At 38.6% G+C, this 288,358-nt stretch overlaps 11 protein-coding genes, 1 long non-coding RNA gene and 1 other non-coding gene across 18 annotated transcripts; 7 read left to right on the forward strand and 6 right to left on the reverse strand.

Moving 5' to 3' along the window:
- Nucleotides 1-680: 680 nt before the first annotated feature.
- On the forward strand, nucleotides 681-6,847 carry slc16a12a (solute carrier family 16 member 12a). Its single transcript, XM_073869413.1, has 7 exons — nucleotides 681-803; nucleotides 1,366-1,535; nucleotides 1,797-1,900; nucleotides 2,393-2,536; nucleotides 5,180-6,125; nucleotides 6,233-6,492; nucleotides 6,671-6,847. Exons 2-7 carry the CDS (start codon nucleotides 1,372-1,374, stop codon nucleotides 6,805-6,807), a joined length of 1,755 nt encoding a protein of 584 aa, XP_073725514.1. The 5' UTR covers nucleotides 681-803; nucleotides 1,366-1,371; the 3' UTR covers nucleotides 6,808-6,847.
- A 1,036-nt stretch (nucleotides 6,848-7,883) lies between these two features.
- On the reverse strand, nucleotides 7,884-14,040 carry fas (Fas cell surface death receptor). Its single transcript, XM_073869414.1, has 8 exons — nucleotides 13,370-14,040; nucleotides 12,729-12,837; nucleotides 10,461-10,595; nucleotides 10,187-10,301; nucleotides 9,856-9,944; nucleotides 9,537-9,652; nucleotides 9,383-9,395; nucleotides 7,884-9,305 (listed from the first exon to the last, which is right to left on the reverse strand). Exons 1-8 carry the CDS (start codon nucleotides 13,406-13,408, stop codon nucleotides 9,028-9,030), a joined length of 894 nt encoding a protein of 297 aa, XP_073725515.1. The 5' UTR covers nucleotides 13,409-14,040; the 3' UTR covers nucleotides 7,884-9,027.
- A 10,662-nt stretch (nucleotides 14,041-24,702) lies between these two features.
- On the reverse strand, nucleotides 24,703-40,056 carry ptena (phosphatase and tensin homolog A). Of its 2 annotated transcripts, XM_055171571.2 has the most exons (10): nucleotides 39,201-40,056; nucleotides 34,188-34,272; nucleotides 32,766-32,810; nucleotides 32,623-32,666; nucleotides 30,589-30,827; nucleotides 30,267-30,408; nucleotides 29,544-29,612; nucleotides 26,626-26,792; nucleotides 25,937-26,263; nucleotides 24,703-25,782 (listed from the first exon to the last, which is right to left on the reverse strand). In XM_055171571.2, exons 1-10 carry the CDS (start codon nucleotides 39,280-39,282, stop codon nucleotides 25,597-25,599), a joined length of 1,386 nt encoding a protein of 461 aa, XP_055027546.2. In that variant the 5' UTR covers nucleotides 39,283-40,056; the 3' UTR covers nucleotides 24,703-25,596. The 2 variants fall into 2 exon arrangements, with proteins under 2 accessions (XP_055027546.2, XP_055027547.2); XM_055171572.2 differs by lacking the exon at nucleotides 29,544-29,612 and having other exon boundaries at nucleotides 39,201-40,049.
- Nucleotides 40,057-44,396: 4,340 nt separating this feature from the next.
- Nucleotides 44,397-54,908, reverse strand: papss2a (3'-phosphoadenosine 5'-phosphosulfate synthase 2a). 2 transcript variants are annotated; one of them, XM_055171573.2, is made up of 12 exons: nucleotides 54,672-54,908; nucleotides 52,767-52,881; nucleotides 51,679-51,914; nucleotides 51,359-51,497; nucleotides 51,122-51,240; nucleotides 50,450-50,563; nucleotides 49,983-50,094; nucleotides 48,264-48,469; nucleotides 46,234-46,369; nucleotides 45,774-46,042; nucleotides 45,358-45,587; nucleotides 44,397-45,256 (listed from the first exon to the last, which is right to left on the reverse strand). In XM_055171573.2, the coding sequence occupies exons 1-12, from the start codon at nucleotides 54,696-54,698 to the stop codon at nucleotides 45,115-45,117; spliced, it is 1,845 nt and encodes a 614-aa protein (XP_055027548.1). In that variant the 5' UTR covers nucleotides 54,699-54,908; the 3' UTR covers nucleotides 44,397-45,114. The 2 variants fall into 2 exon arrangements, with proteins under 2 accessions (XP_055027548.1, XP_055027549.1); XM_055171574.2 differs by lacking the exon at nucleotides 52,767-52,881.
- A 5,381-nt stretch (nucleotides 54,909-60,289) lies between these two features.
- minpp1a (multiple inositol-polyphosphate phosphatase 1a) lies at nucleotides 60,290-69,871 on the reverse strand. Its single transcript, XM_055171453.2, has 5 exons — nucleotides 69,108-69,871; nucleotides 68,555-68,746; nucleotides 66,635-66,732; nucleotides 64,798-64,928; nucleotides 60,290-60,935 (listed from the first exon to the last, which is right to left on the reverse strand). Exons 1-5 carry the CDS (start codon nucleotides 69,697-69,699, stop codon nucleotides 60,581-60,583), a joined length of 1,368 nt encoding a protein of 455 aa, XP_055027428.2. The 5' UTR covers nucleotides 69,700-69,871; the 3' UTR covers nucleotides 60,290-60,580.
- Nucleotides 69,872-76,381: 6,510 nt separating this feature from the next.
- LOC141365258 (multiple inositol polyphosphate phosphatase 1-like) lies at nucleotides 76,382-78,381 on the reverse strand. Its single transcript, XM_073869416.1, has 2 exons — nucleotides 77,637-78,381; nucleotides 76,382-77,275 (listed from the first exon to the last, which is right to left on the reverse strand). Exons 1-2 carry the CDS (start codon nucleotides 78,226-78,228, stop codon nucleotides 77,055-77,057), a joined length of 813 nt encoding a protein of 270 aa, XP_073725517.1. The 5' UTR covers nucleotides 78,229-78,381; the 3' UTR covers nucleotides 76,382-77,054.
- Nucleotides 78,382-78,820: 439 nt separating this feature from the next.
- sgms1a (sphingomyelin synthase 1a) lies at nucleotides 78,821-103,527 on the forward strand. Its single transcript, XM_055171454.2, has 6 exons — nucleotides 78,821-79,107; nucleotides 96,208-97,075; nucleotides 97,295-97,412; nucleotides 98,916-99,069; nucleotides 99,239-99,405; nucleotides 100,875-103,527. The coding sequence occupies exons 2-6, from the start codon at nucleotides 96,438-96,440 to the stop codon at nucleotides 101,052-101,054; spliced, it is 1,257 nt and encodes a 418-aa protein (XP_055027429.1). The 5' UTR covers nucleotides 78,821-79,107; nucleotides 96,208-96,437; the 3' UTR covers nucleotides 101,055-103,527.
- A 1,280-nt stretch (nucleotides 103,528-104,807) lies between these two features.
- LOC129418006 (GTPase IMAP family member 9) lies at nucleotides 104,808-124,904 on the forward strand. 2 transcript variants are annotated; one of them, XM_055172913.2, is made up of 3 exons: nucleotides 104,808-104,961; nucleotides 107,829-107,883; nucleotides 108,070-110,402. In XM_055172913.2, exons 2-3 carry the CDS (start codon nucleotides 107,856-107,858, stop codon nucleotides 109,173-109,175), a joined length of 1,134 nt encoding a protein of 377 aa, XP_055028888.2. In that variant the 5' UTR covers nucleotides 104,808-104,961; nucleotides 107,829-107,855; the 3' UTR covers nucleotides 109,176-110,402. The 2 variants fall into 2 exon arrangements, with proteins under 2 accessions (XP_055028888.2, XP_073725518.1); XM_073869417.1 differs by lacking the exon at nucleotides 108,070-110,402 and adding an exon at nucleotides 123,334-124,904 and having other exon boundaries at nucleotides 104,815-104,961.
- Nucleotides 119,753-121,043, forward strand: LOC141365260 (uncharacterized). Its single transcript, XR_012370469.1, has 3 exons — nucleotides 119,753-120,110; nucleotides 120,156-120,251; nucleotides 120,438-121,043. It is a non-coding gene; the product is annotated as an uncharacterized lncRNA (long non-coding RNA).
- A 68,713-nt stretch (nucleotides 124,905-193,617) lies between the features above and the next one.
- kcnk18 (potassium channel, subfamily K, member 18) lies at nucleotides 193,618-200,219 on the forward strand. Its single transcript, XM_055173125.2, has 3 exons — nucleotides 193,618-194,894; nucleotides 195,055-195,177; nucleotides 198,402-200,219. Exons 1-3 carry the CDS (start codon nucleotides 194,669-194,671, stop codon nucleotides 199,223-199,225), a joined length of 1,173 nt encoding a protein of 390 aa, XP_055029100.2. The 5' UTR covers nucleotides 193,618-194,668; the 3' UTR covers nucleotides 199,226-200,219.
- A 661-nt stretch (nucleotides 200,220-200,880) lies between these two features.
- slc18a2 (solute carrier family 18 member 2) lies at nucleotides 200,881-222,037 on the forward strand. Of its 2 annotated transcripts, none has more exons than XM_055172891.2 (16): nucleotides 200,881-201,020; nucleotides 201,295-201,464; nucleotides 202,901-203,237; nucleotides 205,293-205,351; nucleotides 205,504-205,587; nucleotides 206,007-206,099; nucleotides 208,005-208,094; nucleotides 208,293-208,336; nucleotides 212,406-212,466; nucleotides 212,951-213,046; nucleotides 214,733-214,811; nucleotides 215,309-215,360; nucleotides 215,919-215,982; nucleotides 216,113-216,232; nucleotides 217,679-217,812; nucleotides 220,334-222,037. In XM_055172891.2, the coding sequence occupies exons 2-16, from the start codon at nucleotides 201,332-201,334 to the stop codon at nucleotides 220,436-220,438; spliced, it is 1,551 nt and encodes a 516-aa protein (XP_055028866.2). In that variant the 5' UTR covers nucleotides 200,881-201,020; nucleotides 201,295-201,331; the 3' UTR covers nucleotides 220,439-222,037. The 2 variants fall into 2 exon arrangements, with proteins under 2 accessions (XP_055028866.2, XP_055028867.2); XM_055172892.2 differs by having other exon boundaries at nucleotides 200,950-201,020; nucleotides 201,273-201,464.
- A 2,555-nt stretch (nucleotides 222,038-224,592) lies between these two features.
- Nucleotides 224,593-270,712, reverse strand: pdzd8 (PDZ domain containing 8). Of its 2 annotated transcripts, XM_055171768.2 has the most exons (7): nucleotides 269,596-270,712; nucleotides 253,019-253,144; nucleotides 249,188-249,290; nucleotides 248,572-248,622; nucleotides 244,916-244,987; nucleotides 229,435-229,597; nucleotides 224,593-229,206 (listed from the first exon to the last, which is right to left on the reverse strand). In XM_055171768.2, exons 1-7 carry the CDS (start codon nucleotides 270,480-270,482, stop codon nucleotides 226,970-226,972), a joined length of 3,639 nt encoding a protein of 1,212 aa, XP_055027743.2. In that variant the 5' UTR covers nucleotides 270,483-270,712; the 3' UTR covers nucleotides 224,593-226,969. The 2 variants fall into 2 exon arrangements, with proteins under 2 accessions (XP_055027743.2, XP_055027744.2); XM_055171769.2 differs by lacking the exons at nucleotides 244,916-244,987; nucleotides 248,572-248,622 and having other exon boundaries at nucleotides 269,596-270,710.
- A 16,859-nt stretch (nucleotides 270,713-287,571) lies between these two features.
- trnal-caa (transfer RNA leucine (anticodon CAA)) lies at nucleotides 287,572-287,682 on the forward strand. Its single transcript has 2 exons — nucleotides 287,572-287,609; nucleotides 287,637-287,682. It is a non-coding gene; the product is annotated as a tRNA-Leu (tRNA).
- The last annotated feature ends 676 nt before the right edge of the window (nucleotides 287,683-288,358 follow it).

The raw sequence follows: 288,358 nt of genomic DNA on the forward strand, positions 1-288,358 counted from the left end.
TTATTTCGTTTTATTTACCTTTGTTTACTTATGCTATTTGTAGTAAAACTGAAAAATACTTAGGATTTACGGTATTAAACTGTAGATTTCTATAGTGTTTTTAACCTTACCATAGTAAATATTAAAGTATACTTTGCTACAGTTTATTAATTCACTAGAGTGCATACTACAGATACTATACATTAACAAAGTGTAAAAATAACTGTAGTAAGTGCTAAAATATATACTAAATACTTTTAATGGGCTGTAAAATTTTTCTGCAAAAAAGAAAAAAATACTACTTTTTCCTATAATAAAACCATTGCTAATTTTCCGAAATATTCAGGTTACGCATATTCCAAATGTTTTATTTAGTGATTTATTATGTTTAAACACAATTTATATAACTTGTGTGTGAAATTTCCTTTATTCTCCACCTGCTTTTCAGTCTTATATATAATTTCGTAACCATGCAGGGTATCAATTTGTGTTTATCGTTTAGTGTAGAACAAATAAGATATATTTTATTGTTAATAATTAATTGTTATTGTAAGTTATGTAAACACCAGGACCCCATAAGAGGTAATGTTGTGACCATTTATTTTAAAAAAGATATTCTTTTTTTGTGTTAGTAATGTGTTAATGTGTATGAATGTGAGCTTGTGTATAACGTCCACCCCCTGTCAACAAACTTACCTCAGCCCATTCAAGAGATGATGCCTCAGCCAAGCAACCTGTTAAGCCTTCAGTTTGAAGATTGAAAGTCACCGCATGAAGTAAAGAAATTCAGGTCTGACTGTGGGCTTCTTGGACGCAGATTTGAGGTGAGCCCAGGACAAATCCATAATAAAGTTGAATCTATGTTTGGTCAACAGGTCCAATGGTACGATAATTTTCCAAAAAAAAAAGATTTTTCTAAATGAAGTAATTTTTGGCCCCTTTATGTGACACCCAAACAAACACTCAGATACTTGCAGAGTGTGACTGGAGCAGGGCCGCTTGTGCAATTCTGCTATCGTGTCTTTGTGCTGACAAAACAACAGGCCTTTTCTAAACCTGTGATGAGACAAATGAAGGGTCTCTCTCTCTCTCTATGTGTATGTGTATGAGAGAGAGAGAGAGAGAGACAGTATTCTTTTCAGATCCATCTGGAGTGGTAAATAATGCCTGTTACATGTTATCCAAACACTTCCCCCTGTTTATGTTAACAGGTTGTTTATCCTGTGAGACAATATGTTGTTATCATAATGACATTTTCTACCCTACATATATGTTCTTCCGTCATAGGCTGCTACTTGCTTTTAAATTTTCTTTGATTTTATGGCATTTTGAATATATATATATATATATATATAAAGTACCTGTTTTTTTTTCTGAAAACTAAAGGCTGTGATGTGTGAGGGAGAGAAGGACCAGAAGACTGAAAGGATGTCTTGTAAAAGTCTAGAGAAGAGTGAACAAATCGAACGGTCATCGGATGCTCCGGACGGTGGATGGGGTTGGATGATTGTGGCTGGTTGTTTCCTTACCACCGTTTGTACACGTGGGGTCACTAGGTCAGTTTTATGACTCCTCCAGGACAAAGCTGTGTTTTTCTGTGGTATCATACTAATGTGTGAGTTTTGATGTGTTGTTAGATATTCTCAGTTCAGTGGATCATTTGGGAAACACAACAAAAATGAATTTTGACAGTCTTGTTTTGTTTTAAAGCTTATAAATACACAAAGCTAAAATATTCAAAGAGCGTATACAAAATCAATCAGGGCTCCTTGAAACTTCATCCCACAAATCAATCCACATTTTTATGCTGAATGCAGGTGTGTGTCCATCTTCTTTGTGGAATTCCAGACATATTTTTCCAAAGATTATTCTGCAACTGCGTGGATTCACTCACTGTTGGATTGCACTACAATGCTGTGTGGTAAGACATCATAAAGTGTCGGGATGCCTTTAAATAGTGAATCTGGAACTCTGGTGTCTGAACTGAACCACTCTATTGATCTGCAAAGAACTTTGTTGTCAGAAAGTTAGTGCTAACAGGTTCATAGTACATAGTCCACCCTGTACCACATTTTACGTGCAACCAGTGAGAAAAAATGTTCACACAAACACTTTTTACTGTCACAGTAAGTTTTAACAATTACAAACTATCAATTGTTATCATACTGGGAAGATACCTTTTAAAAAGTTACTAATATGCATACCATTTAGGCACAGATATGTACATACCTTTGCGATACTAATATGTAATAGGTACAAATGTGTACTTTTTGAAAGGGGATCACCCCAGTGACAACTTTTTTATATTTTTTCTAAGAGCAAAGTAACATATATTTAATTTGTTATTAATATCTGAATCATTTTGCTTTTTGTAGTTATATTTACTTCATCATTTTCCTCTGTCTCTCTCTAGCTCCATTGGGTAGTTACATAGGGAACCGCCTCTCCTCTCGTATAGCTATCATAATTGGTGGGCTACTTTCCTCTACTGGCCTGCTGCTCAGTTCACTGGCCACCAGCCTGGAGTTTCTATACCTCACACTTGGTGTTCTTACAGGTCAGAAACTGTAGACACATACACACAAGCCTATGCATTCTTAACACTGTAGCATAAATGTATTTAAAGGGAAAAAACACAGTTTTTCAATATTTTACTATGTTCTTTCCTCAACTTAGACAAATTAATACATAACTATCTTTATTCAATGCTTGCACTTAATCTTTGTACAACGCATCGTGAATGTGTCACCAAACACGGGGCATTGTGTTACTTGCTCTAGATTTCTCATGGGATTTAACTTCGTGTCATGCAAATTTTCACTCGAGTTGAATATTTTCAACTTGGGCGAAGACGCGTTTGAGGTGAATAGCGCGTTTTTCGCCCATATCGCGTCATTCGCATCGCCCCACGCGAGGACTCGTCTAATCGCATCTTTGCATTGACTTTGTATGTAATCTACTCACGCAAATCATTGAACTCGCATCTGATTTGAACCCACAGTTATGCTACGTACACACCAAACGCGTAGCATCGCGTTGCTCGATCTAGATTACTCGCGGGATTTAACTTTGTGTCATGCGAAATTTTCCCTTGAGTTGGATATTTTCAACTTGCGCGAAGGCGCGTTTAAGGCGAATAACGTGTGTTTTTGCGGTAATCTCGCCACCCAATTTGCGTCATACGCATCGTCCCGCGCAAGGACACGTCTGATCGTGTCTTTGCATTGACTTTGTATGTAATCAACTCACGCAAATCGTTGAACTCGCATCTGGTGTGAACCCACAGTTATGCTACGTACACACCAAACGTGGGGCATCGCGTTACTCGCTCTAGATTACTTGCGGGATTTAACTTTGTGTCATGTTAAATTTTCGCTAGAGTTGTATATTCTTAACTTGCGCGAAGGCACGTTTGAGGCGAATAGCGTGTGTTTTTGCGGCAATTGTGCCGCCCAATTTGCGTCATTCGCATCGCGCGAGGACGCATCTGGTCGCGTCTTTGCATTGACTTTGTATGTAATCTATTCGCGCATATCGTTGAACTCGCATTTGGTGTGAACCCACAGTTATTCTACGTACACTCCCAAACGTGGGGCATCGCTTTACTCGCTCTAGATTACTTGCGGGATTTAACTTTGTGTCATGCGAAATTTTCATTAGAGTTGTATATTTTTAACTTGCGCGAAGGCGCGTTTGAGGCGAATAGCGCGTGTTTTGCGGCAATTTCGCCACCCAATTTGCGCCATACGCATCGTCCCGCGCGAGGACACGTCTGATCGTGTCTTTACATTGACTTTGTATGTAATCAACTCACACAAATCGTTGAACTCACATCTGGTGTGAACCCACAGTTATGCTATGTACACACCAAACGTGGGGCATCGCGTTACTCGCTCTAGATTACTTGCGGGATTTTACCTAATATCATGCGAATTTTTAGCTCAAATTGAATATTTTCAACTTAGGCGAAGTCGCGTTTGAGGCGAATAGCGCGTGTTTTTGCGGCAAACGCGCCACCTATATAGAGTCATTTGCATCGCCCCACATGAGGACGCATCTAATCGCGTCTTTGCATTGACTTTGTATGTAATCTACTCGCGCAAATCATTGTACTCACATCTGGTGTGAACCCACAGTTAGGATCCACACAGAATGAATTTAGAAGCCACCAAACACTTCTATATTTTCCCTATTTAAAGACAGTTACATGAGTAAGTATGGTGGCACAAAATAAAACGTAGGGCTGGGTATTAGCAAGGGCCTCACGATACGATACGCATCATGATGCATGTCTCATGATACAATGTATCACGATACGGTACAATACATTGCATGTTGTGATACATTGCAATGCTTTTTCTTTTTTTTATCAAAAATGTAAAAAATTGATTTTTTTTAAGCCAAAGTTCGTCCACACGAAAGCTGCAGCTGTTTTTAAATTTTCTGCTATTTTTTCACTCCCGCTAACTTGAGACATTGGCCGTATATAACAGACAACTGGACAGCGACAATTACAGCAGTGGCGGAGGAGGTTGTTTGACGCACACAGAGGGATTATAAAAAGTTTAAAATATCGATAGTAGAGACTGAAATATCGATACACTATCGTGGAAAAAAGTATCATGATAGTTAGCTGTATCGATATTATTGCACAGCCCTAATAAACGTGTTTTTTAAACAGATAAAAAATGAGAACTATATTGTATGGCGGAAGGGCACTTAGTTTGCAGCACTTCGACCTCGGGGTGCAGTAATATTGACAGAAGTTTGAGCTAGAATGGGAGTAGTCAGAAGTGATGATGTTACTGCCCCGCGAGGTGGAAGTGCTTAGAAACTAAGTGCTCTTTATCTGCTTAAAAAAATCAAGTTTTATTTTGTGCCACCATACTTACTCGTGTAACTACTCATGTAACAGTCTCCAAATAGGGAAAACACGGAAGTGTTGGGCGGCCTCCAAATTCATCCCTGCTTGGATCCTAAGGAATGAATGGGGCTAGGCTAAATGCTAACACAGTCACTCCGCACTGTAGAAAGATTAAGTGCAAGCATTGAAAAAAGATAAGTATGCATTTATTTGTCTAAGTTGAGTTAAGAACATTGTAAAATATTGGAAAACGGTGGTGTTTTCCTTTAAGTTACATCTGCGTACATTACATTATATTGATCATAACTATGCTAATTCTCCTGATTCCCTGCATAGGTGTCGGATTTGCTCTCAGTTACACACCTGCTATCGCCATGGTGGGTTCCTACTTCAGTGAGAGAAAAGCATTGGCCTACGGAATCTCCATGTCAGGAAGCGGCATTGGAACTTTTATCCTGGCACCTGCCGTGCAACTCCTCATTGAGCACTTCACCTGGAGAGGGGCGCTGCTTATCCTGGGGGGTCTGGTGTCCCACCTGTGTGTCTGTGGAGCCCTCATGAGACCTCTGGGGAGGCAAAGTAGGAGGCAGAAGATGGATTTGGAGGGTGGCAAAAATGATGATTTTTTGGACGTAAAACTAGCAGAACTCAAAATGGAATTGAGTGCACAGGATATTATGCGTTCTGTAGACAAATCAGAGAAGGAAAAATTGATCAGTCGGCAGAGAGGTGGAGAAAAACAGATGGTGGTGGATAAATCCAAGTCCTTTGATACAGAACAAACACACTCCAGTGAAGAGCTGAAACATGAACTGGAGCGCTCGGAATGCTCTATAAACACAAGCATGAATGAATTGAACAAAGACTCAAACACAAACCTCACAGTCCGAGCTTTACTACAATCAGGTGACTCGCGTTCAGGCGGTTTGACCATCAACCAGAAGAACGTAACCATCCCAGATTCAAAGTCTCAATCAGTAGTAAGAACTAACCACACCGCTCTGGCACAATCAAACACGCTGGATGAGTCCAGGGACAGTTTATGTGCTGACATAAGGAATGCAGCTTTTAGGGAAACTTCTTTCCTGTTGATACCAGACTTCCTGCTGCTGCTGGTATCCTTATTGTTCCTCGCTTACGGTTGCAGTGTGCCATTTGTTTATCTAGTGCCGTATTCCCTGGGTGCCGGCGTCAGCCCTCAGCAAGCACCATTGCTTATATCTATACTTGGAGTTTCAGGAATTGTGGGTACTATAACTTTCGGCTGGATTGCGGACAGGAAGTAAGCACGAGTTTGTTGTAAAATCAATTAGGATTTTTGATCCACATCTTAGTGTGCACACTAATTGTTGTAGTTATAACCCAGATTTTTGTTGTCTCTGTGTTCAGGTGTTTGAGGTCATATAGGATGGTGAGCTACATGTTGGCTGTAGGGTCAGAAGGGCTCAGTTGTCTGTTTCTGCCTCTGCTGAGAAGTTTTGCCCTGCTGGTGCCATTTTCTCTCTTCTATGGCTACTTTGATGGAGCTTATGTGGCACTGATCCCCGTGGTGACTTCTGACACTGTTAGCCCCGCCCACCTGACCTCAGCACTGGGAGTTGTTTACTTTCTGCACGCCATCCCCTACCTCATCAGTCCACCTATCGGAGGTAATCCGTTACCCTATTTTACTCACTCACTATATTTTATGTGGCCGACACACACAAATATACACACAAACCAACTTGCTGTTATTACACATATGAAGTTGCTTAATTAATTGTTAATGCCCGAAGCATAATGAACTAAATCTGAATATTCAATAAAAGCTTTCTATCTGTTCCTCAGGTTGGTTAGTGGATCAGACAGGGTCCTACACTACTACATTCTTCCTCAGTGGAGTCTCTTTGATCTGCAGTGCTGTGATTCTTGCAGCTGTCAGATTGATCCTTCATTGCAGTAGAGGGCGCTCTTACCTACACTAATCCTAAACAGGATACATAAGTGATTTGCAAAAAACAAAAACATTCACTTTGACATGGAAGTTTAAATGAGTGTCACCACTGGAGTTAACTGTTTTATTTTGGGGCGCTGTTTGTAAATTAAGGCATATTGTTTTATCCAGCACAGTTTTAGCACATTTAGCGTCAAAACATGTAAAAAAAAAAGGAGCGCAGCGATTTTAAAGTATCTCTTTTTCATAAATTTACAGACAAATTGGTGTAAAATGACAATATATTTTCTAGGATAAGATTTTGTAGAAGGGAAAAATATGAAGTGAAATGTTAAATATAAATGTTGAATTTAAATATAAATGTTAAATTTAAATATAAATGCTAAACTTAAATGTAAATGCTAAATTTAAATGTTAAGTAAAAATTCAAATGTTAGCACACAGACACACACACACACACAAATTAATAACTTATATATATATATATATATAGTCTAACATTTATATTTTCATTAACATTTATACTTAACATTTAAATGTAACATTTATATTTAACATTACACTTCATAATTTTTCCCTTGTACAAAATCTTATCTTAGAAAAATATAGTCATTTTACACCAATTTTTCTGTACATTTTTGAAAAATAGATACTTTAAAATTGCGGCGCTCCTTTTTTACATGTTTTGACGCTAAGGGGCGGTTTCCCGGACAGGGATTAGACTAGTTTTAGACTAAAGTAAATGTAAGAGCTGTCCAATCTGAAAAACCCTTGCACTGACATACCTTTAAATACATCAGGGCCCTTTGTTTTGTCTCGAAATGCACACAAGTAATGTTTTTCTTAAGGCACGTTTGTTAAAACGAGTTATATTTTCTAATTAAACTAAGGCCTAGTCCTGGTTTAAGATAATCCCTGTCCGGGAAACTGCCCCAAAATGTGCTAAAACTGTGCTGGATAAAACAATATGCCTTAATTTACAAACGGCACCCCATATTTTATTGCCAAAATACAATATATACACCAGCTTTTATCAACATTCATTATGGCCTAATTTATGGACCATTTATTGTAAACATGGATCACAGTGAAAAGTAATTAAAGACATTTTAAACAAGAAGGGAAACAAATCTTAATTTTTTTATTCTTTAGAAAACATCTTACGGTTGTTCAGTTTGGAAATGTTTTAACAGTACAATAAAGTGTCCTTGTAGTTGTACCGTTTGCATTTACCTTTGATAAAGTAGGAGCAAAAAATTATTTCCAATGCACTCATACTTGTAACAGCTGTGAGATCTGTTATTACACATTAAAAACAGTGGTTTAAAAGCAACTGAGCAAGTAGTAAATCTACTCTAGACAGATAATTCGCTCCTAGCATAAATCATAAATGCATAAATAAATACGAAGGTGGAATAAGTCCTATTTTACTAAAATGCAAAGCTTAGAAGCAACAAATGTACTTCCATACATTCCCAACACTTTATTCCCAACAAGTATCACTCAAAAAAATTAAATAAGTTAGATGTTGAATTTAATTTTGTGTAAAAAAATTATTTAATAAATTTTAAAGGCACTTCATGGTAGTGAGTCCCCCAGAAGAATTCATGGGTCCCAGAGCAAACTTATAAGAATGGGCCCCAGCCCCATTTATACACACATCAGTGCTAAAATAAGTATATGTCTAGCATCCTTACAGTACTATTTATTCCAAAATGTTCTTTGATATTTTTAAAGTATTTTTAGAGGGGCTTTCTTGCCTTTATTACCTAGGACAGTAAAGTGTTGAAAGGAAAGCAGAGGGTGAGAGAAAGACTACGTGACCTGGGTCAGACTCAAAAGTCCCTGACAGCCAACAACTCTTTTATGTCTGGCACATGAGCATAGACAACACTGCTCTACAGCTTAAGAAGACGTTCACATATTTCAAATTTTTGTCAACAAATGGATTATCCAATGCAACGTGTTATTGATATGCTCTATATACACTTCTCTACCTAGGAACATAGGATATGAGTGACGCTTTTAGCACACTAGGTTACCTTATCTTATTTTTCATCTGTAATAGATAATACAGTGAAGATCAACATGAAACAACAGGAGAGAACAGGACTTAAACCAGACCCGGTCATCCAAGTACTGCTGTGTTACATGTCAAAGTGCTGACCACAAGGCTATACTGTAGCTCTGACAGACTCATCTTATTTTAAAGTGTACTGTTTTAGTTTACAATCTTTGGCTTAGCTGTAGCCTAGTCTCCCTCGACGATTTTCCTTATCAGATCTGCCGTTGTTTTAGCCCTCTGTTCATGAAGTGTTTTGATAAGGGTTGGGTAGGCTTTGCTCAAACCCTGAAACTCATACCAGCCCTGCAGAAGTCTGTAGGTCTGTTCCTTCACATCGTTTGGGTGGTTTTCCTGATGTTGTTCAATGTCAACACGAGGCATGCCAGTGCGCCGGGCAACATTTCTCATCAATGATGGTTTCATAATAGAAGCAATATCTAGGAGGTAAGGATTCAGGTCAACATCTGTAAGTAAAAGATGAGAACATTAATATAGGCTCCTTATATTGATAGTATTTAACCTGATGTTATAATATACATACCTATGAGTCGGTCCTAAATGGGAAAAAAAATGTAACAAAAAAAGAAAAAAGAAAGAAATGTATCATTACAAGTCTTACATTTTTTTATATTGTGTATTGAACACAGTTCCTCTGTATCGCCACAAGAGTGCAACATAAGAACATGATAAATTACCAGTGTGTCTGTCTCTTCCTCTGTTCTGTCCTTAAAACAAATCTTTTTTCTCCGTAGAAGAAACACAATCAAAGCCACGATAAAAAGTGCCACCAAAACACTTATAACAGCAGCCCCTGAAACACATAAGCAACCATAGCCATTTGTCTATCAGCATTCTCTGTACTGTATTTATTTTAATGTATTATTTATATTATATATTATTATTTTATACATCTAGTCACTAATAATACTGTATGTACACAGAACAGCACTCAAGACAGTGCATTTTAATGCAATCTAATATAAACAGGCTCTTGGCTGTGCTTGTAGATTGTACCAATAATTTTGCCATTAGAATGAACAGCATCGTTGCACACGGTATTGTTGGTAGCAGTGCAATGTATTTTCACTCCTCTTCCCTCACACCTGTGAATAAGAGGCAAACAGAAAAAATACTTAAGATATCTTCGAAACCCGGTCTGCAAACATTTGGTTCTCATTGCACACCCTATAAGCTTATGCAGTTAACACTTATCTCTGTCATAACTTAACTCATAGACACAGATGCACATATTTACATTTGCGCTTAATCTAACAATGCTATACATTTGATCAGTTTACATTATGACGAGTGTCCAGTGAAAAATATGTTTTGTCTGACTACTTACGTGTCACAATCGTAACACAACTTGCATTGGTCACCTTTGTCACAGTAATAACCCTCCATACACCCACAGACAGTGTTGGAAGAGAGCGAACATTTCTCTTTTATCTCCATTTCAGCATTAGAAGTAAAGCACAAGGAGAGAACGCAAAAATGTAAATTTCTGCATATCGATCCTACTTTGAAAAGGTATCATAGCTCACATTTACATTATAACCTCTCTTTTATACCTGGTAAATAAGCAGGTAAAAGGGACAATACAAACACCTTGGACCTACCATTAGAATCACAGCTTTTACATGGCTGACAAGTGGGATCACTGTTTCGTTGTGCCGTAAAGGAGTCAGGTCGGCATTGTTCACAATTTGTTACAATGTTGTCTGTACAGGTATTGAGGTCTTTGACCCTGTAACCTGAAACACAAACACACCCCTTAGAAAAAATGATAGAGCGATGTAAAGCACACTGTCACTAGACTGTGGATAAGTGGCAACATGTTCTGTGGAGTGAAGAATCAGACTTCTCTGTTTGGCAGGCAGATGGCCAAGTCTGGCAGATGCCAGGTCAGTGTTACCTGCCTGATTGCACTTTGCCAACTGTGATGTTTGGTGAATGAGGTGGTATGTGGCTGTTTTTTAGGGTTTGGCTAGGCCCCTTCCAATGGAGATCTTAGTTCTTTAGCATACCATGCCAATCTGACCAACACTATTCTTTCAAATGTGGAAACAGTTTGGGGAAGGCCCTTTTCTATTTTAGACATGGTTCGATGGGTTTTGTGTTTTAGAACTTGACTGACCTGCACAGAGCCCTGACCTTAACCCCTTTAGGATGAACTGGAATGGAGACCGTGTGCCAGGCCTTCCTGTCCAACATCCATACCTGATCTCATAAATGCACTAGAATGAATAGGCACAAATTCTCACTAAAACAGTCAAAAATCTTTTGGAAAGCCTTCCCAATACTCACCACCCACAGGCATCCCAATACTTTTGCAGTATCTATGGTTAAACTACATGCTGGTGCCTGTAGTAAGATATTAATTCTGATTACTCTGTTTTTACTTATCACTGCTAAACTGTTGCTGTAGTAACCCATGGTGTATTTTGTTTAGCAAATCTTTTGAAACCCTGGTAGCGTTTTATTGTTTTAAATTCACTAACATTTTATTAAATAGCAATTAATTACTTAAATAATGATCATGACACACTTAGATCCAATTATTTAAAGGGATAGTTCACCCAAAAATGAAAATTCATAAAAATAATTTTCTCATCCTCATGTTGTTCTAAACCTGTATGATTTTATTTTTTCTGATGAACACAAAAGAAGATATTTCGATAAATGATGGTAAGCACACAGCTGATTGTAACCATTGACTTCCATAGTAGGATAAATAAATACGATGGAATTCAATGGGTACCGTCAACTGTGTGCTTACCATTATTTGTTAAAATATCTTCATCATTTATCACAATACCTCCATAATATTTGTTTTCCTACTATGAAAGTCAATGGTTATAATCAGCTGTGTGCCTACATCATTCATCAAAATAATAAGAGTTTGGTTCCAAAACGCGACAAACGTCATTAAAAAAAAATTAACCACAAAAATCAGTATTGTATCTATTATAAAGTAAATTCTTAATGTTACGCAAAACCTGATATCCACTGTGTTATTCTGTCATTTTTTCCCAAACCGTGACAAACGCCACTCTTCCTTCTCTGCAGAATGCAATAAATCTGCTCAACAAATCACAGCACACCATTTCATGCAATAAGGGCGTCGCTTTGAATACACACGGAAACCTAGTTTTCCTCATCTACTTGTACTTTGTGATCAACAAACAAACAAAAACAAAATAATACTGTGGCATTGAAGAAACGTAAGCCATCAAAATTAAATAATTTACGTGAGAGGCACTTGGGCAAAGAAAAAATGCCGGCTGTTGCTTGTTCTCACAGAACAGCATTAAGCTTCTGTCATGCTAACACATTGACCCCAGCCAGGGGATCTTATGAAAAAATTTCCATTATTTTACTCGAAGTCAACGAAAATCAAGCAGGACCAAAACATTTTACAGCTGATCGCTGTCAAAAAAGTTCAGCGACGACGTCCCAAGGATGATAACAGCAATAACATTGTTCTTAGTATGACAAAGTAAGTGTTTTGATTAATGCCATAAATCAGTGTATAATAGTCAGCTAAATGTATAACATGGCAAAGATGAATGCACATTTATATATTGATATATTATTTTGGGGAAAAAATTTATTTATTGCATTTTGCGGGGAAAAAAAGTTTTTATAATAAATCTTTGAAAATCAAATTATGGATTTCATACATGTTTAGAACACCATGGGGATGAGAGAATAATGACAGAATTCTCATTTTTTGGTGAGCTATCCCTTTAATCATGTTGTCAATACTGGAAATTAATGAATACATCGCAAATACAGTAACACGACATACCTTATTATAAAATAGATATATTACCGTATTATAGTATAAGCTTAATCGTCATATGTTTAAACACACTAAATCTCACCGGCGGGGCAGAGGCAGCAGGTTTTCCCCTCATATTGGTAAGTCCCCTCCTTACAAACCTCGCGTCTCCTGCGAATCAGCCTGCACTCGGCCAAATCTCCGACCATCATCTTAAATGAACAATAGCTGTGTCAGACAGATATGACATGAAAACGAATATTTTTCCAAACCATTTTGGTTAAAGAGATGTTTTATCCAAAACTGAAACTCATTTACTCACCTTCTTTTTGTTTTAAACACGTATGAGACTTTTGTATCTTTTTGAACACAAAATTTTGATAAATAGTAACAACACATTTGACGATACGCACTGACAGGTTTAAAACAACACGAGGGTGAGTAAATGATGACAAACACCTTTTGGGGTAAACACCACTAAAGTGAAATCGAAAGTGAAAAGCCGCTTTCGAATGCATTCTTTTAACGAAATAAATATTAATTTAATGTATTGCAACTTTTCAGAATTCATCATTATAAAACATGACATCTTGACACAAAGACATATGACCAAATCCATAAAAGAGTTTTCCAGTCGGTATTTTCGTTTCTTTGTCATATGTTATGGTCATGGTCGAATTGACTTCTAATCTTAACTAATAGTTTTCTACAAACAAGTCGGTAATGTTTTACGGATTTACTTACCAGACAGCAGACACTAACGGCGAGTCTGTAAACATTCATGTTTCAGGAGTAGGCACCACTGGATGATGATCCGGACACATACAGTTACAGTAATGAAAACGGAAAGGAGTAGGAAGTGATGTGCTTCTAAAAACATTTGAAGCCGTGACACCATTTAAATTCCTTTAGGGAGCGCTAGTCAGCTGAGACACAACGAATATTTGATTTGAAATATTTTATTAGCTAATTTGTAACAAATTCGAATATGACATAAAAAAGACAGCAGAGTGATACATAAACATTTTAGAACTCGACCAGGGGTGTAACGTTATTCGAGAAAGCGGAGTTACCATCAACGAAACCCTGAACTTTCGGTTGATAAACCTAAAACCTGCTTAACGTTACCCTGATCATGTCGGTTCTGGGGGCACCTGATATTAAAGAGTTAATTCAAACAACCTTCTGTAGAGTTAATGCGCGCACACTGCTCAAGCACCCTGCTTTGGATGAACAAGGTACACTTATTGTGAAAGCATTAAAGCATTTTTTTTGCAATGAAATGCCCTTTTGTGAAGGCCTGTCTAATCTAACTATAAGTAAAATAAAAATACTGCCGTAAATAAAACGAGTCACATCATGACCTTTCACCGGACAATCTCTTCCGGGACGGGCCCTCGTTTACGCGCGCTGCGCGAGCGTGGTCACACGCTCTTTGCTACGACTAGTGATGGGAGAAACGAAGCTTTCAAAGCTTCGAATCAATTGAACCAATTGTTTCGAAAATTGATTTAGATTTTCGAAGCAGTTCAAAACACCACACACGCTGGCGACCACTGCTGGTCAAAATAGTGTAAAAGCAGATATGTCCAAACATTTTTACACTGTTTTTTACAAAATAATACCAAGAATTGTATTAAAATATGTTTAAAAAAATATTTAACTTAATTAAGACATAGTTAAAAGTGTATTATGTGTTTTTAGTTTTATTTAGGGCAAGCAAATCATTAAGACTAACGACCCTTTTAATTATGCACATTTTTGGTCATTAAATCTGTCTATAAACAAAAAGTAGACAAAATGGCAGTGTTATTAGTCATAAGGATAAATGTTTTATGAACTTGCATAATAAAACTGACCCGATTTCACCGAAACATATTAGACACTGGTCATGTGATCAACTTCCCCTGGTGGTGAACCATCGCATTTTAGAAACGTTTCGAAACAGTTATGACGTAATGAAGCCTCGTTTGCTAAAATCACGTGACTTGGGCCAGTTTGAAACACGCTCCGAACCACTGACTCGAAACAAAAGATTCGTAAATGTTCCGAAGCCTCATGAAGCAGTGCTTCGAAAACGACCATCACTAGCTGTGTAACCTCTCTAGAACGTTAGATGCAAGTAACGTTAGCACAGCAGCTTAACACAACATACAATCAATCAATATAAACAATAATGCATACATGTTCACTTACTTCGTTTTTTTTTTTGGGGGGGGGGGGGGTTCAAAGGCTTGGAGAGGTCTGATCTTTGTTTTTTTAAATAAAAACTATTCATACTTTAAATTACTATCATTAAAAAATATATATTTTTCACACCCCTGGTAAACACAGGCCCATACGTATCTCATAATTCTTGGATATATCCTTATAAATGCTGTTTTTTATTATTTAAATCATTAAAAAGAATACATTCACAACAGGATAAGAATAAAATTATATTTTAAATATGACCAAAAAAAACACCAAGCCTGTAAACCTTATATCTTAATGTCACAATGCAATAAATATCATATCAAGACTGCATTGACAGATGCATAAATGTATAAATATAAAACTCTGTCTATATAGATTTTTTTGTCTCATTCTATTTGCAAGGATAATAAAGAAAAATATTGGACTTAAAATGGTCTTTTCTATTCTGTTTTGCTATTACTTGTTTCAATTGTGTGCGTTACGTGTCAGCAAGGAATGTGCCCTTTTAATACTTTGAGCACCTGCCCCTCCAAAGGTCTCTACACGGCCCTGCTCTGTTGATACAACCTGTAAAAAATTATTTATTCTCATAAACGCGAAAGAAGATGTTTTAATGAATGTTTGTAAACAAACCGTTCATGAGCCCCATTCACTTCTATATAATTATTTTTTCCTATGATGGAAGTGAATAGGGCTTATGATCGGTTTGGTTACAAACATTTCTCAAAATATATTCCTTCCTGTTCATCAGAACAAAGACATTTATACAGATTTTTAACAACATAAGAGTGAGAAAATGATGACAGTATTTACATTTTTCTGTGCATTATTCCTTTAAACACACCATCTCCTGACTGACCAATCAGAATCAAGGATTCCAGAAAGCATTTAAAAATCAGCCTGTCCTATGGTCTAAACAATATTAGAACTAAAAAAATAGAGAAAAATTAACAGCCATGGAGCATAATATAAAATGCACAGTGAAATGAAAGAATTGTTTTTTAGAGATACTTTCACTCTTATTTCTGTTCGTGGTTGTAAAAAGTACCAAAGGTTTTGAACTAGTCATGGCTGTCTGCTGGTATCTTTAAGGCCATGGTCATGTGATTTACAGTAATTGTTTTGATGCTCATCACATGGTTTCCTCACTGCTTACAATTACTAATTGGCATACTTTTGTCTAGCTAAAATCTCAAAAGTAAAATTAAGTACATTTTTAATCCGTGTTTCTTTAATTAGGCAATAAGCCACATATTTTATGAGATATATGTGGTTCCTGCCCAACCTTATGAACCTTATGTCATTTGACAGGTTATCTGTGGTTGCTTTCTGTAGAAACTGTATGTGTGAAGCTGTAGGTCTTTCTCTTTGTTTAGGTGTTGCCATAACGTTGCATCATTTATTTTAGGAACTCGCACACAGGAAGGTTACACTTGCGGGAGAACGAGATGGACATTTCAGATCAACCCTTTCATGTCTAAACAGTTAGGCTACAGTAAAACACTCTTACGTAACTGTGTCACTGCCACCACATTCTCTATGACAGATTGACTTTCAGCTATGTGACCCAGTTTCTGTCATTTCCTTATTGGTTGAACCCCTGCTGTGTATTATAAGTTTAATTTCTGCTTTGTTGTGGCAGATGGCAGCAGAGAACAATACACAGACCCATACACAAAGCACAACATGTTTCACTCCTACAGTCATAATACGTTGGTCACATGCACATACAAACATTTACATAAAACCACACATAATATACATTTATGACGTGTTCTGTGTTTCTCTAGAAGGAAAAAGTATGAAAGCAATTACTGTAATCTGTAACACACCCATTCCACTCATACAGAAAAATGTGCACCTCTATGCAAGGTATGAAGCTGATCACACTCAGAGATTTATCACCACTTTGCATGTAGCAATATGGTAATAAAAACCACCAGACCTACCTTCTTTCCCATCTTAGCCAGTTGTCACGCTCGGTTTTCTTTTTGTCCTTCTCTGCTAAAGAACTGTCAGATAAAGCTGTTTGCTTATGTGACAAGCCTTTAAAGTTAGAAAAGGGTAGAAAAGACAAATAAAGAGATAAAAGAGATGGGGGGGGGTGCAGTACATGCAGTTAATTTTCATCGGTCCTACAATACACTTTAAAAAAATATTTAAGTTATTTTTAACCCAGCGCTGGGTCAAAAAGGGACAAATTTAACCTGTTGGGTTGTAATTTAACTATTTGTTGTTTAAAGCCAAAATCTTGGGCTCTTTAACCCACTGTTCATTTAAATAAACATTTTCTGGGTTAATATAACCCTAAGGCTGGGTTTGTTCATTTCTGACCCAACGCTGGGTTAGAGTGGGCTATTTGTAAGTCCATAAGACAACTTATAACCGGTAGGCTTTTTGTGACAGTCCTCAAATAGCTACTAAGCAGTCATTTAGACCTTAGTTCTTTCAGTCCCTGTCATTATTTCTTATTCAATCTTCATAAAGTTCTCTATATATTCTAAAAATGTGTTGGGTTATTTTTTTAAACCCACACACTAAAAATGTTATTTTCAACCCAGCATTGATTCAAAAGGGACTAGCCAAGCCTGCTGGGTTGTAATTTAACCCATGCTGGGTTCTTTAAACCCAAAATACTGGGTTGTTTAACCTATTATTGGGTCACATATAAACTTTTTCTGGGTTAATTTCAACATAGCTGCTGGGCTCGTCCCTTTTTGACTCAATGGTGGGTTAAAAACCACACCCACACATTATTTTAGAGTGCAGCATTTGGTCAAAAAGTGACGAACGCACCCGCTGAGTTGTAAATAAATCTGTGATTTGTTGATTCAACTCAAAATGCTGGGTTGTTTAACTCATTGTTAGGTCAAATATATACATTTTGTAAGTTAATTTAACCAAACAGCTGAATTTTAAACCAACAGCCATGTGTAGTCATCGGTTTGTGGCTGCTGGGTTGTAATATAGTATGCTGTGTTGTTTCAACCCAAAATATTATTGGGTCACATATAAACATTTTCTGGGCTAAATTAAAGTTGCAATCTGTACAATTTTTTCAGTTTAAAATGAACAAAAATCAGTTACTGAATATAAAAAAATCTGTATTTAAAACCGTCTCCGTACCTTGACCCAATTCAAAATGGTAAGCTTAGTTAAAAGTTTGAAAAGCGTTATTCGTCCGTAAACAAAGAAAGATGAGCCGGCCGCTTCATCGCATGCTTAAGAGTTTGAACATGTCATCTAGATGGCGACGTTTAATCTGTAAAGTTTTAAAAGACCACCAAGATCATCTGGCGAACGGCATGTAAATATGTCCGTTTATTACGTTCTTACATCTAGGGAATCATCTGTATAAAAAGCGAAAGCTCAAAATTAAATACTGGAGGAGAGACAGCTTTCTCAAAACCGGTACGGCATCTGTTGAAACACTTGCGTTATCATTTAGGCAAAACAAACGTGGCAGATATAACTTCACTTCAGTGTTTCTCCCAAACGTGTAGTTGGACGCTTGAACATTTCAGTTTACTCGCTTCATTCGCGCGTGAAATTCTAGTCATTTAAGACATTCACGTGGAAATTCGCATCATGGGAGGGGCTTCTGCGACTGCGCTCGCTTTCTGTAATCACGTCACTACTACAGTAAGGTCCTGATTGGTTAACGCGGAATGTGCCATCCGTACCGCGCGTACCACGCCGCAGGATGCCTTATCGCGTCTTTGCATTACCTTAGCATGTAAATCACTCGCGCTTGCCGCCTCTACCGTGTCTGGTGTGAACCCTGCATTAGTCTGCACTATCCAACTATAACACTGCCATTAAGTGCAGAGATCAGCTCATTTACATTTAAAACAACACACCCCAAAACGGCACATTTTTGCTCACACCTACAAAGTGGCAATTTTAACATATTATAATACATTTCCTGGATGGTATTTCGAGCTAATACTTTACATACATACTCTAAAATATCAAATCAATATTTGGTGTCCCCATTTTATCTTTAAAAAGTCTTGTGAAATGTTCCCTTTAAAAATTAAAGTTGGGAATGAATGTGTGTGCATTCAATAATGCTGTTATCATCCCTCTGTGTTTGTGATTACGTATTAGTAAATCTGTGTGTGTTTGGATGATAATGTGTTACGGCAACAAAGACCGAGAAGATTTCAGAGATGTTTTCATAATCTGAGGTCAGCTCAAATCCATTTTAAACCTCTATGATTGCCTTTGTCTGTATATGAGATGTATGACAGTAAGCCAGGTTCACAGAGAGGACACACTGATATGAGAAGCGTTGGAGCCTTTTATCAAAACCCTGTATTAATTTGGCTGTGACGAATGTTAGCCCGGTCTAGCATGGCTGATCGTTTCGGGGGAAAAACACGGCATAATCCTCTAATCCTTTCCCCTTGGGATTCTGTCTACCGCTCTTTAAAATGAGAGCATATACATACGCTTTCAGAATACCAATGTTCATGCATTACAAATTCTTGTCCATCAGTGTCTGACTTTTTTTCACACATGCACAAATGGGCCTTTTGCTAACTGGTAGAAATTTAACAGAAAAGTAAATTGTAGAGTTATTCTTTCAGAGACTTGGACATAACTACAATTTCACATCCTATTTGATTCAATAGAAGTCTTAAAGGGGACATATCATAAAAATCTATATTTTTATATAGTGCTATAATTGAGTCCCCAGTGCTTTTATTAACCTAGAGAATGTGAAAAAGAACAACCCAATAACTTAGTTTTGGTAAACCATTCTCTGCAAGCATGTGAAAAAAGGTCATTTGAAATTTTGCTCCTCTTGTGATGTCAGAAGGGGATCTTATTATAATAATACCGTCCCTTAATCCAACCACAGCACTGCCATTTAGTGCAGAGATGAGCTCATTTGCACATTTTTGCTCACACCTACAACGTTGCAATTTGCCAGAATAGTATTTTGAGGTAGAACGTCACATACATACTCTGGGGACACCAAAGATTTCTTTTACATTTAAAAAAGTCTTGTGAAATGTCCCCTTTAAAGACGAGGCGTTTGTTTTGACACCACGTGCTGTCCACAAGCATACAACTACTATGTTTGACTAGGACAGATCTGAAAGCTAACTCAGGTCATTAGGTTAATCCTGAAATGAGCCTCAACTTGAGATGTATCTCTGTACTATTTATTAAAGTGCCACAGCTATACTTGTAAGAATTTACAACACCCCCATATAAAGATATTGCAGAACTTGCAACCCAAGCTGGTTAATCCCCGCTTCCTGTTTTATTCTGGGACTAATCCAAACATAGCTTAAGTTTTTAAAACAGAATCGTTTTGTAATGCCTAACCGTGTAGATGAGATTTAGTCAATACTTCCGATATGAAAAAAATCAATTCAGTAATTAGATAATATAATAACAAAGCCATACAACTTTCCAAACTTAAATCAAATATCTAAGAAAAATGTGTTTTTAAACTAAGAAATCCCCAAAAATGTGCACACAAGAGCCTCAGACAGTGCACAATGGTTTCCAGACTGTCATTGCATTGCATCAGCAAGAAGTTTTAAGATATGAACTGGAGGCGTATATATTCATGGTGACTGAACCTCTTCCTGATGAAATAGAAACTGTGCTTGCCGACAGAGGAGGACAAGCACCTCATTGGTCATTCAGGATTCGTTTCTATGGCTCCCCGATGGGCAACCAATTACAGTGAAGCAGAACAGTTCCAGTCTCCATCATTAGTGGGTGTAAGTTTAGTTTGATGTTTTTATCAACACCAAGGGAGACGTATGACAGACTATGAAAAGATCATGTGAGGCAAAAAAAGAGCAAAATGAAAAGGAAGCGAGCGAGAGAGGTATTATATATCAGTCTTTGTTATGGGATTAATTTTCGTCTCTGTCTACTCTCTATAATCTTAAGACTGGAGAAAACCACATACATACAGAAACCGCATCACGGCTGGACAATTATATGCACTATATGCACTATATATCCCAACCGTGACAATCAAGATCCTTTACGGTCATAACGAGTCAATCGTCACTTGAAATTTTCTTATATTAAAATATCAAGCCATAAATAGCTCCCTGAACAAACTGGTTTAGATCGCAAAGAGGTGCCTAAAGCCAGCAAGGGCATTCGAGGAGCGGTTCCCAAACTGGGTTTAGATTAAAGGTGCAGTGTGTACATTTTTGCGGCATCTAGTGGTGAGGTTGCGAATTGCAACCAACGGCACTGCTCACCCCTTGCTTTTGAAACACATAGAGAAGCTACGGTAGCTGCCACCAGACAAACATGTCATCGTCAGAGACAACTTAGTAAAAAAATGTCCGTTAAGGGCTTCTGTAGTAAAATGGCGGCACAAAATGGCGACTTCCATGTAAGGGGACCCTCTTTGTATGTAGATAAAAAGGTCTCGTTCTAAGGTAATAAACACATAATGGTTTATTATGAAAGGTCTTTGTACACCCCTGATAATTTTGTATCTTATTTTGCATTTCTGTCAACAGATCCTTCTGAAAATTATACACTGCACCTTTAAGTCAGGACTAGGCTTTAAGATATTCAAGTAGTTTTTCCAAACATATCTAACAAAAACATGACTGGTTTTGTGCATCTTGAGACAAAATGTGGCAAAGACAGAGGCAAAATATGTATTTGAGGATATGTCAGTGTAAGCTGTTTTCAGTTAGGAAAGCTCAAACAAGCATTTTAGTCTTGGACTAGACTTAAACCCCTTAAAATATATATTTTTAAATTATATTGCTTAATCCTAACAGAAAATTTGATGGCAAAAAACTTTGACCAAGGTCTGAATTTTTAAACAGCATTTTTTCAACCTTCTGGCCAACTGGTTACAAATTTTTTCCACTGTTCGAATATATTCAACATGTTGGTTGTTAGCTTGGTGATGCAAGAGCTGGCGATAACATGATTTACTTCTTTTTACTAAATTATAAGTCATTTTTATTTACTTTAAAAAATATTTGCACACTAGGCGCACAAAACAACAGTTATGAGGCAACTTACAAGCAGAGGTGAACAGTACAATTTTAGTTACGTTTTCCAAGCATCTGTACCTTATCAGTGATCATCTTGGGAAAACTTTTACTTTTTCTAAAGCATAGAATCATACAGTTTATTTATATTGCATATTAAAATACGTTTAATATCCAAATACATAAAACTTGTATGCCATCGTTCTTTTACCAAATAGGAATACTTGAAGAATGTACTTAAAGGGGACATATCATGTAAATCTGACTTTTTCCATGTTTAAGTGTCATAATTGGGTCTCCAGTGCTTCTATCAACTTAGAAAATATGAAAAAGATCAACCCAGTAACTTCGTTTTTAGGGATGCACCGATACCGATACTGGTATCGGGCTCAATACCACATTTTCTAAAGTACTCATACTCATTAAAAGTCCCCCGATACCGGGGATCGATACCACGGTCTGAGAAATGTGTATGTTTGAGCGGTGTGTAAGGGGTTAATGCCTCGTGTTGTCCAAAGAGGCAGAGTTTACAACAAACTGTCCTAAGTCCCTTGTTTTTTTGGTAAATTATATGACTAAAGCTGTAACCTGTAAATTTAAATCATGTTTTTTTTATTAACCTCTTACACTCTGAGGCTATTTTGGGGATTTTCGCCTGGATTTGGCCTACCCAATTTCAAAAGCTTCTCATACCCACAAGCAGAGGTGCACATACAAAAGTTTGGTATCATTTTACAGGAAACCCTTTGAAATTACATAAAACACTGTTAAAAGTGCTCAACATGGTTGTATGTGTTGTCAGTCCTCTAATAAACACAAAAATAAATAGGCGCTTTTTGATGTTTTTTTTCTAAAGTCTGTATTTAAAAGTGTATAACTCTGGCCCTGAGTGGGAACGAAACCTGCAGACAGTTTTATTTGATTCCAGCAATTGCCAGCTTACAGAGGAAAAAGGAATTTTTTCTCTATCATAATAAATACAAAAGTTATTTTACTCCAACTGATGGGAGAAATAATACCCTTATGGAGTACAATTTCTGCCAAAAAACATTTGAAGTGCTCCCATAACCACATACAGTGGAATAAATGCAATATCTTTATATCATTTTGCAGAAAACCCTTTGAAGTTACATAAAAAGCTGCTGTTTGTGACAAATATTGTTATTTATGTGGATTTTCATATGATAAAACACCAAATTTTCTTTTTTTATGTTGTAAATACTGTCTCTGATAGTGTATAGCTCTGGTTCTGGGTGCTCTAGCAGACTGCAGACAGTTCTGGTTGTTACCAGCAGCAGACAGTAAACACCCAAAAAAAGAATGAACTCTTTAGCATGTCGCATTCAAAAGTTATTCTCATTTTACTGAAGTGTGCGAAAATACATTTTTCATATAAATATTAATTTTTTGTTTTGCACATATGATAAATAGCAAGGGATTATTCATGCACACAACCAAAGAAAATGCTGTGAATGGACTCATTTTTTAGAGTAGGACCTAAGAGAAAAGATGGTGTATTATTTGTGGCTATCTGTGCTATCTGAGGCAGTCCACACTCAATTATCCCATATGTTTACAAAAGACGATTTTTTACATCATTATTCATTCGACGATTGTTGGATATGTGATAAAAAATAGGACAAGGAGACAGGCAGCCTTATTCCTGAGAGTGAGAGCTTTCATTTGATATAAGACTTGCCCATGTTTGTCATACTTGAAAAATATGAAATATGTGAATATTAAATGATATTAAAAAATATCGGGGGGGTGATAGTGTAAATTAAGTGTAACTAACTTTCTTACAGTAAAAGATATGTCAAAGTGATGCATATCTGCAGAAAGTAGAGAGTCTAAGCTTTCAAACAGTATCTCATATGTGGTACTGGGTCCATGACAGACCATTAAAAATTAAAGGAATATTTTATATTAAGTCAAAATAAGATAATTCTGGACCCGGTACAGGGTCCACAGAGTCAAACAAGTTAAGTACTCGGTATTGGCAAGTACTGAAATGTAAGTACTCGTATTCCAAAAAAAGTGGTATCGGTGCATCCCTATTAGTTTTAGTAAACTATTCTCTTCAAACACCTTCTACCTGTGAAAGTGCACTGGAACGGCAGTCAAACCCATGACTTCCCACCCGTGAACTCGTACTAGATCAATGTACTCCCAGTTCAGAGTCGTGGTTTTGAAGTCGTGATTTACGGGTTACAGGTTGCTTGGAACGCAGCATTACTTTGTAGGGATGGGACAATTACCGTTTTTACGATTATCGTTTAAAATTTAATTATCATTACAACCGTGTTTGAAAACTCTGAGTATATCCTGTTCAGCCAGAATCAGTTTGACACAGGCACGCACATGCAACATTTTTTTTTTTTTGAACATTTCCATCTCATTTTAACAAAACCATGATAACTTTAGTCACTATAATCATGATATTTAATTTTTTTATACTGTCCCATCCCTACAAAGTGGCAATTTTAATATGCTATAATAAAATAATTATCTATATGGTATTTTGAGCTAGAAATTCATAAACATACTCTAGGGTCACAAAAAATGTATTTTACATCTATAAAAAGTCTTGTGAAATGTCCCCTTTAAGTAGAAAATTTAAATATTTCGCTACTGTCCACCTTCGCTTATAAGCAACCAATCATGACATATAACCATGCCATTTGCTGCGAAATCCAGTTTGCAATCATGCTGTGGAAATGCAACTATAATTGGTTAATGGCATGCTTGAAAATCTGTGCAAAAGTGCTTGTTGACTTTAGAAATGTTTAAAAATCCTCACATGAACTGAAAAACAAACATCACAATAACAGCTCAATGTGTTTAAGTGATATACCATGTTTGCAAATTGATTTCAGACAACCGTTTAAGAGAGTTCTGACACTTTTGTTTTAATAAAAACACATCATATAGCATTTATTAAACATGGACACTGACTCCAATGACATGCACACCAATTTGTCCTTTAAATGTTGAGTGTTAACATTATTGCAAACACTGGTTCCCTGCGCTTTCGTGTATTATATTTTTATTATCTTAGGATAAAAAAGAAAATAAAGAAAAAAACATCGACAATTACATGGGATGTCGTGTTTTTCTGCATAATTTATCGTTATACACAGTGGGGGTGGAGGAGGGTGGGGTATGTGAGGCTAGGAAAAGGGATGCTGGCACACCGCAGCCTTGATACAAGAGCCTGAAGGACTACGTATCCCAGCACACATTGCGCAAAAAGGGGTCAAAGGTCTTAGCGCCTGCAGACAGCACAAGAAGCATTCACAGTAAGGAGGGGAAGAGCGAGGGAGAGGTGGAGAGATTGATTGCAGCACTGGCCTGGGTAAAGACAGGGAGGAGAGATGTGTGGTCTGCTCTGCCTCTCCTCCCCTCCCCTCCCCCCAATCTCCTCGCCTGATTGCCTAGATTTTTATCGTCTTTGACACAAAAAGGGATTTTATATACACAATAGCTACAGGACCCTCCCTCTCACCTCGGGCGATGGTGTCATTATCCACACGAGAAAATCATCAATCAAAATGAAGTAAAACAATATATTGGTCAGGATATTTCAATCGATGGCGTCTGACATGACATAAAGTGTCCTCGAGCTGTTGAAGGGCTGGAGGGGGAGGGTCCTTTTCTCTTCAGTCTATTTTCAAGTTTTCTCCGTGTTGTATTTCACTGGTGTTGGTTTGTTTTTTCTTGGTTTTGTCCGGCATGTTTTTTGAGTACGTGTATGTGTGCAGATGCCAAAAAAAGTGTTCAGACTTTTGTTATCTGTGCGTGCTGTTCCTCATCGAAAGGTTCGTTTTCCGGATCGGAATCAGTGGTGTCGGAATATCGGTAGTGATCGGGTTCGTTGTCACTGGCATCTGGAGTGACAGAGGTTGAAGTGCTCGCTTCTGAGTTTGAGGGTTCCTCTACCGTTTTGGTGAAGTACAACTTCACCTAAGAAAGAGACCAAGAGGAACAAATCTCAATAAGTCAAGTCGCTGAGTCATATCTATACACATAAAACACCCTTTTCAATATAAATATGGCACTGACAATGATGAAAAAAAAAAACTCATTGGTTTCACAAGAACCGCATCTGAGATCTCACCTTAAAGTTGGGTGAGAAATATCGGTTAGCTTTATCTTTGTTGGCCTTATCAAGGTCGTTTTTCGTTAAGGTCAGAATCAAGTAGTCTTTATCTCCATCTGCCGATGCCGCTCTCTCTCCTCCCCTATCTGGCCCTCTGTCAAGTGTTCCTCCAACGATGACCGCTCTTTCCTTCTCACGTTCCCTCTCCCTCTCCGCCGCAGAGCTCAGGCTTTGAGAGGAGAGGCTGTCCACGTCATTGACCACTGACCCATTCTCCACTTTCTCCCCAGCTTCCTCAGGACCCGGGATGAAGAACGTGTTTATCCAGAAATGGAACATTTTATCCTGCACACCCACACAAGCACAGCAAAGGTTTACATTTGGGCATTTGATGGCCATAAATAGCAAATGTTTACAAACACAAATACACATTCCAACAACTGCACTTATAAACACTGTTTGTGTTTCTGAGCTCTATATAAACTCAGCCATAGGACAGATGTGCTCTGTTAGGTTCATGTAATTAAGAACATATTCAGAAGAAAGTAAAGTGATAACATAGTCAAGTTGCTGAAATACATACTAGAGATGTACAACAATAGGAAAACCACAAACCGCCAGAAGGCGATGCCTCCGTGCAGCCATGCCAACGGCCATTACAATGCTAGCATGTAAGTGTATCAAAGGTAAAAGGTACCAAAACGTACCTTCTTCATCATCTTGCTCTGTTTGTGGAAGAACTCCACTTTGATGTCGCCACAAACAGGAAGGGGCTGAGGGAACTCGAAGATCATGTGCTTTTCTTCCCTTCGTGTGTGGGCCGGATTTGACGTGTGGATTTTTACCTTCAACTGATACACAACGAACTGAGGGTCTGTTTAAAAAGGGAGAGATGGAGAAAGTGAGAAAGCAGGGAAAAAGAGGAGGAAGAGAAAAACATTGAGAAATATGCAAAAGCAGCACAAAAAGGATGCATTGATGAAAACGGGAAAAAAGAAAGGTAAACTGTGTTAATTATCAAGTAAGATAACTCCACCCCCAGCTCTGACATCATCAGTCAAAAAGACATGTCAGGGGTTAAAAACGGTGTTGATGATGCAGAAGGAGAGAAGATATCACCAAAGAAAAGAGAACCCCACATAACCAGCAACCCAACGCCTGCATGCAACCAGCACAGTCAGCCAGGAAAGAAGACCTGAGACCCATGTTTGCTGTAAACACTAATTTTAACAGGGGGGTTCATCTGGTAAATATACACTAGAGTAGATAGTGCCCCTACGCCATTTTAAACGTGAGAGCTAAATGTAAAAATATAAAGTAAAAATCAAATCAAGTAAGAATCTATTAGTATAGATGTTAGGTACGTTGTGAACCAGTAAAGTTACTTCGTAACATATTAACATCACCAAAATTTAGGGGGAAAAAGTATTGTTTTTGTGATATAAAAACTTGCAGTGATATAAAATTCTGGGCATGCATCTTACTGCTAATGAATACCAACTCGTTCAAAGACGCAGTTTAATATGTAACACTTTATAATAAAGGTCCATGAATCATGATGAACTATTTCCTAAATGAATTCTTATTTAAATATTAACTAATGCTTAGTACATGCCTTAACTTATTATAACTTTATGCACAGTCATCATACGAAGTACATCATCATGACTCAACGCAGCAAATCATTGTTGACTAATACACTAACTAACAAATATGTCATGTTGTACTTAATGATGACACTTCATAAGTTTATGAATAGTACATGCCTTAAAGGTACACTCCACTTAAAAAAAAAATAGGCTCATATTTTAATGACCGAAAATAGTCGCCTGCTATTGAAAATAACCAAGGGGACTATTTTTAGGTGATGCATAATATCATTGCGCCCAGTCCTTGATTATTACGCCAGAACGCGGGTATAGTTCCTAGCCATATCGGCCTACAAAATCGCAACTTTTAATTTTCCGTCAGTCTTAGTACACATTGTAACTACAAAAGAGTCAAGTTTTAAATAGGACAAATATTGGAGCTCTTTGGTCATTTTTAAGCGCGATGCTAATGGTCTAATCAGATTCAATGGATTATGCTAAGCTATGCTAAAAGTGGTACCGCCAGACCCGGAGATCGGCTGAATGGATTCCAAAACGGTAAAAATCAAAATGTTTAACTCCAGGGAAGCTGGAAAATGAGCATATTTTCAAAAAAAAAAGAAAAAAAGTGGAGTGTCCGGTGAACTCATCATTAGTTCATATTTAAAGGCGGAGTCCACGATGTTTGAAAAACGCGTTGGAAAAGGAGACGGGCGGACTACCAAAACACACTTATAGCCAATCAAATCAAATCATATGCCGGGTTGCGTATGTGTGGGGCGGGTCTATAAACAGAAGGTCCAGATTCTATTGGGGTAGGGGCGTGTTTGTAGGGGCGTGTTTGTTTAGGTGATTTCAAATATCAACATTGGCTTTCAAACATCATGGACTCCGCCTTTAAAGGTATAGCGGAAGATTTTCTTTTTCCGGGTGGATCATCAAGACTATTGCTCATCCCAGTTGTCAATCATTCTGATGATATGTTGACGTAGGGCCATTGTACGTGCTCGTCCATAGGTTCGCTTTCTGAGTATGCACACTTTCAGGTGTATATGTGTGGTGGGCTACGGTTTCAGCCATTTATTGAAGCTCGCGTTCTCACCATAATTTTTTTAAAGTGGAGGGGCAATTCTTTTAATAAATTCGAGAAAATCTTCCGCTATACCTTTAAGTAAAAGTAAATTACAGTCTTAGTTCATTAAGATTATGGACCCTTATTATAAAGTATATCCGTTTAATGGCTAAAAATATCTATCAACATCTATGTCTAGGGTCTTTTAAGATAGGAACCAAGTGTATTCAGAACATTCTCAAAGCACTGGGTCTAAATATACTAGAAGTTAGGGCGCACTCAAACTATCCAAACCAAACCTCGCTCGGGCGCGCTTGACCCCCAAAGCCTGGTTTGTTTGACGAGTGTGATCGCTCTGTTCCGCGCCCGGACGCAGATTGGTTAATCGCGCCGCGGCCGGGTTGCAGAGGTGGGCCGGAGCGCGGTTCACTTGGGCTCAGGCGTGGAAGACTGTGGTGTGAGCGCAATCGCGCGATTCAAAAGGTGAAGACGTCAGTTGCGCGACCACTCACCTTCATCTGCCTCCGTAAAAACCTTTTGATGCGAGCAACGGGGTTACATGAAGGTCCGAGCTGCACACGTGACACATCAACTAAGCAATATGATGACATGTGAGAGGGCTGTCTGTAATCGCGCACCAAATGACTCCGAATAAAAAACACAGACTAATCATTACGGTGGGTTCCAGTGTTAAGAGAGAGCTTTACTTCCTGCTTTTTTCAAAACAATCGCATCTTAATGACGAAAGCGCGCCCGGACTCGGATCAATAAAAATTACAGTGTGAGTGCGTGCATCTGGGGGAGTAGGGAGGGGTGACAATCGCGCTGGGGCATGGTTTGGTTTGGATAATGTGAGTGCGCCCTTGCACTGTACTGAAATGGACTGAATGCACTACAGGGCAGGGCCTATCTGTCATTTGTCGACATTTCCCTAAACAGTAGTAGTAAAATAATGCCATTTTACCCCAGTGCCAGCTGCCTTTCTTGAAGCCCTGGGGATTCACCTCACTCCTGTTTTTAAAAGTACTGTCCCCTTAGAGAAAGAAAAGGAGGTTAAACACCACCACCATCATCATTATATCAGCCAAGAGCCCAGCTGCATCACACTGGCCCTGGCCCGACAGCCACGCTCAACACACACCGGTCTCTATGTCATCTACCTCTGAACCATAGGAGTTCTCAGACTAAATCTACACTTTTGGTCCAATTTTGAACTTTGAAGAACTTCCCCCAAAAAGGCAGTGATGTAGGGTGCAATTCGGGTTGGCGTTCAGTCTGGCTGTGGTGCACAGGTCCACTGATGCAAACAGAACATAGACAAGCACACGATGTACGAATGAGGGAGCGAGAAAGAAATAGCATGATTCTGTGATACACGAGACTGTGTGGTGGGGTACAGGAGCCCGTATTAATGAAGCCCTCAGGAGAGTTTATAAAGACCAAAACAGGAACAGAAAAAGACAGCGTACTGATGAGTGTTAGTGTGTTAGGAAGAGAGCCAAGGCTTGGTACAGAGCAGAAACCGTGAACACAAACGCATTTCCTTGTAATATCCACATCCCCAAATGACAGCATAACTAGATCCATTTTCATCATTTAGGCCTTTTATGTTTGTGCTATACATGTATTTATCTTTACTGTGTTTCAAGAAGGGCAAATTGTCCATAAACATAAGAGTAAAACTTACTGCAGGTGCCCCCACTGAACATTGGCAGAGTCTGGAAAACCATCTTATGGAAGAGGAGAGCGACGGGTTTATAGTCCAGCTTGTTCTTCAACAGATGGTTGTAGTAATGCACATACCTGCGCTGACTGGGTATGGTTACCCCCTGAAAGAGAAAAAAAATGCTTGGTGATTTTAAATGTACAATTTTTACTTTATAGCAATCCTTAAAACTCACAAAAACGCAAATACCATAACATGGAAACTTAAATATTACACATGCATACAACAGTACATGTGGCAGTTTCACATCTAAAATAAAATGCAGAACCAAACCATTTTGTACCTTTTTATCCCTGGTCCTAACTTCCCCATAAAAGTCTAATGCGTCCTGGGCCTTTGCGAACTTCTTGCGATGCAAAAGGTAGGCACAGATCATGACCCCCGTGCGACCTTTGCCGGCCTTACAGTGGATGGCGGCGACGTGGTTCTCATCTTCTGACAGCCAATGATCCAGATCTTCACAGAAAGGCTTTATTAACTCTAACTGAGGTGGGTTGTGGTCTTCAAATGGATACTGTGCCACTACAAACAAAAGATGCAAGACTGAACTTAATTTCATTATATTTGATAAAACAACAGAGAATCAGTTTCACAGTGGGATTGTTTACATTTATGCATTCAGTAGGCGCTTTTATCTAAAGCAACTTTCTAGTATGCAAGATAGGGATGGGAATTCAACCCTTCAAGCTTTGTCAACTAGCTGAGCTTCAGAAAAGCATGCCAGGGACTAAAATATGGAGTAATAGGGGAGAACAGTTGTTTATGTTTATTTATTTATTATCAAGATTCACATGCATATGATCGTTGCCAAAAACCTTTGATCAAGAGTCAAACCCACAACCACACAAAAGGTAACGCAAGGGCTGTGACGGTTGTCATAACCACCGCGGTGGTGGAGCGCCATCGCAGTGATGAAGTGCGACCCGCGGAGGTGTGCACATCACAAACTATGAAAAATATAAAGTACAATCTCAGCAAGAATTCTCTCTTGGTTAGGGCTGGGATAAACTATTATTTGTAAAACAATTCATTTTATCAGTCCGATTCGATTCCGATTCTTGATTATCTCCCCATTAATTAACTAATAGCAATTTATACTTGTTGATTTACATATCTCAATGAAAAAAAAACATGAATTGTTTGAAACAAACTTGGCACCACATTCATGATTTTATGGTAAAATTACACTTTTTCGCATCAATACACGAGCATTTAAACCACAAACAAAGCCCTGTCACTTTAATTGAGCGTGAGCAGTGCAGCAAAAATAGAACTGACGTAGAAACGATCGCAGCACTGCTGCTACAGCGCCGCGAGCTCGCGCTGCTCATGCGTGCGGTGTGCATGCTTGTTAACATACGCACTGCTCACACTTGCGAGGAGTCATTTGCGTTGCTACTACTCTCCGGCGCCACCATTTTGGGTCTGACGAATTGATGCGCATATTTTGCGGCAACTTATTTTTTGCGCCAATGTCATCGATGACATCAATGCGTTGTCCCAGCCCTACTCTTGGTGAATAAAGGTTGCGAAAAAGTATCAATCTGCACTACCAGCACACTATCAGAATGCGTTTTTAGCACGGCTGGAAATATTATAACCCCACTGAGGTTCCTCACTTAAACTGTGAGTTGTTTCACGGATGGAACTGCTACAATGAACACGCACAAAGGTGTGGATCCCGTGGGTGCTCTGGTGCTCGACTAGCGGCCAAGCACATATGCCGCAACTAAAACCAAGCGGAAACATGCAGCTTTCCTACTTTTAAAAGTAATTGGGCACTCCAGAGCTTCTACCATTGTTAAGTAACCCAAGCATTGCTTGACGTTGAAAGAAATCAGCACCTATGAACATGCACATATATCTGATCTTCGTTTACATTTTTATATTTCAAAATATATGTATGCATTATATATAAGCCTATATGCATCAATGCGCCAACACACACACACACACACACACATTTTATAACAACTGTGAGAATTGGTGCATTACCTGGTAAAATACTGCCACCACCACAGCCTTAAATTCAAGAACTAATACGATAGTCTTGTGACAATTCTGCTGAAATTCTGCTTTTAATGAGCGGTGTTTCCGTGTATTTAAGAATCAAGAGACTGTTTAAAAACCTTATTTAACAAACAACATTTTGATTACGTAAATCGCCCATCACATTAAGGCAAAATAAAACAAATGTTGTTACTAAGAATCAGATTCAAGTGTCCCCTAGTGATTTCCATCAAACCACCCAAGCTCCAAGTGAAAGAGCAAGAAAGCCAAGAAATGTAAGGTTATAAAAAGTACATGCTGTTCTTACCTCTACAGTTGAATTTTGTAGCATCATAGTGTCGCTCTGCACATCTGAAAAAAAAGCACAATAATAGCATTCAACACTGCTCAGAGTATCACATTTTCTTAGAATAGCCTAAATCATGAATGCAAGTGCGACAAAATACTTACATATTATAGATCTTATAATGGTTCTTATGTTTCGAGTCTAAAAACCTGGAAGGATAAAACCAACATTGATGTAAACCGACATAATCCACAAAATAAAATTTATTATTTTAGGGGTGACACCGAATAGTCGAATATTCGATAGGAAAAGCCCGATTTGACTACCAATCTCAAAGTTGAAACGTTGCAGATGTATAATAAAATGAGGATTATTCCAATTTGGCTACACAAGGGTGCACATTATCCGATTTCATAGCTTTCTCCCAATAAATTAATATACAACCTATTATCATTATCATAATACAATGCAAAAATGTGTGAAAAAGTGGCTTCAAATAAATATTTTAAAAGTGCGTCAATAAATCCAACAACCCCTGTGACAGGGCTACACGTCCATATGACAAGCGGTTTCCAGGTTAATATAACACTGCGAAGCAGTTGTCTCTTTGTTTCTGCAGTTAAAAAGACAAAACTGGCAATTTTGGCTATACTTGTGTTATTTTAATCATTTCATTATTTTTAGTTTTAGTTCACTCTGGTTTATCAGATTTAACTATTTTGTGTCTTGTGTTTTGTTCCCCTGCATTTTGCACACATTTGTTCTGCACCTTGTTGCTTCTGACCTTAATTTATTTAATATATTTATTTATTTAATAAGGTAAATTCTGATCTAACTTAATTCTGTAAATTTTAGATTGCTTTTCGCTGTAACGATGTTGCGCTGTTGCATGCTGGCCTATGCAATTTAGCCGAATGTATAAGTTTTAAAATGTATTTAAAACAGGGTGGTTATCTTGTCAAAAGTTGAGCTATAAAACAGGTAAGCTGTTTCTTTAAATTCGGTGATGACCCGAAAAATATCTGCACCTAACCTATATTTGACACGATTGTCTTAATATTATGATCGGTGTTCAATTTCAAATGACAAAGAACAATTCCCGCACACCATCTGCTTGCCGAAAAAAATGTATTTAATGACAGTTGCGTTGCAACGTTTCGATCAACTGATGAAGATCAGTTGATCGAAACGTTGCAATGCAACTGTCATTAAATGCATTTTCTTCAGCGAGCAGATAGTGTGCGGGAATTGTTCTTTGTAAATTTGAGACTTTTTGTCATCTTATCCTACGCACCTATTGACTTCAGGTGCGCGACGCTAATTTGTTTCAATTTCAAATGACAAAAAAAGATTCTTGAAACAAATGGGCACACACGTAGATGATTCGACTATCGACAAGATTCGGCAATTGGAACACCCCTATAATATTAAAGAAATATAATAATGTTTTTCAAGTGGGAATCAAAATTGGGTACTCTGTCTAGACAGAAAAAAACAGATTGAGAAAGAAGAGAGATGTAGAGAGAAAGAGGGGGAGACAGAGACCCTTGTCTATGTCTAGGGTTTCTTTCTGCACCTGAACTTACCGTACAACGTCATCAATATTATTTCTGTAAACTCCTTCCAACCGTTCTGCGGGAAAGCCCATGGCAATAATATTGGGATAGATATCTAACATAAATGTTAAGGAACACAAGGACATATATGCCCAACAATTTAAAGCAAAGTTATGCTAAATACACATCATCATTACAAGAGCTTGCATTTGTTGCTGCAGTTTCGCCGAAATTCAATTAGTCCTGCTAAATGTTTTCCTGTTTTTGACCCATGTAAGGTTACAATTAGGGCTGTTAAGAAATTTGTTTAATCAATTCTGACGATTAATTGCCTGTTTTAGGATGCAATCAAAATAAACTGACTATACCTGAACAGGCATTAAATAGTAGCCAATCCTACAAAGGTCATATTAGTACACATGTATTGAACGGCTTTGCAATGTTTCACGTTGCATTGTCAGTTAAGGGAAGCCTGTCTGATACTGTCACGTTTATACAGGCGCTACAGCTCCCCCTTGTGTTTTTTAGAGAGATGTGCAATCATTGCGGTGATCCGAAATCATCATGATGAGGTCAAACAATCCCGATGAGCCGTTTATTTAATCATTGTAACGGCCCTAGTTACAATAGCAAAAACTACTAGCCTACCTCATGCAAATTATGTTGGATACAAACATATTTGCATTTAATATTCAAATATTGTTAAAGAGGAATAAACAGTCAGTAATAAGATAAGAATATTTAAATTGATAAAGCCTTAGCACATGCAAAAGATAAACTTTCATGACTGTGATGCACTGGGCAAATTGGACAAGGGACGGTTTGGGTTATCCTTATTTGTTGAGCCCTGCATTTGTTAACCCATTGTCAACAAATAGAAAACAAAAAGGAAACTTGTATTACAGAAGCTCTGATATTGGTGTAAATGTCAACTCTCACATCTCATCTTTATGCACTGACCTTTACATTTTAGCAAGTGTTAGACCGTAGGCACAGCACTGTCTGCAAGCTTTCCACCTACACCAAGCAGGGCATCATAATCCTTACCTAAATCAACCAGGTCAAAGGTTACAGAGCAGCCGGTATGTTCAAACACAACTCCCACACTTAACCATGCAGCTTTTCGACACGAGACAAAGCTTTGTTTCCTGCTCATAACTCTCCTAATGGAGCCTTGCTCTTTTCCATTATTTCGTTTCTCACTTCCTCTTTTTCGTGCATCTGTAGGTATTTCTACTGTACGTGCTCTCTCCCATGATGTGTGCATACTCTGGGGGAGGTTCACACCTCGACCACAACACAGCCGAGAAAAAGAGAGAAGTAGGGTTTCTCTGTTCTGTTCATTTCCTGCACACTGTCAGAATGGAAAGCCAGAAGCTTTTTAATTGGATGAGTCATGCTTATTTTTAGCCCAATTCCTTTAAAACGGTTGGCGCCTTAAATATCATAACTACTGTTAAACACATCCTGAACATCATGTTCGTAACAGATACGGATTGGAAAAATAACAGTACACTGTAAAAGGACGGTGCGCAAATTTGCATTTCATCACAAATTAAGACAGTTCTGGGTCAATTGATAGTCAGCTAAAAACAAAATCAATAATTTAAATGTCAACAGTCCAATTCAGTCCAAACTGGAGCAGATCACCATTCTTCAAAAGTGTAGCAACTCATGTAATAACTGCACATAATGTAAAAACTGAACATATTGTAATTATTACATTATTATTGTAATGAAATGGTCACAATGCAATAAAATTTAGATCATAATGTACTAAAAATTATTAAATTATAAGCAATTTATTACATTATAAACTTACCAAAAATATTGTCATAACTGTAATAAATTTAAACATTGCAAACGTATTATTAGTGGTGCTTGCATTTATGCAAAGCATCACTATTATTATACACCAGAGATATGGGGGTGGGCTTGTTTCACCAAGCATAATCATTGGTGCATGCCAATTCTATCCCTAGCAACCAAACAGAGTACTCTAGCAACTGTTCCGGTGAGTAAGAAGAGTGGGTGGTCTCGTTTCCTTTGTGGCCTGGACTGTAATCATTGATGGATCCAAATTCACTCCCTAGCAACCACCCTGGGTCCCCTTGCAACTGCATAGCAATCAGACAGCAACAGCCTAGCCACCAACCCAGGTACCCTAGCAAAAGCATAGCAACACCTATCAACCTGCATAGCAAAACACTAGCAATCATTTAGCAACTGCATAGCAACAGCCTAGCAACCACCACTGGTACCAAAGCAACCAAATAGTAACACCCTAGCAACCACATAGCAACCGCCTAGCATCCACCCCGGGTACCATAATGACCGCATAGCAACCACCTAGCATGGTGCATGGAGCAATAGCAATTTCTTTAAAATAACCTATTATATTATGTGAAAAATTGTTGTTACATTGAAAATTATTTTTTTATATTAGGCTCAAAATTGTATAATGTTTTATGAAAATTATTACATTATGAACATTTAATTACAAAAATAATGTAATACTTATTAGATTGTGCCCAGTTTTACATTATGTCCAATTATTACATTATGAGTTGCTACAACAAAGCTTTACAAAAAAAAAAACACACGGCTAAAACAACCTTTCGAAACACTTTGCAAAAATGAAAATACTGTTTTGAGAAACCCACAGTTTCCTTCAAGTACTGGAGCAAAACGATCAGGTAAAAAAAAGGTTATGTTGGTCAAGCAAATACATCCCGATCAAGCATAACAACAAATCTAGACTTTCATGAAGACAATCTCCATTTACAAAGTTGAATTTTTTTGTGTGCCGTTTAAAAAAAATATCGTGCATAAGTGTTATAAAGTGCATAAAATGATATGTAAATAAAACATTGAAAATGCCTCAATGCAAGTACAATGTAGAGGACAAAATGGGCGTTCACTGCACTTGCCATTCTATGACGCTTTCTATCATTAGCCAAGAAATATTTATCTCAATGTCAGTAACACTCACAAGTCACACTGAAGGTAGCGGTTTTTAACACATAAAGCATTGCAACTCAGAAGGCTAAAAGGCCATACACACCATTTCTGAATACAGCTGCATTCACATGTTTAAATGACACTTCAACCACACACACGCATCTTTGAAATCAAGCAAAGGCGTTAGAAAATGAGATTGAGAAAAGTGCTTGAGATCAAAGAGAGTAAATGATTCAATTTGAGGTTTCTCAAACAATACTTTTCTTATGATACGATAGAAAAATGCAATAACTTGCTTGCTACATGATGCGTTATACGACATCCAATCCAATAATGCTTTATGCTTGTAAAACCAACTTAAATTTGTAATAAAATACAAAAATTAAACTAAAAAATATAACCAACACCTTTCACGTTTGTTCTAGGAAAAGAAACCTAAATTCCTCTTTATCTGCAGTCTCTCTGCTGTGGACATCAACCTAAAAACGTTTACTACTATACATAACTATGTAAAGTATTACAATCATTCAGTTACTGCAAACCACTGCAATATTTCTTTCAGACCTACCTTCGTGGCATGATATTTTAACCCATCAAGGAAATAAACTGCTCTTACTACTTTAAGGCTCTGACAGCTTGCGTGACATTTGAACTTTCCCAGCATCTTTAGCACACCAGTGGTGTAGCCTTGCAGAAATTTACTGCAGCACACTGCCAGATGGCAGGCCAAGAAGTAATGCAGGACAACCATCATTATCATCAGTTTAACAACTGGAGTTAAAGGGCACTACTTCAGAGTTTAAAAATGAGTGCTAAGTCTTAACAACACAGCTTTAATTTAGGAAAGACAAAATTTACCAGCCTTTTATTCTGAGTTACTGGCTGAACACCTGATCTAACACACTTCCTCAAATATACAAAGCTAACGCCTGCTGGTGCTAAATTAGCTACAACAATCGCATTTCCCTCTTTCAGAACCTGAGTGTCAAAGTAATTACTCCAAACTGTACAAAAGCTGACCATTCAGTACATTCATCTAAAACCTGAACTGGGTGTGGAAAGCTGATAACTAGGTGGTGCAACATGTTCGATATCAGGCCAATCAAAATGAGGAAGAGGTCATGCCACAGTCTATCTGAAAAGACAACTGGAGATCTATCATAATTCATTCACCAGCAGGACATTGAAATCTAAAGGGAATTTCCTCTTTGCTGTACATTATATAAGTGAATATCAATCTGCACAGGGATCGTCAGATATTCTTTTTCTGTTATGGACACAAAATGACCATTTGACTTTAGAATCATGACCACGATTTATCACTGTCAACTGTATGGACCTAATGACAAAGTGGGTTACATGAAACCCTAAGAGGCACTCGATTAAGTAATTACCTTTCAGATGGGCTACAGAGGGTTATAGTTGTACATCTTTAGTTGTCAGGTGGCCTGCCTTTACACTTGGTTGGAGGTTTCTTACTCACCAAGTAGTGTGAATGAGTGCTTGACAGAAGGTTTGATTTGCACCCCCACGTACACAGCGTTTGTAAATCTACGGTTAGGACACACTCAACTGATCATACCTGCCATCTCCTTAAATGATTTATAACCCTTATTATTAAGAACTGACAAAATTGGAAATACATGCAAAATCACAGATTTGTTCAGTCCACACAGCTCTTGCATCAAAACATTGTGAAAGGGAAAATCCCATACAGCAGCAGCTATCGTACAGAATAAGTGTCAGTTCTGACTATGGACAGGGACCACCTGCTATTACAGCCACGTAACTGTCAAAACAGAAATTTGACAGAGATGACTAGCAATGACCAATACGCCAAGTTTGGGAATATAATTTTAAAAAAAATCTGCATGACCATCGTGACTAAGCATAAAAGTATGGTGCAGTTTTGCTCGGCATTTAAAAAAGCCATAAAAGAAAAGTAATAATTTGCTGAAACGTCAGAAGCACTGTGCAATTCAAAGCCCTCATTCTCACGTCCCCGACGATCACAAAAATGTGACCAAAATATAAACAAATAATACAGGAAAGTTTGGACTCATTATAAAAGGCCAAGGATACATGTCAGGTCCAGATCAAATCCATCTTCCTGGTACCTCCTCTTATTCCGACTGACTATTTCTTTAATTTTGGTCATTGCCATGACAGCAGTTCAGAGCACTTCAATTTTATTCCCGTTTATTGTTAGAGAAATGGGGTTATGTCTGCCCTGGATGGCTTTGTCCCAATCTCCCCCGAGTGCGTGTGCAGTGCACGTATGTGTATATGTGTGCGCGTGGGCTGGCCCGGTGGGTCTCGCGCAGCGGGCCGGATTATCACTTCGCGCAGACTGGCCTCTATCCGCTCCGGCGCAGCAGGCCCGAGTCTCCTGGTCGCGCAGTCCTCCGAGCTGCTGAATAGGTCCACAGATCCTGCGATCCGGTCAAAGCGGAGCACATCCGATATAAAAGTAATAAGGCAGAAGTCTGTGTGTCCGGCGCGCGCGCCGTGATCAGGTCCAAAGAGAGGAGCGAATCCTCTCCATCTCCGCGCGAAGAAAACACACAGGAGAGCCTTTCCCGACTAGCATCGCCCGCTAGCCGCCACAGCTAACCCCCCCAAAACCCTCCTCCTAACGAATGATCATCGTCGTCACTGGATGGTCAATGTAGTTCCGCAAAAAATGACAACTGACAGTCTCCACCTTTACCGTGTGTTAAATATGCAACGATGGCCGGCGATGATGTGTAAAGATGTGAGATTTATCGGTGGGACTCATCTCTCCTCAGTGCGCTCCGCAGCTCCGCTCTCAAACTGCCATCATGGCTTCCCACGGAGGAAAAAAGAACGTAGATCCGGCTCATTTACCCAGCGAGAAAAAAACATATCCCGCCGCCACAAGCTTTAAGCAGTGCGCGGACGCGTGCCGTTTCGCGTTCAAGACATGCGTGTTGAATGCGCGCATTTAAAAAAAATCAAGTGAGAAAAAAATTACTTGTCTAGCACGCAATATATGAAAATTAAATTATAGAAATGTCAAACAGCTGTTGTAATAAAGCGACGTTCGCTCTGAAAGGTGGAAGGATACGGATGTGAGAATGTAAGCAGCCCCTGTCAGAGCGATCACGTGCGCCGCGTACGGTGTCGGTACATTGTTTCGTTCCGTGCAGAGCGGCGGTCTCACTCCCTCTCTTCCCACCACCACGGTACCCCAGTACATCCAATAGCTGTTTTAGTCACGGGCTGGTAACCTATATTTTAGTGCATAGGGTTAATATTTTACGAATAAAACAATATTTGTCACGTTACATCATGCATTATTAATACGAATTATATTTAAGACCAAATGCGTATTAGTGATTAAGAAATTACCCCGATGTCTGTCTTGGTCTTGACAGTTTTATTAGAACCCCATTATTATATTTCTCTTGTTAATAGTTTGGGGAACTTGCTGAAAAAAAGTGAATTTGCTTAACATAAAGATTTTGGGACAGCATAGATGCTGCTGTAGCCTAATAATGAACTTCACGCCACCTGTTGTACATACTATGAACACGTGTACAACACTACGGTGTTATTTCTTAATTATTGAAAGCATTATTGCTATTAATTATGGTAAAAGTGAAGTAACCATGCTTTTTGGCGGATTGATTGCTAATTTACAAGGCCTACGACAGTTTTAAAATCAAAGGGTGAGAACCAGAAGGGCGTAAGTGACATTCTGGGTGAATTAGAGATTTAAAGACACTTACGCCCTTCTGGTTCTCACACCTTTGAAATGATATGGTAACTGGTTCCTGTAGTTAAACCAGGATAAATTAGGCTACTTGGTAATTTATAGGCATATAAGTTAATTTATAAGCTATAAGTCACTGTGGTTTAACTACAAATAAAATGAAAGAAAAAAGCAGTTATTTATGTAGGAGTTAACCATGTACTTTGTTGAATATGAAAGTAAAAATTCAAGTAATAAACAAAAAGGGGCAGATCCTGGACAGGGTTTATCTTAGTCCCAGACTAAAATGCATGTGGCTAAATTTAAAAACATCTTGCAGTGATATCTCACATACACTCTTAAAACAAATGTGTTAACAACAACATTTAATGCGTTGTCGTAGACACATCTCTTTTTATTTTTGGAACAACACACTTTGTGTTGTTTTAACGCATCTTGTGTTGTCCCTTTTATTTATTTGTACAAAAAATAGCAAATGACACATAATGTGTTAAAATAACACATAATGTTTAAATAGGATAACACAAAACAATGTGTTAAAAATTAACACATCCTTTTAGAGTGCACATGAGTGCTATTGTTCTATTTTATTTTTATGTGCTAAAATACAGTGAGGAAAATAAGTATTTGAACACCCTGCTATTTTGCAAGTTCTCCCACTTAGAAATTATGGTCGGGTCTGAAATTGTCATTGTAGGTGCATGTCCACTGTGAGAGACATAATCTAAAAAAAATCCAGAAATCACAATGTATGATTTTTTAACTATTTATTTGTATGATACAGCTGCAAATAAGCATTTGAACATCTGTCTATCAGCTAGAAATCTGACCCTCAAAGACCTGTTACTCTGCCTTTAAAATGTCCACGTCCACTCCATTTATTATCCTAAATTAGATGCACCTGTTTGAGGTTGTTAGCTGCATAAAGACACCGGTCCACCCCATACAATCAGTAAGATTCTAACTACTAACATTGTCAAGACCAAAAAGCTGTCCAAAGACACTAGAGACAAAATTGTACACCTCCACAAGACTGGAAAGGGCTACGGGGAAATTGCCAAGCAGCTTTGTGAAAAAAGGTCCACTGTTGGAGCAATCATTATGGAAAAAGCTAAACATGACTGTCAAATTGACAGTGTCAATCTCCCTCGGACTGGGGCTCCATGCAAGATCTCACCTCGTGGGGTCTCAATGATCCTAAGAAAGGTGAGAAATCATCCCAGAACTACACGGGAGGAGCTGGTCAATGACCTGAAAATACCTGGGACCAACGTTTCCAAGGTAACTGTTGGTAATACACTAAGATATCATGGTTTGAAATCATGCATGGCACGAAAGGTTCCCCTGCTTAAACCAGCACATGTCCAGGCCCGTCTTAAGTTTGCTGATGTCCATTTGGATGATCTAGAGGAGTCATGGGAGAAAGTCATGTGGTCAGATGAGACCAAAATAGTACTTTTTTGTCATAATTCCACTAAATGTGTTTGGAGGAAGAAGAATGAGTACCATCCCAAGAACACCATCCCTACGGTTTTTCTGCACAGGACAGGGCGACTGCACTGTATTAAGAGGATGACTGGGGCCATGTATTGTGAGATTTTGGGGTCTTCCAACATGACAATGACCCGAAGCACACAGCCAGGATAACCAAGGAGTGGCTCTGTAAGAAGCATATCAAGGTTCTGGCATGGCCTAACCAGTCTGCAGACCTAAACCCAATAGAGAATCTTTTGAGGGAGCTCAAAATCTGTGTGGAGGAGTGGGCCAAAATCCCCCTGCAGTGTGTGCAAACCTGGTGAAAAACTTATCCCAATTCTTATCCCAAGGCTGGTCTGCTTCCAGTGTCATAGATGTTCATTTCCTTCCATGCACATCCTGTACATGCTTACTGTACCCTCAGTATTGTGTAGTTAGGTTATGGTTACCTAGCACCTCGACTGCAGTTAGCAGATTTAAAGGGCACAAATCATGAAAATCTAAATGTTAAAGTGTTATAATTGGGTCCCCAGTGCTTCTATCAACCTAAATGTGAAAAAGACCAACCCAGTAACTTAGTTTTTGTAAACCATTCAAGGATGTGAAAAAATAGGTAATTGAAATTGGGCTTTCTTGTGATGTCAGAAGGGGATAATACCACTATCTGCACTATCCAACCACAGCACTGCCATTTAGTGCAGAGATCAACTCATTTGCATTTAAAAGGACACACCTGAAAACGGCACATTTTTGCTCACACCTACAAAGCGGCAATTTTAACATGCTATAATAAATGATCTATGGGGTACTTTGAGCTAGAACTTTACATACTCTGGGGAAACCAACGATTTATTTGACATCTTAAATAAATCTTATGAAATGTCCCATTTAAATAGAGTTACCTGGAGCATATTGAATGTGGTGTAGAGTACTCTTTATTAGGGTGTTTTTCTTTTCTTTTACTTTAATACATTTTGAAGCATAATATCATACTTTTATTCCACTACATTTCATAATAAATAACTTTTAATACTTAATTAATTACAAAAAATGTGTATTTATATAAAAGTTTATGTAAAAGTAAAATTATACATACATAGCACTAGATTTTAATGTCTGGTAGTAAAGGTAAAACAACTTGCTTTTATGAAATGTAGTTGAGTAAAATTACAGTATTATGCATTAGAATGTATCCAATCCTTAAAGTCCATTTGGGAATGCTTCAGAGGGACACACATTGTTTTCACCTTAAGGTCCATCATTTTAGCTAGATGTTCATACTTAGCTAGTTTTGGGACACATTACATGCGCTTTGGCCATGACCGTGTACGTCCTCAAAAGATGATGAGATATTCTACTAAAATGAACTTTATCAATTGGTTAAGGTTTACCGCAACCGTTAGCTAAAGTATATTTGAATATTCTGTTATTTTCTTGATGCTGCCATCTGGTTTCTTTCATTAGCGCTGGTGGCCACTGGATGGCGGTAGATCGTCAACTTGTCTGTGTCATAACCACGTGATACATAACTTTAAAGGGATAGTTCGCTTCAAAATGAAAATTCTGTCATCATTCATTCACCCTCATGCCGTTCCAAACCTGTATGAATTTCTGACGAACACAAAAGAAGACACCCCGAGAGATGATGGCGAACACACAGGAGATACTAGTGACCATCGACTTCCATACTAGGAATAAAAAATATGATGGAACATAATGGGTACTGTCAACTGTGTGCTTACCATTATTTATCAAAATATTTTCTTCATCATTTATCACAATACTTACAAAATATTTTTTTCCTACTATTGAAGTCAATGGTCACTGTCTGCTGTGCGTTTGCCATCATTTCTCAAGATGTCTTATTTTGTGTCCATCAGAAAAAAAGAGTTTAGAACAACATGAGGATGAGTAAATGATGACAGAATTTTAATTTTAAAGTGACCTATCCCTTTAAACGTAGTTACGCCATCCATCTGTTAAATGTAACGTTTGACCTTGTTTCAGAGTACAGAAAGCAAGCTGTGCATACACTCACTGTGAGCTGCATTTAAAAATGGTCAAGATTTTGCAGTAAAAAGATTTAATTAGAAAAGATAAGATATACAGTCCTTTAAATTACATTATACTACAACTGTTGTTCACATTCTCATAAAACATGTTAATAATTGTTGTCACAGAATTAGTACAATAAATCTTAAACAATAAATATGTTATTTGGAATCATTTCACCAATATTATCCCATTTTGGAAAGAAAATGTTCAATATAAGAATAACAAAATCTCACATGTGCATTGGCCACATTTAAACACTGCTCTGATATAAAGAGTGAATTTAGATTATAACTCATTCACATGCTTTAAAAGCATAAGGCACATTTCTAAATAATTTAAGAACAATATAGCATTATCTCTTTGGGATTGACAGTCACTTAATCAGGTTTAAGGCACATTAGTTTAAGTTTCACAGCTGAGAGACCCTTTATACCTACATTTGTCTTATCTGTAATCAAATACTTATCTACACGAAATCTCACCCATCTTTGCTGCCTGCTTTTCAATAGCAGGGAAACATATGGGTAGCTGCACCCTGATAATTCACATGATCTGACCTATAAGTCCAAAAGTATGTGCACATTCATTATTCAAAGCCATGCACTGTTTCACTGTTCTGAGGTATTCTCGAATCTAAATCTTTCTCTAAAGTCTGTGATTTTTTGAGGTTTTCAGTGTGTTGGAATGTCTTGTAATGTGGCTCCTGATGGGTCAGGCTATGTGTCATCATCACTGGTCTTTCTGCAGGGAATTGTAATACTCAGTCAGGACTTTCCAAGCTTTAGGGGCCATGAACCCATCAGGAGGGTTTTCTCCAGAACGAGCCATCTTGCGCATCTTGGTCCCGGAGATGAACTCAAACTCAGCATGCCTGAGAAACAGATGTGTGAAATTCATGAGTAATATAGTGTAAATTGTCATTATTTCATCCAAGTATTCAGCAGGATATTTAGCCACACCATACAGTCTCACCTGTCTTTCTCATAAAAGTCCATTGCCTTTTTGGTCTTATTGTATGCGGCCACTCTGAACGGGATGATTTCCACAGAGGTCAGTCCAGGGGCCATAGACAGAACTTTACCCCCATGAGATGGATCATACAAGTCCTGCCCTGACTCCGGATGGGGCATTCCAGCAGGATCACGACCCACGATGTAGAAGTTACAACCTGCTACCATCCTTGCACGACAATGCCACTGGACCTGGCATACACGCATAACAGATGGTTAGAGCGGTTGTGGATGTTCTTTCGTAATGAAATGAGCCCATTGGATTATCTAAGAGCCAAGTGGCTTTATTTACTCCATATAAAAAGTTGGATTTGCATTGTTAAAGTTTGTGTGAGGCTAGAACTGATGGTAAATGTCTACTTTTTATTTTCTGCTTACTTCAGTAGGTCCTGCATACATCATGGGTGAAGGAAAGATGGCCACAATGGTGGAGTCTGGGTCTAGAATGCCCTCCTCCAACACGGCTGCATGCTGCTTCATCCTCCAATCTAAAGGCACATCGTCATCTTTGGTCCAGCCTCCCAAAGGATGCAAAAGCAGCACGGGTCTTTGATATCCACGTTCCTCTAATCGTCTCCGTGTGTCAGTCATCAACAGGGCATGGCCATTGTGCACTGGGTTCCTCAGCTGAAAGGCGAAAATGGCGTCTAGGAAAACAGTGGAATGGTAAGCACTTGTAACTGGTTGTGTAAATGTGATTACATGTGTGCATTTGTCAGACCTTAATTTTTATTGCAGATTAATATTAGATCATATTTCACTGTAAGTTTACACTTTAAGTTAATTTGCTAACTGAAAGTTTTGAAATCAGTACAAAGGTCACACTTTTAATTTTTACCTGCTTTCATGTCTTTAAATCTCTGCTTTAGCTCCAGTGGAGTAAGGCGGTATTGATCCAGCCCATCGTTCCATCGAATTCGCTCAAACACTTCTAGCTCACCCCCTACGAGCCAATCATCGCTTTCCATAACCATCTGGTAGAAGGTAGGAAAATAAGGAGTGTTGTGTGTAAAACAGAACAATATCCAACCAATCAGCAGCAATAAAAAAGAACAGCTTGCTGAATGTTAGTGTTGAGCATGCTGCACAAACATCGAAGTTGTGCAGAAAAGATATTATGCATAAAAGTCTTGTGTGTTGGTGTAAGTCAATACAAGCAATAGAATTGATCAGATTCCATACCAAATTGCATAAATGGAAAATAACAGGCTTAGTGAACCTTGATTTAGAGTATGGAGTTGTCTTTATTGAGTCATTTTTATCAGGAAGAATGATAGGTGGCAGCTGTGTCAATGGAAAGCAACAGCTGTACTCAAAAATCAATCCCACTGATTTAAGTTAAATATTAGAAATACAAAAGTTATGGCCAGAAAGGCGTGAAATGAGAACAAATAGATATGATTGACATATTAAAATGTTTGGATGAGTTTTTTTATTTATTTAATTATGTATTATTAAAATTTTCATGTGTTTTCCCCTTCAGACCTGATTTTTCCAGTGTTTAAAGTGACACTTTGTAGTTTTTCCACCTTTATAATATATTTTCAAGACCCTTGTGATGATACATCGACTTAAAATAGGTTAAATGACATGTCTACCATAGCCTGACGGGGTATGTATCGCTATTACTCATACTTTTAAACTTGGGGTTTCGGGTAGTAACCCGAGCACAAAACAAAAAACTACAAAAATCTGCTTTATGGCATACATCACTTCCTCCACTTCCTCAAATTTTGGACGTGAGAGTGCAACTATTCATTTTCCTGATGTTTTTGTCATGGCAACATTACCTCTACATTCACATTTTGTGTCAAACTGAATATTAAAACTGCATTTGTGGCTAAAATTGGTTGAAAAGTTCAATCTTTCCTGCGAAACGTGTGTTGACACGCGTTATCAACACCGAAACTTTTCCACGCAAGCTATTGGATGAAGGCCACAAATACGTCATAAACTTTGGACCCCAAACGTAGCTGCATGCTCTATTTGCTGGGAAAATAACCTGGAGAAAGTTACCGATATTATAGTAATGTGTTGAAAAGCGTAGCGGTTACAAAAAAACCTGGGTTATCCATCACCAGAGATCGTCTGAAAACACGAAATCTCCCCTTGGCCCATCGTATAGAAGCAACAACTAAGAAAAAGAAACCCAAGGTTTTGTCAAAGGTTACCAGAAAGAGAAAACGGGAGAGGGACGGAATAAAAAGAAGGACGAGGATTAATTATATTGGGCCAGCGTTCACTACATGAATTTTACTGGAGGCTACTTGGAGAGTTTAGAGAGAGACTTACATCACATGACATTGTGGTGCTGTGGTGGCGTCATGGACCTAGGACACCGGCGACCCAAGTTTGATTCCCCTCTAAGGCAATATTTTTTTAATATAAACTTTAACCAAGCAACCACCATTACAACTGGGTTGTAAACGTGCGCTACGCGATCTGTTGGTGTTTGAAATAAAATAAAACCCATGAAATTATATTCATATGACAGGCTGGAAGGCACACCTTGTGACCTAAAGAGTTGTCTTCTTTTCCTTTGCGACAGTGCTGCGGCGCTTATGGCCTCTAGGGGTGCTAGACGTGAAAAATACATGTCTAGCACCCCCTAGTGGCCAAAAAGTTCCATGGTGTGCCTTTAATCACTGTACCTTATTTTGATTGGGTAAACATGTGATGTCCATTCCAGTGGACACAGGGTCTGAAGGGGTTAAGATGTTATTTCTTTAAAAAACTTATTCGTTCCATTTCTGATTCCTTTTTCTTGTTCAACTGTATATGAAAACCTCCATTAAAAAAAAAAGGTTTTATCCTGTTTTGGTGGTTTGTTACGCATCTCTTATCATGGTATTAGTTGAAATGTATTACCTTTATGTAAGGGTGTTTTTGGCAAGTCGTTCCCCACTGGCGAGCACAACGTTCTTCTTTTCGATGTGGAAAGAACTCTGGGTTTCGTAGGATGGCGACACGTTTTCCCTGGTATTCCAGAGCCACCGCCGCACTGCCATTTAAACTTTCTTTAAGCTCCGTAGCAACAGGAAGCACAATGGGTACTGAGAGATTGATGTTACCATCTGCATTTAAGGATAGGTAAAACTTGTCATGACAAATGTGGGGTTTTAAGCAGTGATTGCCCTATTACTATAATACAGTGGTTCTCAAAGCGGGGGATGGGCCCTCCTTGCGGTGCACGATATGGTGCCAGGATAGTTTTAATACATTTTATAAAATACTTTAATATATCATAAATTCGGTGTAATTAAACCTCAGAAATAAAAGCTACTGACCAACAACACTACATTGTAGCATTTAATAAGTTTTGTTTAAAGGGCACCTATTTCATTGCTATAAAACGTTGTTATTTTGTGTATTTGGTATAATACAATGTGTTTGTGTGGTTTATGGTTTAAAAAACACATTATCTTCCAAATACTGGACATTTTTGTAGCTTAACATTTTACAGATTTGAAAAGCTCTGATTGGATCTGTATGTTGTGATTGGCCTGAATACCTCTGACATCAGTCGGAAATATGACGCTCCTTACCATGTTTGAAAGATTCGGTCACAATGCAATGCTAACAGGATTAATTTACAGGCTGTAGTCCAAGAAAAAAAGATTTACTTGGAGATGATAACTTGCGTCATCGTTTACTTTGGGGTACCTTATGTACTAATGTTAACATGTACTAATACACATACACACCAAAGGAAATGTAAAAACATGAATTGGACAATAGGTGCTCTTTAATTAAAATGTTAAGTTTGACATTATTTTATGTCATGAATTTTCTTTGGAGGGGGTGCAAGGGGGGCATGCCACAAAGTTTAAGAACCACTGCTAAAATGTCATTTTTATTGATTACAACATCCAAATTAGTAAATCCTTTATCTTTTAGCACACAAAATCTAATTTGACATTTTGTGATGTTAACAATATGTATGTCAGTATGCTTTGAGTGTAATTTGCTTGTAGCCAGTGTAAATACTATACTATGGCCAACCCTGTTAAACCAAACAACAAGACTGGGTTGCACAAGAAAAACAGCTCATTGCATCACTCCTTTTCATGAAATGTAGCTTCATCACTGCCACATGGGGTTTAATGTATGAAACATTTTAGAAAAACAGTGCAGAGCTTGGATCAGGTTTCTGCTGCTGATATATGTAACATTACTAGCATAATAAAGACATTGACCTTTGTTTGTGTGGTTCTAGTAATACCAGCAATTTTTAGTACCCATGAGGAAAACAGCTTATAAATCATACTAAGGGGGCGTGCACACCAAAGCTTTTACGCTGGCGGCCGGTGTATGTTTTCAATTGTTTCCAATGGAAGTGTGGCGTTTAAAAAAAGCAGTAGCTGTAGTTTTTTTTTCACGTTGAAAGCCGGCATGCTGCGTTTTTCCACGCTCAACGTTAAGCGTCGAGAGTTGAAAAATAATAAACTTTCAATGGAAATCTCAGCTCGTCAATGTCAGTTCTCACACAGCCGTCCAATCACATTGAAGGAGGGGCGAGACAAATATCACAACAACCAACCTTGTCAATTCTCATTGCTTTAAATACGTGTCTGTGCTTCATTTTACCATCTAGGAGGTTGTTGAAGTGAAGAACTTGTAGGTATTCTCTCTCTGTCATGAAGCCTTTAAGAGGACTAGCCCAACCCTCAGCCAACAGCTGCACCCACTGCATGTCCAACTACACACACAAAAATACAAAAAGCTGCGTTTACAAACCAAACAGCTATTATCACATTTATGGAAATTAACTGTTTATTTGGAGTTATCACTGGCCAAATTCCAAGTCAATATAACATTACACAAAAACAACTACAATCACGTAAGTTTGCGCTTTTTAGGATAGCATTCAGATTATTCAGAGTCTGGAATAAATTTGCAATACAATAAGAAAACAGCACACTGTTCACAGTCTGATAAACGAGTTATGTGTCATTCTGGTAATTATTCATTCATATTAATAAACATGAACATGATGATTTTGGAGTGGTTCCTGGCTGTGAGTACTAATACAGCTCAGGTGAGGTGATGGTTACCTTGGTGATGTTGATAGCGGGAAGGGTGCTGGCTTCCGCCTGTGCCAGCTTGAGTCTGTTCTCGGGCACAAAGAGTTCATTAATCTCCTCCATAACTCCAGTGGGAACGATGCTCTGATAAAGAGAGATCATGAAAAGAGAGTTGGATGAAACAAAAAATCACTGTGTTTGAATATGCGTAGTTCCCTGAAACACAGCTTGCAACAAATGAGGGTCAAAATGAGTAGAATGTTAAAATATAGATGACGCTGAGATTCTTTAGTGGATCCGTTGCTAATGCTATGCCAAAGGAGCTAAGAAGACATTTTGAAAGATTTTGAAACTGTGAGCAAGACTTGTTTCAAAGTCTGTGGGAGTATTTATACACACACACACACACACACACACACACACACACACACACACACACACACACACACACACACACACACACAGGTCGTTCACTTTGGTAATGTAATGCTGTTACACCATCCTAATAAAGCTACTTGAACTTGAATCTAATCTGAATTATTTCTTTATCTGTAGTTTATAGTACATAATATCCCACTCCACCTGAATTTTACAGATGTCTGACAAAGTCCTTGGACTTCTGACCGTGAGGTACTCAAAAGATAAGGGCATATGTGCCAACAGAATTTGAAAATAGCACGTGAAGGATGTCCTCAAACATACCTGTTCCTTCAACATATCCACAACCTGCTGGATACATTCATTAACCGTGAGCTCGTTGGTCTTCAGAACCAGCTCAGGAGCTTCTGGACGCTCATACAGAGAATCTATACCAGTAAAACCTGGGTGAAGATTAAATAATAGATTAAGAAAATAAAGGAATAGGAGAAAAAGAAGAGTGAGTGTATTTTCTTTTTTACTGCACATAGTGCAGTTTTAGTCTGTGCAAACTTTGATTACCTTTAATCTGTCCTGCTCTTGCCTTCTTGTAAAGCCCCTTAACATCTCTGCTCTCGCAGACTTCCAGAGGAGCATCTACAAACACCTCGAAAAAAGGCAAGCCTGCACTTTCAAGGATTTTCCGGGCTTCTGCACGGTCCTGCAAAAGCATTGTTCATTTTAATAAAACATTATAAAAAGTCAAATAAACTTTAACTGCACATGCATTCCACCATTTGTCTGTTATTTACTCATACTACAGCGAGTTTAGTTTTTCATAAAAAAAAAACAGATTCACTCTGTGATAGTAATCCTGTTTGTTTGGTGGTGTGATTGCTTACTTTGGAAAATGGCGAGATGAAACTAGTGATGCAGACCAGACCAGCATCTGCAAACAGTTTGGCCACTTCGGCAATACGGCGGATATTCTCCTCACGATCCTCAGAACTGAAGCCCAGGTTCTTATTGAGGCCGTGACGGATGTTATCACCATCCAGAGAGTAGCAGGGAATGGCATGGGACACCAGGTACTCCTCTAATGCGAAGCCCATAGTTGTCTTGCCAGCCCCAGACAAACCTAAACACATGTACAGCAGATGTGGGTTATATTACTTTAAATATTTACAGCGGGGAAAATAAGTATTTGACACATCTGCATTTTTATCAGTAAAGGGATTTCTGAGTGGGCTATTGACACAAATTTCCACCAGATGTAGCCATCAAGCCAAATATTGAAATCATACAAAGAAATCAGAACATTTAAGTATACAAGTTGAGTCATAATAAATAAAGTGAAATGACACAGGGAATAAGTATTGAACACACTTTATTTAATACTTTGTAAAAAAGCCTTTGTTGGTTATTACAGCTTCTTTTTGTGTCAATAGCCCACTTAGAAATCCCCTTACTGATAGAAAATGCTGATGTGTCAAATATGTATATAGTGATACAAAATGTTTAACTTAATCTGATTTTCGTTTGTTGCTGTATATTCGTGCAAGTGATGTTTGTTCGTTTTTCAGGCTTTTTAGTGTATGCTATCATTTATCTAGTGTAAAATTGACGTGTTAATGTGGTTTCCCTGGTAAACTCACAATAAAAAATGTGCTCATTCAAAGGTTGCATGTTTAGTCTTAAGCAGAGGTGATGTAAGGACTGGGGAGAAAATTGTGTTCTGAGTGTAGATCGGCTAAACCAAATACTTTTATGTTCATTTATCAATAAAATCTCTAAACGCAGTGTTGTTCCCAGACATAGAGAAATTTGTTACTTTGTAAAAAAAAACATCTGCTAAGTAATAAATGTAAATGGTTTGGTAAAAACTGAATGGTTTAATTTTTAGGTTTATTTTGTATATTGCACTTTAATGCATTTGTAATGTATTTATGTATTATAACATATTTGTGTTTGATGTGTGCACATGCTTTACCTGTAAGCCAGATTGTACATCCTCTGAAACCACCTCGGGTTCCTACAACTTGCCCTCTCTTACTGCGACTGACATTATGAGCTTGATATGTCACATTAGTAGACGTTTGCCGACCCTACAGATACATGCATACATATCAGTTGGTGTGTGGTGACTATGATAATAATACAATTTTATTAACAAACTTGCAAACATTTTTAAAGGGTCCACAAAATTGGATTTTTGGTAGCAAAGAGCTATAGTAAATGTGCTCTAAAGTAAAATCTAAAAGTAAATGTGGGCCAGTAAGAAAGAGCTGTTACTATAGAATTAAAGAAGTGTGGGGCCTTTGGTGATGAATTGAAAGTCTTTGAGACTGGATTTTGATTGAGAACTGTGTGGTCAGTGTGTAGCAGATGTAGCTGTGATGATGTGGCTAATTCTCTTGCCCTCACACACACATTCATGTACTGCTCTTGCTCCAGTTCCCCACAGAGCCACTCAAGGAGAACCGAGGTGGAAAAATACTGTGTTTGGAGGAAAACCAGCACTTGTTTATAAACAGACCATTATATCATTTAAAAAGGAATGCATGGGCATCAACTTTAGACAGGACGTACACCCTTATACAGAGATCAAAACTGAAGTAGTGACTGTTGCACATCAGAGGAAAACTGATAAATTATATGTTAACAACCACAGGAGCATAAAGCCTTTAGATCTTCGCTCTGTCAGTGATGTCATTTACACACACGCACACACGCCACACGCACACACGCGCACACACACACACACACACACACACACACACACACACACACACACAATCACACACATCTTCTTCTTCTCATACCCGGGTCTCAAATTTGTTGGAGTGCTATAAATTCCAATAACAGACCTCCTCTCTTGAACAAACACAGCCATTTAATTTTTTTTCTAGCCAGTTTTATGAATGAACATGGTCAAATATATAAAATAAACTGAAAATCACCTGAAAAAACTCTGGATTTTACTACACATGTCTTACAGTCCACATGATTAAAGTGAAGTTCTTTATATTTGTCTTATATATTTTAAGAGAAAATAGTTAATAGATAAATGGTGCCTAGCTGTCACTGGGCATACCCTTTACACATTTGTACCTAAAGAGTTCAAATGGGGTAAAGTTAGGGGTCAGTTAGTATGTTTAAAGTAAAAAGAAAAATATTTTTAGAGCTTGTGAATCATTCTTCTTTAAGTTTCAGTGCAGTATTGTATTGTTTTATGTCTTGGAGAGGAATTTTTATGGTACAAAGTTTTAAATAAAGTTAAGCATTTATCTGAGTGTTTATAGACTTTGATAAATAATGTTTTTTTATATAGTGAATGATAGTTTGTCTTATGATCTGTGGGCCCCAATAACAACTGAACTCTGATCCATGACTTAAATGAACTGACATAACCTCTAAAGCAGAGTTTAACCACATGCACAAAATCACTTCATACTGCTATATTCCCACAATCTTCTTATCTTTGTTTGCTTATTTATCACTCTCTTTGATTGATAGTATAATTGTGGGCCTATTCTAAAAAAACTATTTTCTATTTTGTAGAATAAAGCTCTGAAAAAATTAAATACCTCTTCTATAATTTATTAAAATAATCTATTTTGTATGTATCTATTTGTTTTGTAAAATCCGATTTGATTCGTTTAACATTCACGTGCAGCAAAGCGCTTGCACAATTTATTCCCCGAAAAGACTGCATTCAGTTACATAACAGTACCTCATGAAAAAAAGAAAAAAAAGAAAAGAAGAAACTAGCGGATATTACGATAAACTCAATTTCCATACATTTTAGACTGTTTACAGCAAATGCCTCTTCAACGGCAAAGAAAAGACCTGTCAAAATAATTCTGCCATAAATTATTTTTTGAGTAAATCTCACCAGGTTTTCTGTTGTGTTTCCAGGCATCTCTCCCCGGTGCAGTGACCTAGTGAGTGGAGACGGGCGTACCGGGATCTCAGGTGAAGTAGTTGAAGGTAGTTGGTAAAAACGCGGAAAAAGACGCGTTTTTAAGAGCTGTCAGAGACACGTCGCGTTCCTTTGCCCGGCCCTTGTCCCACCTCCCGGGACGCTCAATCTACATACGGGTGAATGGAGAGCAGTGTACCGGTGTGAGACATGTAAGGCATGGAGGAGGGATCGAGTGCTCGTGGATGGTAGAAGGTGGGGGCGGAGAGCGTAAAAGTGCCCCTTGATCCACATTTATGTGTAATGAAATGAAAGTTATTGTAGGTCACGATTTGTGTACGTTAGAAGACAAAGTCATTTATATCAATTTCACAAAAAAAATTAATAAATGGCACAAATTTGCTTCAGTTGTTGTGAATATTCTACTAGATCGTAGATGATGTAGAATGTTTGAACTTACACAAATTGAAGTATATGATAGACTACTATAGTTTTATAATTCACTAGTACATTAATAAAGTGTAGTAATTACTATAACATACCACAGCGAAGGGCTAATATATTTACTAGCTGTTTATTGTAGTAAATACTAAAATATAATCAATTATTTTTCATGTGATCAACAAAAAGTCACATGTGTTGTGAACATTAGTACATAAGTATCTATTGTTCATTTTCACCACCACAAACAGCATAAAGCAGCAATCCGTAACTTTTTTTGTAAAAAATATCAAAAAACAGTATTTGAGCAGTGTTCAAAACAGTTTAAATGATTCACAACAGAAAGCTTATAATAATAATTTTAAGATGTGTATCTGCTTGTTCACATCACTTAATGTAAAGCTATGATTTTATTCTCAAACTATCACAACTTTTTTCTCGTAATGTTTACTTTATTCTAGAAGTATAACGTCTTTAATGGCTTTAACCTTAAAGGTGCAGTGTGTAATTTTTAGAAGGATCTCTTGACAGAAATGCAAACTAATATGCAAAACGGTGTATGAAGACCTTTCATAATGAACCGTTATGTGTTTATTACCTTAGAACGAGACCTTTTTATCTACATACACCGAGGGTCCCCTCACATGGAAGTCGCCATTTTGTGCTGCCATTTTTCTACAGAACCCCTTAACGGACATTTTTTTACTAAGTTGTCTCCGACGATATCATGTATCACGTAGCTTCTCTATGTGTTTCAAAAGGGAGGGGTGAGCAGTGAAGCCGTTGGTTGCAATTCGCAACCTCACCACTAGATGCCGCTAAAATGTACACACTGCACCTTTAAGATATGTTTTCCTTTTTCATTTTAGCTTAGCCTAAATTTTTTTCCATCTCCGTATTTTCAATGTAGGCTAAAGTAACCTGCACTTTTATGTTTCTAACAGAGATGGAGATATAAAGTCGAAAGTTACGAATTGGAGCTTTATAGGTGGAGCATAAGGCATATGATCCCACCCTCCCTGCAAAACACTTCCAACGCCATGTCTCCTCCAAAAATGCATAAACACACAGCAGACCAGAAGTGATATGAAAAAGAGAATAAAAGCCTCTGCTATTCTTGCTCTTTCACACCTTTATTTTAAATATATTGTACATTCAGTCAGTTGTTGTAGCCCAGTGGTTCCCATGGGGGCACAGGATCTGATATGGTTTGAGGTCAAATAAAATGTTTGACTAATAATTTTATATACATTTTTTATAAAATGTATATGCTCACATTACATAGATAATGTAATTAAAAATGTTATTATGGAAAATAACTATTCCAGTTTTGCTTGCGTGCTTGTCAACGTATCGGCAAAATCAAAAGTTAAGATGATGCCTATCCTCAACAGTTGGCCTGCCCTGTTGCACTGTGTCCCGCAGCCTTTTGCGCTGTCAAAATATATAATCCAGTTAAAATCATCCTGACCATTCATCAGAAATGATACAATGTTACGAGTAAGACACACTTAAGGCAAAAGTACAGAATGTTACATTTTATTAATATTTGATTAAGTTTCAACTTGTACATGGTTTATCAACTTAAAACAACAACCTTTCATCCTGACTCATGTGTGTTGTTGCTAAATCAAGACTCAGACTGCAGAAGCAATGAATCAAACTACTATAGTCTCTGCTTTTCAAACAATTAAGCATCAGGACACAGCTCATTAACATTGCTCAGACAATTCTTTCAATATGCTCACATTAAATAGAAGTAAAATACAAATGTGTTGCACCATTGAGTTGGTAAATTGTGTATGTTAAAAAGGCTGGGGAGGGCTCGGACTGTCGTACGTGGGGGGAGGCAAGGAAAAAAGGTTGGGAACCACTGTTGTTAGCCACATTATCCTGTTTATCCTGTCACATAAGTAAATAATTTGACACAAAATATTGATTTAAAATATTTGATATTTAATTTTTAACAAACTACTGGTATGTGAACCATAAAATCCTTTATGCATGGCAGAACAGCAAAACAGCCTTTTGGATTCATATTACTAAAATTCTAAAGATCAACAAGTGGCAAAGTCTACCAATTGTGGATAATTCAGATCAAATCAAATTTAATGTGTAGCAATAAATAGCTAGTTTTGAATCAGTTTTATTGAAAGCCACCATACTTGCCCCCAATGAGTGAGCTGAAGAATGTAGTATAAGACAAAAAAAAACTTAAATTGGGTGCAGTGGGAGGACAAAAAACTTAAGATGAATCAGATTCAACATATTCCTGTTTTGACAAGGCAAACAATAAATATTGCCAAATGCTATGCAAATATTATGTTATGCATTATTTACTTTATATAATGTGTTTACTACTTTTTATGTACTTAATAAATAATACAATTAAAAACTGTTATGGTATGGACAGTTGTAGCCTAGAGGTTAGAGAGTTGAGTATGGCTTGTACCCCGATAGTGGCCAGTTTGAGTCTCAAGGCCAACAGTTTGCAACTGCGGTGCCCTTGAGCAAAGCACCTTAAAGGATTAGTCCATTTTCTTAAAAAAATCCAGATAATTTACTCACCAACATGTCATCCAAAATGCCGATGTCTTTCCCCGTTCAGTCAAGAAGAAACCATGTTCCTCGAGGAAAACATTCCAGGATTCCTCTCATCCAATGGACCCCAACACTTAACAGTTTTAATGCAGTTTAAAGTTGCAGCTTCAAAGGACTCCAAACAATCCCAAACGAGGCACAAGGGTCCCATCCAGCGAAACGATTGTCATTTTTGGCAAGAAAAAAAATGCACTTTTAACTTCTATTCTTTCTCCAGCTGTATGACAAGCCAGGGCGACCTCACGCAATTGCGTAATGACGTGGAAAGGTCACGTGTTACATATAAAATGCACCTTTGCGAACCATTTTAAACAATAAACTGACACAAAGACATTAATTAGTATCATTTGCCATACAACAACGTCAAAATGGTCCTCTTTCCCCACACTTGTAAACACTGGAGCGTAGTTTCGATACGTCATCCGTGACCTCTTGACGTGATGACGCATTACGTAAGGTTGCCCTGGCGCGTCAAAGGAAGACAAGAAGTTGTGGTTTAAAAGTGCATATTTTTGATTTTTCTTGTCAAAAATGACAATTGTTTCGCTAGATAAGACCCTTATGCCTCGTTTGGGATTGTTTAGAGTCCTTTGAAACTGCAATTTTAAACTGCATTAAAAAGTACTGGGGTCCATTAAAATGAGAAAAATCCTGAAATGTTTTCCTCAAAAAACATAATTTCTTCTCGACTGAACAAAGACATCAACATTTTGGATGACATTGTGGTGAGTAAATTATCTGGATTTTTTTAAGAAAATTGACAAATCCATTAACCCCAATTGCTCTAGGGATAGCTGCCCAGTGCTCTGGGTGTGTGCGTGTTTTCACTACTCACTTGATTGGGTTAAATGCAGAGGTCAAATTTTGAGTATGTGTTCCATACTTGACAAACATGTCACTTTCTTAACATTGTAAGCATACTCATTTAGAAACAGCTAGAGAGATTCAGGCAGTGATCAGTAAAGCATCCCTTTATTGTCTGGCTGGTTTATGATTTACGACAGAAATGAGGTACACAATGTGCAGTACAAAGAAAAACTCTGGAAATTATGCAGGAATCATACATTAACTGAACCCAAAGCCTACTTAACTGGATCAAAAAAATGTTTAATATACATTTGCCTTGTAAATCAAGCCATGCTTAATGAGATAAATCTAAAACAATCCACACGCGAATATAATCTGCTGATTTACAGATGTGCTAATAAAAAGGCCTATGCTATGCTAATAATTGTTATTATACAGTTATTAAACAATTGTTATTATTTGTAAAGTTACAAAGATCTTTGGTCTGAATATATAAACATTATATATATTGATCCATTAAAGAATACAATGACTTACTGTACTGCATCAGTAATGCATTTTGAGGTGACAGGCATCATCAATCAAGTGAAGGTGAATTTGGTCAAACTTTTTTTGCTGAACTTACAAAATAAATATAAAGCCAGTTTCCAAATCAAGTAAACTTTAGTTGCAGACTATACCAGTCTTGTAACTAATAATACTGCAATGTTATTTTGTTCCCTTTTTGTCAGCCCATGATCATTGCACATAAAACTGAAGTGAACATTTAGGGGCGGTTTCCCGGACAAGGCTTATCCTAGTCCCAGACTAAAATGCATGTTTGAGCTGCTTCAATTTAAAAAACCCTTGTCCTTACTAATTATAACATATATCGTGGCATTGTTTTGTCTCAAGATCCACATCTGTGGTGTTTTTGTAAGGTATGTTTTTAAAAACTTCTTAAATGACCCAATATAAATAAGGTATAGTCCTGGATAACCTAAACCTTGTCCCATAAAAAAAGCAATTTTTCAAAGATCAATTAATCTTTAACATTTCAATATTACAAAAATAATTTTTTTTTACAAAACATTACTGGTGTGCATCTTGAGACAAAAACAATGGCACTAATATATTTAAGAGATGTCAATGTAAGCTGTCTTCAGTTAAGACCGAATTTTACTCTGGGACTTAAAGGAATAGTCTACTCATTTTCAATATCCAAATATTTCACTACCTCAACCAAGAATCGCCGACACATCCCTCCATCATCCGTGCGCGCACGCAAGCGCCGGAGCGCGCCGCGACGCCCCGACAGCACCCAGCCCAGCCCCATCCATTCAACGGCACCACCCAGAGACAAAGTCAGAAGTGACCAAACACATCAACGTTTTTCCTATTTAAGACGAGTAGTTATACGAGCAAGTTTGGTGGTACAAAATAAAACGTAGCGCTTTTCTAAGCGGATTTAAAAGAGGAGCTACATTTTAGGGAGTAATAGCACTTTTGGGAGTACTTCGACTCGGCGCAGTAACACCCTCCCTCTCCCATTATGAGAGTGAGAAGGGGAGCGGACTTTTCAGGCGAGTCGAAGTACTCCCAGGAGTGCTATTACGCCACAAAATATAGCTCCTCTTCCAAATCCGCCAAGAAAAGCGCTACGTTTCATCCTGTACCACCAAACTTGCTCGTACAACCACTCGTCCCAAATAGGAAAAACGCTGATGTGTTTGGTCACTTCTGACTTTGTCTCTGGGTGGCGCCATTGAATGAATGGGGCCAAGCCAAACGCCATCGAAGCGCCGCAGCGCGCTCCAGCGCCCACGCGCACGCACACAGATGACAGAGGGATGCATCAACAACTCCCAGCCAAGGCAATAACATATTTCAACATTGAAAATGAGTAGACTATTCCTTTAAGCTCTCTCCAGAAAACCACCCAAAGTGTTATATCTTTTTGGCAGCTGTTTTATCCACTTCGGAATTATATACAGCAACACTGTTGGCCTGGCTGGTGGTCTTCAAAGTTATAGTTAGTTTTACTAGTTTTACTGTTATGAAATTTTACACACAGTATCTTGGTCACACCCACTCAGCAGAGCATTATAGCGCTTCTTCACATCCTTATACAAGGGGACGGGATCACTGAGTCCAGGCAAGGTCAAAGATTTTTCATTGAGTCGCACCCCAATTCTGATCCCATCCAGACAATTGTACATCACTACCAACAGGTTGGCAGCATATGGCACAAAACGGCCACTTCGAAAGGTTCTGTTCTGTTGGGTGGCAAAGTTAGTTGACTTGAGAGGTGTATCATCCTTGAACAGATCCAAAAGGGTGAAGAGGGGAATCAGAGTCTCAGCGTGGCCAACCTGCACCATTACTGCCTCTGATACTGAACTGTTTGAGCTGAGTCAACAACATAAAACAGAAAAAAGAGAGTGAAATTAAATGTAAATTCTTCCAATCGTGTCTTGTAATAATTTATTAATGTCTTTTGAAACCGTAATCTTGGCTCTCAAAATAAAACGATTCAACATAGTCTGCCCTGAAATGTTTTTAAAGGTCCCGTTCTTCCTGAACCCATTTTTCAAACTTTAATGAGTGTGTAATGTTGCTTAGAGCATAAATAATACATGCAAAATGATAACGCTCAAAGTTCACCACCAGGCAATATATTTTCTTTAACAGAATTCCCCTTTCAAGCCTACAGCGAATGTCCAGTTTGGACTACAGCTCTCTACTTCCAGGTTGAATGACGTCAATATAAGAGTTTTTGACTAAAGTCCGCCCACAGGAATACGTCACTAAGGCTATGTTTAGATTAATGTGTTTATCCTTTAAAACGTGTTACTTTTGCTACGTTTACGCCTTTCATTTACACCACACCACCGTTTTTGACCCTCATAAACGGATTCGTTCGCAAACGCTGCAGACCCTGTTTTAGTTTGAGAACTCAGACGTTGTGCTGCAGTGTAAATGAACATAGACGGAGTCTTATGTAAACGAACAGCTGATGTTAACGTTACAGCGTGTCATTTTCAAAGTAAAAATTATTTTTATTCAGGTAAATGGAGGTTTGCAACAGAGGTTTTGCCAAAAATAGTAAACATCTACCAACCAGCTATTATTAACGCTATATCAGATTGTTTTAACATGTATCCTTATAATGTCTGTTTTATATTTATGTTTGGGTATTGTTGAGTTTGAATATTGTTTATGTTTTGTTTAAATTTAAATTCTAAAGTAATAAAAACATAACGGTTCATTATGAAATGTCTTTATACACCCCTGATAATATAGTTTTGTTTATTATTTTGCATTTCTGTCAAAAGATCCTTCTAAAAATCACACACTGCACCTTTAAATTTATTTTTAGTCAATTCATGATGATCTTACAGTTGCACCACCCTATTAATATATTAATCATCATAAATAATAATTAGTCATCTTTACCTATTCAAAAGTCTATGTAGGTGAAGGCAAATGAAAATCAATTTGTACATTGTACTTCAGATGTCAGCGTTACCTGTTTTTACCCAACATGACCTCAGTCACTGTCAGATTGAAACGTAATCGCCTTCACAGGCGAACTTTACTCGTACAGCGCCCTTCCTCTCTTTCACTGTGTAAGCAAAACTGCTACCATTTTGTAAGAGATGGCGTAGAATAACAAAGTATGTGGGATGTACCATAAATCTAGATGCCTTAACCGTACAACACTGTACTTTGCACATTACAAATTATTCTCCCTGCTTTTTTAATAATGAAGAAGTGAACCGAACACAGTCAGATTGAGGACAACAAAAGAAACACAAACAGACTATAAATGTGTGTTGACTATAATAGCTAATAAGAATTTAGCTAAAAAAATACAAACAACAACACATGAACAGGGTTGATATCTGATGCAGATAGACTTTTACACTATTTATCAGATTGTTTTTAGCATTCCATACTGACCTTACATAGCGTGGATGTGGGCATAATTTAATGTGACAAAAGATTAGACAACAGACACATATCTCAGCCACATATTTGGCTCGGTTATGAACATGCACACCTACACACAAACATACCATCTAGTGTCAAATTAAATGCTTTCTTTTTTATTTTAGTGACGTTGTCAGCATTTTAAATATTTGCCTAGTCATGACCAATAATAAAACCAAAAAAATGGATCATCCACAAACTTGCAAAACCTGTTTGGTTTACGCAAACAGTTACAGAATAAAATTATCAATTTGTCATTTGGGGAAAGCATACAGTGAACACAGGCGATCAAAATCTACAAAGCATGGAAACAGTCCATAAAGTATCTTTATGCGTGTTAAATTTTGGAATAATCATGAACATCCACTATTGTTGTATGAAGAAAAAGCAACCAGGTCAAGACATTATTCAGCTATGTACCCATAGAAATTGTTACTAGTTTAGAAAATTTCATAGTGAGTAAATGATGACAGAATTAAACTCACATTTTGGGTGAACTATTTCTTTTGATAAAAAATTATCCATAAGACATTGATTTGTATTGATTTAAAATTTTTAAATTGGTACACAATTTTCTGCAGGTGATTCTTACAGTAAATACTATGTAGTTTTGGAGTTGTAATAACATTGTGCAACTGCTTAGCGGATTATATCCGTATTTATGGAAACCCTAAACCATCTAGTTTAATTAACCATAGACACGCACCCCCACACCCAAGTTTACTTAACTTTCAAACACAGAATAGGATGTAAAACAGACCAATCACTCACGTACAGGACAGGATGATTAGAGGAGTGCTAATTTTTTACGTGAGGGGGGGATTTAATAACTCCAGTTCCTGTTTTGACGCTGTGTATTCTGCGTAACGTGGCGTGCAGGCCAGGAGCACTGTGTGTTAAATGGGTAGGGGGTGTGAATGTGGATTTGTGAAATGACGCTGGTTCGGCAGTAAATGTAAGATAAACATATTTCTTATGGATGGTTTGTTACTCTCAAATAGAGGTGTTGTCGCATTACACCTTGCTCTCTCTTTACTGACCGGTACGAATTATCCTGTTCATAAAACAACAGAGTCAATCCCTTTTTAAAAGTCACTTTAGCCTTGAGAACATCGGCTCACTCTCGAATTTTAGTCGTGAATGGTGAAAATATGAGTGTCACTTTGATAATACAGCAAAATGTAGTTTTGAGTGTTTAAAATTTATGTGAACCACATTTAGCACTCTAAACAGGACAAGCAAGCATTTCACTCACAGACAGATACAACATTTTTTCACTTGAATGGTTTCTTTTAAAGCTCAACAAGAACACAAAGTGAAACAGATGTGGTTAGGTTGTATTTTTCACAGCTACACAAAACGCTAAAGAGACCAAAAGACTCCCACTGCCACATATATATCTACTGTCTGTTTATTCTTTACCTGCTGAACTAATTTTCTTTATTCCTCTTTTTTTTAAAGTTATAACAATTGATACTGCTGAAAGCAGGTACCAGACACTCTACTTGTTAAAGGAACAGTATGTAGGATTGTGGCCAAAACTGGTATTGCAATCACAAACCTTGTGGCTAAAACTGGTACTGCAATAACACAACTGGTGGCCAATACACGAAATGACAACATAAACATCAGTTGAGGGCTGCAACTCCACTTTTTAAATGACAATATCCTGGCCGGACCACTGTTGTCAGTGATATAAGTATTTGAAATGAAAATGATTTCTTAATGTCTAGTGACATATCAGGGCCATTTTATGATTAATTGATATAAATTTCTTACATACTGTTCCTTAAGTCTGGCGTCATGCACCGTTTCCGGTCCAATAGCTTACAGATGCCATAAAGAAATAATAAAGAATAGACAGTTGATCATAACGTAAAACTGCCAAAAACTCCCGATCTTAATTTTTATTTCCATAACAAAATCTGAGATGACAACACATAGACTCTTGACATGGATTTTTATTATTATATTGCTGTTGATGAATCCGTGAGCCTAGAGACTGCAGTGTACACTTTGAGTTTAAGATGTTCCATTTTAATGGGTAATATGTATAAATAGTGCTCATAAAAGACTGTTTAAATAGTATCCTCTATTAAAATGACTGGAAGCTTGGACCCGGAAACAGTATGTCATCATGACTTAACAAGTGAATTCTTTCTCTCTCTAAAATTCTTTTACCATCACACAGAACTGTATGATGGTAAACTAATAAAAAAATAAAATTTTACTGTCAGTTATTTACAGTCAAGTAAGAGAGATTTTACAATGCACTTACTTGATCTGGTCTTCAATTCGGTCAAGGCGACTGAAGAGGTCATGAAACAGGATGCAGCTGGACTTGCTGTTGATTTCATGTCCGTAGCTTCTCTTCCAGTACTGTTTAAGGTCATTAACGTACTCCATCACCTGACAGACATGACAACCATGATATTTTAACACATCTGACCTATCACCATAGCGTAGGGGTGCCCAAACTCAGTCCAGGAGGGCCTGTGTCGCAGAGTTTAGCTCTAACTTGACTCAGCACACCTGCCTGGAAGTTTCTATTATGTTTAGTAAGACCTTAATTAGTTGCTTCAGGTGTGGGTTTGAGCTAGGGGTGGGCCGATCCGATATTCAGTATCGATATTAGTCAGATATTGGCTAAATGGCCAGATCGAATATTGTATAAGTCTGCATACCAACACGGACCGTAACTGTCATGGCAACTTGGCGTAAAGCGTGCTTTGCTGAGCAACATGAATTTGCAAAAAGTTGCACTTTAAATTGTCCAAAGTTGCACCTTAAATTAATTTTAAATTTTTGTGCTAACTAATTAAAAATGTTGCTACTAGTCTGTTTGAAACATATAGGGGTGGTTTCCCGGACAGGGATTAGCTTAAACCAGGACTAGGCCTCTTTTAAATGAAGAAATATAACTAGTTTTAACAAACATGCCTTAAAAACATTACTTGTGTGCATTTTGATGCAAAACAAAGGGCACTGAAGTATTTTGAGATATGTCAATGCAAGTTGTTTTCAGTTTTGACAGCTCTTACATCTATCTTAGTCTAGGACTAGTCTAAGCCCTGTCTGGGAAACCGCCTCATAAAGCATAACTAAATCCTTGGTCAGAGCCTGACTCCACCCACTGGCAATATTTGAAAATTGCAAGAAAAGTGGGCAAATCCAAACGGAGATAGAGGGGATGAACTAAGCTCGTACCAAGTGTGTGGTGAGATCATAACAAGGGTGTGGTGAACTTGAACCTGCTTACTCACAAGGTATTTTTTGGACCCAACGTCCAATAGGAAAATAGCCACCGTTCAACCTGAAGAGGGCAGCACACGTTTTTACACCATATATTGTAGTATTGAAACACTTTATATTCAAATGTCAAAAAATTACTAAAATCAATGAACAGCACTATTTAAGCCCCATTCTTACAGATCATTGGTTTAGGGTTTAGTTACTCTTATATAATATAAATGAAAATAAGGCAGCAGCAATATTGCACAATGTTTCATTGAGTCTTGAATTTGCACGTCATTTTTTGCATTAAAACATTTCTTCTGTCTGTTTAAGCATGATGCTTTTAGTAGCACAAATGTGATAGTTGCAGCCTAATTGATTAAAAGGGCGATAGAGATGGTATTGGATTGGTATCGACAAATACTTAAAGGTATTGCGAAGGATTTTTTTTTCCGGGTGAATCATCAAGACTATTGGTCCTCCTATTTGTCAATTAGGAGTGTTGTGCAATTGCATTTTTAAAAAAGTGGAGAAGGCCGTTCTTTTCTAAAATTTGAGAAAATCCTCCGCTACACCTCTAAGGTTATGGTATCGACATCCGTATCAGAAATGATTGGCCCAGCCCTAGTTTGGAGGGCACCGACCCTTCAGGACAGAGCTTGGGCACCCCCTGCCATAGTGCATTGCTTATAAAATAAGTTCATTTTCGGTATACTAAAATACTAAAATTAAAATCCACAATGGCAATAAAACATAAGCAATTAGTATTATTATTATTTTAAAAATACTGTTTTAGCAATTGTAAAAAAAAATCGGTTTCAGTAACTTTCAATGAGATGGTAATTAGAGCATTTTTACATTATAAAAATGTCTTTCCACACCTCTGCATCTGACTCATCAAACAGCTGGCACCAGGGTGAGTTCAACCCGTTGATAGTGAATTCATAAGCACAGAGGTAGAATGCTGCTTCCATTGAATCTAGAAAACAGAGCAATTAGTTAAATGTAGCCTACTGAAAAATGATGCTCTCCTTTGTTAATTTTCATGTAAAAATGCAAACTAGACATTTGAGAACATCAGGTGCTGCTATGCATGATAATCTGATATATATAGGCTGTTTCTTAATCGGAAGGCAGCGTAACATATATTCATTATAAGAATATAATGAAAATATATTAAACCCATCTTGTGTAGACAATATTACATAACTAGTATAGTATTAGTTTTTATAAACTGTTTTTAGTATTAGTTAATAATGTCTTCTTTAGTTAATGGGTCGTTCTACAGCAACGTCTTCTTTTGGTATGTCAAGATGTCTTAAAATTTATTTATTTTACTAACATTAAAACTTAGACCACATTATTAGATTACTCTTTGACTTTATCAGTACACATAAATGACAGCTTAATGATTTTTTATTTTTTGTGTGTATGTACTTAAAGTCTGCATACACCATTTCTTTGTCACTGGTGTTACCTTACTTTTTTAGCAATATTAAAGGTGTTTATGAAATATTATTTATATTTTTTCAGCTTTAAAGCTTAATTCTTAAGTGTAGCAGAATTCAATGCATTTAAAATTATCATCATGTCACATGTGAAAGATTTTATTTAATGTGAAAGGAAAAAGAACACAGTAACACCAGTGAGTGACATCATATCACCAATCACTGGTGTTACTGATCTTCACTGGTGTTACCCATAAAGAAGGTAACACCAGTGACAGTAACACCAGTGACAATTTTCATGAAAACGGCATTTTACAAAATTGCTGCTGCAAAGTATCAAACCACATGTTGTCAATCATTGTATACTCACTAAATTAAGTAGTTTAATCCATTTGTATTCTAGTTTTTTGCAATTTCCAAACAATAAAGGAGGTCATACCAGTGACTTAAACTAAAAGCTTCATATGAAATCATGAGATAAACGAAAAGACGAGCACTTCTGTGGTGCTTGGAATTCTAATTAATTAATAAAAATCAAATATTTCTACATTGGTGGCTCAAGAAGGTGTAATTGTTCAAATAACACATCGTTTCATTTTAAAATATAAAAAAATTGTAAACTTCAAAAGTGTTTTTCAAGTGTAATATTTCTGTAAAGGCTAGGGACCGTAGAATTTCCGTAGAATGACCCCTATATGCAGGTTGCATTACGTCAAGCCTGGTTTATTTAAGATAAATGAGCATTAGATTCCCAAGTCATAAGCACATTACAAGAATTTACGATTAACTAAGAATAATAGTCAACTTTATAATTGTTAATATTGTGAAACAAGATGGTATTCAATTAATGAAACGGCCAAAATTGTTGTTTAATTTTGTTCTTGAGGAACCAGAAACATTTTAATCAATACTGCCATCTACTGTTTTACATAAAAATTGCACTTGCAACTATCAAAGTCTCTTTTGTATTTATCAATCTGACTTCTGTTTGTGTAATGTTATACAACTGCTGTCAGATCAATCTCAGCACTAATCTCTCAATCTGAAAGTAAAGCTTGTTTCATCAACTGTAATATAACTTAAATGTTGGCTGAGAACTCGAGACTTCCCCTTTTCTTGCAGAAGTGCAGCAAACTCAAAATGTGTTTTAGGTCAAAGTGACTCAACAAGAAATAAGTCACATATATGATCATCCCAAAATAATTATTTAAGCTCTATATCCTTAATTTTCAGTTGAGGTCAACCAGTCTGACGAGTTTCTTGTTGCCTCCAACAAGAACTTGTCCTGTTCATTGCTGTTTGCAGCTTTATCTTTTAATATTTGTTACTGGCTCAAATGATGACAATACAGACCATCAGTGATGCTGGCATAAGGGACTTCCAGTCTGTCAGCCATTTTCTCCATCGATCTCTTCATCTCAGGGCCTTCATTAAAACGGTTCATCTCTGCCAAGGCACTTTTGTTACTCTCCACTTCTTTCACATACCGTTCGCACTGGTCGAAGTAACGCATCAAAGTGTCATTTATTGTGATGTTCAAATCAACTTGAAGAGAAAACAACACAAAGATTAAACAATTGATGTCCTCCCTGTAGCGAATTGACATTGTGGTTATTTATTCATGAATGAACACTTACAAAAGACTCAACTTATGCACAGTGTATTTTTAAAGGAAAAGTTCATCCAAATATGAAAATTAGTATAAAATATAATTTGTTATTTTTGTATTTGGGTAAACTATTCTTTTTCATCAGTCTGTAAATTACCCAACTGAACAATGCAAAACAAGTCTAACTTTAACCCTTGTTGTGAACACATTCAGTGTCTTGGCATGCAGGGAAATAAACTGTGTGGCTTTATGACTAAGTGTTTATGGTAACTGCAGGGCTAGGCCCTGATGCATTACCTTCTATATTTAGTCCTTGCATTAGTCCCATCCTAAAAGCTATGGTACTGTTTACACATCTGTGTTTAGAGCTGGTCTTCAGTTTCACGCCTCCGTTACGCACATTGTCCTCGGACAGCAAAGATGGGAACCATTTGATCAACCTCTGCGCCAAATAACTATGATCATGTCTGCCTTTGTCCACCAGTTGCCCGTCCATGTCTTGCGTGTACCACATCGTCCACTTTGACTTGATCTCTGATAAATAGTTTACATTACCAGAAGCATTACGCAGCACGAGGTTATAGAAATCACGCATCTTTAGTACGTTTTTATTGGTCGGCAATCTTGTCCCATGACGGATTATTGCTGTCAGATGAACTGCATTGCATTTAGAGGATGGTTGCGTCACGAGTGAATCGTTTATGGCGAAAATATCATCGATTAAGTAGGTGTTAACCTCCTCATACCGACCTTTGGTGCCAAAATACCTGGCAATCGTTGGTATGCTTTTTGAAGATGATTGTACATTAGAACATGATGTCATAAACGCCCAGTAAAAAATAATGCCATGGAAAAGAACAAAACATGCTGTTACCACTTGTTTCACCATTTTTCTTTTTGGTCCCGTGCTGCTCGGCGCCTTCGGTCCGTTGCTTTGTTTTGCGCAACTGTAAAGTGACTCATTTCACTAGACTACACGCAAGCTGATGTTTTCACAGATGTTTACATTGGAGACCGCCGCTTAACTGTTGGCCAAAAAGTAGTTTCCCCTGGTTTTCTGTGCCCCCTTGTCTTCTACACACGTACGCTTGTTTGGCAACAAAAAGGCTGACAATTACAAACATATGACATTATAAATGAAACGGTTGACAATTAAGAGTATAATGAAATGTAAAGTGAAACCCATCTTGTGTAGACAATACGTAGACAATAGTAAAGTTTGTGTGTATATAATTCCGAAGTCTACACGTAATAGTTTACCTACTGTTAAAATGTCATTATATATTGTACCATATATTGTAGATGCATAGTTTGCTAGAGTCTTGAATGTTTCTTGCACATTGTTTAAACGCAGTGCCCACTTACTATGTGAATGCAAATCCAGCGTAATGTTCTGGTTGGACCTCGAAAAAGAGGCGGGGCGTTATGACGTCACACGCCGAAAGTTGTGGGGCGAGACGGGATCCCCCTCCCTTCTCTTCTGCGCAGGATCGACCGTTTAAAAAAAACACACTCACGCAAGCTCACGGTGACGCGCACGTCTCAAGCTTTGCGTACGCGGTTAAACGTACCAAACCCATCACAACACGGACAGTTATTTCACTCGTTCGGAAATATATTAACGCACGCGACAGAAGGTTTGAGAGAATAACTGGGCAAGCGCTGCTTGCTGTTTCATACCGTTTCGGTATCGTGTCGAACCCGGATTCACTTTTCTGCGCCACGGCTGTGGGATCACCCGAGCTACAAGTCTCCTGTGGGAAAATACGGTGAGTTGATCCCCACTTTCCCAGGGCCTCTTGCAAAACACGTTGCGTGTGTTTTTACTTAAAGTGCTGGGTCTACAAATCCGCCCACTGTGGATTTATTTTCCAATGGGGTCGAATGTGTAATCAGTCTTTAATCGCTTTTTAATCGTATCGACATATGTTGTGGAAAGTACCCGTCACAACGGTACGGTTTCTGAAGGTAATGATTCGTTTTGACATGACACTGAGAGGAAACAACAATCGGTAGCTACGTAGAACACAAGAACATTGCTATGTTATAAAAGCGCGTGATCGTGTCATTTTTTACCCCACTTAACTGTATCAACGTATTATATAGCTGTTATCCAGTGATAAATTGTAACAGTCTGTCCGTGACCCACATGTTGCTTTAAGCAGTTTTTTTGCGCATACCCTATTTAAAACCTTGATAAATCAACAACCAAACGATTAAATGTCCTTGTCTGTTAAAAGGATAGAGGGTGAAGTGTAATTTCAACCTGATGAAACGTTTCATTTCTGTGGGAAATCCAACAAACGACTGCTTGATCACTTCCTCATGACTCACCCACTAACCACAAAATAACATCATAGTTACTACACGTTTATTATAGTTTTACTACAAAAAAAAACACAATTTAACCATGATATTTTTAGTAAAACTATGGTAATATAATAGTGGCAGTAGGACTACAAAAATTGTTACAACATTTTTGCTATAATAAAGCATTGGTTGATTTTCCTAAGGGTTGCCAAAGTACACTAAAAGTAAACACACCTCTGACACAAAAACCCATGGTTAAAGAGAGTAAAAAGACATCAAATACAAAAGTTACTATTAAAGAACACTAGAGCATTAAAACTATTTGAGGCTTGCTGAAGTTACCTAATGTACAGACAGCAGTAAAGACTTTGACCTTGTTCTCCCTGCTTTTCAATTTATTGACCCGTCAAAATGTGCTGGTGTAAAACTTAACAGATATACTCTCACTGCATGGATAAAAGGAGGTTTAAGTCGTCTGTTGCCACAAATAGAACATTGTTCCTTCTTTATTGTGGGCATGTAGAAAAAGTGAGTCAGATATATTTTCTGTCTTAGTTTTCTCTAGTTTGCGACCGAAGGTAACAGTGTTTGTGTGTCTGAAGCTCTATCCACAGAACCAGAAACTGTTTTATTTATCAGGAACGAGCTTTAACTGGGCCACATTGCTGAAGCAAGAGTGAGAAAACTGTAAAAAGTGTTTCTAATTTACTAAAAAGGGGAGCAAGAAGGAGGGAGATAACAATAGTGTGAGCACATGGGTGTGTTTTAACTAGGCCTTTGTATCTATTGGTCAGCTGGAGTTTATGTATCTTTATAATCCTAAAGATTTAAGATAGGAGTGTTGCCATGTGGGCAAAGGTTAAAGTTTGTGATTTGGTTGGTTTTGCAATGTGCAGTATGAGGATGTCGACTTAAAGTCTCTATCTCTCTCTCTAAAATACATTTATTGGCTACTTTGAAAGAGGCTTTACTTTGCAAAAGTATTGCAACAATACACATGCATTCCAGCAAGCAATTTTGTGCTTAAAAGACATTTAATAGATGTCTAAAAACACCCCTTAAACAACAGGGCTCAATATAAAGGACTGCCCGGAGGCCCGGGGCATGCGTGAGAGACGTTTGGTCGCTTGTAATGTCACTTGCCGGATCGGGCCAGTGCTTTGCCCTCAGTCACTAAAATATATTTTCATAAATGTATATTATTTAACAAATTGGAAGCAGACATTTATTTGGGTAAAACACAACAAAAGAAACAATGCAATATTTTGCACAGTTTGCTGTCAGTTTACAGGTAAAGCAGAAAAGTTGGTAACCTTTTTTCTGTTGTATATGTATACAATTTTATTTGACTTTTGAATAATTATTTTTAAATATTTGACCCTGACATTTTTTAATTGGGACCAGTGAAAATTTTGGCAGGGCAAGTGAAAACGTGAACCACTGGCCCGAACCGCCAGTATAAAAAATTCTCCTCGTTGAGCCCTGAACAAGGCAAAATTTTGGCTGTCAGTAAAAAATGTAATAGACCTGTAACCATATCCCCCCGAAAATGAGCTAAAATAAATTAAATCAAACCAAACACCTAGGGTTGGGCAAAAAAAATTCAATTTTGTGATTAATCGTTTTTTTAAACGTGGTCGATTAAAAATCCCTTCTCAGAGGCCCTGAATCGATTTTTTTTTTTTAAATAACCTGATCCTGTTTGATCAAGGAATGCGACTGTTTTGACTTTTTTCAGCATACATTTTTGAAAATTATTGATGGGTTTTAATTTACCTAAGTGTACCTAAAATAAAAAAGTGTAATATACAAGTTGGTGGCTTTTAAATTATTTTTATTAATTACCCACTTGTAAACTTATGTTCACTATATTCATTTAATTGAATCGAGTATAAAAACCGCTTCGAGAATCGGAATCGGACCAAGAATCGAAATCAAATCGATCTGATAGCTTATGAATCGAAATTGGGTCAATCCGGAACATCTGAATGATGTACCCAGCCCTACAAACACCTTGTAAACACTGTTGACTTTGCTTACACAATGGATACCATATATCTCATAAGTTTATTTTGGCTAGAAGTGGGTTACTCGTAGCCGGATTATATTGGGTCTATAGTTAACCTAGAGGGTGAAATTAAAGCTATTACTTTGTAGGATTTTCCTCACAAATATATCAAGTTCAAGTTCCTTTATTTTATACCCTTAGGTAAATTAGGTTTCAATAGCAAGTTCACAGTTTCTCACACATATTTATATATATGGTAAAAAATTGAGAGAAAAGATAAAAATGCATTAATACAATCATTCATAAAAATGTAGAAATGAAAGATTATGCACGCGCGCACACACACATTCTTCCTGATTTTCACTTCATATAATTTGTCCTATTTTAAGTAACATGTCATGTAGTACAAAAATAGGCTCACATATTTATTTTTATCTTCATTGTCCCAGAGAGATTTAATAACAGCATTATTATAAGTAAAGGTTTGTGTGAATTTGCCAATTCTCAATACTGCCTGTATTCTGTGCACTTTCTTGTGACTAAATTCTATCTTTTCCCCTCTAATCATAGTCATCATAGGGATTCGAGCAAATGGTTTTGCTTTTGTTTCTGTGTTCAAATCATCATTCTTTTACTATTACCTTGCAGGTGTACTTAAGTGTGATGAGTGCATTTGTATGTTGGAAAGCAGTTCATTAGTGCTGCGTACAATTAAAAGTTTCCGCGACATCTCGTGAGGTCTGGGCGTAAGTCTCACGATTCACATCTAGATCATGATGCATGGTGGTATTTGATAGGATGTGTTTAGTGTGCATTAAGGGCACTGCACTTTGGCAGTTTTAAGACATGGTTTAGTCTTGGACCCTTACTTCCTGTCACGTGCCCGCGATGTCAAGTGGCCAAGACCGCATGTGTGGGTATTTGATCGGAGCCAATATCTGTCCTTTACCAAACAAATCCCCCAACATCCTCAATACCTCTCTGTTTACCACACAGAAGAGTGTCTGTTTCTTTAATTGCAGTTATAAAGATTGCACTGTAGGACCGATTTGCTCTTTATATCCAAATGGCTGCTGGGTTTCAGCATGCTATGGTTTATGGACCACTGCCATTGTATTCTGTGGTTTGTTTTGCTGCGGGCAATGAATGCAGAGTAAATAATGCATGTCAAAGCAAATTTTTGCAACAAAACGTTCTGGATTTAAAATACGTTTCGGTTTCATTTGTATATTTGATGAGTGATTGAAGAACATGGAAGAGAAAGTGGTACTGAAGGGAACAAGGAAGAAAAGGTGTGGAAAAGCATTGACAGGAAATTGAATTTAGAAAGCAAATGCTTTGCGGTTGAGCTGTCAGAGGGTGACCTCCAGGAATAAGTTGTGCTTTCCGGGTAAAGAATATGCATACACAGTAGAGGTCATATAGAAGTTAGTACTGTTTACACCTCTAACAGTAACGTATATATAAAAAGCAGAATGGGTTATATTATAAATAAGGGTTTTTATTTATAAAGTTAAATGAGTTTTTTTGATACCAAGAGAAGATCCCAGAATGGTTAAGAGACTGTAGCTTTTGTAACCAGTTAGACCTTGGTCAAGGTCTGAACTCTGAAGGTCACCAAGTGCGTGTTTTGCATAATAGCAGTAAATTGTTAAATTTCAAGGTTGCAGAAAATCAAAAAATTTGTTTCGCTGATAAGAGCAGCTGTTTTTCTTCTCACACACAGGGACACCTGTAAGATCAATATCCAACTTCTCGGCTAAATGTGTGTGTGTGTGTGTGTGTGTGTGTGGGTGGGTGAGTCTTTCTATGTGGTTTATGAGGACATGAATAGTGTATAATGACATGTTTATTATGCTATAAATAAACGTGGTTTACGGGGACACAGAAAATGAAAAACGAAAGTCACTTGCATTGTACAAAAGAGACTTTATCTGTTCCAGTTCTTAAAGACACCTGCTTCTAAACTGCAACTCCATTTTCTGGAAACGCACCTTTTGGTCAGGGATTACCTCTTGTAATCCCAGACCAATTCTGTTATAGATTATGATAAATATTAGCCAATATTATCGTCCAGATATGGAAAATAGCGCATATATAATTTGTTTATATATATATATATATATATAAGACATGTTGGTTATGCACGTCCACTCGCACGTTGGTAAGAGTGCTATTTGGATCATGTCAGCTAGAAGTGTGGAAGATTATGGGCATTTCCGGGGACTTTTCTCGTGTAGTGGAAGTGTTTTGTGGAGCGGCAGGATTTTGAGTGCACGAGCACCTGCTTACGTATCCCCCTGTAAAACCGCCACCATTTTTCTTTCTGCATTTGTTCTGTTGAAATGGACTAGACAATCGGCCAGGACCTGTCTATTGTCTAATATTTAAAAGTTGTATGTAATAACCAAACCCTAGGCTGACCCATCTATAATTTGATTGCTGGACCTGAAACCTGGCCAGAAAGACACAGACCCGACAAAACCCGGTCAGATTTTTTTCCACAGCACGTGGCTATTAAGACAATAGACAAGTAAAAATTAAACTTTCTTACCTTAGCAGCATTCTGCTTGACTTAGGGCCTTTTTTACACCTGGTCACTTCATGTGTTTTCTCTGATCGGATAGCTATCTGATTTGTTAAAACGGTTCCATTTACATTTGGCCACAATAATGCCTCTTGGCAAAACGGTTATGAATCAGGGGCCGGATTCACAAAACATTCTTAAGAAGAAAAATCTTCTTAACTGCCATTTTTATCTTAAATTCAAGCTTAAGAAAAAAGTTAAGAATATTTTGTATTCTCAAAAAAGCTTCACCAATCACTGGTGTTACTGATCTTCACTGGTGTTACCCATAAAGAAGGTAACACCAGTGACAGTAACACCAGTGACAATTTTCATGAAAACGGCATTTTACAAAATTGCTGCTGCAAAGTATCAAACCACATGTTGTCAATCATTGTATACTCACTAAATTAAGTAGTTTAATCCATTTGTATTCTAGTTTTTTGCAATTTCCAAACAATAAAGGAGGTCATACCAGTGACTTAAACTAAAAGCTTCATATGAAATCATGAGATAAACGAAAAGACGAGCACTTCTGTGGTGCTTGGAATTCTAATTAATTAATAAAAATCAAATATTTCTACATTGGTGGCTCAAGAAGGTGTAATTGTTCAAATAACACATCGTTTCATTTTAAAATATAAAAAAATTGTAAACTTCAAAAATGTTTTTCAAGTGTAATATTTCTGTAAAGGCTAGGGACCGTAGAATTTCCGTAGAATGACCCCTATATGCAGGTTGCATTACGTCAAGCCTGGTTTATTTAAGATAAATGAGCATTAGATTCCCAAGTCATAAGCACATTACAAGAATTTACGATTAACTAAGAATAATAGTCAACTTTATAATTGTTAATATTGTGAAACAAGATGGTATTCAATTAATGAAACGGCCAAAATTGTTGTTTAATTTTGTTCTTGAGGAACCAGAAACATTTTAATCAATACTGCCATCTACTGTTTTACATAAAAATTGCACTTGCAACTATCAAAGTCTCTTTTGTATTTATCAATCTGACTTCTGTTTGTGTAATGTTATACAACTGCTGTCAGATCAATCTCAGCACTAATCTCTCAATCTGAAAGTAAAGCTTGTTTCATCAACTGTAATATAACTTAAATGTTGGCTGAGAACTCGAGACTTCCCCTTTTCTTGCAGAAGTGCAGCAAACTCAAAATGTGTTTTAGGTCAAAGTGACTCAACAAGAAATAAGTCACATATATGATCATCCCAAAATAATTATTTAAGCTCTATATCCTTAATTTTCAGTTGAGGTCAACCAGTCTGACGAGTTTCTTGTTGCCTCCAACAAGAACTTGTCCTGTTCATTGCTGTTTGCAGCTTTATCTTTTAATATTTGTTACTGGCTCAAATGATGACAATACAGACCATCAGTGATGCTGGCATAAGGGACTTCCAGTCTGTCAGCCATTTTCTCCATCGATCTCTTCATCTCAGGGCCTTCATTAAAACGGTTCATCTCTGCCAAGGCACTTTTGTTACTCTCCACTTCTTTCACATACCGTTCGCACTGGTCGAAGTAACGCATCAAAGTGTCATTTATTGTGATGTTCAAATCAACTTGAAGAGAAAACAACACAAAGATTAAACAATTGATGTCCTCCCTGTAGCGAATTGACATTGTGGTTATTTATTCATGAATGAACACTTACAAAAGACTCAACTTATGCACAGTGTATTTTTAAAGGAAAAGTTCATCCAAATATGAAAATTAGTATAAAATATAATTTGTTATTTTTGTATTTGGGTAAACTATTCTTTTTCATCAGTCTGTAAATTACCCAACTGAACAATGCAAAACAAGTCTAACTTTAACCCTTGTTGTGAACACATTCAGTGTCTTGGCATGCAGGGAAATAAACTGTGTGGCTTTATGACTAAGTGTTTATGGTAACTGCAGGGCTAGGCCCTGATGCATTACCTTCTATATTTAGTCCTTGCATTAGTCCCATCCTAAAAGCTATGGTACTGTTTACACATCTGTGTTTAGAGCTGGTCTTCAGTTTCACGCCTCCGTTACGCACATTGTCCTCGGACAGCAAAGATGGGAACCATTTGATCAACCTCTGCGCCAAATAACTATGATCATGTCTGCCTTTGTCCACCAGTTGCCCGTCCATGTCTTGCGTGTACCACATCGTCCACTTTGACTTGATCTCTGATAAATAGTTTACATTACCAGAAGCATTACGCAGCACGAGGTTATAGAAATCACGCATCTTTAGTACGTTTTTATTGGTCGGCAATCTTGTCCCATGACGGATTATTGCTGTCAGATGAACTGCATTGCATTTAGAGGATGGTTGCGTCACGAGTGAATCGTTTATGGCGAAAATATCATCGATTAAGTAGGTGTTAACCTCCTCATACCGACCTTTGGTGCCAAAATACCTGGCAATCGTTGGTATGCTTTTTGAAGATGATTGTACATTAGAACATGATGTCATAAACGCCCAGTAAAAAATAATGCCATGGAAAAGAACAAAACATGCTGTTACCACTTGTTTCACCATTTTTCTTTTTGGTCCCGTGCTGCTCGGCGCCTTCGGTCCGTTGCTTTGTTTTGCGCAACTGTAAAGTGACTCATTTCACTAGACTACACGCAAGCTGATGTTTTCACAGATGTTTACATTGGAGACCGCCGCTTAACTGTTGGCCTAAAAGTAGTTTCCCCTGGTTTTCTGTGCCCCCTTGTCTTCTACACACGTACGCTTGTTTGGCAACAAAAAGGCTGACAATTACAAACATATGACATTATAAATGAAACGGTTGACAATTAAGAGTATAATGAAATGTAAAGTGAAACCCATCTTGTGTAGACAATACGTAGACAATAGTAAAGTTTGTGTGTATATAATTCCGAAGTCTACACGTAATAGTTTACCTACTGTTAAAATGTCATTATATATTGTACCATATATTGTAGATGCACAGTTTGCTAGAGTCTTGAATGTTTCTTGCACATTGTTTAAACGCAGTGCCCACTTACTATGTGAATGCAAATCCAGCGTAATGTTCTGGTTGGACCTCGAAAAAGAGGCGGGGCGTTATGACGTCACACGCCGAAAGTTGTGGGGCGAGACGGGATCCCCCTCCCTTCTCTTCTGCGCAGGATCGACCGTTTAAAAAAACACACTCACGCAAGCTCACGGTGACGCGCACGTCTCAAGCTTTGCGTACGCGGTTAAACGTACCAAACCCATCACAACACGGACAGTTATTTCACTCGTTCGGAAATATATTAACGCACGCGACAGAAGGTTTGAGAGAATAACTGGGCAAGCGCTGCTTGCTGTTTCATACCGTTTCGGTATCGTGTCGAACCCGGATTCACTTTTCTGCGCCACGGCTGTGGGATCACCCGAGCTACAAGTCTCCTGTGGGAAAATACGGTGAGTTGATCCCCACTTTCCCAGGGCCTCTTGCAAAACACGTTGCGTGTGTTTTTACTTAAAGTGCTGGGTCTACAAATCCGCCCACTGTGGATTTATTTTCCAATGGGGTCGAATGTGTAATCAGTCTTTAATCGCTTTTTAATCGTATCGACATATGTTGTGGAAAGTACCCGTCACAACGGTACGGTTTCTGAAGGTAATGATTCGTTTTGACATGACACTGAGAGGAAACAACAATCGGTAGCTACGTAGAACACAAGAACATTGCTATGTTATAAAAGCGCGTGATCGTGTCATTTTTTACCCCACTTAACTGTATCAACGTATTATATAGCTGTTATCCAGTGATAAATTGTAACAGTCTGTCCGTGACCCACATGTTGCTTTAAGCAGTTTTTTTGCGCATACCCTATTTAAAACCTTGATAAATCAACAACCAAACGATTAAATGTCCTTGTCTGTTAAAAGGATAGAGGGTGAAGTGTAATTTCAACCTGATGAAACGTTTCATTTCTGTGGGAAATCCAACAAACGACTGCTTGATCACTTCCTCATGACTCACCCACTAACCACAAAATAACATCATAGTTACTACACGTTTATTATAGTTTTACTACAAAAAAAAAACACAATTTAACCATGATATTTTTAGTAAAACTATGGTAATATAATAGTGGCAGTAGGACTACAAAAATTGTTACAACATTTTTGCTATAATAAAGCATTGGTTGATTTTCCTAAGGGTTGCCAAAGTACACTAAAAGTAAACACACCTCTGACACAAAAACCCATGGTTAAAGAGAGTAAAAAGACATCAAATACAAAAGTTACTATTAAAGAACACTAGAGCATTAAAACTATTTGAGGCTTGCTGAAGTTACCTAATGTACAGACAGCAGTAAAGACTTTGACCTTGTTCTCCCTGCTTTTCAATTTATTGACCCGTCAAAATGTGCTGGTGTAAAACTTAACAGATATACTCTCACTGCATGGATAAAAGGAGGTTTAAGTCGTCTGTTGCCACAAATAGAACATTGTTCCTTCTTTATTGTGGGCATGTAGAAAAAGTGAGTCAGATATATTTTCTGTCTTAGTTTTCTCTAGTTTGCGACCGAAGGTAACAGTGTTTGTGTGTCTGAAGCTCTATCCACAGAACCAGAAACTGTTTTATTTATCAGGAACGAGCTTTAACTGGGCCACATTGCTGAAGCAAGAGTGAGAAAACTGTAAAAAGTGTTTCTAATTTACTAAAAAGGGGAGCAAGAAGGAGGGAGATAACAATAGTGTGAGCACATGGGTGTGTTTTAACTAGGCCTTTGTATCTATTGGTCAGCTGGAGTTTATGTATCTTTATAATCCTAAAGATTTAAGATAGGAGTGTTGCCATGTGGGCAAAGGTTAAAGTTTGTGATTTGGTTGGTTTTGCAATGTGCAGTATGAGGATGTCGACTTAAAGTCTCTATCTCTCTCTCTAAAATACATTTATTGGCTACTTTGAAAGAGGCTTTACTTTGCAAAAGTATTGCAACAATACACATGCATTCCAGCAAGCAATTTTGTGCTTAAAAGACATTTAATAGATGTCTAAAAACACCCCTTAAACAACAGGGCTCAATATAAAGGACTGCCCGGAGGCCCGGGGCATGCGTGAGAGACGTTTGGTCGCTTGTAATGTCACTTGCCGGATCGGGCCAGTGCTTTGCCCTCAGTCACTAAAATATATTTTCATAAATGTATATTATTTAACAAATTGGAAGCAGACATTTATTTGGGTAAAACACAACAAAAGAAACAATGCAATATTTTGCACAGTTTGCTGTCAGTTTACAGGTAAAGCAGAAAAGTTGGTAACCTTTTTTCTGTTGTATATGTATACAATTTTATTTGACTTTTGAATAATTATTTTTAAATATTTGACCCTGACATTTTTTAATTGGGACCAGTGAAAATTTTGGCAGGGCAAGTGAAAACGTGAACCACTGGCCCGAACCGCCAGTATAAAAAATTCTCCTCGTTGAGCCCTGAACAAGGCAAAATTTTGGCTGTCAGTAAAAAATGTAATAGACCTGTAACCATATCCCCCCGAAAATGAGCTAAAATAAATTAAATCAAACCAAACACCTAGGGTTGGGCAAAAAAAATTCAATTTTGTGATTAATCGTTTTTTTAAACGTGGTCGATTAAAAATCCCTTCTCAGAGGCCCTGAATCGATTTTTTTTTTTTAAATAACCTGATCCTGTTTGATCAAGGAATGCGACTGTTTTGACTTTTTTCAGCATACATTTTTGAAAATTATTGATGGGTTTTAATTTACCTAAGTGTACCTAAAATAAAAAAGTGTAATATACAAGTTGGTGGCTTTTAAATTATTTTTATTAATTACCCACTTGTAAACTTATGTTCACTATATTCATTTAATTGAATCGAGTATAAAAACCGCTTCGAGAATCGGAATCGGACCAAGAATCGAAATCAAATCGATCTGATAGCTTATGAATCGAAATTGGGTCAATCCGGAACATCTGAATGATGTACCCAGCCCTACAAACACCTTGTAAACACTGTTGACTTTGCTTACACAATGGATACCATATATCTCATAAGTTTATTTTGGCTAGAAGTGGGTTACTCGTAGCCGGATTATATTGGGTCTATAGTTAACCTAGAGGGTGAAATTAAAGCTATTACTTTGTAGGATTTTCCTCACAAATATATCAAGTTCAAGTTCCTTTATTTTATACCCTTAGGTAAATTAGGTTTCAATAGCAAGTTCACAGTTTCTCACACATATTTATATATATGGTAAAAAATTGAGAGAAAAGATAAAAATGCATTAATACAATCATTCATAAAAATGTAGAAATGAAAGATTATGCACGCGCGCACACACACATTCTTCCTGATTTTCACTTCATATAATTTGTCCTATTTTAAGTAACATGTCATGTAGTACAAAAATAGGCTCACATATTTATTTTTATCTTCATTGTCCCAGAGAGATTTAATAACAGCATTATTATAAGTAAAGGTTTGTGTGAATTTGCCAATTCTCAATACTGCCTGTATTCTGTGCACTTTCTTGTGACTAAATTCTATCTTTTCCCCTCTAATCATAGTCATCATAGGGATTCGAGCAAATGGTTTTGCTTTTGTTTCTGTGTTCAAATCATCATTCTTTTACTATTACCTTGCAGGTGTACTTAAGTGTGATGAGTGCATTTGTATGTTGGAAAGCAGTTCATTAGTGCTGCGTACAATTAAAAGTTTCCGCGACATCTCGTGAGGTCTGGGCGTAAGTCTCACGATTCACATCTAGATCATGATGCATGGTGGTATTTGATAGGATGTGTTTAGTGTGCATTAAGGGCACTGCACTTTGGCAGTTTTAAGACATGGTTTAGTCTTGGACCCTTACTTCCTGTCACGTGCCCGCGATGTCAAGTGGCCAAGACCGCATGTGTGGGTATTTGATCGGAGCCAATATCTGTCCTTTACCAAACAAATCCCCCAACATCCTCAATACCTCTCTGTTTACCACACAGAAGAGTGTCTGTTTCTTTAATTGCAGTTATAAAGATTGCACTGTAGGACCGATTTGCTCTTTATATCCAAATGGCTGCTGGGTTTCAGCATGCTATGGTTTATGGACCACTGCCATTGTATTCTGTGGTTTGTTTTGCTGCGGGCAATGAATGCAGAGTAAATAATGCATGTCAAAGCAAATTTTTGCAACAAAACGTTCTGGATTTAAAATACGTTTCGGTTTCATTTGTATATTTGATGAGTGATTGAAGAACATGGAAGAGAAAGTGGTACTGAAGGGAACAAGGAAGAAAAGGTGTGGAAAAGCATTGACAGGAAATTGAATTTAGAAAGCAAATGCTTTGCGGTTGAGCTGTCAGAGGGTGACCTCCAGGAATAAGTTGTGCTTTCCGGGTAAAGAATATGCATACACAGTAGAGGTCATATAGAAGTTAGTACTGTTTACACCTCTAACAGTAACGTATATATAAAAAGCAGAATGGGTTATATTATAAATAAGGGTTTTTATTTATAAAGTTAAATGAGTTTTTTTGATACCAAGAGAAGATCCCAGAATGGTTAAGAGACTGTAGCTTTTGTAACCAGTTAGACCTTGGTCAAGGTCTGAACTCTGAAGGTCACCAAGTGCGTGTTTTGCATAATAGCAGTAAATTGTTAAATTTCAAGGTTGCAGAAAATGAAAAAAATTGTTTCGATGATAAGAGCAGCTGTTTTTCTTCTCACACACAGGGACACCTGTAAGATCAATATCCAACTTCTCGGCTAAATGTGTGTGTGTGTGTGTGTGTGTGTGTGGGTGGGTGAGTCTTTCTATGTGGTTTATGAGGACATGAATAGTGTATAATGACATGTTTATTATGCTATAAATAAACGTGGTTTACGGGGACACAGAAAATGAAAAACGAAAGTCACTTGCATTGTACAAAAGAGACTTTATCTGTTCCAGTTCTTAAAGACACCTGCTTCTAAACTGCAACTCCATTTTCTGGAAACGCACCTTTTGGTCAGGGATTACCTCTTGTAATCCCAGACCAATTCTGTTATAGATTATGATAAATATTAGCCAATATTATCGTCCAGATATGGAAAATAGCGCATATATAATTTGTTTATATATATATATATATATATAAGACATGTTGGTTATGCACGTCCACTCGCACGTTGGTAAGAGTGCTATTTGGATCATGTCAGCTAGAAGTGTGGAAGATTATGGGCATTTCCGGGGACTTTTCTCGTGTAGTGGAAGTGTTTTGTGGAGCGGCAGGATTTTGAGTGCACGAGCAACTGCTTACGTATCCCCCTGTAAAACCGCCACCATTTTTCTTTCTGCATTTGTTCTGTTGAAATGGACTAGACAATCGGCCAGGACCTGTATATTGTCTAATATTTAAAAGTTGTACCCAGACCTGTGCAGAACCAATAAATGTAATAACCAAACCCTAGGCTGACCCATCTATAATTTGATTGCTGGACCTGAAACCTGGCCAGAAAGACACAGACCCGACAAAACCCGGTCAGATTTTTTTCCACAGCACGTGGCTATTAAGACAATAGACAAGTAAAAATTAAACTTTCTTACCTTAGCAGCATTCTGCTTGACTTAGGGCCTTTTTTACACCTGGTCACTTCATGTGTTTTCTCTGATCGGATAGCTATCTGATTTGTTAAAACGGTTCCATTTACATTTGGCCACAATAATGCCTCTTGGCAAAACGGTTATGAATCAGGGGCCGGATTCACAAAACATTCTTAAGAAGAAAAATCTTCTTAACTGCCATTTTTATCTTAAATTCAAGCTTAAGAAAAAAATTAAGAATATTTTGTATTCTCAAAAAAGCTTCTTAAGAAAGTTCTTATTTTTTTCCTTAAGTATGTTCTTAAGAAAAAACCTAAGAAGAATTCCAATTCTCGAAAAATAAACTGTCTTAAATAACATCTTAAAGTTAGGACAACCTTACAGTAGTCTTAAATCTAAAATGTAAGATGTTTTATAAGTTAATGTGATTGTTTTAAATGTGACATGTTGTATTTTGTAGTCTGAAATGGCAATTTAATCAGTTTACTTCACATAGATTAGTTTAAAGAGGAATTCCACACTCATATAATGAAGTTTAATGGCTACTCAGTATATGAAACACAAATAAGTATTAGTGATAATATTAGCAAACATTTAACTTCCTCCGTAATAGCCTACATTCATTGTGAAATTACTTAACAGTTAAAAGTCGCTCTAAGCGGGAGGCGAACCGGTAATCGCTCCGTCATGTGAGTTGAGGGCTACGAAACCGCGGGCACGCTTCACCCTCCGCGTCCGTCTCTTGAAGCCGTGGGCACGGAGATGAAGCAGGCACACCCGGAGCGCTCGACCCGCATGACAGACCGATTGGGACATTATGGAATTATACGCACCGCACCGCCTTAAAGACTAGCTGGCCTCTGTTACAACAGCGAATAACATCTTGTAATTGTCCTAATGCATCACTCGTTTGTATCGCGTTAATGATCGCAAGGTAGTCAAAAGATTAATGGATAAGTGTATTGTTACCTCATTAGCAGGGTATCTTAATTCATTTAAAAGCTTGTCATTTTATTCTTAAGACACAAATTTAAGATATTCTTAAGAAAAAAATTGAGAACTTCTTAAGAAATGTTTGAGAATTCCACTTAGGAACATTCTTACGCACTTCTTATAATTTATCTTAAGAACTTTCTTATTTTTTGTCTTAAGAATGTTTTCGTGAATCCGGCCCCTGATCTTTTAAATGCAAATACACTATTTAATACTCTGCCTTTAAAAACTTAAGATGACGTTTATGTAACAAAAGGTAGGACTATGTTGAACTGTATGTTGGACAGGGGATATTCGTCTTCTTGCTCGGCATGAGCTGAAGCTCGCAGTACAGAGCAGCAGGAGAGTGACGGCGGTGATTTAATGTATAGGTCCATGACAGGGAAAAGCGTTCACAAAACTCTCTCTCAAAGTTTTATTTCTATGTTTAACATCATTTGAGTTTGTCATTAGACTCATTTATTGGTTCTAGGAAGCTTTTTTACCCGCTGCTGTCGCTCCATATAGCAACGAGCGTGTCGTCTTTGTTTGTTTGCCTCTTTGACTGCTAACTTCCGGGTGACGTGCTTACGTTTGGGAGGAATTATGCGCTGACAGATGTGGTTTCATCAACCAGATGTATTTACACTTGTCCAGTTTCATCTGAAATGTGTCCCAGACCACCACCTGAAGTGGTTTGAGCGATCTGATTTAAATCTGTCTTGAAAAGTTTCGGAGGGCATTTACACCTGGTCTTTTTATGATCGGATAGCTATCCGATCAGAGAAAATGAATGAAGTGACCAGGTGTAAAAGCCCCTTAGATGCATACAATCCATATACTAATTAATTATTCATCACTTGCCGATTTAAAGAGCTTAATCCACTCATTATTCCAGATTCAAAAGTCTGCTTGCTGTTATGGTGACGAGTGACTTAACATTTCCAGTCAGTTTAAGGACTGTTTAATGATTGCTCATGCTACCATCTCCATGCCCCGAGCAAAAATTTTAGATAACAAGACCGTTCATTCATAACATTATTATGAAATTGGGAGAAAGAAAGTGCAGCACATGTCGGGAATAGTCTCAACTTTTTAAAAAAAGAGCCAGTTATCAATCGCTAAGAACGGTGGTGCTCTTGAGGCTACACATGTGCTTTAGCTCCTTAGCCCTGAGAGACTCTGATCATGGCCAAGTGTCTGATCGAATTTTACACACAATGGCTGCGTTTGAAAACTAATTGCTGCCTTCTAAGGCAGCATTCCAAGGCAGGAAGGCATCAAGGCATGTCCGAATAGAGGGTATCCACATGACGTCACCATCGGCGAGAGGGACTGCGGTTACGCCCACTGAGTGGCAAAAGACAGAGCAGCAGCATTTGAGTACAGTGTGACATCTGCGAAAACACGTCGAAATGGAAGAAAGCTGTTGTGCGATAGACTGTACTGTAACAGATTAACAAGATTTCAGAGCTATCGTTTTAAAGACTGCCAAGAAACACCGAAAGGAGAAGTAAAGGTTATGTCAAAAACACACAAAGTGCACACATAATGACACTGGGTTATGTTTTAAGTGAATGTTAAAAGTCTGTGGTCATGTTTATCAGTATACTGGATCAGTCCAAGTGACATTCTACCTAATATCTGAGATAAACTGTAAAACCTAAAAGTTAACTCAACTCAAACCATTTAAGTAAATCGGTTGCATTAGTTTTAAAACACATACATTTGAGTACTGTGAACTTAAACAAATTGAGTCATATGCAGTTACGCAATTATATTTAAGTTCACACTACTTTTAATAATAATTGCACATGATTCAAGTTCACAGTACTTAAATTTATGTGTTTTAAAACTTAAATGGCCTAATGCAACCGGTTTACTTAAATGGTTTGAGTTAAGTTAACTGTTAGGTTTTACAGTAGGGCTGCAGCTATCGATTCTTTTTGTAATCGATTAATCTAGCACTAAATCGATCGATTAATCGAGTAATCGGATACAAATTTTGTATGTGTTTTTAAACAACCAAAACAAATAATGCATAACGAAAATGACGTGGCTGTAAAATGTTCAAGCATTTGGCTTTTATTTCTAAAAAACAGAGGTATTTGGCTCCAAAAAATAAGCCTATTTATTTCCATTTTTACCCATTTAGTGTTTATAAGTGCCAGTGCCAACAATTAAACACTTTAATTTATTAATATGCACAACAGGTTTCATACTGTAATCTAGCCCTGACATCAAAGTAAATATCTGGTTTGTTCATTTCTACACTTGCAGCATTTACCATTAGGCTACTAACATATAATAAATCATTTCTGGGGTGAGCCTATTTGCTATGGTAACAACCTGTGTGTATGCGCGCACGTGCACTTGTGTGTGTGCACGCGCTCTGTGCGTGAGGAAGAGTGACACCCCACTCAGACGTTCAGTTGCTTCATTGCATTTTGGTACGGCAGAAATACATGCATTCATTTTCAATAGAACGCTGCATTTGGTTTGCATCACTTGCATTGCGGAGCATTTTAGGTTAAGAATCCGTTCGAAAAATCACAACATCACGTCCCGCTGTATACAGTGAATGCATGCAGCTGAAATTATTGTTGCATGGCTACATAAAAGTTTAAGCATATGTGATGCATTGCGCGATCGGTCTGACTCGCGTGATAGAGAATAACTTATGCTAAACTCCAATAAGACAAAGATTATTATTATTGAACAAAATATGTCAGATTACAATGCATGCGTGTGTGTGAGGTTCTTTATTAAGCTATATTCTCCTGCAATTGAACGTTTACTACTTAAAAACATCAAAGCTAAACATCATATCTAGTCAAACCGCATAACGACATCGCTACAAATACAGTATGGGATTAAAATCAGCGGAAGCTACGTTACCTTGTTTTATCGACGCTTGGTGAAACAGCAGTTGATGTTTTCGGTTCAGATGCTGAATGTAATGATAATGTAATGTTCCCAAACTTTAGACATTCTCTCTCTGCCGTTTATGGACATATTCGCTCCGCCATCGCGCCAACTAAATTCAAAATGTATCACGCGCTATGATGTGCTTCCTGAACATTGAACAACGGTCCGTGTGAATCAGATCTCGGCGCCTGTAGTGCGCGTCATAGGAATTTAACGAGGCTTCGAGGCAGAATTTTTGCCTCGAGGAATTTTTTGAATCGAGTAAATCGAGTAACTCGATGAATCGTTTCAGCCCTATTTTACAGTGTATTAAAGGCGGAGTCCATGATGTTTGAAAGTCAATGTTAATATTTGAAATAACTTAAACAAACACGCCCCTACCCCAATAGAATCTGGACCTTCTGTTGATAGACCGCCCCCCACATACGCAACCCGGCATTTGATTTGATTGGCTATAAGTGTGTTTTGGTAGTCGGCCCGTCTCCTTTTCCAAACCGTTTTTCAAACATCGTGGACTCCGCCTTTAATGGTGATATATACAAAGACTGTGCAATCTTTTATTTTCATTTGATTATTCTTATACTCTGGAACTCTAAAAGGAAACAAGTTACCGTTTTCCCTGGCTAATATCTGTATCGGCTATCAGCTTAAATGAGTTGAAAATTATCGGCAAAAATCCAATATCATGCATCAAAAATAGTTTAGTATAGAGACAGAGCGCAGTTATGCAAATTTGAAAACCACGCCCACCGGGGGGGAAAGCGATCCAACAGTCTCCATTGACTTTGTATTGCGAGAAGCCGCCTCCTTGTCATTTCTGGCTTATAACAAAAAACTGAATAATGCCTAAAAGCTGCTGTGTGACAATATGTACAGCTAACAAGCCAAATAACCCAGAAATAAGTTTTTATAAGCTGTCGAGCCGTAAAACCCAGTCTTTAAGGAGAATAAAGTGGATCGCCGACTACGTTTCCCCCTAGTGGACGCAGTTCTACTAATAGTATTACTATGAAAAGTTGCCTGTATCCATTTCTGTTTCTTTAAACGCTCGTTTTTTGGGGTCGACAGTTTATAAAAACTTATTTACAGATTAAACTTAAAAACAGATTAATACCTAAAAGCTGCTGTGTGACAAGGTGTACATCTAACAACCCAAACAAACCAAATACGTTTTATAAGCTTTCAACTTAAAAAAAACGAGCGTTTAAAGACACAGAAATGGAAACAGGCAACTTTTCATAGTACTCCTATTAGTAAAACTGCGTCCAATAGGGGGAAATGTAGTCGGCGATCCACTTTATTCTCCTTAAAAGCTGGGTTTTACAGCTCGACAGCTTATAAAAACTTATTTCTGGGTTATTTGGCTTGTTAGCTGTACATATTGTCACACAGCAGCTTTTAGGCATTATTCAGTTTTTTGTTATAAGCCAGAAATGACAAGAAGGCAGCTTCTCGCAATACAAAGTCAATGGAGACGGTTGGATTGCTTTCCCCCCCGGTGGGCGTGGTTTTCAGGTTATGACGCGCTGCGCTCTGTCTCTATTGTTTCCGTGTTGACAATCACAAGTTTAAGAAAAAATGTGCCTTTAACACATAAACTGTGTGAACATCAAACGACTTATTCGCGTTTTTCAGTTGGATTAAAATCAAACAATCAAAATTGTTTGAGGGCACTTTGACATGACTCATTTCAGAAGCCTAACCATATGCCACTGGAATATATGTAAATGTAAGTGTTTTGGTACGGCACTATGTAAATGTACAGGTGTTTTATTTGTGTAGAGGGCTACACATGCACTACAATGTGTTTGTGCCTCAGTATCTGAACTACTGATGTATTAATCTGTGTTTTTTTAGCAGCTATTTAATGAAAGAGGTAATTTATTTGATTTTTATCATGGGGGGCTGATAAATCCAAAATATTTAATCTCCGTCATGGAAGCAGACATTGGAGATCTCTCTCTAATGGATACACACACACACACACACACACACACACACACACACACACACTCAAATCACAGACATTAGAGATTCGAGAGTTCTCTTCCTTCAAAGAAACATTTTCTTTCCCACAACCTGCCCAAATAAAAAAACACTGCTGTGGACTGTGGGAAAGCAGAGAAGGCAGAGCTCTCAAGGACAATATCACATCTGCATCGAGACTTCTTAACATGTGAGAGTAATATCAGTTGTGTTGGAGGATTATTTTTCTTAGGCTTCTCAGAATTAGATAGGAAAACCTGAAGAGATCAGTGCCTGCACTGGTACTAGACTGTTCATTGCTGCTTTTACGCATGCAGAACGCTTTACTAGTAAAACCATTACAGACCTTCTATACTAAAAAAATTAGCATCTAATTTTGGTAATGTGGTTTTATATTTTTTATTTCATCAGTTAAAAAATAAAATAGAAATTATTAGCTATTTTGTCCGCAGTCTGCAGCAGTTGTGGCCCAATGGTTAGGTAGTCGAACTTGTAACCTTAAGTCTCACAAGTCTCACGCCTAACAATTTATCATATAATATATGCCCACTTGCACGCAGGTCTTAAAATACTATACTTACTTATGGCTGTATTGGTTTCATCTGCAAAAAAATTCTTTAAATAACTGCAACTCTTCTGCAAAAACACATAGTGTGATTATTTAAAGTCAGGAGAAAGTGCCTTGCTGTATTGTTTTTGTATTGACCTAATTATGGGTGTGTGTGGTGTTCCTCTGTATGTGTGTGTGTGTGCCATAGTGCGTAGACAACTAGTGAACTACATAAAAAAACAATTTTGACACCAGAATATTTTAACTTTATGAAACACAATGATCATAATGCAATAGTGCACTTACATGACACATACATGACATCTTTGTTTGAGTAGTGGGGAGTTGTGTACGGAATAAGGTAACCCTAACCTTTTGTTCTGAGCATGGGTCCTATGTAGTGTATTAAATCTATTTGTTAAACTTGTTTTCCAGGAAACTTATGTAACATAATGAACAAAATCTCGCAATACTGTTACTGCTTAGATATCAATGGCCATGGCTTTATATTCACATTTCTTAAATACAAAAATGTATTATGCTTTTCATACATGGGTCCTTCTGTGAACTGGAACTAAGCCAAGTGTGCTAAGAGGACATGGCTTTTTAAGATGAGAGGTTATCAAAACTCTCACAGAGAAGATATACAAATAAAAAGGTTTGCCATATCTATTTTTTTTATAAAGGTTTATTACTGAGATATTATAGTGCCTGACTGCCTGTATTACGCTATTAGAAAAGTTAACATGTGCTTTTGAAATTCCCCAAAAACAGATGCATGCAAGATCAAAAACACTTTTGTTGTTTTATAATATGCATGTAACTTTTCTGGGTTTGTGTATTCAAGAGACTACGTAGCAATTTTACGGAAAAAGAATCAAATTCTTCCAGCGACTCTTTCTTTTGTAAGCCAATAACTTAAGTTATGGTTCACTTTTAAGCTTTGTAGCGTTTGCAGACTGTTTACAACAACATGGTTACTCAAGGTTCCCACGGGCCTTGAAATCCTTGAAAGTTTGTGAGTCTGGGGGGAAAATTCAAGGCCCTGGGAAGTTTTTGAAAATATACGTACATACATAGATACAGGATGTAGGATAATATCATACAAATTCTAGACTTTTTAAGCACATGTGCTAAACTGTTCTCTTTTAAATGCTTGTATCTTCTCTATGCAAATGTTGATTCATACCAAAACGTTTTTTTGCATAGTTGAGTTTGACCCAAGAAAACGTCTCAGTTACATATGTAACTGTTGTTCCCTGAGAAGGGAACGAGACGCTGAGTCTCCCTTGCCATACTTCCTGCATCCCTGTAACACCGCCTTTGGCAATATTTCAGATAGCGATATACTTCCTGGCTCCTGCGTTACCCTGTCTTTGTCGTTAAGCCTCACCATTGGTTGAATTTATTTGATATACATATTCAGACGCACTTGCCCCTGGTGGCGTCCCCAAAGTGTTACCGCAGTGACTCAGCGCGAGTTCCTGCGAAAGTGAACTGTAACAATGTATCTTAAAAGGTAACATGGTGTAACCTTGCTCTCACTTGAAATGTGTTCCCACATTTAGTCCTTGAATTTTAAGGGTATTGGACCTGGAAAGTCCTTGAAAGGTCATTAAATTTGAAGTTAACTAAGGTGTGGGAACCCTGCACACTGCATGAAAGGTACTTTTCAGGATAGCAGCATGATGCATGCTCTTTTAAGCTAGTCACCTAAAAATGTAAATGCTGTCATTATTTACTCACACTTATGTTGTTCTGTTAAACATAAAAGAAGATATTTAGATAATTGATGGTAACCACACAGTTGATGGTACCTATTGATTTTCATAATATTTGTTTTTCCTTCTAGAGAAGTCAATGGATACTGTCAATAGTATGGTTTGCATTAATTATTAAAATTTCTCCTTTTTTGTTCAACAGAATAAAGAAACTCGTACAGGTTTAGAACAACACAAGGGGGAGGAAATGATAACATAATTATAATTTTGGGGTGATCTACCTCTTTGACTGCTGTAATATGACTCACGCCTTTGTAAAAACAAGCAAATACTAAACAACATTAGCAACATATGTTGCTTTGTTATAATCCATTACATTTGAACTAGAAAGGGTTTGTTCCTACTAGAGGAGTAACAAAAGTGTTTGTTTTGATGCTTTTCCTCCACTACAAATTCAAACAACACCAGGCACAGAATTATTAATAATTTAATGATTTAATGGGAATAAATTTGCATTTTAGTTCAGTGTCAATAATTATGAAATATTTATATTTTTTAATAAGGTGTTTTCTAAGATGTAGTGAGAATATTTAGCAAGATTTCTCATGGGTATGAATTTATGGTAAAAGTAAGACCTGGCAGAATAGAATAGGCTGTGTGTTCTGAATTTTAAGTATGTTTGTATAACACAACTGAAATGGCTCTAGTTACCTCGCCCCAAACCCAAATGTGTACCATATGCTGACTGTAATTTAGAAGCAAGCCGTGACCTGAAACCTATAGTTTCAAGTTCAACTGCCAATTTTATTTTAGTGGTCAGAAATACAAAATGTTTAATAAGAAAGTTTCACTAGTAGCTTAACAGAGGAAATATCTGTTTATGCTTATAGTATTGCTCCACATATTAAACATCAGAGGACCTAAGTGTGACAATTAAGTTGTACTACAGGAAAAAACATACAGGTACAAGCTGATGAACATCTGCTCCTCCTTTAACTAACAAAATAAAACTGGTTTTCTTTAGTGATGTCATATTTGTTAAGGCTTACAATTTAATACTTTTGTATACTGGTCTGTATACGGATTATAGATTTCTGTCTGCTAAGTAGATGAAAGCTAATGGTTGGTCTTCTGATGCAAGGCTTGCGGATGTTTGGGATCATTTCCAAGATGCTATTTACTTATTTCCTAATGCTGACTGAGGCAGCTGCATATCGCACATTTGTTAGGATTGCTGTGTGTGTGTGTGTGTGTTTGCTCCTACTCCTGTATAAGCTGATTTAATAACCAAAGGTCTTCCAAACATATTGTTGAGTCCAGAGGCTTAATCTCTCTTTCTCTTTTTTTCTCTTTCTATCTATTTACTCTTTCTGTTTCTTGTTAAACAACTAAAAAAAGCTCAAGTAATGAATAATTTTCCAATTTAAACCACACCTCTGCCTTTTCGTCTTTTAATGCCCAATTACACAGTGCAGAAATATGAAAGTGTACTTGTCATACAGGTTTTAGCTTGGTATAAGTCATAATTTACATTGTGTGTGTGTGTGTGTGTGTCCAGTTATTAACTAACACACAATATATAGTCTGTCTATATATCCTGAGTCAACAGATTGCCAAAGCTGAAATATTGATTTTTAAATACAGTTTGTACTGGTCTAAAAATAGCTACACTCTGTGAGCTAAGCAATTTATGAGAATATCCTGACAGTAGTGGCCACCCAATTTTTCAGCTGTTCTTGGCTCTGGAAGTTTATTTTCCATTCCTCCTTTCTTTCCACAGAGATTTCAGATTTGTTCAGTAAGGAGTTTATAAGTCATGGAAAAAAATCAATGGACTTTGAGATGAATCACAACATTACAAGCTTTTAGAAAGATAAAGACCATGAGTCATTGGATTACTCATCATTTGAAACATTCATGCAACAAAAATTATAGTATTAACTTGTCTCACAACTTGTTAACCCTTATTCATATTCTTGGTGATTATGGGGTGGTTTCCCGGACAGGGAAAGTCCAAGACTAAAATGGTTGTTAGACTTGTCTTAACTAAAACTGACATATCCTAATATATATTAGTGCCATAGTCTTGTGTCAAGATAAGGTATGTTTCTAAAAAATACTTAAAGGGATAGTTTGCCCAAAAATGAAAATTCTGTCACTCTCATGTTGTTACAAACCTGTACATTTCTTTTTTCTGATGAACACGAAGGAAGATATTTTTAGGAATGTTTGTAACCAAAGCGTTTGTGAGCCCCATTCACTTCCATAGTAGAAAAAGGAATACTATGGAAGTGAATGGGGCTCATGAATGGTTTGATTGCGAATATTCCTCAAAGTATCTTCCTTCGTGCTCATCAGAATAAAGAAATTTACACAGGTTTGTAACAACATGAGAGTGAGTGAATGATTACAGATTTTTCATTTTTAGGTGAACTATCCCTTTAAATGTCCTAGGGGCAGTTTCCAGAACAGGATTTAGATTAAGTCAGGATTAGGCCTTAGTTATATTAGGACATTTTAATTCGTTTTTATTAACAAACATTACTGGTGTTAATCTTGAGACAATACAATGCCACTGATGGCAAGCTGTTTTAAGTTAAGACGTATCAAATAAGCATTTTAGTCTGGGACTAGTTTAAGACCTGTCTGGGGAAACCACCCCTTAATATAATTAAGGCCTAGTCTTGGATTAAACTAAACCCTGTCCAGGAAACCTCCCCAAAAAGTATAAAAATAATAATAACTATATTTTAAGTTTGTTCTAGTTTATAGAACTTTACTTCCGATTTCTGTTTGTGTATTGATCTGACTAGTTGCTAAACTGAACTCTTAAACAAATACCTCATCGAAAATAACAAACGTTTTGGTTTCCTAGGTAATCTACATGCTGTTTATTTTGCTTGCTATATAAATAAACTACTTTAAAAGTACTTTGTTGTTATTTATTCTTAGCGGAGTTTACCAGAAGTTACGTGATGACCACGAAAGCCGCTGTTTATGTTGTTACTGCTGAAACGTCTATAGTTTTAAGGAGATCATTCACTGCTGAGCTCTTTTGACACTTTTTATGTTTTCATGTTGGCATGGGTCGGTTACTGGTTTACTTTACATAATATGCATTATGAAAATATTATACATTTTTTGAAAGCATATTATAATTTAACTGCTTTATTTTTACCAGGCATTTGAAAATAACACATTTTTGTGTTGCAATGGCAAAACCGTGAAACCGTGGTATTTTTGTTAAAGGTTATCATACCGCCAATCTTATACCAGTCCATGCCTATTTCCATGATAACCGTTTGTTCTAGTCTGGTTAATACTTATCTGATTGGTGGTTAATAGAGCGTTTAGTTGGTAACCAGGAATTTGGTTAGTAAACTTTTTTTCTCTTCAAAATGAGAGTGAAATGAAAATGAAAGTACAAAGAAAGCATTTATTAGCAGTTAACAATCTTTAGATGTTAAAAACTATTTCTTTTGGGAAATAATGTAGTGGATTTGACATCCAAACCTTTACTGTTCTATAAGATATGCTTTATTCTTTTTAACTTTTCAAATTCTTGATTCAGCTGTTTAGTCAAATATGGTTTCGGCTTTTCTTTACTCAGAGTGCCTTAGTATGATTGAGAAACAGGATATGAGATGTTGCTATACCTTTCACATGATATGTGCATATGCAGACCACATGTTGTACCACATTTCCCTGAGTTAGGCAACACACTGTAGAACAGGATGTATGTGTATATATATATACACACACACACACACACACACACAAACTGTTGTCTGTTAGCTAACTTCTGTCTTTTTTCCAGAGGCCGTATGCTGTTGTGCGCTGACAGAAAATCAACGTGAACTTCAGATTTTGCATCTTCAGCCACGACCTAATGAATTTGACATTGGACCTTTCATCTGTTTCTTCCAATGTCCCAGAGACAGTATGACTGCTCTCAAAGCACCAGATTGCTGAGTGTGGACTTCACCTCGTCCACGCCCATTTCAACTCGCTGAAACCGCTCACCTGCACTCTCTTTCTTACCCAGACATGCAACAGGTGAGGCTCTGGACAGTCAGCGATGTCTCTGATTGGCTGACTGAAGAGGGCATGCAGGAGTATTCCGATGCATTGCGTAACACGGACGGCGCTGCTCTCTTGCAGCTCACTGAAGAGGACTTCAAAGCCCCACCCCTTTCACTGGTCACCGGCGATGGTGGCCGGCATCTGTTGGATCGCATAGAGACTTTGCGCTTCACGAGCCACATGAAGGCACACAAGAGCAACCATGAAAACGGTCACCATGTGAACGGACACGCTGGCATTACCCTCGCCAACGGCAATGTTGGCAATGGGAAGACCCTCAATGGCGGACCTAAAAACGGATTCCGCTCCGACCCGGTTCGCATTTTAATCCCTGTGCTCCCTGAGCAGGATCGCACGCCGTTTCCCACGGAGTGGTTTAAGACGGGTGTGGCTTTCCTGTACGCCGTCTGCTGCTTTGTCATAACAACCATAGTGATCTCTGTGGTGCACGAGCGAGTCCCACCCAAAGAAGAATCCCCGCCCCTGCCCGATAAGTTTTTTGATCTGTTTGATCGCGTGGGGTGGGCGTTTTCCATCTGCGAGATCAACGGTATGCTGCTGGTGGGACTGTGGCTTGCACAGTGGTCTCTGCTGAAACACAGGTCTGTTTTTTACATGTTATGTTCAGACAGATTTTACAAGCAGTTTTCATACGCTTATTAACTTTATTGCATAATGTCAGCTGAATCACAACTGAAATGAGCTCCTGTCCTGATTACCAAACTTTCTTCAGCACTGTGATCTGTAAACCATGTGACTGATCCTGTGATGTTCTGCTGGCTCTTGTTCTCCTTCTGACCATGATCTCAATTCGTGTGCAGGTCCATAATTGGCCGGCGGTTCTTTTTCATCGTAGGCACTCTGTACTTGTACAGATGTGTGACCATGTACGTTACGACGTTACCTGTGCCTGGCATGCATTTCAAGTGCTCTCCCAAGGTAATCACGTCCAACCCTGCCATCTTTGTCATTAAAACATGAACAATCTTTTATAAACTATAAAAGATCAAAATTACCTCATGATTTACTCACCCTCAAGTCCTCCGAGATACATATTTCAGAGGAACACATTTAGAGTTATTTAATTAAATGTCCTTGCCCCTCCTACCTTTATAAAGATAGAAAGCTGGGATCAGGGAACACTTTAAACCCCAGGGGGGTGCATCCGTCCTTCGCCGAGGTGGTCCGCACGGCTTCAAGGGGTTAATAAAGGTCTTGCATGATTCACAAGAATTTTATGGTGCATTCATACAGGGCGTAAGTGTTAACGCTTCCCATTCACTTGACGTCATGCGTTGCTGAACTGAATTGTGGATCCGTCGGCACCGCGTTGCTCGTGGCAGAAGTTGAACATTTCTCAACTTTTCAAGCGGCAACGCGTGCGTGAGCCAATGAGTCAAGCGTTAACGCTTTCGCCCCGTGTGAATGCGCCGTTAGCGTAGTGAGCTTTCTTTGCCATAGATAAGTTGCGCAATGAATCGTGTGAGCCCAAGATGGGATCATTACCAGAAGCTAGTTATTATAGTTTATAAAGTTTGAAATATGGATAATTTTCTTAAAAAATTATTATTATTATTATTATTATTATTATTATTATTACATAAGATTACCCGCAGAAGACCTTTATTAACCCCTTGGTGCCATGTGGAATACTTCTGTGAAGGATTGATGCACTTTTGGGGGGTTTAAAGTCAGAAGTAAAAAAATAACTTTTTTACTAAAATGACTCCAAATGTGTTTGTCTGACTTTCTGAGGGTGAGTAAATAATGAGTTATTTTTGATACTTAGCTGGAGTAGCCCTTTAAGTTAATAGTAGCCTTTCAGGTTAAACTTTTCACTATCAGGGTGAAGTCTTACATGGTTTGCAGCTTATAGGGGCAGTTTTCAGGACAGGTATTAGACTAGTCCTAGACTAAAATAAATGAAAGAAAGAGCTATCCAAACTAAAAACAACTTGCACTGACGCATAATTTAAATACATCAGTGTTCTTTGTTTTGCCTCAAAATGCACACAAGTTATGTTTTTAGTAAGGCATGTTAAATTTAGTTATATTTAATAATTAAACTTAGGCCTAATCACCCCATATTGTCAAAACTAAAATGTATTTTGGGGATGGCAGTTCTGTGACCATTGATGCCACAACAATTGGATATTTATATAACTCTTTTGTTAGATCTGCATTTACTTGCTGCTTAGTGCCTCTAATAAAAGTTTGAATGTTAGTATATGTGCTCCTGGGAATCAAACTTACAACATATTGTGCTGCTAACACAATACTCTACCAACTGAGCTACAGGAACACCTGTGTCCGTGTACAGTAAAAATCTATATCATTTTTTAAAAGATTATTATTAAATATTATCTGAAAAATTTTCATTCATTTTGCTTGGTTTTTTTATCCTTTCTTTATTCTTATACATTTGTGTTATTTGTATTCCAGCTCTTCGGTGACTGGGAAGCCCAATCGCGTCGGGTCTTAAAAATGATGGCAGGTGGTGGCCTGTCAATCACTGGAGCGCACTCATTGTGTGGAGATTACCTGTACAGTGGACACACAGTGATGCTGACGCTAACCTACCTTTTTATTAAAGAGTGTAAGTATACACACTAATCGAACTGTCTTCAAGAGGTATATTTTTCAACACTGCCATCTAGTGGACATAATGCCGACTAACAGCATCTGATCTTGCCATTTGTGTCTTCGTATTGTGAAACTACTGCACAGTATTTCTTTCAATAAGCAAATTGTGCTGTCTTTGATAGATTCACCGCGGAGGTTCTGGTGGTATCACTGGTTCTGCTTGTTCCTGAGTGTTAGCGGTATCTTCTGCATCCTGTTGGCTCATGACCACTACACAGTTGATGTGGTGGTGGCCTACTTTATGACAACACGCCTCTTCTGGTGGTACCATACAATGGCCAATCAGCAGGTAGGTTTGGACTCTAAACAAAATATTTGTATGTACGCTGGAGAGGTTTAAATAATACTCATGACTATTTATGAATATCAGTCATGTGACCTTTTGCATCATTCCAGTTGCCTGCTGCCATCTTTAGTACCTACCGACAAGCATTGGCTAGCTTGCTACGATTTACGGATTTCTTATCTTTTACTGTCTATGATTTTTACGGATACGGGAAATGACTACGTATATTTCGCACCTTGACTTTCATGAAAAGAAACGCTACTTAAAAAAATATCTTGGTTAGGGTGTGATGCCTACTCGATCCCTGATGCATTCTTCCAGCCGCTGTCCGCTGCTACCGAACTACCACTATTTTTACAACACTAAGAAGCCGCGACACAACATAAAACTTTGCTGGAAGTATCACCTTGATCTCTACACATGAACATGAGCATTGAGAACATTGTTTGTGTACACAGAGTTTACTAAAAAGAACTGATTTTGGCTGTTATGTTGTCCCCTCGCCATCTTTGCCAGACATGAAGAATCGATTTCCGAATGCGAATGAATGAATCTCATATGAGGCTTCTTTTTTAACTAGAAGGTCAATATTGTTTTTCACTTGCGTCAAAACAACGAATTATTCGTGCATTTATATGGAACTATGCTTTAGGAGCTATTCATCTTTACTCTCGTCCCTCCTTGCGTCGCATTCGGAGATTGATGCATCTTGACTGGCAACATGGCGGCGAGCAGACGCCAAAACAACCAAAGTCAGTTGTTCAAAACCTTCTTTTTAGTAAACTCTGTGTACACAAACAATGTTCTCAATGCTCAAGTTCACGTGTAGAGACACAGGTGATACTTCGAGCACATGTTGTGTCGAGCCTTCTTAGTGTTGTAAAAATAGCGATTTTGATGCTCACAACATATTGAAGACATAGCTAGTTCTTTTGCGACCACTTCAGGTACTCAAAATGGCGGAAGACAAGTTTGAGATATGAGTGGTGTCAGCTGATGTTCATGAATAGACATTTTTTGTTGTTTGTTAACATCAACCCACTTGTTCATGTTAGTTCATTGTGCATTAACTAAGATTAGATTAGAAGTATAGTTTCTTGTTAGGTATTTTTAGCTTATGCATAAACTAATAATGCATACAAACACAACCTTATAGTAAATTGTTGCCCATAACTGTATTGTGTAGCATGGCTATAATGTTTTCTGGACCAATCCGCAAGTTGCAAAGCTAACAGTGTGGCCCAGTCTGCTAGCCTATCAAAAGCTGATAATCCATTTGTTGACTTTAAAATAATTTCTATTAGCTAAATTATTTCAATCTCTAAAGTGTGGTCACCCTAGATGAGTACAAGCACTGTTATTGTAACAACCCCTCTTGCAGTTGCTTCAGTAACAGAATGAGCTTTTAAACCAAACTAGTCGTCATTATGTGAATTTCCTCTTTTAACTTAATCTCCTCTGTTGTTTTGCAGGCTTTAAAGGAGAATTCCGGCAGCAATCTGTTCTCTCGTGTCTGGTGGTACGGCCTATTTCAGTACTTTGAGAGTAACGTACGGGGCATCGTGCCTCGAAACTACCAGCTGCCATTTTTGTGGCGAACTTTGACGAGTTCCCGGGTTAAGTACAGCAGGCTGGACTCCCGTGAGTCGTGACCCGTGACGCCCGATTAGGTGGAGCTCTGTGAGACTCTATTAAAAAGCAAGCTACTCTTCCAATCAACCCCTGCAAAACTGGTTGAGCACTGTGATGCATATACTACACCATACATCATTTTCTAGTATTTGAAGCATTTCAATGTGTATATGTAGAGCAGAACGTCTTAACAACTGGATTTAAGTTGCTGCTCTTTACAGTAGGTAAATAATGCTGACTGCATTATTGTCCCCTTCCTGCTGTCTTCTCAATGGACTTTGTACAGCAGAATATGTAACTTAAGGTTTATTTACCTGCCAATACTGTATTGATATCCTGGAATACTTATAGAAACAGATTTTGTTTTGAAAACACATCTTTTTGTAACAATAATTTTATTAATTCTGGTGCAAGAGATTTTTCTAAATATTTAGCAGGTTTTATTTTCCAAAAAAAAGACTCCCAAATAGAAAATCTTTTCTAGATTTGTACCTTCCGAAATGCTGGGGTATACCAGCTTGAGAAATGTCTAGTGCCTTTGTTTCATACACTCAAACACGCATACTGTATGTAAACACACATGTGTGACTAATATGCACACTTTGATCAAAAGTTACATAATGTGTTATACACACACACAATGTCTGTATGAATGTTGAAGCTTTGCTTAGCCAGTAAACACTAAGAGACACACTATGTTTTCTAGATGCTATGAATGTGGAAATTCGTTTCTGCCTACACTGTCAAAAAAATGGTCCCATGCTTTCACCTGTGCAGTACTCTTTTAAGGGTCCTAGTATTTGTACCATTTTAGGTACAGATATGTATAAATATATACCTTTTAGGTACTAAAATTCACCCTTTCATACCAATATGCACCTCTGAGGTACTGACATGAACTGCATTTAGGTGTAAAGTTGTACATTTTAAAAGCGTACCATCCCAATGTGAGCAAGGGAGCATTATTTGACAATTTTTTCTGACAGTATACATATTACAATCATTCAAATCATATTAGTGTTTGTAATAAGGTAGTTTTGTTGTCGGAAAAGAAAGTTGGATTCAGAACAGTGAAATAAATGAGTCCAGACAGAGAGTAAGATGTCATTACGTCCAACTACAAAACTTGTTTGACAAAACACTACTTAATTTTTGAATTCATTACGAATTTGGTTTTAATACAGCATGTGCTTTGTAAATGTCAGTTGTCGTATCACGATTTTAAATAATGAATATGGTTTTTCATAGAGTATCACAGCTTACAAAACTTGCCATTTTAGGTTTCACCCTTATTCAAAAGATTGTGTCACTCAACATAGGTTTACTTATACAGACTAAATGTTTACAATACCTTTCTCTTAAGGGCACCCATGGAACAAATGTTGGCATAGACGGGATAATCTATACATTTAAAACATCTAGTATAATACACAGTGTATGTACTAGATATATGACAAGTCCATCTTACATCTGCAGTAAACTTATGAAGTCGTTTAAAAGTGTATGTAAATGAATCCTATTTCTAGTTTTGTAATGCCATGTTTTCATAGACTGGCATTTGTTTTAGCATTGGCATTAATAGGGGCAGCCGTCCTTTAAACACAAATGATCGGTTTAAGTTTATTTGATACTACTAAATATGTTCAAGTATTTTTCATTTAATATGTGTGTCTGCCCAAAATGTGCTTCTGCTAGCCAAAGGAAAAATAGAACCAAATCAGACTGAACGATAAGCGTCTCGGGCGTGAAACTGAATGACTGAATTAATTTTCTGGAGCATAAATGTGCAATCGGTTACTGTACACAATAAAAAAATACAAGCACTTTAAAATAACGCCCAGCCACACACTTCAGTAAACTACTTTAAAGAAGTGAGGTACAGTTATCCAGCATCTAACTATAAATATAAAGTAGCAGCTTTAGTAGACCGCATAAATTGAACACATAAGATAGACTAATGATGGTTTTATACTCTGACGCCTTTATGAAGTTGACAGTAGGATCAGACCTTTGAATGTGCACCAATTTACAACCACTAGAACACTGGGATGAAAATGCACATACTATGTATGACTGACTTCAGTATACCACACATTTGTATTGGTCAGTTTTGTTTTGGGTTCCCAGTCTTCCTATGGAAACCAGTGTTGGATAAGAAAATATAAGTGTTTGTATACTTAATTGGGAAGTCCAGATTTTTCAGAGGTTAATTTAGCTTTGTATTAGATCACCAGATGATCTGCATTGAAAAGTAATGGACTTTTTAGAACTGAATTGAGTATTGGCTTATTTTGTCTTTGACACAATGACAGTAAATGCATGCATTTTTTTAGTTGTTGTTGTTTTGTTTCCTATTCATTGTCAATCATAAACCCAGCATTGTCAAATCGCTAAGTGTTGTCTAATGCAAATCAGGTTATATGTGCTAAATAATCTCTTAAGATGACAAAAGGACAAAAGATGTATATTGAATAAAACTTTTAATATTCTGTATTAATGTCTGTTTTCTAAATTTTTATTTCTGAATTTCATCATCTTCACATCATAATAATTACCTTTTTACAGAATTAAAGATGCAATGCATAGAGAGGCTTTGGTTTATGAATATAGCAATGACTTTGATAAGCACAATGCAAACCAGTCTAAAGCCCTTAAATACCATACATGTTTGAATGTATATGTAAAGTATGTGTATTATGCATAATGAATGGATATATATTATGATATGATCTCATGTCAGTGATACCCCATCATATATATATATATATATATATATATATATATATATATATATATATATATATATATATATATATATATATATATATATATATATATTTATAAAACGGTTAGTTCCAATCCTTGATTCTGATTGGTAAATAGGTGTGCTTTATTCACAATAAAACACTGCTATGACCGCTTCACCCAACGGTTCTATTTAATATCACTGCGCCCTTAGCAACACCCTTAGTAACACATAAACATATAATGAGACAAAGTCTGAGAGCAGTTTGTTGTTTTTATTTGAGCTTCCATGTTGTTGTTTGCATTCAAGGACTATTTTTTCTAGCGGAAGGAATGCTTTTATTGATTTAACTTCATGAAAGTTGCACTAATATTTTTTTTACTTTAATATTGTGTGGTAACCGTTTTATAAAAGCAGTAGGGTACTCGAGGCAAGCGCCGCACCGCGAACAAGCAACGGCCGAAGGGGCTGCAGGCACTCCGCTTCGCGTCGTGCCTAACAACGCCCTTCAGCCGTTACTTATTCACGATACAGCACAGCCTCTCGTACCTTATTGCTTAAATATATATATATATATATATATATATATATATATATATATATATATATATATATATATATATATATATATATATATATATATATATATATATATATATATATATATATATATATATATATATATATATATATGATGGGGTATCACTGACATGAGATCATATCATAATATATATCCATTCATTATGCATAATACACATACTTTACATACTTTACATATATATATATATCTATCAGATATCCACTCTCTGGCATAGTGTCAATATTTGGCCTCAGAACTTCATGTTTATCCATGTCTTCTGCAAGAACGAAAAACTCCTTATGATGGCCCTATTTTATGGTTTATAGAGCATAATGATGACTTTAAAGATAAGGTGGTGGTCTTAATAAGGATACTTTTGAAGTTCATGAGACATGTTTTGAAATGTCATACCATGTGGTTAAACTCCTATGTCCTATGAGCATTGTGGATGGTGTACCATGGTGTAATGCTTTCCGTTAACCACATGGGGGCCACAATGTCCATAAAAAGATTGGATGCTATAATTCCAGAACCTAACGGAAAATTCCATAGAAAGTGAAAGCCAGAAACAAAAGTGGAGGTAACATCACCGACAACTGATGTAAGTATAATTAAAATATATATTTTTTAAAGAGGACACACATTTGGATGCATGTATCATCTACAAGCCCAGATGGTGTCTTATAAACCGACAAGACACCTGGTAACGTTGTTTATTGATTATTCCAGTTGGTTGGGTTTGATTTAATCTAGCCTACTGCGCACGCTTTTCCTTATACCGTTGTGCCACTTTAGCCTGTTGCATTCCAGCCAAAAATCTGTGTTATATTCATTAACCACTAGAGGCATAAAAATAAGAAAATTAGGTTTATGTTAGAAAAAAATCACTTTTAAAAATAAATGAGCTTAAATGGTTGTTCAGTTCGATTCCAAGAACCATTTTTGGTTCCACAGTCAAATGGTTAAAGAACCATTTCTTTCATACATTTTTATAATCTAAAGAACGTGTTGTGAAAGAAAGAGGTTCTTGGGATATAAAGGTTCTTTATAAAACTTATTAAGCAAAAAATTGGGCTTCTATGGCATTGTAAAGCACCTTAATTTTTAAGAGTGTAGGTTACTGTGTCTTGCTTATTGTGCATCATATGCTGTATGCTGCCTGCTACATGTTATAGACGTTATTACACGTTATAAAATAAATATAAAATCAGGCTGTATTTACCTGCTAGAGTTAATACAGGTGCTGATCATATAATTAGAATATCATCAAAAAGTTAATTTATTTTACTAATTCCATTTAAAAAGTAAAACTTATATATTATATTCTTTCATTACACACAGACTGATATATTTCAAACGTTTACCTCTTTTAATTTTGATGATTATAACTGACAACTAAGGAAAATACAAGACCAATACAAAGAAAGGATTTTTTTTTTTAAGAAATCTTGGCCAACTGAAAAGTATGAACATAAAAAGTATGCATGTACAGCACTCAATACTTAGTTGTGTCACGATACGGAAGGGTTGTAAGGACAGGACACAAACGCAAGGTTCAAAATAAATAACATTTAATAATAAAAACACGAGGGCAAACATGGTGAAGGCAGGAACACAGGAACATGAACACAGGGACATTAACACAGGAACAGACAGGGTATCAATGACAATGATCCAGCAGTGAGCAAACAGAAGACAGAGGTATATATACACAGACTAAATGACAAACAGGTGTGATGAGGCAGGTAATTAATCAATGAATGTCCAGGTGATAACAATCGGAACAGAGACAAGACATGACACGGATTAACCGTGACATTACCCTCCCCTCTACGAGTGGCTACCAGACACTCACATAAAACACAACAAAAACAAAGTCTGGTAGCGAGAGTCCAAGGGAGGGATGGAGGGCTTGGGGACCCTGGCGAAGCCGGCAGCCGCCGGGATGAGACCAACAGGACGGTTGGCCGGACTGCGCCAGGAGAACCGGAGCGATCGCTCCGAGAACCGAGGCAGACGAATTACCCCCCTCCTGGGAATCGTCGACGATCAGATGCCCCCGGAAATCATCTCCCATCCCCTCGCGGAAACGGAGACCCTCGGTAGCCACCCCGGGGAAATGATCGGGCGTGGTCCGTTCCGGATCTCCCTGCGAGCAGGATGGTGGTCCTCAGAGGGACCGTCGACAACGACTCAACCGTTGGGGGACCGCCTGGGCCGATCCTCCTCCCGCAGGAGCGAGCGATCGCTCACGGTGGTCCCCAAGAGACATTGGGGCTGATGGGGAACGAACCCTGATGTCACTACTCCCCCTCGACGAAACTCCTGGGGGAGCCACCCTCCGTGAACCTGCTGTGTCCAATATGACCGGATCATTATGTCACGACACGGAAGGGTTGTAAGGACAGGACGCAAACGCAAGGTTCAAAATAAATAACATTTAATAATAAAAACATGAGGGCAGACATGGTGAAGGCAGGAACACAGGAACATGAACACAGGAACATTAACACAGGAACAGACAGGGTATCAATGACAATGATCCAGCAGTGAGCAAACAGAAGACAGAGGTATATATACACAGACTAAATGACAAACAGGTGTGATGAGGCAGGTAATTAATCAATGAATGTCCAGGTGATAACAATCGGAACAGAGACAAGACATGACACGGATTAACCGTGACAAGTTGGGGCTCCTTTTGCCTGAATATCCTTGCAAGAACAAGGATACCATGGATTGTGTGTCTCTCCTCTCTTACTTCAGACTCTGGGACCCTGATTTCTAAAGGAAATGCAAAATTTACTTTCATCAGAGAACATAACTTTGGACCACTCCGCAGCAGTCCGGTCCTCTTTGTCTTTTGACGCTGTCTGTTGTTCAAGAGGACACAAGGAATGCGACAGCTGAAACCCATGTCTTACATACGTCTGTGCGTAGTGGTTCTTGAAGCACTGACTCCAGTTGCAGTCCACTCTTGGTGAATCTCCCCCACATTTTCAATGGGTTTTATTTCACAATCTTCTCCAGGGTGCGGTTATCCCTACTGCTTGTACACTTTTTTCTACCACATCTTTTCCTTCCCTTCGCCCCTCTATTAATGTGCTTGGACATAGAGCCCTGTAAACAGACAGCCTCTTTTGTAATGACCTTTTGTGTCTTGCCCTCCTTCTGCAAGGTGTCAATGGTCGTCTTATATTCTATTTCACAAAATTATCAATGTTCTGAATTTGGGATTTTCCTTAGATGTCAGTTATAATCATCAAAAGGAAAATAAATAAACATTTGAAATATATCAGTCTGTGTGTAATGAATGAATATAATATACAAGTTTCACTTTTTGAATGGAACTGGTGAAGTGGATCAACTTTTTGATAATATTCTAATTATATTACCTGTATTATACTAATACCTTGGGAAAAGCCATAAATATATGATTTTGATTAGCCATGTTTTATTTTCTAATAGATTCTCTCCAGAGCTGAGCAAGTTGCCATGGGGAATATCTTCAGTACAAGTCAAGGTACGAAAGATATACAGAAACAAACAAGTGAAATGTGTCTAGTGTAATCCAAAACATTGTCATTACAAATTTACAGATTGAGCAGACACAAAACTTAACAAGAGACAAAACACGGCTGAGTCGTTTCTAAAAATGAGGTAAGGTTTAGTAATATTCCAAAATCTTTAGAATTTTCTTTTTTCACAGGGCCTGTGAAGGAAGAGTTTCAAATCATTTCACTCGGTAAAGCAGGAACGGGGAAAAGACATACAGGAAATACTATTTTAGGTCTTCCTAATGTTTTCAGGACAAAGTGTTCCTCTGTGTCTGTGACAGAAGAATGCGACTCAAAAACAGCTTCAGTCAATGGGAGACCCATCACATACATTGACACCCCTGGCTTTTATGATACAGTTTCCACTGAGCACAGCCTGAGATCAGAGATATTGAGGTCTATCATTAAAAGTTCTCAAGGGCCTCATGCCTTCTTAATTATTCTAAAAGCTGAGACTTACACAGGTCAAGAGATGGAAACTGTGAGGAAAATCACAGAATCATTTGGGGAAGATGCATTAAACTATGCAGTTGTCCTCTTCACTCACGGCGATAATCTTGATGAAGGTCAGACCATTGAGGATTTTGTAAGCAGGAATCAAGAGTTACAGCAGTTGGTGGATAAGTGTGGAGGTCGCTGTCATGTCATTGATAATAAACACTGGAATCAGCAGAAGAGAGGATACAGGAGCAACAAAGTTCAGGTAGAAAATCTACTGAACACTATAGAAGACATGATAAAGAGGAATGGAGGAGGACGCTACAGTAATGAAATGCTACGAACTGTGAATAGAGAAATCCAAGAGACGGAGGATAAGATTAATAGGGAATCAAATGGAAGACTGTTGGAAGAGCAAATCAGAGATGAGGCAGAGAACAGAGTGCACACTAAACTCAGAATGAGACTTGCAGGAGTGACCACAGGAGTTTTGTTGGGTGCTCTGCTAGGAACTCCCACGTCTATTGCTTTTGTTCTTAAGAAAGTTGGTTTTGATAAGGTTTCAGCTGCTGCACCATTGGCAAAAGGGCTGCCATGTGATGTGCTGACAAGTGTTTGTCTTGCAGTTGGAGGTGTTGTGCTTGCAGGTGCAGCAGTTGGAGGTCATACTGGATATAAAGCTGTAGAGGGAGAACAGAAAGTTTGGGAAGCGGTAAGGAAGGCAGCTCATGCATGTAAAGAGAAGGCAGAAAATATAGTGATGCAAGGAACATTGTGTTCAGACTACACTGAACCTGACTCTAGTAGCCTGATCTCATGAAAATTTGTACATATTTTACAAGTTGGCTAATTCGTATGAATTCATATGAAGTTAATCGTGCAAAAATGTACAATTCTATAACTACAATGAAACCCAACCCCTAACCCCCAACATCACAGGGGTCGAGGCAAATCATACAAAAATCTACAAATATGGTTGTATGAATTAATACAAATAAGCCAACTCATAAAATATCTACGAATTCTCGTAAGATAGCCTTGATTTTAGTGCTAAACATTTATTAAAGGATGATTTCTAATGCTGTCAGTATTGTAGATTATGCTGTATATGTCATGCTTTGCCTAGTTTGAAATGCTTCTGTATATTCATTGTACTTTGGTTTAAAGGGACATATAACTTTTTTTGGGGGTGTGCTCATTTTCCAGCTCCCATACAGTTGAACATTTGATTCTTGCCGTTTTGGGTTCTATTCAGCTGATCTCCGGATCTGGCGCTGGCACTTTTGGCATGGCTTGGCACGGTCCATTGAATCTGATTAGACCGTTAGCATTGCGCTAAAAAAACCCCAAAGAGTTTCAATATTTTTCCTATTTAAAACTTGACTCTTATGTAGTTACATTGTGTACTAAGACCAACAGAAAATTAAAAGCACAGATTTTCCGGGCAGATATGGCTAGGAACCAGGGGCGGAGCGAGGGGGTGGCTTCTGGGGCTCAAGCCCTGAATGTTTTGTCAAAAGCCCCAAATCTTTTCAGATCTGTAAAATGAATTCATCCAGGACGCTAGGTGGCGGTATTTAGCTTAAACTCTCCGGTCCCCCACTCCAGTGAAAATGAATGAGAGATGCGAGTTGAAGGCAAATAAATATGCTGAATCTCTCCACATTAAACGCATTTTTAAAGTGTCTTTATTATTTTAGTGCCTCCATTATTACTGTAAGTGTATATTTATAGTTATGTGATTTTAATACTGTTAAATAGCTTCAACTAATATATTATCTGCATGGCTAACGTTTAACTTACTGTTGCGCTCTGGTCTAGTCTGCTCCTCTGCTGCACACTGTCGTTGGTAACGTTGTATTTAAAGTACATTAAATAACAGTGAATTAAAACTTTTAAAAAACTTGCTCATTGTTGCATATATCCTTTTTTATAGATGGATATACAATTTATATTTTGAAAGACATCAGAAGTAAGAAGGTGAGAAAATATATAGTTAGTTAGGCAGCTTATGTTTTGTCCATATGCATTTCACTGAAATTCACAATGATTTTGTCACGGGGTGACGACTTTTCAGGGCGGAACCAAAAGTTGAGGAAGTTTGGTTCCGCCCGGATGTTTCCGCCCCGACCGGAAAAATGGAAACACCGGACATCCGGCGGCTCCGCGAAGGCTGTAATCAGCCGATTGGGCACAGCTGTGCCTAGTTGAAGAGATCGCCGAGTAATTGGATAACTGGAGGACAAAGAGGAGTATAAAAAGCGCAGTTAGAGGACAGTTGTGTTCGTTGTTAGTGTGTGCTGAGGAACGGAGCTGTGCTCATTGTCAGACGTGGTGGCTGTCTGTATTTCTCTCTCTCTCCCTCTCTCACTGTAGTTGACGGTGGACCTGCTGGAGTAAACGGAAAATCCGATGAGAAGAAAGGAACTTTGGTTTAACCAGTACTTCTGAAGGAGTAAAGCAGGAAGAAAACTGACCTTGTTGTACAACGTAAACAAAGGCTATCCGCTGTGAGTATACTTGTTTGGTGTGGAGTAAACTGCAGAGATTAACCTGTGTGATCGTTGGAGTCCTCGAGGAGGAAACGGGCGGCCCTGCCCCTATAATAGCGTGGTGGGCGAGCCGCTGGAAGCATAGATCCAAAACAGCCACAGCAACGAGACTTTATTTCGGTCGTGTTTGCCATCGCCCCTATTTAGCCCAAGCGCAGTGGAGGACACCGGGCGCTTTTCCTTGTGGTGTTGCACTTATAGCGTGGTGAGTGAGACTTTACAAATAATAAGCTTTCACATTGGAGTGGTGCTGTGTATTTGCTGTGGGTTGCTGTGTGTCTTGTAGACGAAGCCCCGTACATCCATCTTCTCTACTGGGCAGAGGACGGAGGGGCTAACGACCTCAGAAATTTCTACTACCATACGCTGTGTGCCGTTTCGGAGGACGAAGGGACGCGGACCAAGAGTTGTCCAGGGCTGTAAGAGAAGTATTGGAAGTATTCGTGGTGTACACTTACCTGTGTCTGTCTTTTGTCGCAGAGTCGGAGGCGAAAGAGTCCGCCGCCCCCGCGGTCCCTACAAAGGGGCGCCCCTGTCCAGGATTCGATCGGCCTACGGGCAGTGGAGATAGGGCGGCGCTCGACCCGGCGAGGTGGTGTGTGACCTTCGCCCCTCTGCTGACTTACGGAGAAGAAAAAGCCATACCTGCCCGGAGAGCTGTATGCAGCGAAGCCGGTGAGAAATATTCGAAGTCTCAGTAACAGTGTCTTTGTGTCCTAGCGGCCACCTGTGGAGAGAGAGAAGAAAGAGAGCGAATAAGTGAAGAACAGACTGTGAATGTGATACCTACCCAGAAAGCTGTATGCAGCAGAACCGCGGCCACCTGTGGAGAGAGAGAAGGACGAGAGTGAATAAGTGAAGAACAGACTGTGAATGTGATACCTACCCAGAAAGCTGTATGCAGCAGAGCCGGTGAGAAACACTCGAAGTCTCAGTAACAGTGTCTTTGTGTCCTAGCGGCCACCTGTGGAGAGAGAGAAGAACGAGAGTGAAAAATTGAAGCACCGACTGTGAACGTGATACCTACCCAGAAAGCTGTAAACAGCAGAGCCGCGGCCACCTGTGGAGAGCGAGAAGAACGAGAGTGAATAAGTGAAGAACAGACTGTGAATGTGATACCTACCCAGAAAGCTGTATGCAGCAGAGCCGGTGAGAAATACTCGAAGTCTCAGTAACAGTGTCTTTGTGTCCTAGCGGCCACCTGTGGAGAGAGAGAAGAACGAGAGCGAATAAGTGAAGAACAGACTGTGAATGTGATACCTACCCAGAAAGCTGTATGCAGCAGAGCCGGTGAGAAATACTCGAAGTCTCAGTAGCAGTGTCTTTGTGTCCTAGCGACAACCTGTGGAGAGAGAGAAGAACGAGAGCGAATAAGTGAAGAACAGACTGTGAATGTGATACCTACCCAGGAAGCTGTATGCAGCAGAGCCGGTGAGAAATACTCGAAGTCTCAGTAACAGTGTCTTTGTGTCCTAGCGGCCACCTGTGGAGAGAGAGAGGAACGAGAGTGAATAAGTGAAGAACAGACTGTGAATGTGATACCTACCCAGAACGCTGCAAGCAGCAGAGTCGGTGAGAAATACTCGAAGTCTCAGTAACAGTGTCTTTGTGTCCTAGCGGCCACCTGTGGAGAGAAAGAAGAACGAGAGTGAATAATTGAAGAACAGACTGTGAACGGATACCTACCCAGAAAGCTGTGCAGCAGAGCCGGTGAGAAACTCGAAGTCTCAGTAACAGTGTCTTTGTGTCCTAGCGGCCACCTGTGGAGAGAGAGAAGAACGAGAGTGAATAAGTGAAGAACAGACCGTGAACGTGATACCTACCCAGAAAGCTGTATGCAGCAGAGCCGGTGAGAAATACTCGAAGTCTCAGTAACAGTGTCTTTGTGTCCTAGTGGCCGCCTGAGGAGAGAAAGGAGGACGAGAGTGAACAATCGGAGGACAGACGGTGTAACACGCTACCTACCCCGAGAGCTGTAAGCGGCAGAACCGGTGAGAAGCATACCAAATCCACACTAACCGTGTTTCTGTGTCGCAGTAAACACCTGCGGGAGACGTGAAGGCACGTGGGGCGAGGACCCCCTGCCGGACCGAGGAAGGGCTCACGGACAGTGGAAAATCTCCTACCAGTCACACCTAAATTGTTCTGCCTCCGGGAAAGAAGAAGGAGGGCGCCACGGTTAACAGGGTCCAGGCCGGAGCCTGACGATTCCCTCTTTCTCCCGGCTTTGGTGGTTGACACCCCTGTTGCCCTTGCCCCTGTCTGCCCGGGCTGCAGTCTCCCTGGAGGGAGGAGAAGAAGCCTATTAGTTTTAAATTCCCCTTTCCCCAATTCCCCAGTTCTTTTAAATATTTAAATTCAATAAAGCTTGTTTTAAATTTTACTCACCTGTTTCCGTGTTTGTCTGGTCATTGGGTTGGCTTTGGGGACCTCCTCGAGGTGGGAGTTGAAAAGGGGCGTGGCTTTAGTCAAACACAGCCAGCCCCTAGTGGTGACAGATTTTGGCGTAGTCGGCAGGGTCCCACCTCGAGTTGAGTAACCAAGGTCACCCAATGACTGACAACGCGGGGCCAGCAGCCCCACCCCGTGCCACACCCGTTATCATGGGCAGCCCATGGGTCCAGAGATATGGAGGAGCAGAGTCGGAGGTACGCCTGACCGAATGGAAGGCCCAACTGGAGTACTTGGCCGACTTGCAGGGCCTTAGCGCCGCCCAGCGGCTCCAATTTGTGTTGAACTCCCTAGAAGGAGAAGCACGGCGAGAGGTACAAGCCGCCCCCGAAGCAATTAGAGCCACCGCCCAGACTGTGTTCCAGTTCCTTGCTGAACAATATGGTGACCATACCCCCGTAGCTGTCCTCCGTTCACAATTTTTTAATTGCAAACAAGGCCCCCGACAACCTATTCGAGCTTTTGCCCTCAGGCTGCGGGAGCAGTTCACTCGCCTGCAAGCCCGACGAGACCATGGGCTAGGAGATGGAGAAGCTTTGTTACGCGACCAATTCCTCTTGGGGATGAAAGAAGGCCCCGTGAGACAAAGTCTGAGGGTCCAGTTTCGGAGGGACCCCGGGCTTACCTTCGAAGATCTCAGGAAGGAGGCGCTAGCCCTGGAGGGTGATGAGGCCGAAGTAACCGAAACCCCTGTATGTGCAGCCGTAAGTGGAAACACAGCAGCACCACCTGAACACGCAGACTGGAAACAAGCCCTGAGGGTAGAGTTGTTGAAAGATGTCCGAGAGCAGATGTCGGAACTATCTAAGACCCTCTTGGGAGAACTTCGCCAAAGTAGGGCGCGAGAGGAACCGAGGCCGGCACCCCGAGAGCGAGTCTACTCTGAGAGGGGCCGAGAGCCACCGGGACGCCCGAATCGTTTGAACCGGCCCCGCTTCGAGTGGGATGACCAAGGGCGGCCAATCTGCAATCGGTGTGGAGAACCAGGGCATTACAGTCGCCAGTGTGGGCCTCGCAGGGCATCGGAGGGGGGTTTTTAAGACGACCGGCCACAGTGGGTCGTGTGGCCGGGGCCCCTAGAGAAGACCCTGGAAGACGTGAGAAGTCTAGAGACCAGATGGTTGGGCACAGCCCAGTGGCGGAGGTGAAGGTATGTGGCAAGACAATACAGTGCCTAGTAGATACGGGCTCTCAAGTGACATTGTTTGCGGAAAGTCTCTCGCAGGAAGTATTTGGGAAGCAGAGTGCCCAAGGAGGGGAGGCCCCCTGGCTGACGTTGCGGGGCGCCAACGGCCTAGAGATCCCTTATATTGGCTACCGGCTGACGGACGTAGAAGTTCATGGGGTGTTGGTTCCCCAAAAAGGAGTGATTATCGTGGAGGACAGATGTTTGGGTGTCCATCGAGCCCTATTAGGTATGAACGTCCTCTCCGAATGTTGGGAGGAGTTATTTCGGGCTAAGCCCGGCCCTAGGATCTCCCCTGTCGAGAGGCCCCTATGGGAGCAAGTAGTAGCCGACTGTCGTCGGGTCCAGATGACCCAGGTCCGCAGAGGCCGGGAGGAGGTAGGAAGAGTGATGTGTCGATTCGCTCTGTCTATTCCCCCTAGGAGTGAGGCCATGGTGTGGGCGAGAGTAGCCCCCCGAGGAGTTGGCCCCGAAGAATGGGTATTGGTTGAACCTCACGCCGATTGCCCCCAAGTGGAAGTAGCACGAGGCCTAGCGGCGGTCCGCCGGGGGAGGGTCCCTGTGAAGGTCCGAAACGACCACCCCTACCCAGTATACTTACACCGACACCAGCGGCTGGCCCGATTAACGGGGGTTGCGCCCCATCAGGTGAGGGAGGAGAGAGATGTTAGGTTCCGTCAGGTGTGCCCCACTGTCATCGAGGTGGCCCTGACCCAGATGGAGGCCCCCTCGAACAACGGGGAGAAGGACGTGCCGAGACACTTGGCCGGTGAGTCCCTGCAAGGGGAGAAATTGGAACAGGCGCAGACACAAAGGCTCCAAACCCTCCTTCAGAAATGGCAACATGTATTCGCAAGACACGAGGAGGATTATGGGTGTACTAAGGTGGTGGAACACCATATACCGACTGGAGATGCAGGACCCAGTAGAGAGAGGTACCGGCCGATCCCACCCACCTTGTATACAGAGGTACGCTCACTACTGCAGGGTATGCTGGAGCGAGGCGTCGTCCGGGAAAGTAGTAGCCCATGGGCAGCCCCTATCGTACTTGTACAGAAAAAGTCAGGAGCTTGGAGGTTTTGTGTGGACTATCGGAAGCTTAACTTGGTGACCAAGAAAGACGCTTTTCCCTTACCCCGGATTGAAGACTCCCTTGCCGGTCTCACGCGGTCTGCTTGGTACTCCACTTTGGATCTGGCCAGTGGATATTGGCAGGTGCCAGTGGCCGAGGCCGATAGAGAGAAGACCGCCTTCACGACCCCGTTCGGACTATTCGAGTGGGAACGGATGCCTTTCGGGCTCTGTAACGCTCCGGCCACGTTCCAACGCCTCATGCAGCGCTGTCTTGGAGGTCAGTTAATGGAGTCTGTCTTGGTATATTTGGATGATGTAATTGTGTATTCCCCAGATTTCGAGTCTCACCTCCGACACCTCGAAGAGGTTTTTCAGGCGATGGAGAAATATGGGCTGAAGTTACAACCCGAAAAATGTCATCTGTTGAGGCGGGAAGTCCAGTTCCTGGGCCACGTAGTCAGCGCTGCTGGGGTGGCCGTAGACCCTGGGAAGGTCTCCGCGGTAAGAGACTGGAGTGCACCCAAGACTGTGAGGCAAGTGCGGTCATTTCTAGGGTTTGTGGGGTACTACAGACGGTTCATAAAAGACTTTTCAAAGATTGCCAAGCCCCTTAACCAGCTACTGGTCGGCACAGGGCGAAACCGGGGACGGGGGTCACCCCCTATCGATTGGGACGAGTCCTGTGAGGGGGCATTTCAGAGATTGAAACAGGAATTGTTACAGGCTCCTATCTTGGCCTATGCAGACTTTACCCAACCATTTCTCTTGTACACAGACGCTAGCAACCTGGGGCTGGGAGCAGTCTTGGCCCAACGACAAGCGGGTACGGAACGGGTGATCGCCTACGCAAGCCGAAGCCTCCACCCAGCGGAGAGGAACGACGCGAATTACAGCTCATTCAAACTGGAACTGCTGGCCCTGAAGTGGGCCCTGAGCGAGAAGTTCAAGGACTACCTCTGGGGTGCTAAGGTAACGGTGATTACAGACAATAATCCTCTGGTTCATTTACAGACAGCGAAGTTGGGAGCTGTGGAGCAGCGCTGGGTGGCACAACTTGCCAATTTCGATTACCAACTGCAGTATCGGCCCGGCCGGGAACACACGAACGCGGATGTCTTGTCCCGATTGCCAGAGGTGGACGGCCCCGGTGGCTGGAATGGCCAAGAAGAGGAAAGCCAGGGGGAAGGCTACCTGATAGGGGTCGTGGAGGCACCAGGAGGCCAGCAGGAGGCGGCACCCGGGAGCTGGGGTTGGGACCCCTGCCGGTGGAAGGGAAGACAGGCCCAGGATCAGGATTTATGGCAGGTGAAGATGTGGGTGGAGCAAGGCCGGCGGCCAACGTCGTCCGAGAGGCTGACCCAGACAGAGACAGGAAAGAGACTGCTGGGACAGTGGGACAAGCTGGAGATACAGGAGGGGGTACTTTGCCGAAAAGTAAGTGATCCGAAGCTGGGCGAGGAGGTGCGCCAGATCGTGGTGCCCGCCGACCAAACAGCAGCCCTGGTGTCTGCCTACCATGACCAGCTGGGGCACCAGGGACAAGAACGGACCGCCTCACTGCTGCGTAGGTTCTTCTACTGGCCGGGGCTGGAAGCATCAGTACGTAGCTTGGTCCAAGCTTGCCCCAGGTGTATGTTATTCAAGTCTCGACGAGAGGCCCGAGCGCCGATGATACCCATATGTGCCAAAGCCCCCCTTCACATCATGGCGATGGATTTCCTGACCCTGGGCCGGCCACAGGACCGCTATCCGAACATCCTAGTAATCACCGACCTGTTTACGAAGTATGCATGGGCAGTCCCCACCCTCGATCAGACGGCAAGTACCACCGCAACGGCTTTATGGCGGCACGTCTTCCAAACATTCGGATGTCCAGAGTTCTTACACTCAGACCAAGGGGCTAATTTCGAATCAAAGGTGATCCGGGAATTATGCCAGCTGTATGGGTGCACAAAGACCCATACGACGTCATATCACCCTCAAGGAAACGGCTGCTGCGAGAGGTTTAATCAAACCCTGTTGGGGCTCTTAGGGACCTTGGATCAACGGAAGCAGAGTGATTGGGTGAGTGCTCTACCGAACCTCTTACAAGCTTATAATAACAGCATTCATAGTACGACGGGGTATGCCCCCACTTATCTGATGTTCGGTAGGCATGTGCGGATGCCGACGGACCTGGTCCTGGGAGCGGCCGCGGGCCAGGAGGAAGGAAGCGTGACGGAATGGGTGGGGCGCCATCACCAACGGCTGCACTTTGCCTACGAGCAGGTATCCCAGAAAATACGGGCCACAGGAGAAAAGAACAAGCGGTTGTACGACCGGACGGCCCGGGAAGCCCCCTTGTTACCAGGCGAGAGAGTCCTGGTACGAGACAACCGGCGGCAAGGCAAAGGAAAGTTGAGCGACCGCTGGGAGGCCATCCCGTACGTAGTCTGTAGGCAGCAGAGACCGGGCCAGCCGGTGTATACCATCCGGCCGGAAGGAAAGGCCGGCCCGGAACGGGTGGTACACCGAAACATGATTCGCCCTTGTCCAAATTATCCCGAGGTCACGGAGGAGGTAGTTGCGGAGCCGGCACCGACGGCCCCCTGGATGGAAGGATGGGCTGTGGTACCAGGCTTACCTGTGGTGGCACCACCCCCGGCCGCCCCAGGGGAGCCAGAACTAGCACCTGAGCCAGTTGAACCCCCGGCCGCCCAGGGGCAGCCAGGACCAGCACCAGAGCCAGCCGAACCCCTGGCCGCCCAAAGACAACCTGAGGTTGTGCCCGAGCCCGCCGAACCTGACTCCCCTGTAAGGCGCTCTCAACGGGAGAACCGCGGCCGGCCCCCTTCCCGCTATGGTGAGTGGACTACTCAAAGGCATTCCAGGGACTGGAATGTATTGGCGGGGGAGGATGTCACGGGGTGACGACTTTTCAGGGCGGAACCAAAAGTTGAGGAAGTTTGGTTCCGCCCGGATGTTTCCGCCCCGACCGGAAAATGGAAACACCGGACATCCGGCGGCTCCGCGAAGGCTGTAATCAGCCGATTGGGCACAGCTGTGCCTAGTTGAAGAGATCGCCGAGTAATTGGATCACTGGAGTACAAAGAGGAGTATAAAAAGCGCAGTTAGATGACAGTTGGGTTGTTGTTAGCGTGTGCTGAGGAACGGAGCTGTGCTCATTGTCAGACGTGGTGGCTGTCTGTATTTCTCTCTCTCTCCCTCTCTCACTGTAGTTGACGGTGGACCTGCTGGAGTAAACGGAAAATCCGATGAGAAGAAAGGAACTTTGGTTTAACCAGTACTTCTGAAGGAGTAAAGCAGGAAGAAAACTGACCTTGTTGTACAACGTAAACAAAGGCTATCCGCTGTGAGTATACTTGTTTGGTGTGGAGTAAACTGCAGAGATTAACCTGTGTGATCGTTGGAGTCCTCGAGGAGGAAACGGGCGGCCCTGCCCCTATAATAGCGTGGTGGGCGAGCCGCTGGAAGCATAGATCCAAAACAGCCACAGCAACGAGACTTTATTTCGGTCGTGTTTGCCATCGCCCCTGTTTAGCCCAAGCGCAGTGGAGGACACCGGGCGCTTTTCCTTGTGGTGTTGCACTTATAGCGTGGTGAGTGAGACTTTACAAATAATAAGCTTTCACATTGGAGTGGTGCTGTGTATTTGCTGTGGGTTGCTGTGTGTCTTGTAGACGAAGCCCCGTACATCCATCTTCTCTACTGGGCAGAGGACGGAGGGGCTAACGACCTCAGAAATTTCTACTACCATACGCTGTGTGCCGTTTCGGAGGACGAAGGGACGCGGACCAAGAGTTGTCCAGGGCTGTAAGAGAAGTATTGGAAGTATTCGTGGTGTACACTTACCTGTGTCTGTCTTTTGTCGCAGAGTCGGAGGCGAAAGAGTCCGCCGCCCCCGCGGTCCCTACAAAGGGGCGCCCCTGTCCAGGATTCGATCGGCCTACGGGCAGTGGAGATAGGGCAGCGCTCGACCCGGTGAGGTGGTGTGTGACCTTCGCCCCTCTGCTGACCTACGGAGAAGAAAAAGCCATACCTGCCCGGAGAGCTGTATGCAGCGAAGCCGGTGAGAAATATTCGAAGTCTCAGTAACAGTGTCTTGCGTTCTAGCTGGCCACCTGTGGAGAGAGAGAAGAAAGAGAGCGAATAAGTGAAGAACAGACTGTGAATGTGATACCTACCCAGAAAGCTGTATGCAGCAGAGCCGGTGAGAAATACTCGAAGTCTCAGTAACAGTGTCTTTGTGTCCTAGCGGCCACCTGTGGAGAGAGAGAAGAACGAGAGGGAATAAGTGAAGAACAGACTGTGAATGTGATACCTACCCAGAAAGCTGTATGCAGCAGAGCCGGTGAGAAATACTCGAAGTCTCAGTAACAGTGTCTTTGTGTCCTAGCGGCCACCTGTGGAGAGAGAGAAGAACGAGAGTGAATAAGTGAAGAACAGACTGTGAATGTGATACCTACCCAGAAAGCTGTATGCAGCAGAGCCGGTGAGAAATACTCGAAGTCTCAGTAACGGTGTCTTTGTGTCCTAGCGGCCACCTGTGGAGAGAAAGAAGAACGAGAGCGAATAAGTGAAGAACAGACTGTGAATGTGATACCTACCCAGGAAGCTGTATGCAGCAGAGCCGGTGAGAAATACTCGAAGTCTCAGTAACAGTGTCTTTGTGTCTTAGCGGCCACCTGTGGGGAGAAAGAAGAACGAGAGTGAATAATTGAAGAACAGACCGTGAACGTGATACCTACCCAGAAAGCTGTATGCAGCAGAGCCGGTGAGAAATACTCGAAGTCTCAGTAACAGTGTCTTTGTGTCCTAGTGGCCGCCTGAGGAGAGAAAGGAGGACGAGAGTGAACAATCGGAGGACAGACGGTGCAACACGCTACCTGCCCCGAGAGCTGTAAGCGGCAGAACCGGTGAGAAGCATACCAAATCCACACTAACCGTGTTTCTGTGTCGCAGTAAACACCTGCGGGAGACGTGAAGGCACGTGGGGCGAGGACCCCCTGCCGGACCGAGGAAGGGCTCACGGACAGTGGAAAATCTCCTACCAGTCACACCGAAATTGTTCTGCCTCCGGGAAAGAAGAAGGAGGGCGCCACGGTTAACAGGGTCCAGGCCGGAGCCTGACGATTCCCTCTTTCTCCCGGCTTTTGGTGGTTGACACCCCTGTTGCCCTTGCCCCTGTCTGCCCGGGCTGCAGTCTCCCTGGAGGGAGGAGAAGAAGCCTATTAGTTTTAAATTCCCCTTTCCCCAATTCCCCAGTTCTTTTAAATATTTAAATTCAATAAAGCTTGTTTTAAATTTTACTCACCTGTTTCCGTGTTTGTCTGGTCATTGGGTTGGCTTTGGGGACCTCCTCGAGGTGGGAGTTGAAAAGGGGCGTGGCTTTAGTCAAACACAGCCAGCCCCTAGTGGTGACAATTTCACCTCAGAAATACATTGATAGACAGTTATAAAATGTGAATCCCCAATCTCTTACATTAAAATATCCTTATGTGTGATAACTGTCTGGGCAAATAGGAAGAGAGGAGGGTAAGATCTCACACACACACACACACACACACACACACACACACACACACACACACACACACACACACACACACACACACACACACACAGAGAGAGAGAACGCTTCCATAAGCAGGTGAGAAATTGTTCTCAAATAAATAAAGTCAAAATTGTTATTCTTTCTTATGTAGCTTTATAGTTACTGGATTAGCCTACAGCTAACATGTTTGCCTATTTTTGGATAAGAGAAGTTAAAGTATCATTGTCAAAAAAAATTATGTTACAGTTTCAAAATGACAATACAGAGAACACTTAGATTAAAAAATTGTTTATAAAGCTGCCGTAAATGGAGAAAAAATATCAGCAGGGACCAAGCTTTGAAACCCCTAGATTTGGGCTAAGCTCCCAATGTCTACAATGTCTGGCTCCGCCCCTGCTAGGAACTATACTCTTAAAATGGCGCAATAATCAGGGACTTTGCTGATGTAACATGGCTGCAGCAGGCGTAGTGATATTACACAGCAGCCGAAAAAAGTCCTTTCAATGGCAGGGGACTATTTTCGGGCACCTGCTGCAGCCATGTTACATCAGGGCTGCGTTCAGCCCCGACAAAACGTTGCACAACGTTGAACAATGTTTATTAAACAGAAACGGTGATGTGTTGAACGCCCTGTTGTGATGACGCAAGAGTTGCAACTACGGTAGCTGAGAGGCCATTCGTTGTGTCCTTTTTAAATGTTTCTGAAGCATGATGAAATCGTTATAAATGTGTGTTTAATACTGTAAAAAACCCTCAATGTTACAGTCGACTTGCCATACAGAATGAAAGACAACATTCCAACTTGAACCCATTGAGCGAGCTGTCTCTTTACTACCGCGTGGTTTTATTCATCTTGCCGCAGATTGGGCCCACCAAAACACGAGAAAAGCTTCTAAAACCTGTTGCATTCCGTTGCACACCGTTTCTAGGAAACATGTCGTTCAACCCGGAAACCGTAGCAAAACGTTGTGCACCGGTGTGAGATTGAACGTGCCCCAGCAAAGTACTTGATTATTATGCCAGAAAGGGAGTATAGTCCTAACAAAATCTGCCTGGAAGATCACAACTTTTGGTTTTCTGTCGGTCTTAGTACATGATGTAACTACATAAGAGTCAAGTTTTAAATAGGAAAAATATTGAAACTCTTTGGTTATTTTTTGCCTGATGCTAATGGTCCAATCAGATTCAATGGATTGTGCTAAGCTATGCTAAAAGTGCTAGCGCCAGATCCAGAAATCAGCTGAATGGATTCCAAAACGGTAAGAGACAAATGTTTAACTCTAGGGGAGCTGAAAAATTTGCATATTTTCAAAAAAAAAGTGGAATGCCCCTTTAATGTTTAAATTACTGCCCATTTAGCATGGGTCTGTGAATTAGAGCCAACCACACAGGTGTAATGCATATAAACCTGCTTAACTCCTAGTGTATTTTATAGTTAGATATTGATGTACTGCCTTTTTCTTATTTATCTTAAACTACATATCTCATTGTTTGTCATTCTGTATTTTACTTAATGCAATATTAAATAAAAGTGTTATCCCTTTACCAGATCTTCTTGCTTGTTATCATTTATTGCGTGCTCATTTAACATGCTACATCAGTTACAATCAACATATACTGTTAAAAATTTAATATTTGTTCATGTTTCATGTTTATTTAACTTTGAAGAAGTTTTATTTATTTATTTAAATAGGGCCTTTCCATAGCTCAAGGTCACTTTGAACTGTTGCCAGTAAATAACATAAAATTAAATCTACAGTAAATTACAGGCAAACAGCTGCAACTAAAGCAAATCTTTTTACAGTGTAATGTTCATTGGCACAAAAATAAAATAAAATGTAGCTATGTTTAACATTTCTCTTAGAAGCATACAAGTCAACCATTCACAAATTATCAGGTAGATTATTAAAAGTTTATTCAGTTTTTATTTGACGTTTATTTAATTTTAAAAAGTGGAATGTATTCAGAGTTTTATGTATTTTGTGTATAGTTTAAAACTAGCTAAAAACTTAAATTAAGGCACCAGGATGTGTGTCACATTATTTGTTATTTTACATGGTTAAATAAAGCATGAGTTTGTTGGTCATATAAAAATAAGGTGAATGACCAGCACCTGCTAAATAAATACATACATCTCTCTGTTTTCCTCTTTTTTCCACAGTGTGTGAGGAGAAACAACTACTGCGAATTTTGCCTCTTGGGAAAACTGGTAGTGGGAAAAGCGAAACTGGGAACACCATTTTAAATGGTAAATTCTTTGTCACCAAATGTCAGTCCATTTCTGTGACTAAGAAATCTCTCTGTATAACTGCAACCGTCCAAGGTAGAGTCATCAAATACATTGACACACTTGGAGTTTTGGACACGTTTCTATCTAAGGAAGAGCTGGAGAAGGAGATAGTGAAGTCTATCATCAGATCTCCTCCAGGGCCTCATGCCATCTTAATTATTCTCAAAGTTGAGACGTACACAACTCACGAGATCGAGATTGTGAGACAAATCAGAAGCCTATTCGGGGAAGGTGCCTTGAATTATGCAGTTGTCCTCTTCACTCATGGTGATAATCTGGATAAAGGTCAGACCATTGAGGAATTTGCAAATCAGAATCCAGAGTTAAAACAGTTGGTGGATAAGTGTGGAGGTCGTTGCCATGTTATTGATAACAGATACTGGAATCATCAGAAAAGAGGATACAGGAGCAACAGAGTTCAGGTTGAGAATCTGCTGAACACCATAGACAAGATGGTGGAAGAGAACGGAGGAAGATGCTACACTAATAACATGCTTCAGTGTATGGACGTGTACATAAACAATACAATAGAGGAGATTAGACAAGAATCAGATGGCAGATTGACAGAAGAGCAGATCAGTGATGAAGCCGAAGAAAGAACATATACATGGGTAATGTCACTTAAACCATACCACGGAGCAATCGAGTGGCTACGAGGTTACTTAGGATCTGTTTGTCCTTGTTTTAAAGAGCTTTCTTATGTCCCACTTCATGCAAAAACAAACTAGGCCTTATTAGACAATAAATTAATAAACAAATACTACTATCTATAATCATTATAAATAATGACATTTAATATCAGAACAAAATCTAAATATTAGTTACTTGAGAGCTTGAGTGGGGATGTAGTATACCTGTGTGTAATGTATAGAATGAATCAAAAAATACATATATTTGCAAAATAATAAAGTTTTCCGAAAGAAAAATAAGGTATTGAGCCTTTTTTTAGCACAAAAATGACATTTTTGTTGAAGTATAGTAATGATTGCCTCAGTTCAAAGTCAGAAGAAAGAACATACACACGAGCAAAGTCATCTCAACCGCATCGTGGAGCAATAGAGTGTTTGCAAGCTTTCTTGGGATCTGATTAACCTTGTTTAAAAAAAACATTGTTCCAACATTGATGAATGATTGCACACCACTGCTTTAAAACAAACATTAAATATTACTGTTGTCTATTGTTGTATATAAACTAATAATCAACTTTAATATTGCACATGAATTTTAAATTATGAAGCTGTTTTCCACATGTTACACTAAAAAGTAATCCATTTCATTTTGTTAAGTTTATTGTATTCCTGTACAATATGTACTGTAGAGGTTATTTAGCTCATGAAAACAGGGTGTATAACAATAGACTTAAAAACATTATTGAATAGTTAATTATTAATTTATATTAATTTAATATATTTTAGAGGAATTCTATGATTTGAAAGGCAACAGACTACACCAGCTAAAGTATGACCCAAGTCAAATACATTTTATTTGTATAACGCTTTTTACAAAACAAATTGTTTATGATAAGTTTTAAAAAGTGTATTTTTTAAAGTGAGCAGTTAACCAAAGGCAGCTGTGTTAAAAATTGCTTAATGAAAAGGTAGAAAAAATTTGATAAGAACAAGATTCAGGATTCAAGATTCATTCCCTTTTGGCATGACCACAATACAAAACGTTTGCAATGTTTGCTTTAGTTTGAGTTAGTATGTTAGTGATTGAGTACACTCTTAAAAAAGATGCTTAAAAGGTTCTTCAAAGTGATGCCATAGAAGAACCATTTTTGGTTCCTAAAAGAACCTTTCAGTCAAAGGTACTTTAAAGAACCGAAGAAAGGTTATTTGGATATCAAAGGTTCTTGATGGAACCATTTAGCCAGTAAAAAAATGAATGTGTTAAAGACTTTTATTTAATGTTAAGGTGGATATAAAGATGACAGCGGCATCTAGTGGTCACCATGTAAGTTTTATAGTATCAGACCAGATGCAAAACAGTAAAATGTAGTAATATAGCTGCAAGCAGCGATACCGGGGTCAAGCCAAACATGGCAAAAAATGATTCATACGTGATGACTGTCATGATTTAAGATCTAAGTTTGCATTAGTTTTATGAAAAAAAGCAATTTTTTCGTATCTTGAGACCACTAGGTGGCACTGTGCCGAAACAATAGATGGTGGCTCAGGTCATGACTGTGATGACACATACCAAATTTAGTGTAAATACGATAAAGTGATACAGAGATATAGCCTTAAATGACTTGACCACTAGAGGGCACTGCCCAAAATAATAGTTTGTGACTCAGGTCTTGATTGTGATGACACCCACCAAATATGGTGTAAATACGATAAAGAGATGCAGAGATATAGCTTCAAATCTCTTGACCACTAGGGGGCGCCGAAAAGTTTACAAGTCCTCTCAGAACATGTTGCTGATGAACCATACCAAGTTTCATAACAATACGCAATTGCGTTTCTAAAATACTTGAACTTAAAGAAAATATTCAAAATGGCCGACACACAAAATGGCCGACCAAAAACCATTTGGTATCGTTTGACTCGGCATGCCTCACGAAATCTAACAAGACCACTCTCATAATTTTACATTCAAGTTTGCAGTAGTTATAAGCAAAAATAGACATTTTTTATTTCTGTGAACAGTATTGAGTATCTAAATGTTTATGCTGCTGTATTCTTTGTTGTATTTATTAATGATGTTTGGTTTTGTTTGTGGATTGTTATTTGTTTATTCTTGCTATCTAACCCTGTCTTGACTAGGTCTCACTTGTAAAAGAGGTTACAACCTCAATGTGACTTTCCTAGTTAAATAAAGGTTATATATATCTCGTGACCAGTAGGGGGCAGTGTGACGAAATGGTGCATGCACCCTCAGGACATTACTGTTATAACATAAACGAAGTTTCATATTAATATGCAGAAGTTTTGCGAAGATACAGGCTCAAACACATTTTGGCGTGCTCGCCCTCGCATTCTTTGATGCGTTATACGACAACGGATAGGTCTACCGAAAAGCTTTTGATAACTTTTTGTCTGGAGTGTCTCTAGATGATGTGTACCAAAAATCAAGCCAATCAAACAAGCACTCTAGGAGGAGTTCGAAAAAGTAGGTGTTCAATATAATTCAAAATGGCCGACAGGAAGTAGGTTTGACTCAGACATATTTGGTACAGTCGGACTCAGCATGAGCCAAGGAATCAATAGAGTAAAGTCCTATGTCAGTGTGGCAATTTATATCAAATGATATAAAGATTTTAAACAATTTATTTACATATCCTGACCACTAGGTGGCGCCGTCTTAAAGATTTATAGGTGCGCTCAGAACATGTCACTGATGAACCATGCCAAATTTCGTAGCGATACGCCATTCTGTTTGTGAAATACTGAACTTAATGAGAAAATTCAAAATGGCCGACACCCAAAATGGCCGACCGAAAACCGTTTGGTATCGTTTGACTCGGCATGCCTCAAGGAATCTAACAAGACCACCTTCATGATTTTAGACTCAAGTTTGAAGTAGTTATAAGTGAAAATATGCATTTTTCGAATCTCGTGACCACTAGGTGGCGCTGTGACGAAACGTTGCAGGCACCCTCAGGTCATGACTGTAATGACATATACCAAGTTTCGTGTCGATACAATAAAGTTTTGCGAAGATATGGCCTCACATCCGTTTTGGCGTGCTCGCCGCCATATATGTTGTCAATTTATACGAGAACGCATTGGTCTATCAAAAAGCTTTTGATAACTTTTTGTCTGGGGTGTCTCTAGATGCTATATATCAAAGGACATGCAAATCGGACGGACGCTCTAGGAGGAGTTCGAAAAAGTAGGTTTTACGGAAAATTCAAAATGGCGGAAAGATTTGCATGACACAAATGACATCAACGTATGCAATTGAATCATCATGAGCCAATGATTCAGAAGAAACAGGAATTTAGTTTCTAGGACTCACGGGTCAGAAGTTATGAGCATGAACATAAGTGGATATTTGGACTGTTGGTGGCGCTAGAGGGTTTGAGTCAGACACACCAATGTTGCTATAGTAACTTCTGAGACTGTCCTCTACATGTGTGTCAAATTTCATAACTTTCCTACGTACGGTTCTATGGGCTGCCATTGACTTCAATGGCGGAAGAACAAGAAGCGGAATAATAATAAGAAAACTAACAATAAATATAGCTGCAAGCAGCGATACCGGGGTCAAGCCGAACATAGCAAAAAATGATTCATACGTGATGACTGTCATGATTTAAGATCTAAGTTTGCATTAGTTTTAGAAAAAAAATAGCAATTTTTTGTATCTTGAGACCACTAGGTGGCGCTCTGCCGAAACAATAGATGGTGCCTCAGGTCATGACTGTGATGACACATACCAAATTTAGTGTAAATACGATAAAGCGATAAGGAGAAATAGCCTTAAATGACTTGACCACTAGGGGGCACTGACCAAACAATAAATTGTGACTCAGGTCTTGATTGTGATGACACCCACCAAATTTGGTGTAAATACGATAAAGAGATGCAGAGATATAGCTTCAAATCTCTTGACCACTAGGGGGCGCCGAAAAGTTTACAAGTCCTCCCAGAACATGTTGCTGATGAACCATACCAAGTTTCATAACAATACGCAATTGCGTTTCTGAAATACTTGAACTTAAAGAAAAAATTCAAAATGCCGACACACAAAATGGCTGACCAAAAACCATTTGGTATCGTTTGACTCGGCATGCCTCACGAAATCTAACAAGACCAGTCTCATAATTTTACATTCAAGATTGCAGTAGTTATAAGCAAAAATAGACATTTTTTATATCTCGTGACCAGTAGGGGGCAGTGTGACGAAATGGTGCATGCACCCTCAGGTCATCGCTGTTATGACATATACCAAGTCTCATATTAATACACAAAAGTTTTGCGAAGATACAGGCTCAAACACATTTTGGCGTGCTCGCCCTCGCATTCTTTGATGCGTTATACGACAACGGATAGGTCTACCGAAAAGCTTTTGATAACTTTTTGTCTAGAGTGTCTCTAGATGATGCATACCAAAAATCAAGCCAATCACACGAGCGCTCTAGGAGGAGTTCGAAAAAGTAGGTGTTCAATATAATTCAAAATGGCCGACAGGAAGTAGGTTTGACTCAGACATATTTGGTACAGTCGGACTCAGCATGAGCCAAGGAATCAAAAGAGTGAAGTCTTATGTCATAGTGGCAATTTAATCAAATGATATAAAGATTTTAAACAATTTATTTACATATCCTGACCACTAGGTGGCGCTGTCTTAAAGATTTATAGGTGCGCTCAGAACATGTCACTGATGAACCATGCCAAATTTCGTAGCGATAGGCCATTCTGTTTGTGAAATACTGAACTTAATGAGAAAATTCAAAATGGCCGACACCCAAAATGGCCGACCGAAAACCGTTTGGCATCGTTTGACTCGGCATGCCTCAAGGAATCTAACATGACCACCTTCATGATTTTAGACTCAAGTTTGAAGTAGTTATAAGCGAAAATAGGCATTTTTCGAATTTCGTGACCACTAGGTGGCGCTGTGACGAAACGTTGCAGACACCCTCAGGTCATGACTGTAATGACATATACCAAGTTTCGTGTCGATACAATAAAGTTTTGCGAAGATACGGCCTTACGTCCGTTTTGGCGTGCTCGCCGCCTTGTATGTTGTCACGGTATACGAGAACGCATTGGTCTATCAAAAAGCTTTTGATAACTTTTTGTCTGGGGTGTCTCTAGATGCTATATACCAAAGGACATGCAAATCGGACGAACGCTCTAGGAGGAGTTCGAAAAAGTAGGTTTTACGGAAAATTCAAAATGGCGGAAAGATTTGCATGACACAAATGTCATCAATGTGTGCATTTGAATCATCATGAGCAAAGGATTCAGAGGAAACAAGAATTTAGTTTCTAGGACTCACGGGTCAGAAGTTATGAGCATGAACATAAGTGGATATTTGGACTGTTGGTGGCGCTAGAGGGTTTGAGTAAGACACACCAATGTTGCTATAGTAACTTCTGAGACTGTCCTCTACATGTGTGCCAAATTTCATAACTTTCCTACGTACGGTTCTATGGGCTGCCATTGACTTCAATGGCGGAAGAGGAAACATAATAATAATAATAAATATAGCTGCAAGCAGCGATACCGGGGTCAAGCCAAACATGGAAAAAAATGATTCATACGTGATGACTGTCATGATTTAAGATCTAAGTTTGCATTAGTTTTAGGAAAAAAATATAAATTTTTTTGTATCTTGAGACCACTAGGTGGCGCTGTGCCGAAACAATAGATGGTGCCTCAGGTCATGACTGTGATGACACATACCAAAATTAGTGTAAATACGATAAACCGATACGGAGATATAGCCTTAAATGACTTGACCACTAGGGGGCACTGACCAAAAAATAAATTGTGACTCAGGTCTTGATTGTGATGAAACCCACCAAATTTGGTGTAAATACGATAAAGAGATGCAGAGATATAGCTTCAAATCTCTTGACCACTAGGGGGCGCCGGAAAGTTTACAAGTCCTCCCAGAACATGTTGCTGATGAACCATACCAAGTTTCATAACAATACGCAATTGCGTTTCTGAAATACTTGAACTCAAAGAAAAATTCAAAATGGCCGACACACAAAATGGCCGACCAAAAACCATTTGGTATCGTTTGACTCGCCATGCCTCACGAAATCTAACAAGACTAGTCTCATAATTTTACATTCAAATTTGCAGTAGTTATAAGCAAAAATAGACATTTTTTATATATCGTGACCAGTAGGGGGCAGTGTGACGAAATGGTGCATGCACCCTCAGGTCATCACTGTAATGACATATACCAAGTCTCATATCAATACGCAAAAGTTTTGCGAAGATACAGGCTCAAACACATTTTGGCGTGCTCGCACTCGCATTCTTTGATGCGTTATACGACAACGGATAGGTCTACCGAAAATCTTTTGATAACTTTTTGTCTAGAGTGACTCTAGATGATGCCTACCAAAATTCAAGCCAATCAAACAAGCGCTCTAGGAGGAGTTCGAAAAAGTAGGTCTTCAATATAATTCAAAATGGCCAACAGGAAGTAGGTTTGACTCAGACATACTTGGTACAGTCGGACTCAGCATGAGCCAAGGAATCAATAGAGTGAAGTCTTATGTCATAGTGGCAATTTAATCAAATGAAATAAAGATTTTAAACAATTTATTTACATATCCTCACCACTAGGTGGCGCCGTCCTAAAGATTTATAGGTGCGCTCAGAACATGTCACTGATGAACCATGCCAAATTTCGTAGCGATACGCCATTCTGTTTGTGAAATACTGAACTTAATGAGAAAATTCAAAATGGCCGACACCCAAAATGGCCGACCAAAAACCGTTTGGTATCGTTTGACTCGGCATGCCTCAAGGAATCTAACAAGACCACCTTCATGATTTTAGACTCAAGTTTGAAGTAGTTATAAGCGAACATAGGCATTTTTCGAATCTCGTGACCACTAGGTGGCGCTGTGACGAAACGTTGCAGGCACCCTCAGGTCATGACTGTAATGACAAATACCAAGTTTCGTGTCAATACACCAAAGTGTTGCGAAGATACGGCCTCATGTCCGTTTTGGCGTGCTCGCCGCCGTATATGTTGTCACGGTATACGAGAACGCATTGGTCTATCAAAAAGCTTTTGATAACTTTTTGTCAGGGGTGTCTATAGATGCTAAATAACAAAGGACATGCAAATCGGACAAACGCTCTAGGAGGAGTTCGAAAAAGTAGGTTTTACGGAAAATTCAAAATGGCGGAAAGATGTGCATGACACAAATGACATCAATGTGTGCAATTGAATCATCATGAGCAAAGGATTCAGAGGAAATAAGAATTTAGTTTCTAGGACTCAGGGGTCAGAAGTTATGAGCATGAACATAAGTGGATTTTTGGACTGTTGGTGGCGCTAGAGGGTTTGAGTCAGACACACCAAAGTTGCTATAGTAACTTCTGAGACTGTCCTCTACATGTGTGCCAAATTTCATAACTTTCCTATGTACGGTTCTATGGGCTGCCATTGACTTTCGGCGGAAGAACGAGGAAGAAAAATAATAATAAATATAGCTGCAAGCAGCGATACCGGGGTCAAGCCAAACATGGCAAAAAATGATTCATACCTGATGACTGTCATGATTTAAGATCTAAGTTTGCATTAGTTTTACTTAAAAAATAGCTATTTTTTTGTAACTTGAGACCACTAGGTGGCACTGTGCCGAAACAATAGATGGTGCCTCAGGCCATGACTGTGATGACACATACCAAATTTAGTGTAAATACAATAAAGCGATACGGAGATATAGCCTTAAATGACTTGACCACTAGGGGGCACTGACCAAACAATAAATTGTGACTCAGGTCTTGATTGTGATGACACCCACCAAATTTGGTGTAAATACAATAAAGAGATGCAGAGATATAACCTTAAATGACTTGACCACTAGGGGGCACTGACCAAAAAATAAATTGTGACTCAGGTCTTGATTGTGATGACACCCACCAAATTTGGTGTAAATACAATAAAGAGATGCAGAGATATAGCCTTAAATGACTTGACCACTAGGGGGCACTGACCAAAAAATAAATTGTGACTTAGGTCTTGATTGTGATGACACCCACCAAATTTGGTGTAAATACGATAAAGAGATGCAGAGATATAGCTTCAAATCTCTTGACCACTAGGGGGCACCGGAAAGTTTACAAGTCCTCCCAGAACATGTTGCTGATGAACCATACCAAGTTTCATAACAATACACAGTTGCGTTTCTGAAATACTTGAACTTAAAGAAAAATTCAAAATGGCCGACACACAAAATGGCCGACCAAAAACCATTTGGTATCGTTTGACTCGGCATGCCTCACGTAATCTAACAAGACTAATCTCATAATTTTACATTCAATTTTGAAGTAGTTATAAGCAAAAATAGACATTTTTTATATCTCGTGACCAGTAGGGGGCAGTATGACGAAATGGTGCATGCACCCTCAGGTCATCACTGTTATGACATATACCAAGTCTCATATTAATACGCAAAAGTTTTGCAAAGATACAGGCTCAAACACATTTTGGCGTGCTCGCCCTCGCATTCTTTGATGCGTTATACGACAATGGATAGGTCTACCGAAAATCTTTTGATAACTTTTTGTCTAGAGTGTCTCTAGATGATGCATACCAAAAATCAAGCCAATCACACGAGCGCTCTAGGAGGAGTTCGAAAAAGTAGGTGTTCAATATAATTCAAAATGGCCGACAGGAAGTAGGTTTGACTCAGACATATTTGGTACAGTCGGACTCAGCATGAGCCAAGGAATCAATAGAGTGAAGTCTTATGTCATAGTGGCAATTTAATCAAATGATATAAAGATTTTAAACAATTTATTTACATATCCTGACCACTAGGTGGCGCCGTCCTAAAGATTTATAGGTGCGCTCAGAACATGTCACCGATGAACCATGCCAAATTTCGTAGCGATACGCCATTCGGTTTGTGAAATACTGAACTTAATGAGAAAATTCAAAATGGCCGACACCCAAAATGGCCGACCGAAAACGGTTTGGTATCGTTTGACTCGGCATGCCTCAAGGAATCTAACAAGACCTCCTTCATGATTTTAGACTTAAGTTTGAAGTAGTTATAAGCGAAAATAGGCATTTTTCGAATCTCGTGACCACTAGGTGGCGCTGTGACGAAACGTTGCAGGCACCCTCAGGTCATGACTGTTATGACATATACCAAGTTTCGTGTCGATACACAAAAGTTTTGCGAAGATACGGCCTCACGTCCGTTTTGGCGTGCTCGCCGCCATATATGTTGTCAATTTATATGAGAACGCATTGGTCTATCAAAAAGCTTTTGATAACTTTTTGTCTTGGGTGTCTCTAGATGCTACATACCAAAGGACATGCAAATCGGACAAACGGTCTAGGAGGAGTTCGAAAAAGTAGGTTTTACGAAAAATTCAAAATGGCGGAAAGATGTGCATGACACAAATGACATCAATGTGTGCAATTGAATCATCATGAGCCAAGGATTCAGAGGAAACAAGAATTTAGTTTCTAGGACTCACGGGTCAGAAGTTGTGAGCATGAACATAAGTGGATTTTTGGACTGTTGGTGGCGCTAGAGGGTTTGAGTCAGACACACCAATGTTGCTATAGTAACTTCTGAGACTGTCCTCTACATGTGTGCCAAATTTCATAACTTTCCTACATACGGTTCTATGGGCTGCCATTGACTTCAATGGCGGAAGAACAAGAAACAGAATAATAATAAGAAAAATATAGCTGCAAGCAGCGATACCGGGGTCAAGCCAAACATGGCAAAAAATGATTCATACCTGATGACTGTCATGATTTAAGATCTAAGTTTGCATTAGTTTTACGAAAAAAATAGCAATTTTTTTGTAACTTGAGACCACTAGGTGGCGCTGTGTCGAAACAATAGATGGTGCCTCAGCTCATGACTGTGATGACACATACCAAATTTAGTGTAAATACGATAAAGCGATACAGAGATATAGCCTTAAATGACTTGACCACTAGGGGGCACTGACCAAAAAATAAATTGTGACTCAGGTCTTGATTGTGATGACACCCACCAAATTTGGTGTAAATACGATAAAGAGATGCAGAGATATAGCCTCAAATCTCTTGACCACTAGGGGGCGGCGAAAAGTTTACAAGCCCTCTCAGAACATGTTGCTGATGAACCATACCAAGTTTCATAACAATAAGCAATTGCGTTTCTGAAATACTTGAACTTAAAGAAAAAATTGAAAATGGCCGACACACAAAATGGCCGACCAAAAACCATTTGGTATCGTTTGACTCGGCATGCCTCACCAAATCTAACAAGACCACTCTAATAACTTTACATTTAAGTTTGCAGTAGTTATAAGCAAAAATATACATTATTTATATCTCGTGACCACTAGGGGGCACTGTGACGAAACGGTGCATGCACCCTCACGTCATCACTGTTATGACATATACCAAGTTTCATATCAATACGCAAAAGTTTTGCAAAGATACAGGCTCAAACACATTTTGGCGTGTTCGCCCTCGCATTCTTTGATGTGTTATACGACAACGGATAGGTCTACCGAAAAGCTTTTGATAACTTTTTGTCTGGAGTGTCTCTAGATGATGCATACCAAAAATCAAGCCAATCACACGAGCGCTCTGGGAGGAGTTCGAAAAAGTAGGTGTTCAATATAATTCAAAATGGCCGACAGGAAGTAGGTTTGACTCGGACATATTTGGTACAGTCGGACTCAGCACGAGCCAAGGAATCAATAGAGTGAAGTCTCATGTCTGTGTGGCAATCTAATCAGATGATATAAAGATTTTAAACAATTTCTTTACATATCCTGACCACTAGGTGGCGCCGTCCTAAAGATTTATAGGTGCGCTCAGAACATGTCACTGATGAACCATGCCAAATTTCGTAGCGATACGCCATTCTGTTTGTGAAATACTGAACTTAATAAGAAAATTCAAAATGGCCGACACCCAAAATGGCCGACCGAAAACCGTTTGGTATCGTTTGACTCGGCATGCCTCAAGGAATCTAACAAGACCACCTTCATGATTTTAGACTCAAGTTTGAAGTAGTTATAAGCGAAAATAGGCATTTTTCGAATCTCGTGACCACTAGGTGGCGCTGTGACGAAACGTTGCAGGCACCCTCAGGTCAAGACTGTAATGACATATACCAAGTTTCGTGTCGATACACCAAAGTGTTGCGAAGATATGGCCTCACGTCCGTTTTGGCGTGGACGCCGCCGTATATGTTGTCACGGTATACGAGAACGCATTGGTCTATCAAAAAGCTTTTGATAACTTTTTGTCTGGGGTATCTCTAGATGCTAGATACCAAAGGACATGCAAATCGGACAAACGCTCTAGGAGGAGTTCGAAAAAGTAGGTTTTACGGAAAATTCAAAATGGCGGAAAGATGTGCATGACACAAATGACATCAATGTGTGCAATTGAATCAACATGAGCCAAGGATTCAGAGGAAACAAGAATTTAGTTTCTAGGACTCACGGGTCAGAAGTTATGAGCATGAACATAAGTGGATTTTTGGACTGTTGGTGGCGCTAGAGGGTTTGAGTCAGACACACCAATGTTGCTATAGTAACTTCTGAGACTGTCCTCTACATGTGTGCCAAATTTCATAACTTTCCTACGTACGGTTCTATGGGCTGCCATTGACTTCAATGGCGGAAGAGGAAACTTAATAATAATAATAAGAAAACTAACAATAACAATAGGGTTCTACGCCCCTTCGGGGCTTGACCCCTAAATATAGCTGCAAGCAGCGATACCGGGGTCAAGCCAAACATGGCCAAAATCGATTCATACGTGATGACTGTCATAATTTAAGATCTAAGTTTGCATTAGTTTTATGAAAAAATAGCAATTTTTTGTATCTTGAGACCACTAGGTGGCGCTTTGCCGAAACAATAGATGGTGCCTCAGGTCATGACTGTGATGACACATACCAAATTTAGTGTAAATACAATAAAGCGATACGGAGATATAGCCTTAAATGACTTGACCACTAGGGGGCACTGACCAAACAATAAATTGTGACTCGGGTCTTGATTGTGATGACACCCACCAAATATGGTGTAAATACAATAAAGCGATACGGAGATATAGCCTTAAATGACTTGACCACTAGGGGGCACTGACCAAATAATAAATTGTGACTCAGGTCTTGATTGTGATGACACCCACCAAATTTGGTGTAAATACAATAAAGAGATGCAGAGATATAGCTTCAAATCTCTTGACCACTAGGGGGCACCGGAAAGTTTACAAGTCCTCCCAGAACATGTTGCTGATGAACCATACCAAGTTTCATAACAATACGTAATTGCGTTTCTGAAATACTTGAACTTAAAGAAAAATTCAAAATGGCCGACACACAAAATGGCCGACCAAAAACCATTTGGTATCGTTTGACTCGGCATGCCTCACGAAATCTAACAAGACCACTATCATAATTTTACATTCAAGTTTGCAGTAGTTATAAGCAAAAATAGACATTTTTTATATCTCGTGACCAGTAGGGGGCAGTGTGACGAAATGGTGCATGCACCCTCAGGTCATCACTGTTATGACATATACCAAGTCTCATATTAATACACAAAAGTTTTGCGAAGATACAGGCTCAAACACATTTTGGCGTGCTCGCCCTCGCATTCTTTGATGCGTTATACGACAACGGATAGGTCTACCGAAAAGCTTTTGATAACTTTTTGTCTAGAGTGTCTCTAGATGATGCATACCAAAAATCTAGCCAATCACACGAGCGCTCTAGGAGGAGTTCGAAAAAGTAGGTGTTCAATATAATTCAAAATGGCCGACAGGAAGTAGGTTTGACTCAGACATATTTGGTACAGTCGGACTCAGCATGAGCCAAGGAATCAATAGAGTGAAGTCTTATGTCATAGTGGCAATTTAATCAAATGATATAAAGATTTTAAACAATTTATTTACATATCCTGACCACTAGGTGGCGCCGTGCTAAAGATTTATAGGTGCGCTCAGAACATGTCACTGATGAACCATGCCAAATTTCGTAGCGATACGCCATTCTGTTTGTGAAATACTGAACTTAATGAGAAAATTCAAAATGGCCGACACCCAAAATGGCCGACCGAAAACCGTTTGGTATCGTTTGACTCGGCATGCCTCAAGGAACCTAACAAGACCAACTTCATGATTTTAGACTCAACTTTGAAGTAGTTATAGGCGAAAATAGGCATTTTTCGAATCTCGTGACCACTAGGTGGCGCTGTGACGAAACGTTGCAGGCACCCTCAGGTCATGACTGTAATGACATATACCAAGTTTCGTGTCGATACAATAAAGTTTTGCGAAGATACGGCCTCACGTCCGTTTTGGCGTGCTCGCCGCCATATATGTTGGCAATTTGTACGAGAACACATTGGTCTATCAAAAAGCTTTTGATAACTTTTTGTCTGGGGTGCCTCTAGATGCTACATACCAAAGGACATGAAAATCGGACAAACGGTCTAGGAGGAGTTCGAAAAAGTAGGTTTTACGGAAAATTCAAAATGGCGGAAAGATGTGCATGACACAAATGACATCAATGTGTGCAATTGAATCATCATGAGCAAAGGATTCAGAGGAAACAAGAATTTAGTTTCTAGGACTCACGGGTCAGAAGTTATGAGCATGAACATAAGTGGATTTTTGGACTGTTGGTGGCGCTAGAGGGTTTGAGTCAGACACACCAATGTTGCTATAGTAACTTCTGAGACTGTCCTCTACATGTGTGCCAAATTTCATAACTTTCCTATGTACGGTTCTATGGGCTGCCATTGACTTTTGGGTGGAAGAACGAGGAAGAAGAATAATAATAATAATAATAATAATAATAAGAAAACTAACAATAACAATAGGGTTCTACGCCCCTTCGGGGCTTGACCCCTAATAATAAATATAGCTGCAAGCAGCGATACCGGGGTCAAGCCAAACATGGCAAAAATTATTCATACGTGATGACTGTCATGATTTAAGATCTAAGTTTGCATTAGTTTTATGAAAAAAAGCAATTTTTCGTATCTTGAGACCACTAGGTGGCACTGTGCCGAAAGAATAGATGGTGCCTCAGGTCATGACTGTGATGACACATACCAAATTTAGTGTAAATACAATAAAGCAATACGGAGATATTGCCTTAAATGACTTGACCACTAGGGGGCACTGACCAAAAAATAAATTTTGACTCAGGTCTTGATTGTGATGACACCCACCAAATTTGGTGTAAATACAATAAAGAGATGCAGAGATATAGCCTTAAATGACTTGACCACTAGGAGGCACTGACCAAACAATAAATTGTGACTCAGGTCTTGATTGTGATGACACCCACCAAATTTGGTGTAAATACGATAAAGAGATGCAGAGATATAGCTTCAAATCTCTTGACCACAAGGGGGCGCCAAAAAGTTTACAAGTCCTCCCAGAACATGTTGCTGATGAACCATACCAAGTTTCATAACAATACGCAATTACGTTTCTGAAATACTTGAACTTAAAGAAAAAATTCAAAATGGCCGACACACAAAATGGCCGACCAAAAACCATTTGGTATCGTTTGACTCAGCATGCTTCACGAAATCTAACAAGACTAGTCTCATAATTTTACATTCAAGTTTGCAGTAGTTATAAGCAAAAATAGACATATTTTATATCTCGTGACCAGTAGGGGGCAGTGTGACGAAATGGTGCATGCACCCTCAGGTCATCACTATTATGACATATACCAAGTCTCATATTAATACGCAAAAGTTTTGCGAAGATACAGGCTCAAACACATTTTGGCGTGCTCGCCCTCGCATTCTTTGATGCGTTATACGACAACCGATAGGTCTACCGAAAAGCTTTTGATAACTTTTTGTCTAGAGTGTCTCTAGATGATGCATACCAAAAATCAAGCCAATCACACGAGCACTCTAGGAGGAGTTCGAAAAAGTAGGTGTTCAATATAATTCAAAATGGCCGACAGGAAGTAGGTTTGACTCAGACATATTTGGTACAGTCGGACTCAGCATGAGCCAAGGAATCAATAGAGTGAAGTCTTATGTCATAGTGGCAATTTAATCAAATGATATAAAGATTTGAAACAATTTCTTTACATATCCTGACCACTAGGTGGCGCCGTTCTAAAGATTTATAGGTGCGCTCAGAACATGTCACTGATGAACCATGCCAAATTTCGTAGCGATATGTCATTCTGTTTGTGAAATACTGAACTTAATGAGAAAATTCAAAATGGCCGACACCCAAAATGGCCGACCGAAAACCGTTTGGCATCGTTTGACTCGGCATGCCTCAAGGAATCCAACATGACCACCTTCATGATTTTAGACTCAAGTTTGAAGTAGTTATAAGCGAAAATAGGCATTTTTCGAATTTCGTGACCACTAGGTGGCGCTGTGACGAAACGTTGCAGACACCCTCAGGTCATGACTGTAATGACATATACCAAGTTTCGTGTCGATACAATAAAGTTTTGCGAAGATACGGCCTTACGTCCATTTTGGCGTGCTCGCCGCCTTGTATGTTGTCACTGTATACGAGAACGCATTGGTCTATCAAAAAGCTTTTGATAACTTTTTGTCTGGGGTGTCTCTAGATGCTATATACCAAAGGACATGCAAATCGGACGAACGCTCTAGGAGGAGTTCAAAAAAGTAGGTTTTACGGAAAATTCAAAATGGCGGAAAGATTTGCATGACAAAAATGTCATCAATGTGTGCATTTGAATCATCATGAGCAAAGGATTCAGAAGAAACAAGAATTTAGTTTCTAGGACTCACGGGTCAGAAGTTATGAGCATGAACATAAGTGGATTTTTGGACTGTTGGTGGCGCTAGAGGGTTTGAGTCAGACACACCAATGTTGCTATAGTAACTTCTGAGACTGTCCTCTACATGTGTGCCAAATTTCATAACTTTCCTACGTACGGTTCTATGGGCTGCCATTGACTTCAATGGCGGAAGAGGAAACATAATAATAATAATAATAATAATAATAAATATAGCTGCAAGCAGCAATGCCGGGGTCAAGCCGAAAAGGGCACAAAAGGATGTAAAATTGAGATTGGATAAGCAGATTGAAGAACCTAGGTAAAGCTAATAATTTTACATGAAAAAACAAAAAAGTTATCAACAAAAATAATCTAAGTTCTTGTCTACTGCAATTGTCCTTCTGTCATTGACAATCATGGAACATTAGAGCACTGAAGGACATGTGAGTGGTGTTTGCAGTGGCAAAACATGGGTCACATCATGTTATAACAAGTTTAATTAGTCAAAAGAGACCATCCCCGTGTCTCTACAATGTTCTGATGCAGAGATATTGCTTTTGCAAAAACGGTTGATAAGGTATTGTTGGACTTTAAATGTCCTGCATGTTCTTTGAATGAGGAGATCAGACACGTAACTCAAATCAAATTATTTTTAATAAGTATCTCAAATGAAGTATTACAGAGCTCTGGGTCAAAACTGTCCCTGTCCTTACACAACACCAATGCAGAAACAGGTCCCCCGAGGAGCGGTTGATCTGATCTGCCTTTCCCTCTGACCCCAAAAATATATATGTGTAGTTGGGTGGGGGCCTGTTCGATGGAAAGTTTTACTTCTTTCTTAAAAGTTCACCAGACCCATTCGATGGAAAGTTTTACTTCTGTCTCAGAAGTTCATGCTGCTATAAACAACATTGACCTTTAGTTCACCCTGTCGCCCCGACATCCTGTTTTTCTCCCCAGGTGTCTCTGCAAAGCAAAAGTTAAAAAACACACATACATACATACCACACAAGACTGCAAGCCTCCAAAATCTGCAGACATGACCTTTTAGAGTCATATGCAATGGAATCTTATCTCTAAGCATGCTAGACTATTCTAACTTTAATACTATATTCTAAAGGTTAATATTCTAAAGCTATTCTTAAAATCTTTATGATTAAAGGCAATGCAATCATTAATAATGCAACAATAAAATCATGATTATTCAAAGCAAGGATAATATTCATATTGCAAGGATATGCGGATGTGGGGATGTATTAATTTTCCTTCAGTATTCTCAATGGTTGCTAGGGAGTTAATTGGCAACATCCAGTGATTATAGTCAAAGCCATGAAAGGAATAATCCATGATGACTCATGGTTTTAGATGTGTTGTTGCAGTAGTTTTAGGCAAAAATACCATATTCTATCTCAAAACCAGTAGGTGGCGCAAAGACAAAATTGTGCATGCAACATCAGGTCATGATTGTGTTACATCTAGCTAGTTTTATGACTATACACTTTAGTTTATTTAAGAAACAGTTGTATGACCATAAGGCTGGCTTGTTATCAAAGGTTTTGTTCAATTATAAGGCCATCTAGTGGTGCAAGCATACAATTTTTTTTGTGTATCCTCAGAATGTGCTCATGCATCAGCGTATCAAATCTGGTGAAAAAATCTCTTTTCGTAACAAAGTTACAACCATTTATGTGTAAAAAACACAAAATTTGAAGGTAATTTTTCGTTTTTTGCAATTTTCGGCCATTTCTGATGAAAATTTTAATATAATGCCATAAGAACTTTTGGTTCAGAAGGTAAGGTTAGTTTCTTCCAATGGTGTTTTCGAGTCGATCGGAAAAACGCTCCCGGAGATATTCACGCGTGTTTTTTAAGCGCTATTTTGCTGCGCAGGGTTAACCGTAAGGCGAATTCTGACATGTTTGGTATCGTTGGACTCGGCAACTATTCAGAACTCCAAAGAAACAAGTCCCGTGAAAATACGTCAATCGGAGCCAAAGTTATAGGCGTGTAAAGCATAAGTCTTACCACTAGGTGGCGCTGTGACGAAACTCTGCAGGCACCCGTAGTTCCTGACCGGCATCACAAGTACCAAGTATAGTGTCAATAGGCTTAAGTTTGCCGAAGATACAGCCTCAAATCCGTTTTTTTGCGCTCTATGTAAAATTCGTTGACGCGGTTTACTGAAACGGATTGACGAATTGACATGAATTCCATAACTTTTTGCCGTGAGGGTCTGTAGATGCTACATACCGATTTTTGTGGAAATCGGGCAAAAGCTCTAGGACGAGTTCGCAAAAGTAGGTTTTACGAATAATTCAAAATGGCGGAAAATTTTTCATGACGGAAAATGACGTCATAGGGTCCAGTCGAATCGTCTTGAGCCAAGGAATCAAAGGAAACAAGAATTTAATTTCTAGGACGTACGGGTCAGAAGTTATAAGCAAAAACGTAAGTGCAACTTTGGACTGTTGGTGGCGCTAGCGGGTTAGACATAGAGACTCCAAATTTGCTATGGGGACACATTGGACTGTCCTTTATCAGTGTGCCAAATTTCATAACTTTCCTAGGTACGGTTCTATGGGCTGCCATAGATCGCAATGGCGGAAGAAGAAGAAGAAGAATAATAATAATTATTATAATAAGAAAACTAACAAATACAATAGGGGTCTTCGCCCCTTCAGGGCTTGACCCCTAATAATAATAAGAAAACTAACAATAACAATAGGGTTCTACGCCCCTTCGGGGCTTGACCCCTAATAATAAGAAAACTAACAATAACAATAGGGTTCTACGCCCCTTCGGGGCTTGACCCCTAATAATAAGAAAACTAACAATAACAATAGGGTTCTACGCCCCTTCGGGGCTTGACCCCTAAATATAGCTGCAAGCAGCGATACCGGGGTCAAGCCAAACATGGCAAAAAATGATTCATACGTGATGACTGTCATGATTTAAGATCTAAGTTTGCATTAGTTTTATAAAAAAAAGCAATTTTTTCGTATCTTGAGACCACTAGGTGGCACTGTGCCGAAAGAATAGATGGTGCCTCAGGTCATGACTGTGATGACACATACCAAATTTAGTGTAAATACAATAAAGCAATACGGAGATATAGCCTTAAATGACTTGACCACTAGGGGGCACTGACCAAAAAACAAATTGTGACTCAGGTCTTGATTGTGATGACACCCACCAAATTTGGTGTAAATACAATAAAGAGATGCAGAGATATAGCCTTAAATGACTTGACCACTAGGGGGCACTGACCAAAAAATAAATTGTGACTCAGGTCTTGATTGTGATGACACCCACCAAATTTGGTGTAAATACGATAAAGAGATGAAGAGATATAGCTTCAAATCTCTTGACCACTAGGGGGCATCGGAAAGTTTACAAGTCCTCCCAGAACATGTTGCTGATGAACCATACCAAGTTTCATAACAATACGCAATTGCGTTTCTGAAATATTTGAACTTAAAGAAAAATTCAAAATGGCCGACACACAAAATGGCCGACCAAAAACCATTTGGTATCGTTTGACTCGGCATGCCTCACGAACTCTAACAAGACCAGTCTCATAATTTTACATTCAAGTTTGCAGTAGTTATAAGCAAAAATAGACATTTTTTATATCTCGTGACCAGTAGGGGGCAGTGTGACGAAATGGTGCATGCACCCTCAGGTCATCACTGTTATGACATATACCAAGTCTCATATTAATACGCAAAAGTTTTGCGAAGATACAGGCTCAAACACCTTTTGGCGTGCTCGCCCTCGCATTCTTTGATGCGTGAAACGACAACGGATAGGTCTACCGAAAAGCTTTTGATAACTTTTTGTCTAGAGTGTCTCTAGATGATGCCTAATAAAATTCAAGCCAATCAAAAAAGCGCTTTAGGAGGAGTTCGAAAAAGTAGGTCTTCAATATAAGTCAAAATGGCCGACAGGAAGTAGGTTTGACTCAGACATATTTGGTACAGTCGGACTCAGCATGAGCCAAGGAATCAGTAGAGTGAAGTCTTATGTCATAGTGGCAATTTAATCAAATGAAATAAAGATTTTAAACAATTTATTTACATATCCTGACCACTAGGTGGCGCCGTCCAAAAGATTTATAGGTGCGCTCAGAACATGTCACTGATGAACCATGCCAAATTTCGTAGCGATACGCCATTCTGTTTGTGAAATACTGAACTTAATGAGAAAATTCAAAATGGCCGACACCCAAAATGGCCGACTGAAAACCGTTTGGTATCGTTTCACTCGGCATGCCTCAAGGAATCTAACAAGACCACCTTCATGATTTTAGACTCAAGTTTGAAGTAGTTATAAGCGAAAATAAGCATTTTTTGAATCTCGTGACCACTAGGTGGCGCTGTGACGAAACGTTGCAGGCACCCTCAGGTCATGACTATAATGACATATACCAAGTTTCGTGTCGATACATTAAAGTTTTGTGAAGATACAGCCTCACGTCCGTTTTGGCGTGCTCGCCGCCATATATGTTGTCAATTTATATGAGAACGCATTGGTCTATCAAAAAGCTTTTGATAACTTTTTGTCTGGGGTGTCTCTAGATGCTACATACTAAAGGACATGCAAATCGGACAAATGGTCTAGGAGGAGTTCGAAAAAGTAGGTTTTACGGAAAATTCAAAATGGCGGAAAGATGTGCATGACACAAATGACATCAATGTGTGCATTTGAATCAACATGAGCCAAGGATTCAGAGGAAACAAGAATTTAGTTTCTAGGACTCACGGGTCAGAAGTTGTGAGCATGAACATAAGTGGATTTTTGGACTGTTGGTGGCGCTAGAGGGTTTGAGTCAGACACACCAATGTTGCTATAGTAACTTCTGAGACTGTCCTCTACATGTGTGCCAAATTTCATAACTTTCCTATGTACGGTTCTATGGGCTGCCATTGACTTTCGGCGGAAGAACGAGGAAGAAAAATAATAATAATAATAATAATAATAAGAAAACTAACAATAACAATAGGGTTCTACGCCCCTTCGGGGCTTGACCCCTAAATATAGCTGCAAGCAGCGATACCGGGGTCAAGCCAAACATGGCAAAAAATGATTCATACGTGATGACTGTCATGATTTAAGATGCATGTTTGCATTCGTTTTATGAAAAAAATAGCATTTTTTTGTATCTTGAGACCACTAGGTGGCGCTTTGCCAATAGATGGTGCCTCAGGTCATGACTGTGATGACACATACCAAAATTAGTGTAAATACGATAAAGCGATACGGAGATATAGCCTTAAATGACTTGACCACTAGGGGGCTCTGACCAAACAATAAATTGTGACTCAGGTCTTGATTGTGATGACACCCACCAAATTTGGTGTAAATACGATAAAGAGATGCAGAGATATAGCTTCAAATCTCTTGACCACTAGGGGGCGCCGAAAAGTTTACAAGTCCTCCCAGAACATGTTGCTGATTAACCATACCAAGTTTCATAACAATACGCAATTGCGTTTATGAAATACTTGAACTTAAAGAAAAAATTCAAAATGGCCGACACACAAAATGGCCGACCAAAAACCATTTGGTATCGTTTGACTCGGCATGCCTCACGAAATCTAATAAGACCAGTCTCATAATTTTACATTCAAGTTTGCAGTAGTTATAAGCAAAAATAGACATTTTTTATATCTCGTGACCAGTAGGGGGTAGTGTGACGAAATGGTGCATGCACCCTCAGGTCATCACTGTTATGACATATACCAAGTCTCATATTAATACGCAAAAGTTTTGCGAAGATACAGGCTCAAACACATTTTGGCGTGCTCGCCCTCGCATTCTTTGATGTGTTATACGACAACGGATAGGTCTACCGAAAAGCTTTTGATAACTTTTTGTCTAGAATGTCTCTAGATGATGCGTACCAAAAATCAAGCCAATCACACGAGCGCTCTAGGAGGAGTTTGAAAAAGTAGGTGTTCAATATAATTCAAAATGGCTGACAGGAAGTAGGTTTGACTCAGACATATTTGGTACAGTCGGACTCAGCATTAGCCAAGGAATCAATAGAGTGAAGTCTTATGTCATAGTGGCAATTTAATCAAATGATATAAAGATTTAAACAAAATTTTTTACATATCCTGACCACTAGGTGGCGCCGTTCTAAAGATTTATAGGTGCGCTCAGAACATGTCACTGATGAACCATGCCAAATTTCGTAGCGATACGCCATTCTGTTTGTGAAATACTGAACTTAATGAGAAAATTCAAAATGGCCGACACCCAAAATGGCCGACCGAAAAACCGTTTGGTATCGTTTGACTCGGCATGCCTCAAGGAATCTAACAAGACCACCTTCATGATTTTAGACTCAAGTTTGAAGTAGTTATAAGCGAAAATAGGCATTTTTTGAATCTCGTGACCACTAGGTGGCGCTGTGACGAAACGTTGCAGGCACCCTCAGGTCAAGACTGTTATGACATATACCAAGTTTCGTGTCGATACAATAAAGTTTTGCGAAGATAAGGCCTCACGTCCGTTTTGGCGTGCTCGCCGCCATATATGTTGTCAATTTATACGAGAACGCATTGGTCTATCAAAAAGCTTTTGATAACTTTTTGTCTTGGGTGTCTCTAGATGCTACATACCAAAGGACATGCAAATCGGACAAACGGTCTAGGAGGAGTTCGAAAAAGTAGGTTTTACGAAAAATTCAAAATGGCGGAAAGATGTGCATGACACAAATGACATCAATGTGTGCATTTGAATCATCATGAGCAAAGGATTCAGAGGAAACAAGAATTTAGTTTCTAGGACTCACGGGTCAGAAGTTATGAGCATGAACATAAGTGGATTTTTGGACTGTTGGTGGCGCTAGAGGGTTTGAGTCAGACACACCATTGTTGCTATAGTAACTTCTGAGACTGTCCTCTACATGTGTGCCAAATTTCATAACTTTCCTACGTACGGTTCTATGGGCTGCCATTGACTTTCGGCGGAAGAACGAGGAAGAAAAATAATAATAATAATAATAATAATAATAAGAAAACTAACAATAACAATAGGGTTCTACGCCCCTTCGGGGCTTGACCCCTAATAATAAATATAGCTGCAAGCAGCGATACCGGGGTCAAGCCAAACATGGCAAAAAATGATTCATACGTGATGACTGTCATGATTTAAGATCTAACTTTGCATTAGTTTTAGGGAAAAAATAGCAATTTTTTGTATCTTGAGACCACTAGGTGGCGCTTTGCCGAAACAATAGATGGTGCCTCAGGTCATGACTGTGATGACACATACCAAATTTAGTGTAAATACGATAAAGCGATACGAAGACATAGCCTTAAATGACTTGACCACTAGGGGGCACTGACCAAACAATAAATGGTGACTCAGGTCTTGATTGTGATGACACCCACCAAATTTGGTGTAAATACGATAAAGAGATGCAGAGATATAGCTTCAAATCTCTTGACCACTAGGGGGCGCCGAAAAGTTTACAAGTCCTCCCAGAACATGTTGCTGATGAACCATACCAAGTTTCATAACAATACGCAATTGCGTTTCTGAAATACTTGAACTTAAAGAAAAAATTCAAAATGGCCGACACACAAAATGGCCGACCAAAAACCATTTGGTATCATTTGACTCGGCATGCCTCACCAAATCTAACAAGACCAGTCTCATAATTTTACATTCAAGTTTGCAGTAGTTATAAGCAAAAATAGACATGTTTTATATCTCGTGACCAGTAGGGGGCAGTGTGACGAAATGGTGCATGCACCCTCAGGTCATCACTGTTATGACATATACCAAGTCTCATATCAATACGCAAAAGTTTTGCGAAGATACAGGCTCAAACACATTTTGGCGTGCTCGCCCTCGCATTCTTTGATGCGTTATACGACAACGGATAGGTCTACTGAAAAGCTTTTGATAACTTTTTGTCTAGAGTGTCTCTAGATGATGCATACCAAAAATCAAGCCAATCACACGAGCGCTCTAGGAGGAGTTCGAAAAAGTAGGTGTTCAATATAATTCAAAATGGCCGACAGGAAGTAGGTTTGACTCAGACATATTTGGTACAGTCGGACTCAGCACGAGCCAAGGAATCAGTAGAGTGAAATCTTATGTCAGTGTGGCAATTTAATCAAATGATATAAATATTTTAAACAATTTATTTACATATCCTGACCACTAGGTGGCGCCGTCCTAAAGATTTATAGGGGCGCTCAGAACATGTCACTGATGAATCATGCCAAATTTCGTAGCAATACGCCATTCTGTTTGTGAAATACTGAACTTAATGAGAAAATTCAAAATGGCCGACACCCAAAATGGCCGACCGAAAACCGTTTGGTATCGTTTGACTCGGCATGCCTCAAGGAATCTAACAAGACCACTTTCGTGATTTTAGACTCAAGTGTGAAGTAGTTATAAGCAAAAATAGGCATTTTTCGAATTTCGTGACCACTAGGTGGCGCTGTGACGAAACGTTGCAGGCAACCTCAAGTCATGACTGTAATGACATATACCAAGTTTCGTGTCGATACAATAATGTTTTGCGAAGATACAGCCTCACGTCCGTTTTGGCGTGCTCGCCGCCATATATGTTGTCAATTTATACGAGAACACATTGGTCTATCAAAAAGCTTTTGATAACTTTTTGTCTGGGGTGTCTCTAGATGCTACATACCAAAGGACATGCAAATCGGACGAACGCTCTAGGAGGAGTTCGAAAAAGTAGGTTTTAAGGAAAATTCAAAATGGCGGAAAGATGTGCATGACAGAAATGACATCAATGTGTGCATTTGAATCATCATGAGCCAAGGATTCAGAGGAAACAAGAATTTAGTTTCTAGGACTCACGGGTCAGAAGTTATGAGCATGAACATAAGTGGATTTTTGGACTGTTGGTGGCGCTAGAGGGTTTGAGTCAGACACACCAATGTTGCTATAGTAACTTCTGAGACTGTCCTCTACATGTGTGCCAAATTTCATAACTTTCCTATGTACGGTTCTATGGGCTGCCATTGACTTCAATGGCGGAAGAACAAGAAGATGAAATATAGCTGCAAGCAGCGATACCGGGGTCAAGCCAAACATGGCAAAAAATGATTCATACGTGATGACTGTCATGATTAAAGATCTAAGTTTGCATTAGTTTTAGGAAAAAAATAGAAATTTTTTGTATCTTGAGACCACTAGGTGGCGCGGTGCCGAAACAATAGATGGTGCCTCAGGTCATGACTGTGATGACACATACCAAATTGAGTGTAAATACGATAAAGCAATACAGAGATATAGCCTTAAATGACTTGACCACTAGGGGGCACTAACCAAACAATAAATTGTGACTCAGGTCTTGATTGTGATGACACCCACCAAATTTGGTGTAAATACAATAAAGAGATGCAGAGATATAGCCTTAAATGACTTGACCACTAGGGGGCACTGACCAAAAAATAAATTGTGATTCAGGTCTTGATTGTGATGACACCCACCAAATTTTGTGTAAATACGATAAAGAGATGCAGAGATATAGCTTCAAATCTCTTGACCACTAGGGGGCACCGAAAAGTTTACAAGTCCTCCCAGAACATGTTGCTGATGAACCATACCAAGTTTCATAACAATACGCAATTGCGTTTCTGAAATACTTGAACTTAAAGAAAAAATTCAAAATGGCCGACACACAAAATGGCCGACCAAAAACCATTTGGTATCGTTTGACTCGGCATGCCTCAAGAAATCTAACAAGACCAGTCTCATAATTTTACATTCAAGTTTGCAATAGTTATAAGCAAAAGTAGACATTTTTTATATCTCGTGACCAGTAGGGGGCAGTGTGACGAAATGGTGCATGCACCCTCAGGTCATCACTGGTATGACATATACCAAGTCTCATATTAATACGCAAAAGTTTTGCAAAGATACAGGCTCAAACACATTTTGGCGTGCTCGCCCTCGCATTCTTTGATGCGTTATACGACAACGGATAGGTCTACCGAAAAGCTTTTGATAACTTTTTGTCTAGAGTGTCTCTAGACGATGCATACCAAAAATCAAGCCAATCACACGAGCGCTCTAGGAGGAGTTCGAAAAAGTAGGTGTTCAATATAATTCAAAATGGCCGACAGGAAGTAGGTTTGACTCAGACATATTTGGTACAGTCAGACTCAGCATGAGCCAAGGAATCAATAGAGTGAAGTCTTATGTCAGTGTGGCAATTTAATCAAATGATATAAAGATTTTAAACAATTTATTTACATATCCTGACCACTAGGTGGCGCTGTCTTAAAGATTTATAGGTGCGCTCAGAACATGTCACTGATGAACCATGCCAAATTTCGTAGCGATACGCCATTCTGTTTGTGAAATACTGAACTTAATGAGAAAATTCAAAATGGCCGACACCCAAAATGGCCGACCGAAAACCGTTTGGTATCGTTTGACTCGGCATGCCTCAAGGAATCTTACAAGACCACCTTCATGATTTTAGACTCAAGTTTGAAGTAGTTATAAGCGAAAATAAGCATTTTTCGAATCTCGTGACCACTAGGTGGCGCTGTGACGAAACGTTGCAGGCACCCTCAGGTCATGACTGTAATGACATATACCAAGTTTCGTGTCGATACAATAAAGTTTTGCGAAGATACGGCCACACGTCCGTTTTGGCGTGCTCGCCGCCATATATGTTGTGAATTTATACGAGAACGCATTGGTCTATCAAAAAGCTTTTGATAACTTTTTGTCTGGGGTGTCTCTAGATGCTACATACCAAAGGACATGCAAATCGGACAGGCGGTCTAGGAGGAGTTCGAAAAAGTAGGTTTTACGGAAAATTCAAAATGGCGGAAAGATGTGCATGACACAAATGACATCAACATGTGCATCTGAATCATCATGAGCCAAGGATTCAGAGGAAACAAGAATTTATTTTCTAGGACTCACGGGTCACAAGTTGTGGGCATGAACATAAGTGGATTTTTGGACTGTTGGTGGCGCTAGAGGGTTTGAGTCAGACACACCAATGTTGCTATAGTAACTTCTGTGACTGTCCTCTACATGTGTGCCAAATTTCATAACTTTCCTACGTACGGTTCTATGGGCTGCCATTGACTTTAATGGCGGAAGAACAAGAAGAAGAATAATATATAATAATAATAATAAGAAAACTAACAATAACAATAGGGTTCTACGCCCCTTCGGGGCTTGACCCCTAATAATAATAATAATAAGAAAACTAACAATAACAATAGGGTTCTACGCCCCTTCGGGGCTTGACCCCTAATAATAATAAATATAGCTGCAAGCAGCAATACCGGGGTCAAGCCAAACATGGCAAAAAATGATTCATACGTGATGACTGTCATGATTTAAGATCTAAGTTTGCATTACTTTTATGAAAAAAAATAGCAATTTTTTTGTATCTTGAGACCACTAGGTGGCGCTTTGCCGAAACAATAGATGGTGCCTCAGGTCATGACTGTGATGACACACCAAATTTAGTGTAAATACGATAAAGCGATACGGAGATATAGCCTTAAATGACTTGACCACTAGGGGGCTCTGACCAACCAATAAATTGTGACTCAGGTCTTGATTGTGATGACACCCACCAAATTTGGTGTAAATACGATAAAGAGATGCAGAGATATAGCTTCAAATCTCTTGACCACTAGGGGGCGCCGAAAAGTTTACAAGTCCTCCCAGAACATGTTGCTGATGAACCATACCAAGTTTCATAACAATACGCAATTGCGTTTCTTAAATACTTGAACTCATAGAAAAAATTCAAAATGGCCGACACCCAAAATGGCCGACCGAAAACCGTTTGGTATCGTTTGACTCGGCATGCCTCAAGGAATCTAACAAGACCACCTTCGTGATTTTAGGCTCAAGTTTGAAGTAGTTATAAGCGAGAATAGGCATTTTTCGAATCTCGTGACCACTAGGTGGCGCTGTGACGAAACGTTGCAGGCACCCTCAGGTCATGACTGTAATGACATATACCAAGTTTCGTGTCGATACAATAAAGTTTTGCGAAGATACGGCCTCACGTCCGTTTTGGCGTGCTCGCCGCCATATATGTTGTCAATTTATACGAGAACGCATTGGTCTATCAAAAAGCTTTTGATAACTTTTTGTCTGTGGTGTCTCTAGATGCTACATACCAAAGGACATGCAAATCGGACGGACGGTCTAGGAGGAGTTCGAAAAAGTAGGTTTTACGGAAAATTCAAAATGGCGGAAAGATGTGCATGACACAAATGACATCAACATGTGCAATTGAATCATCATGAGCCAAGGATTCAGAGGAAACAAGAATTTATTTTCTAGGACTCACGGGTCAGAAGTTGTGAGCATGAACATAAGTGGATTTTTGGACTGTTGGTGGCGCTAGAGGGTTTGAGTCAGACACACCAATGTTGCTATAGTAACTTCTGAGACTGTCCTCTACATGTGTGCCAAATTTCATAACTTTCCTACGTATGGTTCTATGGGCTGCCATTGACTTCAATGGCGGAAGAGGAAACATAATAATAATAATAATAATAATAATAATAATAATAAGAAAACTAACAATAATAACAATAGGGTTCTACGCCCCTTCGGGGCTTGACCCCTAAATATAGCTGCAAGCAGCAATGCCGGGGTCAAGCCGAAAAGGGCACAAAAGGATGTAAAATTGAGATTGGATAAGCAGATTGAAGAACCTAGGTAAACCTAATAATTTTAGATGAAAAAACAAAAAAGTAATCAACAAAAATAATTTAAGTTCTTGTCTACTGCAATCGTCCTTCTGTTATTGACAATCATGGAACATTAGAGCACTGAAGGGCATGTGAGTGGTGTTTGCAGTTGCAAAACATGGGTCACATCATGTTACAACAAGTTTAATTAATCAAACGAGACCATCCCCGTGTCTCTACGATGTTCTGATGCAGAGATATAGCTTTTGCAAAAACGGTTGATAAGGTATTCTCAATGGTTGCTGGGGAGTGAATTGGCAAACACCAGTGATTATAGTCAAAGCCATGAAAGGAATAATCCATGATGACTCGTGGTTTTAGATGTGTTGTTGCAATAGTTTTAGGCAAAAATACCATATTCTATCTCAAAACCAGTAGGTCGCGCAATGACAAAATTGTGCATGCAACTTCAGGTCATGATTGTGTTACATCTAGCTAGTTTTATGACTATACACTTTAGTTTAGTTAAGAAACAGTTGTATGACCATAGGGCTGGCTTGTTATCAAAGGTTTTGTTTAATTATAAGGCCATCTAGTGGTGCAAGCATACAATTTTTTTGTGTAGCCTCAGAATGTGCTCATACATCAGTCTATCAAATCTGGTGAAAAAATCTCTTTTCGTTACGAAGTTACAACCATTTATGTGTAAAAAACACAAAATTTGAAGGTAATTTTTCGTTTTTTGCAATTTTCGGCCATTTCTGATGAAAATTTTAATATAACACCAATAGAACTTTTTGTTCAGAAGGTAAGGTTAGTTTCTTCCTATGGTGTTTTCGAGTCGATCGGAAAAACGTTCGCGGAGATATTCACGCATGTTTTTTAAGCGCTATTTTGCTGCGCAGGGTTAATCGTAAGGCAAATTCTGGCATGTTTGGTATCGTTTGACTCGGCAACTATTCAGAACTCCAAAGAAGCAAGTCCCATGAAAATACGTCAATCGGAGCCAAAGTTATAGGTGTATAAAACATTTCTCTGGCCACTGGGTGGCGCTGCAACGAAACTATGCATGCACCCTCGGTTCCTGACTGGCATCTCAAGTACCAAGTGTCGTTTCAATAGGCCTAAGTTTGACGAAGATACAGCCTAAAATCTGTTTTTTTGCGCTCAACGTAAAATTCGTTAAGGCGGTATACGACAACGGATTGGTGTATCGAAATTCTTTTGATAACTTTTTGCCTTAAGTGTCTCAAGATGATACATACCAATTTTCGTGGCAATTGGACAAAAGCTCTAGGACGAGTTCGAAAAAGTAGGTTTTACGAATAATTCAAAATGGCGGAAAATTTTCATGTCGAAAAAAGACGCCATAGGGTCCAATCGAATCGTCTTGAGCCAATGAATAAGAGAAAGCAATAATTTTGTTTCTAGGGCTTACGGATCAGAAGTTATAAGCAAAAACATAAGTGCAACTTTGGACTGTTGGTGGCGCTAGCGGGTTAGAGATAGAGACTCCAAATTTGCTGTGGGGACACATTGGACTGTCCTCTATCAGTGTGCCAAATTTCATAACTTTCCTATGTACGGTTCTATGGGCTGCCATAGACCGCAATGGCGGAAGAAGAAGAAGAAGAAATATAGCTGCAAGCAGCGATACCGGGGTCAAGCCAAACATGGCAAAAATAATTCATACGTGATGACTGTCATGATTTAAGATCTAAGTTTGCACTAGTTTTAGGAAAAAATAGAATTTTTTTGTATCTTTTGACCACTTGGAGGCACTGTGCTGAAACAAGAGATGGTGCCTCAGGCCATGACTGTGATGACACATACAAAATTTAGTGTAAATACAATAAAGCGATACGGAGATATAGCCTTAAATGACTTGACCACTAGGGGGCACTGACCAAAACAATAGATTGTGACTCAGGTCATGATTGTGATGACACATACCAAATTTAGTGTAAATACGATAAAGCGATACGGAGATATAGCCTTAAATGACTTGACCACTAGGGGGCACTGACCAAAACAATAGATGGTGACTCAGGTCATGATTGTGATGACACCCACCAAATTTGGTGTAAATGCAATAAAGAGATGCAGAGATATAGTTTCAAATCTCTTGACCACTAGGGGGCGCCGAAAAGTTTACAAGCCCTCTCAGAACATGTTGCTGATGAACCATACCAAGTTTCATAAGAATACGCAATTGCGTTTCTGAAATACTTGAACTTAAAGAAAAATTCAAAATGGCCGACACACAAAATGGCCGACCAAAAACCATTTGGTATCGTTTGACTCGGCATGACTCACGAAATCTAAAAAGACCAGTATCATTATTTTACATTCAAGTTTGCAGTAGTTATAAGCAAAAACAGACATATTTTATATCTCGTGACCAGTAGGGGGCAGTGTGACGAAACGGTGCATGCACCCTCAGGTCATCACTGTTATGACATATACCAAGTCTCATATTAATTCGCAAAAGTTTTGCGAAGATACAGGCTCAAACACATTTTGGCGTGCTCGCCCTCGCATTCTTTGATGCGTTATATGACAACGGATAGGTCTACCGAAAAGCTTTTGATAACTTTTTGTCTGTAGTGTCTCCAGATGATGCATACCAAAAATCAAGCCAATCAAACAAGCGCTCTAGGAGGAGTTCGAAAAACTAGGTGTTCAATATAATTCAAAATGGCCGACAGGAAGTAGGTTTGACTCAGACATATTTGGTACAGTCGGACTCGGCACGAGCCAAGGAATCAATAGAGTGAAGTCTTATGTCAGTGTGGCAATTTAATCAAATGATATAAAGATTTAAAAAAATTTTTTACATATCCTGACCACTAGGTGGCGCCGTCCTAAAGATTTATTGGTGCGCTCAGAACATGTCACTGATGAACCATGCCAAATTTCGTAGCGATATGCCATTCTGTTTGTGAAATACTGAACTTAATGAGAAAATTCAAAATGGGCGACACCCAAAATGGCCGACCGAAAACCGTTTGGTATCGTTTGACTCGGCATGCCTCAAGGAATCTAACAAGACCACCTTCATGATTTTAGACTCAAGTTTGAAGTAGTTATAAGCGAAAATAGGCATTTTTCGAATCTCGTTACCACTAGGCGGCGCTGTGACGAAACGTTGCAGGCACCCTCAGGTCATGACTGTTATGACATATACCAAGTTTCGTGTCGATACAATAAAGTTTTGCGAAGATACGGCCTCACGTCCGTTTTGGCGTGCTCGCCGCCATATATGTTGTCAATTTATTCGAGAACGGATAGGTCTACCGAAAAGCTTTTGATAACTTTTTGTCTTGGGTGTCTCTAGATGCTACATACCAAAGGACATGCAAATCGGACAAACGGTCTAGGAGGAGTTCGAAAAAGTAGGTTTTACGAAAAATTCAAAATGGCGGAAAGATGTGCATGACACAAATGACATCAATGTGTGCAATTGAATCATCATTAGCCAAGGATTCAGAGGAAACAAGAATTTAGTTTCTAGGACTCACGGGTCAGAAGTTGTGAGCATGAACATAAGTGGATTTTTGGACTGTTGGTGGCGCTAGAGGGTTTGAGTCAGACACGCCAATGTTGCTATAGTAACTTCTGAGACTGTCCTCTACATGTGTGCCAAATTTCATAACTTTCCTATGTACGGTTCTATGGGCTGCCATTGACTTTCGGCGGAAGAACGAGGAAGATAAATAATAATAATAATAATAAGAAAACTAACAATAACAATAGGGTTCTACGCCCCTTCGGGGCTTGACCCCTAATAACTAATAATAAATATAGCTGCAAGCAGCGATACCGGGGTCAAGCCAAACATGGCAAAAAATGAATCATACGTGATGACTGTCATGATCTAAGATCTAAGTTTGCATTAGTTTTATGAAAAAAATAGTAATTTTCTTGTATCTTGAGACCACTAGGTGGCGCTTTGCCGAAACAATAGATGGTGCCTCAGGTCATGACTGTGATGACACATACCAAATTTAGTGTAAATACAATAAAGCAATACGGAGATATAGCCTTAAATGACTTGACCACTAGGGGGCACTGACCAAACAAAAAATTGTGACTCAGGTCTTGATTGTGATGACACCCACCAAATTTGGTGTAAATACGATGAAGAGATGCAGAGATATAGCCTCAAATCTTTTTGACCACTAGGGGGCACCAAAAAGTTTACAAGCCCTCTCAGAACATGTTGTTGATGAACCATACCAAGTTTCATAACAATACGCAATTGCGTTTCTGAAATACTTGAACTTAAAGAAAAAATTCAAAATGGCCTACACACAAAATGGCCGACCAAAAACCATTTGGTATCGTTTGACTCGGCATGCCTCAAGAAATCTAACAAGACCAGTCTCATAATTTTACATTCAAGTTTGCAGTAGTTATAAGCAAAAATAGACATTTTTTATATCTCCTGACCAGTAGGGGGCAGTGTGATGAAATGTTGCATGCACCCTTAGGTCATCACTGTTATGACATATACCAAGTCTCATATTAATACGCAAAAGTTTTGCGAAGATACAGGCTCAAACGCATTTTGGCGTGCTCGCCCTCGCATTCTTTGATGCGTTATACGACAATGGATAGGTCTACCGAAAAGCTTTTGATAACTTTTTGTCTGGAGTGTCTCTAGATGATGCATACCAAAAATCAAGCCAATCACACGAGCGCTCTAGGAGGAGTTCGAAAAAGTAGGTGTTCAATATAATTCAAAATGGCCGACAGGAAGTAGGTTTGACTAAGACATATTTGGTACAGTCGGACTCAGCATGAGCCAAGGAATCAATAGAGTGAAGTCTTATGTCATAGTGGCAAATTAATCAAATGATATAAAGATTTTAAACAATTTATTTACATATCCTGACCACTAGGTGGCGCTGTCCTAAAGATTTATAGGTGCGCTCAGAACATGTCACTGATGAACCATGCCAAATTTCGTAGCGATACGCCATTCTGTTTGTGAAATACTGAACTTAATGAGAAAATTCAAAATGGCCGACACCCAAAATGGCCGACCGAAAACCGTTTGGTATCGTTTGACTCGGCATGCCTCAAGGAATCTAACAAGACCACTTTCGTGATTTTAGACTCAAGTGTGAAGTAGTTATAAGCAAAAATAGGCATTTTTCGAATTTCGTGACCACTAGGTGGCGCTGTGACGAAACGTTGCAGGCAACCTCAAGTCATGACTGTAATGACATATACCAAGTTTCGTGTCGATACAATAATGTTTTGCGAAGATACAGCCTCACGTCCGTTTTGGCGTGCTCGCCGCCATATATGTTGTCAATTTATACGAGACCACATTGGTCTATCAAAAAGCTTTTGATAACTTTTTGTCTGGGGTGTCTCTAGATGCTACATACCAAAGGACATGCAAATCGGACGAACGCTCTAGGAGGAGTTCGAAAAAGTAGGTTTTAAGGAAAATTCAAAATGGCGGAAAGATGTGCATGACAGAAATGACATCAATGTGTGCAATTGAATCATCATGAGCAAAGGATTCAGAGGAAACAAGAATTTAGTTTCTAGGACTCACGGGTCAAAAGTTATGAGCATGAACATAAGTGGATTTTTGGACTGTTGGTGGCGCTAGAGGGTTTGAGTCAGACACACCAATGTTGCTATAGTAACTTCTGAGACTGTCCTCTACATGTGTGCCAAATTTCATAACTTTCCTATGTACGGTTCTATGGGCTGCCATTGACTTCAATGGCGGAAGAACAAGAAGATGAATAATAATAATAATAAGAAAACTAACAATAACAATAGGGTTCTACGCCCCTTCGGGGCTTGACCCCTAAATATAGCTGCAAGCAGCGATACCGGGGTCAAGCCAAACATGGCAAAAAATGATTCATACGTGATGACTGTCATGATTTAAGATCTAAGTTTGCATTAGTTTTAGGAAAAAAATATCAATTTTTTTGTATCTTGAGACCACCAGGTGGCACTGTGCCGAAACAATCGATGGTGCCTCAGGTCATGACTGTGATGACACATACCAAATTTAGTGTAAATACGATAAAGCTATACGGAGATATAGCCTTAAATGACTTGACCACTAGGGGGCACTGACCAAAACAATAGATTGTGACTCAGGTCTTGATTGTGTTGACATCCACCAAATTTGGTGTAAATACGATAAAGAGATGCAGAGATATAGCCTCAAATCGTTTTGACCACTAGGGGGCACCAAAAAGTTTACAAGTGCTTTCAGAACATGTTACTGATGAACCATACCAAGTTTCATAACAATACGCAGTTGCGTTTATGAAATACTTGACTTAAAGAAAAAATTCAAAATGGCCGACACCCAAAATGGCCGACCGAAAACCATTTGGTATCATTTGACTCGACATGCTTCAGGAAATATAACAAAACCACTCTCATAATTTTACACACATGCTTGCAGTAGTTATAAGCAAAAATAGTCAATTTTCATATCTCGTGACCACTAGGGGGCGCTGTGACGAAACGGTGCATGCACCTTTACATCATCACTGTTATGACATATACCAAGTCTCATATCAATACGCAAAAGTTTTGCGAAGATACAGGCTCAAACACATTTTGGCGTGCTCGCCCTCGCATTCTTTGATGCGTTATACAACAACGTATAGGTCTACCGAAAAGCTTTTGATAACTTTTTGTCTAGAGTGACTCTAGATGATGCCTACCAAAATTCAAGCCAATCAAACAAGCGCTCTAGGAGGAGTTCGAAAAAGTAGGTCTTCAATATAATTCAAAATGGCCGACAGGAAGTAGGTTTGACTCAGACATACTTGGTACAGTCGGACTCAGCATGAGCCAAGGAATCAATAGAGTGAAGTCTTATGTCATAGTGGCAATTTAATCAAATGAAATAAAGATTTTAAACAATTTATTTACATATCCTGACCACTAGGTGGCGCCGTCCTAAAGATTTATAGGTGCGCTCAGAACATGTCACTGATGAACCATGCCAAATTTCGTAGCGATACGCCATTCTGTTTGTGAAATACTGAACTTAATGAAAAAATTCAAAATGGCCGACACCCAAAATGGCCAACCGAAAACCGTTTGGTATCGTTTGACTCGGCATGCCTCAAGGAATCTAACAAGACCACCTTCATGATTTTAGATTCAAGTTTGAAGTAGTTATAAGCGAAAATAGGCATTTTTCGAATCTCGTGACCACTAGGTGGCGCTGTGACGAAACGTTGCAGGCACCCTCAGGTCATGACTGTAATGACATATACCAAGTTTCGTGTTGATACACCAAAGTGTTGCGAAGATACGGCCTCACGTCCGTTTTGGCGTGCTCGCAGCCGTATATGTTGTCACGGTATACGAGAACGCATTGGTCTATCAAAAAGCTTTTGATAACTTTTTGTCAGGGGTGTCTATAGATGCTAGATACCAAAGGACATGCAAATCGGACAAACGCTCTAGGAGGAGTTCGAAAAAGTAGGTTTTACGGAAAATTCAAAATGGCGGAAAGATTTGCATGACACAAATGACATCAATGTGTGCAATTGAATCATCATGAGCAAAGGATTCAGTGGAAACAAGAATTTAGTTTCTAGGACTCACGGGTCAGAAGTTATGAGCATGAACATTAGTGGATTTTTGGACTGTTGGTGGCGCTAGAGGGTTTGAGTCAGACACACCTTTGTTGCTATAGTAACTTCTGAGACTGTCCTCTACATGTGTGCCAAATTTCATAACTTTCCTACGTACGGTTCTATGGGCTGCCATTGACTTTTGGGTGGAAGAACGAGGAAGATAAATAATAATAAGAAAACTAACAGAAACAATAGGTGTCTACGCCACTTCGTGGCTTGACCCCTAAATATAGCTGCAAGCAGCGATACCGGGGTCAAGCCAAACATGGCAAAAAATGATTCATACATGATGACTGTCATGATTTAAGATCTAAGTTTGCATTAGTTTTATGAAAAAAATAGCATTTTTTTCGTATCTTGAGACCACTAGGTGGCGCTGTGCCGAAACAATAGATGGTGCTTCAGGTCATGACTGTGATGACACATACCAAATTTAGTGTAAATACGATAAAGGGATACAGAGATATAGCCTTAAATGACTTGACCACTAGGGGGCACTGACCAAGCAATAAATTGTGACTCAGGTCTTGATTGTGATGACACCCACCAAATTTGGTGTATATACGATAAAGAGATGCAGAGGTATAGCTTCAAATTTCTTGACCACTAGGGGGCGCCGAAAAGTTTACAAGCCCTCTCAGAACATGTTGCTGATGAACCATACCTAGTTTCATAACAATACGCAATTGTGTTTCTGAAATACTTGAACTTAAAGAAAAAATTCAAAATGGCCGACACACAAAATGGCCGACCAAAAACCATTTGGTATCGTTTGACTCGGCATGCCTCACGAAATCTAACAAGACCAGTCTCATAATTTTACATTCAAGTTTGGAGTAGTTATAAGCAAAAATAGACATTTTTTATATCTCGTGACCATTAGGGGGCAGTGTGACGAAATGGTGCATGCACCCTCAGGTCATCACTGTTATGACATATACCAAATCTCATATTAATACGCAAACGTTTTGAGAAGATACAGGCTCAAACACATTTTGGCGTGCTCGCCCTCGCATTCTTTGATGCGTTATACGACAACGGATAGGTCTACCGAAAAGCTTTTGATAACTTTTTGTCTAGAGTGTCTCTAGATGATGCATACCAAATATCCAGCCAATCACATGAGCGCTCTAAAAGGAGTTCGAAAAAGTAGGTGTTCAATATAATTCAAAATGGCCGACAGGAAGTAGGTTTGACTCGGACATAATTGGTACAGTCAGACTCAACATGAGCCAAGGAATCAATAGAGTGAAGACTTATGTCAGTGTGGCAATTTAATCAAATGATATAAAGATTTTAAACAATTTATTTACATATCCTGACCACTAGGTGGCGCCGTCCTAAAGATTTATAGGTGCGCTCAGAACATGTCACTGATGAACCATGCCAAATTTCGTAGCGATACGCCAATCTTTTTGTGAAATACTGAACTTAATGAGAAAATTCAAAATGGCCGACACCCAAAATGGCGACCGAAAACCGTTTGGTATCGTTTGACTCGGCATGCCTCAAGGAATCTAACAAGACCACCTTCATGATTTTAGACTTAAGTTTTAAGTAGTTATAAGCGAAAATAGGCATTTTTCGAATCTCGTGACCACTAGGTGGCGCTGTGACGAAACGTTGCAGGCACCCTCAGGTCATGACTGTAATGACATATACAAAGTTTCATGTCGATACAATAAAGTTTTGCGAAGATACAGCCTCACGTCTGTTTTGGCGTGCTCGCCGCCTTGTATGTTGTCACTGTATACGAGAACGCATTGGTCTATCAAAAAGCTTTTGATAACTTTTTGTCTCGGATGTCTCTAGATGCTACATACCAAAGGACATGCAAATCGGACAAACGGTCTAGGAGGAGTTCGAAAAAGTAGGTTTTACGGAAAATTCAAAATGGCGGAAAGATGTGCATGACACAAATGACATCAATGTGTGCATTTGAATCATCATGAGCCAAGGATTCAGAGGAAACAAGAATTTAGTTTCTAGGACTCATGGGTCAGAAGTTATGAGCATGAACATAAGTGGATTTTTGGACTGTTGGTGGCGCTAGAGGGTTTGAGTCAGACACACCAATGTTGCTATAGTAACTTCTGAGACTATCCTCTACATGTGTGCCAAATTTCATAACTTTCCTATGTACGGTTCTATGGGCTGCCATTGACTTTCGGCGGAAGAACGAGGAAGATAAATAATAATAATAAGAAAACTAACAATAACAATAGGGTTCTACGCCCCTTCGGGGCTTGACCCCTAAATATAGCTGCAAGCAGCGATACCGGGGTCAAGCCAAACATGGCAAAAAATTATTCATACGTGATGACTGTCATGATTTAAGATCTAAGTTTGCATTAGTTTTATGAAAAAAATAGCAATTTTTTCGTATCTTGAGACCACTAGGTGGCGCTGTGCCGAAACAATAGATGGTGCCTCAGGTCATGACTGTGATGACACATACTAAATTTAGTGTAAATACGATAAAGCGATACGGAGATATAGCCTTAAATGACTTGACCACTAGGGGGCACTGACCAAACAATAAATTGTGACTCAGGTCATGATTGTGATGACATCCACCAAATTTGGTGTAAATACGATAAAGAGATGCAGAGATATAGCTTCAAATCTCTTGCCCACTAGGGGGCGCCGAAAAGTTTACAAGTCCTCCCAGAACATGTTGCTGATGAACCATACCAAGTTTCATAACAATACGCAATTGCGTTTCTGAAATACTTGAATTTAAAGAAAAAATTCAAAATGGCCGACACACAAAATGGCCGACCAAAAACCATTTGGTATCGTTTGACTCGGCATGCCTCACGAAATCAAACAAGACCAGTTTCATAATTTTACATTCAAGTTTGCAGTAGTTATAAGCCAAAATAGACATATTTTATATCTCGTGACCAGTAGGGGGCAGTGTGACGAAATGGTGCATGCACCCTCAGGTCATCACTGTTATGACATATACCAAGTCTCATATTAATACGCAAAACTTTTGCGAAGATACAGGCTCAAACACATTTTGGCGTGCTCGCCCTCGCATTTTTTGATGCGTTATACGACAACGAATAAGTCTACCGAAAAGCTTTTGATAACTTTTTGTCTAGAGTGTCTCTAGATGATGCATACCAAAAATCAAGCCAATCACACGAGCGCTCTAGGAGGAGTTCGAAAAAGTAGGTGTTCAATATAATTCAAAATGGCCGACAGGAAGTAGGTTTGACTCAGACATATTTGGTACAGTCGGACTCAGCACAAGTCAAGGAATCAATAGAGTGAAGACTTATGTCAGTGTGGCAATTTAATCAAAAGATATAAAGATTTTAAACAATGTATTTACATGTCCTGACCACTAGGTGGCGCCGTCCTAAAAATGTATAGGTGCGCTCAGAACATGTCACTGATGAACCATGCCAAATTTCGTAGCGATACGCCAATCTGTTTGTGAAATGCTGAACTTAATGAGAAAATTCAAAATGGCCGACACCCAAAATGGCCGACCGAAAACCGTTTGGCATCGTTTGACTCGGCATGCCTCAAGGAATCTAACAAGACCACCTTCATGATTTTAGACTCAAGTTTGAAGTAGTTATAAGCGAAAATAGGCATTTTTCGAATCTAGTGACCACTAGGTGGCGCTGTGACGAAACGTTGCAGGCACCCTCAGGTCATGACTGTAATGACATATACCAAGTTTCGTGTCGATACAATAAAGTTTTGCGAAGATACGGCCTCACGTCCGTTTTGGCGTGCTCGCCGCCATATATGTTGTCAATTTATACGAGAACGCATTGGTCTATCAAAAAGCTTTTGATAACTTTTTGTCTGGGGTCTCTCTAGATGCTACATACCAAAGGAAATGCAAATCGGACAAATGGTCTAGGAGGAGTTCGAAAAAATAGGTTTTACGGAAAATTCAAAATGGCGGAAAGATGTGCATGACACAAATTACATCAATGTGTGCAATTGAATCATCATGAGGCAAGGATTCAGAGGAAACAAGAATTTAGTTTCTAGGACTCACGGGTCAGAAGTTATGAGCATGAACATAAGTGGATTTTTGGACTGTTGGTGGCGCTAGAGGGTTTGAGTCAGACACACCAATGTTGCCATAGTAACTTCTGAGACTGTCCTCTACATGTGTGCCAAATTTCATAACTTTCCTATGTACGGTTCTATGGGCTGCCATTGACTTTTGGGTGGAAGAACGAGGAACAAGAATAATAATAAGAATATAGCTGCAAGCAGCGATACCGGGGTCAAGCCAAAAATGGCAAAAATGATTCATACGTGATGACTGTCATGATTTAAGATCTAATTTTGCATTAGTTTTATGAAAAAAATAGCAATTTCTTTGTATCTTGAGACCACTAGGTGGCGCTGTGCCAAAACAATAGATGGTGCCTCAGGTCATGACTGTGATGACACATACCAAATTTAGTGTAAATACAATAAAGCGATACGGAGATATAGCCTTAAATGACTTGACCACTAGGGGGCACTCACCAAACAATAAATTGTGACTCAGGTCTTGATTGTGATGACACCCACCAAATTTGGTGTAAATATGATAAAGAGATGCAGAGATATAGCTTCAAATCTCTTGACCACTAGGGGGCGCCGAAAAGTTTACAAGTCCTCCCCGAACATTTTGCTAATGAACCATACCAAGTTTCATAACAATACGCAATTGCGTTTCTGAAATACTTGAACTTCAAGAAAAAATTCAAAATGGCCGACACACAAAATGGCCGACCAAAAACCATTTGGTATCGTTTGACTCGGCATGCCTCACGAAATCTAACAAGACCAGTCTCATAATTTTACATTCAAGTTTGCAGTAGTTATAAACAAAAATAGACATTTTTTATATCTCGTGACCAGTAGGGGGCAGTGTGACGAAATGTTGCATGCACCCTAAGGTCATCACTGTTATGACATATACCAAGTCTCATATTAATACACAAAAGTTTTGCGAAGATACAGGCTCAAACACATTTTGGCGTGCTCGCCCTCGCATTCTTTGATGCGTTATACGACAACGGATAGGTCTACCGAAAAGCTTTTGATAACTTTTTGTCTAGAGTGTCTCTAGATGATGCATACCAAAAATCAAGCCAATCACACGAGCGCTCTAGGAGGAGTTCGAAAAAGTAGGTGTTCAATATAATTCAAAATGGCCGACAGGAAGTAGGTTTGACTCAGACATATTTGGTACAGTCGGACTCAGCATGAGCCAAGGAATCAATAGAGTGTTGTCTCATGTCTGTGTGGCAATTTAATCAAATGATATAAAGATTTTAAACAATTTATTTACATATCCTGACCACTAGGTGGCGCTGTCCTAAAGATTTATAGTTGCGCTCAGAACATGTCACTGATGAACCATGCCAAATTTCGTAGCGATACGCCATTCTGTTTGTGAAATACTGAACTTAATGAGAAAATTCAAAATGGCCGACACCCAAAATGGCTGACCGAAAACCGTTTGGTATCGTTTGACTCGGCATGCCTCAAGGAATCTAACAAGACCACCTTCGTGATTTTAGACTCAAGTTTGAAGTAGTTATAAGCAAAAATAGGCATTTTTTGAATCTCGTGACCACTAGGTGGCGCTGTGACGAAACGTTGCAGGCACCCTCAAGTCATGACTGTAATGACATATACCAAGTTTCGTGTCGATACACCAAAGTGTTGCGAAGATACGGCCTCACGTCTGTTTTGGCGTGCTCGCTGCCATATATTTTGTCAATTTATATGAGAACGCATTGGTCTATCAAAAAGCTTTTGATAACTTTTTGTCTTGGGTGTCTCTAGATGCTACATACCAAAGGACATGCAAATCGGACGAACGGTCTAGGAGGAGTTCGAAAAAGTAGGTTTTACGGAAAATTCAAAATGGCGGAAAGATTTGCATGACACAAATGACATCAATGTGTGCATTTGAATCATCATGAGCCAAGGATTCAGAGGAAACAAGAATTTAGTTTCTAGGACTCACGGGTCAGAAGTTATGAGCATGAACATAAGTGGATTTTTGGACTGTTGGTGGCGCTAGAGGGTTTGAGTCAGACACACCAATGTTGCTATAGTAACTTCTAATAGTGTCCTCTACATGTGTGCCAAATTTCATAACTTTCCTATGTACGGTTCTATGGGCTGCCATTGACTTCTGGGTGGAAGAACGAGGAACAAGAATAAATATAGCTGCAAGCAGCGATACCGGGGTCAAGCCAAACATGGCAAAAAATTATTCATACGTGATGACTGTCATGAATTAAGATCTAAGTTTGCATTAGTTTTATGAAAAAAAAGCCATTTTTTCGTATATTGAGACCACTAGGTGGCGCTGTGCCGAAACAATAGATGGTGCCTCAGGTCATGACTGTGATGACACATACCAAATTTAATGTAAATACGATAAAGCGATACGGAGATATAGCCTTAAATGACTTGACCACTAGGGGGCACTGACCAAAACAATAGAAGGTGACTTAGGTCTTGATTGTGATGACACCCACCAAATTTGGTGTAAATACGATAATGAGATGCAGAGATATAGCTTCAAATCTCTTGACCACTAGGGGGCACCGAAACGTTTACAAGTCCTCCCAGAACATGTTGCTGATGAACCATACCAAGTTTCATAACAATACGCAATTGCGTTTCTGAAATACTTGAACTTAAAGAAAAATTCAAAATGGCCGACACACAAAATGGCCGACCAAAAACCATTTGGTATCGTTTGACTCGGCATGCCTCACGAAATCTAATAAGACCAGTCTCATAATTTTACATTCAAATTTGCAGTAGTTATAAGCAAAAATAGACATTTTTTATATCTCGTGACCAGTAGGGGGCAGTGTGACGAAATGGTGCATGCGCCTTCAGGTCATCACTGTTATGACATATCCCAAGTCTCATATTAATACGCAAAAGTTTTGCAAAGATACAGGCTCAAACACATTTTGGCGTGCTCGCCCTCGCACTCTTTGATACGTTATACGACAACGGATAGGTCTACCGAAAATCTTTTGATAACTTTTTGTCTAGAGTGTCTCTAGATGATGCATACCAAAAATCAAGCCAATCACACGAGCGCTCTAGGAGGAGTTCGAAAAAGTAGGTGTTCAATATAATTCAAAATGGCCGACAGGAAGTAGGTTTGACTCAGACATATTTGGTACAGTCGGACTCAGCATGAGCCAAGGAATCAATAGAGTGAAGTCTTATGTCATAGTGGCAATTTAATCAAATGATATAAAGATTTAAAAAATTGTTTTTACATATCCTGACCACTAGGTGGCGCCGTCCTAAAGATTTATAAGTGCGCTCAGAACATGTCACTGATGAACCAAGCCAAATTTCGTAGCGATACGCCATTCTGTTTGTGAAATATTGAACTTAATGAGAAAATTCAAAATGGCCGACACCCAAAATGGCCGACCGAAAACCGTTTGGTATCGTTTGACTCGGCATGCCTCAAGGAATCTAACAAGACCACCTTCATGATTTTAGACTGAAGTTTGAAGTAGTTATAAGCGAAAATAGGCATTTTTCGAATCTCGTGACCACTAGGTGGCGCTGTGACGAAACGTTGCAGGCACCCTCAGGTCATGACTGTTATGACATATACCAAGTTTCGTGTCGATACAATAAAGTTTTGCGAAGATAAGGCCTCACGTCCGTTTTGGCGTGCTCGCCGCCATATATGTTGTCAATTTATATGAGAACGCATTGGTCTATCAAAAAGCTTTTGATAACTTTTTGTCATGGGTGTCTCTAGATGCTACATTCCAAAGGACATGCAAATCAGACAAACGGTCTAGGAGGAGTTCGAAAAAGTAGGTTTTAAAAAAAATTCAAAATGGCGGAAAGATGTGCATGACACAAATGACATCAATGTGTGCATTTGAATTATCATGAGCCAAGGATTCAGAGGAAACAAGAATTTAGTTTCTAGGACTCACGGGTCAGAAGTTGTGAGCATGAACATAAGTGCATATTTGGACTGTTGGTGGCGCTAGAGGGTGTGAGTCAGACACACCAATGTTGCTATAGTAACTTCTGAGACTGTCCTCTACATGTGTGCCAAATTTCATAACTTTCCTATGTACGGTTCTATGGGCTGCCATTGACTTCAATGGCGGAAGAACAAGAAACTGAATAATAATAATAAGAAAACTAACAGAAACAATAGGTGTCTACGCCACTTCGTGGCTTGACCCCTAAATATAGCTGCAAGCAGCGATACCGGGGTCAAGCCAAACATGGGAAAAAATGATTCATACGTGATGACTGTCATGATTTAAGATCTAAGTTTGCATTAGTTTTATTAAAAAATAGCATTTTTTTGTATCTTGAGACCACTATGTGGCGCTGTGCTGAAACAATAGATGGTGCCTCAGGTCTTGATTGTAATGACACCCACCAAATTTGGTGTAAATACAATAAAGAGATGCAGAGATATAGCCTTAAATGACTTGACCACTAGGGGGCACTGACCAAAAAAAAAAAAAAATTGTGACTCAGGTCTTGATTGTGATGACACCCACCAAATTTGGTGTAAATACAATAAAGAGATGCAGAGATATAGCTTCAAATCTCTTGACCACTAGGGGGCACCGAAAAGTTTACAAGTCCTCCCAGAACATGTTGCTGATGAACCATACCAAGTTTCATAACAATACGCAATTGCGTTTCTGAAATACTTGAACTTAAAGAAAAATTCAAAATGGCCGACACACAAAATGGCCGACCAAAAACCATTTGGTATCGTTTGACTCTGCATGCCTCACGAAATCTAAAAAAGACCAGTCTCATAATTTTACATTCAAGTTTGCAGTAGTTATAAGCAAAAATAGACATTTTTTATATTTCGTGACCAGTAGGGGGCAGTGTGACGAAACGGTGCATGCACCCTCAGGACATCACTGTTATGACATATACCAAGTCTCATATTAATACGCAAAAGTTTTGCGAAGATACAGGCTCAAACACATTTTGGCGTGCTCGCCCTCGCATTCTTTGATGCGTTATACGACAACGGATAGGTCTACCGAAAAGCTTTTGATAACTTTTTGTCTGGAGTGTCTCTAGATGATGCGTACCAAAAATCAAGCCAATCACTCGAGCGCTCTAGGAGGAGTTCGAAAAAGTAGGTGTTCAATATAATTCAAAATGGCCGACAGGAAGTAGGTTTGACTCAGACATATTTGGTACAGTCGGACTCAGCATGAGCCAAGGAATCAATAGAGTGAAGTCTTATGTCAGTGTGGCAATTTAATCAAATGATATAAAGATTTAAAAATTTATTTATACATATCCTGACCACTAGGTGGCGCCGTCCTAAAGATTTATAGGTGCGCTCAGAACATGTCACTGATGAACCATGCCAAATTTCGTAGCGATACGCCATTCTGTTTGTGAAATACTGAACTTAATGAGAAAATTCAAAATGGCCGACACCCAAAATGGCCGACCGAAAACCGTTTGGTATCATTTGAGTCGGCATGCCTCAAGGAATCTAACAAGACCACCTTCATGATTTTAGACTCAAGTTTAAAGTAGTTATAAGCAAAAATATGCATTTTTCGAATCTCGTGACCACTAGGTGGGGCTGTGACGAAACGTTGCAGACACCCTCAGGTCATGACTGTTATGACATATACCAAGTTTCTTGTCGATACAATAAAGTTTTGCGAAGATAAGGCCTCACGTCCGTTTTGGCGTGCTCGCCGCCATATATGTTGTCAATTTATATGAGAACGCATTGGTCTATCAAAAAGCTTTTGATAACTTTTTGTCTTGGGTGTCTCTAGATGCTACATACCAAAGGACATGCAAATCGGACAAACGGTCTAGGAGGAGTTCGAAAAAGTAGGTTTTACGAAAAATTCAAAATGGCGGAAAGATGTGCATGACACAAATGATATCAATGTGTGCATTTGAATCATCATGAGCCAAGGATTCAGAGGAAACAATAATTTAGTTTCTAGGACTCACGGGTCAGAAGTTATGAGCATGAACATAAGTGGATTTTTGGACTGTTGGTGGCGCTAGAGGGTTTGAGTCAGACACACCAATGTTGCTATAGTAACTTCTAAGACTGTCCTCTACATGTGTGCCAAATTTCATAACTTTCCTATGTACGGTTCTATGGGCTGCCATTGACTTTTGGGTGGAAGAACGAGGAACAAGAATAAATATAGCTGCAAGCAGCGATACCGGGGTCAAGCCAAACATGGCAAAAAATGATTCATACATGATGACTGTCATGATTTAAGATCTAAGTTTGCATTAGTTTTATGAAAAAAATAGCAATTTTTTCGTATCTTGAGACCACTAGGTGGCGCTGTGCCGAAACAATAGATGGTGCTTCAGGTCATGACTGTGATGACACATACCAAATTTAGTGTAAATACGATAAAGCGATACAGAGATATAGCCTTAAATGACTTGACCACTAGGGGGCACTAACCAAACAATAAATTGTGACTCAGGTCTTGATTGTGATGACACCCACCAAATTTGGTGTAAATACGATAAAGAGATGCAGAGATATAGCTTCAAATCTCTTGACCACTAGGGGGCACCGAAAAGTTTACAAGTCCTCCCAGAACATGTAGGTAATGAACCATACCAAGTTTCATAACAATACACAGTTGCGTTTCTGAAATACTTGAACTTAAAGAAAAATTCAAAATGGCCGACACACAAAATGGCCGACCAAAAACCATTTGGTATCGTTTGACTCGCCATGCCTCACGAAATCTAACAAGACCAGTCTCATAATTTTACATTCAAATTTGCAGTAGTTGTAAGCAAAAATAGACATTTTTTATATCTCGTGACCAGTAGGGGGCAGTGTGACGAAATGGTGCATGCACCCTCAGGTCATCACTGTTATGACATATACCAAGTCTCATATTAATACGCAAAAGTTTTGCGAAGATACAGGCTCAAACACATTTTGGCGTGCTCGCCCTCGCATTCTTTGATGCGTTATACGACAACGGATAGGTCTACCGAAAATCTTTTGATAACTTTTTGTCTAGAGTGTCTCTAGATGATGCATACCAAAAATCAAGCCAATCACACGAGCGCTCTAGGAGGAGTTCGAAAAAGTAGGTGTTCAATATAATTCAAAATGGCCGACAGGAAGTAGGTTTGACTCAGACATATTTGATACCGTCGGACTCAGCATGAGCCAAGGAATCAATAGAGTGAAGTCTTATGTCATAGTGGCAATTTAATCAAATGATATAAAGATTTTAAACAATTTATTTACATATCCTGACCACTAGGTGGCGCCGTCCTAAAGATTTATAGGTGCGCTCAGAACATGTCAGCGATGAACCATGCCAAATTTCGTAGCGATACGCCATTTGGTTTGTGAAATACTGAACTTAATGAGAAAATTCAAAATGGCCGACACCCAAAATGGCCGACCGAAAACGGTTTGGAAACGTTTGACTCGGCATGCCTCAAGGAATCTAACAAGACCTCCTTCATGATTTTAGACTCAAGTTTGAAGTAGTTATAAGCGAAAATAGGCATTTTTCGAATCTCGTGACCACTAGGTGGCGCTGTGACGAAACGTTGCAGGCACCCTCGGGTCATGACTGTTATGACATATACCAAGTTTCGTGTCGATACACAAAAGTTTTGCGAAAATACGGCCTCACGTCCGTTTTGGCGTGCTCGCCGCCATATATGTTGTCAATTTATACGAGAACGCATTGGTCTATCAAAAAGCTTTTGATAACTTTTTGTCATGGGTGTCTCTAGATGCTACATACCAAAGGACATGCAAATCGGACAAACGGTCTAGGAGGAGTTCGAAAAAGTAGGTTTTATGGAAAATTCAAAATGGCGGAAAGATGTGCATGACACAAATGACATCAACGTGTGCAATTGAATCATCATGAGCCAAGGATTCAGACGAAACAAGAATTTAGTTGCTAGGACTCACATGTCAGAAGTTATGAGCATGAACATAAGTGGATATTTGGACTGTTGGTGGCGCTAGAGGGTTTGAGTCAGACACACCAATGTTGCTATAGTAACTTCTGAGACTGTCCTCTACATGTGTGCCAAATTTCATAACTTTCCTACGTACGGTTCTATGGGCTGCCATTGACTTCAATGGCGGAAGAACAAGAAACTGAATAATAATAATAAGAAAACTAACAGAAACAATAGGTGTCTACGCCACTTCGTGGCTTGACCCCTAATAATAAGAAAACTAACAATAACAATAGGGTTCTACGCCCCTTCGGGGCTTGACCCCTAATAATAAGAAAACTAACAATAACAATAGGGTTCTACGCCCCTTCGGGGCTTGACCCCTAAAAACTAACAATAACAATAGGTGTCTACGCCACTTCGTGGCTTGACCCCTAAATATAGCTGCAAGCAGCGATACCGGGGTCAAGCCAAACATGGCAAAAAATGATTCATACGTGATGACTGTCATGATTTAAGATCTAAGTTTGCATTAGTTTTATGAAAAAAATAGCAATTTCTTTGTATCTTGAGACCACTAGGTGGCGCTTTGCCGAAACAATAGATGGTGCCTCAGGTCATGACTGTGATGACACATACCAAATTTAGTGTAAATACGATAAAGCGATACGGAGATATAGCCTTAAATGACTTGACCACTAGGGGGCTCTGACCAAACAATAAATTGTGACTCAGGTCTTGATTGTGATGACACCCACCAAATTTGGTGTAAATACGATAAAGAGATGCAGAGATATAGGTTCAAATCTCTTGACCACTAGGGGCGCCGAAAAGTCTACAAGTCCTCCCAGAACATGTTGCTGATGAACCATACCAAGTTTATAACAATACGCAATTGCGTTTCTGAAATACTTGAACTTAAAGAAAAATTCAAAATGGCCGACACACAAAATGGCCGACCAAAAACCATTTGGTATCGTTTGACTCGGCATGCCTCACGAAATCTAACAAGACCAGTCTCATAATTTTACATTCAAGTTTGCAGTAGTTATAAGCAAAAATAGAATTTTTTTATATCTCGTGACCAGTAGGGGGCAGTGTGACGAAATGGTGCATGCACCCTCAGGTCATCACTCTTATGACATATACCAAGTCTCATATTAATACGCAAAAGTTTTGCGAAGATACAGGCTCAAACACATTTTGGCGTGCTCGCCCTCGCATTCTTTGATGCGTTTTACGACAACGGATAGGTTTACGGAAAAGCTTTTGATAACTTTTTGTCTAGAGTGTCTCTAGATGATGCCTACCAAAATTCAAGCCAATCAAACAAGCGCTCTAGGAGGAGTTCGAAAAAGTAGGTCTTCAATATAATTCAAAATGGCCGACAGGAAGTAGGTTTGACTCAGACATATTTGGTACAGTCGGACTCAGCATGAGCCAAGGAATCAATAGAGTGAAGTCTTATGTCAGTGTGGCAATTGAATCAAATGATATAAAGATTTTAAACAATTTCTTAACACATCCTGACCACTAGGTGGCGCCGTCCTAAAGATTTATAGGTGCTATCAGAACATGTCACCGATGAACAATGCCAAATTTCGTAGCGATACGCCATTCTGTTTGTGAAATACTAAACCTAATGAGGAAATTCAAAATGGCCGACACCCAAAATGGCCGACCGAAAAACTTTTGGTACCGTTTGACTCAGCATGCCTCAAGGAATCTAACAAGACCACCTTCATGATTTTAGACTCAACTTTGAAGTAGTTATAAGCGAAAATAGGCATTTTTCGAATCCCGTGACCACTAGGTGGCGCTGTGACGAAACGTTGCAGGCACCCTCAGGTCATGACTGTAATGACATATACCAAGTTTCGTGTCGATACAATAAAGTTTTGCGAAGATACGGCCTCACGTCCGTTTTGGCGTGCTCGCCGCCATATATGTTGGCAATTTGTACGAGAACGCATTGGTCTATCAAAAAGCTTTTGATAACTTTTTGTCTGGGGTGCCTCTAGATGCTACATACCAAAGGACATGCAAATCGGACAAACGCTCTAGGAGGAGTTCGAAAAAGTAGGTTTTACGGAAAATTCAAAATGGCGGAAAGATGTGCATGACACAAATGACATCAATGTGTGCAATTGAATCATCATGAGCCAAGGATTCAGAGGAAACAATAATTTATTTTCTAGGACTCACGGGTCAGAAGTTATGAGCAAGAACATAAGTGGATTTTTGGACTGTTGGTGGCGCTAGAGGGTTTGAGTCAGACACACCAATGTTGCTATAGTAACTTCTGAGACTGTCCTTTACATGTGTGCCAAATTTCATAACTTTCCTATGTACGGTTCTATGGGCTGCCATTGACTTTTGGGTGGAAGAACGAGGAACAAGAATAAATATAGCTGCAAGCAGCGATACCGGGGTCAAGCCAAACATGGCAAAAAATGATTCATACGTGATGACTGTCATGATTTAACATCTAAGTTTGCATTAGTTTTATGAAAAAAAAACATTTTTTTTCTATCTTGAGACCACTAGGTGGCACTGTGCCAAAAGGATAGATGGTGCCTAAGGTCATAACTGTGATGACACATACCAAATTTAGTGTAAATACAATAAGGCGATACGGAGATATAGCCTTAAATGACTTGACCACTAGGGGGCACTGACCAAAAAATAAATTGTGACTCAGGTCTTGATTCTGATGACACCCTCCAAATTTGGTGTAAATACAATAAAGAGATGCAGAGATATAGCCTTAAATAACTTGACCACTAGGGGGCACTGAACAAACAATAAATTGTAACTCAGGCCTTGATTGTGATGACACCCACCAAATTTGGTGTAAATACGATAAAGAGATGCAGAGATATAGCTTCAAATCTCTTGACCACTAGGGGGCGCCGAAAAGTTTACAAGTCCTCCCAGAACATGTTGCTGATGAACCATACCAAGTTTCATAACAATACGCAATTGCATTTCTGAAATACTTGAACTTAAAGAAAAAATTCAAAATGGCCGACACAAAATGGCCGACCAAAAACCATTTGGTATCGTTTGACTCGGCATGCCTCAAGAAATCTAACAAGACCAGTCTCATAATTTTACATTCAAGTTTGCAGTAGTTATAAGCAAAAATAGACATTTTTTATAACTCCTGACCAGTAGGGGGCAGTGTGACGAAATGTTGCATGCACCCTCAGGTCATCACTGTTATGACATATACCAAGTCTCATATTAATACGCAAAAGTTTTGCGAAGATACAGGCTCAAATACGTTTTGGCGTGCTCGCCCTCGCATTCTTTGATGCGTTATACGACAACGGATAGGTCTACCGAAAAGCTTTTGATAACTTTTTGTCTGGAGTGTCTCTAGATGATGCATACCAAAAATCAAGCCAATCACACGAGCGCTCTAGGAGGAGTTCGAAAAAGTAGGTGTTCAATATAATTCAAAATGGCCGACAGGAAGTAGATTTGACTCAGACATATTTGGTACAGTCGGACTCAGCATGAGCCACGGAATCAATTGAGTGAAGTCTTATGTCATAGTGGCAATTTAATCAAATGATATAAAGATTTTAAACAATTTATTTACATATCCTGACCACTAGGTGGCGCCGTCCTAAAGATTTATAGGTGCGCTCAGAACATGTCACTGATTAACCATGCCAAATTTCGTAGCGATACGCCATTCTGTTTGTGAAATACTGAACTTAATGAGAAAATTCAAAATGGTCGACACCCAAAATGGCCGACCGAAAACCGTTTGGTATCGTTTGACTCGGCATGCCTCAAGGAATCTAACAAGACCACCTTCATGATTTTAGACTCAAGTTTGAAGTAGTTATAAGCGAAAATAGGCATTTTTCGAATCTCGTGACCACTAGGTGGCGCTGTGACGAAACGTTGCAGGCACCCTTAGGTCATGACTGCAATGACATATACCAAGTTTCGTGTTGATACAATAAAGTTTTGCGAAGATATGGCCTCACGTCCGTTTTGGCGTGCTCGCCGCCATATATGTTGTCAATTTATACAAGAACGCATTGGTCTATCAAAAAGCTTTTGATAACTTTTTGTCTGGGGTGTCTCTAGATGCTACATACCAAAGGACATGCAAATCGGACAGACGCTCTAGGAGGAGTTCGAAAAAGTAGGTTTTACTGAAAATTCAAAATGGCGGAAAGATTTGCATGACACAAATGACATCAACGTGTTCAATTGAATCATCATGAGCAAAGGATTCAGAGGAAACAGGAATTTAGTTTCTAGGACTCACGGGTCAGAAGTTCTGAGCATGAACATAAGTGGATTTTTGGACTGTTGGTGGCGCTAGAGGGTTTGAGTCAGACACACCAATGTTGCTATAGTAACTTCTGAGACTGTCCTTTACATGTGTGCCAAATTTCATAACTTTCCTACGTACGGTTCTAAGGGCTGCCATTGACTTTTGGGTGGAAGAACGAGGAACAAGAATAACAATAATAAGAAAACTAACAATAACAATAGGTGTCTACGCCACTTCGTGGCTTGACCCCTAAATATAGCTGCAAGCAGCGATACCGGGGTCAAGCCAAACATGGCAAAAATAATTCATACGTGATGACTGTCATGATTTAAGATCTAAGTTTGCACTAGTTTTAGGAAAAAATAGAATTTTTTTGTATCTTTTGACCACTAGGAGGCACTGTGCCGAAACAAGAGATGGTGCCTCAGGCCATGACTGTGATGACACATACCAAATTTAGTGTAAATACGATAAAGCGATACGGAGATATAGCCTTAAATGACTTGACCACTAGGGGGCACCGACCAAAACAATAGATGCTGACTCAGGTCATGATTGTGATGACACATACCAAATTTAGTGTAAATACGATAAAGCGATACGGAGATATAGCCTTAAATGACTTGACCACTAGGGGGCACTGACCAAAACAATAGATGGTGACTCAGGTCATGATTGTGATGACACCAACCAAATTTGGTGTAAATGCAATAAAGAGATGCAGAGATATAGCTTCAAATCTCTTGACCACTAGGGGGCGCCGAAAAGTTTACAAGCCCTCTCAGAACATGTTGCTGAAGAACCATACCAAGTTTCATAACAATACGCAATTGTGTTTCTGAAATACTTGAACTTAAAGAAAAAATTCAAAATGTCCGACACACAAAATGGCCGACCAAAAACCATTTGGTATCGTTTGACTCGGCATGACTCACGAAATCTAAAAAGACCAGTATCATTATTTTACATTCAAGTTTGCAGTAGTTATAAGCAAAAACAGACATATTTTATATCTCGTGACCAGTAGGGGGCAGTGTGACGAAACGGTGCATGCAGCCTCAGGTCATCACTGTTATGACATATACCAAGTCTCATATTAATTCGCAAAAGTTTTGCGAAGATACAGGCTCAAACACATTTTGGCGTGCTCGCCCTCGCATTCTTTGATGCGTTATACGACAACTGATAGGTCTACCGAAAAGCTTTTGATAACTTTTTGTCTAGAGTGTCTCTAGATGATGCATACCAAAAATCAAGCCAATCACACGAGCGATCTAGGAGGAGTTCGAAAAAGTAGGTGTTCAATATAATTCAAAATGGCCGACAGGAAGTAGGTTCGCCTCAGACATATTTGGTACAGTAGGACTCAGCACGAGCCAAGGAATCAATAGAGTGAAGTCTTATGTCATAGTGGCAATTTAATCAAATTATATAAAGATTTTAAACAATTTATTTACATATCCTGACCACTAGGTGGCGCTGTCCTAAAGATTTATAGGTGCGCTCAGAACATGTCACTGATGAACCATGCCAAATTTCGTAGCGATACGCCATTCTATTTGTGAAATACTGAACTTAATGAGAAAATTCAAAATGGCCGACACCCAAAATGGCCGACCGAAAACCGTTAGGTATCGTTTGACTCGGCATGCCTCAAGGAATCTAACAAGACCACCTTCATGATTTTAGACTCAAGTTTGAAGTAGTTATAAGCGAAAATAGGCATTTTTCGAATCTCGTTACCACTAGGTGGCGCTGTTACGAAACGTTGCAGGCACCCTCAGGTCATGACTGTAATGACATATACCAAGTTTCGTGTCGATACAATAAAGTTTTGCGAAGATACGGCCTCACGTCCGTTTTGGCGTGCTCGCCACCATATATGTTGTCAATTTATACGAGAACGCATTGGTCTATCAAAAAGCTTTTGATAACTTTTTGTCTGGGGTGTCTCTCGATGCTACATTCCAAAGGACATGCAAATCGGACAAACGGTCTAGGAGGAGTTCGAAAAAGTAGGTTTTTCGGAAAATTCAAAATGGCGGAAAGATGTGGATGACACAAATGACATCAATGTGTGCAATTGAATCAACATGAGCCAAGGATTCAGAGGAAACAAGAATTTAGTTTCTAGGACTCACAGGTCAGAAGATATGAGCATGAACATAAGTGGATTTTTGGACTGTTGGTGGCGCTAGAGGGTTTGAGTCAGACACACCAATGTTGCTACAATAACTTCTGAGGCTGTCCTCTACATGTGTACCAAATTTCATAACTTTCCTACGTACGGTTCTATGGGCTGCCATTGACTTCAATGGCGGAAGAACAAGGATGAATAATAATAATAAGAAAACTGACAATAACAATAGGTGTCTACGCCACTTCGTGGCTTGACCCCTAAATATAGCTGCAAGCAGCAATGCCGGGGTCAAGCCGAAAAGGGCACAAAAGGATGTAAAATTGAGGTTGGATAAGCAGATTGAAGAACTTAGGTAAACCTAATAATTTTAGATGAAAAAACAAAAAAGTTATCAACAAAAATAATCTAAGTTCTTGTCAACTGCAATCGTCCTTCTGTTGTTGACAATCATGGAACATTAGAGCACTGAAGGACATGTGAGTGGTGTTTGCAGTGGTAAAACGTAGGTCACATCATGTTACAGCAAGTTTAATCAGTCAAAAGCGACCATCCCCGTGTCTCTACGATGTTCTGATGCAGAGAAAAAGCTCTTGAAAAAACGGTTGATAAGGTATTCTCAATGGTTGCTAGGGAGTGAATTGGCAACCACCAGAGATTATAGTCAAAGCCATGAAAGGAATAATCCATGATGACTCATGATTTTAGATGTGTTGTTGCAGTAGTTTTGGGCAAAAATAAAATTTTCTATCTCAAAACCAGTAGGTGGCGCAATGAAAAAATTGTGCATGCAACATCAGGTCATGATTATGTTACATCTAGCTAGTTTTATGACTATACACTTTAGTTTAGTTAAGAAACAGTTGTATGACCATAAGGCTGGCTTGTTATCAAAGGTTTTGTTCAATCATAAGGCCATCTAGTGGTGCAAGCATACAATTTTTTTTGTGTGGCCTCAGAATGTGCTCATACATCAGTGTATCAAATCTGGTGTAAAAATCTTATTTTGTTGCAGAGTTATAACCATTTATGTGTAAAAAACACAAAATTTGAAGGTAATTTTTCGTTTTTTGCATTTTTCGGCCATTTCTGATGAAAATTTTAATATAACGCCAATAGAACTTTTTGTTCAGAAGGTAAGGTTAGTTTCTTGCTATGGTGTTTTCGAGTCGATCGGAAAAACGCTCGCGGAGATATTCACGCGTGTTTTTTAAGCGCTATTTTGCTGCGCAGGGTTAACCGTAAGGCGAATTCTGGCATGTTTGGTATCATTGGACTCGGCAACTATTCAGAACTCCAAGGAAACCAGTCCCGTGAAAATACGTCAATCGGAGCCAAAGTTATAGGCGTATAAAACATTTCTCTGGCCACTAGGTGGCGCTGCAACGAAACTGTGCATGCTCCTTCAGTTCCTGACTGGCATCACAAGTACCAAGTGTCGTGTCAATAGGCCTAAGTTTGACAAAGATACAGCCTAAAATCTGTTTTTTTGCGCTCTACGTAAACTTCGTTAAGGCGGTATTCGACAACGGATTGCTGTATCGAAATTCTTTTGATAACTTTCTGCCATGAGTGTCTCAAGATGATACATACCAATTTTCGTGGCAATCGGACAAAAGCTCTAGGACGAGTTCGAAAAAGTAGGTTTTACGAATAATACAAAATGGCGGGGAATTTTTCTTGAAGGAAAATGACGTCATAGGGTCCAATCGAATCGTCTTGAGCCAAGGAATCAGAGGAAGCATGAATTTTGTTTCTAGGGCTTACGGATAAGAAGTTATAGGCAAAAACATAAGTGCAATTTTAGACTGTTGGTGGCGCTAGTGGGTTAGATATAGAGACTCCAAATTTGCTGTGGGGACACATTGGACTGTCGTTTATCAGTGTGCCAAATTTCATAACTTTCCTACGTACGGTTCTATGGGCTGCCATAGACCGCAATGGCGGAAGAAGAATAACTAATAATAAATATAGCTGCAAGCAGCGATACCGGGGTCAAGCCAAACATGGCAAAAAATGATTCATACGTGATGACTGTCATGATTTAAGATCTAAGTTTGCATTAGTTTTATGAAAAAAAAGCAATTTTTTCGTATCTTGAGACCACTAGGTGGCGCTGTGCCGAAACAATAGATGGTGCCTCAGGTCATGACTGTGATGACACATACCAAATTTAGTGTAAATACGATAAACCGATACGGAGATATAGCCTTAAATGACTTGACCACTAGGGGGCACTGACCAAACAATAAATTGTAACTCAGGCCTTGATTGTGATGACACCCACCAAATTTGTTGTAAATACGATAAAGAGATGCAGAGATATAGCTTCAAATCTCTTGACCACTAGGGGGCGCCAAAAAGTTTACAAGTCCTCCCAGAACATGTTGCTGATGAACCATACCAAGTTTCATAACAATACGCAATTGCGTTTCTGAAATACTTGAACTTAAAGAAAAAATTCAAAATGGCCGACACACAAAATGGCCGACCAAAAACTATTTGGTATCGTTTGACTTGGCATGCCTCACGAAATCTAACAAGACCAATCTCATAATTTTACATTCAAGTTTGCAGTAGATATAAGCAAAAAAAGAATGTTTTTATATCTCGTGACCAGTAGGGGGCAGTGTGATGAAATGTTGCATGCACCCTCAGGTCATCACTGTTATGACATATACCAAGTCTCATATTATTACGCAAAAGTTTTGCGAAGATACAGGCTCAAACACATTTTGGCGTGCTCGCCCTCTCATTCTTTGATGCGTGATACGACAACGGATAGTTCTACCGAAAAGCTTTTGATAACTTTTTGTCTGGAGTGTCTCTAGATGATGCATACCAAAAATCAAGCCAATCACACGAGCGCTCTAGGAGGAGTTCGAAAAAGTAGGTGTTCAATATAATTCAAAATGGCCGACAGGAAGTAGGTTTGACTCAGACATATTTGGTACAGTCGGACTCAGCATGAGCCAAGGAATCAATAGAGTGAAGTCTTATGTCATAGTGGCAATTTAATCAAATGATATAAAGATTTTAAACAATTTATTTGCATATCCTGACCACTAGGTGGCGCTGTCCTAAAGATTTATAAGTGCGCTCAGAACATGTCACTGATGAACCATGCCAAATTTCGTAGCGATACGCCATTCTGTTTGTGAAATACTGAACTTAATGAGAAAATTCAAAATGGCCGACACCCAAAATGGCCGACCAAAAACCGTTTGGTATCGTTTGACTCGGCATGCCTCAAGGAACCTAACAAAACCACCTTCATGATTTTAGACTCAAGTTTGAAGTAGTTATAAGCAAAAATAGGCATTTTTTGAATCTCGTGACCACTAGGTGGCGCTGTGACGAAACGTTGCAGGCACCTTCAAGTCATGACTGTAATGACATATACCAAGTTTCGTGTCGATACACCAAAGTGTTGCGAAGATACGGCCTCACGTCCGTTTTGGCGTGCTCGCCGCCGTATATGTTCTCACTGTATACGAGAACGCATTGGTCTATCAAAAAGCTTTTGATAACTTTTTGTCTGGGGTGTCTCTAGATGCTACATACCAAAGGACATGCAAATCGGACAAACGGTCTAGGAGGAGTTCGAAAAAGTAGGTTTTACGGAAAATTCAAAATGGCGGAAAGATGTGCATGACACAAATGACATCAATGTGTGCATTTGAATCATCATGAGCAAAGGATTCAGAGGAAACAAGAATTTAGTTTCTAGGACTCACGGGTCAGAAGTTATGAACATGAACATAAGTGGATTTTTGGACTGTTGGTGGCGCTAGAGGGTTTGAGTCAGACACACCAATGTTGCTATAGTAACTTCTGAGACTGTCCTCTACATGTGTGCCAAATTTCATAACTTTCCTACGTACGGTTCTATGGGCTGCCATTGACTTTTGGGTGGAAGAACGAGGAAGATAAATAATAATAATAAGAAAACTAACAATAACAATAGGGTTCTACGCCCCTTCGGGGCTTGACCCCTAAATATAGCTGCAAGCAGCGATACCGGGGTCAAGCCAAACATGGCAAAAAATGATTCATACGTGATGACTGTCATGATTTAAGATCTAAGTTTGCAAAGTTTTATGAAAAAATAACATTTTTTGTATCTTGAGACCACTAGGTGGCGCTTTGCCGAAACAATAGATGGTGCCTCAGGTCTTGATTGTGATGACACCCACCAAATTTGGTGTAAATACAATAAAGAGATGCAGAGATATAGCCTTTAAATGACTTGACCACTAGGGGGCACTGACCAAAAAATAAATTGTGACTCAGGTCTTGATTGTGATGACACCCACCAAATTTGGTGTAAATACAATAAAGAGATGCAGAGATATAGCCTTAAATGACTTGACCACTAGGGGGCACTGACCAAAAAATAAATTGTGACTCAGGTCTTGATTGTGATGACAAACACCAAATTTGGTGTAAATACGATAAAGAGATGCAGAGATATAGCTTCAAATCTCTTGACCAATAGGGGGCACCGGAAAGTTTACAAGTCCTCCCAGAACATGTTGCTGATGAACCATACCAAGTTTCATAACAATACGCAATTGCGTTTCTGAAATACTTGAACTTAAAGAAAAATTCAAAATGGCCGACACACAAAATGGCCGACCAAAAACCATTTTGTATAGTTTGAATCGCCATGTCTCACGAAATCTAACAAGACCAGTCTCATAATTTTACATTCAAATTTGCAGTAGTTATAAGCAAAAATAGACATTTTGTATATCTCGTGACCAGTAGGGGGCAGTGTGACGAAATGGTACATGCACCCTTACGTCATCACTGTTATGATATATACCAAGTCTCATATTAATACACAAAAGTTTTGCAAAGATACAGGCTCAAACACATTTTGGCGTGCTCGCCCTCGCATTCTTTGATGCGTTATACGACAACGGATAGGTCTACCGAAAAGCTTTTGATAACTTTTTATCTGGAGTGTCTCTAGATGATGCCTACCAAAAATCAAGCCAATCAAACGAGCGCTCTAGGAGGAGTTCGAAAAAGTAGGTGTTCAATATAATTCAAAATGGCCGACAGGAAGTAGGTTTGACTCAGACATATTTGGTACAGTAGGACTCAGCACGAGCCAAGGAATCAATAGAGTGAAGTCTTATGTCAGTGTGGCAATTTAATCAAATGAAATAAAGATTTTAAACAATTTCTTTACATATCCTGACCACTAGGTGGCGGCGTCCTAAAGATTTATATGTGCGCTCAGAACATGTCTCTGATGAACCATGCCAAATTTCGTAGCGATACGCCATTCTGTTTGTGAAATACTGAACTTAATGGGAAAATTCAAAATGGCCGACACCCAAAATGGCCGACCGAAAACCGTTTGATATCGTTTGACTCGGCATGCCTCAAGGAATCTAACAAGACCAACTTCATGATTTTAGACTCAAGTTTGAAGTAGTTATAAGCAAAAATAGGCATTTTTTGAATCTCGTGACCACTAGGTGGCGCTGTGACGAAATGTTGCAGGCACCCTCTGGTCATGACTGTAATGACATATACCAATTTTCGTGTCGATACACCAAAGTGTTGCGAAGATACGGCCTCACGTCCGTTTTGGCGTGCTCGCCGCCGTATATGTTGTCACGGTATACGAGAACGCATTGGTCTATCAAAAAGCTTTTGATAACTTTTTGTCAGGGGTGTCTCTAGATGCTAGATACCAAAGGACATGCACATCGGACAAACGCTCTAGGAGGAGTTCGAAAAAGTAGGTTTTACGGAAAATTCAAAATGGCGGAAAGATGTGCATGACACAAATGACATCAATGTGTGCATTTGAATCATCATGAGCCAAGGATTCAGAGGAAACAAGAATTTAGTTTCTAGGACCGATGGGTCAGAAGTTATGAGCATGAACATAAGTGGATTTTTGGACTGTTGGTGGCGCTAGAGGGTTTGAGTCAGACACACCAAAGTTGCTATAGTAACTTCTGAGACTGTCCTCTACATGTGTGCCAAATTTCATAACTTTCCTACGTACGGTTCTATGGGCTGCCATTGACTTCAATGGCGGAAGAACAAGAAACTGAATAATAATAATAAGAAAACTAACAGATACAATAGGTGTCTACGCCACTTCGTGGCTTGACCCCTAAATATAGCTGCAAGCAGCAATGCCGGGGTCAAGCCGAAAAGAGCACAAAAGGATGTAAAATTGACATTGGATAAGCAGATTGAAGAACCTAAGGAAACCTAATAATTTTAGATGAAAAAACAAAAAAGTTATCAACAAAAATAATCTAAGTTCTTGTCTACTGCAATCCTCCTTCTGTTATTGACAATCATTGAACATTAGAGCACTGAAGCACATGTGAGTGATGTTTGCAGTGGCAAAACATGGGTCACATCATGTTACAACAAGTTTAATTAGTCAAAAGAGACCATCCCCGTGTCTATACGATGTTCTGATGCAGAGATATAGCTTTTGCAAAAACGGTTAATAAGGTATTCTCAATGGTTGCTAGGGAGTGAATTGGCAACCACCAGTGATTATAGTCAAAGCCATGAAAGGAATAATTCATGATGACTCATGGTTTTAGATGTGTTGTAGTAGTAGTTTTAAGCAAAAATACCATATTCTATCTCAAAACCAGTAGGTGGCGCAATGACAAAATGTTGCATGCACAATCAGGTCATGATTGTGTTACATCTAGCTAGTTTTATGTCTATACACTTTAGTTTAGTGAAGAAACAGTTGTATGACCATAAGGCTGGCTTGTTATCAAAGGTTTTGTTCAATTATAAGGCCATCTAGTGGTGCAAGCATACAATTTTTTTTGTGTAGCCTCAGAATGTGCTCATGCATCAGCATATCAAATCTGGTGAAAAAATATATTTTTGTTACGAAGTTACAACCATTTATGTGTAAAAAACACAAAATTTGAAGGAAATTTTTCGTTTTTTGCAATTTTCGGCCATTTCTGATGAAAATTTTAATATAACGCCAATAGAACTTTTTGTTCAGAAGGTAAGGTTAGTTTCTTCCTATGGTGTTTTCGAGTCGATCGGAATAATGCTCGCGGAGATATTCACACGTGTTTTTTAAGAGCTGTTTTGCTGCGCAGGGCTAACCGTGAGGCGAAATCTGGCATGTTTGGTATCGTTTGACTCGGCAACTATTCAGAACTCCAAAGAAGCAAGTCCCATGAAAATACGTCAATCGGAGCCAAAGTTATAGGTGTATAAAACATTTCTCTGGCCACTAGGTGGCGCTGCAACGAAACTATGCATGCACCCTCGGTTCCTGACTGGCATCTCAAGTACCAAGTGTCGTGTCAATAGGCCTAAGTTTGACGAAGATACAGCCTAAAATCTGTTTTTTTGCGCTCTACGTAAAATTCGTTAAGGCGGTATACGACAACGGATTGGTGTATCGAAATTCTTTTGATAACTTTTTGCCTTAAGTGTCTCAAGATGATACATACCAATTTTCGTGGCAATTGGACAAAAGCTCTAGGACGAGTTCGAAAAAGTAGGTTTTAGGAATAATTCAAAATGGCGGAAAATTTTCATGTCGAAAAAAGACGCCATAGGGTCCAATCGAATCGTCTTGAGCCAATGAATAAGAGAAAGCAATAATTTTGTTTCTAGGGCTTACGGATCAGAAGTTATAAGCAAAAACATAAGTGCAACTTTGGACTGTTGGTGGCGCTAGCGGGTTAGACATAGAGACTCCAAATTTGCTGTGGGGACACATTGGACTGTCCTCTATCAGTGTGCCAAATTTCATAACTTTCCTACGTACGGTTCTATGGGCTGCCATAGACCGCAATGGCGGAAGAAGAAGAAGAAGAATAACTAATAATAATAATAAGAAAACTAACAAATACAATAGGGTTCTACGCCCCTTCGGGGCTTGACCCCTAAATATAGCTGCAAGCAGCAATGCCGGGGTCAAGCCGAAAAGGGCACAAAGGATGTAAAATTGAGATTGGATAAGCAGATTGAAGAACCTAGGTAAACCTAATAATTTTAGATGAAAAAACAAAAAAGTTATCAACAAAAATAATCTAAGTTCTTGTCTACTGCAATCGTCCTTCTGTTATTGACAATCATGGAACATTAGAGCAGTGAAGGTTATGTGAGTGGTGTTTGCAGTGGTAAAACGTAGGTCACATTATGCTACAGCAAGTTTATTGAGTCAAAAGAGACCACCCCCATGTCTCTACGATGTTCTGATGCAGAGATATAGCTTTTGCAAAAACGGTTGATAAGGTGTTCTCAATGGTTGCTAGGGAGTCAATTGGCAATCACCAGTGATTATAGTCAAAGCCATGAAAGGAATAATCCATGATGACTCCTGGTTTTAGATGTGTTGTTGCAGTAGTTTTAGGCAAAAATACCATATTCTATCTCAAAACCAGTAGGTGGCAAAATGACAAAATTGCGCATGTAACATCAGGTCATGATTGTGTTACATCTAGCTACTATTATGTCTATACACTTTAGTTTAGTTAAGAAACAGTTGTTTGACCATAGAGCTGGCTTGATATCAAAGGTTTTGTTCAATTATAAGGCCATCTAGTGGTGAAAGCATACAATTTTTTTGTGTGGCCTCAGAATGTGCTCATACATCAGCGTATCAAATCTGGTGAAAAAATCTCTTTTCGTTACGAAGTTACAACCATTTATGTGTAAAAAACACAAAATTTGAAGTTACTTTTTCGTTTTTTGCAATTTTCGGCAATTTCTAATGAAAATTTTAATATAACGCCAATAGAACTTTTTGTTCAGAAGGTAAGGTTAGTTTCTTCCTATGGTGTTTTCGAGTCGATCGGAAAAACGTTCGCTGAGATATTCACGCATGTTTTTTAAGCGCTATTTTGCTGCGCAGGGTTAACCGTAAGGCGGATTCTTGCATGTTTGGTATCGTTGGACTCGGCAACTACCCAGAACTCCAAAGAAACAAGTCCCGTGAAAATATGTCAATCGGGGCCAAAGTTATAGGCATGTAAAGCATTGGTCTGGCCACTAGGTGGCGCTGCGACGAAACTGTGCATGCACCCTCAGCTCCTGACTGACATCACAAGTATCAAGTGTCGTGTCAATAGGGCTAAGTTTGACGAAGATACAGCCTAAAATCTGTTTTTTTGTGCTCTACGTTAAATTCGTTAAGGCGGTATACGACAACGGATTGCTGTATCAAAATTCTTTTGATAACTTTTTGCCATGAGTGTCTCAAGATGATACATACCGATTTTCGTGGCAATCGGACAAAAGCTCTAGGACGAGTTCGAAAAAGTAGGTTTTACGAATAATTCAAAATGGCGGAAAAATTTTCATGACGGAAAATGACGACATAGGGTCCAATCGAATCGTCTTGAGCCAAGGAATCAGAAGAAGCAAGAATTTTGTTTCTAGGGCTTATGGATCAGAAGTTATAAGCAAAAGCATAAGTGCAATTTTGGACTGTTGGTGGCGCTAGCGGGTTAGACATAGAGACTCCAAATTTGCTGTGGGGACACATTGGACTGTCCTCTATCAGTGTGCCAAATTTCATAACTTTCCTACGTACGGTTCTATGGGCTGCCATAGACCGCAATGGCGGAAGAAGAAGAATAACTAATAATAATAATAATTGTTATAAGAAAACTAACAAATACAATAGGGGTCTTCGCCCCTTCGGGGCTTGACCCCTAATAATAAGAAAACTAACAATAACAATAGGGTTCTACGCCCCTTCGGGGCTTGACCCCTAATAATAAGAAAACTAACAAATACAATAGGGTTCTACGCCCCTTCGGGGCTTGACCCCTAATAATAAGAAAACTAACAATAACAATAGGGTTCTACGCCCCTTCGGGGCTTGACCCCTAACAATAGGGTTCTACGCCCCTTCGGGGCTTGACCCCTAAAAATAATAAAATTAAAATGTACAGATACAAACACACACGCACGCACGCACACACACACAGGTCATTAGACAATTTAGAGTAAGTGAAATTTTAATGCTTGCAATGTTAAATGTACTTTTATACATTTAATCTTTTTATTTGTTCACAAACATCATTTTGATCAATTTTAATTATTAATTTAACTGTCCTTTTACTTTTAAATCTGTTTTACTTTTTTAACAGCTCTAAAAAGTCAGCTCTAAAAGCCTAAACCTCAAAAATTCAATACCCCCTAAAACCCAGTAACCCAGTTGCATTTCCTCCTATACATGGTCACCAAAGGAAACTGGGAAACTTAAATTGAATTTTTGTTCCACTAACATGCTAGTGAGACATCTTGGGATTATCTACTTTCCCTGTTTATAAACAAGGGATAGCACACAAATTGAGTAATCCTTCTACTTTCCATATGAACATCATAATTTTTTTACAATGAACTGCGGAATATCCCCTCTCTGAAATCAGTGGGTGGCAATTGGCCATTAGCTAGCTAAACAGCATGGTTTTCTGCATAAATATTTACTCATTTGAAACATTAACCAGACAATGGAGATGTCAAAGCTTAATGCTTTTGCATAGAAAGCATTCCAAAACCATAACTTATACTGGCACATAAACAAGGCATAGTTTTCTTTATATGGACCTTTGACTGCTCTGCTGTATCATAGCTTCTATTTAATGACACAACTTGCTGGGAAGTGAAAGAAAACACATGTGATCAGACAGTAGAATAGATGGTCATTATTTGGATATGGTCTCGCAAGTTCACATGCAATGATTTTGGATGAATGATTTAGATTTTCACTCAAGATCATAACTTAAGGTTAATAAAATGTAAGTGAGCCATTATTAAGCGTGCCTGTCCTTGAACACTTTAACATCCTCATTGGTCCACTCAACAGGCAAGAGATAGTCCACTTAGTAAGTGACCAAGGCAGCATACAACATAAATAATTCAGATGCATGAAGATAGTTGGTAAAAGGCCACACCTAGTGGAAATAGATTAAAAACAAAGTTACTGTCATTATTGTCACGTTTAGAATTACTAAAGGAAGACGATGAACATGGGAATACAAAACACTGGAGACTTTGGCTGTTTCTCAATTCCAAGAACGCAAAGAACGGACTTGCGTCCTCGTGGAGATCGGTCTTGCCAGGCGACCTTGGAAGAACGAACTCGGAAGTTTTGCCGCAATGACTTCTGGGGCGTAAAGCGATTTCAGCAAGTCTGCACTCGATGCATCCTCGATATCAAGAACACATCCGGGTATTTTCATGCGTCCTCTGTCCTTGCGTTCTTGAGAATTGGAATTGAACTTCGACCGTTAATGATGACGTAGAGCGAGGACACAAGGACGCAAGATCGCTGAAGAACGCATATTGAGAAACAGCCTTTATTTACACGGGATGACAAAGATGGCAGGACACAGGTAACACAGGGAAACATTGACGGTGGAACACAGGTAACATTAACGAGAACCGACCAAGAGTAAAATTAGGCAGGGATTTAAATACACAGGAACACAGGTGAAGACACTAATGATAACGATGATTACAGACAACAGGTGAAGACAATGGAACATGGAGGGCCCTAGGTGCGTATCGCGCCATAACAAAAACAACACCGTAGTGGAGGGAGGGGGGAGGCAACAAAAAAGAAAAAAGTCAATAGACAAGAGGTGGTGACGATGGTGGGAGGAGCCAGGGCGGAGCCCGAAGAAGGAGATCCCTGATGAATGACGGTGAAGACAAGGTGAGCAGGGCGGAGCCAAGCAGACAGAGAGCCAGGGGGAGGCAGAAGTGGCGGAGGGCCAGGGCAACTGAGGCGGAGGCGGGGATCTGGAAGCTCGCGGCGGAGCCAGAGCGCCCGAAGACAGAGGCGGAGTCAAAGGGAGGGAAGAGCCCAACAGAGTCGGCAGGACGGCGTGACGAGGCATAGCTGGAGGAGGGTAGTCCAGAAGAGAGGACAGGACGAAGACCGACCAAGGCGGAGCTGGAGGGATGAGGAAGTCTGGTGGAGCTGGTAGGGTGACAGGCCACGGTGGAGGTGAAGCTGTAGCTGATGGGTCAGAGGACTAAGGCTGAGTTATGGTTACGCCCCAGTTCAACTGACCCGGTGTTGCCGACACACTGAGGGTGAGCTGGGGTGTAAACAGAAGCCAGATGATGAGTGGCTGAGTAGATGACTGACGATAGGAGAGGAGGAGGGAGAGGTAGGACCAGCGAGGACGAAGGGCAGCTGGACGGGACCAGCGAGGACGACGGGCAGCTGGCCGGTACCAGCTAGGACGAAGAGCAACTGGGCGGGACCAGTGGGGACTGAGCACAAATAAAGTAATTTGAATAATCCAGTAAATGTCCAGAGATTAACTGTGGCTCACCCTCAGCGGCGGGAGTGTTGCTAGGGCTTTCCTTGTAGCCCTAGAAATCCACCAAGACTCCACCGGTGACACAAGAAGTAACCTGCTCACTGGGGCGACGTTGGGCTCAGCGGTGGTTAGCTCTGGCTCGGTGGTAGCGGCATATTCGGGCTCCCTGTCTGCGATGGGCATTGGCTCCGCGTAGCAGGGTGACGGCTGGCTGATCTCAGGCTCGGGAGTGGGGCTGGTAACGTCCTCAATGGTGAACGATGATCTATAGGATACCAGCACCTACTCCACTAATGCGGCGAAGCCCCCTCGAGGACCCTCCCCGGACAACTGCACACGTGTGGCGGTGTTGAGACCACAACGAAGAAATGTGCAAAGGCAGTAGTCCAGGAAGGGGGTGTCAGGAACCAACAGGAGAAATTCTTCACAAACTTACCACGGACACCATCTATACCAGCTATTTTATCCCATGCCTCGTTCTTTGGTAAATGGTCCCTATACACTGAAAAAAAGAGTATGGCCCCAATTAAATAAAGCATAATTCAATTTTGCTAGTTTAACCTATTTAATTTAAGTTTTTGATTTTAATGAATATATATTTATAGGTTTAATGCGAATTTCATGTGTTTTAAATCCAAGTCATGTCAATTAATTAAATTCAGTAAATTCAGGTACCGGAAACTTTGGAAGCTCAAGTCGGTGGCAGTGTGAACGTAGTTTGACGCATCTGCAACAGGCACTTATTTTGACAGAACACGTAATGCACATAGGTTCACTTGACACGCCGAAACACATATTTTGAAATGACTAACCACACACGACAGGCTATACATGTTGTGAAGAACTTTGCATCGTGCGCCCTCGAAAAATAAGTCTCCGTACAAGTCTACTTGCTATAGTTATGTCTACCAAAATCATTCATGTAGTTTCAACACAAAATCATTAAGTTTATTTCCTTTTTTAAAGATTTAAGTGGATCATACATTATATAATTAAGTTGAATTTACTCAATAATGTGTTCATTTAGATTTATTCAAATTATTTACACATTTGTATGTTATTTCAACTCAAATTTTGGTTAAAAAAATCACGAATTTATTTTTTATATAGTTAACCCTTTTTATTTAGATAAATCTACTAAGGCACATAATACTTTTTTATTCACAGTAAATTTATAACAGCAGGGGCATAGGCACAGACTTATTGCTTTTATAAAATGGCTTAGGTAGAGTAAGGAAAATCATATTTTTTGTTGCTGATTATTTTACACAATCCAGTGATTTGTTAGTTCCCTGACATTTTAATTACATACCAATCATTTTCGGCTATGTTGAGTTAGCCCCATTCATGTGCATGCTGAGTGGACCTCACACAAAGACACCCAAAAATTTCTTTTGTAAATGCATTGCTATTATGTCAAATAAAAGATAAATGTATTGTCTTTTGTGTATAAACAAATACTTTTTTGAAAAACATATAATTTTATATAATTTTCCTTTCAATTGAACAATGAGGTTTATTAGCTTACGACCAAAACTAACCTCTAAGTCAAACCATAGCCTTAAAATGCTAGTCCTATGTTTGAGCTGTTTCAACTGAAAATAGCTTGCAATGACAGATTTTAAAATGTGCCGCACTGCCATTGATTTGTCTCGAAATATGCACCATAATTGTTTTAAGGCATGTTTATAAAAGATGCTTAAACATCCTAATTGAACTAAGGCCTACTAGTCCTGGCTTTAGTCTGTGGAACCAGGCCTAAAGGTTTTTTTATAAATTTTACATTAATTAACATGAATTACGTAAATTAATTTGTCCAGCAGATAATTTTTTAGCATTTTTAAATGGGATTAAATGCATGCAAACTGTAGCCACCACAAGCTTGAATTAAAAAATTAAACATTGTAAAACTCTCGGTTGTAATATTACAACATCAGTTTGAAGTCTAATAAAATATACCTGTAAATGTTTTTTTTCTCTTTAAAACCACATTTACACAACTAAGAGCTTGTTATGTTAATGTTGTAATTTTACAACGTTGGGTCTGAAGGGTAGCACAATTTACCTGTGCATCTTGCACATTACATGAATTAACTGTCCTTCTAAACTGTTACAAATTTACTTTTTTGTAAGAACAAAATATAATATTGATTTTAAATGTATTTGACACTATATTGAGTTTTGAGATTATTAAATACGTTTTTAGTATAAGTTAATTATTTATTTGAGAATTTGAAAGTATTTTTGTAGCAATTTTTGAAACTATCTGTATCTTATTATTTATAAAATATACTTAGCTGGTCCTGTTTTCTTGTCTGAGCTTTGTTTGCCAAATATCTGTTTTCTGCATAAGGGCCAGGTGAAAAGGTCCTGGAATGTGGAGTGGGGATAAAGGTGCTATTAGCATAAATATAGGACAATAACCTTGCCAGACAGTTGTGTGAATTCTGTGGAATGGGGAAATCCTATGAAATGTATAAATGTGATTGGAATTGATTTGCATCAAGATTAATAAACATGGAAATAATCAGTGTGTTTTAATTTCGGAATGCTACCAGAGAGGACTGTCTTATCTACAATGCGTATGATGTAATTTATATCATCTAAATTTGGGAAAAGTGACATTGAGATGATACTCTGAAATAACTCATGGAGAACCAATACATCATAACTTGTCATGACAACTTGACATTACCAAGAAAACAGAACTGACAACTTTTTACGATACAAATTGAATTTCTCATTAAAATGTCATTAAGTGTTAATACTTTGTCAATATCATTTGGTATTGATTTTTTACTTATGTAAAATCAATGTATGTTTATATTTTGTGAATTAATCATGATGTTGACTTATTTGGAAGTTGAACGCATCTGGGCTTAAATGGTCCAAATAAGCCCATGGCAGACGTTTGACTTTATTCATAAAATATCTTAATTTTATAATAGCCTACACAAGAGATAAATCTTGAATTTAAACCATTTTTAAAGTTAAAGTAATGTCTATGAAATTTGCCTAAACTTACCCTACTTAAAATAAAAACATCTAAATATTGAAAAACATTTTTTTATCACCAAGCAATATAGTAAACGTATTAGCAGCGTATAGGTGCCAACACAAACGCATCAGCAGAGGTGTATAGGTGTACGAGTTATTTACAACGGCTTTAAACGCGGCTCAACCAGTCATAAGGTGCGCTACAGCATATAACGACAAATAAGATACTGTAGCCTACCCCTAAAGAATGTCTCATTAAGCATACAGTAGTAGACACTTTTATCCAAAGCGACTTAGTGGGTAGCCTAAAGTAATGAAGCAATTTATAATAGTCCTTCATCTTCAACTATAGAATTTAGAAAAATCAGGTTTACGCACACAATCTAAAGCCTACTGGTATTTTGTACTATAGATAAACAGCATCACGATATTTCCTTTGTGATTTAAGGACAGCTCTGGAAGCAATGCAGCAGTCTAAAAATTCACACATCCACACCTGTCGCTCCCAATGATGTCCCATTTGTTTAGTGTCTGTTTGAGTTATAGCCTACCGCTTGACCGCAATGCTTGATGCTACTCTCAGTCCCATTTAACGAGGCATGTTCGTATACATGTGGTCATTGTTTTGGCTATTAACATCTTAGGTTTAGCTTCAGCAGGGTGGTGTCCATACAGCTCTAAGCACACTGCCATGTGAGGAAAGATTTCCTCAGCCATTCCATTGTCTCCGGCTGATCGAGCTCGAGAGATGTCCGTGGCGATAAAGGAGGGACGAAAGTCAAACCCAAAAGGGAATTGTGCCAAATGGATATGGTGTTTGTTTCCCCATGTTTTTCTCATCCTTTCACTGATCGCTTATGCAGCTTTGGGAGCGGAAATCTTTAAACAGATAGAGAATGGGAGCTCTTTTAATAAATCAGAAGAGATCCGTAAGGTGCTGGATAAAGTAGAGGAAACATTGGGGAATCGCACTGGTATGGTATTACTCTGAGGATTTTATGCGCATTTCCATTTTGTTGATTCGTTTATTTTGTCAAAATAAACCTTTTGGATAAAGATGTGAATTTCTTTCTTTATTTATAAGTCATGTGCTCAAGGTTGTTTGTAAGCTTATACGCTTTTTTATTTATTTAGGGGTTTCAACGCAGCAAATTGTGAATAAAATACAACCCATTTTAAAAGACCTCAATGATTTAAATCAAACTTGGAACTTCTACGGTTCTCTTTTCTTCTGCTGTACAGTGTTCACTACCATAGGTGAGTAGTCTAACTTTATTTTTTTATTAAGTTTAAGAAATGTGAAATGTTTGTAAAGTTTGATATTTTATTGTTTAACTCGAACCATAATGATTTAAGGTCTGCTTAAAATTGTCTTAACAACTCGTTTATTTAATTCATTACCGACTCATTTATTTAATGCATCGAGTATGCTAGGTCGTTTGTGACCTTTGGTCGTACACCTCTGCATGGTTGCCCACAGTAAACAATCTAACTTAAGTGAGAAACTGGTGTCACCAGGAAAGAAATGTATTCATACTGTTCAAAATAAATGATAAATGTAAATTGTGTGTGTGGTTTAACAAACACTGTCAACACAATGATATACAAGTCAAAATAAAACGTATTAATAAATGTTTTGTAATTGACACAAAACCACTGATGATTTAAAGATTATATATTTTATGTATGCCTTATTAAGGTTAAGAAAACATGCTTTCATGCTACCATCAAAATGTAATGCCATTCAATCAGAAAGCATCAATTTGATGATCGGTGATGATGGGGGAGTTAGAGTAGCAATAGACATTTGTTTCTGGATGTGGTTTATAATGTTAAACAGAGGGTAAATAATAGATGTGGATAATATGCATAGTTTTTATGGGCTTCTCCCATTATGCATTTAGAAAACTGCTATGCAAGCTTTTTTGAACCAAATGATCAATACTATGTACAGTATACCATTTGGACATCTTGTGAATCCTTTGCAACTCATAGTTTTGTTTGCATTTTTTATTTTAATTTTTTTATGTAAATACAAATATCAGTATAAATGGAATAAATGTTTACATGCAAGACAAAGTCATATGTAATCCTCACAATCACACTCACAAATCACAATTATCTTTATTACAACAAGGAATGATGGTTTAAAAATATACAACTGCAAAACATGCAAACTGGTTTAAAAGCTTTCGGCTGATCTCACTGTATGTTCCCGCCAGAGCTTCTTTTGCAAAGAAATAGTGTCACATCAGACCTATGTAAATGGTATTATTTCATCCTCTATCCCATTAGGATAAAATCCTATATTACAAAAACTCGATAGCCCAGAGTTATAGAAGCTTTTTGGATTAGCTTTAAGATTCACTATATAGATATTGTAGTCATGCCACAGCACATGCCATGTATAAGAGCATTTGTGCTTACAGGGATGTGGGTTTAAATTTGTGTCGTGTCAAAGGTGGAGGTCATAAGGCGAAGCCAGCAGCCTAGTGCTCATACATAGCTGTTCTGTCCCATAAAGGTACAAAAATGTGACCCTGTCTGCAGAACCAGACTAAAGTTTCACAAGCATCAAAGTTTTATTTCACTCATTGATTTCAGATTGATTTTAATCTTTGACTTGATCTTACTTGTACGTTTTCACAGAATGTTCTTTACATTACATTGGATGATTTTATGTAGAAAACAGTCTAAAAACGAAAGGGCTTTCATAGCCAGGGCACAAATGTCCCCGAAATATAATTTAATAAAAAGTTTAAACAACAATATAAAGAAAAAATCAGATAACTCTTGTAGTTTTATGCATTTGATGAAATGAATCACATCAAACAGGAGGGTTTATTAACAAAACATAATAGTTGAGATTTTGTTAAACTAGACATGAGGTATATAGCTAAACAAACCTTCTGACCATGGCTGAAAAAGCAAAGCTTTCAAATACTGTGAATGAACAAGCAATTATAGACCAAGACATGAGTCAGTGTGCCAACACTGGGGGGCAGAGCTCCCACCGGCATTACACACCAACTGAGTTATACACTAAACCAGTAAAAACCTTTCTATTTAGGAAATGTCGTCATATAAACCATTAATTGGGGCTGAGGGAGGACATCTGCATTAACATGACCACAGAGGCATGCAGGAATCAATACAGATTTGGCCTGTTCACAACAATATTAAGTGCGAGCAAAATGACAGATTAAAATTTCTGTTATACATTACAATATGCTGATTGATTTGTCAAATGCATGTGACAGACATGATATCAAAACAGAATAACATGAAAACAGCTTTCATTCATATTCAGTGGTGCATGTTGTTGTTTTATCCTCATTTCTGTAGAGGATGTGGGCAATGCTCTCAACTCGAATTGTAAAACTCAATTCAAATAGTAATTGAATGTAAACTTATATCTTTTAGAACATCTAACATGAAACGCATTATAATATTAAATTAGTGCTAAATGGCCATTTGCCCTGTGGATGTTCATTGGTTTCCTCATGACCTAATGAATATTTGTTTCAGAGGCATCTGTATAGGAACATATGTTGATAAGTTCATTTATACCCTGACTGACTAAACTAAACATTTTGTGATGCTCTCATTTTTTCTGCTGTTTGACGCCACTGAGTAAATATTTAAATGACTGCTATAAACTTAAGGGGGCGATTTCCCGGACAAAAATTAAACTAGTTCTAGACTAAAATAAATGCAAGAGCTGTCCAAACTGAAAACAACTTGCACCGACATATCTTAAAATACATCAGTGCCATTTGTTTTGCCTCAGAATGGTTTTTAGTAAGGCATGTTTGTTATATTTCCCAATTAAACTGAGATCTAACCCCTGTCAGGGAAACCACCCCAAGATGTTTGGTTTATCAAAAGGTACAGTATGATGCTGCAAATCTAAGGAATGCAATTGCACAAATATCGGCTTTGAAAAGGGAAGTATGATACTGCATGCAGACTAAAGAACTGTAGTTAGAATAGTTTGGATGTTTATTTAGATAAAAACTTATCGTTTTTTTAACTTCAGGTATAAAGATGTCTGTTATTGTAAAAAAGGCACTTATATACAGGAAACAAGGATGATGGATCCCATATGACTGAATAGAGTTTGCTAGACATCTGTTAAATAATAGCAAACATGTCTGTCATGACCAAAAGCATATGTTCAGTTAATAGGCTTGCAGGTTCTTGTACTTCATTTAATTTGCAGGCTTGCAGGTTCTTGTACTTCATTTAATTTACAAATTCGAATTAGAGTGACACACGGTCTTGTTTTACTGATGCACTGATGAAGACATACAGCAGAGGGCAGTGAGCTGTTGGTCTATAAAGAAAAACAAATGTAATCTTTTGATTAACAGTTTTTAAACTTTGATTCTTTGCAGTTCTGATTCATTTTTTACAATGGGATTTCAAGATCATGAAAGAGTTTTCTAACAATGGGTTCTGTTTTGTGCATTTTTTAACAGGTTATGGGCAAATGTACCCAGTTACCATTGCTGGGAAGGTGGCATGTATCTTGTATGCGATGATCGGCATCCCTCTTATGTTGTTGGTCATTTCGGATGTAGGTGACATCTTAGCGGTTCTCCTGTCTAAAGCTTACACACAGCTTAGACAGGTCTTTGGGCAACTGGTGCAAAAACGTTCATGGAGACTTCACAAGGATAGTAAAACTCCCTCTTCTCACCAAGGACAAAGTGCTGTTGGTAACTACAAGCAGGATGCATTGCTACATGACACAATAACCATTCAGCAAATAATACAACCAAAGTCGTCCATAAAACGGCATTCCTCACATCGTTATACCAACAAAGAGGTCTTTGACTGGATTATTGTTAAGGAGGACTTCAAGCTTAAGAGTGCTCTCACAAAATCTTACTCCTGTCCTGAGCTTGACCGTATGTCACGTCCACCAAAAGGCTCCAAATTATTCACAGATATTGGACAGAAGATGGATCGCTTCAATGTTCCTCTGCTAGTTATCCTGCTAGTAGTTTTTGCGTACATGCTGATTTGCAGTCAAATTCTATCATGTTGGGAGGATAACATGAACCCCTTTGATGCATTTTATTTTACCTTCATCACTTTGACCACGATCGGTTTTGGTGACATTGTGCCTAAGCATCCAAAATACTTCCTTGTAACTTTTTTATTCATAATCATGGGCATGGCCGTTCTGAGTATGGCCTTCAAACTAAGCCAGTCGAGAATTGTTTGCTGTTATAGGCGTTTCATAAAATGTCTTAGCATGGGGAAGGTAGGAACGCACAAAGACCTAGAGAGAAAGTAAAAGCAAGAGAGGCTTTGATTTTTGAGGGTTTGCTAATAGGACATTAAACACTACAGGGAAAGCATGTCTACTTTCAGCACAAGCAAGTTATGTGTTTTAAAGTCTATGGGGCGGTTTCCCGGACCAGGATTAGCTTAATCCAGGACTAGGCCTTAGTTTAATTAGGAAATATAACTGTTTTAACAAACATGCCTTACTAAAAACATTACCTGTGTGCATTTTGAGGTAGAACAAAGGGCACTGATGTATTTTAAGATATGTCAGTGCAAGTTGTTTTCAGTTTGGAGAGCTCTTAAAAGTGTTTAAGTCTAGGACTGGTCTAATCCCTGTCCGGGAAACCGCCCCTATATCACTGCCAGTTTGATTCAGTGGGTTGGAAGTGGATGGCCCAGCTGCTAAGCTCATGCCAGCCAGAGGTGGACAAGACCTATAAACTCAGAATAAAGCAATTTTTGAGCCAAATGTAAAGATGGCATGTGCCTTTATAATTGATGACTTTCACTTCAGGTCTCGTATAATAGGGAAAAGCATAAGACATTATGTGTAATGCTTATCAGAAATTAATATAATTTACTAAATACTACTATAACAAGCACTTATAAGTATTTAGTAAATGTATTTATTCATTAAATGTATTCATGCAAGATGAATGTTTTACATAGGGTTCTCATGCATTGCATTTTGGGGAAAATTGTCATTTTGTATTTTCAAGCATTATGTATGAATTCTGACATTAATATGTCTTATATTTTTTTTAATATTTTTGTTTCCATTCAATGTAAACAACGAATGAAATGTGAAGTTAATGTATTGCTGCAATCTATTTACCTTTATCTATTGTTGCTGTAATATAGAAAGGCATATATGCATTATTACAAACATTAGCTTCTGAATGAAAGTTTTAGTACCTGCAATGCACTGTTTGTGAAGTTTAACATTATCAAAATGTTAGGCACTTTGAAACACGAGTGAATAAATTCATTATTCTGTCCAATTTTTGTATTGTTCTCACCTTTATTACTACTAAAAGACTTTTGCACCATATTACATCGCCATCTCTATTTGAAACAATAAATTGCAGGTTAGTTTACTTCAAATGGCAATGTCAAACTGGCATTTCCTATTAAATCGTAAAGGACAGCTTAAATTATAAATCATTAGCCTGTTATAAGCATACCGACCAGTGAATGCTAAGGACGCAGTTTTGATCCTATATGTTCAATGGTTGATTTTGGTTTATTTAACCAAATAAAAAATTACTGATTTTGGCATTAAATATGGCTCTGGGTGGCATCAATCGAAGCAACAAAGGTGTTAGTTTGCTTTTAGGCCACAAGATGTCGCTATTGTAGAATTATACTCCGTTAACCTTTCGATAACGTGCTCTGCTTTGACTTCTTTTCATGTCACTTGGCGTTTAATCTTACATAAAATATAAAGTAAAACCCCAATCCTAACAAGTTTTGTACTTTTACCTGGATGAACCATTGCTTGTCAACGTCACCCAGGTAAAGCATGACACTCAACGCTAAACGTCAGTTCAAGCAAACTTGTTGAATTTAAAGTAACTTAACAAGACCAAATAAGCAAATAACATTATGGTTGTTAAAAAAAGTTGTAAATAAAGTCTTTCTAATTTTTTGTCTGACGCTTGATTCTCTCGTGAAAGAGCGCACGCCATTTGAGTTCCCACAGCGTGACGTCAAACACCAGTCAAGCAACTAAAACGCTCCGCATCCCGCGTGCCTTTCACCCGGGATCTGATAGCACAGCTCAATGCAAATGCGCTTATAAGGTAAGAATTGAAGTCCTGTTGCATTTATGAAATTTATATAACAAAACATTATTGTTTGTAGTTTTATATTTGTTGATAGTTCCTATGCATGTTATTTATAGGCAAGCTATTAAAACAAGTATAGGCTACTTATAAATAGCCATGCATGTATGTGTATATTGATGCATTTTCACTTAGAGCAGTTTTCCTTAGCAAATATAACAACATTTTTAAAAACATTTTACTAATATTTTAATATCACTTGTTTGACAGGCATTTTCTTGCTTTGTTGCAGAAGGACCTTTCTCGCTCTTGCTGTTGGATTTTATAAAATGGGACTATTTGATGCTCTTAGAGATTTTAGTTTATTGACATGGCTAAGAGAAGAAAAACAGTCTCGGAGGTTGATTCTGTTGATCGTTTTTATTGCTTTGCTGTTGGACAATATGCTGTTGACGGTGGTCGGTAAGTGCTGTAGCTCACACCTGTTACATGTGTAAGCACATATGATGCTTAAATACACATCCCTTACTGACTGCGACCTCGGATGAACTGCTAATGCAAACATATATGATCAATATATAGCCTACATATATATATATATTTTTTTTATTGAGCGCTGTATTATTTAGGGTTCGTGCAATAATGCTATTAATTTGCTTTCTTTGTAAGGAACCTGAAATTAATATGAATTTGATATAGGACCTAATAATGAATAGAAACGTTTAATATAGAAAATGAGTTACAGTGTTTTAAACATGTATGTTACATTAACAACTTTTTAAACATTGAAAACCTTTGATAAAGCCAAATTAATAAATCAAAGAAAAATGAAAGATAATTATGTAGCCTATGAATTTACTATCTCAAATAGCCTAAACAGTGATATAATAAAAAGCCTAGTTTATTTCTTAAAATGTATACTTTTATTTCAAATGAATTATTTTTTACCTATTTGAGAGTAAGATGCATTTATTATCTTCAAAACAAATGTTAAAAGCTAAGTGATGTTAATGCGCTTCACTATCTTTAAAAATTGTTTTAATCTCCTCTCCCCTGTAAGCTTTCAACTACAGGTAGTAGCAGCAGTTTATCTGAATTAAAGCATCATGTCCTCGAGCACTCCGTCCGCGCGCGCTGTCATTAAATGTGACACTAATGCACGCGCTAAACTGCAGCTTTTGCCTCTGTGTTTGTTCTCACGTCCGCGAGCTAAGAAACGCGCACAACAATTACAATGGGGATACAAAGGAAAAGTATGGCGTATGTCTAGCCTACATACAGTGCAGGTGTATCAGGCGAAACTGAAGCACAAGTGCTGAATGAAGAGGCTTTTGAGCGTTATCTCACATTGTGTCCCCGTGGGTTATTTACGCATGATAATGTCACCCCCAATTGTTCGCGTAAAAGGTCAAACTCGGTCTAAATCAGCTTGTTTCTGTAGTATGTAGGAAAATAATATGTTTTTGACTGTCTAAAGCTGTCTGTGATTACTGAAAATGACGTTTTTTATTGTATAAAGTCTTATTTGGGTATTTTAAAATAGGTGGCCTATTATTGAAGATGTAGAAACATATATAGGCCTATACACAAAATAAATATCACTTTGGGTTTTTGTTTATTTTCAGGACCACCATACGCCTTAATCAAAACTAATATTTTTCACTGCATTTATTGTCTTATTGTAGGCCTACTCTATATTGTACCGCATACTTTCGCTCATTGGTAGAGTCAATTCTCTCTATGAATGGACAAATGTGTTTGTTTGATTTAATGTTTGTTTGATTTAATAGCAGATTCATAAACTCTTATATTTAGTCACCTGTTCCCATTCTAAATATATTCACAAAGTCTTGGTTATTAAATCTGCACACAATAATTCTTTCTCATCTGTATGTTAGTCCCTATTATTCCCAGCTACCTGTACACAGTGGATGACGAAGCCTCCCAGGCAGACCAGAATCACTCCATCTCCTCTCTTACCCCAACCGGCACCTTTCAGAGCATTGTGTCTTTGTATGATAACTCAACACGCCTGACTGGCTTCAGTTCGCAAATGAGTACGGCCAGCCTGTTGACCTCAGCCCCTCCTTCTGTCACCCCCCCTCAAAACCACTCCGATTGCCCAAAAGCAGACGACCAGCTCCTGAATGAGAACGTCAAAGTGGGTCTGTTGTTTGCCTCTAAAGCCACAGTACAGCTCATCACCAACCCATTCATAGGACCCCTCACCAACAGGTGGGTTGTGTAAGGTGTTAGTGTTAAGACAAAGCATAAATGGGATCTTATAGCTCAGATTGAATTAGCGAGATAAAAATCTTGAGTTCGATTCCCAGGGAAAAAATACTGTGTTAAGTCGTTTAGGATAAATGGTATACGTAAGCGAGACCATAACCATTGTAAAGTTCACCTATTTACTTATTAAAAAGATATTTTTAACAAATCAAAAGCCATCCATGCAGTCTTTAGATTTCACTTCTATCAAAAACATGTAAAACGTTAGCAGGTGATTGATAAGAAGGATCTTTGTTCACATACAGTCAAAGCAAACATTTTCAGACACTTTTAACATTTCTGACATTATTTCAGTTTATTCGCTATAGTTTAAATAATGATAATAAAATATAAAAAGAAATAACAGTTACACTATTTGATATTTCACTGGTTTTGGCCATCATTCTATTCATGAGTTGGCATTAACATGTAATCAATATGGTAAATATGATAATAAAGCTTATTTGGCGTGCTGTCTGTGCAAAGAGCTCAGAGCTCAGAATTTTATCCCAGACCCAGAGTACTCCCCCTCTTTAACTGGGATAGATGTACTAACTGAGAGCGAGGCGATGGAGTGGAGGAGAAATGGACAGAGGTGAGAGACGACTATATATAGAGACCCCTTTGAACTGATTGGTTGAATTACATGACCATGCTCTTCCTGAACTTAGTTCAAAAAACTTTATTTAGACTGTGTCACAAATGAATTACAGTAGGTTGAATAATTGTCAGCTGTTAAATGTAAATACACAATTTGATAATGCCAATTTATGTCAAGTAAAAATTAGCAATTAAAGGTAAAACACTAGGTCAGGTCAAAGTGTCTAATTCTGGGTCCCACATTTTATCAGATTTACTAGAAGTTCACCATATAAAGAAGTTTTGGGTAGAATATGTATTTATTTTACTATCCTCACTTGACTTGTCATGCACCCACTAGTAAAAAATGTCAAAAATTATATCTGGTGTCTGAATAATTTTTGGCTTGACTGTATCACACTTTTTAACACTGAGTTTACACTTATCATTTCACTTTAAAGGGATAGTTCACTTTAAAATAAAAATTCTATCATCATTTACTCATCCTCTTGTTGTTCTAAACCTGTATGAATTTCTTTTTTCTGATGAACACAAAAGTAGATATTTAAGAAATGATGGTAAACACACAGCAGATAGTGACCATTGACTTCCATAGTAGGAAATAATATTTTGGAAGTATTGTGATAAATGATGAAGAAAATATTTTGCTAAATGATGGTAAGCACACAGTTGATGTTACCTATTAAATTCTATCATATTTTTTTTATTCCTACTATGGAAGTCAATGGTCAATATCTGCTGTGTTTACCATCATTTGTCAAAATATCTTCTTTTGTGTTTATCAGAAAAATAAAATTTATACAGGTTTAGAACAACATGAGGATGAGTAAATGATGACAGAATTTTCATTTTAAACTGAACTATTCCTTTATGACATTGGCTCTATATTGTCACATAGCAGAAGTGTGAATGAGTGTACAGTAAATGGACTGTAAGTAAGGTGAATATTGCACTGCAATTCTTATTCTGATGCTGTCTGTTGGGAGCAATCAGCAGTCATGTGAAAACTCAGGCATATGCCGTCACTCTTACGTTTACATGCTCCATTTTGACCAGTTCAGTCAAAGCACTGCTATGAACAGCTATGATCCACTGGAGCTTTGCCAACTCTTGCCTCCATGTAAGACTCAGTCAGCGATAATGTTGTTTAATAGTCCTGTTCAGCTTGGTATCAGTATCAGATATTTAACTAATCAACTTAAACAAACAAAATTAGTTTTGATGTGATGTTATATGATAAATAATAAAGTAACATCTTTTTATGGGAGACACCAGTACTGCCATACACGCAACACAAAATGTTGTCCTCATTTAAACTTTTTAGTTTGTAGTTGGTCAAAAGAAAACGTCAATGCTAGTTTATATTTCATACAGTATAAGGAGAGACATAGCTGAGTTGATTCTTGTTTGTAATTGCAGAATAGGCTACCAGATCCCGATGTTTGCCGGTTTCTGCATCATGTTTGTTTCAACGCTCAGTGAGTACAAAAAACACTTTAATGCTTTTTTAAACATTACCTTTACTTCTAAATGGAAAAGGAAAAGAAACTTCCTTTATGTCTTTATTAATAAATGCATTTTTCCTCTTTCTTCTGTCTGTGCTTTACTCTTCTTTACTCTTCTTCTAAAGTGTTTGCGTTTTCATCGAGCTATACTCTGCTGTTTTTGGCCAGATCTCTGCAGGGTGTCGGTTCCTCGTGTTCTTCTGTAGCAGGTAACTGACCATGTGCAACACTACATTACACAACAGAAAGCTTTCAAAAGCAGCTCTGTTATGTTTTATAGCCGCAGTTGAAATGTCTTTATTAAGTGCACAATTTGTGAACCTGAGTGCACTAAGACACATTTGACTTTGATCTTCTCTGAACTCCTCATGTACAAAGCCATTGTTAATGTTAATGGTGTTCAGGTGCCTGTGCAAAATGGGGTCCCCTCTCTTATTCAGAGATGTATGTAGAGCCATGACACGTCTGACTCTTGGGTCTCCTGAATAGCATTTTTATTGGACAGATAATACTTGTTGCCACCAGTATTAAAGTCTGTTTTATTGTTTTCTTGGTCCACATTACTACATTTTGCACTGTGTGGCTGACCTTTGCTTTTGTAACAGATTATTTATGTCTCATATCACAGGTATGGGGATGCTTGCTAGTGTTTACACAGACGATGAGGAAAGAGGGAATGCTATAGGAATTGCCTTAGGAGGTCTAGCCATGGGAGTTTTGGGTGTGTATTCTTGCAAAGAATATTTAGGAATTTTAGATCATATTAAGTAGCAAGTATTAAACTTCAGATTTTAGTAACAAATCCACAAACCTACAATGAAGGAGAGCCAAAAAAATTAACTTGACTGGGATAACCCAGCTAAAGTCTTTTATTTTGTGAAAAATATGTTGACTACATAAAATTAAACTACATAATGTAAAGAACATTATGTGAAAATATAACCATGATATGTTTAATACTGACTAAGACCATATCAAAGATTGAAATTGTTGCAAAATAATTGGCTGAATTCAAATTAGCTCCTGATCTCATAATTCAATTATGAGACTTTAGCCTAGATTTTACATGCAGATTAACAAATAATAAAGACTTGGAAGTATGTTTTGGCTTAGGGGAGTAAGCAACTAGCAACCTTGCAGCAATACAGACTAAAACCAATATCTCAAATATCAAAAAAGGAGCGCTTCCCGAACTCAAAAAATACGCTAAAGTCTAGGTGCTCTTTGGATAGGAAAATAGTGGTATAACAAACCAAAACGAACGCGTTTCACGAAGGCTTGATTGGCGAAATGCATCGGATTTACCATGTCCGTAGTGCTTATTGTGCCTTGGGAGTTTTTTTTGTTTTACAGACTTAATTTATTTGTGTCCATGGCATGAAATTCAGCTTTTTTGTGCCTTGAGCACGAATGTTTTTTTTTTTCGTGTCACTCGCACAAATTTCTATAAATAGTTTTTCGTGTATGTTGCACAACTTTCCTTTTCGTTTCATTTTATGTATTGTTTTCTTATTGTTTTTTACTATTTTCTTACGATTGTCACTTGGGGTTGCGGTTAGAATCACTTCCTGTTGGGAGTTTTTTTTGTTATTTTGTTATACAGACTTAATTTATTTGTGTCCATGGCAAGAAAATTCAGCTTTTTTGTGCCTTGAGCACGAATGTTTTTTTTTCGTGTCACTCGCACAAACTTCTATAAATAGTTTTTCGTGTATGTTGCACAACTTTCTTTTTCGTTTCATTTTATGTATTGTTTTCTTATTGTTTTTTACTATTTTCTTACAATTGTCACTTGGGGTTGGGGTTAGAATCACTTCCTGTTACATTTTTAGACATCCTAACCCAAAACTCAACTCCAGGCGAAAATAGTTTTAAAAGCAGAAGAAAAACATGTAGAAACAATACACAAAAGTACTTCCCAACCCAAATCTAACCCCAAACCCAAGCGACAATGATTTAAAAATATGGAAAAAATGATAAAACAATACATAAAATGACACGAAAAAGAAATTCGTTCCACGGACACAAAAAACTATTCATAGAAATTCATGCGAGTGACACAAAAAAGACATATATGCTCAAGGCACGAAAAAAGCTTAATTTCGTGCCATGGACACAAATAAATTAATCAACTTTTTCGTGACTATAACACGGCTTTCTGTGAGATCATGTAGACAGAAACAACAGCAAAAGGACACCTGAGTAATCCTCTTAATATCTCTAGAAAATTTACAGAGAAAATGCTACAGCAAAGATGTTTTATACATGAAGTGTTTTGAAGTTTAAGATGGGGCGTAGACTTTAAGTGCCCTGTCTAAAGCATAGAAACAGCGGTCAGTGTAAATGCATTAAGTAGGTTGAATCTGGCTCTTCCTGTTAATGGTTTTTTGCTTTAGCCACTGTACTGGCCAAGCAGATGTGGTTTGTCTGATTATTTTATCAATAATAACAAAGGATACAAGATTGTTTTCACCACTACAGTGGATGTTTATTCAAAGCATAGTGGTGACTTTAAGAGATTTAAAAGTAAAGATAATACGTTGATCTCCAATGCTTGCATATGTACTGTATGTCAGTGATCAATTCACCTTAGCTGCATGCATTTGTGTCTGTATGTGTGATTCAGTTGGCCCTCCATTCGGCAGTGTCATGTATGAATTTGTCGGTAAGACGGCCCCGTTCCTCATCCTGGCTGTGCTCGCAGTTTTAGATGGAGGTGAGTAGCTCTGTTGTTTTAGCTCGATAGCTTGATTTTCCAAATCAAGTATATAAAATAGCAGATTCAATAGCAAACGGTCCTTTTCAACATCTTAAATTTAGTGGAATTAAATGTTGGTGACAGAATTTAAAATGCTAAACAAATTATTTGCCATTTACCTGATTACCTGGGTTTGTTTCTCATTTTCATGAGCAGCTCTGCAACTCTGTGTGTTTCAGCCTTCAAAGGTTGAACCAGAGGTGAGTACATCCTCTTCATTTTTAGACCTAATCCAACCTGAGCAGCTGCCTGTTTTCAAAACATTAGTTTTAGGGGTTAGGATTGATGCATTCATCAAACACTTGGCTATAGGTCATGCTCCGCATTAGGAATGATGTGCATTTATGCTATATTTCAACACTTAATGTTATCTTCAATTTTATTTGTGAATATAAAGATGTTCCAATTAGTTTTTTGCCAGGATGTGAGAGTTTCATCCATTGTTCCCCAGGTTTTCTTAGGGTCAGCATTATATGTTTTAGGCCTACTATCTCAAGCAAGAGGATTACCAATAGATTTTTATGCTATTGTAATGTTTATAATTAATAAATTAAGCATTTAGTTAAGGCTACACCATGGTAAGCTTATTGAGATTTATGATTGGGGTGGCGCCGTGGCTCAATGGGTAGCAGTGTTGCCTCACAGCAAGAAGGTCCTCAGTTTAGGTCAATTGCAGGCCTTTCTGTATGGAGTTTGTAAGTTCTTCCTGTGTCAGTGTGGGTTTACTCTGGGTACTCCGGTGTCCTCCCACAGGCCAAAAACATGCAAATTATGTGAATTGGAGATACCCCTCCCCCAACCTGTGTATGGATTAACTTGTCTGGATCAATTTGTGTATGGATTAACTGGTTCTTGCCATGAATATAGCCATAGATGCTGGAATGGTATAAAGACAGACAGAAAAAAAGAGATTTATGAACATAACAGCAAACTGTTTATAAACTTAACATATAGAACTTTTGGCTGGCATTTCTCTTATTGTCATAGCAGATTATTTCTTTACTAGGTAATAAAATGTGGTTTAGTCTGACATGCTAGGTGTGGAATAAGCTGGTCTTATCAGTAGCATGGTGTAAATTTAAAACTTGAAACGAAAAGCTTGTGTTGGTGGCATCTGATACTGTATATACAGGCCTTGCAGCTCCCCTTGTGTTTTTTAGAGAGATGTATTGTGCACATGTGTAGACCAAAGTGTGTGTATTAGAAATATTGTGCTTGTGTGCCTTGCTTTGGCTCACAGTAAGGGGAAATGTACGGCTGAGTGCCTGATCCAATCACAGCATGACTGACTTTGATCAATGAGGCTGATGTGTATCAGTTACTACGGAGACCACAGGGCCTCCGGTAAACAACATGTGTGTGTTTAAGTGGAGCATCTTACCCTTTGAATATTTGTCATCTGTTGTGAAAATAAATAATTTAACCCGTCATTTTCCAGTAATGAATGACATATAATATGGAAGATAATAATGGCAAATTTGTGTGATATAGTGTATGTGCCAGTTAGTGGTGGGTTCACTGATCTATATAAATGACTGGATTGCTCATGACGTCACAACTGTGAAGCCACCGCGCCGCCATGTTGGTATACCCAAACATTCTATTAAATCAATGGACGTTATCAGATTTTAATGATAAAACATCACTTTACTGGTCTCTGTTTTTATATCTGAAGTATCCATGTACATTATTACAACACAAACGTCCTAAGCATGTACATAGTTATTTACTGACATTGTACATTTTGCTTTTTAAACAGTTATTATACATTCATCTTTATTACAGTATCAGATCAGCGGACATACCGCAGCATATTTAGTATTAATGACAAACGTGCTCATTCTGAAATCTGAATAAATAACATGCTTTGTACCGTATGTGCACGCAATAATTTGCTGGTTTTGTAATTATGTTATCTTTACAAGTTACCTAAACTTATTCCGAGAAATAACGCTGACCGTGTAGCTGAATGTCAAAAAACTTTATTTATGCCCGCGTCATTAACAGAATGCAGCAGACACACTCACCTTAACGTTTTTTTATAAATCCATTATCCTGCCCGATTAAAACATAAACATTGCAAATAACACCAGAAATAACAGTTAAGTTACGTACACCTATCCTAAAAATTAATCTTGTGTGACTGATATGCTGTAAAGTGGGTAAATTTAGATTTTGAATGGAAGTCAATGACGCCTTCTGCCGGTTGGGTATACCAAGATGGTGGCTCGAACTCTGCGCTGGCTTCACCTCACGCTGTTACGTTAAGCGCTTTATGCGCAATCCAGTCATTTATGGCATAAATATTAATACCCATAACACATATTTAAAAGTAGTTATTTAATGAATATATCTTTAAAAAAATGAAAATTGTTTATAAGAAATAAACACAATAAAGTGTCTGAAAAATAACTGATAATAAAAATGCAATCAAAATAAACTAACTAGAACAGGCCATAAATAGTAGCCAATCCTACTAAGGTCATATTAGTACTGGACCACATGTCTGTAGTGGCTGCAAAAAAAAAAAAATTTCCCTAAATTTGGAATTGCTGTTTTGGAAATGTATGTTTTACCTGGCAGTTCTACCTATCAAAGTTTTGCACTGTATTGAATGGCTTTGCAATGTATCGCGTCACACTGTCAGTTAAGGAATGGCATCTGATACTGTATATACAGGCCTTGCAGCTCCCCTTGTGTTTTTTAGAGAGATGTGCAATCATTGCGGTGATCTGAAATCATCGCTATGAGGTCAAACAATCGCGATGAGATGATGATTTATTAATTGTGACAGCCCTAAATGTGACACAAAGATTTTCGTCGCATCACAGTTCTGGTGAGAAAGTGATTGATTGATTATTGATTTGGGATAATAAATCTATCAATCAATCAGTAATACCTGGACATCATTTAAGCTGACACAGATAGACATATGAGCCAAAAGCCCCCATGAGTGTCAATATCCAAAGGGATTATGCAAAAGGACAGGACTGAGTGAAAAAATCTATTTTTTTTGTTGTGGCTGTGTTCTTTAATGAGATCATTCCCAGCCTTATTTAACCTTGTTAAGCAGAAAATAAGCTGAAATGACAATGTTTTGAGTGAAATAACAATGTCCACAGAGGAGCAGAATGGCTAAAGAATAGGAGCGGTGGGGTGTCGACTGTCAGCCATCATACTGAAAAAAAAGATTAATTCAATTTACCTAATTTTTTAAGGTAAGTGGTCGCAGTCAATTTATTTAAGCTACATTTATAAAAAAAAAATTTAAATTTTGCTTAAATGTAGCTTAAATAAATTCATTGCAACCACTTACCTTAAAAAAATTTAGTAAATTGAATTGTTTTCGGTGGCGACCAATGAGCTTAATCAAAACATTTACCTAAAAAAAGTGTCACTCAGAGTGTAAAAAAATCCTAGAATTTCAAATAGATGTATTTTTTCTGTTCAATCGGATTGGCAAAAATAATGTCCTTCCTGTCTGCGATTGGTTGGACAAACATACGGTCCTGCTCAATACACCGCTTGTTGCTGTGTCAGGCTGGATTGGATGCTTGAAACAACTTCCTCTTAAACTTGAGCAATAGCAGGAACCTGCAGGATCTCCTTAGCTAAATGAAATCTTAATTTCTAATGACTTTAGACACTCAGTCTCCTCAGAAGAGTTCAAGATGTGCTTAGTGCCAAAAGACGTCTCACTAAAATACTGACTTTTGTTTTAGAAATTGTGAACATATTTTCCATATTTTCTGTTTGTATCTTAACAAAGAGACCCACTAAATAAACATGGAAATATTTTTACTTACACATTTCTTTCAAAAACTGTAGTGATGTTGCACTAGTGACACGATTCCCACAGCAATATGTGTAAAGACTGGTACATTTCTTGCCACACACAAAGTTAACTATGATATTTTTTACCGATCGCTTAAAGGTGCAGCAGAATGCACATGGGACATCATATATATTGTTTCCGTTCGTTTTCCTATGATTTTCAAGCATCTCATCTCCATGGGAACCAATGCGGTGACTAGCACAAGGTTTCCTAAATGGCCGTGTGTCAGACTTGCACACCCTGACATACAAACCCTTAATAAAACACGCCTGACCTTAGGCTGCTATCTTTAATAGGGATCAAAAGCCCAGATCTTTGCAATGGGATACAGTGTATCACTGATGTGTTCAGGGGCAATTGCTTGTATTATCTGTATAAAAGGCTTGTTAGTCTTGTTTTGAGTTTAATAAAATGTATTTTTTTGTTTTCCACAGACCCAGACAGGAACTCCACTGTTGACCCTCATGAAAGATCCTTACATTCTCATTGCAGCAGGTAAAAATAATTAAACTTATAATAAACAGTATATTTCATCTGTATAAATTCTATGTATTTACATAAATTCAACATGGTTAAATTAAATTGTTCAGTGTTTAGTCTCATTACATGTTAAAAGAGAGAAAACACAAATAGTTTGTTTTACTCCAATATTTGACCACTTGTGTGATGCTGGTTAGTGTGTTTTTCAAGAGGCCGTGGGTGTGACACATTACAGGGTGTCATTTTTCTGTGAGAGAGGGATGAGTGTGTGTGTGTGTGTGTGTGTGTGTGTGTGTGTGTGTGTGTGTGTGTGTGAAAGGGAGAGTGAAGTGGTTAAGAAAAGTCTGTGTTCGTCTCTGCCTCCAATTACAGTGGCCTGAGAGCAGGGGCAGCGTGATGTTGTTTATTGTATGTTAGAAAGGAAACAGAATGAGTGGACTGGGGAGGGGGTCAGAAAGATGAGGATGGATCCACTTACCCTTCCTCGTTTTTATTTCAGGTTCCATTTGTTTTGCTAACATGGCCATTGCTATGCTGGAACCAGCGCTGCCCATCTGGATGATGGAAACAATGTGTCCAAGGAAATGGCAGCTAGGTTGGAGAATGTTATTTTTGTTGTTACCTGTACATTATATTAATAGTATTCCTCTCTTTTCAACAAATTGGTACTGTATTAGAAAGATGGATCACAGTTTTGTTATAATTTACGCGATAAAATAATGTATTTCTTATAACAGGAATGATAAGTGCAAATAAAAATGGCATTATGTGTGTCCTAACTAGGGATGCACCAAACTAATCAGACTTTAATCGGATTCGGCAGATAAAAGCATATCTCTCACTATCGGACATCGGCGGATTTCACAACATAAACAGATTTCACCATCAGACTTTTTGGATTTTACGACATAATACTTTAAAACAAATTAATTTGTATGTCATTTTAAAGGTATAGCGGAAGATTTTCCCGAATTTTTTTAAAAGAACCGCCCCTCCACTTAAAAAAAAATGCACATGCGCAACACTCCTATTAACGTGTGCACGAGAGAGCATGCACGAGCCTTCTTCTCTTCACTCTGTTTACAAGTTTCTGCCGGCATGCATGGCTCATACATTGAGATTTTTACCGTGTCTGCGCAGTTCGTGACTTGTGCCAGACATCAACTTTTATCAGCAGTGATTTTAAATGGATTTCTCCAAATAGCATGCCAAACTTTACCTGTCGAGTAGAAACTTTGCGACTTAGGCATCATTGGGAAGCCCAACCTGTGTGAAATATTCTCCCAAAAACACTCTGGCCTTGTTTATTTCTTCCGAGGCCTTTCTCGTCTTGTCATACAATTCATAAACACTTTTTCTCTTGCGACTCTCCGACATTTTGAAAAAATACGCTGAGAACGCGAGCTTCAATAAATGGCTGAAACCGTAGCCCACCACACATACATCTGAAAGTGCGCAGAAAGCGAACCTAGGGACCAGCACGTACGACGGCCTCACATAAACATATCATCAGAATGATTGACAACTGGGATGACCAATAGTCTAGATGATCCACCCGGAAAAAGAAAATCTTCCGCTATACCTTTAAGTAATCGATTATTATACCGGCACAGCCATTTTGTATTGGTGCATGTTGGTTTTTTTTCTTATTCCTGTGGTTTCATGCTGGGTAGCCTTGCCCATTGTAAAATCAAACTTGTCTACATAACTGTATCAGTAAAGATCAGACACATTGGTAGTGTTTGTGCCGTTTCAATTTCGGTGTAGATGGACAAAACAGAAGCTTACGGTGAATTACATTTATCACTTTGTGTGTTCCTTGGAACCAAACCTATAACCTTTGCTCTGCTAACACATTGCTCTCCCAAGTGAGCTCCAGGAACTAACCATAAAGCTTTCCGTATCCTGCCTGGTTAAACACACGGTCTAAAATATTCCCCATAAAGATCCATCTATGTATCAGAACCGTTTAGGTCTTTTGGGGTTCTTCCTGCTGTTAGGAAGCTTTGACTATAATAGAGAAAGATATATGGAAAGAGAAAAGGTAAAGCGAAAGGCAGAAAGAGAGAGCTGGCAAGGGAGTGTCTTCTGTCTGGCAGGATATTGAAGTGTCATTGGCAGGCAACGGAAAAGCAAGCTAGCTAATGAAAGAAAGAAGCGAGAGAATAAGAGAGGCAGCTTCATAACCACATCTGTGAGACGAACAGCAGCTCTGAGATCAAACTGATAGCATGTCTTCTTATCTGTGTCCTCTCTCTCTCTCTCTCCTCTCCCCATTTAGGGGTTGCATTCGTGCCAGCCAGCATCTCATATCTTATAGGGACCAACATCTTTGCCGTTCTGGCTAACAAAATGGGGAGGTAGGAGAGGGAAATGAATCTGTTTTTCCCCCACTTCTCCTTTCTTATCTTCCTCCGCTTTGCTATCAGCTCTGGAGAAGCTTTAAATGAGTTTCTGTGGGCAGGTTTTTTTATTATTTGTTCTCAGCATGCTGTTTTGTTGATTGCCATTTTTGTTTGTTTTGTTTGTTGTTTACATACTGCTTATAATACATTACAAACACATAAAACATAAGAGGCATGTGCTTTCTTGCCGTTACGTATGCTTGTCTGGTGTGACATTCTCTTGAAAATGCCTCAGATGTTGGTAATAAAAGAAGGGAATGTTTGAGCATTTGAAATTCAGAGGGACCTGCAGATTTGCTCTTTGACATTTTAGAGACTTTATACATCTCTATCGGGGGTGCTTGTCTTGTTATGGCCTTTGTTGCTAGGTTCCTATATGTCTTAGTCCTTAGGATTTGTGTTTTTGTTGGCATCATCTTTACATTTTGTCTCTTTCACACACATTTTTATAGATGGCTGTGTTCACTCATCGGTATGCTGCTAGTTGGTCTCAGCATACTCTGCGTAAGTTCTTCTGCACTAAATTCATCACTATTTGCATTTCCACACTTATTGTATTGAACACACTACACTGGTTTGTTCGGATGAATGGATTTGTGGCATACAGGGAATAAAATACTGATATTAAAATTGGTGATAATACCATAGTAATTCCTCCAACATGGTAAAGCACATTTAAATTAGTTTTTGTTTCCCACTCTGTTGAGTCCTGGAAAGAAAGTTTGTTATAAGATATCCGAGTCTGTCTGCCCAAGACATTTCCTGCTTAGCAGAAAGACAGTTCTCTTTAAGACGCTTATCGGATTATACTGGAAACCAGTTCAGATTGGAGTCAAGTACACTGAAGATTTGCTAATGGGAAAAACATCAGTTTAAAAAGGGTCACCAAGGGTAACCCAGTGTGTACCATTAAATTACCAGAACTGGTTATGATTTTTTAAGTTGATAAAGTACATGGGCTGGAAAAACAACTTAACAACATACCTCAATACTCATTAACTCCTTTATCAAAGTGATTTATGTGGCAGGTTCCTGTGTGTAATTTCCTCCAATTGTGTTCAGGTGCCTTTTGCAAAAGACATATACGGACTCATTGTGCCAAACTTTGGAGTTGGATTTGCGATTGGTGAGTTTGACACAAAGTCCACATTTCATCTTCTACTACATAAATCTATTAATGTTTATGTAATAAATTAATGTAATGAATATAGAAACACCATATAAGAAATCATGTGTTGATGTTGTATGATCTGCAGGTATGGTGGACTCTTCAATGATGCCCATCATGGGTTATCTAGTAGATCTGAGGCACGTGTCTGTGTATGGCAGTGTGTACGCTATTGCTGATGTTGCATTCTGCATGGGCTTTGCTTTAGGTAAGGAACGAGAAATTACCATCTATATCAAATGTGACCCTGTCTGGGAAATCCAGACTAAAATCTAATTTTGAGATTAGGAGCATCTTTGACAGAACCTTACTCTGTCAATATTAAAGATATCAAGGTTATATTTTCATTGAATGTTCTCTACATTGTAGGGTGTTTTTATGTAGAAAACAGTACATTTTAGTTAGGCATAGTCACATGTAACTACAAATGTACACTCACCTAAAGGATTATTAGGAACACCTGTTCAATTTCTCATTAATGCAATTATCTAATCAACCAATCACATGGCAGTTGCTTCAATGCATTTAGGGATGTGGTCCTGGTCAAGACAATCACCTGACGGAATGTCAGAATGGGAAAGAAAGTTGATTTAAGCAATTTTGAGCGTGGCATGGATGTTGGGGCCAGTCTGAGTATTTCACAATCTGTTCAGTTACTGGGATTTTCACGCACAACCATTTCTAGGGTTTTCAAAGAATGGTGTAAAAAGGGAAAAACATCCAGTATGCAGCAGTCCTGTGGGCGAAAATGCCTTGTTGATGCTAGAGGTCAGAGGAAAATGGGCCGACTGATTCAAGCTGATAGAAGAGCAACTTTGACTGAAATAACCACTCGTTACAACCGAGGTATGCAGCAAAGCATTTGTGAAGCCACAACAAACACAACCTTGAGAAGACCCCACCAGGTACCACTCATCTCCACTACAAATAGGAAAAAGAGGCTACAATTTGCACGAGCTCACCAAAAATGGACATTTGAAGACTGGAAAAAGGTCTGATTAGTCTCGAGTTCTGTTCAGATTGTAGAGTCAGAATTTGCCGTAAACAGAATGAGAACATGGATCCATCATGCCTTCTTACCACTGTGCAGGCTGGTGGTGGTGGTGTAATGGTGTGAGGGATGTTTTCTTGGCACACTTTAGGCCCCTTAGTGCATATTGGGCATCGTTTAAATGCCACAGCATACCTGAGCATTGTTTTTGACCATGTCCATGCCTTTATGACCACCATGTACCCATCCTCTGATGGCTACTTCCAGCAGGATAATGCACCATGTCACAAAGGTCGAATCATTTCAAATTGGTTTCTTGAACATGACAATGAGTTCACTGTACTAAAATGGCTCCCAGTCACCAGATCTCAACCCAATAGAGCATCTTTGGGATGTGGTGGAACGGGAGCTTCGTGCCCTGGATGTGCATCGCACAAATCTCCATCAACTGCAAGATGCTATCCAATCAATATGGGCCAACATTTCTAAAGAATGCTTTCAGCACCTTGTTAAATCAATGCCACGTATAATTAAGGCAGTTCTGAACACAGGTTCAAACACAGTATTAGTAAAGTGTTCCTAATAATCCTTTAGGTGAGTGTACATTTGCAAGCAGTATTGATACTATATCAGAAGCTCTATGAATCTGTTTCTGTCATTTAGGTCCATCAGCAGGTGGAGCGATCGCAAAGAGTATTGGCTTCCCATGGCTTATGACCATCATTGGTGTGATCGACATCCTGTTCGCTCCACTATGTTTTTTCCTGCGAAATCCTCCTGCCAACGAGGAAAAGATGGTCAGACCCCAGCACAAGTCATCTACCAAACAATTTAACTTACAGTACATTCAAACCATGACAACACAACAAATCACTTCACTCTTATGCACGAATTTTGAGGCAATGTTAAAGCTAATAAACTGTACATTTATTTTACTTATTAAATGTGATGTAAATTTGTAATGTGACACATTTTGAATTGAACAGGCGATTTAATGAGGAAAAAAGAGACTGGATGAAAAAATTTATTTTTCTTCTTGAATAAGGGGGTTTTCACACCTGCCTTGTTTAGTTCGATTGAATCATACCAGAGTTCGATTGCTCAGTTGGCGCAGTTCATTTGGGCAGGTGAGAATGCAGCAATCGAACTCTGGTGCGCACCAAAAGCGGACCAAACAAGCGGACCGAGACCAGCTTGCAGAGGTGGTCTCGGTACGCTTTCAAACGAACTCTAGAGCGGTTCGTTTGTGGTGAGAACACGATCCGTGATCGAATCGACCTAACTGCAAAAGTACTGCGCATTTTGGACTAAACCAGCTGCCGTAGTCAACTGCGCAGTGCATTATCGGATGAGGAAGTGTTTGTTGACCGTTTCTATAAGCAATATTAGCACAATGACAAAACGCGGACATACCTGGAGTTGCGAGGAGGTGCGGACGGAGCCTCAAAAATGTTTTGTCTTCGCCGTTTGTAGTGCATTAAACCGTTGTTTTCAAGCCGAATCTGCGATTCATTCTGAAAATGAACAGTTTGTCTAGAGTGCTGTATACAAACTATGTATAACAACCATGGAGACATAATTACAGCGCGCAGCCGTCTGTCCATGGTGTCTGCTGTATTTTCCTTCTTTTGTTTACTTCCGGGGGTTCCGTTGGAATTTGCCACACGTTGATTCTGACCAATCGTGAAGCCATTTAGGAAATACGTTCAAATACATGTGACCAATGAGTGATGTTGATCTTATCACATAACAGAATTTTGGTTCGTTTCAATTGGTGCGGATCAGAGCAATCAGTGTGGTGTGAAATGGAACCAAATCTGCTAAAAAAGTTACAATGTATAATTTTTTGCTTTTGGTCCGGACCAAATGAACCGAATTATAGATGTGAAAACGCGATGCTAAATTTTTAAAACAAGATGAGTTAGAAAACACTAACAATCTAAAACAACAAAATGTGCAGCATTTTTAGATTCTTGTGTATAGACGGTTTCAGCAGTAACAACATAAACAAGCAGCTCTCGTGGTCAACACGTAACTTCCGAATAAATAACAAATAATAAAAAAACGTCCTTTTAAAGTTGTTTATTTATATAACAAGCAAAATAAAGAACACAAAGATTACCTAGAAAACAAAAACATTTGTTATTTTTGACGAGGTATTTGTTTAAGAGCTCAGTTTAGCAACTAGTCAGACCTTTAAAAAACTAAAACCGGAAGTAATGTCCCGACCAGACGCATGATCGCGTCACCGCACGTGCGTCCGATGAAATTGTCTTTATAGTATAACCAGTGTTGGGGAAAGTTACTTTTAAAAGTAATGCATTACAATATTAAGTTACTCCCAAAAAAGTAACTAATTGCGTTACTTAGTTACTTTTCATGGAAAGTAATGCTTACGTTACTTTTTAGTTACTTTTGCGTTAATTTTTCTTTGCTGAGGCTTGATCTTTTTCAGGCCTTGCAGGTGTTTTTTATGACTGAAAAGTTTGGCATTCAGAAATTGCATATTTCATCACAAAAATGTCGAGCTTTGGCCTGCCATCTCAGTTTTTGACTCAAACTGTTCCCACACAGGCTTGTATGCATAGAGTGCATAATGTGACTATGTTTAGTTTAATTCAGTACATAATTTTTTTAAATCGAATTAGTTAACCTAAAAAAGTAACTTGCATTATTTTTTGAAAAAGTAATTCAAATATTTATGTGTACATTTAAAAAGTAATGCGCTACTTTACTCGTTACTTCAGAAAAGTAATATTATTACGTAATGCACGTTACTTGTAATACGTTACCCCTAACACTGAGTTTTTCTTCTTAGTGTTACTTACTTTACAAGAAGTGTGTTTATTGTTGATTTAAAAACTATTATTTGCCATTGGATCTATCAACAAGGATGCATATGACTTCAAACTATTATCATCCTTATCTAAAAAATAACCAAATGTTCACTCTCTGCCTGGCAATGCTTTCACCCTTTCGTTTTGATTTTATATCTGACATAAAACCACTGACATGATAGAATATGACTGAAATAGGAAATTATGTTACATAATAGATACAAAAAAAATGCTCAGGATGCCCTTAAGCTCAGATCAAAGAGTGATGCTGATCGAAACAGACAGAATGCGTTTGCCCTCTGATCAAAAGCAAGCTTCAGCCTTTCTTTCTCGAGAGGAGCACCATGCTGCTCCTGAAGTGCACTAATGTGCGCATGCACCCAGATCTACAGACACGCCCCTATGATCACATACTCTTTATGAGTGAAATAAACCCACTGTCTGCCTCTCACTGAGTTTCTCATCCATGTGTCTCTCGCAGGCAATTTTGATGGACTCCAGCTGGTCAATGAAGACGCGTTCCTACTCCACCCAGGGCTCCAGCTACCAAATGGGTGACGATTTGGACCCAGAGAGCCCTGAATAAGCCCCGTCACTGCCAGCGCCCATGTATGTCAACTTGAGCATCTATTTTGTTGTATGAAAGAGAAAAACAACAGACTTTAAAGAAAACCACAATGCCGATATGTAAGAATATCCGATACCTGTCCCACGCTTGTCCTGTGGCTCTGATGGTCATGCTCTACTGAAGCAAACCAAAGCTGTTTTCATTAATGTTTGTTTTCAGTGGGAGAAGTGAAGTATCTACCCAACAGCCTTATCAATATGCATAACACTTGCATGTGATTCAAGAGCAGGATTTGAAGATAAAGAGAAGCAAACATTAACTAGACTTTTATTGGGTGTAACAACGTTCTTCAATTTTTTTAATGAAAAGTTCATTTAAGGTACAAACGTGTGAAAATGAGTAGTTGATATACAATGGAGGAATCAGATATAAAACCGGTTTCATTCAATATGACTTTGTGGACAGATATATATAGGATATTTATTGTTTGTTTGTGATGAGTGGGAAAAATGTGGTCTTCATGTATCTATTGGTCCTGTTGAAGTCTGTTTTCATAGACGTAAATGTCAGGTTCATTCGAGTCAGATTACTTTACAACTTTACTACCTTGAAATGGGCCTTAAGACATTTTTATTTATTTTAGCCCAGTCTCACGAAATTTCATTATATAGTAACATAAATTTTTGATTATTTTTTCATGATATTATCACGAATTTCAGTGTTTTTTCGCGATCGTATGACGAGTTCCTGTTGTCGTGTGATTGTCATTGGTTAGCCTAATCAACTGTTTTGTCCTATTTTCTTACTATTGTTGCTTCGGTTTAGATTTACATAAAATGACATCCCTACCCAAACCCAACTCTAACCCTAACGGCAGGCGATATATAAAAACATAAATCAGAAAAAATTGTATAAACCAATACATAAAGTGACATTCTAATGCAAGCACTAAATCTAACCCTAAACCGAAGCAACACTGGTTTGAAAATAGGAAAAAGCAGTTGAGTAACCAATACGTGATGGTCGCACGAGAACATGAGTTCGTTGTACGATCGCGAAAAAACGTGAAAGTTTGTGATAATATCACGAAAAAAGAATCAAAAATGTACATGACTTTATCACGAAACCTTGTGAGACTGGATAGTAGCAGCTAACAACATCTTATACAGAATAAATAGGAGCTGACGTTTTTTTAGGTAAATTTAAATGCAAGTCAACTTAAAAGATTCAAATTTGGTACATTATTTGATTCCACTGCTGTTTTGGTTTCAATTCAATTTTTTTTGCAAGGGAAGTCTATAAGGTGGTTGAGTGATATTTTCAATTGGTGTGTAGACCCTAAGCGTAACATTTTTAAAAATTATTATCATGTTTTTTTATTTATTTTATTTCTGACAGCATTAGATAATCAAGCAGAAAGTCTCATCGTCTTTGATAATGTTATATTTGCGCGACTTGGGTGATGTTGACAAAAATCATTGTACTGTAATGAACAATGAGCCATGCCTAAATATTACCTACACATGGTGACAAACTGTTTCAGTTTAGTTAAAGAAAAATAAATTATTGCTGTAAAGCATCCAGATACTACCGAGCCCCTAAGGTGACATTGGAGTTTTTTTAAAGTTTCGTTTCGCGTGCTCACGTGAAACTATCGCGCACTCACGTGAAACTTTCGCTTTCACGTGCGCACGCGATAGTTTCACGTGAGCACGTGAAACTAAACTTTGGAGAAAAGTTCTGCACATGAAGGTTTCGCATGAGCACATGAAAGTTTTACGTGAGCACATGAAACTAAACTTTATTTAATTTTTGCTCCATGTCCCCTTAGGGGCGCCGTAAGATACTTTAGGTACCTTAGATTCTATTTTATTTTTGAAGTGTATAAAGTATACAGCATATATCTATATTTTAGTATGTCATTAAATATGTGCGTTCATTTGTAGAGAACGTTTTAATATTCTTCTTTCCCAAATTGTCAAATCTATTTTCTTTTTGAATTAAACTAAAATTAACTTTCCAGGGGCACGATTAGCTTAATTCTCCACACTCTCAGAAAAAGGTACAACAGTTCTCACTGGGACTGTGCCTTTTAAAAGGTCCTAATATGTACCATTACCCTTGAGGAACCAGGTACCAATATGCACCTTTTAGGTACAAAAGTCTACATTTGACCGCTTTTGTACCTTTTTTTGTGAGTGCAATTACAGGTTGTTGCATATCATGGTGTCCACTGTCAGTTTTTATTAGCAACAAATTCTATGCCTTAATATTATAAGTGTTAGCCTGTATGTCCACTGTTTTTTACCCAATTCAATAACAAACAGATTATCATGGGAAACATTTCATATTCTAAAATAAATTCTAGATAGCTTAAAGGTATAGCGGAAGATTTTCCCGAAATTTTTAAAAGAGCCGCCCCTCCACTTTTAAAAAAATGCACATGCACAACGCTCTACCTGTTCCCGAGAGTGCACAAGAGGGAGCATGCACGAGCCTCTTCTCCCAAATATTCTCCCAAAAACACTCTGGTCTTGTTTCTTTCTTCAGAGGCCTTTCTCTTCTTGTCATACAATTCGTAGAAACTTTTTCTCTTGTGAACCCCAGACATTTTGAAAAACACGGTGAGAACGCGAGCGTCAATGAATGGCTAAAGCCGTAGCCCACCACACATATACACCTGAAAGTGCGCATGCGCAGCGAACCTAGGGACGAGCACGTACGACAGCCTTACGTAAACATATCATCAGAATGATTGACAACTGGGATGACCGATAGTATTGATGATCCACCCGGAAAAAGAAAATCTTCCGCTATACCTTTAAGATCCAACAATGTTCAAAGCCCATCTTTTCCTTACGTTATAATCTGATAGAAAAGCAATTTCAATTGGGATGAAAACAAACTGATTGGCCTTATGATTCCTTGCTGTAAAATACTGAGCAAATAGATCTTCAATATTGTTCAGTTCCCATTTATTTTCTGTAGCATCTATGTACTTTGGAAAACATGTTTTCTTATTGCCCATAGGAAAATAAAATCATTTTACACACATCATGTTTTCCTCTGCAGCTACAATCAATTTATTGCAACAATTTTGGCCTTTGATATAAATCGTTTTAGCTCAACTTGAAGTACAAGGACTACTAGAGCTTTTTTGTGTTAGATGGGGGATGAGATCCTTCTATTAATCCTCTGTCATTAGAAGTGCAATTGCTATATGGACAGACCGAATGCATGCGAGTCAGCAGACAGAATTGACCAGGTATAACTTGATTTACCAATTTACCAGAGATTTACCAGTGTTAACTAAAAACCCAAAACACCTGAACCATTTAAAAGGTCCAAAATACACATGATACACAAAACTCAATCAGAATGATAAATGTCTTGCCAAGTTATTGATTTGCACGCTTTTTTAACCCTCTTTGTAATTACTTACATTGCTCACCTAATTATAATTAAAATAATTAAGTTTCATGTCTTTTTTTTGCTTTTATCAAAGATTTGTGTATATGTGCCAATGTCAGTGTGTGCCTTTAGACTGGTATGTCTTGTGTTTGAACTATCATGAGGTTCAGTTGATGGTTTTGTATCCAGTGTTTCATCAGGTGGTCATCAGCTTTAGAGCTGTGTGGGTAATGTGTATGACTGCAATGGAAAAATAAATGTTTAATAAGACCTAACGTTTGCCTTTCCATAATGATCTTCTTAATGCAACGTTGAATTCATTTCTTTCTAGAAACTGATCCAATGGCAAGCACCAGCAATCGTTTGCACTCCAATCAAGCTTTAATATGTGATTTTGATTTTAACGGGTGCATATGGGTTTGCTTTAATAGATTAAGAATGTTATTTTCATGGTATTGATTGTTCAAAATGGCAATCTTGTTAACAGCTCCACTCACTAACAGAAGGCCACCTGCTCCCAGATGTCCTAATATTTCACTGTAATATAATCATTTAGTTATTTATGATAATCCTACAGTAAGCACGTAGCAGTTTAAGGAGTGGCCATCCATACATACAGTGTTAAACGTAAAGTGCATGCTTTTTTTGTTAAAATCACAGCATAAATTCATTTTCATTGAAAGGAGGTGAAGCAAACAACGTATATTTGTATGCTTATAAAGAATCAAACAGTATAGGATGCAAATAATAACAAAGGAGAATATTTTAAATTTCTAATAATTTATTTATCTCAAGTGCATAAGCAAATATGATATGTCAGTGCGTAAAGACCTTGCAGCAAGTTTAAAAGCTGTGCACTTTTTCTGGAGATGCCCTTAACCATAGTTAAAACCCACAAACGAACAAAATCAGATTTACATGAAGCAAAAACAACAACAACAACAAAAAGATGAACCCACATGTTGAGCACTATAAGAGTTTAGGGAGAAAGAATAGGGTTTAAATTGACCTACATTACCAGGCTATTTACAATAGCGCTTTAAAACATAATACAGCTCAAAAAAAAAAAAAAACGATATCTTTCGCAGAAAGTTTTACCACATGTTACCAAGGCAGATGTTTTATATCGATTATTTTTTGTTTTTCCACTGTGAGATAATTGGAGAAATATTTTAAGAGCATGTATTGGCATCGAATTTGACAAGCACAGAATAACAGCGGCAGCGACCAGACAAATAGAATTAAAACAGCCCAAACAAACAAACTCTGTAATTTGGTGAGCTTAACATTTAAATGTCAATGTCATTCTCTCAAGTGATACATCAGGATAAAGACAATGCTTCCCTCTGGCTGTAGTCATAAGCGAATGTCCTATAGTAAATATTGCACAAGCAAGAATGTGAGTTTGTTTCTACACCAGCTGAATAAACGTTGTAGGAGCACGTACTGACTTCTGTCACCCACAATCCAAGGCCTTATCGTCTGTTTTGACCAGACCAAGCTTTAATTCATGAAGACAGATCTGATAATGCAATAATCCCTTGCCATATTGTACCTACAATGTAAGCATGTGAATAATAATAGCAAAAAACTGCTCTTGTTTGGACCAATCAAACGAGGGTGCAGGATCATTTAAAAGGTCGTATTAACATCACTTTAGGCTTATTGTTTTTAAAACAATCCTCTTTATGTCTGTGGTTTGATAAATGCAAAAAAAAGAAACTGCCTGGCTTGGCTATACATACATACAGACGCCACAACATACAAAGGTTAGGGAGGTTTTGCGTTAGCAATACTGTATGCATTGACAAGAGTCTTTAATGTTGTTATACACTGTAAGAGCTGATGTGTTTTGAGAGCGAATGGAAAATGATAGTAAAGTGAACCGTTTGTGAGATACATTCATTTGGGGCCAAACTGTGCCCAAAAATAATGTGTGCACTGAAAATTTCTTTGCATCCATGAACATATTACCAACACAAATAAACATGACAATACACAAACAAACGTAACCTCCTGACACATAAAAATATAACCAGCTAAACCAAATAAGAACTGCACCAGTTAATAAGGACAGACATTTTATCTCAAGCAATTGGTTTGAGAAAAACTGCTGCATTTTTTAACTCACAGAGGCTCAGAACAAAGCAATTGTGAGATCACAACATAGAGACGGAGACAATTATCGAAAATATATTATGAAACAGATATTATCAGTATGTAATATAAATATTCCCCCCTTGAGAAAGTAAATTGTGATGTCACAATGGCTTAGTGTGACAAATTTAAATTAATTACATAAAGAATGGTCCCCAGTAGTAAAGGTATGTTATAATAACACCAAGGTTATCAGGATTCCCTCACAATTAAATATTTAAACATTTTAAACACAATGACAAAACAGATTGAAATAACACAACTGACTCTTCCGAAAAAACTTACATGATAAAAGGTGCTTAACAATAGAAGATCATGATGGCTAAGAATCAATATTGGAACAATGAGGAAATAAAATGGCATTTTTCTGGACGTATTATCTGGACTGCTGTTCAGGACCTGATCCCATTTTTTTGTATTGGACAGTCGAAGGCAGAGGGGCTTGATGCTCAAAACAAAATAAACTGGTAAGGATGTATTTCCAACTGTGAATATTACCAATCTTTATAAGATTCAGTCTGTAGTGATGCACAAGGGTTGAATGAAAAGAGATTTATACTTGTTATTTATTCAGTACTATTTTACTTCAAAATCAGTCTTTTGAAGCATTTGTATGATAAAAAAAATTAATTGCACCTTTTAGGTAAGGCAGGTAAAACTCTGATTTTGTAATACTGCTGAAAGTCTACAAATTCATGGTTTAGTCCTCCACATCAGTTAATAAAGAACCAAAAATGTGAAAAACAATATTTATTAAAAAAAAATTAAAAAGTAAAAATAATTGGTAAATTGCTCACACTGACAAAACTCCTCAAATTATATTATATTTCAATAATATTCTGGTAAATTTCCAAGAATACTTTTGTAAAACTCACATTTACATTCACCTGTGTGATGTACACATGTCATTCTTAATCTATGTCATACATGAGAAAAATCCTTTGTTTTTGAGTCTCAAGCCCCTGGCACCCTTTGTCATCTCTACTGTAATGCCTCTACACAGATCTGCTCCTCTGAAATCTCATCCAGCACCTGACCATCAACTGAACTGCAAATGTCACTGTCATACACTTCTGCGCCCATCAGAGCATCCTCCAGACCTTCAGCTTTCGCCTTGGAAAAGCCATGCTGCTCAGACGGTGAGGTGCTTTCTACAGATTCTAGATCTTCGATGCCAGCACGGTAGTGAATCATGAGCAGAGTCAAAGCTTGGAGACGTTCACCAGACTTGGTCAGAGCCGCAGAAATAAGGGCCTTGCGTCGGGCATCGACCGTCTCTCGTTCTTCCCCTATCAGAGAGTTGTTATGCTCCAACTCCTGGTCAATTTCCTGCTGCAACTTGTCCAACATAAGCTCCAGCTTCTGTGAGCGTTCATCCGTGGGAAGTCCGCGGTAAAGATCTCGACCAATCTCTTTGACGGCGATAAACACGCTGTCATCCAGTCCACCTTCCTTGCGTGCCAGTTTTGAGCCGCTGCTGCCAGGTGGTTGTTTGGAAGGACTCGCCCCAGTATAGGTCTCAGTGTCGCTACTCTCATTATCGGACGTGTTAGGCGTATGCTTTGGAGAAGGTTCTACCACCAATGGTCCCATTTCTGCAACCTGTTCTGCAAGCCTTGCTTTAGGCACCTGCCTCAGATTGAGGAGACGGGAGCTAGTATTAATAATGTGACGCGTGAGGCCTGTGGTAGCCCGGTTGATTGTGGATTTTGCCTCAGGATCTGCTCCACGTCGGTCTGAGGTTGCTAGGCAGCGAGGGTGCTCAGTTAGGCACTTCTCCTGACACTTCTTATGACAGACATAAGCACAAATTATGCACTGTGAAGCAGCCTTGGTCCACACCTTTTTTTTGCAATAATCACACCAAGTGGGATTCTGGAACTGAGTGTCTTGAAAATTGTGCCGCATCTCTCCAAACTGCATGCTGCTGTAGCTGTGATCGTCCCGGGTTACCATGAGCACCTGCTCCCGTTCCCTTTCTCTGTCCTTGTACTCCTCGTCCTGAAGACTTCCCTCTCGTTCACGTTCTGTCGGTCCACTGGCTGAGTCCGACTCCCCATCCCCTAGGTAGATGAAGTTGAGCGTGACGTCTCCGTAGCACAGTTTCTCATTAAAACCTTTGTGAGTGCTCAAGTTGCGCAAAGCCGTACGACTGACACTGGCCCTTGGTTCAGGGGCACATATACGGAAGGTCCTTTGATATTCAGCAGACGATGTAGATAAGCATTCCAGTGCAATGTGTTCCAAGTGCAAGCTGACATGGCCCAAACACAAGAGACTACCGAGCTTGAAGGGATCCTTGCACCAAAGTGCTACATTAAGGAATTTGTGGTTGCTTTCCACCTCGAAAACCATTGATGCTTTATTCCAACGAGCAAATCTGTTGCGGTACATGGTCTCAGGTGATTCCCAGAGACCCTGTTCATCTAGACTGTCCCTAGTGTTGAAGGAGCTCTCAGATATCTTGTCTTTGGCTGAATCTTGCTTGTTAGTGGCAGGAGAACTTGGCATCTCCTCAGCAGGATCTGGTTGTTTACTCACAGACTTTGTCTCTGCTGGTTTGTCCCCATTGCTAGCACTGAGCAGTGTTTTCTCAGGACTTTTCTCGACTGCAGGCTCACTGCCTTCCACCAGGTTTTGGGTTTCTGAGGAGGCTGATGTGACCTTTATTTGGGGCCTGGGAGGGACAGGAGGCCGTGCAGGTGGTGGAGGAGGGGGCACTGTTGGTCTCTGTGGCTGTTCAGAAGGTTCAGAAGTCTTGGGAGTTGCCGGCTTTGGTGATTCTTTGGGTTGGGGCTTGAGTGGGGACTGAAGGTTCAGTCTGCGGTTGAGAATTGGCGAGATGGAACCAAGGGGCTTGGCCAGGTTGGCCACAGTCTTTTTAGGGCTTTGGTTTACAGAGAGCAGGAAATCATCCTTAGTGTCAACACTGATTGAAGCACCGCTTGGTTTGGAATCCACAATCAGCTCCTCAAATTCAGAGTCATTGTCTCTGTTATCAGAAATGTCCAAGGTGGTTATTGGGGCTGGATCCTCCTCACAGGCCCCAGGCTGAGGAAGATAGTTGGATTCCTCCATGGGCCCTAGGGGTTCCTGAATCTGCCCCAAACTTACACTAGGCACCTGGTGCCGGACCGGCCTCTCATATAAGACTAGCACTCTCTCTCCAGCTTGTTTAAGCAGCTTCGGCACTTGAACAGAGGACGTCACTTTGACTCCTGTGCAAACATATAGAAATAAAACTTTTGAAAATGATGATACTTTTTGCCATCCACCTTGAAAAAATATTTTACAAATTAAGGACCACAGATTAAAATTAAAGTGAAATCACTAATATATAGGTTATGAGACTAAGCTTGGATTTCACAGACAGGGTGAGATTTGACTCAAAACCTATGTAAAACAGGCATCGGAGTAAATGTATGTGAAAAATGAATGTCTCTAACCTCCAATAGCAATGAGGCGATCTCCTCTCTGTAAGTCGGCGAGGGCAGCTGGAGAATTTGGGGTGACGGTCTCTATGCTCACATGCACTGTGTCACCATCAGTAGCCGGCACATGTCTGAACGTCATTCCCACGCTACCAGACGCCCCTTTTATAACCTCAGTCTGCAACACACATACATAAAAAAAACAATATAAGATTTGCTCAAAAAGTTGTATGGCCTTTACTTTTTTTGAGCTGTTGTTCCAGCAAACCTTACTTTAGATTATAAAACACCAGGATTTGCCTGAAGAAGAAAGTTGGGAAAGGCTTCTGGATATTTTACCAGTTACTAGTTTAAAGTAGCGGTTAAGTCAAAAGACGATTTAAAGCTTATCTTTTGACGGCAATAGCAGTTTATAATTAGGGCGGACAATCTAAATTATGAGTGAACAAGACAGCCTTCACTTTCTATACAAAGCTCTCTCTTCCCATCACATCCACCAATTTTCGTGGTGATGGAACAATGCTCTCTGAAATGAAGGCAGGGGAGGTCTGCAATTACTGCTAATTTTACTTCAAATGTGCAACGAAGTAGCAGCTGCCATTTATGAGTGCCTACATCACAAAGCCTGCTTCACAATATCCACCTGCAGATCTACCTCCGCCCTAGTTGGACACCATGAAGCCCCTCATGACAGCAGACTCAAAAAGAAGTCAACATTGTGCTAATATGGAGATAGATTCCACTACAATCCTCAAAAAGCAAAATTCTAGACACCAGAACAACTGTTTGTCATTGATCCTTTAAGGCTGTCAAAGAATATGGGCAGATTTGTTCATGATTTCTCTGTGTCTATGCTTGTTTTTTTACCATTGCATTTGTGTTGGAGGGTGGGCAAGAAAGACAGGATGCAGATCTACACTGCCAAGACGGATGACTGTAATTTTGCTGCTGTCATTTGTTATAACCCCTGAGAAGGGCACTGATCGAGTTAAACATGGGATGAAGAAACAGACAATCAACTCTAGCTAGAAAGCAGAAGACTGGCTTGCCCAGTTTTGACCAATGACTAACTGTCTGTCTATAGAATCATTCACAAATTATTCTCAAAGCTCTTAGAAGACAACTCTTCAAAACATTAAAAAGTGTAACATTATGAAACGTATATATAAAACAACAAAATTCTTAGGCATGTTTAAAGCCATTTTACAGTACACTGGCAATATAGGCACACTTGTTGTGACCACAGTTCAGTTCTATATAATAGGAGAAATGTAAACATAATATAATATTTGAACTATAAGACTCGAAAGAACAATTGATGTGCTATGTTTTTTATATTAGTAACATTAAATGCATTTATTAAACACTGGTATCTTGTATTACAAACACAGTTGCCTTTTAATAAAAGCAATAAGCCCCACTGTGTCATGTATAAGTAAGTACATTTTCTTACCCTTGGCCAGCTTATTGCATTAATAGCTCAAAATATTTCATATTAAGCTTTAGGGCCAGACCTGATTAAACGGATTTCTGCATCATAAACATGACCTTGCAGCATTGTTTTCATTATACTATCATTATACATTATATATCACACACCACACTGAGACACATGGCACAATGTCACATGTCAGTTAGAAAGAGAATAATTTTATTCATAATGAAAATGCAGAGAAACACCAGTCTTAATGACTGAAGAGGTGTTGTTAAACTCCCTACAGAGATTATTATTTCTGAACATTGCTTCCCCCAAGCCACAACAACTTGGAACAGGGATCTCTTTTTTAAGCACGTCTGTGACAGTTTGTGTAAGAAAAACAGAAGAGAAGCTTCAGGCTTTTTGATGGCCAGTGATGGTCTATTTAACAATGTTTTGGGGGAAGATACTCCTTTCAAGAAAAATAAAAGAACAGAATATTTAAAGAATCTCATTCGCATCCTGCGTAGTCATTAATGAACCAATGTTCTGGGTTCAAAAATATGGGAATAATAGCACATGATTGTTTTGATAGTGGAAAGGGACTGCGATCCAAAAAAGCTTTTCATCTAATGTTGACCTTAACACAACAAAAATGATGGTACTTTGAAACATCTATTTATGATCAAAGTCTTCCAAAGGTAAAGGTACATATTGTACCTTAATCTCAAAACTGACTGGTTCTACACTATGTGATGCACTGACTTTAGAGACCAAAAAAAAACAGCTTATTTTTCTTTGCTGGTGGATTTCCTATTAAATAAGGAAGTATGCAGAGTACATTTCAAAGTTTTTCAATAACAAATAGATTAAACTTTGCCAGTCAGAAAGCAAAAATTCGTCAACATAAAAATTAAAAGTACGTGTTATTTTGGCTTATTGTAACTATGACAGCCATATATATATATGTATAATATGTATATTTCCCCCTAAAAATGAAAATTCTGTCATCATTTATTTACTCACTCTCATGTTGTTACCTGTATACATTTATTTGTTTTGGTCAACATGAAGGAAGTTTTGAGGATTGTTTGTAACCAAAACGATCATGAGCCCCATTCACTTTTATAGTAGGATAAAAGAATACTATGGAAAGGGAATGGGGCTCACGAACAGATTGGTTAGAAACATTTCTCAAAATACCTTCCTTCGTATTGATCAGAACAACGAAATTTATATAGGTTTGTAACAAACATAGACTGTAAAAAAAGATGGATGTAGTACCACATTGAAATAAGGTAAGGTTGGTATAAGGTAAATGAGGTAAATACAACTACTCACTCGGCTCAGATAGCTGTCAATTACAGCTGTCAATCATGACGTCACACCACCGTTTTATATCATTAAATGGATAGTTTATTTAAAAGAAAAATCCAGATGATTTACTCACCACCATGTCATCCATAATGTTGATGTTGACTTAACACTTAACTCAATACGTAAGTTTTTTCAACGGAGTTTCAAAGGACTATAAACGATCCCAAACGAGGCATAAGGGTCTTATCTAGCAAAACGATTGTCAACGATTGTCATCATCTGGATTTTTCTTTTAAGAAAATTGACTATTTCTTTAAATAACCAACTAAAAACAAGCTTATTTTAAAAACAAACACTTGTATTTACATCAGCATGATAAAAACTACAGTAAATGACAGTAACCAGCTTCGGGAAAAAGGATATTAGAAGTGTAATGAAATTAGATTTTTCGATTAATAATTTTTTTAACATGGTCGATTAAAAATCGATTCTCAAAGGCCACAAATCGATTTTTTTTTTAATGAAATCTGATCCTGTTTGATCAAGGAATGCGACTGTTTTGACTTTTTTCAGCATACATTTTTCATCTTCATGCATCATGCAGCATTAAAATTTTATTGTATTTAACATAATTGTATGCATTTGAAAATTAGAGATGGGTTCTGTTTTAATGTACCCAAGTGTACCTAAAATAAAAAAAGTGTATATGTATATGTATATTTTTTATATAATTTGTTTTCTGATAATTCGGGTAACTATATAACTATATATGTGTTTTTTGTATCTACATAGTGATATGTCCATACACGATATTCATGATTAATCAGGTTGCATTTGAATAGAAATTAAAGAAGTGTATTTGCATTCAAAAGTTTCAAATGTAAGTTCTGTGATCTACCATTAGAGACACTCTATACAAGCAAACATGTATTGTCTGATTAGCGGATACGTGGATATATAAGTTACGTCATAGAGTCAGGTGGACTAATTACATTGATGATGGGCTAAGCCCGAAACGTCTGTATCTCTGCATCTTTGGCAATTTGATTATTTCGGCACTGAATAAATGTTTGACATTATTTGGATTACTGTGTGCGGACTTGTCTTCTCTGCACTGTTTTATTTATAAATAAAGTATTTGTATTAAATCTATATTCATTGAGTTGAATCGAGAATCAAGTATAAAAATCGGTCTGAGAATCGGAATCAAAACGAGAATCGATTCAATAGTTTATGAATCGAAATCGAATGGATTCAAAACATCTGAATCGATACCCAGCCCTAGTCTTAGGTCCCATTGAATAACATGGGGGAGGCAACGTTTTGGCTTCACTTTTCAGGGCTTGTGCGACACACTTGGTAACAACATGAGAGTGAGTAAATGATGACAGAATTTTAATTTTTAGGGCAAATATCCCTAAAGTCACAATGAAATTGAAATGAAAAACTGTCATTTGTTTTTAAATATTGTGGTATTATTTTTATATATGACTTATCTGTGAGCTTTATTTTTTTATTCATGTGCCCTCATAATCTTTAATCAAAAACGCAAATCTTCTCCCCTCCTAGAAACGATCTCTCTTTACTTCCGGTAACATGGTATGGCAGGTGGGCGGGGTCGGGGAAAAGATGGCAGCGATTAGCAAATAGCAACATGACCCAACTTCAAATGATCCAATCAGTTCTCGATGGACGAAATCAAGTCCAGCCTTACCCTATTACATTTCAGAAGCCGTTTCACTCAAATATACATCACCACTGGGAAAATAAGAAAATCGCTACTTTCGTTTTGTGGCGGAAGTATGTCTTATAAACTAGGGTTCTTTAAAACATTCACATTCAGATGATATATGCTTTCAAAACTTAGAGTCCCTCCCTTCTGCCAATCATCTCAAGGATATTTGACAACATTCTGCAGCTTCTCATCAGATTCCAGACTGTCTGTGAGATAAAGAAAATGCTGTTGACCATTTCAAAAGGGGGAGGGTCCACTCAATCTGTCCCACCCTAACTTGTTTCAGTGGAATTTACGTCAACACACACACACAAAAAAATCCACCAAATTCTCAACACACTAAATAAAAGAATCTAAAAACTGTAGTGAAACAGACTTCAATGCAATAAGCTGAATGGGAACCAAGGCCTTTGGAATTACAGTTGAATTCCAAACAAAATAATTTGCACTAAAACAAACAACAACAAAAAATAGTTTTTCCACTTATAAAAACAAAATGGTACACGAATAAGAGAGAATAAATGAAAAAAGATAAGATAGATTTTTCTGACACAGAAACCAAGCGGCGACATTGAGCGGCAATTACAGGCGATTTCTGTAGCAGAGCAGTGGCTAAGGGGTAATTACACATCCATAGAAAGACACAGCAGGAAGAACACACACACACACACACACACAAATCACACACAGTGTGTGTTAACTTTGTTTGTGTTGAGTGCAGGTAAACGGACTGTTGTCACTCTGACTGGTACGTGAGGATGCTATTCATGTGTCAATTTGCTGTCTATCTCACCTCATCACCACAAGGTGGGCAAACACACATAGACTCACACATAGTATCAGGAAAATCTAAAACAGCTTTTACGTCAAACACAGAAGCTCTGTGAGACATTTACAGGTCAATTCCATTCATTACACATAAATGTCAGTATTTAAATAGAGAATATCATTACACGCATTTAGCAGGAACAAAAAAATAGTCTAAAAAAGATTAAATTAGTTACTGTAAATTGCATTTGTTACAGTAATATCACGCAAAACCTCAACAGTTTTACTATGACAAAAAATTTGCATTAATGTTTTTGTGAAATTTATGAAAAACATTCCGCCGCCTTTCCACTGCACACAATGTAAAGACGTAATTGGTGCTGGACAGGAAAAGGATAACTGCGTCGGGCTAAAAACACTTGGGTCGCGCCCGACGTCACATTGTGCCAGGTCTGAGATAGGGCACTTACTCTTCACGTTTTAGTTCAATTACAAAGAACGTAAAAGGTGTCCCTGTAGCTAAGTTGGTAAGGTATTACATTTCATATGTTTTGTGTGCGTTTTTACAGAAACAACATGACTTTCTTTTTAAACACGATGCACAACAAATGTGGCGGTATGCTTGGTCGGGCTAACAATACCTTCTGGATGCACACAGTCCATCAAACTGCACCATGCACTCAAAAGAGACAAATAAGACAGATGAATAACTGTTCAAAGAAAACAAACATGTCACAAAACATCAGTTCTACACATTACATCAGATGATTTACTGTACATCTGTGAAAGTAAACTGAAGATTTTAAATGGGGGGGGGGGGTCATACAGGTGTCGTGTGAACAGAGTGTGGCGCACATGGTTACGTGCGCCAGTGTGATTGTTGACAGACACCTATTGAAGCTATCGTGCAAAACAGACCTTGTGTTGCCTTGCCTTGTGTGTACACCTGTTGCTGGAGGAGTGACTGTTCAGCTGAACCGCCCCCATTTCTCTCTCTCGCTCTCTCTATCTTTCCTTCTATCCATTTCATTCATCACCCTTATCCCTTCATCTCCTCATAACCTTTCCCACAAACTGGCTTATATAAATCATATATACTCCATTGGAAACTCTCATCCCCTACATAGCCACTTTAAGTGACCTGTTTGTGTTTATTTACTGTAGATGTAATGCCTGTTTTAATCAAATAAAAATTATGTTTGACATCAATATATCATTAAAAAAAGGTATTTACTTTTAAACAACATTTTACAAAATATATTTGTGTCCTTTTTGTTCAATCTTGATACATTTTCTTTCAGGTTTCCTCAAGGTTCCTAAATTCCTTTATTACATTAGTATGTGAAATTACTAATTTTTGGACAACATACAGTATCCCCGAGAATTCCAAGATTCCACTAGTTATGTCCCTTTTAGGTTTGTGTTAAAAAAGGGCTGGGATTAAACTCTTTAAGGTTGGACACCATTGATACTCAACACACCATCAATGAAACAACTTCCCTTAAAGCAAAGTGAAGCCGCGGCTGAATCAGTGATTAGATCCAGATCACACCTGGGGCTTCCAGATCAAGCACACAACAGTCCCGAGACCGTGACAAAGCAAACACATGCACAACGGATGATCGCATGATGAAAAACAAGATCAACAATGAAAGCAGCAGGTTTATTGTGCGCTTTATGTTGAATGAAGCTCTTCGGTAAAGAGATCCATGGTCAAACAATGATCTAACAACACGGCGGAAATGTAATTCGGTTTGACGTGGCTGACTCAAAACAAACAAGTAAGGACCGACAAAGGCCGCAGCCTTGTTCAACTTTAGATTAGTATAGACCCATGATGATTTGAGTAGTTGTACAGTTTGGAAAAGGATCGGAAAGATTGCAAAGATGACTTGACATACACAAATTACACTGCTCTATATTTTAAATGTACCATAAGGTATTAATAAGGAATTAATATTTAATACCCTTTTCATATTTTATATAAATAGATCTTTGATTGCCCTCTCTTTCTCAGTTAGAACTGAACAGAAGCACAATTACGCACAGAGACACACACAATGGCTGAGTTCAGTAACCAGATGTACTAGTAACAGCCGTCAGAGCAATGGTCAGTAATCGAATCATCTGGCACATGTCAGAGAGATTAGTGTTAGGGTATAGGGTAGCAGTCCCCGCAAGGCAGGTACATACAAACACAAAGATCGTATGAATGCTCTTGCGATGAATCGTCTATTTCAAAGTGAGGTGGAGAAAAAAGGTAACAGGGATGGCTTAGATTGGTAGGCTAAAATGGTTGTGTGAAGGATTTTGTGAAAAAAGATACTATAGTGAGAACCCTGTGTGATTTTAAAAGATAAAAGATTATTAGAAATCGGATATGGGTCAGGATTTTTTGTTTTTATTATGCCCACATTAAGCTTGAATGACAACATGCATTCAATGCAAGCTGCTGGCATAGACAATTTGCAAGTGTAAAACCTGATTTATATTATCCAGCATTAGGGGTGGGCAAATAGAAATTTTCAACCAGAAGAAATTTTGGACTATCGTCTCTACGGAGGTTATGCACGTCACGTTGCTGTGCACGTTGCTGTCATGAAAACTTAAAGGATTAGTCAATTTTCTTAAAACAAAATGCAGATAATTTACTCACCACCATGTCATCCAAAATGTTGATTTCTTTCTTTGTTCAGTCGAGAAGAAATTATGTTTTTTGAGAAAAACATTCCAGGATTTTTCTCATTTTAATGGACTTTAATGGACCCCAAAACAGTTTAAAATTGCATTTTCAAAGGACTCTAAACGATCTCAAATGAGGCATACGGGTCTTATCTAGCGAAACGATTGTTATTTTTGGCAACAACAAAAAAATGCATCACGTCAAAAGGTCATGGATGACGTATCGAAACTACGCCCCAGTGTTTACAAGTGTGGAGAAAGAGGACCGTTCTGACATTGTTGTATGTGGAATGATACTAATTAATGTCTTTGTGTCAGTTTATTGTTTAAAATGGTCCGCAAATGTGCGTTTCATATATGAAACACGTGACCTTTCGACATCATTATGCAATTACGTGAGGTCGCGATGGCTTGTCACAAAGCTGGAGGAAGAAGAGAAGTTTTGGTTTAAGTGCATATTTTTTATTTTTCGTGACAAAAATGACAATCGTTTCTCTAGATAAGACCCATATGCCTTGTTTGGGATCGTTTAGAGTCCTTTGAAACTGCAATTTTAAACTGCATTAAAACTGTTATGTTTTGGGGTCCATTAAAGTCCATTAAAATTTGAAAATTTTTTGGAATGTTTTCCTAAAAAAACATAATTTCTTCTCGACTGAACAAAGGAAGACATCAACATTTTGGATAACATGGTGGCAAGTAAATTATCTGGATTTTTTTAAAGAAAATGGACTAATCCTTTAATGTTTGAAAACGTATTTAAGCACCGCAGTTTTAAAACAATGATTTTAACCCATTGAAACACAAACAACAGTGCTAAACGTGTGCCGTTTTTGTGTGAGAGGAGTCGAAAATCTCTCACTGCTCTTCACTAAATCACTTTTCTACCTTTAATAAGATATATAATATACATTATTATTTATTATTTATAAATTACTATCATTCTTTCATCACTAACTGTTTATCTTCAGTGAGCTTAAGTTTTGATGTTTTTATGCGTGTATAGTGTTTGTGAGAATTATGAAAATTATATGGCATTAAATATTTTAATAACATCACAAACCTTATTAAAACATAAAAACTATGATACATATCGTTATCATGATATAAAATTAATCCTATCGTGATATAAAATTTTGGTCATATCACCCACCCCCTAATCCAGCATAATTTAACATCGACATTATGCCAAAGAGCATTTTGCAGGCTTGTGCGATGAAATGTTAACTAGGTTAACTATTACATTTTATAGATTTTAATAATAATAATAATAAAATACTACTTATGACATTTGTAAAATGTTCTCGGTTATTTGTTTTCCTTTTTATTACAATAAAACCAGATCCATGTAACTTCTTCCAAACAGTTATGCGGAATTCTTCCATGAGGCGATGTTAAATGTTAAACAATGTAAATGCCATCATGAGAATTTGAGCTTAATGAAAACTCCTGTCAATTTTGAACAATATCTCCAATTCAAAACCTGTGACAGCCAAAGCCGAAAGGAAATGAGAAATAAATTAAGCATGGAGCATTGCTGTGGATTATTGCATGTTGTATTAAGCTGTCAGGTTTGAGTCACATGTGACATAATAACCGATGGCGTGGAGGAATATCGTCAGCACTGCCCTTTTCAGACACTCGTCTAATTCAATCACACGCACACATCAACAATAACATCTAAATTAATATTTATGCAAACATAGTTACATGAGAATGACACGTTTTTCTAATTTCAAATGTTAGTTATCGATTAAGTTTTCAAGTGAGACTCTAAATTTCCATGAAAGCATAGCCTAATTAAATTAAATAGCCAGTAAATTACTGTAACTTATAAAAATATAACATTTAAAACATATAACATAAGCTTTAATTTTTTGAAAGAAACCCTTTCTACATAAGTGCAGCAAGTTGCACTAATTGTTTCTCATTTTCTGATCACAGGTGAATGTATTCTAGGAAACACTCTCATTTGCACTTGATCAAAGCGGAGATAAATACAGTCTCGTCTCATCACGGACCGGTTGAATTTTCATGTTGCCGCTACGTTTTGTGATAGGATGGGCCTTTTCAGAGAGTACCACACAAAAGGGAGGGTTGTTATGGCGACAGGGATATTCAAAAAACAAGACCCTTCTCATCCCCCTCATTTACAATGGTTCATAGCGGCCTGAGCGTTCTTTAACGTGGGTCCGAGCCGGCTCTGTTTTTAGCAACTTCATTGTTATTCACGCTCTCGGGATCTGTCCGCTCATCTGCACGGATCCACCCCCAGCTTAACCCCCACGCGTGTGAGGAAAGGTACGACAGAAAAGACCTCATGAAAGATGAAGAGAAAATGAAGAGTCTGTCCTATCAGCACTCAAAGGCCATCCAACATGCAGGAAAAGCTTGTTCTTATCACTCTGGCATTTTGTTTGTCATATTTATTTTCTTTGCTTATTTTAAAGCGAGTTTCAAACGTTCCCATTCCAGGGAATCGGCAGCTATATGACGCTGTCAGAAGATTTATAACTCTCCGCAGTCTTCAACAGGTGACATTTTACTTCAGGAGAGACTGCTTTTGAATTGTGTACACTATTGAAATGCCTTGCCCTAATCTAACCGCAAGCAATTAATGGACATCCTGTGTCCAATAAGATGTCTGGTTAATGAAAACGCAGTAAGCTACAAAATATAATGTCAGCATCATCATCAACAGCACACACAGTAAGACCTGGCTGTCTTGTATACTAAATAACTACAAGTAATAAAATGACTTGTGGTAATTCTTCACTACCAAGATGTTTTAGATAAAAGCTTTTGAAAATTGAATAAATAAATGATATACAATAACAAACCTAACAGAAATAGACTGCATCACGCATGATCAGATATATGTATAAAGTCAGAAAAACACTTTTTGGATAAATGTGAATTACAAGAAATCAAAATTAAGATTTGTATTATAATTATGTTGTGTTTACGGCATGAAAACGGCATAAGTCGATTTTTTAAACAAACTTTTACTGTATAATACTGAAGGCTACTGGATACAGTACAAGACCTCTTCTCTCTGCTGCATCTCATCTCTGTTTATTGATGTCTTACATTCACTTCAATCCTTTTATTTTCGTGGAAGAGCCTGACCAAGCAGAGAGCAGCAATAAACTGCGAAAAAATAAGATTTGGCTGCAATATACTTCAGGCTGAATCAAATCGTAACAGCATCGAGAAGAAGCAGCTGGCCTGTCAGACACTTCGGTACAAGCAGCCATTAACTAAAAATAACTGGCAATACATACTTCAGAACAAAGTTAAAATCACTCAGACCTGATCCTATACCCTGTATTGGGAGATCAAGAGTCAATTGATGAAACATTTAACTGCGTTGCAACACAACTGGCTAAATAGCAGTAGCTTACTTTTTACTATATTGTTCTAAAAATGTTTATAAAGACGACATATTAAAATCAGATTTTTTCCAAGTTTAAGTGCTATAATTGGGTCCCCAGTGCTTCTATCAACCTTGAAAATGTGAAAAAGAACAACCCAGTAACTTAGTTTTGGTAAACCATTCTCTGTAAGCATGTGAAAGAATAGGTCATTGAAATTTGGCTCCCCTTGTGATATCAGAAGGGAATCTTGTTATAATAATACCACTCTTTAATCTGCACTATCCAACCACGGCACTGCCGTTTAGTGCAGAGTTCTGCTCATTTGCATTTAAAAGGAAAAAACTGCACAATGCTCACACCTACTAAGTAGCAATTTTAAAGGGACACTCCACTTTTTTTGAAAATATGCTAATTTTCCAGCTCCCCTAGAGTTAAACATTTGATTCTTACCGTTTTGAAATCCATTCAGCTGATCTCCGGTCTGGCGCTAGCACTTTTAGCATAGCTTACACGACGTAACTACAGAAGAGTCAAGTTTTAAATAGGAAAAATATCGAAACTCTTTGGTTATTTTTTGGCGCGATGCTAATGGTCTAATCAGACTCAATGGATTATGCTAAGCTATGCTAATAGTGCTAGCGCCAGACCCAGAGATCAGCTGAATGGATTCCAAAATGGTGAGAATCAAATGTTTAACTCTAGGGGAGCTGGAAAATGAGTATATTTAAAAAAGTGGAATGTTCCTTTAACATGCTATAATAAATTATCTATATGTTATTTTGAGCTAAAACTTTACATACATACTCTGGGGACACCAAAGATTTATTTGCAACTTAAAAAAGTATTGTGAAATGACCCCTTTACATGGATTATGATGATTTGTGAGCTCTTCTCAAATGTATGCTGTTATTAAAGTGATAGTTCATCAGATGTTCCATCGTGCACATCATGTCATTTCATGACAAACATTTTATTAAAACATGAACTTTAAAATATGCAGCCAACATGTACAACACAATAACTGAACTGAAATGCCACGCCCTAAAACCACAATAATGCCAATATAAACGCTGTCCACTCACAATCTATAAGACAAGGGAAGGCAGCAGTGATAAGAATTCCTGCTGATAATGAAATGTTATTAAATGGATAAATTACCTACAAAATGTTTTTTTCCTGTGGAAGACAAAATGTAGATTTTGGCACAATATGAGACCAAGTCTCCATCACTTTCACTACACTAAAAAACACCAGCATCTTAAAAATGTTTGATTCTTTTACACCACAGAGATTAAAATATTCATTTTTGTGATAACTAACTCTTTAAGATCATCAGGTTCTTAGCAACAGAGGAAAATAAGTATTGCGTCTTAAACTATGACGTCAAAAACATTAAACTGACCCCCACAATACAGATTATTAAAAAGATTGTGCTGGATTTTTCTGCATGTTTTATGAGCCTGTTGTGACATTTCTCTTATTTGTCGTGACATGGCTCATCTTTCAAAACTCTGTTTTCATATTTACATGCGTCACACTGGGACAACCAATCAGGGTCTTTTTCCATTGTAGCCTCAGTACTATTTAAGAGATTAATTTGGTGATAGCGTCTAAATAGCCTGCAATGACAGTTTGTGTTTGTGACGTTAACAGAGCTTTAAGAGTAAAAGTGGTAACCGACTGGTAATAGGCCCATCAGGCGTTCCATCATGCACAGGGCCGCCTGTTAAATCAGTCGGATCATTGTCATCGACACACAGAGCAAAATCGATTGGGAATACATACCAACCAAACAACCAGAAAAACTGGTTTGTATTAAAGAGCTATAACGAAACACACAAACGCTTCATCAAAATATGTGCTTTAATATGCAGCAAACATATATAACCAAAAACTAATAACTAACTGATATGCCACACCCTAAAGCCACAATAATGCCAGTATAAATGGTGGTCACAGCAGTAGGCACTGGGGTGATAATACTTGCTGCCGCTGATGAAACGGTCACCTCAGAGAGTCATTATGAGAGATGTCTTTATCTGAATAAGCTCAGGTAAACAGGACCTGTACTGATATCCTGAAAAAGCAAATATACAAAGGGATATTTGTCTGTGGTTTAAATAAGATTTAAATCTCGCTGGGCAAATTAAAAAAGCCCAAATATGCAAGCTGTGCTACCCACACACATCAAACGAAGAGCAAAATTAAAAAGTGCGTGTGTTCATTTGTCAAATTTCTACATTCAACAGCATACATCTAAAATGATATACAAAGACGTTGCAAAAGCGAAACAGACAGGACAAACTGACATGACAGTAAAGAGAAAATACATATTATTTCACAAAGGAAAGGGAAAAATAAAGATGAAAGCCACTGCGCTCTAAAAAAAGAGCAACGTTTCAAACAATGTCATGACTTTTTAAACAACAGTGACGGCAGGACCCTAGTGACAGAGATTCTCATAACACACACCAACATGTCCATGCAAACAAACACACTAACACAGCACACGCGCCCCCTGCATAGCTCTATATTGTTGTTTTAGTTGTAAAGACCTCACACAGACTGCATGTAAAAAAATGATGACAGCATTATTCTAACAGTTAACATTATTTGTTTTAAACGCACCTAAAATAACAACTGAGCAGCTCAGATGCAAAAAACCCTAAACGCAACCGAATGATTCTCGCGAAATTATGAGGTGTCATGAAACATTTTGATAAAAAAAGAAATGCTGTCAAAATAAGAAGCATACAGTTACAAACATCTCTTCATGTACTATTTTGCACATCATTTCAAATGACATCATATAAACCAATTTAGTTGTTTTTTTCCACATTTAAGGAGAAAATTTTCATTACCGCAACGTGTCCATGACTGAATCTGGGTTCTTTAACATGGAAATATTTACAATTAAAAAATCTAAAAAATAAAAAGCTTTAGTGCATGTTATACTATAAACATTTAGAGTAAAGAACATGTGATATTTAGTGATCATTGGTAAATGTAGAGACAATAATAAGGAATATAAATGTGTCCAAGACCAATTTTCTCATCCTCCGCAACAATTTTCAATCATTGTTTAAGGAACTAACATTTTCAACAAAAAAAATTGTTGGAAGGGACATAATTTACAAGATAGCTACCAGGTAAGCAGTTCCTTTTTTTCCTTAAAATCTGGTTTGTCATAGTACCTAGACAACTTTTTAGTTCTCATTACCGAAACTTCATGTTGCGGTAATGATAATTTTTGATCATCTAAAAAATGTAAATAATTCTATAGGAAATATTTTTTAAATCCTCTTAAAATAATGGTTATAATAAATTCAGACCTTAATCTTATATGTGCAAAAAAATTGGCTTCAAGGGGTTTTTAAAAATTCTGATGCTGGACACCTTCTAAATCTGGATTTCGTCAGAATCACCAAACCCAAGTCAAAATATTACCCGAATGTTATCGGCACGAATTATACATTAACCAAATACTTTCCCTTAAAATGTGCTGGCAGAATCCATTAAGAGTCTAATAAAAAATGCTCATGTACAAGAAAACATGTCAGATGCACTTATAGAGGGTTTTATGTCTGAGCAAAAGGCCTTGTGTCAGTATGATTCTGATTAGACTGTTAATTATTAGCTTTACATCAGAGCAAATGTGCAAATAGACATCCATTCAAACATAAAATCATAAAAATAAACTTCAAAGCTGTATTAGGAAAGTGTGCTACAATTACAGCACTGAATTGGGTTATTATTACGTATTAAGAGATCATTATAATACTGTGCATATGCCCATCACTTATCAATGCCCTTCCTTTACTCTTCCAATAATTTTTAAATACAGGATTTATACCTCTTGACTGCCTATATTAAACAACATTTACAGGAATTGCCCACGAGCCATTGAAATATTTCATAGCTAATGCTAATTTAAAATTTTATATTTGCAAAAATATTCATTTTCACTTATTTACTGACAGCCATTATTTATCTGTAAATTCACGAAATCCCCCGATATTTATATAATATTTACATTATATTGTGTTTCATTGTTAAAAAGGGTTTCGTATTCCAATTTCTAGGAGGAATGTTTACTGCTTTTAATAAGACCCATTTCTAAGCCATATATCCCAACCTGACCTCCCCATGCACTGAACCCAGATCAGTGTTTGAGACAAGCATCTCTAGCCAACCACATACATTGAAGAGGGCTGGAAATGGGCATCGGTAGATGTGTGACTGCTGCGCGGTGCAGGTCGATGGAGGGAACGACTGGAACAGCAGGAGATAAGAACAAATGAAAAGACCACAGAGGCTCAGCATCACTTCATTATTACTGATAACGGTGCTAGATGTTCTGCTTTAGAGGCACAGACTGTGAAAACATGCTAAGGCTCGGTACCCCAGCATGCATACAAATACTTCAAATATTTTTGTGCATACAACACATGCAAAAAGTGCTATCACTCTCAGCATGCTTCTTGCACTTGCACAAAAAAAACATGGTATTAACAAGTGTTTGTTTTTTTGGTCGGGGTATTACAATGGTTGATGTACAACACGTTTTAGCATGCATTTAAAGCACTGTGACTACAACCTGATGCATAATACACATTCAATCAGGTAAATTAAAACCAGCCTACTTATCCAAGTATAGTCTATTTTATACTGTGATATCTACCATAGTACAAATGGCATTACCACCTCTGTATCATGGTAGCTTTTTGCAAAAAAAATAGTGCACCCATAAACAGAGAGCACAGTGTTGGAACATGTAAAAAAAGGTATGATATGAGATTTGTACAGAGAAGATCCAATGCTGCGAGGAAGAAAGACAATAACAAGAGAGAGACGGAGAGAGACAATGACCTTTTCCAGATGATATCAGTACTAATCCTGTGTTTGAATCCCTGCAGAGGTACCTGAATCTGAGGGTCTGGGAGAAGCTGATAAATGTAAGGAACATACGCATAGCGTACAACAGCATCTTCATGCACAATTTCATACTTCAGGAAAACATGCCTGCATGTGCACATTCATATGGACTGTCACATAAACACACGCTCATGTTTGCACGCACACACACAGCAACTTGCTTAACCCAAACACTGCATGTCACTGGTTGTGGGACTGGTTATTGCCATGTATATCATATCTTTAGTCACTAAAGATTCATTAGGCACCTAAACACATGCTGTGTTAGTGCTGACGCATGCCTGTTACAATGATCAGATCACACACATTGTGTTTTAATTAACAAGAATCTACATCTATCTTTAGCTTCAGCTGTTCATTACAGATACTAGGGGTGTGACGGGATCTTGTGCCACGAGATCTCGCAACATTAAAACGTCACAAGATTCGTGGTTGGGTTAAAGTTGTCTTGTGATACCGGCAAAATTTGAGTTTGTGGCAAAACCTTAAACAGTGCTTGCATTACATTATTTTATTATTTGTCTTTACCGCATGTGCTTTGCTTTTTTGGTTTCCAAAAACGTTTTTTAGGGAACATATATAAAGCCTGCGTCGCATTGTGTTTGATTGTTATGGGCGCACTGAAGTGCCTTGGAATGCGCAGCCTTTTTTATGTTGTTACGTTATTTGAACTGCAACAGGAAGTTGGTGTGGAACTATCAAGACGACCCTTGCCCTTTATAAATGACCAATAGCGTTTCATTTATGGCACAGTCTAGCAAAGCAGGATTTTATGGGGAACTTTAATCATTAAGTGTTTGGAACGTCTCAGTTTAAAACCTCATTGGGAGCCAAAGAATGCATTAATACAATATGTTACATTGTGCTCTGATATCTACATAGTAGGTATGTGACTTCATCAAAAATGATCCAGAGATGGTTTAAGATGTCCATTTACAACCCTAGGATTTGTCCCCAGAATGAAATGGTCTATTATTACCTTATTGGAAAGGGACATCATAAATAATGTTGAGCTCTGTTCTGATTGGCTGTTTCTCAGAGCAGTTCAGTTCAGTAGCTCTGTGTGTGTGTGTAAACAGACCTTATGTTTGAACCTGTATCAGGCGAAGATACAGATTTTGAGGAATAATTAATTATTTCAGTATCGACTTGCAAAACGTAACTGCAATGTCAATAAAAGAAGTTCAACCTAAACACTAGTTTATAGCATTAACTAGCATATATAGCATATAGCACTAACTCAGCAGACACACCTTGGTTTTTAACATTGTAACAAAATTCTAGTTAATTAAATGTGCGATTTAATGTTAAGGCATACATCACGATTGTATGTTGAGATTATGCACAAGGTTTATATAAGGAGGGGGAAACAATAGTGTTTGAGGCTCACAATATGTCATGTACAAAACTCTTAATATTCATCTTATGCCTAGGTAAATTTTTACATTATATGGCACCTTTAAAGGGACAATAAGTAGGATTTACCCCCATCTAGATGTGAAATTGTTTTTGCATTCTAACGAATAGTGCTCTCTAGCGCCTCGCTTTTCCAAATGCGTTGCAACTACAGTAGCTGTTATGTAATCACTGATCTCCTTGTCCGTTTTAGCTGGTTCACGTGTTGAATGAAAACGCGTTGTGGAAACACATTGGTAGGCTCTCTGCTATTATAGTTTATTAGTATGGCGAAACGACACGGAAGCCTCCTTGGACTTACTTGTTCAATGTAAGTAAAGAGAAGAAATTCTAAGCTTACAAAGAAAAGTCAGATCACTGGCAGAGGTCATTTGACACCAACGATGACATCATTTATGAATGAAGACATTGATTAATAAGACACTTAAAACCCTACTTACTGTCCCTTTAAAAGTTATTGCTTATTAAGGTCTATTTTTAATACCAAAAAACATCAAATTACTTGATTATCAATTACAAAAAATAACTGTTAGTGACAGTCCTAGAATATTTAAACATTTAAAAATCATGTGATTTTAGTCTAATAGAAGACTATTATCATTAAGGATTTCTTAAAACGTGTATAAAACTTGTCTCGTCTCGTTTCATGAACCCAATCTCATGTCTTATCTCGTGGAGTAAGTGTCTCGTCACACCCTTAATTACTGTATATTTACAAGGGAAATTACCTGAAAGGACTCACTGTCAAATTTTAAATATACAAATAAAGGTCACATAATATGAAAAATTAACTTCTAATTTTTTTTTACCAAAACTGTGTGTGTACACAACCACCCTGTAATAATACAAATCTGCCCACCCTTTTTTAAATCCCTGTAAAATCTCAACAGTCTCATGGGACAAGCTGTTGGTGTTTCTGAGCAAGCTGACGCCACTTTGTGCAGGCCACGCCCACAACCATCCAAAGACAACAGTTAGGTCATAATTTCTATTTTTAATCTTGTTCAAATAATTTATTACTGCATGTTAATTATTAACAATTAAGTAAGATGATTGTATTATTTATAAAAAAAGTGTATGTTTTCGTTATAACGGTAAATAGGGAGTGAAGCAGCAGCTTATTTGCATTTAAAGAGACACACACAAAAACAACACTTTTCTACAAACACAAAAAGGGGCCTTTTTAAAATGGTATAATAAATTATCTATAGGGTATTTGAACCTGAAACTTCACAGGCACTATCTGGAGACATCTGAGACTAATATTAAATCTTGAAATGTTTTCATATTAGGTGACCTTTAATATACGGCTGACCTATGGAAGCTTCAGGTACTTGATTTATGGACTTTTGTTGGCAATAATCAACATATAATTAGAATTTGCATTAACATTTACAGTTTCCTTTGATGATAATTCAGTATAACAATAAATAATAACCTTATAATATAAACCCTGTAAAATGATCAAACAGGTTGTGAGATAAAAAAAATTGTGATTTATAAACCTTTGGTGAGAAAAAATGTGAAGCTATACTCCATTCATCCTCTGTCTGTTGCTGGAGAGTTGAGGAGAGGAAAGGAGAAGAGAGGAGAGGAGGGGAGACTAAATAAAATGAGTAGAGCAATTAAAGTTGACATTTTCTGCCAAGTTGACATTGACTGTTTTTTAAAGTGGTTGCTATCTTGTCGGCAGGAAGAGAGAGAAAAGATGTTCCAAATATAATTTGCTTAAAGATTTATAGGATGCTTTCCTCCAACAGCTAAACAAATTGACATTTCTAACAAAAATAAATAAATTATGAGTGTTATTAAACTCGAAGCAAGCAACGGAAAAAAGCGCAGGACAACAAAATAAACATTGTACAACAAAACTGAATGAAATATTCTCTAAACAATGTGAATTACTTTTCATACTCTCTAAAAATGCTGGATTACCAAAACAAAGACAACCTTGTATATTACTCTGCCTTTTTACCTGGTCTTATACTCTACCTATGGTTTAGAAACAGTCCATTGTTTATGTGTAGTTACTATTAAATGTATGCGCATCATACAATCAAGTGTGTTGATGTGCAAGAAATTCAGGCACCAAAGCAGGCAAGCAGGGTGTGTAGGGTGTACCTCTTTAATAGAGCTCCGGGTTTTTTCTCTCCATTCGCTGTCACTAAGCTCTAAGGTGCAGTGAACATAAGTCTCTCTTTCATATGACCCCAGGATAAATAACCTACACAGAGAGAACAATAACAAAAGTCACTTTCGTTTATTTTAAAATACATTTTATACATTATTATATCTTAAGTAAAATGTGTTCTGATTTAAAAGTACTTATCAAAAGTAACTAAAACGAGTAAAAAGAAATACTTTTTGCTGTATATCGATTCAAACAAGGCTTCGAAAGGCTTCTGCTGCCATCTGCTGGTTACCATTGCACATAACTTATACAAAGAGGCTACTTAAATTCTATTTAAATTACACTTTTTTAAATATAATCTTAAAATTATGAAAACTTATACATATATTAGGAGGAATAACAGAGTGTTGAAATGTATAAAGTTTTAACTAAAATTAAAAAATGGGTCGAGATAAACACAACTTACCTTGGACTGTTCACATTTTTGGTGTTTTTATGCAAACCCTGAAAACGCCCCTCAAGTAAAAACCACTAAACATATTCTACAATTCAAAAATCATATTTCTAATTCTAAACACTTATTTATTTCTAGTCCAGTGTCGCCCTCTAGTGGTAGAAATACCTATACACAGCTTACAAGCAGTGACCATATACAGATTACTGTATATACAGAATGTAAACACACAGTAGGCACAGATCCCGGCTGTTTTTTTTTTGCCATATGTAAAGATTTAGTGCACAGAAAACAGTGTGAGTGTCTGTGTATGTGTCTGTCAGGGTTGATTTGAGTTTGTAATAGGCAGAGTGTGTGCATTATTAACTGCAAGCCCTTTACAAACACTGTTCTTCTCTGTTACCAATCAGACGAAACATAAAGGACATACAATGGTGAAAAGAGTCCAGCTTTTGTTGTAGCAATGTGTGTGTCCTCGAGGACAACAGCTTGCAGCCAGGCCATTTAAAATTTAATTGGTTTAGAAGGGTGTGTATGTATAGCTTTTTGTCTCAAAAGCAAAGGGAACAGGAAAACTGAAAAGTGCACCACCCAGAACAGTAGCCCCCAATTTCCTGCTTGTTTACAATAATGGCATTACTGGTACATACTATACTATGTACCACGTGATATTAAACTGTGTTTGAGGGTTAAAGAATAATGCAAAAAACTGTTGTCTAATAACTTTTACAGGTGTGCGAATAAACACCTCTGTAAAATCAGTTTTAATTCAAACCGATGTCACAAGCTCAAATATTTATTTTTATTATTTTTTTGGGAAAAAGAAACACTAAACTGATGAAGTAAGCCAAAATATTAAATGCCACACAGATGATTGTTTACCGAGTTGACGTGCTGTTCCGGAAATTCCGGAAGCAACCCCTTAGGGCAAACAGTAAGAACTCCATTTATGTTTTGATCATGGCTCTTAATCTGACCTCTATCCAAAGTCCTTCACAAAAATGCAATTATCTCAGCTTTTTGCTCAAAATTTGGTAGGATGAAATTTTTTTTTCTTTGAAAGCAGAGGGTCTGTTCTTTCATTTGATATATTGTATGTTTATATTAAAGGGAAAATTCACCCATTTGCATTAAGCTTTGTATCGTTAGAACCCAGTCATGTTTTTGAATGGTCGTGCATTATTTCCTCAGTTTCCGCTGAGACAGGAGAAATACAAATTTCAGTGTTGCACTTCCTTCTTTCATTGTTGTAAAAATCATCATTTTGCATCATTGAAAGAAGGAAGTCCAATATCTTTGTTGAGGGCGTGAGACTACAAACACTTTCAATAAAGATTAATGTTTCTACGGGTGAAATACTCCTTTAAAGAGTAACTAAACCCTAATCCAACTTTTTTTAGTTACTGATCTGTAAGAATGACGGTTTATTAGTGCTGTTCATTGATTTTAGTAATTTTTTTGACATTTGGATATAAAGTGTTCAATACTACAATATATGGTGTAAAAACGTCTGAGTGCTGCCCTCTTCAGGTTGAACGGTGGCTACTGCAGTTGAATTTTCCTATTGGATGTTGGGTCCAAAAAATGACTCGTGACGTAAGCAGGTTCAAGCTTACCACGCCCTTGTTACGATCTCACAACACACTTGGTACAAGCTTAGTTCGCCCCCTCTATCTGTTAGGATCTGCCCACTTTTCTAGCATTTTTCAAATATTGCCAGTGGGTGGAGTCAGGCTCTGACCAGGGGTTTAGTTACGCTTTAAAGCAACACTACAGAGTTTTTGCTCTTTGCTCCCCCTACAGGTTGGAAGCGGAATTGTCGATTACCACTGTCGTAAGTAATTTAGCCTACTGCCACAAAGCTGGCTCTGATTGGATTGTAGGTCTGCCGTAAAGCGAGTTTTTGTAGTTTTCACTCGAACTACAGGACCGCGACCCGACGGTTGGAAACTTCTTTAGTGCGGTTTTGGCCAATAGATGGCTGCAAAGCGAATGTGAAAGTGCCGTTCACCCTGTTTGAGTGGATGAACGACTGAAACTTTTTAGGGAACGTTATTTTAAAGGTAAAAAAAACTCTAGTGTTGCTTTAAGATTTTCTGGTAAGCATTAAACTCTTATTAGTTAATATATTATAATACAATATAATATGATATTAATATTATTATCAGCCAGATGGCAGTATGAGGCAAAGAAGTTTTTTTTTATAAAATACATGTAAACAGTCATAGTGGATGTCTGGTATTAATCTGATGTTTTTATTGACTACAACAAAATGTAATCAGGTCCTTTGTATAATTGCATGTCCCCTTTTGTTTATTTCTTAATTTTTCCTCTGTTAAGATTAAATAAATAATCGTGGCTTAAAGCAGATGGAAAATTTACCAACATATGCTGCCTCTCTATGGAAATCCCCTTTATCACATTGATAGAGGAGTATCAACTGTAGGATGAAAATTATAGGGTCCTCAAATCAACGGTGCTCAGGACCTAACCTATAAAAATACCTTTATCCAAATTTAAACATACAAACTCATACAAATACTGTATATGAATATACTCCTTGTAAGTAGGCCTATACTTCTTATGAAACTATTGGCAGCAAGTTAATGTATCAGTAAGAGGAAAAAAATACTTTTTTTTTAGTTTCAACATTTATGCATTTGGCAGATGCTTTTATCCAAAGTGAATTATTTCAAGGTATACAATTTTTCAGTATGTGTTTCCTGGGTTCAAACCCATGACCTTTTGTGCTGCTAACGCGATGGTCCAACACTGAGCTATAGACCATTTTGCAAGATGGTCCACAACACTGGTCCAGGAATACTTTATCTTTCAGTTTGGCCCTGTTTTTTATTTCACTTATATCTTAAAGATGTTTGTTTTACTTTTTGATCAGTTCTATATGTTCTGTTGGTTGTATTTTATGCCAACGTTTATTTAGTGTTAAAAAACTGGAAGTGCTTCTGGACCAGGGATGTTTACATCTTGCAAAATGGTCTTTACAGGAACACTGTCATTTTGACCCCCTCTTTACAAATTAGTGGATTACTCAGTAATTTTTCATTTTTTTCTTTATCATATTAGTATTTCTTTTTCCAGAAAAAGAATAATCAAAATCAAAAATTCGAGCTGGGAGAATTCCCAACATTTAGTTGGTTTGACCCGGAATGAACCTAAAGTAATTTCATATATCCGATGACAATAAAGGAGACTGGTCTGAACTACAACAGTGTCACTGTCTGGATCATATTACCCACCATTATGTGCCAAAAAGGCAGATATGCTTCATTTAAACACCTGACCCTTTATGTTTTATATAAACACACATGTTCATTCTGTTTCATAGATACACCTGTTGTTAGCTTACCTGCTACATTCAACAAGTGTGACCCGCAGACGTCCCTCTACCAACAGGGTGTCTCGGATGGACATGTCCAGGTCACATGATGACACCAGAGGTGGCTGCACTTGGAATGGAAAAAAGGGTTTGTACCTGTCAAAAAAAAAAGACAAAATCAGACATCTACAAAGAACCCTTATCTAAATAATAAAATATTTTCTTGTTTTTAAACACAGATCACAGGCAAACATTAATGCATGTAGTGACCTTCACGGAGTTAACCTCCTTCACTGCTGTTTAATAAGCAAGCAGCTATTGTGTGTAAATACTGTGTGTTTGATGAACAAAATACTAATGATAATAAATAAAAACATAATAAATAGCTCAGTTACATTACAATTTACCACAACACTTTATATCTACATTTGTATTTGATGTAGATTTGAATTTATATGTATAGATTCATTATGACTACACTCTCAAAAATAAAGGTACGAAGCTGTCACTGGGGCAGTACCCTTTAAAAAAGGTCCTAGTATGTACCATTTAGGTACAAATATGTTCCTTTAAAGGTACATTTTGGCAGTTCAAAGTACTAATATGCACTCCTTGGGTACAAAGGTGTACCTTTTTGAAAGGGTACTGTCCCAGTGACAACTTTTGTACCTTTATTTCTGAGAGTGTAGAATAAAAGCCTTCATAAAAGGTACAGATTGTCACTAGAATTGATGGGGGAAAATGTATATTGTAAAGTTACAGACAAAAGAATCTGAACAGTGAAACCAGAAAAAAGTAGTTAGTAAACGGTAAATTTGTGCATGCAATCTCTTTGCCCAGCCCTTACTGGAAAAACATGCATTTCAGCTGCGTGTATGTGTGGTAGTCCACCCATAAAACAATACGTGTAAAGAGCAGACGAACTGGTTTAGTTAAATATCACTGCAAGGATTAACCTTCTATGTGCATATGACAATTCAGACCAAAGTCAATAAAACTATGATATTAAATGTCGGACAGTACAAGATAAAGATTTTTCTCATCATGCCCTTTCCCAACCAGGTTTAACTGAATCAGAGGTATTTACCTAAATATGATGCAGTGATTTAACTGTGATCTACATCAAATGCTGAAATAAATGACTCTTTTTCATGAGTCTTCTTAAAAAACAGTTAGTTTTCATTGATCTCAGTGTAAGTTTTAGAGAGTCACAATGTGCAGGACTGTCTATTTACTGAAACGGCAATGTTGCAAAAGTAAAACATTGTGAAAGTATTTGTTTCACAATAAACAAAACTTTCTCATAGTTGGAAGGAAGAGGACTAAATATTGAGAAATTTTAAAGCAGGGTGATCACTTATGTGGGATGCAGCACTGATAGAGTTTATGGGGCGGTTTCCCAGACAGGGATTAGACTAGTAGTAGACTAAAATAAATGTACGAGCTGTCCAAACTCAAAACAACTTGCACTGACATATCTTTAAATACATCAGTGCCCTTTGTTTTGCCTAAAAAATGCATACAAATAATGTTTTTAGTAAAGCATGTTTGTTAAAACTAGTTATATTTTCGAATTAAACTAAGGCCTAGTCCTGGTTTAAGATAATCCCTGTCTGGGAAACCACCCCTATAAGCATATCAAGGGGACGGTTCCTATTTTAAGATTTTTAACTCTTTCCCTGCCTTTGACAAGTTAACTCGTCAACTAAGAGAAAATTATTCCCTACCAATGACGAGTTTTTCCAGCAATTCATATTTATGCTATTATTCACCAGGTGGCGCTCTTACCCAACATACCCAAAACCTGGAAGCAACTCTTTAGGGCAATTCATCGCTCTGAATCTGATCTCTATCAAAAGTCCTTCACAAAAATGCAATTATCACAGCTTTTTCCTCAAAATGTGTTAATTTTGAAGAAAGATACCCATATTAGAGAGGTGATAAGAGAAAAAAATTAAGGTAGGATGAAATGTTTTTCTTTTCTTTTTTTAAAGCAGAGAGTCAGTTCTTTCATTTGATATATTGTATGTTTATATTTTTAAAGAAGAACATTTTCTGAAAGGCGTTAAAGTTTTGTTAAAGTCATAAAAATGCTGGCAAGCAACTTTTTTTAAAAAACGCTGGTGGGGAAAGAGTTAAACGCTAATAATAACAATCTGAGAGATTTGGGTTTCTAAAACAGGAAGTGCCATTCTCTCAAAGACAAAAGCCCTCTACCCTTGCAAAACATTACAAAAGCGCCTAAAAATTTCTTCATGGGCCTTGAAGTCCAGACAGACCTTTTCATGCCATATCATCTTGCACATTACCATGGCAACAGGGCCAAGAATGGGCCATTTTCCTGAAATAAAGGATATTATTTCAAAAAGCTCATACTTTTGAGCTTTACGCAGGACCTCAGCATTTTTAAACAATCAAACATTTTTGGAAAATCTATAAAACACAATTCTCTTTCCACATTGTTACTGTTCCTAAAAATCACATACTTCCTTTTTAAAGAACAACAAACGTGAAATTAGGGCAGCACAATTAATTAAAAAACTAATGAGATTACAATTACAATTGAAACAATTACATAATCGCCAAAAGCCTCAATTACAGCTGTCCATTTGTACTAATTTCTGTGCGTTTTTGCAATATGTTTGAGCACCAAATACAGTGGTGAATCAAAGACGTGTGCTTAATTCATTTGTTTTGGATTTTTAACAATATAACTCCTATAATTATTTGTGATTTACATTATATTATTCAGTTTTGGTTGTTCAGAATTTAGATGCAACTGCTTCTCAAAGTTATAAAACATTTCAAAACTTCAATGTAAAACCCATTGATCAGGAATAATTATCCCAATTACAATATTTATCAAGGTGAATAATCAACAATTATGATTTCTATAATAATCGTGCAGCCAAATGAACCGCTCCCTTTAAAGGGACATTCCACTTTTTTGAAAATATGCTCATTTTCCAGCTCCCCTAGAGTTAAACATTTGATTCTTACCATTTTGGAATCCATTCAGCTGATCTCCGGGATCTCTTTTAGCATAGTTTAGCACAATCCATTGAATTTGATTAGACCATTAGCATCGCGCTAAAAAATAACCAAAGAGTTTCAATATTTTTCCTATTTAAAACTTGATTCATCTGTAGTTACATCATGTATTAAGACAGACGGAAAATTAAAAGCTGTGATTTTCTATGCAGATATGGTTAGGAACTATACTCTCAAGCTGGCGTAACAATCAGTGATATTACGCAGTGCCCGAAAAATAGTCCCCTTGGTTACTTTTAAAAGCAGGGGACTATTTTCGGGCGATGCGTAATATCACTACTTGCAACTAATGCAACTTTTAATTTTCCGTCAGTCTTAGTACACAATGTAACTACAGAAGAGTTAAGTTTTAAATAGGAAAAATATGTAAACTCTTTGGTTATTTTTGAGCGCAATGCTAATGGTCTAATCAGATTCAATGGATTGGGCTAAGCTATGCTAAAAGTGCTAGCGCCAGACCCGGAGATCAGTTTAATGGATTCTAAAACGGTAAGAATCAAATGTTGAACTCTAGGGGAGCTGGAAAATGAGCATATTTTCAAAAATAGTGGAATGTCCCTTTAAACCATGCAAGGCAAAAAAAGTCAATTTCATTAACTTCTCTAATGCAAACAGTAATCAGCCATTCACAAGCTCAATCCAGAGATTAAGCCACGATTTAGTGGAGTCACATGGATATAATGCTTTGTGATAAAATGTCAAAATCAAAAACAAACAGCCAGGCTATAAAGCCACTGTGCACACACAGATCACTTAACACTCAACGGATCAGATCGATAGTACCAGTGATATCTCTAAAGCTAAATAAAGCAACATGGACAAAGAAAGGCAGAGGTTTTGTGTTGCTCGGTTTCTTAAATTCCCTCCTTATCTTTACCTTTCATCTTTCTTTCTCCTATTGCCATCTGCACAGCAGGGGCATTGAGAGAGACTGTAAGAAATATGAAATTGAGAGACTTGCTCTGAGCGTAGCTTGGCCCAGCATGTTCACATCACCTTCAGACAAAGCAGGAGAGAGATAATGTGACCATGCCTGTGAAACCACGGTTAAAGACTTTTATTTGTAATTTTCTGTTTTCTAGAAAAATCATCATCTACATAATGTAAAGATAACATTGTTATCTTAAATATTGACTGAGGAAGGTCATGTTAAAGATTGAAATTAAAATTAAATCATCAAGTGAAATGAGACTTTAATGCTCTGATCTAAAAATTAGATGAGAATTATAGGAATATTTCACAAGCAGGGGCACAAATGTCAGGCCCTATATCAAGTAACAAAATACAGGCCTTATATCAAGTAACATAAAACAATTTAAAAAAATTAGACTAATAATGAAGGTATGTCAGTTTTTCATTAAAAAATACAACCCCAAAACAGAAAAAGTTGGGACATAGTAGAAATTGTGAGTAAAAAAGGAATGGAATAATTTACGAATCTCATAAACTTATATTTTATTCACAGTAGAATATAGATAACATATCAAATGTTGAAAGTAAGATATTTCGAAATGTCATGCCAAATATTGGCTCATTTTGCATTTCATGAGAGCTACACATTCCAAAAAAAGTTGGGACAGGTAGCAATAAGAGGCTAGAAAAGTTAAATGTGCATATAAGGAACAGCTGGAGGAGGACCAATGTTTAGGAATAGGAATGTTGTCCTATTTTTGTCTAATACAGACTTCTAGTTGCTCAACTGTCTTAGGTCTTCTTTGTCGCATCTTCTGCTTTATGATGCACCAAATCTTTTCTTTGGGTGAAAGATCTGGACTGCAAGCTGGCCATTTCAGTACCCAGGTACTTCTACGATGTCTTGATGTTGTAATTGATGGAGTATGTGGTCTTGCATTGTCATGTTGGAAAATGCAAGGTCTTCTCTGAAAGAGACTACGTCTGAATGGGATCATATGTATCTAGAACTTGGATAAACCTTTCAGCATTGATTGTGTCTTTCCAGATGTGTAAGCTGCTCATTCCACACGCACTCATGCAAACAAAAACCATCAGATATTCAGTTTTCTGAAATGAGCTCTAATAACAACTTGGGTTGTCTCTGTCCTCTTTAGTCCAGATGAAATGGCGTCCCAGTTTTCCAAAAAGAACTTCAAATTTTGATTCGTTGGCCACAGAACAGTTTTCCACTTTACCAAAGTTCATTTTAAATGAGCCTTGCCCAGGGAAAACGCCTGTGCTTCTGGATCATGTTTAGATATGGCTTCTTTTTTGACCTACAGAGTTTTAGCTGGCAACCGCGAATGACAAGGTGGATTGTGTTCACTGACAATGTTTTCTGGAAGTATTCCTGAGCCCATGTTATGATTTCCATTACAGTAGCATTCCTGTATATGATGCAGTGCCGTGTAAGGGCCCGAAGATCACAGGCATCCAGTATGGTTTTCCAGCCTTGACCCTTACGCACAGAGATTGTTCCAGATTCTCTGAATCTTTGAATGATATTATGCACTGTAGATGATGATAACTTCAATCTCATTGCATTTTTTCTCTGAGAAACTCAGAAAACTATTTTTCGCTGCAGCATTGGGGGAATTGGTGATTCTCTGCCCATCTTGACCTCTGAGAGACATTGCCACTCTGAGAGGCTCTTTTTATACCCAATCATGTTGCCAATTGACCTAATAAGTTGCAAATTGGTCTTTCAACTGTTCCTTATATGTACATTAAAATTTTCTGGCCTCTTATTGCTACCTGTCCCAACTTTTTTTGGAATGTGCAGCTCCCATGAGATCCAAAATGTGCCAATATTTGGCATGACATTTCAAAATATCTTACTTTCAACATTTTATATGTTATCTATATTCTACTGTGAATAAAATATAAGCTTATGAGATTTGTAAATTATTCCATTCCTTTTTTACTCACAATTTCTACTGTGTCCCAACTTTTTCTGTTTTGGGGTTGTAATTAATACCAAATTAAATTATGATAAAATATGTAATTTGTAGCACTTCTATAAAATAATACTGTACATGTAAAGCATTATAGAAATTTATTTTATTAGATAATTATTGTCTCATTACCCTATAACTTACCTCAATTCTCTTCTAAAAACTGTACTTTATTGTTCTTAACGTCTCTCAAAAAAACATTTGAAAAGGAGGGGCGAGTGTTGGTGTGAGCTGTTGGTTGCAATTCACATTTCACCTAAAATTTCGCCACTAAAATCTACACAGAGCACCTTTAAACTTACGGTAGTTATCCTGTTTCATGTGTTCCTAAGTCCTATAAGATACTAAAAGTCAAAATCACAACTCTGACGATTTGGCTAAACCATGGTTAAAAGTACCCAAACTCTAAAAAAGTGTTAAGCTGTGGTCATGGATCTCGGCTAATTATATAGTTGCTGGATTGAATCAAAGCAACAAATAATAATGTTCCCCACATTCTTCACTCACTGCATTGTAAACTAAACCAAGACTAAGTAAACTTACCACACGGCTTCAAATAAAAAAACATATGTAACCGTAACTTAAACAGCAGTGTGAAGTAACAGCGACTCTACTTCCTGTAAAGAAGGACCCTCAATAATATGAAACTCTTGGAATCAGGCCCTGACATAACACGTCCTTGACATTCTCGTGTGGCCCTTCCTCTGTCTCTCTCAATCTCCCAGCTGCTTAATTGCAGGACATGACTGCAGTTTGTTCCAGAGCAAACATAGGGCATGGAGCTCAGCCCTATCGCTTACCACCAACACCATTACAGAAACACATCCAGCCTACAGCATTAAAAATACAACACCCACTCACCTCACACAGACTCACACACGTTTGCTCGCTCACCCACAACCAGAAACATGCATGCATTACTCCGAGTCTGGACCTTGTAGTGTAAGCCGGCTATATCACACAGTCAAGCTGTGTAAGTTAACATCAGGAACAAACTGATAAATTATAGTGCGAAATCAATTGCTGAATGAACCTGGCCAAAAAGGATCATTTAGGTAAAGGATGATAGCTTTAAGCATAAATTATTCATTTAATCACATGGCTGGATTTATCCGTTCTCTATCCTGCTATAGATTATGTCAGCATAGGCTAGTACACAGTATACTACCAAGTTTTGCTCTTTATCATTCGTAGTGCTGTTATCTGGCTCGCCATAGTACAAAACCTCATTTATGCTTTAGAATATTCAAATTTGATCGTTCATGCGACAACATGAGATAAACATCAACATTTGGCATCAAAAGTTAGGGGATATATCATCTACTCACTGAAGAACACTTAGCCAGTATGTGGTCAAACACAAAGTATTTTCAAGAGCTAACGACAGAAGTGCTAGAATACTTAAGGTAAGCAGCTTTGAGGTTAAAAAGCCGGCAAACAGCTATTGACTAGAAAAACCTTGTTCTGTCAATCACAATCCATCTTACTCTGCGCTCTCTACATGTAATGAGACAGAAATTAAAAAAACAAGAAACTGCTCATTTCCGTTCATCCCATTTATCTGTAAAATCAGGCAGATTAAACATGAAATTCCTTGGTTTGACAAAGACACAAACCACAATGTGCATACATACTGCATAGAACTGCTTACAGAAATTATCTGCAGTTTTTATGACCATATTTAAGTGAAAGTGAAAAAAATGAAAGTGACAAGCTTGTCAAGTATGCAACACATACTTGAAATGTGACCTCTACATTTAACCCGGCAAAGTGTGAAGTGAACACACGCACTGCAAGTCATGAACAAACACATACCCGGAGCTGTAGGCAGCTATGCCAGCGTCCGGGGAGCAATCAGGGTAAGGTGTCTTGCTCAAGTGCACCACAGTCGCAACCCACCTCTCTAACTACTATGCTACAACTGCCCCACTAAAATTAACTAGTAAATATAGAACTGAACCCAAACAATAATGTTTCAAAAGCTCATATAGTTATCCATTAACTGGCCAAATAATTAAACCTAAAAGACTTGATTTTTATAGACAGTGACAGTAAAATACAGCAAAATAGGTCAAAATATACACACAATTCGCAGTACCAGTAATCAATAGAATATCAAAAGAGTTTAAGAGACTTACAGTATAGTGAGAAATGTGTGGAATAAGAGTTTACATAACCAACACAAACACACCGAGTATGTGCTGCAGAGATTAAAATCAACTCCAGCAGCCAGCACCTCTCTAAATATCTAATGTCCACCAAAGGCAGGTCACAGAGGACAAATGAAATCAGATTTGCTTAAATGTGCAGCAAAAAAAAAGTATGAGTTCAGTTTTCAGGTGAGAGTGCCAGGCGCTTTTCATGTGCGTTTATGCAAACGTAATTGCAGACAAATATAAATCAGCATACATGTTACATACAGGTTAAATCAGGGTTCCCACACCTTTGTTAACTTCTTATTCAAGGACCTTTCAAGGACTTTCCAGGTGCAATACCCTCAAATTCAAGGACTAAATGTGGGGACACATTTCAAGTGAGCATCGTGTTACCTTTTAAAGCTCACGTAACACACGCTGTTTCCGCATTTCTGGTGTTAATCTGGAGTACCTATAGAGTAGTATGACATCCTTTATATCTCCGAAGAGTCTTTAGTTTAATCCGATTCATAAAAGAAAGATTAACTTTACCGAATCTTTCCGATAACGTACGAAAAAATGAAGGAGGAGGAGTTATACCGCGAGAGGAGAGAGTACGAGTCATGCAACACTTAAAACTTATGATTCACTACATGTTCATGTCATTTATATAATATGCACGCAACTATTTCCAACATAAGACAGAAGTCTTACTTACCGCGTGCAACTCGTCATGACCCGGTTGGGAAAATCCAGTGCATCAAACACACACGCAAAACTCCGCTGCTACCCCGGATAATAAACTATATCCATTGTCTTCATAAGGCTGGATTTCTTCTCCTTACGTCCAAAAAGACACTTTATCTTTCGTGCCATTGTTGAGTTTTGAAATTAAACAAAGCTGAGTGGTGTGATAAGATGTTTGCAAGCTCTAGCATCTCCCGCTGATTGACGGGTGGGCGGGGTTTTCCGGGGGAAGTGCCCATATAAAGAAGTGATACGTATAGAAAACCCCTGAAACGTCAGTTGGACCTGTAATCGAAAAAAACTTTCCGAAACTTGTACAAACCCAGGTGAAGTGCATTCGGCACAGAAATACTCTGTAACACGCCCAACTGCTTTTTTTGACACTTTGCTTACGTTTAGCATGAGGAAACAACTCTATAACTGTGTTTATAAGTCAGAATGCTTGAAATACCAGTGAACCCCCCCCTTTAAGATACATTGTTACAGTTCCCTTTTAAGGGAACTTGCGCTGCGTCACTGCGGTGACACTTTGGGGACGCCTTCAGGGGTAAGTGCATCTGAATGTGTATATCAAATTCAACCAATGGTGAAGCTTAACGACAAAGACAGGGTGACGCGGGAGCCAGGAAGTATATCACTATCAGAAATATTGCCAAAGACGGCGTTACAGGGACACAGGAAGTATGGCAAGGGAGACACAGCGGGAACAACAGTTACATATGTAACCCGAGATGTTTTCATGTGTCAAACACAACTATGCATTCGGTTACCAAAATCATTTTGGTATAATCAACATTCGCATACAGAAGATATAAGCATTTAAAGCTAACAGTTTTGCAAGTGTGCTTAAAAAGTCTAGAATTTTTATGATATTATCCTACACTATACAGGGAATAATATGGATTTTTTCCAGAAAAATTCTTTCATAAAATATATTAAAGAACTTTCAATGAAATGCAACTATGTATGGATATTTTCAAAAACTTCCCAGGGCCTTGAATTATTCCTGCAGATTCACAAACTTTTAAGGATTTCAAGGACCCGTGGGAACCCTGTTAAATACATGTAGCATGCACTCCTGTCATTGACAACTGTGTTTGAATGGACAGTGTAGCCAAAACATTTAATTCCTCATAATTTACTAACCCTCATGTCCCCTATTGTATTACACATAAACTCTTCTCTTTTTGTGAAAAGTAAACAGAGAAATAACTTTTACACAGCTTTGGCAGTACAATGACAGCTCATGTTCACCAAGGCTGTCAGGATCCCAAAAGACTTCCAAACACTTTTCAGTTCCTATGAAAAAAATAACAGCACAACATCAAATTTGTAAAGACATGTGGATCAGTAAGAGAGAGAGAGAGAAATTGAGAGAGATCGAGAAAGAAATTTTATACCAGCTGAACCTTGGCCTTGTTTTATCTGCCAATGTAAACTGTAGTGATATTTGCTTTAAGCCATAAACTTTCAAATATGGTTGCAGGGCATTATGACATCACATTCACATCAGGCTTTGCTTTGTACAGGTAACCATTATGTTAAATCCAGAGCTGACTTTCTCCAAGTTGCAGTGAAAGAACTAGAAATAAAGAGATAGAATAAGCTGTAGAAAAGAAGCAAAACAGATGTTTTTCCTAAGCGGTGGAGAGAGAGAGAGAAAAAACAGAGGATGTATAAGTTTCCATCACCAACATGGTCAAGTCAATCACCAAGAATGATTCGAGGCACAATGGCTGTACAGTTGACAAATGACGAATGCAGGACTGAGTCACTGAGCGAATGCTCACAAATGACTTTTATAATGTGAAGACAAGGGATGAAAGACATTATTAACAATGCTAGTTATCCAGTGAAATGTATAATATGAATGGCAATACTTTGTCCTGGGTATGTAACACATAATGGAGTTCATTTAAAGATTATTATAGATCAGCGGCATCAACATAAGCTAACAGCTTTTTGGCCAAAACTTAACTTCCGGTAGGATTCCTCTACAGTAGATTATAACTTGTAAGTAACCTTGGTTCAAATCATAGCTAAAGCATATCAACTATTACACTTACAATGTAAAATTACTGTATACAAGCTATAAATCCTTGAATTCTTGCCTGGCTACCAAACCCTTTCTTTGAACAGCGGTGATCCATGCTTAAAGTTTTATTTTCAACAAGGTATTTGTGGTCAAAAGCCACTTGTCAAACCATTAAAAAAACACACAGAGCCAGAGTTAACTTTGAGCCAGGTGCATAACCATAACAACATGCGTGTGTCCAATGAAACCATTTACACACCTTAGCTGACTTCAAATTCAAGGACCTTTCAAGGACTTACACTCAATTTCAAGGACTAATGTGGGGACACATTTCAAGTGAGGGCAAGGTTACATCGTGTTACTTTTAAAGATACATTGTTACAGTTCCCTTTCGAAGGAACTTGCGCTGCGTCACTGTGGTGACACTTTGGGGACGCCTGCAAGAGTGCATCTGAATGTGTATATTAAAATGAACCAATGGTGAGGCTTAAAGACAAAGACAGGAAGTATATCACTATCTGAAATATTGCCAAAGACGGCGTAACAGGGATGCAGGAAGTATGGCAAGGGAGACGCAGCGCCTCGTTCCCTTCTCAGGGAACAACAGTTACATACGTAACCCGAGACATTTTCAGTTGTCAAACACAACTATGCAAAAAAAGCATTTTGTTATGAATCAACATTCGCATACAGAAGATATAAGCATTTAAAGTGAACAGTTTAGCGCATGTGCTTAAAAAGTCTAGAATTTTTATTATATTATTATTATCCTACACTACACAAGGATTAATATGGATTTTTTCCCAAAAAACTTCTTGCATAAAAAAAATTCAAGCACTTTCAATGACTTGTATCAATGTATGTATATTTTAAAAAACTTCCCAGGGCTTGAATTTTTCCCCTGATTCACAAACTTTCAAGCATTTCAAGGACGTGTGGGAACCCTGCATTTATATAGTCATTATATTTACTAGATATGACCGTTTTTATTCCTTTCTCCAGTTCTGGGCATTTAAACAGTCAAACACAATCAGTGTCACATGGGTAGATTGATGTATTGAACGCAGTGACTTTTTCTACTGCGAGTGTTTTTCTCTAATGCCTCTAAGGAACTCGACCATTAAATCAGCACAGTCAGGGAAATTTGTCCATAGCCACACACACATCTTACCTGTCCTGCTCAAGGGCACTAAGATGATAGGGCTCTCAGTATTTTATAGATCACACCCAACTGGGATGGAAGCTGCTTAAAACCCACCAGGCTGGAGTCACTTCATCTTCTCGACCACAAAGCTGTCACTAAACACCTATCAATAACAGCTGGACATGCAGAGACACCAGAAAAGAGATCAAATGGGGTAACCGGAGACCAGTTTGGCCATTCTACAGGACAGATATTGCAAAAGCACACAAAGTTATTATTACCTGCAATTTACCATACCATATATTTAACATGCTCACTCACTAAAAATCTTTGAGAAACAAAATGGTATTAAAGGCTTCTTCAGCTGACTCATTTAAAACACAAAAGCATGCTAAACTCAACTTGCCATCTGTGACATGGAGCCCATCCAAGCCTGCACCATGATTACATCACACTATGTAGTGGTTTTATAGATTCTCACATTGTGTCCTACCCAAACACTACCTCCATTACACTACAGTGAGTTTACATTATTACTTTATAAAAAGTAAACTACTTTACCGTTATGTCTCTAAAGCTATTCTTAAAGCTATTTCTTTTTGTTGCTATATATTTGACAGATCTTTTAAAGTCTTTTAAAGTTTGAAGTTTCTAAACGCATTATAAGTGTTAGAAATTTATTGCTGAAACACATTACAAAAACTGTGAACTATGTAGTACTGAATTGTGAAGTTAGACAGTTGAAACAGTTTTCACCATTTTTTGAATTCAGGATTATTTGGGCGGCCCTAAAATTATGGTTCAATGATGCACTGGTGCCACTGAGCATAGCCCCGCCCCTAACATAATCACAAGCATCCATTCAGGTTGTAGCGGTATTTGAAAGTTGAGAGAGGTGCATCTTTCCTGTAAGTGGGTGTGGTTTTGATCATAGATATGTATAAAGGCTAGATGTCTCGACCCGCGCTGCTGGCCAATTGAGTGGAACGTCCACGTAAATAACTTTGCTGCTAGACTTAAACAGGCATATAATAACTTTAAACGAAAGCTCTTTTGATAATTTGTACCTGGATTGTCATTCACACTGACAGTAAATTTCAAAAGCAAGCGTCTTACGTTTGATTATGATCTGCAATTTCTTTCTCGAAAAAACCCACTCATACATTTTCTTATCTAATTCGATCACAAACTAGCGCATCACATCCTGTTTCATTAAAGGGATAGTTTAATTCTGTCATCATTTTCTTACCCTCATGTTGTTTTAAACCTGTATGTACAAAAGAAGATTTATTTATAAATAATGGTAAGCACACAGTTGACTCACTGACTTCAATGGTTGGAAAAACAAATACTATGGTTATAAGTCAATGCACTTTAAAATCTGCAGATATTGAGGAGCACCCTGATCTCTGCTTCATTCGAGTTTGCAGATTTTTTTCATTGTGAATGTTGATCTGCAGGGATCCTGTGACGAATTCAACTCTATGGCAATTTTCTGTAATCAGTGTGCTGTGTGAAAGGGGTTAAGGTCAGAACCCTCTGTTGACCTGTCTGTAAGGCTGTTAAGATCTACATTTGGATAAAGGAGCTGGATCAGCATAATAGGTTCACAACAGGTTGTCTGCTAAGGAAATGAGCACATCTCACTGCATTGAAAATCTTGATCAGTTCACTCACTAAATCAGTGCAAAGTCAGCATTCATTTAATTAGTATCTTCATTCATTTAATTTTCTATGTCACCAGCTTTTGTCACCATTTACTGGGATGTAAAAGATTTTTTGGTGAACGATTCCCTTCCAATCATAGTCTCCCTTATGAGTTATAAATGATAAAAAAAACTATAAATCCAACAAAAACCTCTTTATCAATCCACATTCAACCCACAACCACCTCGTCCATCTGACACATCCATCCCACAAAGACCACACTGCAAGGTATTGTGACCCGCTTGCTTGCTTGCTGAATCGTCCCTGGGCGATGAAATTGCTCTGTAGTTCCCTTGTACATGGTTTAAAAAAAGAAAATATCTCTTAAACACTAAGTACTTTTAATCTCAAAGCCCTAAAGCAAACACCACTATAGTTTGACAAAGTAAAGCATGACTAAGGCAAGATTCGGTTCTGATGCGGAAAATAAAAGCACATATAGGGTGGATAATACTGAGAGAGGTTTAAAACATATTGCTCTTCCTCAAAAAAAAAAAGTGCTTACTTACATATTTAAAAACATTTGTCACATGATTATGTGTACACCACAAAAAGTGAGGAAACATGTTTTTGTATCAGTTGTATAATTTGTCAATTAATTTTAGATCAAAGAAGTGATTCTAACTTTTGGGAATGTGCAAATACTAAGAAGAAAAGTGTGTTACTGTTCCTGGCACTCAGTTGGTAGAGCATTAGTAGCACAAAGGTTCTGAATTCGAATTCCGGGGAACAAACATACTGATAAAATCTATAGCTTGAAAGCAATGCTCTGGAAAGAATCTGCCAAATGTATAAACATCGCATAGCAGAAAATGTTTTGGGTAGAGTATTTACTGCAGCTTCAGAAAGTGTGACAACTAAACCCAACACTATGGCAATTCGTGCATATTTTACAACTAAATTAAATTTACAACAAGTTCTTATCAAATTTATTTTGTTTTTATCCCTGTGGTGTTGGGTTTAGCGGTGGGGTTTTAGAAATAATCATACAATATATAAATTCATACAAATTGTCCTACTCGTAAGATCTGTATGAATGGGTCTACACAGCATGGGTCTTATGGTGTATAACAGAGGTCACAGAACCAAAAGCAGGCTGCTGGGGTGTTTATAAAAGACATCATCAACAAGGGTTGAAGTCTATACTATAATAATCACATTCTACTGAGACGCTGATCAATAGCTTTAGTGTGACACTCAAAAACTGCAGTGATTAGTTTACAACTCACAATTCTGAGGTCAAAGATCAAATGCAGTGGGAACCACACTGATGAAGAGTTTACTGATGTAGATATTTTATCCTTTCAGACACTATAATTAACCAAATAAATAAAATCACTGCTGGTGTCAGTGTTAAGTGTGGCTGTGCCAAGCATCGTGTTTGACATCATGATTTAATAAAGAAGCGTTTTGATGACTGTACACATAGCCACAGTATGTCAACAGCATAAGCAGACCAGCAAGAAAGACGAGTGATTTAACCAATAAGCAAAAGGCCAAAAATCAGACCATTTTGTGCACTTGCTGACTGCTCACATTTGACTTACAAAGGCAACGGTAAACCTAAAAAACACTGCAGCTGAGAAATCCTGTCAATCTAAAAACCTTCATTAAGATGACTGAATGTTTTATTGGCTCCCAAAGGATTTGGTATGCCAAGTATTGCTGAGTAATAGAGAGAGCAGTAAGATGTAGGAGGATGACTCTCGCAACTAATCATTCAAAGGCTTGGCTAAAAATCTTAGTCACAGAAACAGAATTTATTTATTTTTTAGCTAACAGGAAGTAACTCCCCTGATATATTTTCACTTTTAACAGTCAATAATATGGTCTGAGTAAAAGGGAATCGTGCGTAAAAGGGGGAAGGTGGACTCCATTTCCTGTTTCTTAAAAGTCACAAATACTACAATACTATGCACACAGGCCTTATAGCACTCTTGCAGTTCCAATGAACTGTCTGATCACACAACCTCATTCAGATATGCACACATATTTCACTGGGTTCACTGCCTCTTGATATCCCTATTGCTGCAATTCCAAGCAAGGCTTGTGATAGATTCACTGTTCAGATTAGCTAAAAAATAGTAGATGTTGCTCAGAGCAAAATGGTTCAATTACAGACTTAAAAGTCTGTAATGAAACCCAAAAGTCTGCAGGGGCATTCAGAAGGCTGTTTTCTTTAATAACATGTCAAAAGCAAAGGGAGAGCAAGAGATATTGCAATTCACCCACACAGCAATGCAGCTCACACAAAAAACTCAGCTCTGCTGAAAAACGTTTTAGAAATTCTGATGGATTTAAAGGTGCAGTGTGTAAATTTTAGCGACATCTAGTGGTGAGGTTGCGAATTGCAACCAACGGCGTAGTCCACTGCTCACCCCTTGCTTTTGAAACACAGAGAAGCTACGGTAGCTGCCACCGGACAAACATGTCATCGTCGGAGACAACAAAAAATTGTCCGTTAAGGGCTTCTGTAGAAAAATGGCGGCACAAAATGGCGACTTCCATGTAAGAGGACCATCTTTGTATGTAGATAAAAAGGTCTCGTTCTAAGGTAATAAAAACATAACGGTTCATTATGAAAGGTCTTTGTACACCCCTGATAATATCGTTTTGTATATTATCTTGCATTTCTGTCAAGAGATCCTTCTAAAAATTACACACTGCACCTTTAATAGTTATAATGGTAATTGTATTGCTTTCAATGGAACCTATAATGGTCTCTGTAGGTCTCTATACTGGTAATGTGTTGGGTTATATTGGTAGAAATATGTTATATGCCAGATGGGAACGACAGAACACCATTTAATCCTAGAGGAATGAGAAGCAAAACACAATTAATAATTCGTCTTTCAGCAGGAAAGACACAAATATCTTACCTTATTTTATAATTTGGTAAGGTGTGCTTCCTCTTGATAACTCTCTTGAGCTGGTTCACTATGATGGAGGTAAGCTGTGGCAGAGGGCGACCCTCAAACTGAGACTTTACCTCGAAGTCTATGAGCGGGTCCTCCAGGAAGGAGAAGGACCAGTGCGTGAAAGGCATACGGGTGAACTGCAGCTTCAACCTGCCGGCCACCCGGGTCATTTTGACAAACAGGTACGCAGATTTGCCAAACACTAAATCTACATCGATGGCCAGATGAAATCCGCCGTTATATTCTAAGTCAACCTCGAAATTTAGCTCTTCTGGCATGTTGTCTTCATTGACAGCCACGGGCTTCATGAGTTTGGCAGTTTTGAAGACGGGCACCGAGTTGCCCAGGGATATATCCCGCAGACTAAGACCCTCCAGCAAACGGCCGGCTGTCTTGGTTTGGAGGAGCTCCTCAAACTCCACCTTGATCTTTTTGGTGATCCAGTGACGGACCACCGGAGTGTCACGCAGCTCGCGGAACAAAAACAGAATTATTGCGTTGAGAAAGTCGCACGTCTCCGCTTTGGACGTATGCTGAGGGTCGCTCTGACAAGGTGGTGGCGAGGGCGGCTGTTGTTTGGGGCTGCTACCGGAGACAGTGGCGTCTTGTTGTTTTGGAGACCCTGACTCTGGTTGTTTGGAGGCAGATGATGCGATGTCTTGTTGTTGCTGCGTTGGTTCGGCTTGTTGGTTGCTAAAGTAATCCTTCAGTGCTGGATCAGGAACCGCTTTGACATATTGCACTGTCCTCGCGATAGGCTCGGGGCTCCTCCGGTACAGCAGTAAGAGCTGCAAAAGGACCGTCACGACTGCCCCGGAAAAGGCAGAAATTAATATCAGGTATATCATTTTTGTCCCGGGATCCCCGCTGTGGTGTGCGGGTTAAAGTGTGCTCATGATCCGCTGTCAGCCCGATCAAACAAAAGCGAGTTCCACCTGGCCGCTCACAAAGCTGCCATATCATCTGCTTCTTTCCTGGGCTTAGGAAACTGCTGCTGATTGGTTGGACGTAACGCCGCGTCAACGCATGAAGTCCTGCGTCATGACGAAATCTGTCCGCCAGCAGGCGTATGTCTGTGAACTCAGCAGCCAAGGTAACGAGGCCGCACCTTTGAGATGAATGGGCTACAAGAATCATAATATTTACGTGTAACTTGTGTCATTCATTTGATACTTTCTGAATGGCAGTGACCGTAGAAAAACTTTCATCTGTTTGTTTAACTGATGCAAGCAGATAAAGAAGTAAACTGATTATATATAATATTATATAATGCTGGGCTGGAGATATATATCAGTATATTATAATTTCCTCACCTGTTCACCACTTGATCCTTTTCTTTTTCCCAAAACGTAATCATTTTATTTTATTATTGTTGTTATTTTTATATGTTTTAATGCAGATATCTGCAAAATGTTACGTTACATTTTCCATGTACTGCATACACGTTATTTACATTTATGCATTTAGCAGACACTTTTAGGGCAATACAATTATCATCAGCATTGTGAGTTCGAACCACTGACTGAGAAATAAAGATCGACGCTTGTCTACAGCTTAATCTCAATTAAAAAAATTCAAAGCATTTTTCATACAGCTTTTGTGGTTTTATTAAACCACAGGGTTGTGCATCCATTAACTTGATTGAAACAATTGATCCTGGTCTTGGCTGGCTGCAGTATTCTCTCACAAATCCCGTTTGATCTTTATCAACTCATGTTTCAGTGGTGATGGAAATCTGATCTATTTCTGTCCAAGCAACTCCCCAGAGACACACATTTATAATAGATTACAAAAGTAGTAAACTGCGTCCAAATAGAGGTGATAATTTGCTGTAGCGCCATCTAATGGAAAGGCAAAAATATTGCCGCTGGATACGACCAATACTAGTAATAGGCAAACATACCATAAGTCGCAATCCAAATAGTATCCATCTTAAATAGTATTCGACATCAGATATATGTCCCAAATCGTTGTATGTTGAAATGGGTATTCTTAAAGTTCCCGGATAGTCTACTAAAGATATGTAGATCTATATGCACCCTTAAACGGCTGTTTACCCGACAAAGTTTAGTTTAGCTACAGTGTGTACATAAGTTACTCTTTTGCTTTGCACTCAAAAGTATGTACTTTCCCAACACAAAAACAGTACATATTACGATTAGGGCAGCTACACTTTAAGACATTGCCTACACTGCAACAGGTTCTATAAAATAGGGTCTACTCTAATCATCACGAGGCTGAATCTAGCTTTTTATTCGCAGCTTCTTATTGACGCTTTTCGTTCCACCTTAAAAGACGCGACGCTTCCGCGTTAGCAGTTTCTTTTTCACGCACAGCTTAGGGACCGTAGCCCATTATCTCTTATTCGTGCTGTTTTGAGTGATTATGTTTATTTTGTTACTTTGAGAGAAATATACATTTGAAAATAAACAGAATAACAGAGTTATGAAAGAAAATATAGTGTCAGAATGTAAAGATACACTAAATATATGTTAATGTAAAATTAAATTGTTAAACGTGTCATCTTTGTATTGCATTAATGAATGATCCCAATATGTATGTCTTTGTGATGTTTGCGTGTGTGTGTGTGTGTGTGTGTGTGTGAGCGCGCGCGGGGCGTGCTTGTGTGTGTGTGTGTGTGTGTGTGTGTGTGTGTGTGTGTGCGCGTGCTTGTAAGTGTGTGTGTGTGTGTGTGTGTGTGCGCGCGCGAGTGTGTATGTGTGCGGGCGCACGTGTGTGTGCTTGCGTGTGTGTGTGTGCGCGCGCGCGAGTGTGTGTGTGCGTGCGCGCGCGCGAGTGTGCGTGTATGTGTGCGGGCGCACGGGTGCGTGTGTGCTTGCTTGCGTGTGTGCGTGTGTGTGTGTGTGTGTGTGTGTGTGGGTGTGCGCGCGCGCGCGCGAGCGTGCGTGTATGTGTGCGGGCGCACGGGTGCGTGTGTGCTTGCTTGCGTGTGTGCGTGTGTGTGTGTGTGTGTGTGTGTGTGTGTGTGTGTGTGTGTGTGTGTGTGTGTGTGTGTGTGTGTGTTTGATGTTTGCAGATGACTCTAGAAATGATGAATCTACTACAGAAGTGAGGCTGGCTGCTTCAAACTGTGGAGATGAGAGTAGATTTCCTGAAGAGCCCCTATTACTCCCTCTCACCATTCTCAAATTTGCTGTGCCAGAAAATTTTTCCCACAAGACATCTTCACCTTAAGCAGTTACAGTAGCACATTTGCTCCGACCTTGCTGTTTTAAAGTATTGAATATTACAATATCCCACACTAGGGTTTAACAGGGTAACTCTGTAAATACATTTTGTATAATGTACATTATATGCAGTTTTATAGACAGTAGTTCTGTAAAAAGATATCTGTATGTTGGATATCTGTGAATAACTCTCTCACTTGCTTCTGATCTATATTATTTGTTTTAATTTTCAATTTTACATGAAATTTTGCTTTTTTGCCATTTAAGTTTACTGTATGTCTGTAAGTACGAAACTAAAATGAATTTCTTGTGCATGTGTGCACAATTGGCCAATAAAGCTAATTTTGATTCTGATTCTGGTTCTGATACTTATTGTAGCTGTTTATACTTTACAAGAAGTTATGACATAACAAAAACTCAATTTTTAATGTCCATTCATTATACAAATTATTGCTTATTACATAGCACTCTGGATTTATTTTAAAGACTCAGTGCATAGTCAGCTCAGTTCTAGGCACTATATCTGAGCTGATTTTTGCGGTGCGTTTAAACTTTCACTGAAGGGTCACACTCAATGCTCTTGTCTATCCTCATGAAAAAATCTTAAAGTTATGGTCCCATAAACTTGCCATTTTTGACAATACAAGTACGGACATTGCATTTTAACCATATTTGAGGTGCTATATCTCAGTTGTCCTCTTGGGTGCGTATAATATTACACTAAAGGGTCACAGTCAGTGCCCCTGTCTATCACCATACCAAACATCAGACTTATTTACAGCAGCATTTTAATGTTATGGTCTTATAAACTTAGAATTTTTGACAATAGTTACAAACACTGCATTTTAACCTAAATTGAGGTGCTATATCTCAGTTGCCCTCTGGGATGCGTTTAATATTTCAATGCAGCCTCACACTAAGTCCCCCAGTCTATCACCACGCCAAAAATCAGACCTATTTACTGCAGCGTTTTAAAGTTATGGTCACATAAACTTGCCATTTTTTGACAATACAGTTACAGGCATTGCATTTTAACCAAATTTGAGGTGCTATATCTCAGTTGTCCTCTGGGGTGCGTTTAATATTTCAATGCAGGGTCACAGTCAGTGCTCCTGTCTATCACCATGCCAAACATCAGACTTATTTACAGCAGCATTTAAAAGTTATGGTCCCATAAACTTGGCAATTTTGACAATACAGTTAATAGACATTGCATATTTACAATTTTTGAGCTGCTATATCTCAGTTGCCCTCTGGGGTGCGTTTAATATTTCAATGCAGCCTCACACTAAGTCCCCCAGTCTATGACCACGCCAAAAATCAGACCTATTTACTGCAGCGTTTTAAAGTTATGGTCACATAAACTTGCCATTTTTTGACAATACAGTTACAGGCATTGCATTTTAACCAAATTTGAGGTGCTATATCTCAGTTGTCCTCTGGGATGCGTTTAATATTTCAATGCAGCGTCACACTCAGTGCTCCTGTCTATCAATATACCAAAAATCAGAATAATTTACCAAAGCATTTTTAAGTTATGGTCCCATAAACTTGGGCATTTTTGACAATACAGTTACAGACATTGCATTTTAACCATATTTGTGGTGCTATATCTCAGTTGTCCTCTGGGGTGCGTTTAATATTTCAATGCAGGATCACAGTCAGTGCTCCTGTCTATCACCATGCCAAACATCAGACTTATTTACAGCAGCATTTTAAAGTTATGGTCCCATAAACTTGGCATTTTTGACAATACAGTTAATAGACATTGCATTTTAACCATATTTGAGGTGCTATATCTCAGTTGTCCTCTGGGGTGCGTTTAATATTTCAATGCAGAGTCACAGTCAGTGCTCCTGTCTATCACCATGCCAAATATCAGACTTATTTACAGCAGCATTTTAAAGTTATGGTCCCATAAACTTGGCAATTTTGACAATACAGTTAATAGACATTGCATATTTACAATTTTGAGCTGCTATATCTCAGTTGCCCTCTGGGGTGCGTTTAATATTTCAATGCAGCCTCACACTAAGTACCCCAGTCTATCACCACGCCAAAACTCAGACCTATTTACTGCAGCATTTTAAAGTTATGGTCACATAAACTTGCCATTTTTTGACAATACAGTTACAGGCATTGCATTTTAACCAAATTTGAGGTGCTATATCTCAGTTGTCCTCTGGGGTGCGTTTAATATTTCAATGCAGCGTCACAGTCAGTGCTCCTGTCTATCACCATGCCAAACATCAGACTTATTTACAGCAGCATTTTAAAGTTATCGTCCCATAAACTTGGCATTTTTGACAATACAGTTAATAGACATTGCATTTTAACCAAATTTGAGGTGCTCTATCTCAGTTGTCCTCTGGGGTGCGTTTAATATTTCAATGCAAGGTCACAGTCAGTGCTCCTGTCTATCACCATGCCAAACATCAGACTTATTTACAGCAGCATTTTAAAGTTATCGTCCCATAAACTTGGCATTTTTGACAATACAGTTAATAGACATTGCATTTTAACCAAATTTGAGGTGCTATATCTCAGTTGCCCTCTGGGGTGCGTTTAATATTTCAATGCAGCCTCACACTAAGTACCCCAGTCTATCACCACGCCAAAACTCAGACCTATTTACTGCAGCATTTTAAAGTTATGGTCACATAAACTTGCCATTTTTTGACAATACAGTTACAGGCATTGCATTTTAACCAAATTTGAGGTGCTATATCTCAGTTGTCCTCTGGGGTGCGTTTAATATTTCAATGCAGCGTCACAGTCAGTGCTCCTGTCTATCACCATGCCAAACATCAGACTTATTTACAGCAGCATTTTAAAGTTATCGTCCCATAAACTTGGCATTTTTGAAAATACAGTTAATAGACATTGCATTTTAACCAAATTTGAGGTGCTCTATCTCAGATGTCCTCTGGGGTGCGTTTAATATTTCAATGCAAGATCACAGTCAGTGCTCCTGTCTATCACCATGCCAAACATCAGACCTATTTACAGCAGCATTTTAAAGTTATCGTCCCATAAACTTGGCATTTTTGACAATACAGTTAATAGACATTGCATTTTAACCAAATTTGAGGTGCTATATCTCAGTTGTCCTCTGGGGTGCGTTTAATATTTCAATGCAGGGTCACAGTCAGTGCTCCTGTCTATCACCATGCCAAACATCAGACTTATTTACAGCAGCATTTTAAAGTTATGGTCCCATAAACTTGGCAATTTTGACAATACAGTTAATAGACATTGCATATTTACAATTTTTGAGCTGCTATATCTCGGTTGCCCTCTGGGGTGCGTTTAATATTTCATGCAGCCTCACACTAAGTCCCCCAGTCTATCACCACGCCAAAAATCAGACCTATTTACTGCAGCATTTTAAAGTTATGGTCACATAAACTTGCCATTTTTTGACAATACAGTTACAGGCATTGCATTTTAACCAAATTTGAGTGCTATATCTCAGTTGTCCTCTGGGGTGCGTTTAATATTTCAATGCAGGATCACAGTCAGTGCTCCTGTCTATCACCATGCCAAACATCAGACTTATTTACAGCAGCATTTTAAAGTTATGGTCCCATAAACTTGGCAATTTTGACAATACAGTTAATAGACATTGCATTTTAACCAAATTTGAGGTGCTATATCTCAGTTGTCCTCTGGGGTGCGTTTAATATTTCAATGCAGGGTCACAGTCAGTGCTCCTGTCTATCACCATGCCAATCATCAGACTTATTTACAGCAGCATTTTAAAGTTATCGTCCCATAAACTTGGCATTTTTGACAATACAGTTAATAGACATTGCATTTTAACCAAATTTGAGGTGCTCTATCTCAGTTGTCCTCTGGGGTGCGTTTAATATTTCAATGCAAGGTCACAGTCAGTGCTCCTGTCTATCACCATGCCAAACATCAGACTTATTTACAGCAGCATTTTAAAGTTATGGTCCCATAAACTTGGCAATTTTGACAATACAGTTAATAGACATTGCATATTTACAATTTTTGAGCTGCTATATCTCAGTTGCCCTCTGGGGTGCGTTTAATATTTCAATGCAGGATCACAGTCAGTGCTCCTGTCTATCACCATGCCAAACATCAGACTTATTTACAGCAGCATTTTAAAGTTATGGTCCCATAAACTTGGCAATTTTGACAATACAGTTAATAGACATTGCATTTTAACCAAATTTGAGGTGCTATATCTCAGTTGTCCTCTGGGGTGCGTTTAATATTTCAATGCAGGGTCACAGTCAGTGCTCCTGTCTATCACCATGCCAATCATCAGACTTATTTACAGCATCATTTTAAAGTTATCGTCCCATAAACTTGGCATTTTTGACAATACAGTTAATATACATTGCATTTTAACCAAATTTGAGGTGCTATATCTCAGTTGTCCTCTGAGGTGCGTTTAATATTTCAATGCAGGGTCACAGTCAGTGCTCCTGTCTATCACCATGCCAAACATCAGACTTATTTACAGCAGCCTTTTAAAGTTATGGTCCCATAAACTTGGCATTTTTGACAATACAGTTAATAGACATTGCATTTCAACCATATTTGAGGTGCTATATCTCAGTTGTCCTCTGGGGTGCGTTTAATATTTCAATGCAGAGTCACACTCAGTGCTCCTGTCTATCAATATACCAAAAATCAGAATAATTTACAACAGCATTTTAAAGTTATGGTCCCATAAACTTGGGCATTTTTGACAACACAGTTGCAGACATTGCATTTTGGCCGTGTTTGTGGTGTTGTGTCTCGGTTGTCCTCTGGGGTGCGTTTGGTATTTCGGTGCGGGGTCACACTCAGTGCTCCTGTCTGTCACCATGCCAAACATCAGGCTTGTTTACTGCGGCATTTTAAAGTTATGGTCCCATAAACTTGGCAATTTTGACAATACAGTTAATAGACATTTCATTTTAACCATATTTGAGGTGCTATATCTCAGTTGTCCTCTAGGGTGCGTTTAATTTTTCAATGCAGGGTCACAGTCAGTGCTCCTGTCTATCACCATGCCAAACATCAGACTTATTTACAGCAGTATTTTAAAGTTATGGTCCCATAAACTTGGCAATTTTGACAATACAGTTAATAGACATTGCATATTTACAATTTTTGAGCTACTATATCTCAGTTGCCCTCTGGGGTGCGTTTAATATTTCAATGCAGCCTCACACTAAGTTCCCCCATCTATCACCACCCCAAAAATCAGCCCTATTTACTGCAGCATTTTAAAGTTATGGTCACATAAAGTTGCCATTTTTTGACAATACAGTTACAGGCATTGCATTTTAACCAAATTTGAGGTGCTATATTTCAATGCAGCGTCACACTCAGTGCTCCTGTCTATCAATATACCAAAAATCAGAATAATTTACAACAGCATTTGAAAGTTATGGTCCCATAAACTTGCAATGAAATATTAAACGGACCCCAGAGGACAACTGAGATATAGCACCTCAAATTTGGTTAAAATGCAATGCCTGTAAATGTATTGTCAAAAAATGCCAAGTTTATGTGACCATAACTTTAAAATGCTGCTGTAAATAAGTCTGATGTTTGGCATGGTGATAGACAGGAGCACTGAGTGTAATTACTTTAACTGTCTAGTCAAAAATGGCAAGTTTATGGGACCATAACTTTAAAATGCTGCTGTAAATTATTCTGATTTTTGCTATGGTGATAGGCAAGAGCACTGAGTGTGACCCTGCATTGAGATACTAAACGCACCCCAGAGGCCAACTGAGATATTGCACCTCTAATTTGGTTAAAATGCAGTGTCTGTAACTGTCTTGTCAAAAATGGCAAGTTTATGGGACCATAACTTTAAAATGCTGCTGTAAATAAGTCGGATTTTTGCTATGGTGATAGGCAGGAGCACTAAGTGTGACCCTGCATTGAGATACTAAACGCACCCCAGAGGCCAACTGAGATATTGCACCTCTAATTTGGTTAAAATGCAGTGTCTGTAACTGTCTTGTCAAAAATGGCAAGTTTATGGGACCATAACTTTAAAATGCTGCTGTAAATAAGTCGGATTTTTGTATGGTGATAGGCAGGAGCACTAAGTGTGACCCTGCATTGAGATATTAAACGCACCCCAGAGGGCAACTGAGATATAGCACCTCAAATTTGGTTAAAGTGTAATTACATTAACTGTCTAGTCAAAAATGGCAAGTTTATGGGACCATAACTTTAAAATGCTGCTGTAAATAAGACTGATTTTTGCTATGGTGATAGGCAAGAGCACTGAGTGTGACCCTGCATTGAGATACTAAACGCACCCCAGAGGCCAACTGAGATATTGCACCTCTAATTTGGTTAAAATGCAGTGTCTGTAACTGTCTTGTCAAAAATGGCAAGTTTATGGGACCATAACTTTAAAATGCTGCTGTAAATAAGTCTGATTTTTGCTATGGTGATAGGCAGGAGCACTAAGTGTGACCCTGCATTGAGATATTAAACGCAGCCCAGAGGGCAACTGAGATATAGCACCTCAAATTTGGTTAAACTGTAATTACTTTAAGTGTCTAGTCAAAAATGGCAAGTTTTTGGGACCATAACTTTAAAATGCTGCTGTAAATAAGTCTGATTTTTTGCTATGGTGATAGGCAGGAGCACTGAGTGTGACTGTGCATTGAAATATTAAACGCACCCCAGAGGGCACCTGAGATATAGCACCTCAAATTTGGTTAAAGTGTAATTACTTTAACTGTCTAGTCAAAAATGGCAAGTTTATGGGACCATAACTTTAAAATGCTGCTGTAAATTAGTCTGATTTTTTGTATGGTGATAGGCAGGAGCACTGAGTGTGAGGCTGCATTGAAATATTAAACGCACCCCAGAGGCCAACTGAGATATTGCACCTCTAATTTGGTTAAAATGCAGTGTCTGTAACTGTCTTGTCAAAAATGGCAAGTTTATGGGACCATAACTTTAAAATGCTGCTGTAAATAAGTCTGATTTTTGCTATGGTGATAGGCAAGAGCACTGAGTGTGACGCTGCATTGAGATATTAAACGCACCCCAGAGGCCAACTGAGATATTGCACCTCAAATTTGGTTTAAGTGTAATTACTTTAACTGTCTAGTCAAAAATTGCAAGTTTATGGGACCATAACTTTAAAATGCTGCTGTAAATAAGTCGGATTTTTGCTATGGTAATAGGCAGGAGCACTAAGTGTGACCCTACATTGAGATATTAAACGCACCCCAGAGGGCAACTGAGATATAGCACCTCAAATTTGGTTTAAGTGTAATTACTTTAACTGTCTAGTCAAAAATTGCAAGTTTATGGGACCATAACTTTAAAATGCTGCTGTAAATAAGTCTGATTTTTTGTATGGTGATAGGCAGGAGCACTGAGTGTGACGCTGCATTGAATTATTAAACGCACCCCAGAGGCCATCTGAGATATTGCACCTCTAATTTGGTTAAAATGCAGTGTCTGTAACTGTATTGTCAAAAATGGCAAGTTTATGGGACCATAACTTTAAAATGCTGCTGTAAATTATTCTGATTTTTGGTATGGTGATAGGCAAGAGCACTGAGTGTGACTGTGCATTGAAATATTAAACGCACCCCAGAGGGCAACTGAGATATAGCACCTCAAATTTGGTTAAAGTGTAATTACTTTAACTGTCTAGTCAAAAATGGCAAGTTTATGGGACCATAACTTTAAAATGCTGCTGTAAATGAGTCTGATTTTTTGTATGGTGATAGGCAGGAGCACTGAGTGTGACGCTGCATTGAAATATTAAACGCACCCCAGAGGCCAACTGAGATATTGCACCTCTAATTTGGTTAAAATGCAGTGTCTGTAACTGTCTTGTCAAAAATGGCAAGTTTATGGGACCATAACTTTAAAATGCTGCTGTAAATAAGTCTGATTTTTGCTATGGTGATAGGCAAGAGCACTGAGTGTGACGCTGCATTCAGATATTAAATGACCCCAGAGGCCAACTGAGATATTGCACCTCTAATTTTGTTAAAATGCAGTGTCTGTAACTGTCTTGTCAAAAATGGCAAGTTTATGGGACCATAACTTTAAAATGCTGCTGTAAATTATTCTGATTTTTGGTATGGTGATAGGCAGGAGCACTGAGTGTGACTGTGCATTGAAATATTAAACGCACCCCAGAGGGCAACTGAGATATAGCACCTCAAATTTGGTTAAAGTGTAATTACTTTAACTGTCTAGTCAAAAATGGCAAGTTTATGGGACCATAACTTTAAAATGCTGCTGTAAATGAGTCTGATTTTTTGTATGGTGATAGGCAGGAGCACTGAGTGTGACGCTGCATTGAAATATTAAACGCACCCCAGAGGCCAACTGAGATATTGCACCTCTAATTTGGTTAAAATGCAGTGTCTGTAACTGTCTAGTCAAAAATGGCAGGTTTATGGGACCATAACTTTAAAATGCTGCTGTAAATGAGTCTGATTTTTTGTATGGTGATAGGCAGGAGCACTGAGTGTGACTCTGCATTGAATTATTAAACGCACCCCAGAGGCCAACTGAGATATTGCACCTCTAATTTGGTTAAAATGCAGTGTCTGTAACTGTCTTGTCAAAAATGGCAAGTTTATGGGACCATAACTTTAAAATGCTGCTGTAAATTATTCTGATTTTTCCTATGGTGATAGACAGGAGCACTGAGTGTGACTCTGCATTGAATTATTAAACGCACCCCAGAGGGCAACTGAGATATTGCACCTCAAATTTGGTTAAAATGCAGTGTCTGTAACTGTCTTGTCAAAAATGCCAAGTTTATGGGACCATAACTTTAAAATGCTGCTGTAAATTATTCTGATTTTTGGTATGGTGATAGGCAGGAGCACTGAGTGTGACGGTGCATTGAAAAAATAAACGCACCCCAGAGGGCAACTGAGATATAGCACCTCAAATTTGGTTAAAGTGTAATTACTTTAACTGTCTAGTCAAAAATGGCAAGTTTATGGGACCATAACTTTAAAATGCTGCTGTAAATAAGTCGGATTTTTGCTATGGTGATAGGCAGGAGCACTAAGTGTGACCCTACATTGAGATATTAAACGCACCCCAGAGGGCAACTGAGATATAGCACCTCAAATTTGGTTTAAGTGTAATTACTTTAACTGTCTAGTCAAAAATTGCAAGTTTATGGGACCATAACTTTAAAATGCTGCTGTAAATAAGTCTGATTTTTTGTATGGTGATAGGCAGGAGCACTGAGTGTGACGCTGCATTGAATTATTAAACGCACCCCAGAGGCCATCTGAGATATTGCACCTCTAATTTGGTTAAAATGCAGTGTCTGTAACTGTATTGTCAAAAATGGCAAGTTTATGGGACCATAACTTTAAAATGCTGCTGTAAATTATTCTGATTTTTGGTATGGTGATAGGCAAGAGCACTGAGTGTGACTGTGCATTGAAATATTAAACGCACCCCAGAGGGCAACTGAGATATAGCACCTCAAATTTGGTTAAAGTGTAATTACTTTAACTGTCTAGTCAAAAATGGCAAGTTTATGGGACCATAACTTTAAAATGCTGCTGTAAATGAGTCTGATTTTTTGTATGGTGATAGGCAGGAGCACTGAGTGTGACGCTGCATTGAAATATTAAACGCACCCCAGAGGCCAACTGAGATATTGCACCTCTAATTTGGTTAAAATGCAGTGTCTGTAACTGTCTTGTCAAAAATGGCAAGTTTATGGGACCATAACTTTAAAATGCTGCTGTAAATAAGTCTGATTTTTGCTATGGTGATAGGCAAGAGCACTGAGTGTGACGCTGCATTCAGATATTAAATGACCCCAGAGGCCAACTGAGATATTGCACCTCTAATTTTGTTAAAATGCAGTGTCTGTAACTGTATTGTCAAAAATGGCAAGTTTATGGGACCATAACTTTAAAATGCTGCTGTAAATTATTCTGATTTTTGCTATGGTGATAGGCAGGAGCACTGAGTGTGACGCTGCATTGAAATATTAAACGCACCCCAGAGGCCAACTGAGATATTGCACCTCTAATTTGGTTAAAATGCAGTGTCTGTAACTGTCTAGTCAAAAATGCCAAGTTTATGGGACCATAACTTTAAAATGCTGCTGTAAATGAGTCTGATTTTTTGTATGGTGATAGGCAGGAGCACTGAGTGTGACTCTGCATTGAATTATTAAACGCACCCCAGAGGCCAACTGAGATATTGCACCTCTAATTTGGTTAAAATGCAGTGTCTGTAACTGTCTTGTCAAAAATGGCAAGTTTATGGGACCATAACTTTAAAATGCTGCTGTAAATTATTCTGATTTTTCCTATGGTGATAGACAGGAGCACTGAGTGTGACTCTGCATTGAATTATTAAACGCACCCCAGAGGGCAACTGAGATATTGCACCTCAAATTTGGTTAAAATGCAGTGTCTGTAACTGTCTTGTCAAAAATGCCAAGTTTATGGGACCATAACTTTAAAATGCTGCTGTAAATTATTCTGATTTTTGGTATGGTGATAGGCAGGAGCACTGAGTGTGACGGTGCATTGAAAAAATAAACGCACCCCAGAGGGCAACTGAGATATAGCACCTCAAATTTGGTTAAAGTGTAATTACTTTAACTGTCTAGTCAAAAATGGCAAGTTTATGGGACCATAACTTTAAAATGCTGCTGTAAATGAGTCTGATTTTTGTATGGTGATAGGCATGAGCACTGAGTGTGACGCTGCATTGAAATATTAAACGCACCCCAGAGGCCAACTGAGATATTGCACCTCTAATTTGGTTAAAATGCAGTGTCTGTAACTGTCTTGTCAAAAATGGCAAGTTTATGGGACCATAACTTTAAAATGCTGCTGTAAATAAGTCTGATTTTTGCTATGGTGATAGGCAAGAGCACTGAGTGTGACGCTGCATTGAGATATTAAACGCACCCCAGAGGCCAACTGAGATATTGCACCTCTAATTTTGTTAAAATGCAGTGTCTGTAACTGTCTTGTCAAAAATGGCAAGTTTATGGGACCATAACTTTAAAATGCTGCTGTAAATTATTCTGATTTTTGGTATGGTGATAGGCAGGAGCACTGAGTGTGACTGTGCATTGAAATATTAAACGGACCCCAGAGGGCAACTGAGATATAGCACCTCAAATTTGGTTAAAGTGTAATTACTTTAACTGTCTAGTCAAAAATGGCAAGTTTATGGGACCATAACTTTGAAGTGCTGCTGTAAATGAGCCTGATTTTTGGTATGCTGATGGGCAGGAGCATTGAGTGTGAGGCTGCATTGAAATGTTGAACGCGACCCGGGGGCCAACTGAGATGTTGCACCTCTTATTTGGTTAAAATGCAGTGTCTGTAACTGTCTTGTCAAAAATGGCAAGTTTATGGGACCATAACTTTAAAATGCTGCTGTAAATTATTCTGATTTTTCCTATGGTGATAGACAGGAGCACTGAGTGTGACTCTGCATTGAATTATTAAACGCACCCCAGAGGCCAACTGAGATATTGCACCTCTAATTTGGTTAAAATGCATTGTCTGTAACTGTCTTGTCAAAAATGGCAAGTTTATGGGACCATAACTTTAAAATGCTGCTGTAAATAAGTCTGATTTTTGCTATGGTGATAGGCAGGAGCACTGAGTGTGACCCTGCATTGAGATATTAAACGCACCCCAGAGGCCAACTGAGATATTGCACTTCAAATTTGGTTAAGATGCAGTGTCTGTAACTGTATTGTCAAAAATGCCAAGTTTATGGGACCATAGCTTTGAGATGCTGCTGTGGATTATTCTGATTTTTGCTATGGTGATGGGCAGGAGCACTGAGTGTGACCCTGCATTGGGGTATTGGGCGCACCCCGGAGGGCAACTGAGATGTAGCACCTCAAATTTGGTTAAAGTGTAATTACTTTAACTGTCTAGTCAAAAATGGCAAGTTTATGGGACCATAATTTTAAAATGCTGCTGTAAATTATTCTGATTTTTGCTATGGTGATAGGCAAGAGCACTGAGTGTGACCCTGCATTGAGATACTAAACGCACCCTAGAGGCCAATTGAGATATTGCACCTCAAATATGGTTAAAATGCAGTGTCTGTAACTGTATTGTCAAAAATGCCAAGTTTATGAGACCATAACTTTAAAAAGCTGCTTTAAATTATTCTGATTTTTGCTATGGTGATAGACAGGAGCACTGAGTGTGACCTTGCATTGAGATATTAAACGCACCCCAGAGGCCAACTGAGATATTGCACCTCAAATTTGGTTAAAATGCAGTGTCTGTAACTGTCTTGTCAAAAATGGCAAGTTTATGGGACCATAACTTTAAAATGCTGCTGTAAATTATTCTGATTTTTGGTATGGTGATAGGCAGGAGCACTGAGTGTGACCTTGCATTGAGATATTAAACGCAGCCCAGAGGGCAACTGAGATATAGTACCTCAAATTTGATTAAAGTGCAATTAATTTAACTGTCTTGTCAAAAATGCCCAAGTTTATGGGACCATAACTTTAAAATGCTGCTGTAAATAAGTCTGATTTTTGGTATGGTGATAGGCAGGCTGAGTGTGACCCTGCATTGAAATATTAAACGCACCCCAGAGGGCAACTGAGATATAGCACCATAAATTTGGTTAAAATGCAGTGTCTGTTACTGTATTGCCAAAAAATGCCAAGATTATGGGACCATATCTTTAAAATGCTGCTGTAAATAAGTCTGATGTTTGGCATGGTGATAGAAAGGGGCACTGAGTGTGACCCTGCATTGAAATATTAAACGCACCCCAGAGGGCAACTGGGATATAGCACCTCAAATATGGTTTAAAATGCAATGTCTATTAACTGGATTGTCAAAATTACCAAGTTTATGTGACCATAACTTTAAAAAGCTGCTGTAAATAAGTCTGATTTTTGGCATGGTGATAGACGTTTGGACTCAGTGTGACCCTGCATTGAAATATTAAACACACCCCAGAGGGCAACTGAGATATTGCATCTCAAATATGGTTAAAATGCAGTGTCTGTAACTGTATTGTCAAAAATGCCAAGTTTATGGGACCATAACTTTAAAATGTTCCTGTAAATAAATCAGATTTTTTCACGAGGATAGACAGCAGCACTGGGTGTGACCCTGCAGTGAAAGTTTAAACGCACCCCAGAAAGCAGCTCAGATGTGGTGCCAACAACTGAGCTGACAATGCAATTCGTCTTTGGGGTAATTTGAGAGTGCTATGTGGTGGGAAATAATTTGTTTGATGAATGCACATTGAGTTTGATGTTGTGTCATTGCGTCTTGTAAAGTATAAACAGCTACAATAAGTATCAGAGAACCAGAATCAAAATAAGCTTTATTTGCCAATTATGCACACTTGCACAAGAAATGTATTTTAGTTTGGTACTTACAGACAAACAGTATATAGATAAACAGCAAATAGCAACATTTAATGTAAAATTAGAAATTAAAACAAATAATATAGATAAGAAGCAAGTGAGAGAGTTATTTACAAATATCTATAAGTACTGTATATAAAACTGTATATCATGTATATTGTACTGTGTATTTACACAGTTAACCCTATTAAACCCTAGTGTGGGATATTGCACTATACAATACTGCATTTTAAAACAGCAAGGTCGGAGCAAATGTGCTACTGTAACTGCTTAAGGTGAAGATGTCTTGTGGAAAAAAAATTCTGGCACAGTAAATTTGAAAATGTTGAGAGGGAGTGATACGGGCTCTTCAGGAAATCTACTCTCATCTCCACAGTTTGAAGCAACAGGCTCTCTAAGCTTCTGTATGTATAGATTCATCATTTCTAGAGTCATCTGCAAACTTCAAACAAACACGCATTAGCAAGCACGCACCCGCGCACACACACTCGCACACGCGTGCGCCGCACGCACACTCGCACACGCGTGCGCGCGCGCGCCGCACACACACACACACACACACACACACACACACACACACACACACGCCCGCGCACACACACACAACCCGCGCGGCCCCACACACATACACACCCTCGCGCACTCTCTCTCTCTTTCTCTCTCTCTCTCACACACACACACACACCCGCGTGCTCACACACACACACAAATGCACGCACCCGCGAGCACACGCATACTCGCAAGCACGCCCGCGCGCGCACACACACACAGACGCACATCCACACACACGCATATCCACACACACACACACACACACACACACACACACACACACACACACACACACACACACACACACACACACACACACACACACACACACACACACACGCAAGCACCCACACAAACATCACAAAGACATATATATTAAGATGATCCATTAATGCAATCCAAAGATGACACGTTTAACAATGTAAATTTACAACATATTAGTGTATCTTTACATTCTGACTATCCGTGTTCTTTCATAACTCTGTTATTCTGTTTATTTTCAAATGTATATTACTCTCACAGTAACAAAAGAAACATGATCACTCAAAACAGCACGAATAAGAGATATTGCGCTACGGTCCCTAAGCTGTGCGTGAAAAAGAAACTGCAAACGCGGAAGGGTCGCGTCTTTTAAGGTGGAACGAAAAGCGTCAATAAGAAGCTGCGAATAAGAAGCTAGATTCAGCCTCGTCTAATCATCGTATAAAAACTATAGTGGTATATACTTTGCGATGTAAGTTTAGTTGAATACGATGCATTTAAACTTAAATATGATGTGATTAAGGGATCAGTATGTCCTATATGAGCACTTTGTACAGTGTCAGAATGGCCGAGCGGTCTAAGGCGCCAGACTCAAGGCAGTGAACCTTCTCAACTAAAGAGATTTCTGGTCTCCGAATGGAGGCGTGGGTTCAAATCCCACTTCTGACAATGGCTTTTTACAGAGGCATATAGTTTGTTGCGTTGCGTTCATAGACTGTTAAACCTAGGTTGCGTTGTGTATATAAGCTACACAAAAACTCTTAATGTTATCAGGCAAGTATCCAGATGTAAAAATATTGAAGTATAATTTTGTATTTACTAAACTGTAAAATTTCTGTATATTATATTGTTTTTTGACCTTGTCATAACAAATATGAAAGTGTACTGATCTGCTACAGTTCATTTATACTACAGAAACGTAAATTAATAAAGTATATTAACAAAGTAAAGTAATTATTAAAATATACTTTATATTGTATACAATTCACTACAGTTTACTATAGTAAAACTACAATATACTACAAAATATTGTAATATTACAGCACGATAATATAGTAATATAGACCCCTTGCACGTGACGTCACGCTCTACTCGCGCGAATTATGGACGCCATGATGGACGGCGGAAGTGCTATGTTGTAGACGGACGGCAAGCCGAACAAGTACGTGTTTGTGTTCGTTAGGGTCATTAAATGGTTATTTCGTGTTGCTATGATGCACCTACCATTACAGAAAAGTGGCATAAATACAAGTTTTTTTACATGAATGTTATTGTTTAATACTGCAGTGACACCATACATTTCATAGCTGCCAACTCTTACGCATTCACCGTGACGCCTGTTTCA

The sequence above is a fragment of the Misgurnus anguillicaudatus genome, chromosome 7 (assembly GCF_027580225.2).
Source record: "Misgurnus anguillicaudatus chromosome 7, ASM2758022v2, whole genome shotgun sequence".
Classification (NCBI taxonomy): domain Eukaryota; kingdom Metazoa; phylum Chordata; class Actinopteri; order Cypriniformes; family Cobitidae; genus Misgurnus; species Misgurnus anguillicaudatus.

Coding starts and splice junctions, on each gene's coding strand:
- slc16a12a (XM_073869413.1), top strand. CDS start 1,372: ATGTGTGAGGGAGAGAAGGACCAGAAGACTGAAAGGATGTCTTGTAAA. Junction 1,901..2,392: donor TTGCACTACAATGCTGTGTG/GTAAGACATCAT, acceptor GTCTCTCTCTAG/CTCCATTGGGTAGTTACATA. Junction 6,126..6,232: donor GGCTGGATTGCGGACAGGAA/GTAAGCACGAGT, acceptor CTCTGTGTTCAG/GTGTTTGAGGTCATATAGGA.
- fas (XM_073869414.1), bottom strand. CDS start 13,408: ATGAATGTTTACAGACTCGCCGTTAGTGTCTGCTGTCTG. Junction 10,302..10,460: donor TAAAAGCTGTGATTCTAATG/GTAGGTCCAAGG, acceptor TTACTTCTAATG/CTGAAATGGAGATAAAAGAG. Junction 9,945..10,186: donor TTGTGTTACGATTGTGACAC/GTAAGTAGTCAG, acceptor TCTTATTCACAG/GTGTGAGGGAAGAGGAGTGA.
- ptena (XM_055171571.2), bottom strand. CDS start 39,282: ATGGCAATGACCAAAATTAAAGAAATAGTCAGTCGGAATAAGAGGAGG. Junction 34,273..39,200: donor ATTTGATCTGGACCTGACAT/GTATCCTTGGCC, acceptor CATTTATGTTAG/ATATCTATCCCAATATTATT. Junction 25,783..25,936: donor ATTTCTCACCCAACTTTAAG/GTGAGATCTCAG, acceptor TCTCTTTCTTAG/GTGAAGTTGTACTTCACCAA.
- papss2a (XM_055171573.2), bottom strand. CDS start 54,698: ATGCCTGGAAACACAACAGAAAACCTG. Junction 52,882..54,671: donor GAAACACAACAGAAAACCTG/GTGAGATTTACT, acceptor ATGTATCTGTAG/GGTCGGCAAACGTCTACTAA. Junction 50,095..50,449: donor CCGCTATCAACATCACCAAG/GTAACCATCACC, acceptor TTGTGTGTGTAG/TTGGACATGCAGTGGGTGCA.
- minpp1a (XM_055171453.2), bottom strand. CDS start 69,699: ATGGTGAAACAAGTGGTAACAGCATGTTTTGTTCTTTTCCATGGCATT. Junction 68,747..69,107: donor GCAAGGACTAAATATAGAAG/GTAATGCATCAG, acceptor TTTCTCTTCAAG/TTGATTTGAACATCACAATA. Junction 64,929..66,634: donor TTGATGAGTCAGATGCAGAG/GTGTGGAAAGAC, acceptor CATGTCTGTCAG/GTGATGGAGTACGTTAATGA.
- LOC141365258 (XM_073869416.1), bottom strand. CDS start 78,228: ATGGTGAAACAAGTGGTAACAGCATGTTTTGTTCTTTTCCATGGCATT. Junction 77,276..77,636: donor GCAAGGACTAAATATAGAAG/GTAATGCATCAG, acceptor TTTCTCTTCAAG/TTGATTTGAACATCACAATA.
- sgms1a (XM_055171454.2), top strand. CDS start 96,438: ATGCAACAGGTGAGGCTCTGGACAGTCAGCGATGTCTCTGATTGGCTG. Junction 97,413..98,915: donor ATTTCAAGTGCTCTCCCAAG/GTAATCACGTCC, acceptor TTTGTATTCCAG/CTCTTCGGTGACTGGGAAGC. Junction 99,070..99,238: donor CTACCTTTTTATTAAAGAGT/GTAAGTATACAC, acceptor TGTCTTTGATAG/ATTCACCGCGGAGGTTCTGG.
- LOC129418006 (XM_055172913.2), top strand. CDS start 107,856: ATGGGGAATATCTTCAGTACAAGTCAAG. Junction 107,884..108,069: donor TATCTTCAGTACAAGTCAAG/GTACGAAAGATA, acceptor CTTTTTTCACAG/GGCCTGTGAAGGAAGAGTTT.
- kcnk18 (XM_055173125.2), top strand. CDS start 194,669: ATGTCCGTGGCGATAAAGGAGGGACGAAAGTCAAACCCAAAAGGGAAT. Junction 194,895..195,054: donor AACATTGGGGAATCGCACTG/GTATGGTATTAC, acceptor TTATTTATTTAG/GGGTTTCAACGCAGCAAATT. Junction 195,178..198,401: donor TACAGTGTTCACTACCATAG/GTGAGTAGTCTA, acceptor ATTTTTTAACAG/GTTATGGGCAAATGTACCCA.
- slc18a2 (XM_055172891.2), top strand. CDS start 201,332: ATGGGACTATTTGATGCTCTTAGAGATTTTAGTTTATTGACATGGCTA. Junction 205,352..205,503: donor CATGTTTGTTTCAACGCTCA/GTGAGTACAAAA, acceptor CTTCTTCTAAAG/TGTTTGCGTTTTCATCGAGC. Junction 206,100..208,004: donor TCTAGCCATGGGAGTTTTGG/GTGTGTATTCTT, acceptor TGTGTGATTCAG/TTGGCCCTCCATTCGGCAGT.
- pdzd8 (XM_055171768.2), bottom strand. CDS start 270,482: ATGATATACCTGATATTAATTTCTGCCTTTTCCGGGGCAGTCGTGACG. Junction 253,145..269,595: donor TTACCAAATTATAAAATAAG/GTAAGATATTTG, acceptor TTTTTTTGACAG/GTACAAACCCTTTTTTCCAT. Junction 249,291..253,018: donor ACACTTGTTGAATGTAGCAG/GTAAGCTAACAA, acceptor CTCTCTGTGTAG/GTTATTTATCCTGGGGTCAT.